This window comes from Phalacrocorax aristotelis, chromosome 2 (assembly GCF_949628215.1).
Source record: "Phalacrocorax aristotelis chromosome 2, bGulAri2.1, whole genome shotgun sequence".
Taxonomy (NCBI): domain Eukaryota; kingdom Metazoa; phylum Chordata; class Aves; order Suliformes; family Phalacrocoracidae; genus Phalacrocorax; species Phalacrocorax aristotelis.
Window position 1 is genome coordinate 26306254 of NC_134277.1, and position 288358 is coordinate 26594611.

General features: G+C 39.7%; 6 protein-coding genes across 14 annotated transcripts; 1 reads left to right on the forward strand and 5 right to left on the reverse strand.

Moving 5' to 3' along the window:
* Positions 1 to 7337: 7337 nt before the first annotated feature.
* On the reverse strand, positions 7338 to 21710 carry LOC142052563 (1-aminocyclopropane-1-carboxylate synthase-like protein 1). Of its 4 annotated transcripts, XM_075082835.1 has the most exons (15): positions 21065 to 21248; positions 20835 to 20894; positions 20316 to 20504; positions 19330 to 19400; positions 18443 to 18512; positions 18050 to 18116; positions 16401 to 16498; positions 15647 to 15724; positions 12892 to 12992; positions 11590 to 11676; positions 10333 to 10378; positions 9609 to 9750; positions 9374 to 9516; positions 9061 to 9214; positions 7338 to 8355 (listed from the first exon to the last, which is right to left on the reverse strand). In XM_075082835.1, the coding sequence occupies exons 4-15, from the start codon at positions 19383 to 19385 to the stop codon at positions 8186 to 8188; spliced, it is 1212 nt and encodes a 403-aa protein (XP_074938936.1). In that variant the 5' UTR covers positions 19386 to 19400; positions 20316 to 20504; positions 20835 to 20894; positions 21065 to 21248; the 3' UTR covers positions 7338 to 8185. The 4 variants fall into 4 exon arrangements, with proteins under 4 accessions (XP_074938936.1, XP_074938935.1, XP_074938933.1 ...); XM_075082834.1 differs by lacking the exons at positions 20316 to 20504; positions 21065 to 21248 and adding an exon at positions 21548 to 21710; XM_075082832.1 differs by lacking the exon at positions 20316 to 20504 and having other exon boundaries at positions 21065 to 21332.
* Positions 21711 to 29043: 7333 nt separating this feature from the next.
* On the reverse strand, positions 29044 to 57270 carry PEX1 (peroxisomal biogenesis factor 1). Its single transcript, XM_075082836.1, has 24 exons — positions 57081 to 57270; positions 54825 to 54968; positions 52871 to 52954; positions 52515 to 52629; positions 51653 to 52425; positions 50082 to 50201; positions 47834 to 47957; positions 47440 to 47549; positions 46078 to 46178; positions 44233 to 44365; positions 43384 to 43480; positions 41733 to 41903; positions 40188 to 40342; positions 38711 to 38900; positions 38343 to 38509; positions 37374 to 37508; positions 36721 to 36785; positions 35769 to 35911; positions 35588 to 35691; positions 34264 to 34440; positions 32456 to 32686; positions 30800 to 31000; positions 30320 to 30450; positions 29044 to 29395 (listed from the first exon to the last, which is right to left on the reverse strand). The coding sequence occupies exons 1-24, from the start codon at positions 57204 to 57206 to the stop codon at positions 29311 to 29313; spliced, it is 3882 nt and encodes a 1293-aa protein (XP_074938937.1). The 5' UTR covers positions 57207 to 57270; the 3' UTR covers positions 29044 to 29310.
* Positions 57271 to 57507: 237 nt separating this feature from the next.
* RBM48 (RNA binding motif protein 48) lies at positions 57508 to 65061 on the forward strand. 2 transcript variants are annotated; one of them, XM_075082837.1, is made up of 5 exons: positions 57508 to 57676; positions 60037 to 60227; positions 60355 to 60500; positions 61557 to 61966; positions 62983 to 63502. In XM_075082837.1, exons 1-5 carry the CDS (start codon positions 57554 to 57556, stop codon positions 63067 to 63069), a joined length of 957 nt encoding a protein of 318 aa, XP_074938938.1. In that variant the 5' UTR covers positions 57508 to 57553; the 3' UTR covers positions 63070 to 63502. The 2 variants fall into 2 exon arrangements, with proteins under 2 accessions (XP_074938938.1, XP_074938939.1); XM_075082838.1 differs by having other exon boundaries at positions 57510 to 57676; positions 61437 to 61966; positions 62983 to 65061.
* CLXN (calaxin) lies at positions 63444 to 72674 on the reverse strand. 2 transcript variants are annotated; one of them, XM_075082839.1, is made up of 6 exons: positions 72048 to 72674; positions 71155 to 71310; positions 69575 to 69679; positions 67877 to 68028; positions 65612 to 65716; positions 63444 to 63823 (listed from the first exon to the last, which is right to left on the reverse strand). In XM_075082839.1, the coding sequence occupies exons 1-6, from the start codon at positions 72265 to 72267 to the stop codon at positions 63818 to 63820; spliced, it is 744 nt and encodes a 247-aa protein (XP_074938940.1). In that variant the 5' UTR covers positions 72268 to 72674; the 3' UTR covers positions 63444 to 63817. The 2 variants fall into 2 exon arrangements, with proteins under 2 accessions (XP_074938940.1, XP_074938941.1); XM_075082840.1 differs by having other exon boundaries at positions 63444 to 63630; positions 72048 to 72123.
* A 121-nt stretch (positions 72675 to 72795) lies between these two features.
* On the reverse strand, positions 72796 to 89769 carry FAM133B (family with sequence similarity 133 member B). 2 transcript variants are annotated; one of them, XM_075082842.1, is made up of 11 exons: positions 89545 to 89769; positions 85538 to 85635; positions 84767 to 84845; positions 82432 to 82506; positions 82220 to 82258; positions 81738 to 81806; positions 81033 to 81128; positions 79750 to 79797; positions 77315 to 77410; positions 76494 to 76538; positions 72796 to 74916 (listed from the first exon to the last, which is right to left on the reverse strand). In XM_075082842.1, the coding sequence occupies exons 1-11, from the start codon at positions 89566 to 89568 to the stop codon at positions 74830 to 74832; spliced, it is 756 nt and encodes a 251-aa protein (XP_074938943.1). In that variant the 5' UTR covers positions 89569 to 89769; the 3' UTR covers positions 72796 to 74829. The 2 variants fall into 2 exon arrangements, with proteins under 2 accessions (XP_074938943.1, XP_074938942.1); XM_075082841.1 differs by having other exon boundaries at positions 74501 to 74916; positions 76490 to 76538; positions 89545 to 89727.
* Positions 89770 to 95943: 6174 nt separating this feature from the next.
* On the reverse strand, positions 95944 to 237294 carry CDK6 (cyclin dependent kinase 6). Of its 3 annotated transcripts, XM_075082829.1 has the most exons (9): positions 237107 to 237294; positions 234539 to 235029; positions 206036 to 206171; positions 177675 to 177842; positions 136488 to 136597; positions 112570 to 112620; positions 108808 to 108943; positions 106827 to 106958; positions 95944 to 96293 (listed from the first exon to the last, which is right to left on the reverse strand). In XM_075082829.1, exons 2-9 carry the CDS (start codon positions 234769 to 234771, stop codon positions 96093 to 96095), a joined length of 1167 nt encoding a protein of 388 aa, XP_074938930.1. In that variant the 5' UTR covers positions 234772 to 235029; positions 237107 to 237294; the 3' UTR covers positions 95944 to 96092. The 3 variants fall into 3 exon arrangements, with proteins under 3 accessions (XP_074938930.1, XP_074938928.1, XP_074938929.1); XM_075082827.1 differs by lacking the exon at positions 95944 to 96293 and having other exon boundaries at positions 105863 to 106958; XM_075082828.1 differs by lacking the exons at positions 95944 to 96293; positions 237107 to 237294 and adding an exon at positions 236989 to 237070 and having other exon boundaries at positions 105863 to 106958.
* Between the last annotated feature and the right edge of the window lie 51064 nt (positions 237295 to 288358).

Below are 288358 nucleotides of genomic sequence, written 5' to 3' on the forward strand. Positions count from 1 at the left end.
AGGCCAATCCCCAGTATCAATACAGACTGGGGGATGAAGGGATTGAGAGCAGCCCTGCGGAGAAGGGCTTGGGGGTACTGGTGAACAAAAAGCTGCCCATGAGCCAACAATGTGCGCTCACAGCCCAGAAGGCCCACCATATCCTGGGCTGCATCAAAAGAAGCATGGCCAGCAGGTTGAGGGAGGTGATTCTGCCCCTCTACTCCGCTCTGGTGAGACCCCACCTGGAGTGCTGCGTCCAGCTCTGGAGCCCTCAGCACAAGAAGGGCACGGAGCTGTTGGAGCGGGTCCAGAGGAAGCCGCAAAAATGATCCAAGGGCTGGAGCACCTCTCCCATGAAAACAGGCTGAGAGAGTTGGGGTTGTTCAGCCTGGAGAAGAGAAGGCTCAGGAGAGACATCATTGTGGCCTTCCAGTACTTAAAGGGAGACTATAGGAAAGATGGGGGCAAACCCTTTAGCTAGGCCTGTTGTGACAGGACAAGGGTTAATGGTTTTAAATTAAAGGAGGGGAGATTGAGAGTGCATGTAAGGAAAAAAATTTTTACTATGAGGGTGGTGAAACCCTGGCACAGGTTGCCCAGAGAGGTGGTAGATGCCCCATCCCTAGAACCATTCAAGGTCAAGTTGGACAGGGCTCTCAGCAACCTGATCTAGTTGAAGATGTCCCTGCTCACTGCAGGGGGGTGGTACTAGATGACCTCTAAAGGCCCCTTCCAACCTAAGCCATTCTATGATTCTATGAATCTGTGAATTTATACCAGATTACAGTGTTATAGCAAATCCCCTGCAAAATATGCTGCGAAGTACAGGAAAGTGGCAGTGGTGGGAGGAGGAAGCCAAAACCTGAAATAAAATTATTGTACCTGTAAGGGAGTCAGAAGAATTAGGAAACACTATTAGTGGAGTCTACATAATATAAGAAATGGTCTTGGAGGATGCAAGTTGCAGCCTTTTCAGTGTATAGCATGGTGGACACGGCCAGAATTATTCACCACAAAGGGAACTAATCACGCTAAAGAGGTTAAATGACAAAATTTTTTGCTCTGTATGGGATGCCAGGAATACAGGTTTTTTGGGGTGTGGAACATGAGAAAAATAGGAGCTGCATCTCCACAGGTGGAGGTGGGGCTGTTAACAAAAGAGGAATTAGCCTCCGAAAAAGTATTGAAATCCACGGACATATTGGTGGCAACTCTGGGAACTGAATCAATTAAAGTCACAAAAGAATTCATGCAGTCTATCTGTATGATTGTAGATAATATAATATTATATGCTCCATGTATACAAGTACAATTAGCCCTTAACGAACAACTTTTGCATATTATAGGAGACATCACTCTATAGCTGTGGCCAAGAGGACTACAAGGTCACAACTTTCCATGTGACATAAAATCGCAACGGACTTTCAGAGAAAGACAGACTGATTTCTGGGAAGGATGTTCAAAGAGGATTTGCTAATTTTAAGTGAAGGGGATGGGAAACAAGCCATGGACCAATGAGAAACTTTAACAAATGGGGTTGGGTAATACACAAAGACATATGGGAAATCTATACATCAAATGGATCACAATTCATAACCCCCCCAGAATCAGGCTCAAGTAAATCTGGGTAGAACAAGTTATGCAGGTTACAAAAATGTTTAAATTTGTAAAAATTGTAGTAATTTTTTTAGTAAAATCAGTATATAATCCTCTAAAGTGACATGACATTTTTTCAGAGTCTTTTAAGAAAACATTATCCTATGACACTCATCTCCCAAGCATGTGCCGAGGCAATCATTCACACACACACAAAAAAAAACCAACCCAGCAAGGATCTGTGGTAAGATATAATGGTCTGGTTCAAACCCAGGACTCCCACTGCAGAGTTAGTGATCACACCCATATTAAAACAAAGGCACAACCACTCTTGTACTTGATGGAGGAGAACTGTTTGCTCAGCTGCGCTTCATTTCAGGCTGGGGAAGGGGGACGTGAACGTGTTAGGGCATGCCTCTCCACAGTGAGGTGCAGCTCAACACAACACACCTCAGTGTACCACTGCAGGTGATGGGGTTTTTTTCTCCTTTGTGTAATCTCGTGTAAGCAGCACCAAGGCTAGAAATTTCCTTCTTCAGCCTAATGGAGCTGGGTCAACTTTCACAATCATGAAAGTACTTTTTCAGGTTTTGTTTATGGTTCATGGTCTTGTGTGGGTGAGGCAACACCCAGTCACTCACTGTTACAATTAATTTAGCCTTAAACGGAATTTCAATTAAAGTTTACAATTTATTGAATAGAGACAAGCAAGCAGCGCTGGATGCACGGGGGATCCTTCCACCTAACGTGCATACCATCATACAATACTACAGGGTTTATATTCAGTTGCTTAATTAATAACAGTTACTAAAAACAAGCCTAAGTTTACACTCATTTGTCAGTGATAAGCATCCCACTTGCCGTTGGTCAGCCGTATTTAAATTAGCCACGCTTGCCATGTACATTAGCACGCATGCTCTTTACAGGTGGGGGGGGCAAGTCTTTTTTTTGTTCTGAATTGGGTCGGTGGTCACAACCTCCCCCTGCCGGAATTACCTTTCCCCCAGTTTTCATGCTTTAGCGCCTTCTGAGCCAAGAAGTTCCCTGCCATCATCACTGGCCGACCTGTGGCCCCCTCCATCTTGGCACTCTCCTTTGTATCAGGATGCTTCCACTGTTAGCAACAAATCGCCAGTCAACATTCCAACCACCAAGACAGTTAACAAGTCAATTGAACAGCCCTCGGTTACACAAGCACAAACAGTTCCATATTGACACGAATCAGATGAACACATTTTACACTCACTGAGCCTGGTTGTACTTGGATGGACTTGGAAATTTCCCATGGGTATGAAATGTATGCAGTTATACAAAGCCAATCACATGCTTTTGGGGAGAGAAGTTTTATTAGTCAGATACCAATAGGTTTAAATAGTCTTGAAATGTTTATTCTTTCCATCATCTGTTAGGAAACTAAGAGCCCAACAGCATACTCGTCAGGAGGGAGACGCATTATAGCAGGTAACTTGCACAACCTTAGGCAACTTCATTACCACTGCAGTGAGAACTTCACTCTCAGGCTGTGTAACTGGAAACACCAAAGAAAAGCAGTGGCAAAATGATTAAGGGCTCTGTCAATTTTTATTGTTATCATGTATCATACACATTAGCTGGAAGCAAAAGATCTGCCATTTAAAGCCGTCTGTGAAGAAGATCTCTCGTATTAACTAGTCTCGTAGTTGCAAAGAGTTGGATATGAGTTAATTCAAACTATACCAGTTACACTAGCTAACCAGAAGTTTGACAAAAATGGTACAGGTTCTACTTAGGATTAAATATCTTCTAATCCCTGCTAAGGAATCCCACTTACCAGTCTAAGCTAAGAACACTGGTGAAGGTGGTATCATCATAAACAGACAGCATGTATATTTCATCCATTATTACATGCAATTCATGTCTACATATAGAAAAATGCAGGCATGTTAACATATTTAAAAGAAATTTCTTTGCATATAGAAACTAACATGAGCCACATAAAAATGAGGGACTGTGGGGAATTCCTATGTGTTATAAAGAATAGTTCTTGGGGAACATCTGCTTGCCGACCGACTCCTTTATTCCTGCATTGGTCTTACAGCTTCAGTGAGTTTATTTTTCTTCGGTAACATCTTTTTGTTAACTTCAGCCTCTTCAGTGATAATAACAACTTCTTCATGGACAACTTCTGCACGTGGTTCATGCAGCTTGATGAAATGCTGAAGTACTTCAATGTCTGTTTAATGAAACAGAAATATAATTGGGATCTACCTGTGGATTGAAAGGTTGTTTTTACCTGAAACCATCAAGATACTGTGCTGGGTATTGCCCGTCAGAACAGTAAACCCAGGCATGAGCTTATATATGGCAATTTGGGCTCCTTCAAAATCTTCTGAACCCTTTCATTTACGGAGAATACAACAGGGGTGTTCCTCTTTTCTCAGGAAGCAGTTTAGATTTTCTTTAGGGGCAAAGCTACTGTCTGAAGCTCCTGCTTCCCTCCCGCACAATCTGTGTTCACGGTCCTTGTCTCCACTTCTTTTCTGAAGAGATCATCACCTCTCTGACTTTGTCAATGTAATGTGCCTTGCTGCAAACTGGCTCTGTTAACTCATCCAAGTTCAAAACACACACACAATTTTTTTCTTAACACCAATCTTTCTCTAGGGGACATCAGTAGGAATGCTTATTTTTGTCTTCAGAAGGTCAGACTCTGATAATCCTTTTGAATATATGTAGTATCCTATAGAGTCAATGATCCCTTTCTGTCTGATAAGATCACATTTGGATAAAATCACACTATAAGGCTGCTTGTGGCAATGAATCCAAAATATGTAAGCAGAATTTGGGAACCTCTTCTCTCCCAAACCTAGATTTCAGTAAGTCATTAAGAATTAAAGATACCCTATCCTGTTAATCAGCAAGCCTTTCTCGAGAGTTTCTACTTCCCAAATTATGGGAATCCGCATATGGAATTTTCCAGTTACCTCTCTTCAAGTAGTCAGGGCATGGCAGAGTGAAAACGTTGTTTTGCTGGTTTACAGAGGAACAGGGGTTTTTTGCATCCTGGATACGGAGGTAGAATGTCAAGAGATCCTCCCTCTTTGGTCTTGTGGTGACGTGCTCCTTCTGCCAGGATCTTGCTGGCACTTGTTCTATCAGTCTGATGTTCCGGGTTGTTTTTTCCATGTATTTCTCACCTTCCAAAATGCCACAAAACAATTAGTGACTATAACTTCAAAACAAGAATCGACTGGAGAGAGCATAATGAATGGCCAAGGGAAAGCTTCACCAATATTTCTCAAGAAGCAAGCCCTTTATCTGTGAGACCATGGTGATCTCTGTGTACCTGTCAGTTCAGTGCTGGATGCATAAGCTAGATGTGAGGTCTGATTGCACAAAGTAGCTGTGCCGTAAGCATTTTAAAATTCAATACACATTCAACGAACACCATCAAAGGTTAAAATCAAATATCAGGCAGTAAAACTTACTGAAAATCTTACCTATGTTCATCTTTTGCATACAATCAGGAGTGGGACGGTCATACAGTGCGGCCGAGAAACCAAGTGTTTTGTGTCAGGAGGATCAATAGGTGCTGATCCTAATAACTTCTGTTTCACTCTCAGATCTTTGTTTCTAAACTGTTTAGTAATAGACTTCTGCTAGGCAAGATAAAATACCTGTCCTGCTTCTTCCTTCGTCCCAAGACGCTGATCACAGACTGTCAAGGGAATGGAAGTAGATGCTGCATTTATTGTTGGCCAAAACAAAACCAAAAGCACCTGCTTCATACCTGCAGAGTTTGCAGAACCTGACTGTGGCTTAATTGCACCCTTGGTGAGATAAGTGGAAATGGTATGTTGAAACAACAACAGCCACATAAGGCTGTAAATAGAAACAAGTACTGTGGGATAATGACAGGAATTTATATTGCAATATACTTTTTCTGTAGGGTTTGTAATGACCTACAGCTCACCCTGAATAAGTTGAGACTATCAGAAAAGAAACTGACAAGTTCACCTCAGCTTTTAGTGACCAACAATATTTTTGACCAACTCATTGCAGGTAGGAACAAATAACAATGGTTCTTGTAGAACAGTGTAACAAAACCCAGTGCAAGATCTGGAGAAAAATCTATTTAACAAATCTCATAACAAATTGGTTTTACGCACTCATATTAATGCCATAAAGGAATGGCATGTGTGATATACTGGCTTGTTGTCATCCTCCTCTTGCAGAGCACAGGACCCTCTGTTGAGGAACCGTTTGTGCTATGGTCTTGGCAGCACACCGGCCATCCAGGCTTGCCCCACTCCTTGGTCTGACTGACTGGGAGCAGCGTCCATCTTTATCAATAGAGACCATGCCTTTCCTTCTTGTTCTGTTGTTTCTGCTGGTGCCTGCACACACACTGCCATCCACAGAAACCCTCACTTTTCTGTTACAAATCTCTACATTTTCTCTTTCCCCAGTGCTCAGAAGCAGGGGGTCAGATTAACATGAGAACAGCTGTATTGAGGCAACCCTAAACTCTGCATAGGATCCTACCTCCAACAATGGCCAAATCCCAGCTTCTAATGCCTCAGAGAAGGGTATTAAGACTTGGGCAGTCACCATATTACTTCCTGAAACACTCTTATGTTTCAGAGGTGCGTGATTAAGGCTCGTCTTAAAAAGTCAGACTGGACTGACTTTCCTACTTCTGCCCTATGCTTTTTGACGCAAGGGGACCTAAACTGCACATAACTTTCAACAGCACACATGCAGAAACATTGTGGATTTTTTTATAATGACAGAATACTTTCTAAAGTCTTGTCTATTTCTTCTCTAATAATTTTAAACATTCAAATTCCTCTTAACAACAAGCTAGTATTTCATGGGGGATCATTACTGAAGAGTAATGGTTGTTAGACCCTAGCATATTGCATTTCCTTTCCTTCTACCTACAGTAAATTTCACCTGCAAAGTGGAGTCAGCAAGTTTTGTGAAAGTCTTCTGTAGTGTTTTATTACTGGCCTTTGTTTTCACAGTCCTGAAAAGCTTAACCATTAGCTCTTTTCCCTGTTGATGCTCTTTCACTCTTCACTCCCTGTCAAGATGAATGTTAAACACCACAGGCTTCTCTACACAGCACTGGTGTGACTATCTGGAGTGCTGCGGCCCAGTATTCTGGGCTCTCCAGTACAAGAAATACATGGACATACTCAAACAAGTCCAGTGAAGAGCCTCAACAATGATTAATGGAATGGAGCATCTGAAATGCAAGGAGAGGGTGAGATCTGGGACTGTTCAGCCTGGAATAAAGAAGACTCAGGGGGGATATTATCAGTGTGTATAAGTAGTGGACAAGAGGGTGTAAGTAAGATGAAGCCAGGCTCTTCTGGGTATACAGTGACAGAACAAGGGGCAATGGGTACAAACTAAGAAAAGGAAATGTTTTACATTTCTATGTTTAAACATAAGAAAAAACTTTTTAGTAAAAAAAGAGTGATTGTACTCTTTTTTACAAGCTGCTGAGAGAGGCTGTGGAGTCTTCATCCTTAGAGATACTCAAAACCCAACTGGACCCAGTCTTGGTCAACCTGCTCTGGCTGACCCTGCACCCTGCAGGGTCGTTGGACTATACAACCTCCAGAGGTGCCTTCCAGTCTCAACTATTCCATGATTCTGTGAGCTTTAAAAATTGCTGTATGGAAGATTATTTACCTTTATGTTATCAGCCTGAACAATGTATGGTTGCCAAGTTTAAATGCCATGAAAAAACAGATCAAAGGCCACATTACTATCAGGAGCACAAAATCCAAGTTTATTAGGGATCCACAGTGAGACAATCCTTCTACTGAGCCTCTATGGCAGCAGTCTGCTAGTTTTTCAAGTCTAGTTTTCTCTCACCAAACCTAAATAAATGGTGAATTAAATCTGCAAATACTTTTAAAAAAACCCAAAACCAACAGATCAAAAACAAAGCAAAAAAGTCCCCACACAACTCTGGCAAATGAGTATACGTTACAGACCTTCAAGGGTGCTTTTTTTTTTAGCTAATGTATGAAAACACTATCCAATTAATACAGGTACACAGAAATAATCTGAAAGAGAGCCTTGAAGCCAAAAATCTAAATGCTTTCCCAGAAAGTACTCACTTAGCGGGCATATACAGAAAGGTGTATAAAATGTTTGAGATGTGTATGTTTAGAGAGATCCCATGAATATACTAAAACATATACATATACATACATATACAAGATACAAAAGGTTAGCAAAACTTGAATATCACCTGATTAAGTACTTTCAGTATTCTGATTGAAATATACAGTCCATAATACATAGTAATATGCCCAACCATTTTACCAGTGTTTTCCAAATCTCATACTAATTTTACTGACACATTGCATTCTTGAAATGGAGTAAACTCAAGTGCTGTGCTTAACAGGGGCTAATTTCACAATAGCCAGGAGGTCCATTTTCCTCCAAATTCAACTTCAGCAAGTCCACTTGCAAGATTATTAATGCCAGGTCACAGTGAAGCGAGAGTGTTATGCAAGGTCACAGACAAAAATAACTGAAGTCAAACACACCTTTAGCAAACACAAGCATGCTGAATTGCATCCAGATGTTAAATGCACATATGATATTAATAAACAAGTAAATTTTTAAGCTGTGAGACACCTTCTCCTGGTGTGTTTGAAGGTTTGCCTGAAGAATCTTTTTCTGGATTGCATGAAGCATCTGCAGTGGAAGATGTGTTGTTTGTGACTGGTTCAGCAGTGTAACTGTGCAACATTTGCTCAAGTCTCTGAATACCTGTAGAAAGGAAATACAGAGGGGAATACTGACAGGACATATGGGGAAAAAAATTCACCACGAGAGTCATTAAGCACTGAAATGGGTTCCTCAGGGAAGCTGTGTAATCTCCATCTTTAGACTGTCTCAAAACTTGACTGAACAAGGCCCAGATCAACCTGCTCTCTGACTTCCGAGACCGCCCTGCTTTGAGCAGGAAGTTGTACTGGATGACCCAAGAATTTCCCTCCAATCTACACTTTTACCTGACTCTACATGCTTGCACTACTTCACAAATGCCCCCTTTGCCAACAATATAAAGCATTCATTCAAGGTTAAGTATTTTACAGCTTAAGAGATGGATACGTTTTTCATATCCAACATGAGCTACATAAAAATGAGGGATGGTGGGCAATTCCAACATGTTATAAAGCATAATTTGAATGAGTAAAAATCATTTCACATAAAATTTTGTTCCTCACTTCTGATAGAGTAAAAATAATTTTTAAAAGTAAGTTCTGAAAGCTTTAGAGGTTTAACGTAATCCAATGTAAGTGCTTTGTAACTGATGCTCTGGGGCAATCCAACATTTCTCGGTACAAACTCTAAAAATACCCCTCATGAGCTGAGAGAGAATAATTAGGTTTTAACTCATTATTTATAATGTTAACATTTCTTAAAACTTGCATGCTACTACATGCCATATTGGAAGTAAAAATCACTTACACAGATAAATCTTATCTAAAGAATCAGAGAAAACCAGTCTAAACCATCCAGGTTCATAACAATAAAAAGCTTTTCCAGGACTGATCAGGAGTTTTTTATCAAGGAGCTTCTGCCATAATTCAAGTTCAGCTTCAAATGTCTGTGATTTTAAGAACTAGAAGAAGAAAATTGTTTTTATTAAAGGTTGAACAAGTGCATAAATTCATTGAAACAGGTTTCCAGGACCTGATAACAAGGTGTGTAACAGCATGCACAAGGGACTTCTACAGTTCCAACTTCCACATTCCTACCCCTTTTCAAACTTCTTACATACTTTTCTGAAGTCTGCCCACACATAGAGTCCTCCCGAACTTTTGAGCACAGGTATTCCAACTTCTGCCAGCCCATCCACAAGAATAGTCTGTGCTTGTTTAAGTCGCTTTTTGTTGGTGGGAAAAAACACATTATCCAACCAATCTATCAAAGCAAGAAAAACATAACTCTGTTTTATTTCCACCTGCCACGGAAAAATAGAACAGTTCAATGGAAACATTTCTAGTGTGGCTAACCTCTGTCCCTAAGAACCTGACTGAGAACATGCTGAACAGGTCCAGGACAGCTATGGAAGACAGCCAGTTGATTCACAGCTTTCTGAATGTCATGATTTCTGGTGTACAATACTGCAACTCTGATACCACTCATACCAAAATCCTTGGAGGACAAAAAGAAGAGAGAGAGATGCAATTTTTACTTTATGTTTGTGCTTTGTCAAGCTAACAAGTGTAGAGTCATTTTGATGCACAGGAAAAAAAATAAAACCTTCTGAAGTAAATTCTCCACATTGCCAAATGGAGTCCCAAGTGTGATAAAAACAAGCCAGCAACTTCTAAACAACTGTGTCGCAGGGAGGTCAGTGGCTTTAACAGGGTTGCTTCACAGGCCGACAATGGAAAACATGCTTGGCTCCAACCCTTGGGCTGTTCCCATTATATCCCACTATTGTTTCCAAGCAGTCATCAATTTACTTTTCCCTCCAAGGGAAGAAAAGGCAAAATGCAACAGATATGAAATGTGCTTATATGTTACAATGCCTTTAACACATATGCGTTAGCTGTTCCTGTAAAGCAGATCCCATATTAAACTCTGAACTTCAACAAATTTTACAGTATTGAAAAAGAAAACAAACTAATAAACAGTTTGGCACCTATAACACAAATTATATCAGAATAGCCCAAGTAATGTTTGTGGAGAAATATCTTAAATAGAAAACGTAAATGTAGTATCTTGGCCTACCTTGCTAAAACCCCACATAAAATGTGTCCGTTCTGGATCTGGTAAACTGAGTGAGAAAAGAGGAAGTCAAGACTGTCGGTATAGAAGAACAAGTTATGCAGGTTACAAAAATGTTTAAATTTGTAAAAATCGTAGTAATTTTTTTAGTAAAATCAGTATATAATCCTCTAAAGTGACATGACATTTTTTCAGAGTCTTTTAAGAAAACATTATCCTATGACACTCATCTCCCAAGCATGTGCCGAGGCAATCATTCACACACACACAAAAAAAAACCAACCCAGCAAGGATCTGTGGTAAGATATAATGGTCTGGTTCAAACCCAGGACTCCCACTGCAGAGTTAGTGATCACACCCATATTAAAACAAAGGCACAACCACTCTTGTACTTGATGGAGGAGAACTGTTTGCTCAGCTGCGCTTCATTTCAGGCTGGGGAAGGGGGACGTGAACGTGTTAGGGCATGCCTCTCCACAGTGAGGTGCAGCTCAACACAACACACCTCAGTGTACCACTGCAGGTGATGGGGTTTTTTTCTCCTTTGTGTAATCTCGTGTAAGCAGCGCCAAGGCTAGAAATTTCCTTCTTCAGCCTAATGAAGCTGGGTCAACTTTCACAATCACGAAAGTACTTTTTCAGGTTTCGTTTATGGTTCACAGTCTTGTGTGGGTGAGGCAACAGCCAGTCACTCTCTGAGCCTGGTTGTACTTGGATGGACTTGGAAATTTCCCATGGGTATGAAATGTATGCAGTTATACAAAGCCAATCATATGCTTTTGGGGAGAGAAGTTTTATTAGTCAGATACCAATAGGTTTAAATAGTCTTGAAATGTTTATTCTTTCCATCATCTGTTAGGAAACTAAGAGCCCAACAGCATACTCGTCAGGAGGGAGACGCATTATAGCAGGTAACTTGCACAACCTTAGGCAACTTCATTACCACTGCAGTGAGAACTTCACTCTCAGGCTGTGTAACTGGAAACACCAAAGAAAAGCAGTGGCAAAATGATTAAGGGCTCTGTCAATTTTTATTGTTATCATGTATCATACACATTAGCTGGAAGCAAGAGATCTGCCATTTAAAGCCGTCTGTGAAGAAGATCTCTCGTATTAACTAGTCTCATAGTTGCAAAGAGTTGGATATGAGTTAATTCAAACTATACCAGTTACACTAGCTAACCAGAAGTTTGACAAAAATGGTACAGGTTCTACTTAGGATTAAATATCTTCTAATGCCTGCTAAGGAATCCCACTTACCAGTCTAAGCTAAGAACACTGGTGAAGGTGGTATCATCATAAACAGACAGCATGTATATTTCATCCATTATTACATGCAATTCATGTCTACAGAAAAATACAGGCATGTTAACATATTTTAAAGAAATTTCTTTGCATAAATATATTTTTAATGTCAACTACTGCCATAGCAAAGTATCCATAAGCACGCCTATTTGCTAATATATTCCCCTGCAAATTTTACACAAAGAGGACACAAGGCATGCTGTGGGCACTTGTGCATCACCAACTTCTATTTATACATATTCTGTATTTCGCAGCAGCAATAACATTCCATGTATCTGAAACAAAATTCCAACTGCATGCTCAATCATATAGTTCTCTGGACTGAGTATGGTCCCACTCAGCTCTTATTTAAAATTGGCCACCTTGAGTACTAGGTGCAGTTTTGGGAGCCTCAGTACAAGAGAGACATTGAGGTGCTGGAGCATGTCCAGAGAAGGGCAACAAAGCTGGTGAAGGGTCTGGAGAGCAAGTCTTACGAGCAGTAGCTGAGGGAACTAGGGTTCTTTAGTCTGGAGAAGAGGAGGCTGAGGGGAGACCTTATCATTCTCTACAGCTACCTGAGAAGAGGTCGTAGTGAGGTGGGTGTTGGTCTCTTCTCCCAAGTAACAAGCGATAGGACAAGAGGAAATGTCTTCAAGTTGCATCAGGGGAGGTTTAGGTTGGATATTAGGAAAATTTTCTTTACTGACAGAGTGGTCAGGCGTTGGAACAGGCTGCCCAGAGAGGTGGTGGAGTCACCATCCCTGGAGGTGTTCAAAAAAACATGTGGATGTGGCACTGGGGACATGGTTTAGGAGGCACGGTGGTGCTGGGTTGACAGTTGGACTTGATGATCTTGGAGGTCTTTTCCAACCTTAATGATTCTATGATGTTTCAAATGAGGATGCTGGCCGTGTTTACTACTACTGCTAAAGACTGATATTCACCTGTTGTCATTTTTCTGAGTCATGCATCAAAGCAGTTTAGTAAAGAAACATTGTTAGGCAAATAAAAAACTTCATAAAGTTTAAACTACACATAAAAAAAAATTCCCAATGGTATTTCATTCAGAAAGACATTTTTGGATCCCAGTTTAAGTAATTTATCCTATTGTTCCCAGAAAGGTCAAGTAAATAGGATAGTTAGACAAGAAACACAATCAGGTCCCTCCTCTGAACATAAACAAGCAAAGAAGAGGTGAACACCAAAGGTGACTTTTCAACACTGCTATACTGCATTGAAAATTAAATACCAAACAAATAGCACTAGGGCTCAAACCTGTGCGCAAACTCTAGACATTCTTTCAGTAGCTGTGCTGGGTAAATGTCCCCTAATGGATTGTGGGGGTTGATCAGGATTAATGCTCTGACTCGGATGCCCTGGAAAAAGAAAAACTGATAGCTGGAGACACAAACAACATCAAACCAATGACTAGCAAGAGATGCAGCGAGGATGTTTGTAAATCCCTCAGTGAAAACCAGCTTTTGAAAATTATTTAATTAGATACTGTAATTACTATACAGACTAACATTCCAGCTACCCCCCTTGTTTCATAATTATCTAATACCACCCAAAAACCCATACTAAATAGATTATTAGCAAATGAAAATCAGGTTAAGACTCATTTGAAACACCTATTGATATCAACAGGCAAGATTATGGTGTTGTAGGGGTTAATACTGGTTCTACACCATGCTTCCAAAATAATTCCCCAGGACTGAGCAAAGTCACTGTTGATAACACGGAAGAGCTAAACAGAAATTGGACTTTGACATCTAATAACCTGCCAAGTATTTATTTTTCAATGTTGCTTGTTTCTTTAAACAAGTAATAGAATCTGCAGAAGACTGAAAATTTAATTACTTGGTGTTCTGAGATGTGCAGAGGTCTTGGGCAAATAATTACTTTTTAAATTATATTTATCAACAGTGCAGAATTTCTGTTATGGAAATTCTCTCTCCACAGAAGCTAGATATTCTACTGTGTAATAAGAAGTGTCCCACATCATCGAAAATTAAATTACAAGTACAAACATAGCAAAGCATTTTTCAGAAATCACCTATTTTCTATTTGATAAGAAATCCTTAATGTACATTAACATAAGCTATATGCATCAAATATATTTTTATTGTACACAATCAAACAGTGTAATGACTACAGCAGGAACTTTCAAGACTTTAAACATATCAACATGAGGAGTTACCTTATTAATTCATGTTTGGGATAAACTTGAAATTATTATTTTTTGTTTCCAGATTTTTAATTTTCAGAAAACCTCACCCACTGCAAATTCTCACTCCACCCAAGCCTCCTCCAAAGCTGATTATTTGCAAAGACCAACTCCCAGGGCACTCCAGGAAATAAAGTTCAATGATGAGGAAGACCTGATACTTGCTTTCCCTGTCATGGGCCATTTGTTTGAACATTTATGGGTATTGTGAGCAAGAACTTCACAAGAAATGAACTTTCAGTGTATTGCCTTTGATTCCAGCTACCTGGAAATTACCTGAAAACGAGGCAAGATGCCAATACTAAGCACAAACAGCTGTTCCACAAGTACCCCATTGCACAACAGCATAGTTAGTGTAGTTGACATTTGACGTATATTCGGCAGAAGATGCTGAGTGAGACATTATTGCTCATAGGATCAGCTGCTGTGGGACAGCAGTTTCGCAACTGCTGGTCTAGCCTAGTTCTTCCAGCTATTTATATTGCATGTATCCAAAGCTGATGTTTATAATATTATTCGTGAGAACAGTTGCAGCTCTAGATGACAAACACAGTCTCTAAAGAGTTTATCTGGTCTGTGATCCAGCACCTTGTTCAGCCAGTTCATGTTCTGACAGCCACAGTAACACAGCAGGGATGCTAGCTGCCTCCCTCTGATAAATGCCTGCATGCTCGGGCTCACGCTGGCTGGCAAAGGCACAGACAGATGACACAGACATACAGATGGTGTCTAAACATAGGCACCATGCTGACCAGGCAATTAGCTAACAAGGACAGCATCGACAGACATATCTATAAAAAAATGTTATGCACACATTTGCCTGTATCCAAAATACCCACTTTTTGCATTCGACCTTACTTATAACTGACCTTTCTAAGTGACCTTCCCTGTAACTATATGCTTTATCAATTGTTAAACCTCATTTTCTACCCTGGAAGAGGACACAAGAATTCTATCTCACTTAATGTTTTGAAACATCACTACTGCCACCACCACCACATCTTTGGTAAAATATTTCACTATTCAGCCTGTGCTTCCTCGGTTCGATCTTCTCAAGGATGAGTGTAAACAGTTTAGATTAAGTGCATGTATAATTTTGCATGAAGTGAGTGGATTATGAATATCAAGACAATAAGAAGAGGAAATATTTTAGCTTTAAATACTGGTGAGCACTATTTTGTGGCCCCTCACAAAACTGCACACTTCCACAGGGAAGACAAACAGTTCCAAAGACAGAGAGGAATGGGAACAAAAAAATTGTATGTGACAAGCAGTAATATCCTTATTTATGCAATCCTGAGCACAATAAGATCACTGAACATGCTAAGTATTTTGAACTAATGAAGTTTGCTAAACTCCAGAGAAAGTACATTTGTAATTTTTTGTTTGCTAGCAATTCCTTCTTAGCTAGAGCTCAGAAGAACCCTCTTCTAAATGAAATTAGAATTGTTTCTTTAATTGAGTGGATTGTTACAGTAGCATATTATCTCTTCTGAGGACAGAACAATAGCTTCTTTACAACACTTCAAATTCCATTCAAATCTACAGAGAAAGAAAACTGGTCTTGAAACACAAGTTAAGATCTGTTCTTCGTAAAATAGAGTCAGGGAGTTTCTCTGCATTTTGTTACAGTTTCCAGATTATAAAATCAGTTTGACTCCTGTTGCTAGAGTTGGACCCACTCAGTCACAAGACTGCAAATCTGCACAGATGAAACTGTGCAAATGCTTCAATGCTGAGAACACACGCTGCTTACAAAATAACTAGGAAAACATGAAAATCAGAAATCAATGTTACTGATACCTGCTTTTTAGCTCTCTGTAACGCGTCTTCTAATTTTTCAACTGTTAACTGGAAAGGGTGACTTTCTTCATCAGTCACCTACAGAACAAAAAAAACCCAACAAGAATTAAAAAATATTAAAACCATAAAAAATAAAAAAGAAGACAGTGAAGAAACACTCCCACCTGGTGAAAATACAATTGCTACCAGCTGTTATAAAACAAAAGAATCTAAAACTGAGATCAGTCTTTTCTATATAACTAATTTATTTTGTTTTTAAATGTTGCCCTTACCTACAACTACACTATCAGCGACTTACAGAAGAATTTGTGTACTTGAAAGATAATTGCCCCCCCCCCGACTGTACCATTTAGTCTTATAAAAGATGCTACCCCTCTTTGACTTGCCTCACAGATTACTGAGCTTTCAAAAGGGGAACCAATGTTATAAAACTTACGCGGTAGGTACATCTTTCAGTGCTTAAGGGGGAAAATCTACAAACCAAATTTACGCGTAGTAGGACTGACAGACTTACATCTGACAAATTATAATCCAGCACATTGGTGCAGAACAGTGTCTGCACAGAATGAATGTAATCCTACACATCTGATGACACCAAGTTCCCATCGTGCTGCAGTCTGAGAAGAAGACAGGCTGTCTCCTAAAGTGCTAGACTGGTCCTGTCTCTTCACTTGAACCCTGTTTGCATTTTCAGGCTTTTTTGGTTGTTCCCTGTGAAATGTCTGTTAATGTATGTGAATAGCTAAAGCTTTACCTCACTGAACAAGGGCACATGAACAGGCTGTATTCCGCCATATAGCCATGTTTTCAAATTTAAACCACCATAGTATGGAGCTGGAATAAGATACCCATCTAGAAAAAGTAAAAAATTAAATCAACATTTCTCATGAGCAATTATTTCATTATACTCTAATCGACTAAACTGACAACCTAAGAACTTGACATCTGATCTCATCTCAAAGCCTTCACTGTGGCCTAAACCAATATTTAAACAAAACTTAAAATATAGCGTATGTCCATCAACTGAATTCTTTCCCAATATTCTTCCTTAGCATTTGCAATAGCAAATTCAGGAGTCACGTATATTTTCAGTAAAAGGGAATGGACCTGATCAACTACTTATTTTATATAGTTAGTTAGTTAGTTAAATCATAATGACAAATAGTGATCATGCTTTCAGTATTTTGCTAATGCTCTGTTACTATCAATTTTTCATCAGGAATTGCTGCACATCTCAACCACTTCTTTCTGGTTGCCAAGGTGCTTTCTTGCAGCCAGGGAGCCTACAGCACTGTGGAACTTGGTTCTTCATTTTTTGGCTGTGAAGAAGCCCCAGGTTGGTGTTCTCCTGGAGATATTGCAAAAGCCTGGCGTGGCAGGGTTTCAGAGGGGGCAGAGTGGGCTTCCCACATTACCAAAGGGGTAAAAAGGAGCGTGTCAGTGTTGAAGTGGAAGAGTTCCTGTTAAAACTGTGCAAATACAATGAAATCTGAGCATATCAAAATAGACATGGATACAAGTAGCCTTCAGTAAACATTATCATTTAAAGCTAAAACAACCTAACTGGTTTCACAGCGCTTTTGCCACCAATATGCTGAAGTCATTGCATCACATTGCTCTGCATCACTCCACGCTCCTCCCAAGGGCTTCTGGTGCCAGTAACAGGGTGCTATGGGGGTGGCACAGCCTCCTGCATGTAAGTAATCCTGCTCACCTTCTTTCCCTGGCAGATCTTCATGGATTTCCCCGTCTCCGCTGTACTGCATGCCTACACCGCTTTCCTCATTCCAAACCAGAAAGGAAACCATTTTCCCTTGCTGAGCTCTCTTTTTTCTTCTACTGTCCACTTCTGCTGTGAGCAGATTGTTTCCTGGGACTCCACTCCTTCTGCTTTGCATTCCCACCTCTGCTTCCTCCTCACCACCACCCTTATTTGACCAGGAATCCCTCTTTTGCTGGAGCTCCTTTCCTGTGTCCCAAATTCCTTCTACGTTTTTTCCTTGCCCAGTTACCCAAATGTTGTCTGGGTCCCAGATTTCAACCCAGTACACCTCCATCCCTGGGTGCCTGCTCCCTCCAGCTTCCACCATGCTTCCCACTGCTTTGTCTCATAGTTTTCAAAATACACTGCATTCTCTTGCTACCCTTCTCCTCTTCCTACAATGCTCTTAAAAAAACCCTATAGATTGCATTCCAGAAAGTGAGTGGGCCTGCTGCTATCTCAAACATTTTCCACCGTTCTAGAAATAAAGGCATTATTTCAAAGATGCTCTGCCAGTGACGAATACCATGCCTTGCTTCACTCAAGGCAGTTAGAGTAACAGAAGGCTGTCAGAAGTCACAATACAATTATATTAACTGCTAATGAATGTTTTTAAGTAAAATAATCAATTTTTTTCTCACCACCAGGGTCACATAACACAGTTGACAGAGTAGCAAAAACAGCACAACAGCCATTCATAACAGTTATCTGAAAGAAGCAGTACAAGCTTTCATTCAGCAATGAAATATTTAGCAGAAATATCAGCACTTGTTTAAATTAATAAATTCATAAATATCAGCACTAGTTTAAATTCCAAAAAAACAGAGTGAAAAAGCCACACTATTACACCTATAACACTAGTCCTTGAGCGTTACACCTTACCCACTTTTTCAAATGGCAAATAAACACTACTAAGACTTCTACAAATCCTGCATGTATCCCTCCTGCAGTATCTTGCAGACATTTGCGTTCAGATTTATTCATCTTTATCAGTTTAATTAAAATAAGATGCAAAGATAAAGCACTTGTCTTACATGTTCCGGATTCAGTGCTTTTGCAGCTCTGGCATAGTCAGTTAGAAATTTGGCAATTTCTTCTCTGAAGCTAAAATACAGAATTAAAGTCAAATATGCAATCACGTATTTCTTTGGGGAAAAAAAGCACAGAAGATGCAAAGAAGAATGAAGCTTACCAGAACCAGAACAAACACACAATTCATTCTGTTACGAAAGCCTTGAAGATTTTGATTAAATAATTTCCTCAGATATCCAGTGTGCTACATTTTGTGAGACAGAAGCACACAGAAGCCATCTGTTACCTTGAATAACAGTGACTGTGACTCAACTATTATTGCTGTACAGTAGAAAATTGAGAAACTAAAGCCTCTTTGAGCCCAAGCAGGATCTGGCTTTGGAGAAATAACAAGAATTTCGGTACCAGAAACAGTGAAACCTGAGACAAAGACAATTCTTTAGAACAAGACAGGCTTTCAGCCCGTGTGAAGGTGACGGTGGAGTTCCTATCGAACTTCAGGGAGCCAATATTTCACCTCTACTCTTCACAGCCCCCAGAGTTTCAGTTTATTCCTCACTGAGACTAGAATTCCAGGAGCAATTCACCACATCACTACGATTCACCACATCCATACACGCTGTCTTGCTTGCCAGCAAGCCCCTGGATCTTTGACCTTTGGCATCCCAGGTCTTTGTGGCACATTGAGGGTGGGGAAAAAAACAGAACGAAAATCCAGAAAAGTTACTCCACTCCTGCACAGGGACCCAAAAGCCTGCCAGCGTGCCGGTAACGGTAACACACCTACCCTTTGGGCTTACCAGAGGAATGAAACCGCACCCAGCTTCACATGAGCCATGACTAGCACTGACAAGAAGCAACGTGATAAACGGGAACACAAAATTCTTACCTTCTAGTACCTTGCGTGTCAGAATACTGGAAGAGGTCAGGTTCCAGATAATTCATGTCGGGTCTTGTGAGCTAGTGACATGAAAGAGAGACACTGCTGAGCACAGGGGAGTTGAACACTTGAACACACAAAACCTTGGGAGTTCTGTTGCAGAACTTGATTATTTTTTACATAAAACATTATTCAGTAACATTAAGGAAATGGAGAACAGAACTCATGAGTTACGATTATGTTTATACTTTGCACTTCTTTTTGGTTTTAAGATATTAGGAAACAACATTAAAACGTAATCAAAATGAAGAAAGAAAATAATGAAAGATTTATTGGATTATTCTGTCGCATATTAAAACAAGTCCTGAGTAACACATTAAGGAAAAGCATCCCAGTTTTAACCAAGAGATTATGCAGCCAGTTCTGAGATATATCAAAGCTCAAACAACACTTGCAATATTTACGATATCAGCTTTTAATTCACATGTTAACTTTGATTAGTTTCTGAACCAAGAGAAGAAAAATGACAGCAACCCTGTCTGTTAGAGAAGAAAAACAGCTGTATTATCAGCAGTGACTTTCTTGCTCTCAAAGCAGGTGTCCCTCCTTAAAATTGGCTCAGTCCTATATTTGTTGTGGCATCAGTTTTGGTTTATTACTAAGAAACAAAATTCTCTCCAACTGCCAGCACTGCCAACTCATTAGCTAACCGATCTGTACGTTGAGTTTATGCCTGACCCTCTGTCACAAGCACTGCAAATGCACCAGCAGTTGCACTAGTGCAAATTCATTACTCGTGGAAGTAGGAAGGAGAAGCGAGAGGTAGTGGCAAGCTGCAGAAGCTAGCCCGGCAACCAGATTTCCGTTTTGCTAACACATAAGGCAGAACACCAAGCTTTCCAGCAGATGAACTAGAATTAGTAACTCTGGGGGAAATCTTGCCTTTAAAGAATGTGCAGTTTCCCCACAGTTGCATTTCAGGGACTGGCTCTTACTGCGGTGCACAGCAGTGTAACCTTTGAGTAGTAGCTTTAATTTTGCTCGAAGTCTGGATTTCACATATGGAGCATTTTCAGGCGAATTGTCTTTGCCATCAGACAAGTGAGCCTCTTATCAGGCCGTTATTTTCCCCTCTGAAAATAAACGTCTTCCTGGAAGCTAGCGATCCAAAGCAGTATTTTCTGCTGAAACAGGAACAGAGCCTTGTATCATTTCTGCTTGGAGTACATGCTCAAGCCAAAATGAATGAAGCTCAAGCAAAACCCAAACTATTCTGGTTTTCAAACAGAGGCAAATTTTCAGTGTAAATATTACTTGGCAAATTATTTCCGAGCATGCAACTGGAGCAGCCCATATAAACACGCAGAGCATGCTTCCTTGGGAAAGCTGCCAGTCACAGCACCGCCGGTATCCCACCCTCCGCGTTACTTCGTCTGTGCTAAATTGTTAACCGGACACTTCAAAATTCTCAAAGACGGACCGATGGTTAAATCCCGATTGCTCGGAGGACTTACTCTCTTCTCTATTAAGTCAAAGCAAAGCTTGTTCTCACTTGTGCCCAAATTGAGGATGCCCTGGAAGAGAAGGCATTAAATGTTAAACGACACGGCTGCACGAGGAGGAAAGCGCCCCCCGCGGTCTCACCCAGCGGGGCTCTGCGAGCCCACCGGAGCCACCCCGCCGCCCGGCGGGCCCGGCAGCTTCCCGGCACGGGGGGAGCCCCGCGCCCGGCCGCTCCCCGCACCTGCGGATTCAGCTCCCGATCGAAAGGGTCGGCCGCGTAGCGGGCAAAGCCCGCATCCAGCAGCCCCGGGGCGCCGCCGGCGATGCGGGCGCCGCGGGCCGAGAGGGCCGAGGCCGGTGGGGCCGGGGGCGCCGGGGCAGCCCCGGCAGGCAGGGAGCCGCCGCCGCCGCCGCCGCTCATCCTCCACCGCAGGCACCGGGAGCTGCTGCGCCCCGCCCGCCCCAGGCCCCGCAGGGGTCGGGCCGAACCCCGCCGCGCCCCGCCCCGCGGCGAGGGAAGGGGTCCCCCCTCTGCCGCGGTCTGCTCGGGGAGGGGCAGCCGCCCGGGCGTTTTTCCGGCGGCTGCCCGCCACCGCTGGCTCGGACAGACGGACTGCCCCCCGGTGCTCCGCTGCTCCCGCGTTGCCCAGGGCGGCGCAGGCGGCGCGGGGCTCCCGCAGCAGCTGCCCGCTCGCCGGCAGCGAGGCTTCCACCTTAGACCTACCGCTGCCTCTCGGGGACGCGGCTCGGCCAGCGGGGTCCGCAGCACCGGGAGAGCCGCTCGGGAGGGACGGCGGGGTCCGCTCGCCCGGGCGCGGGAACGGCAGAGCCGCGGCAGCGGGTGCTGGTGTCTGGGGAGCCCGCGTTATTTTCTCCCCAGGACCCACAGAAAAGCAAGTTTCAATACACTGACCTCAAGTGTTTCTTTCTATGTCATAAACTCTGACTTTTAATTCGGGACATGTAGAAAATTAGCAAGTTTTTAATTCCTGGCAGAATGGGCATTAGCAAATGGGGTAAGGGGTCACTCTCGGCAAACACTAAAACTGTCACGCACCAAAAAGCTCCTGTTGTAGCTTTTTGGTATCTAAACAAGGTAATAATTATGTAATTATTTAAAAAGTGGTTTGGCAATATACATGCATCAAGCAGGAAAAAAAAAAAAAAGGAGAGTTTACCACTTCTGGAAGAAGGGGCAGGCAACTCAAGAAGAGAGCAGGGATCTCATTAGGTCTTCCAGAGAGAAAATTAAAAGGGCGAAAGCCCATCTAGCATGGGTTCATGAAAGGCAGGTCCTGCCTGACCAGCCTGATCTCCTTCTATGACCAGGTGACCCTCCTGGTGGGTGAGGGAAAGGCTGTGGATGTTATCTACCTGGACTTTAGCAAAGCCTTTGACACTGTCTCCCACAGCACCCTCCTAGAGAAGCTGGTGGCTCGTGGCTTGGAATGGTATACTCTTTGCTGGGTAAAATACTGGCTGGATGGCCGAGCCCGGAGAGTTGTGGTGAACGGAGCTAAATCCAGTTGGTGGCCGGTCATGAGTGGGATTCCCCAGGGCTCAGTTTTGGGGTCAGTCTTGTTTAATAACTTTATCAGTTATCTGGACGAGGAGATCGAGTGCACCCTCAGTAAGTTTGAAGATGACACTAAGTTGGGCAGGAGTGTTGATCTGCTTGAGGGTAGGAAGTCTTGAGGTCAGGAAGGCTTGATCTGCTTCAGGTGAGGCCACACCTCAAATACTGGGTGCAGTTTTGGGAGCCTCAGTACAAGAGAGACATTGAGGTGCTGGAGAGTGTCTAGAGAAAGGCAACGAAGCTGGTGAAGGGTCTGGAGAGCAGGTCTTCTGAGGAGCAGTTGAGGGAACTGGGGTTGTATAGTCTGCAGAAGAGGAGGCTGAGGGGAGACCTTATCACTCTCTACCACTACCTGAAAGGAGGTTGTAGTGAGGTGGGTGTTGGTCTCTTCTCCCAAGTAACAAGCAATAGGACGAGAGGAAATGTCTTCAAGTTGCATCAGGGGAGGTTTAGGTTGGATATTAGGAAAACTTTCTTTACTGAAAGAGTGGTCAGGCATTGGAACAGGCTGCCCAGAGAGGTGGTGGAGTCACCGTTCCTGGTGGTGTTCAAAAAAACATGTGGATGTGGCACCTGGGGACATGGTTTAGGAGGCATGGTGGTGTTGGGTTGCTGGTCGGACTTGATGATCTCAGAGGTCTTTTCCAAACTTAATGATTCTATGATTGTATTAAAGTAATATATTTTATTAAGAAATAATTTTATTACTGTTTCCTGAAACTTGGCAATAATTAGAGAAATGGAGATCAGCATTGAATCTGAAGGATCCAAATACCTTCCTAATAGAAAAATGACACAAACCCGACAGGATGGCTTTAATCCTAGCTGTGTTTATGCTGGAATTTCATAATACGTCATTGACAGGATTTTGTGGATGGTTTCAAATATTTCACTTTTTATTCTACAAAGCTGCTGATCCCTGGAGGTAAGGGGAATTACCCAACAGCTGTATGACCTTAGTAGTTTCTGATGTACCAAAATCTAGTGCCAGCGTCCCCTTATCCACTGTGTCATAGCTGTGCCTAAATTGGGTAATGATCATTACTGCAGAATCTTAAGAGCTGTTTTTGTGTAAACAATGAAGAAAGAGGTCATCTGTTTGCACCTAGGAGTCCCTAACTGAATTTTCCTAAGACATCATTCTTCATGAAATCATTTCAACTAATGCAAGCTGTTAAGGACTTTTGGAGACTGGTGTGTGACAGCACTGCTAAGAGATGCAAAATCTGCCCTGGTTATCTAGTAGCAGCTGATATGACACTGCTGCTGTACAACATTACAGTAAGGCCGCATACTTGGGAGTCTTAAAAAAGCCCCAGCAGCTGCTAGAGGATATGGAGGAAGAATTTTCACACTTCGTTTCTATTAGTCTGACTTACACTTGTGACCTGAATACCAGTAAACTGATTTAGCATCTCTTTACCAACCTCTATCTGAGCACTCGAAAGTATTTTATCCTAGATTTGTCTGCTGCGTCACTGGAACGGCACACCAAACCTCAGCCAACAGATCTTCATTCCAGTGTACCTATGACAGATTTTTACCATTTGGCCTATTTTAGTAACGGGAAAAGTAAAGCAATTGAGCCTTAAAGCAAGATTTGTACCATTCCAATCGTATTGTGCCTATGGTAATCAAAGAGAGGAAAAATCTGGTATGACTTGCTAAAAAACTAGATCAGACTGTAGAACTAATGTCTCAAAATTTGTACCTGAGACAAAACTGGGTATTAGTTAATAAATGCTAAACTTTTAGAGTATTACAATGCTTGCACTGAGGTCAAACACATTATCGTTGTGATAGAGTTGCCAGGTCCCTTGTGCTTCTGAAGCAAAATATTTCACTTAACCCACACTTACACCTGGTGCCAAGGTCAGGCTAACAGATGGCCCATTTTTAAGAGAGGGCATATTAAGTGCAAGGGAGGCTCTACAAACCCCTGTAACAAAATGCACTGAAGGCGTGCGATTTGGAAGACCTCTGCCAAACCACCTCAGTTCCCCTGGCTGAGGTTCTCGAGTGGCAGCTGTAAATGGGTTATTCTCAAATGATGCATGTGAGAGAGTGAGGTGAATTCCTACCTGTCAATTGATGTTGACAAATTGTAGTCTGGTCTCCCATCTTCATTCCATAGGGTTAATGCTGCAAATACCAGCCTAACTCATGCAAGAAATTTTGTTCTGCTTCTGGTCTCTTCCAAGTTCCTGCATTGCTTACGATCTTATGATTGCTATCTTAACTCCCTGGAAAGCAGGCTTCACTCCCACCTTACTGTATGAGCTTAGGAGGTATTAAATAATGAACAGTCAGATCCTCATGCAACAATACAGCGTGTATGTGTTTTACTATTTTCATAATAACTAGGAGTTATGAAATAAATTAGGCAAAAAGTAAAATGATAAATTAGGTATATCGTGTGAAAAAATTAAATTCATACAATGCTTTTGCTTTGAAATTATATTTTTAAAGTTTTGTTTGCTTTTGGGCTGAAGAAGTTTACTTTGCTTCTTTAATGCCAGAAGAGGGGAAAGGAGAAACTCCCTGTATGGCATCAAATGTAGATTGGTCCACACAAAATTTAGACTTGTTTGGGTGAACTAAAAGCCAAAGTACTTTTCAAATCTAATGTAAATAATAAAATTTGTGTGTTTTGACCAGGCTTCTAACTGTTGTGCTTAAAATATTGTAAGAGTTCTAGCTGGTGATGTCCATTGTGAAACATAAGGCTAATGTAATCTATGCCTCAGCAGACATTGCTTATCTTTTAATTTAATTTCAAATGAGTTAGGAAATATCTTCTATTTTGTCTCTTTGGTAATGGAACAAAGTCTGATCCCTTAAGAAGTAGAAGTTATACAATAAATACCTTGGGAAATTTTTACTGTACAACAGAAATTCTGTTTCCCAATCACAAATGTGACTTACAGCAGAACAGCATTAACAGTAACGAGACCGAACACACTGGATGGTATTCAATGTCCTCAATTCTTGGAAAAGCAAGTCTGACCGATGTTGATTATTAGGAATTACCAAATTCCCTCACCATTCAGACATACAAGCCTTCCAGTAGAGTTAATTGCACTGATTAAATCAGCATTTAGCAGAATTGATCCACTACCTCATTTTTTTCCAGAAACTTTCCAGTCATCAGCAGGCTTAATCCAGAATTGTGGATCACATGAAAACAGGTACATTTTTTCAAGGCAGTATTTGAAAAATTTGCAGCTACACAGCTGTAAGAAGATAGCTTCAAACATAAATCGCGTTTAGAGTAAAAGCTGCCTAAATATTTTTAAGAAAAATTATAGGATAATTGAATAAATGGGAACTGGGTTCCTGTTAACAATGTGAAATAACCCCTTGCATGTTAGAAACAGGGTAAGTGTTTACATCTATATTTAGCACTGGTTTCTTCAGAAGTCCCTCGTCTACAGGGAAAGACTGGTTGGCAATTGAGAAACGGTCAGTGACAGCTGACAATGTTAGTGACAACAGGATTGAAAGAAAAGCTACTCCAGGTTATCAACCTTTTCTAGGGGCTGTAATATATCCCCAGAAAAACTGTCATCAGTATCACTTAAAGGCGGTAGGAATGACAGATGAGCTAGCAGGGAGGCACCGAATTTGACCGCCCTTAGGCTGCTGGTTCACACGGAGTTTACTTGGTCCTTGGCTTGATGGAGGAGACTGGAAAAAAGAGGACACAAGGCTCAAACATGGCAGCTGCCGTTTGGCTGCCCGTGATATCTTCCGGAGCCACTGCAGCTACATCCCTGCTGCCCCGCAGAACGTGAAACAAACCTTGTCATTGGTCCCTTTTCACTCTTGGCGCACTACTTAATGCTGGGCCTTGTGAAAGAGCCTCCACAGGCCAGCTGCTGTTCCCTGCACAATGCTTGCATAGAAGGGATTGTCCCCCGTTTCGCTATAGGCTTTATGCGGCCTGTACGTTGGACTTCTGTGCCTGTGTAACAGATCTGATCCAGGCTTCATATAGATAGTCTACTATCTTTTAAGATATAATTCAGAATGTAACTGAAGATCATCTAACAGCAGCTAGTTATTAATAGTGACTTACTTTCTTGGATCAAATGATAGGACCGGCAGCAATAGCCAAGGTTATCTATACAGAGGGGTGCGCGTACATGTATATATACACACGCACGCACTGCCCCCCGAGTTAGTTCAGCACACTGGTGAAATTCCTTGCATGTAGACAGGAAGAGCGCAGACTTGGACAGCAGATTTGGAACCTTCCTGTTTTTTAAGAACACTTTCCATCACAGTATAGTATCTAATTCTGGTTGAGGACTGATAGGACCTTGACATACAGCCTAACGCACGCATGCTTTCCTTTTTAACTTTACAGTATAATACTTGGCATTGTAGTATTCTAATTAAATTATTCCATGTGTAAAGATAATTCCACAGGTTATTGTACTGTCTTTGTTTTAATTACGATTGGCCTCTGACTGGTCCTTTCAGATTTAAATATCAGCACATTTTGAGATTATCATTACTAGGAGGGCTAAGTCATCTCCATTTTTAACGAGTCTGGTACATCCATTATCTAGATGTAAGTTAAAGAACAGATGCTACTACTAATTTGGGCTAATCTGGATGCTTTTGTCATAGTTGAAGACTTCTTTACCAAACAGAAAAGCTGTACATTGCGGTTCATTACTTTAAACAATTTTGGCAAGGGAAAAGCTAGACCGCTTTACAGGAGCACTAGTTATAGAGAAGAACCTTTGACTGAAAAATCATCAAGCCAGTAGATGGAAGAATAAGGGAAAAGCTCAGAGAAACTATAGGAACTAATCAGTGAAATTAACTGGTCTGAAGTTTCAAATGTGAGTATTTGAATAGAAGATAATACATTTCCTTAGGTTAAAGATGAAACTATCTGAAGTTCAAGGCAGAGAAAAACATATTTTGAATGAGCTCAAAACGTCACTGGATGAAAAATCACTTGAAAAAAACGTGACAAGAAACTGATAAACAAATTACATCCTGAAGGCCAGAAATGCCCAAAATTAATTACTGGACCTTGAAAAGGAAATAAAAAAGTTTTTGGGTTTTGACACAAAACCAAAGCAGAGTAGCTACTTAAGGCTGGCCAGCTGCTGCACTTTGTTAACAACATCCACGTTTTTTGCCCCTCTTCCATTAAATTTCTTCAGTGTACCTTACATTACACCACATTATAAATGTGGGTTACCATGGAGCACCCGACAGGGAATGACTTGCTCCTTTGCAGCAAATTGCTTATCTGTTCAACCCCTATTCATACTCACCTCCACAGCCATTTAAAACAAGGTCAACAAGGAAAGAAATTACACCATTATGTAAGAAAGATGAACTCAAGGTTAGAGGTAAACTAGGATGTGGCTCTAAGGCTGAACAAACATATATCCACTTCTGAAAAATAAGTATGATGTGAATGGAGTGGTATTGACAATAGTAGAGCTTGGTAGTAATGCAATAAGGATTTTCAGTTTCAAAACCTACTGCAGCAAGAGTTAAGCATGAGTAAAAAGCAATAGCTCAGCATAAATAAGAAAATCAGGGGTATTAACCGCTACGAGCTAAGACTTGCAGCATATACAGGCTTCACCTGTACTGGGCTGCAAGAATAAACATACAAATCATACATTCGTTGGGTTACTTGCTGGCACTGGGAATAGGCACTACAGTACAGGCCAGAAGTAAACAATATAATCATACGGTCAATATGATGTGTTCTTCTAAGTACTGACATAGCGTGATACATTTCATTGAACGAAATATCAAATTGGAATATGTAGTGGGACAATACAATCAAGTGTTTAGGGGTGGCTTGAGGCAGGCTGCTGCTACTGATGCACCCAAGGAGATGATCAGAGGAAGCCGTGACACATTATCTGATCACAGAAAGGGTAATAATGCCCACTGGCCCAAAGCAATACGGATGTGAAAAAGCACATAACAGCTGTGAAAGACCCCCAGAAAATAAAAATTAGTGTTTTCTAATTACCTCAGGAAAGTAAATAGTAGGGAAGGAAGATTAGTGAAAAACCAGTCAAGCAAAACCCCCCCACTATTGGCAAAACGTTGTGAAAAGGTGGCACAGACACATGGGAAACATCTCTAGCTTTCTTCCTTTCCTGCCCCTTCCTTTTCTCCCCTTCTGTTCAAGCCCTGCTTATCTGTGTACCAGCCGAGGAAGGCAACTCTTTACCAATCTTCATGTAAGGCAGCAGTTGTAAATAATTTGAGGATGTAACATTATAAAGCTTCCAGTCAGAGATGTTTTTGAACAGTTTCCAAGAGGAAAAGATGGGGATAAGAAGACACAGTTGTTGTGAAATGCAACTTGATATTCTTCTGAATAATAAACAGTGGCAGAAAACAAGATACAATTATCTTGGTTTGTCTTTTTTTTTTTTTTTCTCTCTAGTTGTTCTGGAAGTATTAGACCAGTTGCCTCCCAATAAACATCTGAAGTACCACCCTTCTCTAACACCTCTCCAAAGCCCATTAGAGAATGGCTTTATAGAATTTTTAAAAAACATTTCCACTATTAGATATTTCAGTTTATTCAAACAGAATCTGTTTGTTGTGAGGAAAGAAACAGGGATAGGAAATCATTATTACGTTCTGGCAACTGTATTGATAAAAAGCAAAATTTAATTTTTTTTTGTGATAAACAACTGGACAGAACGTAACCAATGTTCTCTCAAAAATTTAATATCATTCTGAAGGAAGACAATTTTCTTCAAAATAAAATGTGACAATTTTACAGCATGTAAGTTTAAAAGAAACTTAGCTTCAACTGCTGCATTAATAAATCCATATGAATATAAATATCTGATTTAATCACATTTGTAATTTCCAGTTACAGTTTAGCAATTACAAGCAAATACAAGTTCCTAAGCTAGAGTTATTTTTTGTCCTGGTCTGAACATTGAGCCAACTTGTCCTTTTCTCTTCTTGGGATTCTGAAAATTATCATACCTGGAAACAGAAAAAGATATTAGCAAATTCTTATTAAATGCCTTTGTTTGCGTATGCCTCCTCAGGTACACTTTAATGCAACACAGAACTACAGATGTTTACATGTATTTCTATGGAAATGAAGAGTGCATGTCTCCTCAGACCTGGGGACCTGGAGGAGTTTTCATCCACAAACCTGACTCAGAGCTCTCTGCCCTGCTGCCTTTTTTTTTTTTTTTTTTAATTTTTACTTTCTGGGGCTGGGAGCAGGGAAGGTGGGAGAAGGAACAGAAGTGGGCAGGGCAGTATAGACTCCTGGGATGCATCTCTCATTCTCCTCCTTTCCTGCCCCTTCCTTCTCTCTTTCCCCTGCTGTAAGACCTTCTTATGTATGTATCAGCTGAGGAAGACAACTCCTCTAACAACCTTCGTGTCAGAAGAACCCACTGGTGAGATCACAGAACATTCCAATGCCAGTTTCCAGCTTTTTCACTCCAGTCTTTTCCAAGTCTATGGAGACACATTCTCCTTTTCTGCAGATTACTGCCTTTTCCCAAACACACCAGCTACAAAGACCACTATGGAGAGTCAAAACCCAGCAATCTGAAAATACAAGGGGCTCCAACTCAGTGGGAGCACGAAGGACCTTAGCTCCAAGTCTCAGGGAATTGGTGCCTTTTTATACTGGAATAGCTCTGAACAAAATACAAGGATTTTCTTGTCTGTGATTAGAATTTCTAGGCTGTACGCTAACCAAAACAATAAAAGACAATGCACTGGTAAAATATTCTGTGGGTAATTTAATATTTCTGACAAAAACTGCTGTCAGAAGTTGTTCAGCTCTGCTATTGCCCACATTAAATTGTGTTTCTGATGAATAAGAAATGTGGAAAGACCAAATCTCCACTGAATACACAATTACAAAAAAAAAATATTAATACTTACAGTTCAGTAAAATTCTTCCAATCGTCTTGGCTAATGGATGGTCTTATACCCTCAAGTGCAGTCATCAGATGGGACTGGGTAATAACTGCAGTGCTCTTGGCAAGCACTGACTGATTAAGGGTGCTGTCCTCCTTGAAAACAGCCATGAACAGATGACGAAAAGTTACCACAGAAACAAAGACATAGTGCCATGAACATCAGTAACTCTGGAACTTCCTCATTACATGTACAGACAAATGTATTGTAAATACAATCACAACTCCCCTGCCTCCCTCCAGTATTAATAACGCAGAAATAACTGCTTAGTTATATGCATGTTAAGATCTGGGTTATTTTTCCTCAAAATAGGTATCATTTATCTTTGCTATCTTTCTTACATTATATTTAATATTATTGCAGAAAATATTTACTGAAATACCAAGAAGTGTGGGAAAACAACAGAAAAGTGTTAAGACTAAATAATCGAGAAAGTTGCCATACCCCATTCCTGCTTCTGTAATTGGCTTTGATAGCACTGATTTCTGTCCTCAGGTGCTCTGCGTGCTGCTCCGGGTTATTTTCCAGGGAGTCTTCCTGAGAAGCTGTTCTAAGCATTGAAGGTTGTGATGATGCTGTGTCTCTCTGAGTCACGCTGGTAAAGTCGTGAGTTATGGAGTTTGGTCCAGACAAACACAAAGAGCTCTAAATTGAGCACAAGGAGAAATACATTAACTCATTATGGATCCAAAAGAGCAACTCCACCATTAAGATTTAGCCTACAAATGTAATTCAGTATAAACTTGCCCCCACTGGCAAAAAGAGTTATTTTCTCTTAAAAATATATCACATACATAGCTTTGCGAACAGAAAGCTTAAGTTAATTTGCCACAGTGAAATTTGAAAATGAAGTGTTTCATCTTCAGAAAAGGTCTACATATTTTTGCACTGGCCTATCTCAAAAAGAATAAAGGTCTACTAAGTCCATTGTTTTATTTACATATGAAAATCAGCGGTTTGGAAATCTGCAAGTTTATGTGGCTAGCTTTGGAGTGACTCGTAATCTCAGTATTCATCACCTCCAAATTCTCTGTGCACTTGATGAGTGTAAACCTTCAAGTTCAACAGCTTTAAGAGATCAAAGTCCTTCTAGCCTTGCTGAAAAACTTTCATACTTAGAGGAAAACTGAGGTCTTTGAAGACACGTTAATGGAACACTATCATCTATAATGCAAGACAAAGCGTACAAAAGCACCTCAGCAGTCCATAATTAGTTCTCTCATGTCAAGATAAGTTATTTTTGGCTTTAGGAATCAATGTAAGGCAGTTTTGAAAACAAGAGTCTAACAATATTGATAACTAACCTGTAACAGCAATTCTACAACAGATCTTGAAAATAAATGTCCCATGGATCACATGCAAACTCTAAAGTCACCTGTTCACCGTAAGGAGCTCAGAGGCAGCATATTCTGTTTTGCTTACCTGGCGGCCAAGTGAGACAAGCTGGCCAGCTGGTCGCCATGCAGGTGCAGGGTAGCCGACCAGCACACCCCTATCTGCAAGCCAGCCAGGGAACGTGATGCTCTCTGTGCAATGTGATACTACAACAACAGGAATTTTGCTTCTTAAGAGCAACAATGGGAGTTAAGGTTTACTTCCCTTGTTTACACAATCCCATGGTCAGATTATTCCATTAATGCACACTCTACTGGAAACTGAAAATGCTTGTTGATTCTTAAGAATGACGTAATTCTTGAAAGCTGGATGGTCATTGTTTAGTAATAAAACCAAGTTAAAAAAAAACAACACCAAAAAGTCAAAAACTGTTTTAGTATTAAACTTTGGAAGGCAACAGGCAATTAGACCAGACAGTAAGATCTAGTATGAATGCAGTTTGCTTGATTATAAGGTATTAAGCAGTATTTTGGGATTTTGGTTTTAAACTCCTGCAAAGTTGCAGATAAGTCCATATCATATTTTGTCAGATCACATAATTCCATCTTCTTCCTCACTGTGGACCACATGGTATAGGCTGAAGACAGTTTGAGGACAAAGCAGACATAATTTTATTTATAAAACCACACCATTTGCCTAGTTCAGTTTTTCTGCTTTACAACTGGTAATATTTAGAAAATTCAAAATAGTAAGGCTGTAATTTACCAGTTCTGAAGGAGTTCCATTTCCCAGCTCTGATTCATAAGAGCTTCCAAAATAAAGACGATACATGTTGGACCTTGGATCTTCGGGAAGCAAGTCAGACATATCTAAAGAAATAAGGGATTGCTCTAGTCCTGCTTCTCCATCTATTGCCGAATCATCTGAGCCACTGCTGTGGTTTAGAAAAACCATGGAAGAGAGACTGAAGTCACTATCAGAACTAGAACCAAAATCCTGTAACAAAGAACAGAACATTAGAAATGTTAACTCATAACTACTGTAATCTGAAACAGATTGAAAAAAAAAAAATCACATACAGTGCAAATGAAAGTATCGATTTACATTTGATTCCAGTAACCTGTCTTTCTCTGGGCGTGTATTTCCAAATATTTTGCTAAGAAAAGCCAATGCCTTTAAGAAGAACTTTCTGTCTTTGTGCCAGAAAAATAATTTGAGGAGATAATCTTAAGGTTTTGTTTGCTTTGAACTGTCTCACTCAGTAACAGCAAGTGTTGGGAAACTTCATGTACATTTTCGGTTGTAGAACTGAATCCCTTCTGTCTCAACCACTCCCTCCAGGCAATTCAGTATCTTGTGTGAAATGCTCTAGTAGATAGTGGTAAGCCTACTTTTTCAGCGTCTAATTGCTGTACTCATCTTTAGTCATAGCCAACACGTTTTAAATGCTGATGTGGAAATCACAGCTGTTGCTTTAGACTGGTGTTTGCAAACTTTTTTGATCGTATACCCTAAGAGTAAAAAGTTTCTGAGCACAGTCCACCAAATATATGCTTACTTATTTATTTGTAATTTATATACATGCACTATTGAAGTTCTAGTATTTTCTTCCTGCACCTCAATGGATTGTCTTGTGCACCCCCTGGGGTGGGTGCACATCATTCTGGAGACCACTGCTTTAGACAATGGCCTCCTCTGATGACAGATAATCATCAGGTATCCTTACAACTACTTACTAATGTTACAGGTGAAGGGATTGTTAGGAAAGATATGCCAGAGATCCCTCCCAATACTAAGAGCTGCACCCTCAGAGCCCCATCCCTTGGTAACCGCTGGGACAAAAATAACCCAAGAGGTCTCCTTGCTTTTGCACCCTTGACCCAACCCCTCCCTTTGACGTCCAAGTAGCAGAAGCCATGCCTGCCCCTTCCCAGCTAGAACTGGAAGACAGGCATTAAAAATGTGAGGAGAGGTGGCTGAATAGAGGCTAAAAGAGGAAAGGACCTGTTAGCTGCATAAGGGGTATAAGCTAAGGGTGGTATCCTGTGCCTTGGAAACGCAAGTATTAGCTGGTGCCTGGAAGATGAGCCAGAGAAGGCCACTTCAGATATATCACCATCCTCTCGCCACTTCTCTCCTGACCTCAGATCAAACTCAGTCTGTTGGAACAACTCCACAACACCCACCAATTCCTTGCTTCCTCCATCATCCAAAATGTGCCACCTCAAAATTGAATTTGCTAGCTGCTCCTAAGAACTTGGAGTTCTTAGAACTTGGAGTCATTCCTCATAACAATAGTAAGCAGATCTGGCTTACATAAATCTATTCAACATTAAACACATAATAAAATGAAAAAAACTTGTGTTTAAGAAGTATTTAAACTAATTCGTTACATTATTCTTGCCTTTTACTGCAAACATTAAGATTTTAATCCTCTGCATACAAATACAGGAAAATTAAGTCTTATTAAACATAACTTTGCTAAAAAACAAAACAAAACATGGATAAAATTAACCCTTTCAAACATATTAACAGAAGAGGAGAGACTTCTTTTATATCAGTTTTTTTTTTACCTGTGTTAAACCTGAACCTAAATTAGCATGGATTGCCTCTAATTGGGCATTGTACAATAAAGCTTTTAGGTCAGCCCCTGTCAACCGTTCTGTTTTTGCTGCTAAATCCTGAAAGTCCACATCATTTGCCAAGGACAGAGAATGACTGAGAGCTTTTAAGATTTCATAGCGTGAATTCTGTAAAAAAGGAGGGGAAAAAAGTGTCAGTAAAGCAACCTCTTCTTTTCTTTGTCCTGATTGCTAGACAGTGTGCTGGCCCTGTCACAAGCCACTTCCTATCTGAGGGAGGAAGGATATTTTCTGAAGAAGATACTATCCTAATAACAGTACATATAGGACATACTGTACAGTAATCAATCTTTAAAATATAGGCATACATTTGTTACATTTTCTTGAAGACTCTAAGAGAAACTGTACCAAACACAGTATACAGAGAAATATATTTCTCTAAATATCCAGTTAATATCTGGGATTTTTATATTAGAAATCTATAAAAATATGAAGGTGAACTCTCTACGTCCTTTCGCAAAGAGAAGCATGACAAATTTTAAAAACTTCTGTTTACCTGAATGATCATATTCTAAATCAGAAGTTTATAACAACAAGAACAAAAATGAAAAGAGAGTATATCTGAGTTCTTAAGGCACAGGATCATCTTTTTCATATGTGTTTCTGAATGAAATGATGTGGTATTTGTTAAATGTGCCAACTAATCTGAAAATGAACAGCACTCATTTCTTCCTCATAAAATGGGGGATCAAAGACACACATTGTACAGTCTCAGAGGCCCGATCCAAACCCCACTAAAACCAATCATTCTTTTCCTAGCTAGTGACACATCTGACTGAAAGACAGCTTGAACATTTCAAATTAAATGTGGTAAACAAGAGTGGGACCAACTGGATTCAGAATAAAACTGCTCTGAGAACTTCAGACAATTAAAGAGTTGGGTTGGGAATGACTATAGTTCATGGCTTCAAGCAAACTGCAGATCCACAGGACTCATAATTCAGAGAAAGAGGCAGAGCATGGTGAACACTACTCAGCATCCAATTTTTTTCTGCAGACTAGTTTCCTTTTTTAATTTTTCTTTTTTTTAAATCAGCTATATCCACAGGAACATGATTTGATCCTGAGGACTGTGGTAAACAGCCTTGTACTAAGATCATTGAATTTATACTGTTGTATAACTGGAGCTGGGCAATCAAGTCCACTTTGTCCAGGTTTGAAATGCCACTAAGGCATTTAAAAAGAAAAGGAGAATGAAGCCCATTAGTTTGATATTTTTTCCTTGCCTTTCATATAAAATGTTTGGTTTCCTCACCTGATCAGGAGGTGGACAGTACAGGCACTTATCCAGTCGACCTGGCCTTAACAAAGCAGGGTCAATCAAATCTGGGCGACTAGTAGCAGCTAGTACATAGACCCCTTAGGAAAGTGCAGAAAAATATCATTAACATCTGCTAAACTTTTGCATAAAAAGGAGCACACAGATGAATTATTACCTTGTAAGCCTTCCACACCATCTAACTGAGTCAAGAGTTGGTTAACCACTCGGTCTGTAACTCCTGTGTTGTCATGACCTCGGCGAGGAGCAATAGAATCAAACTCATCAAAAAAAACGATACAAGGCTTAGCTGCCTGAGCCCTAAAAGGAAAAAAAACCAAAGGCAATACTTAAATTCTTTTTAAGTTTGGGTCACTGCTTAGAAATATTAAAGGTAATTGCTTTTTGCTTCAGAGAACAGTTATCTTTAATGAGAGAACAGAAAATCTGTTTTCTCTAGAAATGAAGAGGTTCTGAAGAATTGGATTGCAATGGAATCACTGCTCCGTTTTATGACATACCTTGCACTTTACAATTTCTGAAGTACTCAACTGTCATGTTAATACACATGAAAGCTCTAAAATCCAGTCACTGCAGGTAAGGCCTTGGCTTATGTACATCTAACACAAAGAGTGCCTACACTTTAACTACACGAGAAGCAGAGGCTACGCAGGATATGTTTATATTAGTGAGCACTGAAGGTGAGCAAGGGCTCATTTGTAAAAACATAGCTGGCACCAACGGCCTCAGTACTAAGTCTAGGATGATCCTATGTACTGAACTTTCATTACTAGTAGGAGCACATTCAACTGTCTCCTGGAATTATCTCATAGGAATTCAGCATGTGTTTTCCAAGACAGGTCTGTGATGTGAACCAACACACTGTAAACGGAGAGAACTGGGAGTTCAGCTTCAAAAGTGCACTCCTGATCTGAGCTGAAATGCTCTGTTCTTAAATAATGATACTCAAGTTGAACTTGCCAAGATCTGAACATCTGGTTCGGCACAACTACTTATTTCAAATGCTTTTGTGATCTGATGTCATGTCTCTCCTAGGACAACAGAACTATTTCTTGGAGCTTCAACCAATAAAATTCATCGATAACATCACAAATCTTTACAAAGCCAACCTGTTAAAAATATCACGAACTGCTTGCTCGCTTGCTCCAATGTATTTGCTGAGCAGCTCTGGTCCCTAAAAATAAAATCAGAAAAGAACATTCATTATATGTTTCTTAGTTTTACTGTGTAATTCAACATCATCATAGATTTCATATACTAGAGTGAATTTTCTTGTAACCAAGAGAGTGGCATCTCTGAACAGAAGAGCCAACGGGTCTAGATAAGCCAAAAGAATCCTCTCAGCATTCCAATTAATTTTAAAGTAATAATTTCAATTTTTCTACTAGAACAGAACATGAATTACAGTGTCACAAGGCAATTGCTTACACTGAATTTTGAAAGTATCTTTAAAATGCATTGCTCAACTTAATTGTCGAGTGGAACCAAAATCCAGGAACTTTTAATGAAAAATATGAAACTAAGAACATCTAATTAAATTGTATAATTCTGCCTAATGAATAATTATACAAAAAAAAATCTCGGTAATAAAACTGTCAAGTTCCAGAAGTCAGATGGTGGCATAACCAGATTGATACCAAATTTTAAATGTGAGTTTCTTGCTTTGGTATTTTGCCCTCACAAGCACAAACTCACAAGTATTCTGTTAAGCTATTTCATTCAGTTAATAAAATGAATCAATTAATCTTCAAAATCTTACTACCTTGATGCTGATGAAATTCATTCCACTCTCTCGAGCAACTACTCCCGCTAACAGTGTTTTTCCTGTTCCAGGTGCTCCATACAGCAAGACTCCTGATCTCTGTCGTATGGGCAGGTTTGCAAATAATTCTGGATACTGGAAGAGAGTTTCAACAAGACATATTCTAAAATACATAATTATGCTGCAGTGTAATGTAATATCACTGACTGGTGTTGATTTTTGTCTAAACAGAATGTGTCTAATTTCTTTTATCCACATTATTATCACAAGAGCTCATCTGGACTGTTGTTAGTTTCCCTGGGGCTGAAGTGGGTTCCTAGGCTTCATGGGTACTTAACATACAAAGAAGTAGCATTTTCTACCAAGAGGAAACAGGACAGAATAGGGATGCACTAGAGCTTTATAATGTATATTGGTACTTCTAAATTCCTATTTTAATCACCGTCTGATATCATTAAATTATCTAAGTATACAGTAAAAGATTCTGTCCATTATACTGAAAACTGTTCAGTCATTTCTCTGAAGACTGAAATGGGTGGCTCATCTCAGTGCTGGATGTTTTAAGCAAGGCAGAAAGGCCAAAGAAAAATAAAGGGGAATTGATGGATTGGCATTCATCCAAAAGAGATTACTCCTCTAGCTAAGCACTGCAGAAGACAGTGGGAAATGTCATCTTTACAGAGCATGATCATAAACCCTGCAACAGAGAGTGTAGCAAAGATTATGTTAGCAATATTGCAATATTCTAGAGCAACACTTGATCTGTAGAAAAGCACAAGCCATTGCATTGTGTATTTGGAGGAGGGGAGGGGAAGGAGAAAGAGTTTTCCAGTAGCTGAAGACTAGGAAGCTACAAAAGTAGCTTAAAATCAAGTATCTGTCAAACACCAAGTCACCCCTTAAAAATCATTCTTCCCCTACTAACATTATGTACAAAATTCAGGTAACTAATTCAAAAGAACTGGGTACCTTTGCAGGTAACATGATGGTATCCATGAGTATTTGCTTCACATCTTTTAAGCCACCAACCCTGTCCCAGCCGATGTCCTTAGGTTTATGAAGGTTAACATTTGTCAGAGCTAATGGAGTAAAATCTTTTAGAGCCTTCTGAAAATCCATAGTTGACAGATTCAATTCTGCTTAAAAAAAAAAAAGAAAAAAGAATCCTGAACAAAAAAAAAAAAAGACACAGTCTACCAGTAACAAATTCCTCACAATATGTAACAACTAAACAAATTTTAAACATAAAACAAAAAATAGCTTTTTCTTTCTGTATTACTCCACAGGTTCTGGAAAATAGAAGTAAGACTATGAAATAAGAGATGTTGTCAACATACCGCCATTTTGAAATGCATTCTGGTTGGAAACACAGGCATGAATGGCACGATCAACCAGCATGCTAAAATCTCTAGCAACAAAACCTTCTGTTTCCTTTGCAATACACTGAAGGTCAAGATCAGAGAACTTCTTCATATCAGAATTCAGTTTCTTTTTTATTATGGAATACAGCATTTCACATCTTTGCTTCTGAAAAACAGAATTGTGCAGCAGGTGTATATTAAGTAAGTTTACTATTTATATGGATTTCAAAAATTCAAAACCTAAATACATACAAGCTATAAAATTTCCTTAAATATTTATACGTCACCAAACCTTCAAATAATAAAATATGAGCAGGCATGGATATAAACAAAAGGTAGTTCTTCAGGTGAATTTCAATAAACTAATCAGTTTTACAACTTTAAATGTTGACCTTGCTACAGCTATCTTAAATCCAACAATAATAATGGAACAGCCCTCCACCCCCCGATTCTACTGTTTTACGCATTTTTTTACCCATTTTTCCTGTTTCACAGGAAAAGGAACATATTTCATTTTGCCAATGAGTAGAATATATTTGAGAATAAATATATTGCATTAGATAAAAATACATCAGATAATTTGGTATCTTTTGAGATTCTAACTTTTCCAGTGATGTCTCACCCTTATTCATGTATTAGTATTAAAAATGATGAAGGCAGTATTGCAGGAAGTGGGACAAAGCTACATTGTATCTAACACAGAACGCCCTCCTCAGTGGCCTTTAATTGCAAGCCTGTGCCAGGAGACATGCAGGCAGGAACAACTTGTGTTAAACAGAAACAAGTTGCCACGTCTGTGTTGTGCCATTAGGGCACGCAGAGGTACAAAGTGCTGCTTTCTCCTGCAGTGAAGTTATACTGTTTATTCTTCCCTCTATCCTTATTATTTTTCAAAATGGATTACATTCAAAAGTAGAGGGATATATCAATATAGAAAACCAAACCAAAACCTTCCCATAAAATTAATTTAGTTTTAATAACATTTTAAAAATACACGTTCTAGGGACATACTTATTCCTCTGAGCAGCAAAAAAACACACTTAGATTTAATCTCTTTTATCTAACTGTAGTGACTTATATGTTTTTTCAAAGCTGCTCCTCTAGAATCCCCTTACAGGTAACAAGGAGACATGCATATCTCACCTATGTTAGACAACCTGACTTGTTTTACAGTGAACTAAAATCTCACCTGAATACACCCTTCTCTCGACACTGAAGACAGGGAGAGTGGGGCCAACTGGTAGTTTTCACTGGATTACTTTTGTTTAAAACTTTATAATGACAGATGTAAGTTCTAAGGTATTTAAGTACCATGAAAGAACTTCTAAGATTTCCATATTTTTTCTCATCTTCAGGTGTAACCTACTATTTTTGCAGCCGTTCCAGTGCTGTATTTGAGGCTGCAGGGAAGGCAAACAACATTTTAATCAAATGAATAAATACGTGGATTTACCTGATCTGGAGATTGGATACATTTGAAGCACTGAAATATGTGAGTTCCTTGAGCTGAAACCAGGGAAGGATGTATGGAATGCTCAGACTGACTTGTGGCAATTAATGCAATCAAACTCCCCATGGAAATAGCTTCTTTTATCAGATCTTTCAAAACTAGACACATAAGACATTGCTCCATGAATTGCAAAATAACAAAAGATTCTGTATTTCATAATAGTCATTTCTACTGGAAAGCAGCATTAGGGTACACAAAATGTAACATCTTATTATATATTTATTTGCATGTTTACAGGCTTTTTTTTTAATTAAAAAAAGATGTATTTTTTCTAGGACAGTATATTCCATCAATAAATTGCCATCAGAAGTGCTCTTTAAAAGCTAAGTTTGTAACATAATTGATGATGTCTACCACAGGATATTAAATGTGGAGGGTTTTTTTTGTGTGCTATGATCCCTGTTCTAGAAATATTATTCCCTCCATGCAAACAAGAAGGGGAAAGTTATAAGAATAAAAATAGATGCTAAGCCTAGAAAATAAGCAATCTAGGAAAAAATAATATATGAAAGCCAAAGAAATTATGAATGCAAAGTAGATCTTCAAGGAATAATCTTTAAAACTCTAAACCTCTGCTGTATGCATTACAACTGTAAATAAAGTAATAAGAAACACAAACAATTCTGCAAGTAACTTAAGTGAACATTTTACAAAAAGAAATGATGGCAAGATTTTCTGAACTTCAAATGTAATTTAATAAAAGGTTATGCTAACCCCCTCAAACTGAGCGAAAAATGGAAGTTATTTCTTGCTATGGCTTGAATTTTACACGAACAGAGTTGAATTCAGCTAAAAAAAATTAAAGATATTAATCTTGATAATTTAATTTTATTTTGCAACTTATCATTGCCTAAATTTTAGGGAATAAAAAGGAACCATATACGGGATGTCAATCTACAACCGATGATCTTATTTTTAAAATCTGTGGATTGTTACACTGTAAAATAAAATAGAAGTTCCACAAAGCCTACCAAGTAGGATGATAACTAAGCTAGTATTCAGCTAAAAGAAATTGGTTCTAAACATCCATAAGTATCAAATTTATGTATCTCTGTCATTAAAAATAGTAATTATGGAAAACAGGATCAATTTTAATATGTCAATTATAACATTTATCTTATTAATAATTATCAGTTAGAGATTAATTACTAACTTGGAAGCAATTGCAATGTATTTGAGTGCATGAACAACATAAAAGGAACGGAGAAGCCTCTACCACTGGCAGCGGTACTGACAACAGGCATTGCCATCAGCAGTGGTGGTGTACGTACCATTGGCAGTGACCACTCCAAGCTCCAGAGTGGACCATTCTGATCCAGTTGGTGGTCCACAAATGGTCTACAAATGGTCTATGTACCATAATTCTGCCGTGGAGTACCACACGGTGCAGAGGCAATAATGACACAGACACAATTGTTCAGGTAGGACAGTACAATTTAGGTGCAAGAAATTCTAATTTTTATCCAGACACAGGTAGCACAGTATTACCATAAGCAAGTCTATTGCTCTGAACCATTTCAGGGCTGTTCTCGTGCTCTGGTGTAGAAGGTACTCCGACAATGTGATCAAGATCATCCATCAAAAGAATGGATGGTTGTCTCCATGCTGCCTCTAAAAAAGCTTCTTCCACAGTTTTCTTTATGTTTACTAATCTTTTTCCTAAAACAGAAATTAAATTTTCATGACAAAACATATCAGGAAAAAAAAAAAATCATCAGACTGACTACATCTTGCTAATGTAGTACTAATTGTTTTGATTCGTGTAGCTTAACTTTACTCCTACATATCCAGGTACCAAGATTGAACCAGAGACAACAGTCAGTAAAGAAGAGTCCACATCTTCTCCAAAAAAGTACTTGAAGGATCTACCAGTCCTAAAATGAGATTAATCATCTTTCACTAACCACCAGAGAAGCCTACAGGTCTAATTTCTAGCCGGTTAAGAAGAGAGAAGTATCAGCAGCACTCTAAATTAGCTACAAGGAGTCCCACAATTGGAAGAATTTTTCAGAGTGAAGGACCTAGCTCTTTATCAGTCTTTCCCTTTTTCTCTGGAGCAAGGATCTTAGTAGGGACTTAAGCAAAAAGAGTACAGCCACACAACATACGGGCTCTGTGAGAAAACAGTTGATTATTCTCTGCCTCTGTAACACCAAGACTATTTGGAAAAGCCAGTGAATGAACAAGTAAAAAAAGCCTTTTTTGTCCTCTTCAATCTTTGGTGCAAAGCACTGATTTGGGACTCACAAAACCTAAGGATTCACCTCATCATCATCTATAAACATGAGTGTTAGATGACTATTGCCAACATACACTATGTTAGTAAATATGGCATCATAAATCAGGTTTCAGCTGGTTGTTCGATCCTTCTGGGCTTGCTTAGTCTGGAGGGGAGGCTGAGGGGAGACCTTATCGCTCTCTACAACTACCTGAAGGGAGGTTGTAGTGAGGTGGGTTTTGGTCTCTTCTCCCAAGTCACTAGTGATAGGACAAGAGGAAATGGCCTCAAGCTGCATCAGGGGAGGTTTAGATTGGATATTAGGAAAATTTTCTTTACTGACAGAGTGGTCAGGCATTGGAAGAGGCTGCCCAGAGAGGTGGTGGAGTCACCATCCCTGGTGGTGTTCAAAAAAACATGTGGATGTGGCACTTGGGGACATGGTTTAGGAGGCACGGTGGTGTTGGGTTGCTGGTTGGACTTGATCTCAGGTCTTTTCCAACCTTAGTGATTCTATGATTCTATGATTCTTTGGCGTCTGTCATCCTTTTACTACGTAATACAGGTATCCTTTAACACTTTTGATTTGTTAACTTAACATTTGTTCCAGCTAGCACAGCTGAAAAAACAGTTCAACTTGGAACTTCCTCCTATTTTGCAACAATTAGAAATAAGCATGGAAAGCATGGTTTGAATTTGGTGGTGGTACGCAGGACAGAAACTGATAAAAGTGTGAAATAAGTTTGTGGCAGATTATTTTTAGTATTTTCATCAGACTGTTGAAGATGCTTATTGTGGGGAATCAAATATCCTTGCAAAAGCAGTAATAAAACTAGAAAAATATTCAGACTAAATATAGTAACTTCATAATTGTGCTTCTTCAACATACTGCAAACATTTGAGATAAAAAAATTATCATACCTCTTAAAGCTTTACAATCAATTACTTCTACGTGAGTGTCCAGTCTATCAAATGCTTCTTTGCAGATGGCCTTTGCTAATGTTGACTTTCCACTTCCCTACAAAAATAAATGTGAGCTAATGTAAATTGACAGAACAATTTTCTTCTGTTTCTGTGCAGTTTTTGTCACAGTATACACAAGTTAACAAGCTGGGAAAGCTGTACACGCATTTTTTCCTCACCAAAAGTATATATGTATTCTGTCTTAATATCACTTGGTAGAGACCAAATCCCTAGACTGAAACAAGTATAAACAAATTCAGAGTGGATACATCCACTACAGATAGCGTTCTGATTCCACTGAGTTCAGTGTTATGACATTTTTTAGTTTCAGTGGACTATTAAATGGATATTCAGTGGTATTAAATGGATCACCATAAGAGGCAACAGGAAAATAAGAGTATCAACTCTTATCGCTGCTGTTTTATGTTATAACAGAGGAGAAAATACTATATCCTTATTTTCATTCAAATATTTCAGAGACAAGAAGTGTTTATTATAGTATAAACACAAAGTAGATTAATCCCCATAGGGAACAAATTGAAATTGCATTGGTAGCAATCTTTAAAACTTACTTTATATATATATACACACACATGAAATACGAATATATATTGATGAAGTGTGCCTATAATGTGTATACATATATAGAATATGTTTTACTGAATTAACTGTTAACTGCTCTTTTTTCAGCTTGTTCTTGAATTCTTTGGAGTTAACACGGTATCAAAGAAAACTAATGAAAACAGTTTTCTAACTACATAAAATAATCTGGGAGGGCTTGGAAGTAGAGGGTAGTAAAGTGTGTACCTTTCCTCCTGTGAGAAGCACCCCTCCACTTCGCAGCCCTGCAGCAATAGTAGCCAGCTTTTGAGATAAAGGACGCCCCAGAAGACTGTGGCTTATGTGTTCAAAGGAAGATGCTCCCAATTTGTCCACTCCTCTGCAGAGGAAATAAAACGTTAAATGGCCTAGGGTAACATCAGTACACATGATGTAAATAGTAATAATTTGCAATAGGGTGAAGTTTCAATGCTGACACATTTTGACGTACTGCACCTTTTCAAGAAAAAGCTAAAGACAATTCAATTTGAAGAGACAGCACCTTTATTTTGCAGTGGGGACACAGGGGACACAGACAGACACAGAACAACCCCACAATACAAGGGTGATCTAGTCATTCTACACCACCCTAGCATGAGTTACCTCAGGAGGTGAGAGCTAACCATATTTTGGGGCTTCATCTATTTGAGTTGTCTGAGTAACAGCCTCCTAAGGAATGTAACAAATTGGTAAAACATGGAGCATGCCTGGGTCAGAAAACTTCTCAGCCTTTTCAGAAAAGCAGCACACAGTGCATTTTAAGGCATCCTTATCCTTCACCAGCCCTAAATCTCTATCGCTTTTGACACAACAGTGCTCCTTTCAGGTCCACAAACAGCAAGGCTATCAGTTTTGTATTTCAACTTTAAACAAAAAGTGTTGTTCTAGGAGAAATTGAATGAACAAATAAGTCCCAGTCTCTAATATCCCTACCCTTGGAACAGGCTCCCTAGAGAGGTGGTCAATGCCCCAAGCCTGTCAGTGTTTAAGGGGCATTTGTACAATGCCCTTAATAATATCCTTTAACTTTTCGTCAGCCCTGAAGTTGTCAGGCAGTTGGACTAGGTGATAGTTGTAGGTCCCTTCCAACTGAAATACTCTATTCTACTCCATTCTATTCTACTCTACTGTATTCCTACCACATCCTGTCCCTACCACACTACCTCTAGATCAGTTCCTATTCCCTCTTCTATATAATATCGTCAGTTGCCTTTCACAACGCTGACAGCATACTACCATGATACTTTAACTCTCCCATGTCCCCTCTGCCCCATCCCTACCTCAAGTTCGCTACACAGTACTGCTGTCTTCCCTCATACTAATGACCACAGCATAATGTATCACTTACTTATAGGCTGGGAAAGAGCCAGCATGTCTTATGGCTAGTTCCAGACTATACCACTGCCACTAGCCACCTCGCAGGTTAACCAAGTAGCTGTTGGGCTTACATTGCACTTTTTATCAGTGGAGACACGAGTCTGAATTTCTCTCCTCAGACAACAATTCTGATAAAACTATGAACTAAGTTTCTGAGAGACCCATACTATTAAATTTAGTTAAACAAGTAAACACGTTTAAGTTACTGTGGGAAGACGACTGACAGACAGACTGCAATATATCATAAGTTTTGCTTCATTTGGAAACCCCAGCTAAAAACACCATCCAACAACCCCAGTATCCCTTACTACTACTTAGAGGTCTGTTTCATACCACTTAGAAGTACAGAAAGAGTCACTGAACTATCAGTATTTATTCTGAAATCTAGGCAGTTCTGAGACCTCCCATCCTATTGTCAGACATGGTGAACTTTCCAGGACATGAGTAACTTTAGTCATGTCAAGTTTTCTATTCACCTCAGTAAGGCTATTCAGAGGACAAAATTAACCATCTACATAGACTAGGATAAGGTCTGGTCCTGACACAAGGCAAAAGATGCAGAGTTTTTTTTAAATTTGCCTTGGTTTTCAAAAAATCTGCATTTCCACCAATATTAACTTCTTTTAATTCCCATTGCCATTCCCTCCCAGATTTTCTACTACAAAAATGTCTCACCCTAAATCATTTAGTTTGTGGTAAGGAAGGTTCCTGTCTCTATCACACATAGGTGGCTGGCTGTCACCATCTGCGTTTCTAGTTAGAGGATGTAAAAGAACCTACAACAAAGGAAAGAGTTAGTACTTTACATTAAATATAACTACAGAAGAAGGGTATAGAAGCTACTAGCCGTTTTTTGAATTGTGTAATGAAAATGTCGCATGTATGCTTTGCTGAAGCTTATTGCACTTGAAAGAAAGACGCATTAGTAAAATGGCATTAAAACAACTATTTCCAAAATATAATCCAGTGTTTACAATGATGTAACAACCTGTGATTAGATATTAGGCCAAGTACTGTTTATACCAGACTATACAGCCCATCACCTCTTTCCTTACCTCTAACTGTTTCTTTTCCTGTGCCCTCCCCTGTTGTGCTGGCATGAGTACTTGTAAGCAGGATAGTGAATCAGATGAGGAGTCTGACCTGACAAAACACCTGGCTTATTTTCACCTGCAGGAATTTTTCAGTCTAGTTTACCAGGGAGCTAGTATGGAAAGCTGGGCAGGCAAACAGAGAGGTCCACAGGCTGGTGGGAGATGCTGACACCACTATTAAGATGCATTTTGCCCTTTCATTTTAGTACCAGTCACTAGCACAATTTGTAGAAGTCGTCTTGTACTTCTCTACTACCAATAGAAATAAAGCTCATTTTACTTTTTTTTTTGAACAGTAATCCTAAATTCTACAGAAATAAAAAAAATCTAAACAGCTGAAACAGGACACCTTAATTCTCTGCTAAAATTTAACTCTATCAGTTTAAAAATTAAAAAAAAAAAAAGGTGGTTCAACCCAAATTATTAATGGAAACAGTAATCCTAATGTGAAATAGAAATATTTATTCTCCTGAGAAAGACTGAAGAAACAGAAGCACAGAAACTATATGAACGAGAAGGCAGCATGAGCCTGGTAGGTTTGAATAGGGAATATGTCTCACCTTTGCCAGAACAAGCTACTGTTCCTGCCAGGTACTCTGTGAAGTGATTTTACAGTGGTTTAGGTATGAAGGGGAAGAACATCTATGTATAAGGATAGTATGTTCAAACTTGGACACTACTGGCTTTCCTCTGCTCTCATTCATTTTTCTGAGAATTTAATACAGACCATGAAATTCAGTACCTAGCGTGGCATGCCTGGAATCTCACCAATGCTGAGGCTATAAAATAACATATAAAGAATGCAGATATTTAATTTAATTAACAGACTGACATTATTTTTTTTAAAAGGGAAACCAAAATATGTGATATATAAAATGTAATATATTTTTAACCAAATATAACAATTTAAATTACTTGATACCTGATACTATGTGATATTTACTTGTATATTAGTCTTTTGCAGCAAACTGGGACTCAGTATGAAAATATTCTCAGACTTATTTTCTTCAGTGTGTGTAGGATTTACTACACTAAGGAAAAACTCCTCCATTCCTGTAAAAACCCAAGGAACAATGATTAAAATTCCAAATAAATTCAGTTTTTATTCCTCACAAGATGAAAGAGATTAGTGTATTTTGAATTATTACAATATAATCCAAAATGAAAGAATAAGAAAGGTTAATCATTATTAAAGCATAATTCATGCTTACAGTTTCAGTGTAAAGCAATATCTGTTACGTTAAATGGTGTATACAGAGATTAAACGGCGTAGTGCCTAAGTAAATTCTGTAATGGACAGTTAAGACCGCTACAGTACAGGACAGTATATTCCTTACCTTCTTTAACAGACAGATGTATATAGTCTGGGCTTGTCATTATCCATGGGAGATCATCAGTAGCAGAATCCTGCAGCCAAGAACTGAAAGCTGATTTAACATCATCTTCGTGTATATCTTTGTGCTAATTAGGAAAAAAGAAAGAGGGAAATTAAACAAAACAAGGTGTTAGTAAAACTGTTTTCTTCCTATGCATGAAGCATTTATTTCTCTTATGGTAGCAGAGAGATGGAAGAAGACATAACAGTTTTATCTATAGAGAAAATAATGTTTTCCCAACAAACACCATTTCTATGACCTGCTCTATGGAAAGCACCTGCCTAGCCCTTACTATGGCAACAGCTGAATCTTATACCACCTCTAAAGATTTCATCTTTGGAACACTGATGTGAGGGCAAGGAAAAGCTTTTACTCTTCTTTTACTTATCACTACTGCCAGATCCAAGAGACTGCTCAGCTCCTGGGTTTGAAAGAGCACCCAAGATATGCACCAATATTGACCTATGACTTATTTCGGGTGCTCATTACACCCCTCTCTTCCCTGTATACTCTGCTTCCTATACAAAGAAGCCTGGGCTCATCTAGATCAGGGGCACCAACAAAATTCAACAGGCTGGCAAAGAGATTGAACAACTTATCCCAGATCATCTAGATAGATGGAACAGGAAAAGAAACTGAGTCTAGATCAGATATATCTTGGCTGAGTTCCTAATCGCAGAACCATAATTCCTGTCTACAAAGGGGGAATCATCCGAGATCATAGAAGCAATGTTCAGAAAGGAAAATGAGAGCTACAGTCATATTTCTTTCTTTCGTTCTGTGTTTGTCTGGTTTGTTCCAAGAACCAAAAAAACTTCAACTGAATTAGAAAGAAAGAGAGAAATCTGTATTTAAAACATATAAAAGCACACATAACTACTTTGTATGATTTTAGCAAATTAATGACTCTTTTAACTCCAATATAAAAAACCCAATAATGCAGTTATTACTCTGTAGTTCTTACCTCTGTAGGTAAGAAACCAAAACAGGATATCGGAGATGAAGGACAAACCATGCATAAGCCCTGCTATGATGGGAAGTGCTGTATTTAAAGTTTTGAGGGGCAGCTAATGTGGGAAATAAACAGTCCAGTGTTGCACATAAGCAAGCATACAGTACGTTATGAAGAAACACATCATTCCAGAGCTACACCTGCAGCCTGTGAGAACTGGTACAAAGTATGTTTTCACTGTCACAGACGCTCACGCAGAAGACTGGATATGTCTCACTTACAGGAAAACAGAGGGATACAATGATGTAACTCTAGCAAATTAAATCTTTAGCATGAGGGGGAAAAATATCAGCATTAAGGAAGTAAAAACCGAAACGGCACATAAAAAATTACAATTATTTTTTCTGCAATTGTCTTTCTTAGGAAATCCACTGGGCACTGCAATGTTTGAAGAGTATAAGCATGTCTTCCCCCAGAAGACTTAAAATGGATATTTCTTCTTTAACTCTATGATTCTTTTTCTCTTTTGTTTTTGCTTTTATAGGACTAAATGTATACACTTAAAATTTGCTTGGTTGGAACCGGTATCAGTGTACTGCAGATGAGGGTCTGATGCAAAATTATTATCGATTATTGTTGCTACTTTGACTGCAAGTGTTTACGTTTGAGACCTAGTTAAACAGAAAATGCATCTTTTCCCTACCAGTGCCATTTCTCCTTCCTGATGTCAACATCCTTTTTAGTAAGAAGGACATCAGAAATTTTCACAATTTGAGTGTAACGGAAGACCCTATGATTTAAAAGGTACTATACAGCAGTCCTCTAATAGCTTCAGGAAATTAGGAGTTAAAATTCAAAAGTTCTGTTTCCTCCACCCTCTGTGACCTCTGCCAGCTCTTTTAAATAGGATATTGTTACAGGTAACACGCCAAACTATTTGAAGTATTTACCAAGTGCAAAACAAAACTCAATGGTTTGATGTTTACATATCATTGATCAAAATACAAAACAGTATTACTAGATAAGCCTTGTTTAAATGGATCATAGCATCTTCTTAATTTAAATTATTTAAGTACTAAAAAGAAAAAGCAAGGAATTATTCAAAAAAGAAATTCCTTTGGAATGATGTCATACATGACAGACAACTTCCAAGCTATCATCTAACAAATGAAAACAAATAAACGTTGAAAAAACTCCAACCTAACATTATCAGTTTCCAATATACAAACAAATATGTTACCAAGAATATCAACTCACTAAGTTCAGTTTGGGTTGCAGTCTAAGAGATACAGGAATTTTAGGAATAGATTCAACTGACTTAATTTGGACTGTTGAATGTAGTTCGATATGTAGTTTTTTTCTCATACCATCTGGAATCTGAAATATTTAAAATAAAAGCAAAGAAAATGAAATATCAGAAAGTAAAACAATTATCACATTGCATATATAGTAAAACAGCAGTTTCTTCATCACTAATAGAACCCCTACTTTTGATCATCAATGTGTTTATTGGTTGTAATCTGCAGGAGAATTAAGAAGGAAACTGTAAGATGAATGGTGGTATCCAAATCTTGTTCTCTCACACACACTTCCAATTGCCTTTTATCCTATTCATGAAAGTGTTCACTATAGCAGACCATCTACTAACTTCTTTAAACAAAACCCAAAAGGTTGAAAAAGAAGAATTAGGAGGAATTCTTAGAATGCCGTAAGAATTCTTTTAGTATAGGAGAAAAACAATAACTCTACTTTCATTTGCTGATTAAAATTAATTTCACATGGGCATGTAAACATAAACAGACCATTATAGAGATCAGAACTAAGCACATCTGCAGCACAGAGAGAAAATCCCATTTCCCTAAATTGCACTAGCCAGTTTACCCTTTTAAAAAGGAAACCACTTTTCAAATATTCTATGTTATTTTAAACATATATCCAAATTGAAAACATCTCATAAATGTTTATTAAGTCTGAAAGACTTTATGGTTGCTGGCATTTGGAAAATTGTTGTGTCTCTCAAAAGATTTAGTGGTGAAGACCACTGCAGGCTCTTGCTCTTGTTCTCAACAAAAAATAAGTAAACAGTGAAAAGTATATTATGTCAAAATAGTCAAATGGTGATTTGGAATGCATTTTATCTGTTTTTTGTTGATCCCACATGTGCTTCCAGGAAAGAGAGAACATAAGCAGGCTGTAGTTCTATGAGAACAAGATGAAATGTCAGTGCACACCAGGGCTTGTAGCACCTTGCAAAATAGTACATAAAAACTAAAATATTTTAAATTCTATAAAAGCTAGTTATTTGACATTGTTTTTTTAAGATTTACTTTACAGTGTATTAAAGCACTTGCAAACATTGTGTAGCACTAGGATATGTGACCCCACTACTTTACAGTTTGATGACACTGAGAGTCCAAAGCACATTTTAAAGTGATAACTGATGAAAAGAATCTCATTATGAAGTAATGAAGGTATGCAAGTAGATACTTTCATGTTCTCATGAACACAGTGGCTACCAATACATTTTGAAGAAAGCATGTATCCCTTCCAGCAACATCGAAGAATTTTCCCCGTTTGGTGCAAAAATGCTAAGGGTGCAGAGACCCAGAGTACACCGTACATCTTGGAGGATGACGGTAAGTAACGTAGTCTAGAATGAGACAGCTTAGCAAAGCACGACTCTGACAAACATTTGATTCCTGTATACTCTACTTGGGAGGTTAACACAAAGTCTATATCCCAAAACTGCAGGTTAATTAGCCAGTTCCACAATTATCCAATAGAAAATATCCAATAAAAAGTCCAAAAGGTATCGTGCTCAGACTGACCCAAACTCTTCCAACATGTCGGGCTTCCCCACTGTGGCCATACTCTATGACAGTCTTCAGGTCTTCAAATGCGTTCCAAACAATTTGAACAACAGATCCCTCACTGGACACCTGACTGCTATTAGAATTAGAATTATTTTTGTCTTGCGTACTAGTCAAATGCTTTTGCTTTTCATGTGGCAGATTTTGCTTTGCTTCTTGACGACGCTGTCTTGGGGAAAGCAGCTCATTAATTTTCCCATAAGATACTACAGGATTCGGATCCAAATCAATAAATTCTAAATTCCATGGAAACACATGAATAGCATTGTATTTCAGAAATGCATGAGTGGCAGATGCATTCTGTACACTGGGAGGCTGGTAGTGACATACTCTAAAAATGGAATCCATGTGAATTAAGTTCAGCAGCTTGTCTTTGAAGGTGCACATCTCATCTTTATCACACAAAGTCTTTTGTTCCTGCTCAGATGTATGAGAGAAGATGCTCCCTATGAAATTCCATATATTTGGGAGAACATTTGAGCCAAACGTCGTGTCTGCATCAGCCTTACTCTGTTCGAGAACTCCAGGCTTTAAGTAAGGTTGTTTGGCAAAAGGATCCTTTACTACTTCTTCTTGCTCCATGTTATTTTTCACAAAACTTTTGAGCAAGACGTCACTTTCTGTGGAAGGTGTGCTGGTAATATTGTCCTCAAGTTCGCGTGTTTTGGGAAGTACCAGAAGCTCCGTGCATGGTTCTAATCTCCCATAGGGGGCTGCTGGCATAAGTGTACCTAAGTACGAACAAAGCAGGTCAGTAAATGCATCTGCTTTTGTAAACCACCTTACTCAAGGTGCCTCAAAAGCCTTCACTGTTGCTTACCGATTTTGATGTAAATGTGAGTGTGCTGTTCAACCCATACAGGAAAGATGGCTTTTGGAAACACTATTCGAATCTGGTCAAGAAGATGTTTTTCAAGAGAGGAAGCGTGCAGTTCCTGGGAAAATGTGATATAATTCTACATTAAACACTGCATACACTTTTAACATTTGTTTGAAGATTAAAACTCTACGCCTCTTTCTAATATACCATTTTGACTATAAAATACAATTACACCCCACCACATTTAGTATTTCCTTAGGGGCTGAAAAGAATGGGGCACTGTGCAAAGAACTGCTTGTGTCAAAATCTCTGTCATCTGTAAGAAAAGGACGTGAACAGGGAAAAGGTTTTATTACCAGAATTTCCCAATCATCTGTTGAGAGTGGTTCCACTTCTACTTGCTGACAGGAGGAGACGTGGGAACAGGGCTCAAGAAATACCTGGCAAAAGTAACACCATTTCAAAATATTTAACTTCTTATTTTTAAGCACAGAAAAGCTCCATCTTTAATTCAACTAGAAAACTGATGACTCCTTCATGATACATTTTCACTACTTTGAACATACATCTTTGTAATGACACTAGGTAATTCATAAGGAGAAGATGGATGTTCCACGTACTGGAAAGTGACTGCATTGGGCCTGCCTGGGGACTTCAACGCACTGTGAACGGAAGGGAACATGAAAAGCATCAAAAGCTTTATCAGCTGATAACCAACAATCGATTTTTAATGCATATTGATCACATAACTGTCCTTGCCTTTTTTTTTTTTTTTAATTTTTTAAATGTCCTGGACTCTAGAATGCTGAAAAATTCGTCAAGTTGTGCGCAAATTTAGATAAGGCAGAAACGAGAAAAAAGTACAATACAAAAGCAAAATCAGCTCCTTTATGAATGGTTTCACAGGAAGCAGCCCCAGCTCCACAGAACGGTTTTAAGGTCCTGTGTATCAGGGGGAATGATACAAGCTATTGTGGCTTAGGCTTTTCAGAAAGCATTAAACATATAATTAAAATGTTAATTTTTACCAAAGGTTCTATTTCACAGAAAGTAACAATTTTCAAACAATATAATGTCATAAATTTTTAAATAAAAGTCATTAAATTTCTCTTGAGATAAAACTAGTTACCTGTCCTCTGAGAGAAATTTATTTCAAGGTCAGCTTTTATAAAAGCGACAATTGATTTTAAATTCCTCTAGGTCCTCAGTTTGAAGCAAAAGTTGGGAGTAGTATCTTTTCCCCAACATGATAAATAGAAGAGCGTATTATTATGAAGTGCACCAAACATGCAATTCCTGAATCCAAAACAATGGCAGAACTACGAAATTATTGATTTTTTTATTCGATTGTACAGATGATTATTTCCAGGCAACAGCTGGGTGAAGTTTTCTTAGGTTTCCTTTGTCAACAGCTTTTCTGTCGAAGGCTATTAATTGCTAGAACAAAAAAAGGTAGTTACCTTGCCACTAAACTAGTAAATTGTCAAGTTCTGCAAATAGATCCATCATTTCTTGAGAATATTCTAAAAAAGTAAACGAGGTAAGATAATACACTGCTTTGAGCCACATTCTTTGATGTCTTCTGTTATGCTGAATAAAACTTTCCATATGAGAGAACAGGCATATATGAATATACTACACAATAACATCATGTAGCAGAATACTTTTCTATTCTTATTCATTTAAATCTCTATCTATTAATATTAAACAAAACCCTTGCATGTTGAGACTTTAATAGTGCCATGTCAGAAAGCTCTGCCTGCCTCTTGGGCATCTCTTCAACTTCTATCCAATGAAAGAATAATTTACAAGAGGTTTAACACAGTGTCCAAGAAGAGTAAGAGGCCAAGATAAATACATACGGGGACATATGGTGAAGGGTGGGGGGGGGGAAAGGGACACCCCAAATAACTCAAACAAGAAGAAATAGGCAATAAGTCAATAACTACTTTAAAGTAACAGGAACTCCAGGCAAAATATTCTAATAAGCAAAATCCCAAATTGTTTAATTGCTTAGAAGTGTCTTTTCCTAAAAGTAATGGCACTGCAGATGGTGTCTCCAGCCCTGCAAAGACCTACCCATAGCCTATTCTAACGTTATTTAGGCAATTGTTAATGATTTAATGAGCAAATCTTTTAATGTTTCAGACGTTTTACAATGGCTAACTTTTCTTATGAGCAGATATAAATGAAGTAACTGTCTAAATACACAAAACAAGAAGTTCATAGCTAACTTGTACCTTATTACCTTTTCAGGTATCTTGCAATATACTCTTTATTTAAATAAGAAAAAAATATTGTATTTCAAACCTGTTCTCCATCTGTAATGCCAAGTTTCTCTGCTAACTGTCTGTTCATCTCTGCAATATTTTCAGCTTGGTGACCTCGATGCCTGATTTCCATCCAGCTCAAAAATATAGGCTGATGACCGCAGGATACTTTCACAGCTTGGCCCTATGAGTTTCAAAGAAATAAATTAAATTAACATCAAGTAAGCAAAATAAGGTGACTACTAGTCAACCTAAACTATATTTGACTAGAGAAACCAACAGAATTAAAAATATTTTCTGGATTTTGCATGCACTTTTTAAATTAATATTCCCTAACAATAACTTGCAGGGTTTACAACATGTTAGTAAGGGGTGTTTCTATTAGCAATGACAGATTATTATATTTTTTAATTCTGGCAGACTGCCCAACTTCTTAATAAACAAGACCTTTCTTAGAATTCTTCTCCACATTAGCTATCTGCACAGCTCTCAACACAGAAGTGCATGTTGGCTTCAATTTCTAAACAGCTTTTAATTTTTATGGACTATTCTTAAGTAAGGAAAATAACTCCTCTTCCCTTCTGTATTATAGTCTATCAAACAAATAACTTACAGAAATATGTAACTACGCATCTCTATTTCCCAAACATAAGCATATGCTTAAGGTTCACATGCATTTTAAGGTTCACTTGGACTCCAAGAGTGCTTTTGTTTGCTGGGGAATATGTAAACTAAGTCACAAGTCATACAAACTCAGACCACAATAATTGTATCAATCTGTTTCAGAACCGCTCAGCTCTTCTGACTCCAAACTGAAAAATAAAGAGACTACATCCCACATTGTATCACTCAACTGACATTTTCTGGTTTTGTGGTTTTTTTTTTTCCAAAAACTAACTATTTTTATGAAAATCAAATAACCAAAACAACGTCCACTGTGGGTACACCACAGATTTACTTGTTAACATAGTGATGTCTTCTGTTTTGTTCCCGACTGTATCCCAATAATTTCAGGTATTATTTAACTTTTTGGTAAACTCTGAAAACGTTTTCAGAGAGTATCTACAATGGTTCCAAGATCCTTTCACTAAATGTAATACTTTATCACCTACTTATCTAATACCTTCTGCAATTAGATTTAGCCTTTGAATTTAAATTTTTGTATTATTTACTCAGTGTAATCTATTAACATAATTATTCCCTTTTAAACATTTTATTCAAGACTTTGCATTTAATATGCTATTTCTATGAAGATTTCAGAGATTGTGTATTTTTATTTTGCGGATTACATTAAGTAAAAGCAAGACTATGCCAACTATGTACAGAATGATGCTACAAGACTTCTAAGCAATTACACTCCTTTTTCCTCTCTCTTGCCAGCAAATCTGTAAAACATCCAGAAACTGCAGCAGAAACTAAGCTAACACTTATACCGGATTTCTTGCAACACCACCAACCTCCCTCTACTACACCAAAGAGCAGGTTTTTACAAGCCTAGGTGATTTTTCTTTTGTGAAATGTCCTTTTTGGCCTCGGGAAGTCGTCAGGTTACACGTGCCGGGCGAGGCTGGCCTGGCTGAGCGGGGCTTTGCCAGGGGTGCAGCCACCACCCCGCTCCCGAGCTTCGCTCCAGCCTCCTCTTCACCCGCTCACCCTTGGCGTTTGCCATCCCGACTGTTCTGCCTGCAGATCCTTAATTCTGGTGTTCAGCGCCCAAGGGATGCACGCAGGCTCTGCTCGTTTTCACGTGTGAAATGTTACTTCAACTCTAAGGCATGCTTCCCGCAACTGGTCCATGTACTTAACAGGATTTCGGATAACGGGAGTCCTTTTCTATACAGCAATATATGCTGCAAGGTTTATTTACACCAAGTATTACGATTCTACTTGGGATTTACCATCCTACCTCAAAGGCTAATTTACATATTACTGGGTTAATGCTGGTGAGTTACTGTGAAACCTGGCACGAAACGCGTGCTACCGAAGGCGATGCAGACGCCCCGGAACCGCATTTCACCCTTTCCCGCATTTTAACGAGCAGCGCGGGCGGCAACCGGGCCCGCCCCGCCCTGAGGGGCCGCACGCGCGGGGCCGCACGCGCCCCCCGGCAGGGGCCGGGGGCGGGGCTCCCCGTTGCTACGGCTATAAAGCGGCGCGAGGCGTGGTGGTGGGGAGGAGTGCTCATCGTGTCGCCATAGCAACGGGATGCTGGGGGGGGGCAAGCACACCGACACGGCGCTCTCCCACAACCCTCTCTGTCTCGCCACGCAGGCCGCCAGTGGGGCCGCCCCGGTACCTGCTGCAGGCGGAGGTGGGAGGCCAGCGCGGGATGCACGTGCAGGAAGCAGTCCCGGGTCCCGCTCAGGAGGACCGTCACGGCGGCGGCCCCGGCCCCCCCGCCGGGATCGCCGCTGCCCCACATGCCAGCGGACGGCCCGGCCCCGCAGCACGGCGCCGCCGCGCCACCGTCCCGCCCCGCCGCAGCGGGGAGCCGCCTACCCGGAGGGGGGCGGGTGGGCCAGGCCTTCCCGAAATTCCCCGTCACCCCCGAGACAATGGTATAACCCACCGCCGGCCAATGCGGGCGCGGCATATACCTATTCCCTACCCTGATTGGCTTTTCTATCGAGGGCCTCGGCTCCTTCTGTCTGGCTTATGGCTGCGGTCGATTTCCTCCTCAGTGGGAGCCAATGAGAACTCTGTTTGTTGCCTGATTGGCTGTTCTCTCGGCAAGCAACTAGCGCTGCCTACGCGGCGGGCGGTGGGAAGATGGCGGCCTCCAGCAGTAGCGGCGGCAGCGGACTGGGCGGTGCCTGTAAGCACCACGCGCAGCTGGGCGTCTGCGAGTCGCGCGCAAAGTACCGGGAGGGACGGAGGCCGCGCGCTGTGAAGGTGGGTCTGGCCAGGGCCCGATGGGGGCGGCCGGGTGCCGCGGGTCTGACCCCGCAGGGCCCGGGCGGGGCGGCCCCGCTGCCGGTTCCGGAACGCCGCGTCCGCAGCGCTGCGGCGGGCTGCAGCCGGCCGACCCGCGGCCTTTCGGGGAGCGGGAGCGGGAGCTCAGCGGCTGAGCTCCCTCCCCGCCTTCCTGTGGCAGCAGCCGCGTCGCCGCCTGGGGTTTTTTTTTAGCCCCGGACCCCGCTCTGGGTGTTTCCCGGCTCTGCTCGCTGCTGAGGCGCACCGGGGCCCGGGCTCAGCTGGGCAGTGTATTACTGGAATATCTCATAGAATCATACAGTGTCCTGAGTTGGAAGGGGTCTACAAGGATCACTGAGTCCAACTCCTGTCCCTGCACAGGACAATCCCAAAATTCACACCACATCTCTGAGGGCATTGTCCAAGTGCTTCTTGAATATTGTCGGGCTTGGCACCATGACCGCCTCCCTGGGGAGCCTGTTCCAGTGCTCCACCACCCTCTGGGTGAAGAACCTTTTCCTAATATCCAACCTAAACGTCCCCTGGCACATCTTCCTGCCACTCCCTTGGGTCCTGTCATCAGAGAGAACAGACCAGCGCCTGCCCCACCTCTTCCCCTTGTGAGGAAGCTGCAGACCACAATGACCCTGCTCTTCTCCAGGCTGAAGTGACATTAGTCTGCTCCTCTAAACCCTTCACCAACTTTGTGGCCCTTCTCTGGACACTCTCTAGTAGCTTTATATCCTTAACATACTGAGGTGCCAAAACGGCACACAGCACTTGAGGTGAGGCCCAGAGCGGAGTGGGACAGTCCCCTCCCTCGACCGGCTGCAATACAGTGCTTGATGCACCCCAGGACATGGTCGGCCCTCTTGGCTCCTGTTTAGCTTGCCATTGACCAGAACCCCCAGGTCCCTCGCTGCAGAGCTGCTCTCCAGCCTCTTGTTCCCCAGTCTGTATGAACATCCAGAGTTGCTGTGCTCCAGGTGTAAAATCTGGCACTTGCCCTTGTTAAACTTCATAGGGTTGGTGACTGCCCAAGCTGGAGTTGGCTCTGGTAAATCTAGTAACTCCAACGTTGCACTTTGTAAATTAATTGCTTAGAAACGCATGTAGTGCAAGGAGCTCATTCTGTGCAAGATATAAGCCCAACGATTAAGAGCAGTGCAAGGAAACTTGTAGAGCTGAACGTTACCATCCCTAGCTGCCACACAGTTGGGTACCCAATGCCACCCAGCTCAGCAGGACTCGCCCATACCAGGCTGCTTTCGTGCTTTGCCTCTGGCATCTGGCAGCTCCTGGGGGGATGAGGGGAAGGCCGCATGTGGTGGGCCTGGCCAGCAGCAGAGTGGGAACTTCTCACTGCAGCAGCAAAAAATGCTGGGTTTGCTTTTTGTGCGTGCGTTTCATGTACAGCAAGCTGTAAGGGCACCTTCTAGGGCTGACTTGGGGAAAAGAGCAGGTCAAAGTAAGCTGCTGTCACAACAACGATTTATGTGACCTATTTGCAGTGAGTATCTTTCATGATGGCAGTTTGAGAGCTGGTTTCCCGAGTGGTTCTTTCTTTGCCCTGCATTTGCTGGTTTTTGAGTATGCTGTGTGGCTCATGTAATCTAAATGTTTCTTTAACAAATCAGAAAGAATTCCCTTTGATCTTATGGTTCAGCTACCTATTGTATGCTCTGAGCTGTCACAGAGCTTTCCTCAGAGTCTGTGTTACGTGACAGTCATTAAACAAAGCAGAGAAGACTAGTTTGGTTTTTTTAACCTGCTGGGGGAAGACTTTGCTTCTCTCAGCATTACTTATACCTGTCCATCTTAAAAATGTGTGCTGTTTGATCACTGTAGCGAGGTGGCAGCTTTGCACACACATGATCTACCCCAAGGAATCGTGTTACTTTTGTTTTTTCCTCCCTGCATTTTACACGTGTGGTCTCTCTGCCTGTGAGCAACACAGGTTTTACAGTGGTTTTGTCTTTATTTTGACGGTGCCTCATATTAACTGGTTACTAGTCAGTCTTGGAAGGAAATTGGCCAGAGACTTAGAGATTTTACTCAGCAAATGGCAGTACTCTGACCTGGTGCAGAAGAGGCAACTCTAATTTGTGTTCTACTTTGAGTAAGAAGCTTCAGTTCAGTTCCTGCTGGTGATGAAGAGGTCTTGGGTAACTGTGCACTTACTCCTGCATGAGTTCAAAGTCAAAACAGAGTACAGGGGATTTTTCAGTGTCCTGAGAGGATTTGAGGAATAACAGAAAACACAGAGAAAATTCCTTATTCTGCAGTAAAGCAAGAATGTGAACATTTTAGAATACTCTATTCTTTTTTTTTCTTTTCAGGTTTATACTGTCAACTTGGAATCTCGTTATTTACTAATACAAGGAGTTCCTGCATTAGGTGTTATGAAGGAATTAGTAGAACAATTTGCATTATATGGTGCCATTGAAGAGTATCATGCTCTAGATGAATATCCAGCAGAGCAATTTACTGAAGTTTATCTTATAAAATTCCAAAAACTGCAATGTGCAAGGTATTGGACAAGGCAATATCTGCCTTTTGCTGTCATAATCTTTTACACCTTTATTTACAATCTCTTAAGATTCTAGAGAGTTGAAGTAAAATCCTCAGTTTTGCTAATACAATTTAATTCCCTTCAGGTTGGCCAAGAAAAAAATGGACGAACGAAGTTTCTTCGGTAGTTTGCTGCATGTGTGCTATGCTCCAGAATTTGAAACAGTCCAAGAAACTAGGGAGAAGCTGCAGGATAGAAGAAAGTATATAGCCAAAGCAACAAATCAAAGAGGTTTGTAATTACATTTCCTGTACAATCTTAACATTTCACTTCAGAGGTGGGTGGGGTTTTGGCGAAAGTGCCCATTAAAGAAAATGCTTGGTATCTGGCTGTTTTAAAGATGCATTTTAAGTATGCTTGCAGCAGAGTGGAGACATATTTCAATATTTAGAGGGCTGTATCTTTTTCAAAGCAACTTTTTGCTTTTGGTTAAAGAAATGCAAAAGCTTTAATAATGAAGGATTTAATTCTGTTTTGTTTTCTTTTCAAAATGTTATCAAAAATTTCAAGCACTGGCAGGAAATTTGGGATCATCTTTTAACCCTTGTTCCAGCTTATTCAGGCATGCCCAGAGGGCCAGTTTTTAAGGAAAATGACTCTACCAGAACCTTCAACAAAACATTTCTCCAGCTTACATATCAGCACTGGAGGAACGCTAAGAATGGCCTGGGTTTACAAAGGCACTACAGAGTTCCCAGGCAGCACTGAAGGCTGGGCAAGCTGAGAAATAAGTAAAGGGCCAAACACAGGCTTCTCCTTTCTTGTACTTATATACTTTGATATCATTATTCACTGCATGAGGATATTTAAAGGGAGTAAAATCACTGATTTCCAACATAAAAGCAACTGGTTTGTTTTTTTTTTTTTCAATGTTGCAAGACAGCCTATCCTTCTTGAACTGGAGGTAAAAACCACTGATTTGCAACATTAGAAATATCTTCCTCATGTTCTCAAAACTGCTGAAATACTTCTGCTCAGGCATTCCTCGCAAACTGGCAGAGGGACTAGGCTGAAAAACTTGAGTTTGAAAGGTACCACTTAGGAAAAAAAGAATCACAGAAAGGTGGCTGGGAATTGGATATCCCTGGTGTTGCTTCTGTAATTGTATTAAATGTTTTTTCTTATGTGATATGAAATAGTGAAGCTACCTTTTTTGTTGTTTTAAAGATTGCTTTGTGTTAAAGAAAGTAGAGGGGCCTGAGAAGACCGTCTCAAAGAACTCTGACTGCCCATGGAGGACACCAGGGCCATGTACAACTGGTAACTGGGATCCATCCTGCTTTACAGGTTCTCACAGGGTATCCCAAAACACCAGTTATCCACCTGGGAATCATAACCAGAGCTTGTTGACATTTCCCCAGTATGATGACAAGTGTGCTGAAACTTCTGGGTACCATGGTCAAAGCACATTCCTAACTCCAAATGTACAGCCAGGAGGACGTACTCCCCCAACTCCTCTAATGCAGCAAAGAATGGTTCTGACTGACAATGGAATTGATAGGTTTATGCCTCGTACAACTCACCTGCAAGAACGTAAGAGGAAGAGAGAAGAAGGTAACAAGTTTTCCCTCATTGGAACCAGTGCGGACAATACTGAAGTCATTATTGGTCCACGGCTACCTGAAATACCTAAAGTGGACATGGATGATGATTCACTGAATACTTCAGCTGCATTAATTCGAAATAAACTGAAAGAGGTATGGATTCTGAAAGTTCTGATATTTTCATTTTCAAACATATGTATTATGTGCTTGTTATGCATAAAAATAGAGACTCTAAGATAATTCAACATTTATTCAGTATTATCAGTTTATGTGCCACTTAAAGCTAGTGTTCTTACTACTTAACTCCTCCATAATGCAGAATATTGCAGGCTGTTCTACTCCATATCTCTTACACTGCATGTGAGAAAGTATGAATATCAGCGCATGGTCCTAAATGACTTTTAGTAAACTACACTTTTTTTCCATGTGGGGAGGCATGATAACTTTGGGGTAGTCCTGCTGACTCCAGTGTGGTACTTTTATCTGGTTTCTGATTGAAAGGGAGTGAAAAATAATAAAGTCAGAGTTCAGGGTAGTTTTGCTCCAACCCTTATGGCATTAAAAGATGTACAGAATCATGCTGAGAAGCATACCTTTTATGGAGGGTATTAATCAATTAGCAGGTCAAATGCTCCTGATAAAACTTTCCATTTAAATTAAGATATGAAAAAGCTCCCTTAACTATGAAGAACTAGACTGATTTGAAAGAGCTTCCCTCCAGTCAAATTGATGAATAAATACCCCTTATATTAAATACATTTCTAAAATATGTGTCAAAAGACATGTTTCTCCTTTCCCTTTGCTTTTCCTCCCGGAATACCTGAGTTTAAAAAGTATGCTAAACCTTATTTTGAAAACCCCTCTGGTAGGGATTGGCATGATAAGATATGTAACACTCTACCACTGAGCGTGTAAAATCAATTTGTGTGGTTACAATACAAAAATAGTACTGCTAACACTTCCATTTTCTAAGCTTCACCTCTCACGTGATTAATGCTACCTTTGGTGTTATTTTTTCACTTTTTCTGGATTAAAATTCAGAGCAAGTGTAATATTACTGTAATACATCCCTTCTGATGCTCAGATGTTGGAGATGTGGCCTTAGTCTAAAACTAGTGTAAAAAAGGAGTGGCTACAGTTTACTAAGAATTTTTTTTTCCCCAATTTAGGTTGCAGATTCTGTTTCAACATCATCTGTGGAAAAGCCAGAGAGCAGCTCAGCCAAACCACTTGTAAAGCAGAGAAGAAGAATATAGATACTGCTGGCAGCATCTTCCAACAGTCATTTTTTTAAAGTATATGGTTTAAAATACATTTTTTATGTTAAAAAAACACTATTTTTTACTGTATTTCCAAGCAGTTCCCTGTTAAAAATTGTATCAATTTGTTTCTTGGAATGAACAAACCAGTATATTAAATAATATGTAAATACGTATAAACCTCTGCCGCATTGGATGGTTTTAAGATTCAGCTGGACAGGGTGCTGGGCCATCTTGTCCAGACTGTGCTCTTCCTAGAGAGGTTGGACTAGATGATCCCTGAGCTCCCTTCCAACCTGGGATTCTGTGATTATTGTTGCAATCTTGTCCTGTGTACCTCATAGTATAACATATTTAATAACTCACTGAAGAACTGTGAAGAAAATTCTGTTTATTCAGTAGCTTTTACAGTAAAGGAATACTGAAACTTAGTAATAGTTTCAGGTTGCTCCCATTTTTATTATACCGTGAAGAATGGTGGAGGAAAAAATCTTATTCCACTTGGAGTTACAGTTTATGAGTTTCCTGGAAAGTTTTCTGTTCAAATGCCATACTGCTCTGTTTAACAACAACAACAAAAAAAGTTTATTTTCAGTTAACTAAAGGATTTAAACTTAATCAGGAAAGATGCTAAACTGAAATTTGCAAGCAGTGACAGTCCTTCCACTTGCTTTTTAGCTTAGAAAAGGTGAATTCTGTAGCGTTAATGATGTCATCACTGGGAGACCAGCCAGAACATTTGAAGTTATATCTGAAGGGGAAAGTCAAATTGTAACTGCTCACCATGGTAACATGTGACCAAGGAATGATGTGGCATGGAGGGTGAGAAGGCCTAGCTGCCGAACGAGTTGGATTGGGTGAAAGCAGCAATGCCAGAGACTCTGACAGAGACTGAGATGACTTAATGCAAAGGAGTGAAATGTCCCTTGGTGATGAGGTAAGAAGTACTCGCGGCACTGTGTGGTAACATCCTGGAGTGGGAGCGCTTGGGGGCCCGCTGTGGGCAGCAGAGCTGGTGCTGGGCTAAGGTGCCCCATGCTGGCGCTCACAGGATTGGTGCTGGTGCATATAAGGAACGGGCTCATGGTGCGTCTTTGCAGGCGCCTTGTAGAACCACTTATTGTGGTAGGGCTCTGGTAAGTTGTTCATTACATTTTTTAAAAAATATGTTTAAGCAGAAATTTGTGTCAAGGGGTGCAATTAAAATTCCCCAATATAAGCCCCCTGGGAAATCTGGTAGATTATGAATTTTCTTCACGTAAAGCTCAGCCAAAATTAATTTATTGCTGTTAGGGCTTGAAAGGACGTGGAAATAGTGTTCTCTCTTAACAGTGATATTAGAGACCTAGTAAAATGGCAACAGTTGGGTAGGGTACAGAACAGAGGGCACAAATACTGTAAGCAGGAAACATGCCTGAGTTTTCCACCTCCTGCCATGATTAGCCTGAATTGTGTACCTGCTTTGTCACCAATGCTGACAGAAAGTCATTTTTTTAATGCTCATTAGCGAACATAGTTTTTGTTCAGAAACTTTTTAAAACCTTTTCACTGGTGTAAAAAACAGAGCACTTAACCCTTGAAAGTCTTGTAACAGCCTGCCAGGAGAAGTCTGGCATTTTGGAAACAGATGCTTTGCAGCTGGCGTGATGCAGTACAGCCTGCAGTCATCGCTACAAGACTCTTTCTTCCAGCCTACCGCATAGGTGAGCTGTGGCAGGAAGTGCAGGTTTCCAGCAACTGAAAACTTGCCGTGTTCCCAGCAGTCTTACACAACTTTTCTGTTTCTAGGAATCACTGCATGTATTTCAGAATTTTGTTTTTCCATCTCTGTGAAGGCACAACCTTCAGTGTTTAAAAATGACACACAGGTCAAATAGAATAATGATTATTGGATTAGGAAAAAAATTATTCTCTATTATAGAGCAGAAACACTCTCCACAGTTGAACTTAACACTGAGGAAATGAGCATGTTCTAGATTACCATCTTCCAAAACAAAAAAAATAAATTTCTGAATTGAATTAAATGTATTTCTAATAAATAAAGCCCAGTTAGATGTAATTAAAAACCAGCAGTGCCACACTCTGAGATGAAGAACCATCTCAAGGTATTTTTTCAGAAAGTTACCAGCCTCACCTCCCAAGAGAAGCTCTAAGGGAGGTGAATGCAGTGTTGCCAGTGGCACTGAAGAAAGACAAATGAAAGTTGTATTCCCAGAGAGCTTTTGGATAAGCAATTCAAGAGAACATCTCATTTCGGAGCCTCAGAAAGTGCTCACTGAGGATCATTCATCGTATTGCTGCCCCAGGACAGACAAACATTGAGTAACAGTGTGTTCTTGTGTTCTCTGGTACCAGTGTTTGACTGTCCAAGGAAGCATTGGTGCTGTGAACTCAGCATGTGCATATCTCGCAACAGAAGCATCGACCAGTTGACTTCAGCAGGCCCCACGTAATGACAGTTAATACCATAATGCTACATCTCCTTCACAATAGTACAGAAAGTATTGGGACATTTTTTTTAAACTCAGGGTTGATGTACCTTTATGTCTGGCAAACATGGTCCGAAGGCTTCTAAGAGCAGATTTTCATCTCTGACTGCCTTTTCAAAGTCCATAAAAGAAAGCTTGCCATCGTGATCATAGTCCTACAAAAGGAAGGGAACTCTTCAGCAAAGGATGATCACTTGTAGTAACAGTCTTTTTATTTAACAGACATTTAATTCACATGGAGTCTACTTTTAGTGTGAGTGTATAAAAAAAATAATTTTCTTTGGGCCACTAGTCTCTGCTCAGACAAGATCTGTATCATTTGCCTCTGCCTAAGGCATAAAAGGTGGAGCACGCTCAACTATCTCATAAGGCTTTGTTAACAAAATTCCACAGAAGGCAAAACTTCCCTGGGAAGAGGCTGAGGTGAGGATTGCATGGACAAATCTCAAGCACGGTTGCACTGAGATAAAGTAGGAGAAAACGTTAGGATGTGTTCTGTATAGGTATTTGTATCATGAGCATACCCACACCCTCTTCATGCAGCTGGAACTACCCTGCTGGTTTGTATAGTAGGCATACTTCTGCCCTGTCTTTTTCACGTACAGCACCCAGAAGCATATGGTGGCACATGCTGATGCCAGCCCACTTCTTCTGTACTGCAAAAGCTCAGCATAGCAGAATATTCCTCTGGGGGATGGAAAAAGCATCCTTGCGTTTTTAGTATTTCTGCAATTTGAAACGCCTGTTTCTACTGACATGGTAGCTTTAAACACCAACAAATGCTACAGTGAGCACAAGTACTACTTTAAACCATATAAAATAAAGGCTTTAAGTGAAGATTGATGTGTGGATATAACTAGTGTTCAAGGCACAGGGCCAAATCATCATTTTTGAGGAACAAGCCATGGAACCATCATAGCTGGTGAACACACAGGGAGCATAGGTTCCAATGGCCAGAAAAGCAGAGGCAAGGTGCTGTGTAGAGAAAGAGATTCCTGACAGGAAAATCTGCTGCTGGATGCTTAAGAGGAACAGGAGTAGCCGGGTACCCTCTACCTTTTACACTCCTTGGTACAAACGAGAGCAGGCCATGATCATTATCATTACAAATGCTTTTAAGTGTGGAAACAGTCATCATGGGACTGGACGTAGGCTTAGTCACAATGCAGTTGTACCTATAGGCCATTGCTTAAAGAGTAGTTTTTTTTCTTTGAGTGATGGACTCCACAAATGCATTTTTGGGTATCTAATAATTAGTAGTTTAGTTCTTTGCGATGGGCAGCAAATGTCCTACTTGGACAACTGCCCAGCAGCCAAATCAGATCTGGCCATTCTTCAAACATGTATCAGAGCTTTATTAAGTTCTTGTGGAAAAGCTGAAACAGGATTATGTACATTAGTTTATAATATGTTCTTACACATATGAAGATTGATTATGTCTAGAGCATAGTGCTGGTGCTTGAACTAGCATAGCCCACTTATCAACTGCCCAGAACACAAGGGTGCTCATTTTGGATGCAACCTGTGGGAAAGCTGAGCATGTACGTGCTCCAAAGATGAACAAATTGCTGAGTTGTAGTTTGCTTTCCGTGTGAGAGTGGACTCAGCACTTTCAACAACTAAGGGTAAGATGCACCTTTCAGCTGAGGTTCTGCAAAAGGCGTGGGTTTGAGAAATAGAAAAGACGGGGTTAAATAAAAGGAGTTTGGATTCAAGACCTGGTTTTAAGTAAGATTTTTGAACACCACCATAGGAGGGAATGTTATATTTCTTGATTTGATGAAAATGTTGAAACACAGTCCCTGACTTATTTGGATATCCTAGATTAATAATGGTATTACAAGTTTTACATTAATAACCTTGAGGTTACTCTTCTAATAGAATATATAAATTGGATAAAGACATTTCATGATCAGTTGATAACATACAAACATACTTAATAATAAAGCTACTGCAGATGCCTAACGTTGGAATAAATGCAGCTTACGCTTTTGAATTTTCCACTTTTGGCCAGGCTTTTGTTTTGACCAGGCATGCACACATACACATGCCAGTTTATACATGAAACTTATAACACATTCACATAATAAATGAACAGTTTCATGTGAGGATACTGGACTGGGACTCATTAGATCTGGATTATACTTCTGGCTTTCCTTAGGAGACCTGTTTATCTCAAGCACATAACTAACTCTGTGGCTCAGAATCCCACTGTAAATCAGACACTGTATTTTGTTACCTCATAGGAATGTTCTTGAGGTTCAATTAATAAATATTTGAAAGGCATGCAAGTATCACAGTGAGTAAGTACTTGCCATTTTCTTCAGTGCTATGTCTACCAAGTCCTTAATTCCCTCATCAGGATCTTCTTCTGATGGTTGTTTGAGAAGGCTGTTTTTCAGCATTTGAAACATTTCCTCTCTCGAAATGTATCCATCACCATTCAGGTCGTAAACTTCAAAACAGTCTTTTTGAAAGATAAATCAATTTTAAGTTCATACAAGCTATATCACACACCATTAAAGCTGTCTGTTACCTGTAGACAGATAATCTGAATTCTATGTTGTACAGAGTATCTATTGAGCCACATTCACCATATATAATAGTTGTATATGAAATATTTGTATCACATTTGGTACATATACTAGTCAATTTTTGCCTGTTTACCCTTCATAGTTAAAATCTATTTCTGCTCAAATAAATAATCTTCAGTTCACAGAGACCATAGTAACTTACAGATCTTAACATCTCTAAAATTGTCTATTTAGAATGTAAACAGGGTTCTGCTTTAGAAACCAAATTTCCCATGGTGGGGACCAGCTGTCCATGTCAGAAGGGCTTTGCATCTATTGCACCTACAAAACACAACCTGATATTTTTTAAGCTGATTTAGAAAAGTAGAGGAAAAATAAGAAAGAGCTGTACTAGCACAGAAAAGACAACTGAAGTATCCCTTAATGCAAAAAAAGAACCTCTGTAACCAAGTATTTTAGGTATGAGTATTTGCCTAATTTATCTTCTAATTGTTTCTACCTCCCTGGAAATAAAAATATAGGACCATAACACATTTTACTATCTTCCACAGAACTTACTTAAACAAAAAAAAAAACTCAGTTTTGGAACACAAAAGGTTTTTTTCTGCTGAAGACTAAGCCTACAGTGAAAAATCATACTGGCATACATTTATGGCAGACAACACCATATATAACTACACACTAGTATATTCTGCAGTGCTTCCAGAAGAGCTTTATATTTTACTGCTTGTGGTTGTACTGACATACTGAATTACATCCCAGGCCACCTTCCAGTGCAATGCTTTATGATGAATTTATACAGGGCATTAAGGGTGGCTGATCCCGCAAACTGGGAACTATGGAAACAACATGCTGTCAGTCTCTCTATTATACTTTCTCCCCACCCTACCCCTCCCCCCATTTTTTTTTAATGCTTCTTAAAATTCTGGTGTTCTTCCTATTTTTTCTCTCCTATCTTTCTCCATCATTACTGCAGCGGTTCTCATGACCATCTTAAAAACAGACCATTTTCCCATCTATGCTTCCAGGCCAAAGAACTTCTAGAATTAATGCAACTGTTGCTGTGTCCCCATTATGCCAGTAAATGAATTTTGGCATGGGTCTTGGTTGGTTTGAGACTGTGTTATTCAGCCCAAATCACCCTTGAGCTACATCTGCTTCTTTCTAATTTTGTGTGTTAATACGAAAATGTATATTCTGTCAGAAAAACCTATATACTGTAGAACAAGCTTCAGTTCAAAAGCTAGTTTGTCAGCAATAAAGTGGCAGCTATGATAATGGCAGTTTACACAGAATAATCTCTGTCTCAGAGAAGCCTTTTGGTATTCAGTTTCATTGTATTAAACTACTCAGAAGAAAACTCTTCAATTACCAAATACTTTATAAGAGTAACTACTAAATAAGAAAAAAGCAATGTGACATTTAATAGTCATAAATTCCCTGCTTGCTACTAAATAGTGTAATGCAGATAAACCTTACATTTAATCCTTTCTTCCAATGTCCCCCGAAGAAACACTGATAAGCCTTCCACCCATTCCACCACACTGATGCAGCTATTGTTGTCTCTATCAAAAGTGCGGAACACTGAGAAGTATATTAGATGAATTTTAAATATATATAATAGAGAAACACAAACAAATATTTTCTTAAATTCAATGGAAGTATAAAAACATTTTTTTCTAAAGATGTTTCTCTGCTTTCATCGAGGTGCGATTACCATTCTTGAATCTTTCTAAGCCATGACAATGAAGGGGATTTTGCCCCTCAGTCTGCTGATCTTCCACTCCAGGATCCTGCTGGGATAAGACATTTTGTTTCATCTGTTGCTTTCCTGACTGAAATACAAAAAGTATACTTCCATGCAGACATAGTCCAAATAAGCCAATATCCCTTTCCCTAACGCAATTTGCATATAGAAGAGGATGTTAATTACTAGGTTTTGTCTTAAAAAGAATATTGGAGAAAGTAATCCTAGAATTAGTACCCAAGTGTTTTAAATATACAAAGAAAAACCTTCTCCTGTCTTTTATGTACCAAGATCTTTTTTTTTTTATCCCTTCCCTGAAACAAGAAGCTTTCAGTCTTGCAGCTTCACTATTCATTCAGCCTGTAATATAGTACTTAAAATCCAAGATATAATTCAAGGCATCAACTAACATCTTTTACTAATTCATATTTTAGAACGTTGATCAGTAAGTTGGCTACAGGAACACCTCTACACGCAGAGCCAAGCATTTCGGAATTGGGAAACAATAACTTTGCTTTTGCAACTGAAATCAGCCCCCTTGTATGTAAGCATTAAGATTTCAAAGAATGTGTCCACGTAAGGCATTTTCCAAGACACACTGTTGCATAAAATGGCATTTGAATACCCCCTCTGCTAGAGAGTGGGAGAAAGTTGAACCAAGTGGTGGCTCTTGGTGGCCTGAGACTGAAAAGAAGGGCAGGGTCATGCCTCCTCCACATCCTCCTCTAGACACCTGTACACCAGAGATCATTCATGCAGCTTTCACGGTAACTGCAGATGTGGCTTTCATGTTAATCTGTGAAATCACTGCATTTTCAAGGGGTTATTTGGCTCATTACTTCCATATCCCTGTACAGTCTGCCTAGTCCCTTCAGTGCTGTTCACAGCACCTCTATTCCAGAAGTCATCCACTCTAGCAGAATGCCTTTCTTGGACCTCCAAGACCGAGACAGACCTGTCCACCAGCGGCCGTGACTGCAGCTCATGGTGGAACCACCGGAGAAGAGAGGAAAGTGACACCATGCTGCCCCCTTCTGTCACGACACTGCAGTGACTGGGAAAGAAACAGGATAGCCCTACAACTGCCTCTGGCTGGTCTCCCTCGTACAAGAGCGTGAGCTATCCTGAACTAGAGGAAAACTATTCTGCATAAAGAAAAAAAGGATACCTTATATGCAGCAGCTCCTGAGCATAACTCCTCCTTTTCTGTCCTTACAGGGATGAGGAGGTGGCACTACTTTGCCTAGGCATGCTCAACGGGTCAACAATGTAAAACTAAAATCTTACGTCTTTTTAGACTGATGAGTCTCACCTCTGTCCATGATCATGTCATCTGTCATGCCGAACGCGCTGTGCAGAGTGTCTCTGAACATGTTACGGTCAAAGCCGACCGCAGCAAAGCGGTTGCTGGACTCGGCCACCAGTGTGTCAAAGAGCTTGACGAGACATTCCACTTCGCTTTTATTAACTGCCCAGTTGAAACACAAGCGACCACATTTTAGAACTTGGTAAAACACATGCCAGGCACAGGGAAGCTACAGGGCCTGGACACCTCAGGTGTCAACCGTTAAAAAGACTGCCCCACACACCCCCGTACCCCCTGTTCTAAGCAGTGGCGGGAGGTGACCCCCTTTTGGGGGTGGGGTGGGTTGCGAATAGGGCCATGGAAAGAGCACAGGGGACAAGGGGAGGCAGCTGGGAGCAGTGGATGCCCCTCATGCAGCGGTGGAGGCATAGCAAGCACGGGGGCCACACGCCGTGCCGGGATGGGGGAGCCTGCTGCCCGCAGACTCACTCAGCGCTTGGCGGATCGCCCCCAGACTCACTCACTCACAGCATTTGGCGGATCGCCCCCAGACTCACCCACTCACAGCGCTCGGCGGATCGCCCCCAGACTCACCCACTCACAGCGCTCGGCGGATCTCCCCCAGACTCACTCACTCACAGCGCTCGGCGGATCGCCCCCAGACTCACCCACTCACAGCGCTCGGCGGATCTCCCCCAGACTCACTCACTCACAGCGCTCGGCGGATCGCCCCCAGACTCACCCACTCACAGCGCTCGGCGGATCTCCCCCCGGACTCACTCACTCACAGCGCTCGGCGGATCCCCCCCAGACTCACTCACTCACAGCATTTGGCGGATCCCCCCCAGACTCACTCACTCACAGCATTTGGCGGATCCCCCCCAGACTCACTCACTCACAGTGCTTGGCGGATCGGGCCAGCAAGTCCACCAGCTGCTGCTGCTGCCTCTTCCTGCTCATGGCGGCGGCCCTGCTGTCCCCTGACACCGCTGCCCTGGCAACGTGGGCGGGCGGGCCTGGTGGTGCGGCCAGACTGTGCCGCTTGGTCACACTGGCAGGCCATACATACATATATATATGTATATATAGGCACAATGAAGAGACATTTTTATCATACATTAAAAATGAGCAGTCGTATCAAAGAAAATAACTGGATGTCAAACTTCTAAAAATGTTTCTGGAAAGAAGACGTAAAAATTAAGTGCTACATACAATACTGTTTGTTCATCTGCTGTTGGAAGACAGAAGTCTATTAAAACAGACTTTTATTCCCGCATTGCTCACTTTCTGCTTTGTCCCACTGATCAGACGTGGAAGACGCCTATAGGTTGCCTGGTGGCACCTGAAACCCACCTCATGTACTCAGCCTGTCCAGCTCGGGAAAGCTGAAGGGCTGTGACCAGGCTTTTTCTTCAGGAAAAAAACAGATGCAAGACGAGTCACAGCACATTTGTTAACGTATTGGAAACAGAAACATTTCACTGTCAGTGTTAAAGCAGCTTTGTTGTGAACTGGCAAAGCCCCGTGAGCAGCTACACACCTTCCGAGGCATGACAGCAGCATTTGAAGCACACAGGTGACCAGAACAATAGTTATATTCAGACAATTAAAATGACATATTGGCTTATGTATTTGGAAGACTGGGGCTCTCATTTCCATTTTTATTTCTTTTTGTTGCAGGTAGTTGTTGAAAAGTCAAATAAGCACAGAGCATTTATGCTATGATTCATTACAAGTTCTTTTACCAAAACTGCAATACCACAACTTAAAAAGAAAACAACCCCAGCAAAACCAAACACAAACCCCAAAACAAACCCCTGCTGTACACTGTATCTTGCTTTTATTTTAACCTCACTGACAAAACAGCATCTAGAATTGGTAACATCAAGCCCAATAGATTAAAGTTTTGATCAAAATATTGTTACTATGGGCTAGAGGGACATTGCTGCAACTCAATGGTTCTATTTTCCCAAGAACTGAACTTGAAGTCAATTCCTCTGGAGAATGGCAATACAAAATAATCTTTCTCCCCCAGTTTTTAGTTATTGTTTGCAGACTAATAATCAAGGTCTTAAATGTCTTGAAATTCTTGGTAATACAATATTTGAAACTTCAATATTTTGAAGTGTTTTTTTTGAAAATTTGAAACTGCAATAGAGGTAAGTTCTAAGTTAGCACCTGTGAAATGAAAAAAGGGGTGGATCAAGAGTACAATCAGTAGCTGACCCTCAAGATGGACGGGCAGTTTCTAAAGGCTAACAGGAGGCCCAGCAATGGGTACTTCAGTGGAAAAGATAATGAGAATTTCATGTAAAAACTAAAATCGAATGGTTGCTTGTGTTTTCTTGTGTGCACATTTAATTTACAAAAGCTTTTTTTTCAATTTCTAAAGCAACTAATGTAAAGTAAAACAGCTTCATGATTTAGGTCAACATTCCGTAGCCCTCAAGTACAAAAATATAAATACAAACTGTTTAAACAGTATTTTTAATGAGATTCCGGCAGTAGTTTTTTTTTTTTTTAAATCTAACAAGACACATCACGTAACAGGTCTGCCACTGAACTTGCTTAAGAGCAAAATCAGCTTCAATATGAAGCTGTTAAGGTATCAAAACCCTGCTTTTTACATGCTAAATATCTTCAGCAAGTGTGCACTTAAACACAGCAATGAACTTAACTATAAGAATAACTAAATACATACATGAAACTCTGCGTGTGGAATAAAATTCATAGAACTGGTTACAACAAACGATTACCTGTATTTCATTAATTTAAAAATGGTACAAATCATGCAAAACAATTCTAAAGATAATGCAAAGAAAGCTACCAGTGTTTGCAAGAAGTGTTCAACTAAACCAAAATTACATTAAATGAAATACGCATATTTACTAGCAAAGATCTATCGCCATTTCAAAGAAGCAGAGGTAAAATCTTCAGGTTTTTAATGTCAGTTATACTGCAAAATGTCATTGCTTTTGCTTAATGCAGAAGCACATGCTTAGAAGCCCAAAACTGCTTATTCAGGAAAAGCCTGCTGACAATAGTTCTGACTTCCCTAGAATCAGAGATGCTGCACGGATTAAAAACAGCAGAGATTTGCAAGAATCAAAGGCCAAGGCACCCTATTCAGTTAGCCAAAATGGTAGCATTCCCTTTCTCATAAGCATGTAGATGGTAATGGGGCAGATGAAAAACATTTCTACAAAGGCAGCATTTTATATGTATCATTAATTTCCCACTTCATAAACGCCATTAGCAGACACCAGCTTGTAATAGTTTACGTATAATATTAACCTGCAGGATGAACTTAGGATTTTATTCGTCCTGATTTACAAATAAAGACTATTACTAATGCTTTAAAAGACTACTTTTACTACCTAAAAAATTTAACTCTTATTTTCCAATATTTTACACCTCAGCTGGACTACCGTCTCATATTGTTTCAAACATCTAACACTGCTTACTGGAATTTTATAAAAGTTGTACCTCATGTATTAAGCAGCAGGCAATAACAATGGTCTTTACCAGCACACTGCATCTGGCTGGCTACTGAAAGATAAGGAAAATTTCTAAAACACAGGAAAACTCATGCAGTTTGGTAAAGGTTGCTGTTATTTCACAGTTTAAGTTTCCTTTAGTCATTGCACTTCTGTTGATAGTCTTGGGTTTTTTTTTTAAATATTACTCCGAATCCGAATTTGAACCAGCAATCTTCTTTTTCTTCTTTTTACCATGTTTCTTGTGCTTCTTTCTCTTTTTTGTTTTATCCTAAAAAAAAAAATTGAACGGAAGCTATTGTATAATAAAATTGCCATCTATTAAATTCTGCTAACAGAAAATGATAGCACGGAAAGGACAGCTTTACAAAAGACATTTCAAAAGAGATTTCTATAAAAGCCTATTGAAGAATCACAGAAAGAAAATTCATATTTTACTCAGTAATTGGCACTATTATGAGCAGCCTTCGATTTATGTCCATCATGGTCTGGCTACTTCACATCTCTCATCACTGTCACTATTAAATTTCCTAATCTTTTAAATGATTTTCAGTGGTTTATAGGTTTCTGAGAAAGCAGTAAGGATGTGCTTTAGCAAGCAGTGACATCTTATATATGTGGGAATAATGAAGATGTTTACATATTTTAAAGTAAGTGCTTATACTTACTGTGCAAAATTAAATAGTTCAACTACATTTGGCTTGAATCTCCAGCACTTGCACCTTGTTTAAAATAAATTGATTATGATCACAATTGTAAATATGACTACACTCAATTAACCCTACTGGATTCAGTCCTGAAGTTATTATCCTGATCACTGTAATACAGAAACTGGGAGATACAATCTTGCCTTTTTGCAAGCAGAATTTCAACCGGAGTTCCTGTGTGTGGCACTATGTAAACAAGCCCATCTTGGTACAAAAACTGTTTAATACATATTATTTACACACACAATTCTTCCAATAAAAAACCCACAATCAGTCACTAGAAATGTTAGGGCAAACAGCTTATATGGTTATGAAAAAACAAACAAGTTCCATGGAAAAAGTGTATTGAGTATCGCTGATACTCCTATGTTTGCATTTTTGGGTGACTCATGTAAGCCTTCCCTACTAGATGAGTACCCTGAGGTAGCTCATCTAGACGACTGAGATGTCTAATTAGGAACATTGTTGCTGATAGAAGAGACAGAAAGATACACAGACATCTCAAGTGGCCATTTCGGATCTCAAGATCACTACACCCCTAATGGAGGAGCCTCAGGTACATGGGATGAATTTGAGTTCTATGAAAATCACTGCTGAACTTTCCTCTCACTTTTACCAAGAGAAACAAAGCAACAAAATTGAGAAAAGCAACAGGTTGCTGACAGTTTCTTATGTAGTTGGGGGGAGAATTATATTAGTATAGATGTTGCAGGGATTACGTCCTAAGGCGCTTTTCATGGTCTGGTTAGAGGGGGCTTACCAAGGAAGAATTATACAGAACACCAACAAGGGAACAGCACTGATCTCTGTGTGGCAAACTCCTACCCTACCCAATACTATATAGATCTTAGTAGTTCTAGTAGGTTGATACAATGTAAAAGATATGCTACAGTGTTACTTATATAAATCTCAAGTCATATGTATCTATATAGTGACAAATATCTATAGTGACAGATTCTTCCTTTAATCCAACAATTGAAAAACTGACTTCAGCAGGTAAATAGAGAAATTCTTAATTAAGAAGTGACAGTAGGGGTTTGCTATAAAACATTTGTATTACTGAAAAATGTGAAATTGGAAATTAAGCAAGTATAAAGTATTTATATCCTAAAACTACAATATGAGTAAGAAGGATACTTGCTGTTTTCTCTTTTTCCTCATTGTTTTTCTTCTTTTTTGCTTGCACCTGAAAAAAAAATTTAAATCAAATGTAATGGGAGAGCAGCTTTAGAAATGTGGTTTTAAATAAAACTTTGAACTTTTGTTGCACGTAAATGAATGATGACACAAAGCTGTAGAACATACTGAACAATAACCCATGAAGAAACACTGATTACCTGCGTTGTATTCTAGAATATGCATTATCCTATAAACACCTGATTTGGGAACACACTCTGCTTTTAATAGACAGCAGAACATGAAACAGCAGAAATATAAAGGTAAAATTACTAAGCTAATAATGTGGCAAAAATTCTTAATGAAAAAACACAACACATTGCAACCTTCCCAAATTTTGAATCCTACGAGAATACAAATCCTCGAAGTAGATATACACAAGGGTGAGAGTAGAATTATTAAGTCCAAAATTTTTTAGTTCACTGGAAAAGGGAGAAAAAAAAACTTTAGCCATCTTGAAATCTGCCAATCACAAACATCAGAGAGAAATCTTGTGAAGGACACCACACCACTTAGCTTCATTTCACTGAGCTCTAAAATATCCACAAGAAGTTGCAAATTTTCAAGAAAATTCATTAAAAAAGACTTGTAGGTGATAGGAGCTTACTAGAAGTTTTTATTAAAGAGAAAATTACAAATAACTATGAATGTGCTGTGCTTAAATTCAACTGTACAGAGCAGAGCACTTTCAATAATATACTAAATCTAAGCTAGTTTGTTCATTCACTTGTGCAAAGAAGTAAGATAAAAGCATTGTAACATCTGAAATTGAGGTTTCACACTGACCTCCTCTGTCTGATCCGATTCTGATAAGGATTCTGATGATAAAGGTCCATCACCACGATCAGCTTTCTTCCTTTTCCTGTGGTGATTTTTGCCTTCCTACACAAAGTAATGGATTTGTGAGTAAAGTCAGGTCTTTCAAATTTTATAAAACTTTTGCTTAAAACATTGTTTCTAAGTTGTGAAATATTTTTAAATATTGTTGACATTAAACCAATTACTCATCATTAACAAATTACCCTACCAACTGTTAAAATGCTGTTAGAGGAAATACTTTCTTGTATATTCCTTTCTCTTGTTACCAAGATACAGCTGCCTTCTAAAAGTGAGAGGAATAATATTACAGTATATAGTCTCTTATTTTAAATAATAACACATGAAGGAGAAAGCATTTGAAAATAAAATGTTTCTCCACTTTTAAATACTACTGATTAAATGAAGATGTCTGAATATGCGCATACAAACATTGCAGCTTCAGACTCTTGCTTTGTTGATGAAATTAAAAGAAAAAGCTCCTCTATACTTGTGTCCAACCACGACAAGCTGTCCCTGTGAACTGCATTTCAACACTCCATATATAATCTCAGTATGTTCAAAAGTATATTTAAAGGACAGTCTGCCTTCTTTTTTTTTATTTTTAAAATTTTTATCTACTTCTATGACCAGATCCCTGTGCTCTGGACCAGGCAAGGTGTTCCTAAGACTGCAGCTACCTTCTTCCGTTCAATTTCTAAGGCCAGAAGCTGAAAAAAATCCTTGCTGATCATTTCTTGGCAAGGTGGGACCACACATCCCAGCTGCGCTATTTAGTCTATTATAGGTACCTCAATCCTTTACCAAAAGTAGTCATGAAAAGTACACATGATGCAGCCCATTTGAGAGACACGTTATCTTCAGATAGAGGAAGATCTCTAGTCCCTAAATGCCCTTTGCTTTCAGAAGATGTGTGAAAGCAGCATTACAGTTTAACCAAGAATAAGGGGTGTGCTGGTTTTGGCTGGGATAGTGTTATTTGTCTCCATAGTGGCTAGTATGGGGCTATGTTTTAGATTCGTGCTGACAACAGTGTTGATAACACAGGGATGTTTTAGTTACTGCTGAGCAGTGCTGACACAGAGTCAAGGCCTTTCCTGCCTCTCACCCCACCCCACCACTGAGTAGGCTGGGGGGGGCACAAGAAGCTGGGAGGGGACATGGATGGGACAGCTGACCCCAACTGACCAATGGGATATTCCACACCATATGGCGTCATGGTCAGCGTATAAAGCTGGGGGAAGAAGGAAGGGGGACATTCAGAATGATGGCATTTGTCTTCCCAAGTCACTGTTACTTGTGATGGAGCCCTGCTTTCCTGGAGATGGCTGAACACCTGCGTGCCCATGGGAAGTAGTGAATGAATTCCTTGTTTTGCTTTGCCTGTGATTGCAGCTTTTGCTTTACCTGATAAACTGTCTTTATCTCAACCCATGAGTTTTCTCACTTTTCAATTCTCTCCCCCATCCCACCAGAGGGGAGTGAGTGAGTGACTTTGTGGGGCTTAGTTGCCGGCTGGGGTTAAACCACAACAGGGGCTATGGAACATACTTGGCCTTTGATGAGAAGTTACTCAGAGCTGAAGGGAGTTGGTGGGAAGTGGAAACTCTGAGAAATGGAAGCAGGAGCAAGGAAAAAAAAACCAACACATTTGCCTGATGTACAAATTCTCCATTGCATAAAAGTCAATACCATTGACTTTAGTAGTAGAGGTTGATGTGATGAGAAAGGTAGCTGGAGAGAAAGACTAGGGTGGACTTGGAAAGCATAGAAATAACTAAAATTTAAGTCAACAAGGTTATTTGCATTAATCATAGCAAGGAAGAAAGTCCTCAGACGTGTACAAAATGGTGGTGGGAAGGAGAAAGGGTTTTCATGCTCAAAGACAGAATAAGGCAATTTTTCTTAAGCTAATACATTTTTCTCTGGAATTTTTCAAAGCCGTCATAAGTACAATATCTATAATTAAGACTACATTTAGATAAATATATCCTCTGCTTGATGTTCCCTAATTTACAGCAACAAGCCAGTATCCTACCAGGCATGCCACTGAAATATCACACATATTTTTAGCTCAATGTGACTGCTCAAGATAAAACCCAAAACACTAGAATGCAGCTGATCTACTACAGCAGATTACTTTTTTCATTTACCTTCATAGCAAAAACAGATCCAGCAGTTTCCACTAAAACAACTATTAAAACAGGAGCTGAACCCAACTAAAAGACTACCTCAAATTAGGGTTTCTGAATACCTTCTGACAGAAAATTTCCATAGGTGTAAATTGAGGCATTCAATCTTTGAATTAAAAAAAAAGGGGTGGGGGGTGGGGGAGAAAAAGAGAGACAGCACTCCATTATGTATGTAAAATGCAGTTCTGATGTGAGTGTTAAGAGTAAAAATACCTTCTCTTTTTCATAATCTTCCTTTGACCTTTTCTTTTTTGTGCTGTCCTAGATAGAAAGAAAAACATAAATAATGACAAAAATATTTCAGCGAAAAGGTAGAAATCCCAAAAGTAATCTGACCCATTGTCATTTTCTGTCTACTGAAGGTCATTCTTCAAAGTTGTTCTTTCAACCATGCAGTTAACAGGAAAAATATGAAACAGCCGTAATTTTTATGCAGCTGTTAATCTGAACCAGCAGGGTGCAAATGTCTGTATGGAATCAGATAAGACAGTACTTGCAGTACATGCAGAGAGCCTCTGGGAAGGATACCAGCTATCACTACTGTAACCACATATAACATATGTCTAACATATAACAGCCTGGAGTCTTTATTCTCTATCCATGCCCATCTCTGCTGATCAGGCAGGGGTTAAGCAGATATTTCCACGGAGTCTTCTGTCTTCCAATTTCAGCAGTAAGGGTAACTCTGTGTCCCTTTATGTAGCAAAAGTTTTCAAACTCCCATTAGCGCAAATTCATAGGTGTATGCAAAGGGTGATTCATCACAATTTATACCAAGCTGAGTTAGGTATTCCGGAGAAAGCTTGTGATTAAGTCTACACACAGACTCTTAACAACTCGCTGTATTATTTTTAGGCAAGAAGTACAGTTAACATCCATTGTAACACAGAAAAACGCTAACAAAACAGAACAAATTGCCCCATCTATCTTCTCCACTTTTTTGTTCATCCAGTAAGCCTGTGTATGTACATTGCTCTACTTTCAGAAAAGGAAAACACCCTCGATTTATTATGCATTTAGGAAAGGCTCAGCTCTCCAACAGGAAACTACTCAGTCCAGAGATATTTAGAAAGGCAGTATTCTGGCCACTGATATCCCGCAATATCTGCATTTTCACAGGTGGTGTTCAATTAAAGAGCACATTCACAAGAACTTCATAGAACATTTTACTTTTTAAAGTGCTAATGTATTACTAAAACTAAACATTTGAGCAGCACAAAAGCTGCATGTGTCTGGATTCAGAAAAACTACCTAAGTAGTGCTGGAATAAAGCATGTTCGTATTCTAAAGATCAAATTATTTCTGCCAGTCATTGTGGCCAGTGCAGGTAGATTCCTGATTGCATCTGGAAGATACAAGTGCAGCTCAGCTACAACAAGAATGCATGGCTTTAAATTTGCAAGAAAAAAATACTGATATGTGAAAGTCAGAAATGTTTATGTCTTTAGAGCACAGATCAGGAAAACTTGCCAAGGTTAACACATCTGCATATTTACCTTGCTGTCTGACTCAGATTCAGAAGTTGAACTTGATGAAGATTTCCGTGAGGAGCGGTATTTCTTTTTCCTTCTTTTCTTCCCTTGCTTTTTATCCTATCCACAAATATTGTAGGAAAAAAGAAAAACAAAACCCTGAATTTATTCTCACTAGAATTAAAGACCTACATTAAAAGTAAAGAATAGGGAACACCAAATTCCTACATGTTATCATGTTCTCTTGAGGAATAAAGTACACTACAATTGATTCTATTAGCGGAGGACCTTCATAACTCTTCTGCATTCAAAAAATGTAAACTGGTGGAAAATCCAGGTTCTCTAGATTCTGTTTATTATCTAGACGTGTGCTGTAGAATCTGATTATCTGTAACAAAGATTTTTGCTAAAGAGTAAAAATCGTATGTTGGCATTTTTATGATTAGATGGGGGATTCTATTGAAAAAGCATACAGTTCAATGCTGAAACAGAAATGAATCCAGTTTACAAGCCAGCCACCCAAAATGTGTAGCGTTAATTTAATCAAGAAATTCTTGAGCACATATATATGTAAAATTCACAACTTTATTGTATGTACCAAATGCATAAAAATTAAATCACTTTATGCAAACTAAGCCGTCAAACAATATTGTAAAATATATTACCAAAATCTGTGTTAAATAAGTCTAATGAACAAAAAATGTTAGATTCTAATAAGCTAGTTCTTACCTCATCTTCTGAATCAGATGAACTGCTGGAAGAATCAGAGCTTGATGAAGAAGAGGAAGATGAAGACAACTTGACCAAACACAACAAGAAGTGAAGCTTGTGAGATGCAGCATTTTGTCTGGCAAATAGTCAAAACTCCATCCAAACACTCTCTTTAATAATTTCTTCATTTGCAAAGTATTACCAATGGAATTTTACTTTCAAGAAGCTGGTCTTACATAGATTTTTCTTAAATAAAACTGTAAAAAGTAACTTCTAACATTTTTCATTTCATATCTATTTAATGCTCTTTTCCTCCTTTTAAAGCAGAAGTAAAATTCTCCTTGTACAGAATGTACTCCAACCCTCTCAAATAAAAATCAGTTAATTTAACAGATAAATTCAAAATTACAGCTATACTCTCTCTTTCCAAGAGAATTTAAATGACAAATAGGAACAACCCCAAAGCAAAAAGAGCTCAGAAAACTGAAAATTTTGCTCACCCTATTAGATTTCTTCTTTTCCTTTTCCTTTTTCTTTTTCTTAAAAATAGAATACAACAAACGTTACTTTGGCATCATGTTCTTTTGTCGTGCATTTAGGTTTATGTACATTGATGCTGGCTTTTAAAATATATTTATGACATTCTGTATCGGCAGCATTGATGACAAATCCAGTTCCAAACACAGACTGTATGAAACTGAAAATAACTTACCTCTTTCTTTTTGGAGGAACTCTCATTTCCACCCAGTAATTTCTCCCTGTGTTTTTCCAGTTCTTTCCTCCAATTCTGAAAACAAAACCAAACAGAAACAATGACATAAGGGTCATTTTCAAACAGCTATTTTTAGGAGAATCAAAATCCTGTTCTCTATCTGATATTATAGTTTTCACAAAACCCACAGAAAATAAACAACATATAAAGTTAATCAAGGCTATAATGCATTTGATTTTACAGAGGATTAATAATCATCACAATACCATGTTAGTTCACACCTTAATGTCCAAGTTATCTGGATTTAAGAGATTGTCGTTTATCCTGAAGGTCATAAATTATGGTATTTTTGCTTTTGTATCACAGTGTCCTTACTAGAGCACTTTAGAAAGCCAGGGCACCCTATCAGAAAAATTGCTATTTTGTCTTAGTTTTAGAACACCTGAAGCAAAATTTCAAGACAAATTCTCCTGGCCCTTCTTCAATGTATGGGTGTCTCCAGTGTCTCTTCTGGGCCTTGTCAGTGTCAATAATGATTAGAATACTAAATTATTATACACATCTTCATAGAAACACTCTTATTTTTGTTAGGCCAAACACATTGCACAGATAAAAGTGTCCTCTCCTTCCTCCTTTTCAATCCCTCACAAGGTCTCTAGCTCTACCTAAAATCCCCCCTTCAAGAGCTCTGAAACATCCAACCTGCTCCCATCAGACTGAAAGGCTGCTAGCTTCAATCTGAGCTATTCCTGCTTCCTGTGTCAGACACATCACATGCTCCCTTCTTTATTATTATTATTATTCTGACCACCCCTTTCCTTGCAGTGAAGCTGTACTGGTATTGTATTGGCAAAGCAACGATAATCCACATATTGTGCTGAAGGGACAGAAATATCAGGAATTAAGTAAGATTATACCTGTGCAATGCAATACGATACACGGATCCCCAAGTCAGCATACTGTGAGTTAGCTGAAAAATGCTGCTGAGAGACATGGCGGATTACCCAGGCCACAGTGTTGTGTGTAATGTGTTTCCATAGTCCAAGGTAGCATCTCTGCAGTACTGCAGCAGGTTGTGCGCTTTGATACACCAGATACACAGAGCTACCTGAGGGGTCTCTGACAACAGCCTGTGCTTTATTTGGCAGGCATTATCTTTAAATTATTTTAAGACTGTGCTAGTGTTATGTCTTAAACAAAAAAGCACAACATCTGTCAGTAATATAGGAGAGAGAGCACCTTATTCAGAGACTTATCTTTTCAACCATTCACAGTTTGTTCTCAGAAGCTTCAGGAAGAACTCGTGGCCATCTCATGATTCCCTGCATCCCTTCCTACCCTTCTGCCATACTGAAAGGCTATTATCTTCTATCCATGCCAGTTTCAAGTATTTCACAATAAAGCAAAGATAAAAGCAGGAAAGGAATATGAAACTCACCAAGCTAAAACTGACAGAGCACAGAACAAATGATCCTCTCAGAATAGAACCCCATGACCCTCCAAATACTGGTATAACTTCTTAGGCAAAAAGGTATAGCAACGGCAGAGGTACTACGCCCTTCCAGTAACAGAGGAGGAGCACAATCTACTTCAACCAGAAACTCGCACACAGTGATGAAGACTACTGCTTGAAGCTTATGCCAAGATACCAGAACCCAAGAAGGAACAGTTAAATTCATTGTATACTGATTTCTTCCTATGTATACAACAGGAGTTATACATGACATTTTCTTACATCGTGCTGATCTCCAGCAGGTACTGAACACAAGCATCAGAACAGCTGCATTTATAGCAGGGAACCAGCATAGAATATAATCAGCTTAGGAGGAGAGAGAAAGAAGTGCTTTTTAGTCCTATCTGTATATTGAAGGCCATTCCTTGTGCCTTCTCCCATATCAGTATTACTTGCACATTCCTTGCAAAGACGTCTGTTCCCAGCAATACACCTCTTTCCAATATATTTGGATTGTGTGACATTAAACAAGTGAAGATTAGCACAACAAATGTTAGTTTATCATACTGGAAAAAGCAGAAGTTTCTTTTATGAATATAAACACATGCATTTGTATAACTATATTTACATTCATGAAAAGTTTTATTCAGTGGCAATTTTCAAAACTTTTAATACAGTGTTTCTCTGAATTGAGAGTAAGTAGCTCTTCATGGGTTAAGGAGCAACCTTAACATCAGATACAAATGAAGCAAGATATTTACTCATTCAAAGCTTGAGTGAAGTGAAATCCTATGGGTACTTGGTGCTGCTAACAGTAATGGAGGAAAAGCAGCACATAAGGCAAGAAGAATTGAGTATTAATATACTAGTAACATTACCAACCTCATTCATCTTTTCTTCAAACTCAGCCAAGGCCCTGGATCCTTTCTTTTTCTTTTCTAGTTGCTCTTTCACTTCTTCCCTACATAAAAAGGATAATAGATCACAATTGCTTTATTTTCAAAATTAAAAATACCTTCTTCAGTAACTAACTTTTTGTAGGTTTTTTGAAGTTCAGCTTTGGCTGAACTTCCAACAGAAAGAAGAATGAAAGCGTCTTAGATGTTATGCACATGGTAACCTAACCTGAATAACTTAAGCACAGTACCTAAATCCCTCTGAAAGATCTAAAGCTACCTTTGCAATTAGGTAAATTGTTCTCTAATGTCTTTTGAGCGGAGGCAAAATGGACTGAACATAAAGTAAGTTGTTGATAATATCTCAAAGTGATGATTTTGTTGCGTAGGTTAAACCGTGTCCTAAGAATATACCAGCAAAATGTTTTTCTAGGGATTACTTTGTTTAAAAATTAAATGTATCTGCAGGCTTTAGGTATTAGGATTTGTGAAAGAGGTAAAATGACCATTCTCCTCTTCTGAGAAACTGTTGCCAAAATATTTAAAGACAAATGAGAAATATGCATTTTAAAATGAAATACTATTGTTTATATAAGAGGAGATTGAATACATATTTAGAAAAGAATACCTTGGCCAGAGACAAGGAATCTTTCAAATGTATTAATGTGTATTCTGGTGGGGGAGGTAGGTAACTGTGGATCTTAGTAAGAGAGAAAAAGTCTTTCACTCAGAAGGGCTGACACGTATTGCCACTTACCATGTTGGTCTTGGCCTGTTCAAGTAGTCTTGTATTGTTGGTCCTGAATTCTGGGCAGGACCTCGTGCTCTGGCCATAGCTATGGGATTCATATAAGCCTTGAACATGGAATAACAAAAAGAAATGCAAAATTCATCAACTGTGCTATGATACCAAAATCTATCCTTTTTGTTATTCACAGAAACTTTTTCTCACTCACTGAAAAATAAGTCTGACTTGTTTCTAAAAATACAAAATATTTAACTAAACCAAGCTGATTTGCTCTGGCAGAAGGACTCAGGTAAGTGCTTTCAGTTTGAGTTATACTATGGCAGAAAGAACTCACCCACTGAGAGACCACGTTCCTTACAATAATCCCCTTCCCTGAGCAATGATTTTTCAAACTGAGTACAGTATCACAATTGCTGAAATATTCTTCCTTGGGATACGGAGAATGTAATTAAATTTTAGCTCTTACTCTCTGGGACAACTGATCTTGTGCCTTTGAAGTTCTCCTCAGAATTGGTGACAGCAGATGCAACAAATTCTGCATAAAGTTTCTTGCTTAGCACCAAAACAAGCAAGTGGTGGTGCTCTGCTACAATTATGCATGTATGAAAATTCTGTGACTTAGGGCTATTTTCAGGAGGAAAAAAATACAAAACACCCAAACTCCCAATGTTATGAGATATTCCATCTTTCAAACCAATGCATCTTCTTCATATTCACTCTAAAAATGTAATAGGCTATAAAAGATGAATTTAAAACTTAGAATCCATAATCCACCTCAGCAATTAATGGAAAAACTCTAATCTAGCAAACACTTCTTCGATTTTTTTTTTATACTAGTAATATTTTGGTCATGCGAAAGGGAGGTAGGTACACGTACCCCCTTACCTCGTGGGCTTTTATCACTATGTCATCCAAGCACGTCACAATTTACTTTTGCAAAACATGACACACACTGTTCTTACTGTCCACAGTTTGTAGATAAGGAAAAAATCAAAACAATTACTAGCCCTGGTTGCTCAATCTGAGATAATGTTTTTTTTAAGAGTACAACATTTTGTAGATTCATAGTAAAGATTTGATGATATGTGTAGCTCTTCCATGTCTGACACTGCTTTTTGCCAGGCTATAAAGTAAGCATTCAGAAACCACCATGCAGAGTAAGCGACTATTTGTGAAAGCTGTTAAAAGCAGCAGCTGCTGCCTCCCCTCCTGTTCCCCCCACTGCAGAAGCAGCGGCCACAGCAATGCTGGGTTTCTGGATTGGACTGCAGGCAGACTGGTGGCCTTCAGCTCTTGGGGCTGCGTTTAGTCCTGGAAGAGGGACTCCGGGCTCTGCCTGGGAAGGGGTAGCGGACAGGAGGGAAGCACTCCCCACACTGAATTTGGCTCATGGTCCATCAGGTGGACCACACTGAAGCAATCAGAGGACTCTTTTCAGGGGATCATTTTTTGACTCAAGTTGACTTTGCAATGCTAAGGGTGATATTTGCTGCCATTTCTTGGGGATTTGATTTGTTGCTTTAAATCACGCAAAAAGGCTAACTAACATGGGCAAGCAAATGCTGAGGTATACCAATTTAAATTAGTTTAATCTCAGTTTGTCACCTTCCTTTGTAGCCAGGTGGATGTGTGTGCTCAAGTAGCTATAGCACTTCGAGATACGTATTCACATTATTAACTCTAGTATTTTATTATATTACAAAACTACAAATGAGTAAAAATTTTGCATTTGAATTCAGCTTCGAGTGGAAAAGGAGCTCCTTTAGCAATGCAGGAAAGCAGCATTTGAACACTATTTTCATTAAACAAAGGTAATTTCAATGTACTAGATCCACTAGAGAAGACAACAGAGATGTAGTTCATGACTTGGCTTACTCCAGTGAGCAAAGTGAGTCAACTCTTTCTAGTTACCATTCAAGAATTTATATCTGAAAGCTCTACCTTCTTACATAATTATTATTCCTAAAACCAAGGTTTCTTGCCGCTCTTAAATAACAATTAGCTACTTTCTTACCTGAGCTAACCTGAAATGAACACCCCATCGCCCCTGAAAAAACTCTATAGCTGCAGAAGAGGCTACAACCATCAGATATTGGTTTTCTACTTCCTCAAACTTATCGCGGGTAACTAGCTAGGAAGCTCCCTCCATTCAGTGGCTGTCTTTAACATTCTGGCAGCAAGCACACGATGACTGAATACTGCTCTATATTCCACAATTAGGAAATTTATGTCTTAAAACATGTTCTTATAATTTCAAACAGGTTTATTTATGAAGAATTACTTTGCCAATAAACATTTCTTAGAAGTATTTACACTACTTTGCCAAACTGCATGTCACTAGCCAGAGAGAGCATAGAAATGCACTCTCAATAAAGGAAGTGCTTGTCTGCACATTAATCATCTTCTTTTGGCAGTTTGCTCAAGCAGTTATTAAAAGGTATTTGTTGTATAGCTGTCATGCTCATGAAAAGCATAAGGCACCTTCAGCCAGCTAAGGTTCCCTGGGCAAGCAATACAAACTGTTTCTGCCTCGCAAGTATCCTGCTGGTGTGAAACAAACAAATTTACTTTCCATCTCCAAATAGTCAAAATGATGGTGTATTTAAGAAAGGACACAGGAAAGAAGTAACAGGTAGAAAGCTCTATGATCACAGAAGAGAAGCAAAAGGTCCTACATTATAATTTGTCTGTACTAGCAGCCATCACAACATGGTGAACCTTATATAGGAATATAAAGATTTGCTGGCATTGGTAGGTGCATCCCAACTGCCCTATTAAAAGAAAATTAAGAATAAATAAATAAACAGCCAAATACACCCCAAAGCATTACAAGAAGCAATATATTTCAAGCACAGGCTGGGTCTTGCAGTCTACCATTGTCAAATCTTTCTCAGTAGACTCCATTATTCTGATGCCTCTGTGAAGTAATCAGAGGCACTTAGCTGTCCATTTGTATAATGTATACGTCCATCATGTCTATGACACATTATTCCACCAAGGTAAGCAAAGACATTTCCCTGAATGGATCTGAGTATGAACTCATAGCCCATACTAGAAAGAGACAAAGAAAGGTGGAAAAAGTAAAAATATTACTTGATTTTAATGATAAATCTCATTAATTGTAAATTCACAATGCCTAAATGAAACATGAGCATAAAGTGAATGCCTAACTGGTACAAAAAAGTTTAAAGAAAAATACCAGGAGGGATGACAGTGGTAACAGTGTAAAATTAGGCTCTGCAATCAGGTGTGTAGGAGTGCATTTTCGGCCTTCTGAGCGCTGGCTCCCGAGGTTAGCAGAGCGCTGCATAAAGCTAAGTTGCAAATCGCTCAGGTACAGCTGAACGCCAAGTTGAAGGAAATACGGCTTAGTGACGGCCAGAGCTTCTTCAGCAAACGCTGCAAGCCCCACTGGACACACTGCAGCTTTGTAAGGACCAGGCCAGCATCCCAATCACCTCCACCCGGCAGGTCACAAAGCAGGCGCCAGTCCCGGCTGCGGCCGGATTTGACAAGGCAGCCGAGGTCCTGCCGGGGGCCGCGGGCCCTGCCTACCCCGAGAGACACCCCACCCGGGCCGGCCGGCAGCCCCGGCCCCGCTCCCCAGGGCGCCTCGCCTACAACACCCGGCCGGGCGGGCCCGCCGGCCACGGCCCGCCTTTGTTGTCTGGCGGCCCGGGGCCCCGCCGCCCGCGTCCCGGAACCGGCCAGACCTCGAGTGCCCCCGCCTGCCGCGGCGCAGGCCCGGCGGACCTCCGCGCCCTCGCTGCGGGGCGGCGGCCCCCTTCCTTCCACCCCTGGTTCCGGCGGCCGGAGTACGGCCGCGGCCCGGAGAGGCGCCCCTAGGCCGCCGCAGCGCTACGGCTGTCCGGGCTGAGGCAGCGCCCGGCTCCCCGCAGCTTCGCCGCCGCGGCCCGCCCGCCCGCCGCGGCTACGGAGGATCCCGGCGAGGTCCGATGCGCCGGCCTGGCCCCCGCCGCCCGCCGCCTCCCCACCATGCTGCCCGCCTTACTCACCACCCGGTTGTCCCGCTTCCCCATGGTGCCGCCGACACCCTGCGCCGCCGCCCGCCCACCGCCGCCTCGGCCCAACGCAGGGCCCCTTCCCCGCGCCGGGGAAGCCGCGCCACAAGCGCCCCGGCCCTGCTCGGCCCCGAGCGGCCGCCGAGCTGCGGGGAGCGGCGATGGCGGCGGCCGCGCAGCGCCGCCTGCCGGGGCCGCGGCACCACCACGGCCAGAGCGGCCCCTCGGCGCCGGCGGGTGGCGGCCGTCAGCGCCCCGCCTCGGTCCCGCTCGGCTCCGCTCCGCTGCGCGGAGGCGGTGGACGGGGCGGTCGGGAGAGGAAGGGCGGGAGGGGGAGCGCTAGTGCGGGGCGTCGGTTGGGGCGGTAGCGATGGCGGGGGGCCGTCGGCGGCCGCGGGGCGGAGGGCGGCGGTGAGGGGCCGGCGGGCGCCCGTCAGGGGCAGCGCCCCGGCCTGCCGGCGGGGAGATAACGTGGCCGGCCTTCGTGGGGGCAGCGGAGGGTAGCGGGGGGGACATCACAGGGAAAGGTGCGCTGGTGTGCTCGGGCAAGGGGCCCCGGGGGGGCTCGGCAACAGACATCCCAGGAGGGGACAGAATTTCTTTATGAGGCTTTTTTCTCCTCTTGATCTGCCGAGTGGTCGGTTACAGGTGGAGCTGCGGTGTTTCCTTTTCCCTTTTCCTTCAGCAGGTGCATAGCCTAAGGTATTATGAAATAGCAGCCTGTCCTGGCATAGAATTCAGTGAAATGGGGCTCTATTTGGAAAAAAAAAAAAAAAAAAAAGAAAAAAGTGCATATTCAACACTCGTTAGCTATCTGCCCTGCAAAATAAAGAACACTGTAATATTGACCAGGCTAACATTGCATTAATTTGATGCAAATGCTAAAAGAAGCCTGGGATCTACTAATTTGGAATTTCAGTCATCCTTTTCTTAAAGTGCTGCGACTAAAAATGACTCCACGTTTTTTAGCTTTGTAAAAATGAAGAGAAGTAATTACATATTAATACTTTAATCATAGAAAGCACAAATGAGTTTTGTTTCTGAAATGCTATGTATATCATATTTAGCAACAGCTGGAAAAATGGATGAGTCCACAGGAATTTGTGATACCAAGATATTTAGTAAAACCAAGAGCAGGCTGTGTGGAACTAGAAGAAAACTAACATGGTAACAACTCCAGAATTGCAAGTAAAATGTGCACAATCGCAATAAAATTTACTGCTGAAAATGGTAAGATAGCGCGTAAGCGGAGGGATAACTAATTCCTTGGAAAATAGTTGTTATGTTCTAAAAGGAGGATGGCTGCTTTGGAAACGCATCAGGCTGAAGTTCTCACTGAGCTGCCTGTGATGCTGGAGAAGTACGTTGAAGACATAAGAAACAAACTGCATTAAAATATATACAAAATAAGATTAGGAGTGTTACTAAATACATTGTGATACCCCTTTTGTGATGCATGGTGATGTCCTCACCCTGAACACGTTTCAGATTTGGGCTGTTTTGGAGTACTCCCACGCAGTCCAGTTTCCAGTGACTAATGCCACCGCACTGCACCCGTGCAGGATGTCCCTAGCGCCGCTGCAGCCCTTGGCAGTCCGTCCCTGCACTGACATGGTGGTAGGACGGCAGGTCTCCATGGACTTCGGCTCAGCTGCAGCAGCGAAGGCAGTATCTAAGTTGCGGCAAGTCTGCCAGGACAGAATTGCTTTTCAGAAACAATCTGACCAAATTTGAATGGGGAGAGTTTATTCATCCAGTGCTTTGCCTGTGAGGCTCTGGTGGCTTTGAGCTGGTGTCTGGTGCCTGGAAATACAAAGACTTGGCATCGCAGGAGGCTGGGAGCTAGGAGTCCCTCCCACCCTGTGCAGGCAGTGGGGAGGAGGGACTCCTCCGCTGGGCATGCTGAAGTGTTTTAATTAGACTCCCATTAGCTTTTCTTCCTTGGCTGCAAAGGAGGTTTGGGAGTCAGGCCAGACAATTCAGCCAGCTAAATCAGATGTCTAAAAATGGATGAAAATACTTAGAGAAAGGACCTCTTTGTGACAGGAGACTGAAAGATGACCTTGTTTATCGAAGGGAGAAAAAAAAAAAAAGGCAACAACTGATGGGTGTAAAATGGGGAAAGTTACAGACAAAATCTTGCTTCCCATGCATCAGTAAATGGCAGGCAAATGATAGGAAAGACAACGCATTTACATATTTTAAAACGAACATTTGTTTCTATGGTGCTAATAAGCATGTGACATCTAGTGTCATTAGATAATTTTGAGGTGAAGAGGATGAGAACATTTATGTGAATAATGAGAAGAGTAACATTTGTGCTTATTTCTACAAGGTCCTTAGTATTTTTGCTTAATGGATTTTGGTTTTAATTTTCTCTTCCATAATTGGGTTTTATGAAGTTCATGCAGGGGGTAAGTCACCTTCTCAGAGATGAGGGCTAGGAAGAAAATTCCCATGTGAAGAATTCGTTCCATAATTGTCCACAGTTAGATTTTTCTTCTGTGGTACCTTGCCCTGGGCACTGTCAGAGATGAACCACTGGGTAGTATTCAGATCCGTATGGTAGCTCTTACATAATCTGTTAAAGACTGTAATGATTTTTTCCCCTTTTCACAATGCATTAGCTATGGCTAATATGGGTATTTATGACACTGATTTCTGCTCGGCCACAGGCCTCACTGCAGTTGATTTTGTGTCTGATACTGGCTGGACTGCTGCTTGTAATCCTATAATGTGCTTAAGGACTAATTTGGAATGCCACATAATGTAAAGGTAGATGCTGATTTTATTTAATGCTGCATCATATCTGCAGTGTATATAACTATGTTTTGTAAAGGACTTTCATGGGCCCTTACATTTTCTAGGGGCAGTACAATGTTTTGGGTGTAAGTTATACAAAGTGTATAGCCTTTGTGGCTTTGGGGTCTGGCTAGCTTTGCAGTCATTTCTGTCTAGAGCTTCCATTAAGAAACTGAAATCTGTTTGGATGCTTGAGCTAATAGTTTTTAGATTCCTTCGTCTGGTGGCTCATTGGGGGCCTTGTTAGTAGAAACTACTTGTATCCTGCTCTAAAGAGCACTTAATGATCTTTACAATAAGCTGAAGCTTTGAGTTGTTTTGATGAGGACCTTTTGGTTGGTTAAGAGCGAAGACAGAAAATATGTATCTGGTTTTAGAGTTTGACGATGTGTCATTTTGTGTTTGACTCCAAGCATGCACTTTTACCATTTCTGCATACCCAGAAATGTTACTAGTCATGTTTAGAGCCAATCAAGAAAAAACAGTCAATAGATAAAAGTGTGCTCAGATTCTTAAAAGATGGAAGGTGAAAGCAGCAGAATTTTTTAGGAATACATAAATACTGTACATGTTAGTGCAACATTTGGATGAAGTAACATTTGGGGAAAATACTGTGTTTCATGAGTGACCAAGAGCCATTATAGTGGAATTAAAGTGCAATTTGCCTAAACCATACCAAGAGTTCAGTAAAGACAATCTAGAGCTGAACCATGTAGTGCTCATAGCTACTGCAACAATTTTATACCTTTGAAAGAAAAAGCAATGACTCAAATTTTAGGTTTTTTTAAATAGAATTCATCCTAGGTAAGCAATAAAATAGATCAGAAATGAGACACCAGGACAAATTAGGTTAGATTTTTATAAAACTAAAGGTGTGTGGTAAGGTGCTTGAAGGGGTGTGCATATGCTTATGTTTCTGGTTGTGTGTATATTTGTTGATATTCTAGAATACGCAGGATGTTGAGGGAAACACTTGCAAACATAAAAACTACAAAGCAATGTTGGTAATTTTCCGTATTTAATATACAATACTTACTGCATTTGTATTCATTTTACATTTTTAGATGAAAGAAAAATATAGCTAGAAAGGTAAAGTAAACCTCAGGAAAGCAGTTTTAAATACAAAACTAATTTTTTGCCTTTTTACTTTCCAATAATTTGGGAACAACTAAAAAGAACTTGATACCATGAAAATTTTTATTATATTGATTTTCATACTGAACCCTCAGCACCCAACAATAAATACACAACTTTGCTTTTCTTGCACTGCCAGCAGCAAAACGTTCAGTTCCAAAGGACTGTAATTCTGATATAATACAATAATGATTACCTTCTGTGTGCCTTAATTTAATTTTGCTGTATTGACACATGATTATTTTTGCAGTCAACCATCTTTACAAACTTGTAAAAGCTAAAGAGTATGTTATATGGTAAGGTGCATGCTTCAAAGAGTACGCTCCCATGAACTTCAATGCAGTCAACGTAAAGTAGCCGCAGCTGAGGGGGTTCTTAAAGCAGAAAGCCCCGTAGGGTGACGTTTGGGACAGAGAGCAGGCATGCAGTTAGATCAAAGGGCTTGGTTTTCCCAGCCATTCTGTACAGCAGAAACCTACTTTTCCCCGATGCGTATATGGAAATGAGCAGCTGTGCAAGAAGAGGAGAGAGGCTGCAAGATTTCATGTACAGCAATGGTGCAATACTTTTATATACCACAGTTTGCATGTTGTAGCCCCTTGGTGTCATATTGCTGACTAAAAGGTAAACCAGTACATTTGAGTAACAATTCAAGAAATCACTGTTACATTTTTCTGTACCTCTGTAGGTGACACTGTTTCACACGTAGGTGATTTTAATGCTGAATGCAAAGAATGTAAAGAACACTGAATAGTAATCATTAAGCACACAGAATAAAAAAATGATGCACCTTTAAAAGAAACAGTAACACACGCACCTTTTCATGTTTGTACCCTGATTAAAAGAACATCGTGAATTTCAAGTATGAAGTGATACAGTGAAATCATGTCCTGTGAGTAGGTATCAATGGTAGTCTAGGTAGTACAGTTTGCACCATAGGTAACTTTCCACCTTGCAAAATAAAATCCTACTGCATATGTAGGTAAAGTGACTTGAAATGCTAAAACTTGACGTGTCAGCTGTTTCACTGATATAAGCTGATAAAATGCTGCAAAGTCAACAGGACTATGCTGATTTGCACCAGCTGAGTATATGCCGTAAGGTGAATGAAAAAAAAAAGTATTCGAAACTGCTTTGCATGTTTTCCTTGAATTACCAAATCCTAGATACCTCCAGAGCAAATTATATTTTATTACAAAGAAGGGGGGAAAAGGAGAAAAAATAAGTCAAAAAGCTTCAGAAGCTGTTTTAACTTTCTGAATGTTTTTCATGTTCTTTTTGTAAAATCATGTGAGAAGTAAAGGTACCGAGACTGACTTTGATTTGCTAATGGCTGTTGGTCTGATGCAATACCAGTTAATAATGTTACTCTGGAAGCTGTCTTCACTGTTCATAGTATTCTGTAAACCTGAAAACATAAGTTTTAATAATGCCTTTTGAGACCATAACTTATCTTGCAGATTCTGAAACCAGTATCCCGTGAGGGTTACAAACAGGCTTTAGTTTACACATCTCTTCTGTTAACTTCAGTGGGATTTGTAACACGTACGATAGGCACACATGGAGCATCTGGAGCAGTAAGAACTGAATCTTATTTCTGATACTTTTCTGTACCAGCATCATGCTTTTCTCCACGTATCCCAACGCCACTAAGAAGTGCACTTCTGAACTTTTGTATAAAAAAGTAACGAATAGAAATTTTCAGAGAAATAATGTTACTAGAGTTAAGATTTTTATCACACATTACCACTTATATAATATTCTTGCTGATTTACTAAGCTTAAGTATCTTTATATAGACCTGAGCTGCCCGACACTGAAATTTGTAGACTTACGAGGTCAAATTCTTGGTTTAATTTAACTGTAGTCAGTGGAGTTACAACAAGAGTAAATGATGCTAAATGATTTAAAATACTTTGAAACCCCAATCCTATTTCATGCAATTGTCCATGCACAAAAAGTACCTACATTTGCCACCTTTATGCTTTTGTTTAGCCAACAATCTCACTTAAAGCCCAGATGGGCAACTTTATCACTGCAAAAAGCTTTCTTCAGTTACAAGATGCCACGCAAACTTGGCCCCTGGCTTAAGCATCTGGAATCAACAGATACCTGCTGGACCTGCTACAAACAAAACAAAGCCAAAGGCAGCCTATGTAATGTCTTCTAATTTTAATTTTTCAGACAACATTCCCCCCAGCCACTATGTGTAAAATTAGCTCTACAATAGCATTTCAAAGTAATCTCCTTATTCTTTTACATATTAAAACAAGGATACCCTAAAGCATAAAAAATACATCTGAACATACATACTACTCTAGTTGCAAAACTCAATGTACAGTATGAAGCTTATTTGTATTTTTTTTTGACTGATGTAGCTTTCTGCCTCTCTATGAAACTAGCTTCACTTCAACAACTGAAATGTATACTAAATGCAAATAAACAATAAAGCAGCAAGACTCGACACAAATTTCGCAACTACCCTTTCACAGGACTAGTGTGTTTTCATAAGAAATACTATACTGAATTATAATAGCAATAATTTAGGTTAATGTCAAATGACTTGCAGATAAATGTGCCCACATCTTCAATAAACACTGACCCCATTTACCGGTGTCTTGGTGCTGTTATTAACCATGTGTCCTCACAACTACAGTCAATTACCAAAGGAAAGCCTTTTTCTGCAAGTACTTTTTGTGAGCAACTGTACTCACAGGAGTAACCCCTCTCAGCTCTGTGGGACTGCTCAGGTGAGGTGCAGTACTCATGTGGTTGCATACTTGGGCCTTCAGACTGAAGCGTATCAAGCTAGTGAGGAAATACAAATACACACTGTTACACAGAAAGTAGAAGACAGACGTACAGATGAAAGCACGCTGTGATGCTTTCGGGAGTTATAACCATCATTTCCAAAGTATATAGTTCAACTTCTAAGACACCATTCTGAGGGTATAATTTTTCTTTAACTAGAGCATTCAAAGACATTATACATTTAAAGCTGTTCAAAGTAATGCAGCTAAATGTTACATTAAAAATAAAACCCCTATGAGATTCAGTGGCAGATATAGACCACTTAAATGAATGGGAATGAAAGGGACCATAAATACATTAATCTGAATGCATGAAAAGAATTTACAAAGAAATTAAAGACTGAAAGGAGAGGATAAACAGGTGCCTGTGGGCTTGGTTTCAGTGCCAAAATCATGCAGCTTTGTGTAGAAAACAGATTCTATCAGAAATGTAAATGGCATCTTTATATTTTAAATTATGTTTCTCGCTTTAACCGAAGTGACTGCCTTGCCTGTGAAAGCTGCCTAGCTAGCAGCCCTCCAGACTCTTTCAGGCCCTGTTTCAATTGGAACCAGCTCCCATTCCCTACCGAAAAGCACCGCCATAAAGTAAACTTCTTTTGCCCAGACTGCCATGACTCTAAGTGGGTTGTAGGGGGGGAGCTCAGTCTCCAGGCAAAGCTAGATTTTGAACACTGCAGAGAATGACAGGAGGTTATTTAACAGTGCTGAATGCAAGGAAGGTGTCACGGATATTGAATGCTCTTTGTTGGAATCTAAACAGAGACAAATGATTCACTTAATACTGACCACCAGAGAGTGATCAAAATTATTAGATGGTGCTGGCCTGCTCTGGTTTTAAGCTGGTAATCTAGAGTAATGCTTTTCTGTTTGACTTATTATGCACAATAGGAAGGAGAACGGTGGCGGTGTGGGTGAAATAAAACAAATCAAACCAAAAGAAAGCTGAAAAACCGCTGGGTTGCTACACATCTAGGGAGAAAAAGGAATGGATGAGTCAGTCTTTGCAGTCCCTTCAGCCTCTAATCTCATGACACTGCTGTCCTTCTATCATGTCATAATAGGTAACTTCAGTTCAAAATGTGCATGGCGTTCAACACTTTCAGACAAGCACATCCCCACTGAGCTTATATAAGCCATCTGGTGCAGCCTCACATTCACAAACTTCTTGCCAGCATCCAATTTCCAATGTATTTTTTGTTGTAGTTGCAACCCATGGTTACAGCTACCTTTGTTACAAGGGACTCCAAGAGAAAGTCAGGCAAGAAATTGTGATAGATTTTGGATCTTGCCGGAAAAAGACTGAGAAGCACTTCTTATTCAGCCAGCACTCTGCAGACCCAGGCTATATTTTGAATCCAGTTTGTTGTTGGTTTTTGTTTTTTTTTTCTATCACTGATGAAGGATAATTTTTTGAGATACATCATCATCCACCTGGAATAAAACACTTGGTCATTTCCCACAGCATGCCCAGAATTAAGTCATCTTTTTTGTGCATAAGGGAGGTTTCTTAGGGGAGTTCTTACAATGCTGCTGTTTAAAATGCAAAAAAGTCAACTGTCATAGAAACAGTAAGCATACTGTCCCCACTAGATCCTGGGAAGACTCAGGAGAATATATTGGGGGTTAAGGTCCATCTGTCCCTAGTACTCGTGGAGGGCTCTCTACTCAAAACTGCCATAGCAAAAAGCAAAGGAATGAGCTTGACTGCCTACATGCACCCAAGTCATCTTGAGAGTTGGGGACCTTCATATAAGGAAGAACTGTTTCATAGTTGCTCTCCTCACGCTGGAAAGAAACCTCTCCCTGGGAATAGTGATCTTGGGGAAGGGGAAGGGAAGCAGGCTAAGCAACAGGAGGCTGGCACTGCTGGTCTTGTTTGTGTCTGTTAAAAACTTCTGTAAAACAGAAGCATCATTGGCTGCTCTTGTAAACACGTACATCACAGACAGTTGTCCAGGGATCTTCTATACTTAGCTAATAATCTTCTGAATCAAAAATTCTTTTGGCTGATCAAACACATTATGTTCAATCTATTCTAGCTCATCTCTTTTCTTGAACCAAAGAGTGTAAAAGTAGCACACACTTTGCCATATTCCACTGTAGTATTTCCCAGTTCCTAATGAGAAGCAAGAAAAAACTATAATACAAATCATTGGCTGCCTGCAGACTGGGGGACTGCAGGATCACAAGGTAGTAATTTAGCTCGAAGCTTCTTAAGTGGCTGTGGAAGTATCAGCAGGGTTGGATACAAGTGATAGGTAATTAAGTGTCACTGCAGTGAGAGGAAGGAGGGTGTTGAAAGACTGTTGAGGAGTAGACTCCCCAGGGCTTCTTTCACAATGTCACAGTAGGATGATCTGGGATAAGGAAAGGATGGTGTGAGTGGCCGGGTGATCTATCACTGTATGTATTTAACAAATGCCAGAGAACTACTGTGTAGAATTAGAGGTTTCCCATCCCTGGAACTGTGAAATTGTCTTTGTGCCAAGCCTAGTTGCTCATGCTTAATGGAAGTACCAAAATTAGCCGCTCTGTGCCAACACTTACCCAGCCACCCACGCACATGGACAAAACACAACAAAATGCTACACAGGCCTTGTAGTCTCTATTTTTGGAGGTGGCATAATGATAATTAATGGTAGCTCTCAGGTTGGCACAGCAGCTCAGAAAGCTCCATTTCTGCCATACAACTATGGAAAGCCTTTTCCATGGCAAATGGTTCTGCAGTATTACACTGGGTGTCAGACAGACTTGCCAGGCCCTCAGACTTGCTCCTGTAAGACGGTGAACCACCTGGACTAATCCAGCAAAACCACATGCAGATAATCTTATCAAAGTCCAAGTGCTCAAAAGCATGCCATTTTGGATTGTCAAAGGATTTTCAATTTGTGGCAGGAGTCATCTTGCAATGCACAACTATATGGCACACTAATGGACACTGTTAGTGACCCTCCTGCATTACGGTTGTACATTCTCCATGTCTGCAGCTGAACTACAGGCAGTGTCTTGTGCAGCTTAACCCGCTCTCAAGCTGTTTCATAAGACTTTTTTTTAATATATCTATTTACACAGAAAACCCTCTGATTCTGCAAAATCTGATTTAAAAAGTAGAGCTGTTGCTATGCTGAAAAACTGCACTGGAACTCATGACTCGCGTTGGCATAATAAGTATCTGGAACTAAAATCCCATGCAAGAGTCTTGCTTTATCATCTTATGCTTATGAAAGTGAATGACAGGAGAAAAAACACGTGGAAAAAAATCTTCCCCCTACACTTACACATAACATTTCCACATATTCATATTCACTTGCCAGAATTGTCCAGAACTCTCCTATTCTCTGCCCATTTTCCTATCTTTGCAGCACTTCACAACTTTCCCCTCTCATCTAGCTACTCAAAATTGATCCTAACAGTCAAGAACTGTTCTTTTTTTTAAAGGCTGAGGATTTGCATAACATGACATACATATGAAACATGGAATAAGAGGAAAGGCTGTATATTGTTGAACATAAATTACAAACTCTTTAGGAGTAATTGCACGAAGGAAGCTGGCCGTCTGTGAAAATTTATTTCCCATTCAGTGGCAGAGACAGCACTCTTTGGCTGAGTTTAACATAAGCGTGTCAATGGGAGCACATATCCATGTAAACACTAGAAAGTAAGTTTTTTTTCTGGCATGTGGATTGGTTTAAGGTGCAGAAAACTAAATAGTGTGGATGTAAATTTAGCTCACTCAAAAATGGATGGCGAGCTTGAGAGATTTACAGCATAGCCATGTAGACGTCACCAAAGTAAATCACATTTTAAATGTTACTTGTTTTCCCTTCTCCTTTCAGTCAAATAGTATAGGTTGCTTTAGGGCAAGTGAATATTAAAGTGGTAGTTAGGATAAGGTCATAGTTGGATTCTTTTCTTCCATAAAACCCTATCAACTTCGCAAGGTCAGTGAAAAATTATCAGTTTCAATGCATATTTAATACACATTGTTTATATTTACATTTTCACATTATAAATATGCTCCTTTTCCCTTATCCCAGCAATATTTTCCCAATAGTTCCTTAAAAATCTCCTTTTTAATCTTTACTAAGTGTCAGTTTGGTTTTTTTTCAAAAAGAAGGCAATATCTTTTGTCTGATCTTTTTTGAAAACAAAAAGATCTACTCTACCACAATCATTCAGTATCAAAATATCCATAGCAGAATCTCTTCTTACTTTCTCTAGCCATGCAAAACTCTCACTGACATTGGGCTGGATGAAGCCCCCCAATATATTCTAACAGAGATAAAACATTTAATCTGAAGGAAATAATGCCATATTGTTAGGGAGTTTTGGGTTATCTTAGGTGTTTTGCACAGTCTTTCAAGGAAAGCTGGAAATTTGAATATTGCAGAAGCTCTCAAAGGGCTTTATTTAAGTCAAAGCAAGTTTTCCAGTAACTTCACTCACAGCAACCTTGGGCTTTTCTTCCCAGAAACAAAAGGCTCATCTAAGCATGGTGCTGGCTAATTGCAGCTTCTGCCGAATACATAAGGAACTGATGGTATCTACTTCGCCTTACAGAATCCTTTTTGAGAACAAGTTCCTATTTGATTCAGTTCTGTTTGGGTGCCTATCATTGTCTGAATTAAAAACATGCACATAATTTTCCAGAATATTTTTAATGGAAAAATATATCAGTTTCAAAATATTGAGTATTTCAGCTAAAAGAATGACTTTTAGCTGGTTTCTGCAAGAACCTGATGAGACATTTTTTATATTACCTGTTCACACTACTCCTAAGTGTTTTTTATGGTTATTATAGTGTGTATATATTGCATATCAGTATGTAATACTTGCTAAGCTTCAAACTAAAGGGATGAAATAACATTTGGCAAAAGTATATTTGTCAGTTCATATGTCCACATCTTTCTTCTTTTAATGGCCTAGTTCATTTAAATCAATGAGAAAGCTTCTTATTGTTTTACATAAATTACCGGGATTTGATGGTTACAGAGTCTGGTCCAGAAACTAGAATTATATTACAGCCATTATCTAACAATTTGCAAAACAGAGAGATATAATAAAATAAATAGCTCACAAATAGAACTCATATTTGAGTTGTCCAGCCTGTGAGACTGTTAAAAATGTTGTTGTGTTTTTGCACACCTGAACTGTACTTGCACAAAAAAATGGATATGAAAATGGAGATTGGAAGGTTAAACATATAAAGTCCCATTTACTTTTCTAGAGATTGTTTCTGAATTTTTCCTTAATGGAAAGTAATCTGTATACTCCAATACTTAGTAATCAAAAAGAAGTAAAAGTGATAGCTTATTAACAGTCAGTTGCTGAAGATTTCAGTATATAACATGTTATTATTCTCTGTGAAAGTAAAAATATCTTTCTTAAATTTTCCCACACAACTGCAGTTTGGAAAATATTTTTCTAATATACTAATTTCAGAAAATCATTTACACATTAAGAGAAGTGTGAAATCCTGTTAACAACAAAAAAGATCTTGATATTTAGAAGCAGTTTTGTAGCAATAAAATAAATATGTTAGGTTCCTAAGCTTGTGATCAGTTCAAGCTTCAAGCATAACAAAACAAAATCACTCTAATAGCCTAGTATCTTCTAATTCACATTGAATATAAAAATCAATCTATTCCTGAAACTACTGTATACAAAAAATACTAGCAAAGTGGTTCTATAAAACAGAGTTCTTAGAATAAACTTCCTCATTATTCAGCTGTGTCTTATACATGGAACATAATTAATTTACATGGCCTTTTAAACCAAACTGTGTGGTTTATGATTCATATACATATTTGACAACTGATGTGTTTTCAGTTGTGAGTCAGATAAGTGCTCCAAGTTTGTTGGCTGAAAGGCCAAAACAGCATGATTTCTCTTTATTTTCCATGTTAAACTTGACCTAATACCTAACAGTAGAGAGAATTATATATATAATAAAACATGCTTCCCAAAGACAGTGAGTGAGCGAACCTGTGAAAAGTAGCATGGCACAGTATTTTCTTCTTCTTCAACAAACAACCATCGAGTGTAAAAACCACATGAGAGTTATGATGCTGGACACCATTCCTCATGCCCAAGATACTCAAATGCTACAACTTACTGATTCCTTTCATGTGAAAGGGTCTGTACACATAGCACCATATTTCAGTATTTTGCAAACATGACGTCCTTGGGTTTTGGTGTCTTTTAGGACAGAAACAACATAGAAAGGTACTCTAACATTCACCATTGTGGACTAATAGGCTGAAAAAGAGCTGAAGTGTGTGCACAGCCTACAGAGAAATATGCACAAACCCTATTTCTAGAATTTTACTTGGCACACCGAAGGCAACACAGGTGTATGCAAAACTAAGGGTAAGCAAGGAGGTGCACAAAGGGATTCTTTCTTAGTCATCGGTTCTGGGCTACGGGACTAAAAGAAGCAACACTTGGTAATAAGGACGTAAGGGACATTGACACTGTGTACTTATTGAAAATTTGAAGAATCTTGTTGGAAATAGCACCTGTGAGCATCACTGAAGCCTGTTTCCTTAAGGAAGCTGAAGGAGAAGAATTGGAGGGCTAGAGTGAGTGTGGAGGCAGGGTGAAGAGAGAAAAGGGCTGTTCCAGAGGTCTTGCTACAGTTCATCAATTAGCACTTCACTAGCTGGCTTTGGTGATGTTTTCCTCCTTGGCTATCGGGTATGTTTTTCCTGCAGAATTATGTAGTAGTGATAAAAAAAAGGTTGGTGGGAGACAGAAATTGCTCCTTCCATTATTTAGAACACCCTGTTCTCTGCTGAGAAGAGCACAGTGCCTGGTTGTGGGTGCTCTATGAGCTAAATACCTATATTTATTTTTAATATATTTTTTCTTATTCAGTGGTTTTTAGCTGCTGTTGAACTGCTCCTGTAGAAATGCACAGGCATGGTTATTGCTAAGAAGAACTGCACACTGAAGTCTTCTTTAAAGGGTGTATGATGAGTTTTCATCAGTCTAGAACATGCGTGTCAAGGAGCACTTTCTTTTTCATGTACACAATTCCTACATCCTACATGTATGCCAGTAATGAGTAAAGGTACTTAAATACTAGAGCTATACCAGTAAAATCAAAAGAGCAAGGGCATGGGCTCAAGCACAGTCCCACAGTTGTCTGTACTGTCAAATTATAAGCATGATTCCTGGCATGATTTTAGCCAGTGCCAGCACTTTGCCCAGCCAGAGAATGGGCTTTCTCAGTTTACTCATGTAAGTGAAGCCCCGTGGTTTGGCAGAGAAGACTGGGATAAGACTAAGCCTGTGGTGTGTCAAATGGAATTTCTTCCTAGAGATTTTGAAAAGGAGGTAATTTGAAAAGTTTTTGGTCCTTTGAATCTAGGCCCTTACTACCATTAGCAGGTAGTACTAATCGGTAGTAGTAAGGACCCCATTAGATAAATCTTTTCTCTAACCCTGCCAAGACAGAACTTAGATTTCTTTCCTCGTTCCTGCCATTCCCATGGAAGGATGTTCCAGAACATGAGCACTAATGCAGCCCTTCTCAAGCAGTTCTCCTGAATACCCTTATTTATAACCTGATCCTGTATTAGACAACATAGAGCACCATGTTGCAGAAGCTCTGCTTTTGAGTCCGTAAGCCAGCCCCTGCTTTTCTCCACTGCTCTCTGAGCTCTTTTTCTGATACTACTGATAGGGAAATACTGCTTCAGTAATTAACTTCCTTGTGATTTCCATATTCTCATTAGTTTTTGGGCCAACACTAACCTTTGGCTTAAAGTGTTCTCTTCCCTCCTTAATGTTTTACCCTAATAACGCACCTACATTCAGCAATCATATTCTCTTCTAGCCTTTGCTTCACTAAGCTTAATACAACAAGCTCTTCTAACACAGAACAGATGCACATCCCTATCTGAGAGTTTTGAACCTAATTTGAAAACAACCTCTCCTCCCCTACATTTTCACTCTGTATTAGTTGTCGGTGAGCTCTGGGAGAGTTCCCTGACAGCTGCTGGAAAGCCACACCAGCAGAATGCCTGATAACGTATGTATGATAACTTGGCGCCAGGTAAAATACGGAATGTTTGTAAAAGTGCTAAACTGTGTACAAAACTTTTCTATTTTTCACTGTCACAAGATTCTCTTGAATTATGCCTCCTGTTTGTTCTGATTAGTGTTTAAAAATGGTTAGCAAAAATGTCATTCTGGCGCATCCTTTTCTATGAATGTTAAAACCTATTCACACTCAGGTCCATTGATCGTGGAGGAATAGGGCTGAGATAACACCAGTGCAGTGGGTTCGCAGTTCCCCTTGGATGTAGGAACAGAGAGAATGACAGAGGCAAGGCCAAGATTAGAGGGTTAGCTGCTGTGACCGCTCCTTGGTCTTCAGCTTGCTGCTCATAGAGCTTCCAAAATCCTTGTGTTATGCATTGGTAGTATCTCTGTGTGCAGATGCCTCGTGCATGCTCTTGCCAGGCCTAATTTGCAACTTGCCTGTTCATGCTGGTAGGTTTTGCACAGGCATCATTCTGGGCATGAAGAAAAGCACAGGCCACTGCATGCATGCATGCAAGTGGTCCTTTTAAAAATTGTGTTATTTAAAACAGACCATACACCGCATACTTATGTGTCCAACAGTAACAAAAAGCTTTATCCAAGAGACAGATAAGATCCACTCGCTACCTTAGCAATGGGCCGTGTCCCAGACAGTGCAGATACCTGAAAGGGAGTTAACAGTGAAGTTTGCCACAACAGCCAGTCGGTCACAGGCCTGAGAAACCTGCCAGGGAGACGGCTACAAGTTCCCATGCCAGAGCTGGAAAAATTATGTTGCTCAACTCACTGCTAAGGACCTGCTTCTGCCAAGCATGCTGTGAATGAGGATATAATGCTGGCTCACTAGCTAGACAAGACGAAATAGAGATGAGGAAGAGAGAAGCCTAAGGGACTATCACAGGAGTAAGCAAAGCTAGCTGCCTCACTTATCATCAGTTATACTGCAATAGTGTATATTTATGGTTTTATGATACGGGCTAACTCGTTGGATCAATATTTTCCCCCAAGTCATATCCATGAAATGCACTAAAGTCGTGCTAGGGAACAGCTCTTATGGATTTAAAATATTTCTTTTTTCCCAGTACAGTATTAAAAAAATAAAAGTTTCTTTTTAAAATACTGAAAATATATTTTAGTTAAGGTAAAAATACTAAATATAAAAATTTAATGTAATATTTAAAATAACTGTGCTGTAAAGGCATGTGAATTGCTTAGTTATTTTGACATTCAATAATGGCACATTAACCCTACTGGAAAAGCATGTGCCAGTATACCCACATGGTGGTTTAGGAGAGAAGCTCATGCATTTCTGCATAGAAAACAAGTCTGCTTAATAAATGACATCTGAGGGACTCTGAGACAGTAATGTTCATGCACTTGTGATGCATGGGGGTGTGTTGCAGGTAAGGCAGCGCGGTATACAGCATACAATTCAGCACAAATACATATCTGTGCTTATTACAGGTATAGGATTCTCTGCTTCTGAACTGGAAATATTTCTTCTAGTTTCCTTTTGGATGATATTCATAACAGGTTGAAGGTGAAAATCTGTATTGTTTTTCATTGGCTCTGCTCATGTCTTTGAGCTGCATATCAGAAAATTTGGAATGAGAGAAAGAAAATGTGCTTGCAGCTGTTTTCAGGGGGGAATGATGGGTTAGATGATGGGCTAGAACATGCCTGGATTTCAACACAAACTAACCATTTGGAAAAAAGAGTCTTTAACAGCAGGACTCTAGAAGATTTTTAAAACACTTGTTTTTTGCAACATGCACACAAACGTAGCTAGATAATAACTTGTTTGTGTATGAAAAAAACTAAAAGTTGAGGCATTTATTCTGATGACCATCATCACAGTTATTTCGATAGAGCAATTAAATGATAAAGTAATCCATCCAAGTTTTCAGGTGGGGAAGCACCTGCATATATGCTATGAATTAACAGCAGCTGGATGTATTAATGCGTGTATCAGTTAACTGCAGGTTGCAGAGAGCTGATGTTTCAATGCCATTCTTTAAATATCACTGTAAGAGATCACATAATAATAATAAAAAAGTACCAAATCATGCTTCAGCAGCTAGAGAGAGAGATTGCATCATGTTTTGGCAATGACTTGATCATCCTACTTCACACTGGCAGCATTCAATATTAAAAGGATAAAATGGCAGCAAAACCAGTCAGCAGCTTCTCTTCCTCTGGAATTTTCCCAGGTAGATAAACAAAACAAAAACAAAACAAACATAAAGCTGCAATGGGAGCAGGTCAAAGCCCTGGCCTTTTTGTTGCTCTTATGAAAGTAAACTAGATTGATTTCCTGGATAAGCACATCACAATCCCAAAAGAAAAGATAAGTGCATAGAACCTCCAAATAATGCTCTTTGCTAGAACAGCTATGTGGTTGGTATGGGACAGTGGCCTTGTCAGCTACATGTCTTGTTCATTTGTGGTTCATCTTCAGTCAGCATTATGATGCATTCACCTCACTGGAGTTTTGGCTGGATGACATGTGAGAGTCCAGATTCTCCTTGCATTTCTCCAGATCATGGAAATACGGGTGAGAGAGGGCAACATAGGCAGATATTCTCTTGGCTGGATTGAAGGCTAGGCATTTCTGTAAATATGAAAAGAAGTTGGTTTTAACCAAATTGTACAGTTAACAGTGCTAACATTGCATATATACATTAATGCATGACACCTTCAGTTTATGGTCGGTATGAGACACAACAGAATCTTAGTAGGTGCTGCATGATAAGATGGCCATCCATATTAAAATAAGCAGTGGGGTCATAGTGTATGAATATGGCCTCCCCAAAGCTAATAGAAAATAACAAGTTGGAAAATTCAAGTATTCATAGTTTAGGAAATCCCAGAATGCAGGTTTTCTTGAATTCACATGCTCAGGACATCTGTCTCACAGACTGCAGGGAGCAACCATTCATGAACAACCTTTGAATCCCCTCGGTGTTCAATGCGCTGTTCTTTTGTGGTAATACGAACATGGACGGCATCATAAGATTCATTCCTAGGCTCAGCATTTCTATAGGTGTTTGGTCTTTGACTTCATAGCCTTTGTAAGCTAATGTTTTGTGTTCAGTTTCTCCCTCTTCTTCCTAGTTGTACTTTGCTTGCTTTCTTTCCAGATCTTTATCCCAGCCTTTGTCCAGCCAGCACTGAAAACTCTCCCATAGCCCTGTGTTTTATACCTTGTTCTTCTCTTCCTTCATTCATCTCCAAATAGTATTCTTCCTACTACCCTTATCTAACGACTTCCTACTCCTACTTTCTTTTCTTGTGTCAAAATGTCTATCACTTAACTTCTGAAATTTAATTCAGTTACTTCCAGTCCTACTCTCCCCTTTCACCTATGGCTCCCAGTTCTCATCTCTTTGCCTCACAGGAACAGCTTCCCTTCCCACCTCACCTTCTAGGCATACATATTTGTCTTCTTCCTCCCCCCATCATGCCTCACACTCACTGAGATCTCTGCCATATTTTATTCCTTGTTGTTCCAGGAATCTAATTCTTGTCCCATGTCTAGCTTCCATTTCTAGGCTGCCTGCAAGCACAACAGATGCTTTTCTCCCCTGTCATTTCAAGAGTCCAGATGTAGTCCAGCTTATCGCAGCTGGGAGCTGCAGTCATAAGGACAATGGAGGACATTCTGCTGTTCTGTACAGATAATGTTGGCCAGATATAGCAGTTCAGGGAGTCCCTGAAGGGATACAGCAAGTCTTTCAAGAGTTGCACTGAGCCCACTCTACTGAGCCCATGTCAACCAAGGTCTTTTAAAGGCTTCCAGAGGAAAAATTTCGCTAGATTTCAACAAGCACAGCATAAGGCAAACCAAGGCAAGGCCATTCCCTATATTCCATTCCAAGACTGAACTTCAGGGCTGGGGTTTATAACATAACCACAAAAATGATGGAAATAATTTAATTGAATTCAGTGTTACCAGTTGTACCAGCACAATTTGTTTCCATTTAATCCTGCCACTTGTAAGAGGCAACAATTGGTGAATTCCAGATCTCAATTTTTCAGCATTCAGTAGAAGGCATGCAGATGTAATCTGCCCCTACGGCCAATTTTCTGCTTTGTACTGGGTCCACTATACCATGAAAAATGGTAGATCAATTTTTGTTCTCACATCAGGCTTATACTGTAAGAATGGCTGAATCAGGGGCACAACAGTGGTCAGTAATGATCTAAGCACAAGGTCTAAAGACAGATCGAACAGGTACTTGCCTGACCAGTTTCCTATTCTCTAACTCTTCTTAGCTCTGACACCTCTTGAGCCAAAGTGGTATCTTTGTGCTGGTTTCACAGATTCACATGACTTTACCTACTTTTGATCTTTTCTTTAATAACCCCATTAAATGGAAACATAAATGTTTCTTTGCGTGTTGCATGCACACTGGGAACTATCAGTCACATGGCTTGGAGAACAACAAATAGAAACTCACAAGAAGCAAGTCTTTGCCCAGTTCATCAATATCTGGTACAAATTTTTCAATAGGTTGTGCGGGTCTGGAAGCGAAAGCATTTCTTGGAAGGGCAACGTCATTAGGCCAGTCCTCTTCTTCTGGGAGCCCAATTACACTGTGAAATTAAAAACATAACATTATGTCTGAACATTTATGTAGTCTCCCCTTTATATTGATTATACTGAGTGGCAGTTTACTTTGTAAGTCTTTCTGTTTAAATGAGATTAATCGTAGAGTAGTGCATTGATCTCTGTGAATAGAGGCTGATGAGTGTAGGTCCTCAGTGTGCTTGGTAGAAATCATTCTGTGGCCGGTGCAATCTTCTGGCCTAGGTCTCAGTTTTCTTAGCCTTTTTGTTGAAAAAGGGCTGAGTGCTTTGAAGAAAGTTGCTCAGCTCTTGACTGGATGGTGCAAGATATGTCACTCCAGAATGATTAAAAGCAGTAAGTTTCAAAGGGGAATTGCATGCAAGGATCTTTATTCACAAGAATAGGGACTAAGAGAAAAGTGTGGGTCAAGATGAGGGTAAGGCAATAAAAGGGATGTTTCATAATGCTTCAAAGCTATGTGCAGTAATTGTTGCCCAAATTTAAACAATTAATTTGCTTTACAATACAGGTTTTAAAGTCTCAGTTCAGAAGTGGCATAGGCCTTGAGTGTCTTTATGGTTTTACTTTCAACTGTATTTTAGTTTTTCTTTACCCTTTAATAGAATATTTTAATTTATTTCTTTAATTTATTTTTTTATTCTTTAAATCCTAGAAGATATTTATACGTATTAAATAATCATGCTAAGGTTTAAAACCCAAATAAATGGTAGGTAAACCTGCAACGATGGATCATATCTCATACATTTTTAGTCTGATGCTAATATTTGTGGGGTTGAAATGCCAGTTTCTGATGGAAATTCTGGAAAAGACCATACATTACTTGTCAGGATTAAGGGAAAATAATTTTTTACAGCTTGTAAAATCGAGATTTTTAATGGAAATGCTGACAGGGTAAGGCAAGAAGGAACATGAAAAAGCGTCACTAGGGAGCAGCATTGACCTTCCTTCTTACTGAGGTTGGTAATAAGACCGGGTGAGGCCATGGGCCAAACACTTTGATGTAAATCATACGTTACCTCGTGAATTTAGTGGAATTACTCCACATCTACCTACATGGATTTTAGATTGTAATTTTTCTTACCTAAAATACTTCTGAAAATTAATGTGTCCTCAAAGCAACAGCATGGCAGAAGGGCAAAGCGATTAAAATCTCAGGACAATTTAATTTTACTATGTCTGGAGATATCACAGCTCTTGGGAAATGATAAGTTAAATTTGCACGAAAAATTGAATTTTACTTTTATCGTCACTAGTACAGTGGGGGTATGGGGTGGTTAAAGCCATGCGATTAGCTGTTAGAGGATCTGAACCCGTATTAGCTATAATACAAATAGCACCGTAGGAAGATGGGGGAGTTAAATATTTTAAATAACAATGGAGTTTAACCTGCCATTCAAATGTGTTTGGCTAGTCCCAGGTTTTTTTAACGTTTGCATGAGAGAGCATGAACAGGGCAGAATAAGCACAAGCACAGGCAAAGCTAACAAAAAGAAAAAAGGAGACGGCCTGTCAGACAGGTAGGGTGGACAAGACTGAGAGTGGAAAGGAGAGACATTTTTAGTTACACACTTATGAAGGACTCAACTCTTGATAATGAGCGCCTCAGTAGATGCCCTCTCTCTGGTCTGGTAGCACTACCATTTCAGTGACTAAGTTTGGGAGTATCTTGGATGAGTTTCACCTCCTGCCAAAGGTTCAGACCTGGTCTTGAGAAATGCTGAGTACTTTCCACTCCCATTGATCACAATGGGAGACAAGTCTGCTCAAACCATTGCAGCATTGAGCCTGAAATCTATGAGGATATCCCACACGCTGATGGTGTCCTGGGAAAGTTGGAAATTGTTTTGGGCCACCTCCGAGGCATTTACCCTCAAACACGGTGGAATTTTGCATGAAGCAAATCAGAATGCACAGGTAACGCAAAGGAAGACCACAGCCCAATTATCTGAAGGAATGCATCAGTCCAGATTGCACAAAAATCCTGAAACTACTTTCTGTCCAAATTAGTCTGCAGAATGAGTCACTAATGTAGAAAGAAACAATCCTCCTACAAGAAGAGCTATGCCTAACTGTAGGGGGTTCTCCAGCTGTGAAAACACAAAATAAACACTAGTTAGCATAACAACCCCCCCCCCCCCCCCAAGAAAAAATTTTGCACTATTTAAGGAGAACTGCACTAAAGAGGCAAAAACAAACTTTCTCTTTAAGTAGATGTGCAATAAGGAATTTCTTCTAATATTAGCATGGCATTTTCTCTTCTTGATGAATTCTTTTCTGCACAGGTAATCTCGGCCCCTAGGGATGGAAAGATCCCCATTGGAGGCTGCGGTTAGCAGCTATGGGATTAATCCTAGGCCAGTTAATCAAAATAATTTACAAAGTCACAGCTATGTCTTTTTAAATTATAAAATATGTTGCATGTATCAAAACTGTCTTCATTTAATAAGCAGAATATTGTAGGACTAAAGGAGTAGCTTTGGCAGAAGAATTAAAAGTAAACTTTCAGGACTGATTTTTCTGGATTGGGCAGGAAGAGCTATTCAGCGCATGACAAATTAACCACGCAAGTGAGTCACATACACTGGTATGGTATGCAGGAAGGGGAAGTCAACTGTGTGAAATCAAGACCTGCAATTTAGGAACTTCATATTAAATAATGAAAATGCTTAGAAACAGATCTGTTATGATTTGAGAACTGGAAAAACAGAGAACTTCATTATTAGTTCTTTTTAAGCTCTTCTCCTTAGAAATTTTACTATCTCTTAGGAATATCTTCAAAAGCATAATATTTCAGCCCCCCCCTCCCCCCCCCCGCTACCTATCTCTTATTTCATCGAGATCCCTGGATCCCTGCAGCCCCTCCAAACAAAAAGGGAAGCCAGAGGTGCATAGGCAAATGGGCATTCATTCTCTCCAGCTGGGACTGGCCCTATGTGGCTTTGATTTCCTATGATACCTACATCAGATCTTAAATTTCCATGATTCTTATACATTTTGTAAAATGGTTTTAAAATAAAGCCAATTAGTTCATCTCTCACAAAGCACATGTTAAAATGCTGATATTCCTTCTGTTCTCACAGTTACCTTCCTGACCAAAATATGGACTGTTAATCATTTTAACAGGCTACACATATATTTTAAAAACTAAAATATTCTCTTAGGTACAGAAGCCTTTTCTGCAAAGAAGCTATTGGTAATCATCTTAGGGATTTCAGTTGCATAACAATTTTAAAGTATTCTAACGTTTTCTGAAATACACAAAGAAATTACTGAAAAATAAAACCCCTGTGTCTGTTTATGTGAAAAGAAACTCTTGGATCTAACTGTTCAGGAATATGCATGAGTAGTACATGCACAATATGTTTAAGAGATTTAAGAAGCCTGAAACAGAAGTCTCTCATAACTTCCTGGTGATGGCTGTTAGTTCTGCAGAACTATGTTCCATGTTGCTTCCTCCTCCCACTCTGACACAGAATACACGGAAATATTATGTTGCATACGGTAGCAATAGGAAATATGTTCTAGGAATACTTTGTTCTAGTCACATTATTGCATAAAAACATGGCAAAGAAACCTCACAGTGTTTCAATATTAAACAGATATTGACATAATGCAACTAGTTATTACTTACTCAAAGATTTTTCCTAGCTGATCAACATCTGAATTTCCACGGAAGAGTGGTCTGAAAGAATAAAGAAATATTTTTAGGATGTGACTTGCTTTAATTAATGTGAATTTACATTTGTCATTGACAGCTGCCAACGTAAGGTGAAAATGTTATTTTTTTTGAGACCTCACTTCTTCTGCCTCCATGTTTTATCCAGTCTGTGAGTGTACCTTTCAAGTTTCTGCTAGAACTGATAGAAAGGGGGACAGATGACACATATTTTTGAATATGCTACTTTTGAAAATTTAATTGCATCCTTTAACATGAAATAACTTCCTCTCTCTCAGCTGATACTATCCTATGAATTATATCATTAACAAAATAGTTTTCATTATAAAGAACATACTTAAATAGCTGTTTAGAGAGACAATAACAGAGTGAATGTCATGAAATCAATTAAAACATAATAAAACTAGAGATTAATTATTATGGATATAAATTCAAAATTAAATTTCTTGTATATTATATATTGGAAATGTGTTCCTAGGTTTAAGGGGTCAAATAAATGACAATGGATTTATGAAGGTCTGTAAAGAATGGGTTGTGAAACAGTACAGAATTTACCTTGAAGGAGAGGAATACTTCTGCTGCGTAAATAAATAAATGTTCAGGAAAGAAACAAATTAATAGGCTGAATGTCCAAAAGGCTTTCAGAAAAAAAACGACAACTAAAAATACTTTCAGAGAGTGGTACACACTTTTTCTTTCCAAAGTGCAATTTCAAATATTTTCACTCATCATTTATAAAATACTAGTGCCTATGAAATTCAGATTTGTAAGACTGTGTGGCTATATTGCCATCTTTGTGTTGAATTCAGTCAGGTGTGATAAACAGTGTGATTTTATGTTCAAACTCCCAAGACATTTCAACAGATTACTGATGGATGATTAAGGATCCAGCCAAGAATGAGGGCATCTGTGAAGATCAGGCCCCAGATGTTGTGTACCATTTTGGTTCAACAAATGGTAGATTACTCCAAGAAACACAATTCCGACACACTGCAAACTGAGATATTATCTTGACTGATAGCTGGGCCACACCTCTTCTGGAGCACAGCTCTCGGAGTACAGTGCATGCTTTAAACTTACGGTTAGTTCTCAAAACTGATCAACTGAGACCTGTGACTTGACAAACAATGCATATTCCCATGTTTTCATTGGCAGCCTTTGGAGAAACGTCAGTTCTCCTGTCTCTCTCTGCATACTCCTTTTCTTCTGTCTGATACAGGTCCTTAACAGCAGTGATAGCCAAAGACATAATTTCACCGTTGCTCTTCATAGGCAAAGACCTCTCCCATCTACACTGGGAGAACAAGGAGTACTCAGCTATGGCCCTTCCCCTCTCATTGCCCATACGCAGGAGGAGGTGTAGGATCTGGATCTCCTTTTGCTAACCATGAGTTAATTCTGAAAAATGGCCCTTCACATCCTGAAGCATTCACATTCACATTCACATTCACATTCACATTCACATTCACATTCACATTCACACTCTCACATAGACAATAGCTCCATGTCACTGCCTACCTTGTGGGTCCACACCAAATACAGTAAGTAGATGCAGAGCACTGTGACATTTCTCAGTTAGACTTAATAATCTCTGCAGAAATCTGTGCTACTGAGAAAAAGAGCAGAGCAATAACTGGAAGACATGCTGACCATCTTTGATGAACTAAACATGCATTTTGTCTCTTTCATGTTCGCTGCCATTCAAGTCATGTCGTATCCACTTACATTGCAAACTGCTTTGCACAGGGAAATTGAGAGAACAATTTCGTCAAGTCTGATTTGAAACCCTACAACATCAGATTGAAACTGATGGGGTAAATGCAGTAGCCTGTTACTTGTCCATAGAGGGCTTTATTTATTTTGATTCCAAATAAATCATAAATAACGGGATGCACTGCTTCCTAGATATCCATGATATTTACTAACTGCATCCTCTTTGGCAAGACCGTTTCAACTCATACTTAGAGGTTTCTGTATTTTTTTAGGCTTTAAGGCATCCAGCAATACTGGCTTCTACAAACAAATAAATCTTAACTTCACTCAGACAGGTGCAACTACTTCTGCTGTAAGTTTTGAGCCTGATTTTCAAAATGGTCAGTAGCTACAATCCTAGTATTGTTTGTGGCAGCAGACACAGTCCATATCTTCCAAAGTGAGACAATATGACAATCTTAGACATGTTTTTTGAATGACTACTTAAAATTATTAACATAAGGCTACTTTGAGTATTTAGTTTTGGCTCCAGCATTAGAATATTGGGGCCTTTTAAACTAACAAAATCTACACAATCAAATGATGCTATCCATGCAAATGGAAAGCTGATTTAATGTTTTAAAATGTATGCTGAACCTTGTGTTAATGTGAAAGCTTGGCAAAGTGAGCCTTGTCTGCAAATCACCTTAGGCAGTGTCATGCCAAAACAAGTATGATTCTTGGGATTTTTGAGGCAGGTTTTTCCCATCGTTGCTGCTGCCTCAGATTCACTAAGGGCTGAAGCAAGAATTTAAATTCTTTTGAATATATAATTATACAACACAAGGTGACCTTCCAACATACTTTGATATTTCATCATAATGAAGTGTTATTAATTAATCTTTCAGCCTCCTATCCATCCCACCATCATGACTACAACAGAATGCCAACTCCAGGTTAGGCACCACTAACGTAATGAAATTTGCCTCATGAATTTTGGCTGGAGGTTCAATTGGAATATTGGACGGATGATTGGGGAAGTAGATCCACTTAATCAGCAGCCGTATGAAGATCACACATTTTGGCACTAGTTAATCTTTGGTAAATACTTGCCAGCACTGCAAGTCCAGTACAAGAAAACCTTCACTTCAAGCCATTTAAAAAAAAATTCTATTCTTAAAGGTGGACATCAGCTTCCCCAGTACGACTGAACTGAGAGCATACTCAGCAGCCACAGAAATGCAAAATTTCACCTTTGTTCTTGGTATCTTTCGCTTGACTCACTCACCCACTCACTCCCTGAGGTTTATTTATGCAAGCTCAATCCAGAAGTGCTTAACTGGGGATGTGTTCTCTTTGTGATGATAATCTGTGTAAGACTGGTTAAACTCTGAGAGTCTGATTTTGTAGAATTCCTTTTTTTCCTTGAGAAAGGCATGGAACTGGATTAATCTCCTGTGGTAGAAGATGTGAGTCTGTCCTCTGACTTCAACTCCTAAAATCTGTGCGTACATGTGTCTCAGGAAAGATGGATAGTCCAATGATGGAAAGGGCTCTCCATGCAGACCCACTTGCCTTTTGTGTAGTTCCTTGATCCTCTCAACATTCCCTGACTTTGCTTCCTACAAAAATCCATGCTCTGAGGGCTCCAACACCATTGCTGTTACAAAACACGTACTTGAGTAGGGAAGAAGGTGGGACCTGAGATTTACTCAAGAAATCTCAGATGTTGCTGTGTCCCCATAATTTCCTATTTTTGTTGGTTGCCGCTTCTTTGATTTTTTAGGGAAACGGGAGGAGGAAAATGTTGCAGGGAATCTGCAAGTGTCCATCGTGTTTGACCACTCCTTCTCCAGGCCTTGGAGCTTGACCATTATCTACCGCCTCTGGAATGGTGTCCACTGAATGGAAGAAAACCCCTTTCATGTCTAATGTAGGACCAGAATGCCCTTAGCCTACAGATACGAAGATGAGTTGGAGGCACCATGTTACTACCCTGTGCTGCTAAAATAAACTCCTGCTGAGTCAATAAGCATGTACCTTAGTTCCTGAGGTACAAAATGTGCAGCTGCACAGTTAAATGAATATTAGCTATGAGTCTGCATTGTGACTATTTTTCCAGGATAAATCTATCTACCTTTTTATATGGCAGTCCAACACAAACATGCATATAACTTCTGGGCTGCATGCGGAACAGCATTACCAGCAGGTTGAGGGAGGCGATCCTTCCCTCTTCTTAGCACTGATGAGGCCACACCTGGAGCGCTGGGTCCAATTCTGAGTTCCCCAGTACAAAAGTGACATGGACATACTGGAGAGACACCAGGAAAGGGCCACAGAGGTGATTAAGGGACTGGAGCATCTGACATATGAGGAAAGGCTGGGAGAGCTGGGACTGTTTAGCCTAGAGAAGAGAAGGCTCAGGGGGGATCTTTTTAATACATATAAACACATGAACGGAGGGTGCAAAGAAGATGGTGCCAGGCTCTTTTCAGTGGTGCCCAGTGACAGGACAAGAGGCAACGGGCACAAACAGAAGCACAGGAAGTTCCCTTTGAATGTAAGGAAACATTTTTTACTGTGAGGGTGACCGAGCACAAGCACAGGTCGCCCAAAGAGGTTGTGGAGCCTCCCGCTTTGGAGATATTCAAAAGCCATCTGCACATGGTCTTGGGCAACCAGTTCTAGGTGGTCCTGCTTGAGGCGGGGTGGGGTTGGACCAGACGATCTCCAGAGGTCCCTTCCAACCTCACCTGTTCTAAGGTTCTGTGATAATACAGAAATAAAAATACAGATCACAATATAATGTTGCAACATAAAACCTCACAAATCCTGAAAAAGTTTCCATCTGCTTATAGTTTAAAAGGACTTTCACCACTAATCTTCTGGCTGAAAGGCTCTCATGCTTATATGTAGCTGAACAAATTAGATTTCACCATTCAGCAACTTTAGGCTCTCTTCTCTTGTCCAAAGGAATATACTCAGCTCATGATGTTGTTTCACGCTGAGTTTCACCTTCACTGAATATTCCATCTATCTGAACTGGATATTGGTGTCTGAAAGGTTGAGTACTTTATTTTATAGATGCTGTGTTTCATGTCTGTGCTACTCAGTAAAAATTGAGATATATACCTTTCCCAAGCAAGTCTCCATGAAAAAAATTTCCCTGGTGCAACTCCTTGGATATGCCAAAGCAATTCTAAAAATATTGTGTACATCGACAATGCAATGACACCCAAGAGATAAATGAGGTTTAACTGTAAACCAACCACATTACTTCTAGACTTCACTTTCAGCCTTTGGTCTACAAAGGAAAGAGGGTCTGCAACTTTTCATAAGAAAAGTTAGGTTTTTCAGAAAGAATGGAATTAAAGGTATTGATAAGCACTCCTCTAGTCTATACTGCAGTGCAGACACAAGGAAGAAAATAGTCTCATAAAACCACATGCATTGAGGAAACGATTTCTGCAGGTCTGATAGTGGCTGACAGTTTGAACCAATTAGTGACACTCTGATTAGAAACTATCTTTCAATTTCTGTCACTGAGTTATTAAACTACAGGTAAAATGGATACGTGGAAGAAAGGTCATGTGAAGAAAAACAATACTGAAAAAAAAGTCAAGAAATTATCTTTATAACCAAAATATATTACAGATCTATCATGACAATTCTGGACTTTCCAATACAAGCATCTCCAAGACTAGACAAGCCTTGTATCTTTCCAGATATGTGAGAAACAACTTCCAAAATAACTATCTGGATTCTTTCTGCGAGGCCATTTGCTCAGCATGGTGACAACAGCAGATGGGAATCCCATTCCCTTCGTTGTTATCACATAAAAACAATAAGGATAATCTCTTGATTACTGCCTTGAATATATGTCCAATATTCTCAGTGAACAGTCTGTATATTGGCAATCCACATGTACTCAGTGAAGTCATACAAGAACTCCCTAAAATAAAAAGAGCATCATGGGTGGGAAAGGTACAACTTGTTTTTTGGGCAAGTAGGGCTTAGGCAGTCTGGTTGAAGAGATGGCAAGGAGAAGTGCTGGGAAGAAAAGCAGTGGTTTCAGAACAGGTAACTGCTGCTTTGAAGGCATTAGACATCATGGGGTCGGTGTTGAAAGATGAAGTCCATGATAATTTGACATAGTGGAGAGAAAAATGTAAAGGGAAAGAATATAGCAGCAGTCTACAGAAGTGGTACAAGGAATCTGAGGATTTGGTAAGGTTGTAGTAGTTACATCTAGGACATTGTATGTCTGTGTGTATATGAGCAACGAGGTGATGGTGAAGAAACTAAAAAAAGCTAAAGCCAAGAAACATTTGCCAAGGAATCCTGCATCGTGCCACGGGAAACCTGCCAAGCTACATAGTCTGTGACTCAGAGATATATTTAAATGATGTTTTTTTTTCTTTTCATATTAGAAAATGTGAATAGCTGGCAAATAATTTTGTCAGATTCTTAGTTACTTGTTATGAATAAAATATTTTCATTTTCAGAATTAAAAACAAACAAGACCTAAAACTAGAATTATGAGATGACTAGAAATAACATGATCTGGACTGTCCTGTGGAAACCTTTATTCAGAGGGATTATTTCTGAGCTGATTCCTCACCCTCGTTCCCACCACTGCTTCTCTTTGACAGATCCCTGGGACAATTCTGTACTGCAGGCATGAAAAGAGAAACTAAGGCAAGATAAAAGGAAAAAACATGTATCACTGCTTAAGGATGAAGACCATTGGCCATTCTGATAGGTAAAATGGATATGGTACAGTATAAAACCTTAATCTGAAAACAGGCCACAGCTGACAACATTGCACGCTTTGGACAGTTACCCACTTCCAGTCACAAGTGACTTGCCTCAGCTGTTGTGCAATTCAGAGTTCTCATTTTAAACGTAACATTCTTTGTACTTCTCCCTCTCCTTTCCCTTTAATAATATCTTTGTGTGGGTGGGTGCCAGACACAGCATAGGAAGAAGTTACTTCATGTAGAGCTTATTATACTTGATCGCAAATTGCTCAAAACTTTAAAGAAACTTATCTTCTCTTCTACATATAAGAAGAAAGATGACATAGATAAACATTATGACTGAGGAAATACTCTTCAGCTCAAATCTGACAGAAAACAGATCAGCCATCTTGAGTTTCTCATTTTAGTCTTTAACAGCCCAACTGTTTTACTCAAAATCTGTGATTCTTCAAGTAGGATAGTACCACAATAACTAATACTATCTCTAAGATCACTGTGGCTGTGTCAGCATTAATCTATTATTAGAATCAGATCTAATGCATCAAAGGGATTCCAATAATTATTATTTTCTCTGGAGTTTCTTATGTTACCCAGTAGACAGAAGCAGATAAAGAAAAACAGGTAGTTTATAAAAACCTACCGCAAACTTCCAGTGCTGTAGTGTGTTGAATTTGCTCCCCATTACTACTTAAAATGAAGTAAATTAATTCTAAAACTAAAGATAATATTCTGACCCCCAAATGCACATACAGTCTATTTCCTAAGAAACATACGGGATTTCTGCCTGAACTGAGAAAGCAAGGTGCTTTCTGAGCTGTGTGTAGATACAAGCCAACAAGGGAAAGACCCAGCTGGTACAGCAAGCTTCCAGGACACTGTTCATATAGGGGTCTGAAGCTGCTAGAAATGTGGCTGGAAGCTGCAAGCCACTGGTGTGCAAGAGGAGTTAAAAGGTAAAATAGAAAAGACTATGAATAATGAGAGATAAAACACTAAAAAAGATTAGGCATCATTTTGGCAATCCACTTTGGGGTTAAGATCGCTCATCAGATGAATGTTTCGTGGTGTGGGTTTTCATCATGAAAAGTTTGCACTGCTTTGCTGCAAATTATTGTATTACATGGAGATGCTGGACATTCTGTGGGTTTTTAACATATACGCTGGCAGCCTGGGAAGAGGCAGACTTGTAAAATGGACCAATCACAAGGAATTTGCAGATGGATATGCATGTTCCCTTTGCATGCATAAGTGAAAGGGAAACATTAGTAAAAGGGAAACCAAACAGAGGCACTGTGTACAGCTTTACGACCAAAGACGGGCCAGCCTCCTGTGTAGATTCAGTTGTTGATCAAAAATACAGCAAAAAGCAAGAGAAAGAGCATAAATGAGAGAAAATATAAGCACCTTCAAAGCTCCCTTAGGAACTGGGCAAAGGAGGATCTTTTTCTGGGTGCTTAACATTTGCTTTACACCTTTCATGCAAGCATCATGTTTCAAGGTCCCAGGTGGCCTTGGAGGGGAATGAAGGGCCTCACCCCCCCGTCCCTGATATAAAAGGGAACTTTATCACAGACATCAATGATCCCAGGATCAAGCCAAGTGAGATCTGTTTTCACAACCTCTTCTAAGAAAAAAAAGTGCTTCAACAGAAGGATACACACATATATAAAACCCCAAAATTAAGGTGAGTTCAGATATTATCTTCAACCAGAATATGCTCTAACGTGGGCAGATCTCACCTGTTCCTGGGCAGAACTGCTTCAGCATTCATTATCATTTAATGCTACTTTTTGAAATGGAAGAGCCTTGATAGGTTGAATGTCCTTCACTTATTCCCTCAGCATGCACGTCACAGTTCTCTTATCTGTGGACATTGGCTTCTCTAGAAGATTTGTAGGTTTATTTCACCAGGGCTTTAAGGGTCATTATCTCAGCCTAGGGAGCATGATGTAACAGTGGCATTTTTAAAACTGTCCAACATTTGAAATAAGTTCTGGAAATACATACACAACTGACCTTGGAAAAAGGGAAAGGAAAAAAAAAATGTATGGTCTCTGCTTGGAGTGGAAAAAGAAGCATTCCTCTTGTTTGTACTGACAGTTCTACCAGCAATATGATTTAACCATTTGTGTATTAAACACCCACCCGTCACTACACACAGTTAAATTACATCTATCTTGTCAGTCAGCAGTTTGAAGTTTAATTATATAACTAAACTGCAGGCTTCTGCATTTTTATATCATCCTGATGATACATGATCGTGTAGTTAGTCTTCTGTATTCTGTTCTCTCTCATGAATCTATTTCATGTCCCCGTCCTAAATTTGCACTCTCTAAAACTGCCATGCTTCTTTGCTCTACTTGTGCAACTCAGTTTTAGGGTTTGAAGGCACTAACTGGACTATGGATTAGATAAATGCTGTCCTATGTGGATGGAGAGGAGTCAAGAGGGCTCCTTTCTCTGCAGTTCACTTACATAAGCAATGGTGCAAATCAGTGCGCAGGATGCTGTGCGCAGGCAGCATGTGTGTGTCTACACAGAGCTCAGGAAGATGCCCACCTCCAGGTATTTGTGCCTGTGAAATATGTTTGCCCATATTTTCCTTGAAAAGATCTAAATCCTCCTTCCCGAGCACGCCAGAGCTGTTTTTCAGCACTTCTTTCAATTAACTAATAATTTTCTCCTCACTTAAAAATCTAGCAGACAGCACTCCAAAATGCCACATTTTAGACAGAGTATGAAGGTGTTCTATAATGCTGTATTTTAAAGAAGTGGTTTTAAAACATTTTTATCACAGCAAAAGACCTACCTTCAAGGTAAGCAACAGGAGTTTCAGTCTGTTTCTAGTTTTTATCAATTACGCAAATGAAATGAAAGCAATCTTCTCATGAAGTATCTACTTTTTTATCCTGTATGAAATTTCATTTGGAAATCTATTCAGATCACAATTTTCAGAGATACAGAATTAATTTTTTAATAGTTTCACAACTTTTCTTGCAATGCCAAGATGATGCTGAGAAAGCTCATCAGTTGACATTTACCATGTTTACCGGTCTAAAAATCCCTTTTAAAATGGGCTTTGCTCTGAGAGTGCCTCTAATGCTGGAACTAGTTTTAATCAAGGGGATATATAATAGGTTTTCAAGTCTGAGGCCCTCTAATTAAAATCCAATTCATGTACCACAAATTGAATATATTTTCAATCAGACTGCTTTCCCAGTAAAGCTTTAAACTAAAAAAAATCTGGGCCATTAGGTTGCTTGCTCTTGGAATAAACTCTTTTTAACCAAATGTTTAACGGTGTTGTCATTCTTATACCAGCTGAAAGTCTATGCACACATAATTATTGCCTGAAGGAAACTAACTCTTACCTACCCCTGATTCTTCTATATCAAAGGAGAAGCAAGTTAATGTAAAAGGAACACATATACTACCCATACTGATTCATTAAATCTGCCCAAAGGTACTTAGCAAATTAACATCCAAGTATGTGTTCCCAGGTTTTCTTTCTTTCTCAATAACGCTAAGCAAGGAGCATCACAGATTAAAGTATACCCTATAGATAGAAGAGCTTATACTCTACATACATAACATAAAATAATGAGAAAGGACACTGTTATAAATGATGTTTTAATTCCATCATTATAAGTTCCACATAAAATGGTACATCCTTTTGACTAAATTACTAGTCTAACTTTTTTATTTTTAAATTCTAGATCTGGGGAGAATAAGGCAGAAAAGCAAATATCCAAACATAAAAACATCGGAAAAAATCTGAAAGACAGAATCTTTCCTGTCATCTGCAGTAGTACAGTGACAGAGTGATAGTGAGGTAACAGAGGCTGCACATGGGCACTCTCTGAGACTTCAGACAAGAGAGCTCCAATAGATGTAAAATTTCCATATTTGAAGGGAAACATAGAATTCAAAATGTTCTACACAATCTAGAACATAATATTCTCAGCCCAGAATAAAATACAAGAAAAAGGGATTATTTTTCCCCCTGTGGAAACATTACAAGCTACGAGACGGAATCCTTGGGTTTTCCCTGCAGCTGGGCTTGTGCTGCTGCTGTGTGGTATTGACTACGTGTTTTGATCTGTGATCACTTCTTTTGCCCCCATATTAGGTGTTAATAGCACCTGTTGTGCTAAGCCTCTCTAAATTTTCAGATAAACATGAAACATCAGAAGAACTTCTCCCCCCCCCCCTCCCCCCCCGTGGCTAATATGTCTCATCACATTCAGCTGTAATAAAACACTCTTGGTCAGGAAAAAATCTCTGAAAGGGGATTACAACACTTCAGACAAGAAAGCAGGGAAAACATTTCCGTACTAAACAGTAAACTGTTATGTGAGCAGAGGTGAAATTTCAACTTCAAACTTTTTCTCCAGCTGCTGAGCCTGAGTGTCAAAAGACATGAAAGTGGATTAGAAGGATGGTGTGAAGAAAATACTTTAATTTTTAGCAGCTGTGCTGGCTTAAAGTGAATTAATAGACACCTGCAGAAAAACTTGCGATAAGCATTTAAGGTAGAAAGTATGTATAGCAACCATGCAAGGAAAACTGATACAGTTTTCAAGACCAATTAAACTAAGATATAACTTTGCCCTAAGCGATACTTTGTCCCATACAATACACTCTGGTACTCAGGCTGGAGAAGCTGCAAGATTTACATTCACTGGCTCATGACAGTGGGTAGTAAGCTGAGTTCACTTATTCAGAGCTCTCCGGTTACTTATCCTGTTCAAGCTATTAGTGATTTCACATGACATCTTCTTTTTTTCCCACTTGAATCCTGACCAAAAGAAAGAGTAAGTTAATTTCTTATATTAAAGAGAAAAAACAAAAAAGAACTTCCAGGTGATGATACTGCTCAGATGCCATCCTCCCCTATGCAACTGCAGCGTTAACACACTTTATGCTGTCCACTTGTGTGTTTCAAAGCTTCCCAAATTAATTTTGGGACAACTTTTATGCTGTTATCTCTGCTTTGCCATTACTGAGCCATAGCCCTGCTTCTGTGTTGTCCGTCGCACAACGCTATTGGCTTTTGACATTATTTTAATGGGAATAGCATACAACTCTGTCTTTACAGAATCAATGTTTCCTCAGTCTCTGAAGTACAGAGCACCTGTAGGTCCTTGAGCCACCCCACATCTTGAACTTTTCAGTCCCCACATCACCAGGTTGTTCACTACCTTCATGTCCACCACAAGGAGTTCCCCAAGATCCAGGCTGTCATTTCTGAAAAAATATCTGATTTGCTCAGAATTAAAAGACAAGAATCCTCTTCTGGATTAAGTGAATAACTGGTTGAAAACTTCCTTCCACGGTAAGCCATTTTATGCCTTGCTTTTCATACAGTTGTGGCTGGAGTGTTTGCCAAAAATGGAAAGTTTACCAAAAAGTCTGGGCCCTCTTCAAACTCTGCTCTCACTTTCCGGCAAAGTGCCCTCACCATCAAATTCTTAAAAGATCTAAGAGATGACCAACATCCTACCTCTCCTTTTGCAGTTACTTTTCAGAAAAGGAAAACTGATTCCAAGGCAAGAGAGAAGCAAGCCAGCCTGCTTCTGTGCCTCAGTGGGTAGGACACCCAGCTAGGATACAGTTCTGACTTTGTACATATACTTTCATTGCCAATGGTCTGATGAGATCTAGGCACAACTGAGTATCTTCATTCTTACAGCGGCAGAGTATGATTCATCACTGCCAAATAGGCTTAATTTAACAGCTACAGATAGGAACATTACTGAAAATCCTCTTGCTACATATACTTCTTTAGATGCTGAAAGCTTGCACTCCAATTATTTGGATACGAACAGCACTTAAAAAATTATTCAATTGTATAGAACAGTGTGTATGCTGTACTGACATAAAAATAAAACCTGTTTCATGGATATAATCTAATAATAAATGCTCTGATAATTCACTATACTTGGTCAAATTCTAGATGATATAGCTGATTGAGTCATTTATCTTTAAGTAACTGATTCAGACTCAGTCAAAATCAATAGTAACTGAATCTTCATGCCAATTTACTCCAGCTCAGTAGAATAAATGAGTGGAAATGAAGTAAGCCCTTGGATGAAATTCTTATTTGACAAATGTCTATATTCCAAAAGCAGTTATTACTGAAAAACCTGATATGTTAGGGTCGAAGCTATGAATATGGAGAATATTTAAGTAAAAGAAGAAACACTGCATCAGACATTGTCGTGTTGACAGAGTTGCTTCCGGACGGTATGCATTCAGTGCATCTATAAAAGGAAAGCAGAGCACATTATGCATGAGTTTCTGGAAGAAGTCATATGGTTTGACCATGCATAGCCAGCCTGCCATTTCCTCAAAGACTGCAAAATGAAGCATGCTGCTGGCATAAGAGGGCAGCCAGGCATGTCACTTGCTGACATCAAGAGCCCTCGACTTGTCAAATCCTGGCTCTGTCTCTAGCAGAGTCAGCGTACCATAGTGGCTGTGTCTCACACAGACTCATTTGTACATGGCCAGCATGTCAGCAGGTCAGGCAGAGCATGCAAGCGAATGTGATGGAAGTGCCACAGGCATTGCGCAAACAAAAATCAGAAGCAAGGCAACAACACATGTATTCATATCACAAGGCGAACCGTGGCTTCAAAGGAAGAAGGGACAGGAACTAGTGCGAGCGGTATCCTGCCCTGCCTCTTCTCTATTTTTCAGAACACAGCCAAAACCAGGACCCTGAGGACTGGTGGCAAAGGCAGCTCCAGCTACCTGTGGGCACCATGTGTGCTGCTCTGTGGCAGTCAGCACGCACATGCAGGAGAGGCTGTGGCCACCTCCCTTCTTCCCCAGATTAGGACTCTGTCTTAGCCTTTGACATCTGCAACTACAGCCAAAGCATAGACTCCCAGACCAGCTGGCAAGTTCTCTGCAGTGGTCTGAACCCTGCAGTGTAGGTAAGCTTTTCCACAAAGGCAGTGGGGAGCTGCCTCTGAGCACTGTGGTTCCCTTGGAGAAATGGTTTTCCAGAAATCTAAGTATCAAACTTCCTCTCGTTTTCTCTTTGACATTTTGAGCTCTCCTCTCACAGCCAATTATTTACTTGGTACAAAGTAGTACAATGTTTCAGAAAGCGGTCATGCTTTGCACTGCTGTCCGCTGTTTTTAAACTCCTGCAGTTGTCTGTTCCTTTAAGTGCACTTTCCACTTTTCTCATGCATATTTATTAATTTTTTTAGAAGTAAAGAACATCTAACAGCTTTGGTGAGCACCTACATATGAAGAAGTGCTAGTGCAAAGCTATTGAAAACACACAAATGCAAGGCAGATTTGTCCTATATACTTCTGAACTATTACATACCGTTTTTACGACTGACCAATGGTAGCTTATTATTAGATTTCTCTTCTGGACAATCACATACAGAAAACTCAGCAAAGCTTCCCAGATCAAAATTTCTGACTAGACACTCAATTTGGAAAAACCCCATACTTGGGAGCTCAGCAACATGAGCCACAGTTAAAATCTAGTCTTTCTTCCCTCTCACCGGAGTGCACCAGTGTCCAGGAATGGATCCCGTACACCCACTTGGAGTTTAAATACCTTTTTGTAGCCATTTTCTTATGAAAGAGAAAAGTAAATAAAAACAATGTTTAGTTCTATTACGAGTCAAATAAAAGTACACAGAGCTTCCCCTGGCCAAACTCTAGGCAAAAAGCAAAGCCTCTCTCAGCCAAGTTCCTGAAGAGGGAAGCTGTGTGAAAGAGCCAGGAGACCCTTTCAAAAGGAGAGTCTTTGGGCAGCGTACAGCTGGCTATCCCTCTCCGGGCTGGAGAGGCAGGGGCATGGGTAACACTACTCTGCTTCTCTCCCGTTCGCTGGCTGGTGGAGGGACTGCTGAAAGCCGTCTGCAGCTGGGGATACCATCAAAGCAGCCCTCAGTCTGCTCTGGCTTATCCCAGGAATGAACTTGTCTTCGAGATGCCCCAGAAGACACAAAGGTGTTGCACCTTCACATTGACTGACAGGCAGCTGCGCTGAGCACTGCTCAGCATGAGGGGCCCAGGCACTTCTGCTGCCAGCTGCATTTCCAAACATCCATTACAAACACTACGATGTTAATAACAAGGAATTAAAAATGTCCACACCATGACTGACATGTTGTGGTCTTTCTCCTAGCCACAAGGTCTTTTCCTCTGACCTCTGGCAAGGCTCACTCAGATTGTCACAGGCTGGAATATCGCCCCTCTAAGAAATGTGTATTTTTTAAGGATGACACGTTCAGGGGGATTTCAGACTAGTGCCATGCCACCAGCACATGAAGAAGCTACGGGAAGCTTCCCAGGAGGGGAGCTCTCTCTTGTGAACTCCAGCTGCATTTGAGCTGCATGCGGCACCGGCTGCCAGCCCAGAGCTACCTGGCCCTGGTCCTTTGGCTGGCCTGACATGACCCCACACCTGAACTTAACAGTCAAATTAAACTTGGTCAGCTAACACCGTTTCTGCGGGTCTTCTTACCCCTGCCTCAAGGTTCCCTTCTGTTTTTTTGTCATGGGTAGTGACAGTTTTTGGTTTCTATGGTTTATCAACGGTTTCCCTTACCAACAGATCTATTCCTCTGACTGAAAGTCTGGCACAGCTGGAAACTAGAAGGAAAACCACAAGTGAATGGCCTGGCACTCACTTACCACTCATCTCCAACCACAGACCGATACAGTTACTGGATTTGACTAACGGCTATCAATCAGCCCAACTGCAGACACTTACAAAGATATCAGCTAGAAAAGGCTTGAGGGAAAATGTGAGCTAGAAACCAACAAGGTATTTTACTTTTAATGGGGTGATGCTGCCTTGGAAACTCACATCTGTTTTGTTCTTGATAATTAGTGGTACTATTCCGACTGTTTGCCCTTCTCTCCATTAATGGGCGCTTGTCCTCTGCCCAAAGCCAACGGGAGTTCTGCCTCAGAGGTCAGATTAAACAGAAAACAGTCCTGCTTATCTGAAAACTGGAATAACATGAACAAGTGCAGTCTTCTGCCTTCCTTTGTTAGTTAAGTTTGAAGCAAAATGTCATTGTTGTTCCATCAAATCACTAAGGTCACTAAGCTAAATTGTGGCTTGGGTCCTTTCAACTTAAAAAATGCTTGAAAAAAATTTTTGTAATAGGCTGGCCACTTATCTGGGGAGTAGAAAAAATCCTATTTTATTAGGTCTGGTTTGGAAAAACCATCAGCCTCCCACACACCCATACGCACATGAATGGCAGAAGAATAAAGGAGGAAAAGTGCAAAGCACAGAATTTTGAACACTGACAAGATCTTTCCAAGGAACGAACCTTCTCCCAGTACAGTTGGTCTGGACTGTGGTGAACTTTTATGGCATTTGCAACTTAAATCATTCTTGTAACAAAACAAGATAATTTCCAAAAATGGCAAAAACAAATTCAGGCCAGAACTGTACAGTACCTGTGTTCAAAGGTTGCAAATCAAGCTGTGTAGCTTTTACAGTTCTAAGCCACAACATCCACCTTTGCTTGTTAAAGACAAAACAGAAAAGCAAAAAAAAAAATTGTTGTTTTAATTTTCCTGCTATCAACATCTAACTGCGAGCAAGCAGACAAGTGAATGATTACACTTTCGAGCTCTTGGTCCACTAGATACGTTGGTTTAAGGTTCACTGGAAAACACCAGATAATATGATTGCAAAGTCTGTGTTTAAAATTGCTGCATGATAAAGGGAACAGTTCCCTCTTAAACTACATTTAAGATGCTTGACAGTTTATTTGGAAAACCCAAGTTATAAGCAGCACTTGTGACTGTATTTACTCAGTTGCTTTGTACTTACGTGACTTTACTGTCTTGGGTTTATTATACCTTCCCTCCCAATATCCAGTTATGCATATTTTTTTTTTCCCTTTCATGGATTTATCTTCTACTCTTTCTATTTCTCTCTTCTTTCCAACATAAAGAAGATCTGAAAATATATTACAGTTCTCTTCTCTCTGCTTTTGAAAGGCATTGCAGAGATGTGTCGAAAATAAGACAACAGAGCACAAAAAAAGAAGGTTAAGCTAAGAGCTGAAAAAAAGGTAGAAACTTTACCATATGGAGAAATACAGGATCTAGTAGGCAAAGCAAAATATTCCTACTGCTGCATAGCTATGGTGCCCGCTTAAAACAGTGAGGACTAAATGATCAGATACGCTGAAACACAGGAAAATAACTGACAAAGAATTAAAATGCATCTAAAATGAAACAAAGCCCTGTCACAGAGGTATTCCTTGCATGGCAGTAGTCATATGTTAGAGTCCCTTTATTAATCTTTAGAGTCTCTTTTCAGACTCTGTTCATGGTACTATTGTATGTGCAGAAAGGTAAAACAAAAGTGAAGTTTTCACTGCTATCAGTCAGGGTTGCCCTTCTTTCTCTTGTGTTCAGTATGACCAGGATTTCATCTGCAATAGCCATACATATAGCAAGAAGTTAAAAACCCAAATTGGTGACAATTCACAATAGCGTGCAAAACAACTCTTAATAAATATAATTTTAAAAAGACAAGGTATATAATCCTTCCCTACAGAAATCCTGGTGATTTTTCCATTATTTCTTACCCTACATAAATCATGTTAAGTTTATCCACTGACTTCAGTTTAAGACAGAGTTTCATTTATGGCATGCGATATGAATATGTGGTCTCTTTCTTCTGGTCCTGTCCAAACCGAACTATCTTCAGTCACATCTTTGCCTGCGCTGATGCACGTGGGCTATGGCAAGAATATGTACTATACTTAGAAAAACAAGCTCCATATTAAGGTGCATAGTATTTTTCTGCGAATATTCCAGTATATGACACTTTACTGTTGATTACAGGCTTTAAACAAATGTTTCTGCTCCCCCAGTGCTTTGGATAATTGAACAATATTAATGGAAAACATTTTTAAGTGATGACATACTGTTACTTAATTTGAAGTGAGGGTCGCTTAGTATATATAAATCATTCTGTCAAGTATGCATTTGCAAAGTTACGGATATACTGTCTATTCCCCAAGGCCATTCAACAGCAAAGCAACTCATCACAAGGGATGACTAACCCAGGAAATGGCTGGAGTAGAGGACACAGTACTTCAAATTTCCAAGCAATTCTTTGCAATAGCACAATTTCTGTGAATCACTTTCCCCAAAGCCTACTGTCCATTCCACTTCATTCTCCAGATGAAGAACATGCTTAGGCAGTTGAGAACGTGTGGTTCTGCTGTTGAACATACGTTGCCAGATGTATACCTAATTTTTTCAAAGTGCAACCTTAAAAGACTACATCTGTGAGAGATTAGCACCTATAGGAACTGCTAATTCAGACCAAACGAGCGCATGATGAAACTGATGCTAGTCAGAAGAACAGACTCAAGGATGAACTGGACTGCAGACCTCTTCCGAGATAAAAGCTGCCTCTCCCATTCAAAGCACCAGAGAACCTGCAGGCTCTGTTATGAGTTATCACTTTGTTGCCTACTGGTAACAAATGGGAGTAGGCACCTCCTTCTCTGGATAAGGACATGCATACAGTAGCTCACATACTCATGTCCTGATTTCGTTTGCAGCTACCTTTTTTACCTGTGTGTCTGTAATATTTTAGCAGACAGACAACAACAATCACACTACCAGAGTGGCTTAAACTCTTGCAACTTTAGCTTGAATGAGCTTTCTTGCTTGTGCTACAGTGTCTCATGAAGACCAGAAGAGAGAGACTGCAAATTCCAGTCTCAGCTCTTCAACTGACAGTTCTTCATATTTCCTACATACATTGCAACCCTTATTTTGAATGAAAGTCTCACAGCCCAGGGGAGTTACCTGTTGAGGTTTATTTCACAGATAAGACAACTGAAATCTTGTACAGGGTCACTGAAAGAAGTGCAAGGAATGGAAGCTGGGGCGACACTGCAATACCTTCTACTTCTTGACAGTTTGCAACGCTGTCTTATACAGAGATCACTCCAACTAAGCGGTGTGCTATGCACATTAACAGAGATTAGCTCTGCTACTCTTCATGCCACCCTGTCACACTGAATTGTTTCTAGAGAGGTTACAATCCCCTTTGAAGTCAGGGTTAATTTCAACAATGATTTCAGTGAAGCCAAGATTTTACCACATGATCCAGCTAAAAAGAGTTATTCTTTCACTCAGTGATAGAAGTTCAAACTTTCCTATCCAGCTTCAGGTTTCGGAGGCAGCTTAAAAACAGGTGTTCCTGTTACACTTGGCTATTTTCTACTGCAACCACTTGATCATATTTATCCCACAAAGCATTAACTGAAACTTAAGCTGCAAAGCCAACTGCTTTTCCCTTGCTCACGAGTAGAGGTGGAATCCAGGGGCAGGTGGGTACCCCGTCTCCTTCCACAGACCTATCCTACCACCTGGCTCTGGAAAAGGTACATGCCAGGAGTCTGACGGCTACATTTCAAAATCAAGCCATAGTAATGGCTTGTTTGGAAAGGGGAATAAAGATTTACTATATTTTAGGATTAAAGATTCTTTACAATTACTCTATACTGCAAGACATAGTATCTAAGAATGAATATGTGTGTATTGCTAGTTTTTTTAAACCTGTTAAATGTTTTATGATTAAAGGCAGCCTGTAGGTCCCAAATCCAGTGCTTGCATCACAGCCTTATCACCTGACGAGGCTCTAAGCTTTGATTTTGTCACATCTGTATACATTAACTAGAGGAATGAAGTCCCGGGCTCATGGCTTTTCTACACACAGTGATGTAATTCCTCTAATTGGACAAATGTATACCATTGAAAGAAGACTTACATGCCTATATCTTGTTCCCCTATGTCCATTGTTTGTGCCCACCAGGGAACTTGTGCATAGTTATTTTAGTAGTCACACATCTCTTATCTGTTGCTACGATTTTCAAGCATGGTTGGTAATGCAATAACTGTCTCACATATATTAGGAGCTGGCAGAGTGAGCTGAAAAATGACACAACTGCTAAAAACATGATTTAATATTTAAAAGTGAATAAATAATAACCTCATGCTATTTGTGCCAATCTTGTGGCTTATGAAATTCTGGGACTGATGTTCTTACCAACAGCAGGCTGATTAAAACACCATGGACCTGGTGCATGAACAGCCTCAGTAAGAAGCCCATGTGCATGGAATTAATTTCCCTTGGCTGGATGAAGCTCGGGACACTGAGATAATACTGTTTTACTTTTTGTTTGGGGCGGTGGAAAGGTTTTTGGGAGAGGACTGTCTTTCAAGTTTTGCGTTTGAATTGGTACCTTTAATGTTTGTGAAGATTGCAAATGCAGTCACAACACTGGCCACTCTTGAATGTATGACTTCTTCAGTTTGACTGGGCTGTGAATATACCATAGGCTACAAAAATCGATGGTCTCTTCTGACGATTTTTAGCTCTATATTTACTACAAAGGAAGACAAACTCAGTTGCTTGTGAAATATTAGTTAAACTTGCCTATCTGCAATTATTGTATAGGTATCTGACTCATCAGTCCCACATACACACACCTATGAACACCCTAGTCTGTGCAGGACTGAAATTGTATAGGATTGTGGTTTTGACAACTGGGCATGTATAGATACACTAAGAACTAAGCATTGAAATGTTTCAACATTTTTTTCTCAACACTGCCTACTCAGAAGAGAGTCCAAGACTGGTGATCCCTGCTTTCTTTTATAGATCATTTCACCCAGCTTCAGATTCCAGCTGGTTTCCCCTCTTATACTCATTCACTTTGATTAAGTATTACCTAATCCAAGCAAGAAGAGAGACAGTCCCTTCTTCTCTAAAACACTGGTCATGGCTTCCTGCTTTGGAGCTGCCCACAGTCCTTGAGCCAGCTGGAAGTGTTTCATGTATCCAGACAGAAGTGGATGCTACTCCCATGTTTGCCTTCTCTTTAATGAGTTGTTCACTGAGTAGGAGGTACAAGGCCCTTTCCTACCGGCCAGGAAAATACTCAGCCTCAGAGTGAAACATTTTTATAAGTAATGCTTATTTTTACCTAAACATTAAAAAAAAAAAGCTAATCTTCTTGCTGTGCCAAAGGATGCCCCCATGCCATCGGGCCCCCGTCAGTCCTGCCAGCCATATCTCTGAAGGATTCTGAAACACGGTAGCAAGCCATAGCATACCTTACAATTTTCCTTACTGGTTATTACTATCAACGTACCACAGCTTTTAAATCACAAAGAAAACAGTCACTGTAACAAATATGTTTACATTTTTGTTAGATAAGGACAGTCATCCAAATGTGTCTAGAATTCACTGCAACCTACTTAACTAGACAGGAAATTTAAAAACTGAAACTACCATATAAGGAGTTTTTCAAGCAATGCTTTATTTGGGGATGCTCTCATCAGCAGTGCACATGGACAGAAAAAGATGCACAGAGCAGAATAGGTTCTGCATACATAACAAACACCTGACTACTGAGCAATTAATTGTTGATCTGTAAGTAGAGTAGGATCCTTGGGAATCTGTGCAAGGGCTTTCAGGATACAACCCTTGTGCATTCATGTATGCAGAAGCCTACAAATCTGCACCATAATTAAAATGTGCATATTTTAAATATAGCTATGACTTTGCACAAACCTCAGATTGCAGGAGGACCAGAGTCCTCAGCTGAGAAGTGTAATTTGTTTAGCTGAATCATCCAAGACATAGAAATGTTCACATTTACTCTAGGTGTATCTAGGCAGAGATTTATTTTTTGTGTCTATGAATTCCTTTATACACTTCTGTGCATTTCTGATCAATTTCTTAAACAAATCATTTGTCTTAAACTGTTTTGGATTAAGGGTGATTTAAATTAAAAGAGGTGTCTTCCACTTAGAGACATAGCAACCTGTAACATAGGGACCGGACCATTCATACAGAGCTCACCTCTCTCCTACGCTTGTCCAAACCTACAGCACCTTGGCTGTTTGTAACAGCCTACAAAACTACATTCTAGCAAACTCAAACTGTCAAATGTCTTCTTGGCATAAACAGGATTCTGATATATTTTGTGATGTTGTCTAGTGTTTTATTTTGAAACCTGTTCCAGTCTTCATGATATGAAAAACCCCAGAGGAGTCTCGGTACATTTCTTTAAAATGACAGAGCTTTAAAACCTTTCAAAGAGAAAGCAAAAGACAGTAGGGAAAAAAGGCAACAAGTAACCAGTAAGACAGTAAAAAGAAAAGGTTGTCTTAATGTCAAACCAACACCTACTTCTAAGCTTTAGCTGCATTCTTGTACTCTTATCCTACCAACACCAGTGGAAATGCAGATCAGGTATTAGCCACGGGCACTACCATATTCCAGCAGAAATAGCTGTTGCATGTATTCAATCTTTTGGAAATAATCCACGGAGTTTGCAAAATTTTACAGTTTATTGCTATCAAGGTCATAGTAACATGGGTTTTCTTTTGCAATCCGTTAGGAGAATCAGAAAGAGAACATATATCATACAGAGAGTATTGCAACATTAACCCAATACAACAGTCCACGGAGAGAGCATTCAGTGCTGTTCATTGTAGCTTTATGGCAATGAGCCTTGAGATTAGTCTTCCAAATCATGCTTGTATACGGCAGTATGTGAAAGTCATATTGTTTCCAATGAAACAACATAGTACATACAGACTTGGCAGATTCCTGACCTCTACAGTTTTTGACATTCTCCCAAATTTAGGACTGAGAATGTCAGACTGACCCTGCATTTGGCAAGAATAATAGAAGTCCTGTTTTTGTCAAACTCTGCTTCAAGTCAGATCTCATTTCCGTTAAAAAAAAAAAAACCACTCTGATTTTGTAATCTTGATGTAATATTTGCATTTGTAAACAAGTAGAAAAATTAACTGTCTCTAATTTAATTTACTGTATTGGATTTGGAGACTCAGTGAGGCTCATACATCAAAAAAGGAAAAATTAAATTAAATTTGTGGTGCTTCTATATGGCAATATTTCTTATCTGTCAGAATACTGAAAACTAAATGAGAAAAGAAAGAGTTCTGAGCATGTAATAAAGTTCTGTGTTCAGTTGTTTGTCCTGTATCTGTCTTATTGCAAATGCTAAAATGAAGTTGTTCACTCTGCTATTTAAATCAGAAAAAATATCAGTGGCTTCATGCTATTGTGAACCTGGCAGCATGTGGAATAAGACCAAATCTTTACGAGTTCGCAACGGAGGGTTTAACTGATACTCCTAAAATCCACATTCTTTTTTTTCTCTCATTTTCTGACCTCATTTCTGAGTCAGAGACAGAGAGGGTGGAGTATAATAATTCTACCCAGGCCATTTGACCAGGCAAGAAGCCCAAGAAAAATGACTTTTCCATATACTAACATTAATGAGTAGTAGAATCCCAAAGTTATTTTGCAAGACTTCAATTAGTATTTTGATCTTCACATTGTATAAATGGAACAGTTGTTTCTCAAGACCCTTGCAGTATGGCTTCTCCTTGTACATTATACTGATTTTGGTTTCTAGGCCACCCAGTGTATCACTTCCTTTCACATTTTCTTTATGTATATTCTTCGATTTCACAGTGGGTGTTGCCAACATGCTATACAGTTTCTACATGGAGATCACCCAGGTGATGACAACATGCATGTATTGCAGTAAGCTCAACCAAAATGTGTGTGATTGGGTTAATATCAAGACATATTTACCTTGTTAAGGTTCTTGGGGGTTTGTTCCTCTCAATACCCTCCACGGTACAATGTCCATATTTGTGTCCTTCCATGACGAAAGACCAGTACACAAGTGTTCCACTCACATTCACAACTTATCTGCATTGAACTCTAATATTTTGTAGCAAGACAGTTCTGACAGCCAATTTAATCGAATCAGCCAAAAAAAAGGTCTTTTATCTGGGGTTTTTTTGGACTACATTTAACATCTCTGCTACCTTACACTCAGGATAAATAGCTTATTCTTAAGAAAATTCCTACCCCTAGAAATCAACTTTACAGGGACTTCTGAGATCTGAAATAAGCCAGGAAGGGACTACGAGCAAACACCTGATGTTCCAATGCACAAAATCCAGAGCGAGAAGACTCTGTTGACCACCGTGCCATGCCTTCCTCAGGGTAAATCCTTTCCAGAATCCAGGTTTACTCAAATTGACCAACAGCTTCTCTAGCCCACTTTTATCTGCATTTGGATTCAGGTATAACAGGAATACAACAATGCTTGTACAGGCTTTACCAAGAGCTGAGACAGACTCCCATCAAAAAAGAAAGAACCCAAGATGTCAACAAGTATGAATTCGCAGTGGATATTTACATTTTACACTACAAATAAAACAACCTATCAGGCCTTTCTAATGTAGATGTGATCCAGCGTATTGTACCAGACATTACTGCACATTTTTTCAAATTTCAAACGAAAAACATGAAGAAAATAAAACCGTATTTCTTACTTTCGACGGAACATTTCTGCAAATATGCAGCCAACACTCCAAAGATCAACTGGTGTTGCATAGCTGGACTGAAGCAAAACTTCAGGAGCTCTATACCACAAAGTAACAACCTGTAAAACAAAAACGAACATAAAAGAGAGGATGTTTAGCTACAGAATTACAACCTCGTAAGTGTTGCATATCCTGCTCCCATTTAGTTTAATCCAAATTGTAAAAACTCACAGATTAAGGCAAACTGTTTTGGCCAGTGCATAGAAAAGGGTCCTGAGGGAAAATCTCAGTATGGACAGCTTCAGCAATGATGAGTCGGCAAGTACGGAAGACCATCTCTTGTCAAGAACAGTGCAAATCAGTGTATGATAAAAATAAAATATCAGAAAACAGCATTGGTAGTGATATCACAATATCACAGCACGCTGCCAGAACAACTCTTTGCACCTTTTGCAACTCACAGATCCCAGACAATTTCTAGTGGAGATTTGGAGTCTCCATACAGCAAATGTTAGTCTATTCAACAAGGCCTTCTTTTCTGAAGAAAAGAAGTTCTGAAAGAACTTTTGTGGACGCCTTAGATGTAATCAACAGAGACAAACTGGACAAAAATAAGCTAGGGAATACCATGGGTTTACACATAGGACAAATCAGGACCTGTAGCTTATGTCTATCCTAAGCCCTCCATAGTTTATGAATTATTTTTTGTAAAAGAAATGGGGTTAGTTCTAGTGTACAGGCCAGCCTCGGTAAACATGTCTCACTTGTCTCAAAAGTTCTCTCTGAAGAAACTGAAGAAACTATGACATTTTTTTATCAGTTGGATACAGATTAAGTCAAACCCTTACCAAAGGCATTCAGGGCTGTCTACTGTGGTTTCCTTGCACACAGAGGTACCCTAAACTGTCAGTTTTCAACTAAACAACACAGCACAGGGATCCTTGGCAGATTCCTGACCTTTATAGTTGTGACTGTCTCTGCCACATAGTGCTGATTAGACCAGCACTAACTTCTCTCACGGTTTATTTCCAAATGATATGCTCCTTCCCAGGGACATATGCCACGTAAAGCATCTGCTTTTAGGCTGTTCTTGTCCTGGTGGTCGTGTCACAACATGTTGTAGAGACCCAGTGGGAATTTCACTGGCACTGCTCCATCGATGTACTTTGATGAGTCCTGCACATTGGAGCCACAACAGAGATGGGGTAGTTTATATTTATCCTTTTGCTTCCCGCAAGTAGACCAAATACAGATGAGGCTGACTGTATTTTCAGTATATTTATGAAAGAACACAAGGAGCTTCTTCAGAGACCTGTGTGAGCTATTATGTTGCTAGAATATAATGTCAGAGTCATGGGAGTATCCTGCTCCTGAATGCAGTTATAATCTAGCCATAACAACACATCATGATCAGCTAAATACCAATCTTTACTTAGTGTGTGCTATAATTTAAACCTCTGACTATTATTCTGGGGGCAGGGAGGGTCTCAACAATTATTGGTTTGTTTCTCCAACAGACACAAAGGTGGGAGATGCAGCATTCAGGAGGAGAATGAAACAAAGCAAAAGCACTGAAAAGAAAAAACTGCAAAGATAAGAATGAAAATAACTTCTAAAATTATGTTAACTAGGGTAGTGAGTTCCGAATTTCAAGACCAATCCAAAGAAGTGTGTAAGAAGAGAGGGGTTTTTTAATGATAACAATATAATTGTCTTCTAAGCAAAAATAACAATGGAAGTAATCAGCCGAATTTGCTGGTCAAAGCCAGCTGAAACAAAAGCAAATACAACATTTATTACAATCATTACATGCCCTGACAGCCTTTGGAACTACTGAATAGCTATTGAAGGGAGGTTCACGGATATTTGCACAAGTGGTCATATTTGCTAACAGTCCTCTTAAACACTTTGATCTCTATTCATAAAATTTGTCTTTGGAACAGTTCAATAACACAGTACAAAGTACTGCACTGGCAAGCTAGACTTCCAGATACCTGTCCACAGAAACAGACACCTGTGTGGAAGTTGGGCATTATTTAACTCAGTTTGTCTTGTTCCTGATTTGGTACCAGTGATGCTTTTCCAAAATATTTCTCTCTATAAAAACCAAAAAAGTTTCTTCAGAGATTCACTCCACGGAAAGAAGACAAATGCAACTGGAGGTCAGGGATTTTTTCTGGAGCTGCCCTGAGTCAGACAGAATTCCTCCTAAAACGTGTATTTTTCCTGATGCAGATATACCTTTCAAACTGAACTGCACTTTTATACTCTCAGTACATTTGCAGAAAAGCCTATTGAAGAAATGTTGCTCTGAGAAATTAGGTATAACATTTTCAACCCATTATTGTTTATCAGTGGCTGGACGGAGCATCAGGAGCAAGAGCTGTGTGATCTCTGATCTCTGGGAATACCACCAAACCTCATGATTCCTGGTTTGAGATCTGCACAGCTCTTCTCACACAAAGTGAAAGGGTGCTTTATTTTCCCCAGTCCCACCAGCCCTGCCACATTAAGGCTCTGCACTGCCATAGGCAAAGGACTGGGGGAAGCACAGTTGTGAGACAGTTTGAATATTTCTGACAATGTGCACCCCAAACTGAAGTACCTTTTCCAAGGAAATGTGGCAAAGGACAGCTGCTCCTTTCCTGAGAGAAGCATTGCAGCTCATGGCTGGTCCCTGGGTGCTTGCTCAGGGGTAACAGTGCTGTTTTCAGAAGGCTGCGGAAGCGTGCGGCACATTAGCTGCTTCTCCCACGTGACCACTTACTGGCACAGTTCCTCAAGCATTGCACCCTGCTACGCTCCATGCATGCGTACACAGGGGAGTGGGAGATTTTACTTCTGAGTAATTTGGAAACTTAAACCTTTAAAAAAAATTATTTCCAAAGTCTTACAGTTAAATTCCAGCAAATGCCTGATTGTTTTATAGTCAGAGGAAGTAATCTGCATTGAGCTGTTTTGATATACCCTGTCATTACAGTGTAATTATAAAAGTGACCAAGTAACCTTTATGCTTTGTAATATGCAAGTCTGTGTTTCAAAATGTGAATCTAAGAGGGATCAAAATGTACCAAATGTCAATTTGCACACAAGTAATACCACAGATGACTCCTCTAGTGGTCAGGGTCTTCTGAAAAGCACAGGGTGATGCAGATGATGCAGTGGTTTTGACACAGTGTATGAACACTCTCTCTTACCATAGAAACACAGAAAATATTTGTGGACATTCCATTAACATTTGCAGATAAGTAGAAATGAAAATTATTCTGAACACAGGATATGGTGAGGCTGAACAACTAGATCATCGCTTCCTCTTTAGCACAGTTCTGACTTAGAATGAAAAAATGCTTTGCTTAGGTAAGCCACACCACCAGTGAGACAGGCTCTCCCGGAGAGACAGAGCACTTGATAAAGGGCTGCTTGATAAAGTCCCATTTTTAGGATGAAAAAAGCAAGCACCTGCATAGGTATATTTCACTTAAATTCTGCCTCTCCTGAAAATCTGAGACACACGTAATGTGGCACATGGTGATTGCTCTGCAAGGGGTTCATGCCCGCATGCTGATGGAGATCCTAAATTCAGTGCAAGACTCCTAAGTATTTTGGAGGTTGTAGGCTTTAGTGACCATGTCGCATTTTAGTCCTCTCATCTAAAAAACTTTCTTCCTTTGCCTCCTTCTCGCTTCTCCTCACCCTACTTGGCCTCTTTAGCTTCTCTCTTACAACAGCCAGGTTCCCCCCCCGCTGTCCCCCAACCTCCTGGCTCCTCTCCCCTGCCCCTGCCTTTCTGCCACATGCCAGTGGCCCCCCTGACAAGTGTCACTGAACAGGCCTAACCCGCTGCTGCTCACGTGCAAATGCCCGGGTGGACACGGCCTGCTGCCCCGCTGCATCCCATGTGCTCTGCCTTTCCTCACGTTCCCCATCTGCTCCCTTGCACGCTCAAACTCCCTCAAATTTCACATCTTGTCCCTTCTTCTTCCAATTGCCTCCAAATGCTCCTGGGCCAAATTAGCTCCTTTTCCCCCTTTAGTTTCTCAGTCCACTCTGCCTGTCTGAGGACAGCCTATGACATTTGTTTTTCATAGATTAAGCTACAGACAAAAAGATTGAGAATAATTCATACACTAGAGAAGTATGTACCTAAAGGAGTAACTGTGCTCCTTTTCTAGTGCACATTTTATGTTTCCACTATCCAGATAAGATGGGATGATATCAGATATGACCAACATCAGTAGCTGCAGATCACTGCTTCTAACAATTCAAATGTCAATAGATTTAGGCAGCACTGCAGGATGAAAATAAATGAAATGCGTAACTGAGAGGCAGTAGAAAGGAAAAGAACATCTGCAAAAGGCCTCCAAGGCTGTGTCTGACCCACTAAAGAAGGAAATATGCTCAGTGAGAAGCAAGGGGAGAACTGCATTTAGGGTCAAAAGAAGAAAGAGAACTTTATTTTGAAATAAAGCTTTCTGCCTTATTACACCTGACAGATGTTGCTATCTGGGGCCATCTAGCCCCCAGGAGTTTCAGTCCTGCTCTTGGAATGGTACCTGTTTCTGATGAAAAATCAAATTAGTGGTAAGTATCTGCTCACTAGCAATGCGAACAGAAGACCTAGGCATTGTGTCAGTCTCATTTAATTTCCATTTACTTTACAGAGCAGATTTTAACTTTTGGATAACTACTTAATTTAAATGGACCTGCACAATACACAGCCCTTTCTAAATATAGTTGCTGTCTGAATAGCATATAGTTCAAAAAAGACAAAGACAAACAGAGGTTTAGGGATGGGGCTGAGTAACATAGACACAAAAGACTACATTTTGGTTTGCCACAGACTTTAAGTACAGACCAATGCTCAGTTGCACAGCTACAGGAACAAAGCAGGGATCAGACTGTAACACAGCGGCTATGTCTGTGCTAGGAAATTAAATGGGACAGGAAATGTTCCTTTGGCACCGAGACCAACAGGCACAGAGTGTCCTATGTCCATATTATTAAATTCTCAGCCTCCCAAAAAAGGTGACCGCATGCAAACTGCTTATTGGGAATGGTCTTTGGTCCATGCTTAACTGTGCCTAGGAACTGTCTGGGGAAAGGCTGCTTGGCATAACTCAAAACCATGCCAGGAACCATTCTAATAATTTAACAGTATAGACAATTGAGCTCCAGTACCCACGAATGTTTCCTGGCACTCTCTAATCTACTAGCCAGTGAGTCACGCTGTGGCCCCGGGTCTTCCTTTCACTCCAGAAAGAAGGCATTTTGCTATGCTTCCCTCATCTCCGCTGATTCAGAGGGGGCTCCAGGAGGGCGAAGGCGTGGGGGAGGCACGTCCCACTCCTCATCTCACCCAGCAACTGATCTTATTTTGCTCTGTGTTGTACACGTTGGATGAAGACAAGTTGCAACTGCTAACCACCTAGGAGAACCTAGCTGACTGGCCTACATGTAGACATCTTCCTTTTAGACATCTAAAGCTGGATGGGACTATTTCTACTCTGATTAGTTCTGAGGGAACTTTGAAGAGGCCTATAAAACCTTTTAAAATATTAGCTTTCATAGAAATCATGCCACAAAGCAATTAGCAGGATGCTTAAATTAACACAAAGTATCCTTGAATCCAAATAAAAATCTTCTTCCAAACCTTTTGCTTTTGTGATTGTAGTTTCTACTGTGCTCTTTTTGGTGCTGATTTTGTTAGTTATATTTGCCATTAGACACTGGCTCATTTCATCACTTAAAGCATTTCAGCCTCATGAAAGAGTATTTGTAAAATTTTTTAAGTTCCCTAACATGGTTTTAAACTTATTTATTTTGTTCAGTTCTCACTAACTTTCACATTATTTTTGGAGCATCTTTGTGACTCTTTTTCATTTAGTTTTGTCCTTTTTTTGATTAAAAGTGAGGGAATATAGCTATAGAATATATGGTGCAGTATGTAGAATATAGCTCTTTAGTGTTGCTTTGTGGTCTCCCAACTTCACAAAAAAACTATCACCTCAAACTGTTCAGGAAGATTTAAAGAGGAATCCTTCCAAATTCACTATGGAGATGCTACTGCATGGCTTCTTCTTGAGGTCTAGGACTCAGAAATGATTTGCGCAATTTTCTTCAAACTTTGTAGTAATTTCTCCTCAACTGTATGACTAAGCCTGACACCTTCACCACAGACTAGTTGGAGAAGACAGAATTACCGGCAGCTAAGAATCAGGCTTTCATACTGATTGAAGCCTGGCTTCAATCTCCACTGCAGAGAGACTCTCTCTCCCTAAAACACCTCTCACTTGCTAGAAACACTGCACTGAATCTCCACAGAGTCAGAAATGAAGAAATGTAATTGCCTAAATGAATATGCTTAAAAATGGCTCACTGGTCTTACAGTGTAACAACACTTTAAATTAAGTCAATGTAATATTAAAAATTGCTTAGGGAAAGAAAGAATTTGTCTAATTGTGTTTCATTACCTGCAGTTTGGAAGAATGACTAACAACCAGGATTGAGCAGGGCAGAAGTGGCAATTCAGAGGGTAGGTGACATTAAGTTACAAGGTGATGGCATTTCTGCAGGATCACAGGCACTGACGCTTGCCCTGCATGCTGCTCTGTGCGTCTCTGGGCAGCCCAAGGTGGCCCTGCTGTGTGCTGTGCGGGCAGACCTCTGGCCGCCTCCAGCCCTCTTGCACGCAGAATCGCCCCTAGCTGCTCCGCTCCAGCAGTGGGGACATTCCCCACCTCCCCTTCTGCTCCCATGCCCCCCAGGGACACCCCAAAGGCCTGCAGGAGCAGAGCACACCTATGCCATATAGGCAAACTTTCTGTGTGTGTGTTTGAGACCAGGAGATATGGGAAGGGGTAGTCTGGGGTGTGCTGGAAGGGGGGAGCAAGGAGAGAGGAGATGAGGAAAGGAGAGAGGGATAATGCCTCACTGCACCCTGCAGCACCTTGCACAGCAACCTCCAGCATGGGGAAACAGCCCTTCCAAAACCTGCCTGTCCAAAAGGTGTAATAAGGCCAAGACAGGTGATGGTAGTGTAGGCTTTTTAATCTTTGTACAATGACTTTTGGTATGTATTTTTCATATGTACATATGAAAACATATTTTGTATAAAAACTTTTTTCATATGAAAACATGTTTTTTCATAAGTACATATGAAATATATTTCAACGTATTTTTCATCCCCTGCTTGGAAGAGGAGTGTGTCTGCTTCACTTGCTGAGGACTGTCTTACTGTGTTTTCCCATGACTACCCTTAAATTATTTGCTGAGCATTCTGCATTTATAAAGCAAGCCTACGACTCTAATTTATCTCTGAAGACCTATTATTATTTCTAACTATGATGGAATAATCACTACATTATACAATGTTCTTTGGTTTCCAGGGATAATATCAGACTGAAAAATTATATTTGTTTAATCTCTTTTTTGAGCAGTGGTTCTTCTACTATTATGAAACTGGTTTCAGGTCGATCGCGGAGATAGGTATGGCTGGAGAGAACATTTCTTTCTTAGAGAAAGATGATTGAATTTTTCTGTTTATAGAAACATTGAAATAGTTTCCCTTTTAAAGTAAAAGTGAGCTAAACTACCATGGTGACTTTTAGAAAGTGCTTTATTTCTTGACAAAAGGTTTAATATATATATAAATGACATTCTTTCAAGGATCTCATGAAGTGCACATGGTAATAGCAATTTTATCTCTTTATTCACATTTGTCTTCATTTTAGGCACAAGTTTAATTAACTGCCTTCTGAGAAGTGGAAGGACTGTTGTTATTACTTCATTAGTGAAATCATCAAGCAAAAGATTACCTGTTTAGAGAAGACACAAATTCTGATCACATGTACCACCCACTATCAAGTTGTTATTTTAGAATGTGACCTCCTCTTTTTGATGCTAAAACATCTGTGCTTTGAAGAAATCAAGTTTTAGCATCTACTGTAAGATAACTTGACAAATAAAGAAGCCATTCATTTCTTTGATGGCTTATACACACAAAACTAATCAGAATTTTACTTTTTTTGTTTCTAGGAAGAACCACATAACACAGTGTGATGGTGCTGCTGAAGAATATTTCTAGGTACATCCGTTGTCAGCAGGAGTGCGTGTGTGTGTGTGTTTGCACGTCATTAATGTGTATATAAACACTAGGGGAAGATACTTTACCTACATTCAGTGGTTTTTACCTCAAAAGTCTCTGCGCACTAAGTAGCTGTATGCAACAGCTGCTAGAAAGAGAAACTGGCTCTCAGATGAGGTAATATTTTCAACTATTACTGATAATTCAGAACTTACCTCAAAACTAATACAAGGAAACATATTTCCCTTAAGCAGAATATTTCATAGAATTCTCTACTGACATCATACAGAGAACATTTCTGAGAGACTACCTGAAACTTCACTTGAAAAGTGTTTTATCTTTATATGAAAAGAAAGAAGCAAAAATAATATCAGCAATGCTGCCGTACCTGACCCGGAGCCTGTGAAAGTCAAAGAAAGACCTGCCAGGGTTTGTTGCGTATTAAAATCAAAACCATGATGCCCTAATCTCTGAGCTGCAGAGCGGCCTTCTATGGGGTATGGGACAGCTCAGTTATTTACAGAAGTGGTCAGCTTTGCATGCAGTGAGGCTTGTGCTGATATTGAAACGTATTTACCTATAGAGATACTTGACAACATTGAGAGTGACAGGCTTTAAAAAAAATTAGCCATCTTTCAGTCATGATCAAGACTCAATAATCAAACAAAATCTGTAGACTGAAACAGCAAATTCTTATAATCTATCCCAGAGCTGAAAAAACCACAAAGGCAGAAAAAAAATAAACACCATTGGCTTCTTATGCTGATCAAGTCAAACATCTACTATACGAAAGAAGATGACTCCTTCCACATACCAAAAGAAACAAAACATTAAAAAGGTGGCAGCCTGCAACTGTGCCTTGGAATACAGGTCTTGTTCTGGATCTGGCTGCAGCAATTTGGCATGTTTCCACTCACGTCAGGCACCTGTTGGCATTAGCTAGCTGAGGGAACAGTCGTAATCCCTACTACAAGATCCTGGGCCTTGTTCCAGTTGCTTCACTCTACTCTATGTCCTTAGCCACAAAACCAACTCATCTAGCACCCTACATATTCCCACTGGGTGGAATCCAGCCTTTCTAGTCTCTCACATCACTAACACCCAGTCCCTGGGAGAAGGAGAACACGTAGCTCTAACTTGTGCCAAAGACCAAACCATGGTCGGCTCCATGCTGAGATCCCCAGAAGTTGCCTGGTCTCTTCCCAAGTTCATCATAGCTGGACTAGAGAATCTGAGCCTTACCACTTATGGTTTGGCTTTATAATGAAGACCAGCTTTCCATTGCTACTAGAAAACCAGAGTCTGGTTAATAGAAAAAAGTTCCCCACTTCCTGGGGTGCTGTGTTAGACTTCACTTCTGAACAGAAAAAACCTAAATAAAGCAAAACCATGAAGGCCACCACAGGCCTCTCTCTCATGGAACTTAGGCCCACTTCTGTTTCAAACCATCTTTAACAAAAGGAGACAATGCACAAAGAAAATACTACTTCAAAGAATGGATGAAATACTGCCAGTTCTCTAGGTGAGAGGCTTTACCGTGGACTCTACAGCTGTTTCTAGATGAGAGAGAAGGTGGAATTAAAAAGTTTTTAATGAAACACAACCATCAAAACTGACCTGAACAAATGAGTCACTCTCAAAAAGAAATACTGAGTGTACCATTTTGAGGCAAATGTAACCACCGGGTCAGTGTTTAACACAGAATTTTGTTAGGATTCTGAATTGTTACAGACTACTATGAATAAAATTATTTTTTCAGCTTGGGACTCCTTAAAAGGGAAGCTTGGTGCAAACAACTTCTACAAGATACTGTTTTCATTCAGTTGAGAATGAAACTTATGAACTGTTGCTGTGCTTTGAGTTAATGGCCAGAGCTGAACAGGAAATTAAGGATACAAAGAGCAATCACGGTGTATAAGCAAGAGAGGTATACATCGTTTGCCTATGGTAGGATGAGCAGAGAACATGGGTGCATGAGCGGGTCAGCTACTGAGTAAGGGCTTACCTGATCTTTGCCCAGAATGTGTATTGAAGGTAAAAAATCCCAGCTCAGTCCCAATTAAAATGAAAATATTTCTCCAAGTGCTTTTATACTGAAAGTCTGATTTGGCCAAGAGTAGTCTCTGGCACATCTAAAATTAAGATATTTGGATAACTTATAAATCTGATACGTAGGAGAAAGTTCATATCTCTACTATGTACAGTCGTTAAAAATTCTTGTTGTGACTTTGGGCTCTCTTCACTTTTATGTCCCATCAGCTCCTAGGAGAAGCAGTCATCTACCAGCAGCACTAAGAGCTGTAACCTTTCCCCAGCAGCATGGCATGGTACGGTGGGAGCTCCCACAGCACCTGATACAGTGTTATGCAGCCACACAGCTCTCCTTCCCCAAAGTAGACTGGGGCTGTGATGCCCCTGTTGGGAGTGGAAACATGTACTCCTAGTGATATAGACTCTACCAAGTCTTGAACAGGGGCCTGGAGGCAAAGTACCAATTTCATTCATATCCTGGTATAGTATAGAAAAGGGATGGTGGAGCAACATCTGTCAGTAATGCTCATGTGAAGTGATAGCTTACAGTTAAACCTCCTGTATTACAGCAAAACCCAAAGGGAACCCAGGGTTGCAAAGAAGGCAGCTTCTCTGCAGTAGAAGCTCCTCTTGGGATGCACCTGCCCTCTCTACTTCACAAGGTGCAGACTTCAATCCTATTACCACCATGATGGCTGACATGAAGCTGGAACTTCTTACACCTATGGCATAAAGAATTTGGGCAACTCTAAACACTGCAAATCTGTTCTACATTTGAAATCAAATGCAGTAGATTTTACTATGGCTTTAAATAAATGTATGGCCTTAAATTGAAGTAAAAATGTAAATGATACCATAGACATGAAACTCCTATGAAATGCCTTTCAAGGGCTCCTTGAAATTACATTTGGGAAACAAAACCCTCATGAAACATCTTTCTTTCTCAAAATAAATAGAAAAGAAGTCTGGAAATATACAGGTTTCCAGAAAAAAAGAAAAATTGAACCTTCTATATACAGATGCAATATATGGGTAGGTGAATGTGTTTATACATACTTAAGCATACCACAGACCATCAGAAATGAAGTGAGTTTTGAAGTAAATATCAGCAGGACAAGGACCTGCTGTAGACACGTAATTTCATGACAAAACCAAGGACTGGATAGAAAGGAAAAAAGACTAAGGGGAGTCTTCAGGCTGTCTTAATCTCATGTTTAAGTAGCTTAACACCAATAAAACACTAGACACAATCTGATGACTTTCCAAGGCTATGAGCTTTGTAGGCATCTTTACTCATCAAATTCCTCTTCTTAGTTTGAAAGTGTCTGTGTGTCTTAAGTGTAGATGGTCACACACACTAGAAAGGCCTGTGCTGGAGAAAGAAGCATCTGCATTTCAGCTGAAGCTGTACTCTGTGTGATGCATTGTTTAGGCAGAGAGATAGCCTAGATACCTGGGTGTTCTCAACAGTCCATATGGAGTCCTAACTGGTGAAGCCTGTAACTAAGAGTGGTGGTGGAAGCAATATGTGTTTGCATCCACATTAACATCTTGTACAGATGTTATTATGTTAATCTCAAAGTGGAAATAGCCTGAAGGGGACTTAACTGGCACCTCCTACATCCAGGCAAATACTTTGACCACTAGGTTAAGGGTTTTTTGGTGGCAGCTCTTTCCTTGCCTTTGCTGAAGCCAAGTCACTATTTTGCCAGGAGTATATGAGTCATGGGGCAAGACTGTGTCTGAAAGTAGCTGAGTGCTTAAGAACAATCAGCTGGAAGGGGCAAGGAGTTTCTGGATACTGCTCTCTGGAATGTGTATGCATTTTACATTAGACCATCATTGGATAAAAATAAAAGCAGGCATTAATTACATTAACCAGGCTGGATTCTACTTTGGATCTAGGGCAGATTGTATTCCATCTCTCTGACTCTACTGGATATCACTCATAAAAACTCTAGAAGATGGCCGTCTGTTTTATGCTGTGGAGAAAGAAGCAGCAAAAATGCCACTTCATATACCACTCACTAGCCAAAACTTAGGATTCACAGTACAAAGCAAAGCTCAAGATTTTTAAAGAATCCAAAAGAAAATTTCCTCCACTTATAAACACTAGAGGATTTTCTAAAGTGATATTAAGATTCTGAAGATTTAGCAGAAAACCAGAATGTTACAGTTGGTTCAATATTAGACCTTACTGGGCTTTATTTCCCGATTTTAACTTTAAAGCTTGTATGATTAATTTGTTATTTTCAAGAAGCCAGATTCCAAGGGGAATTAATTACAGATAACATATTGTATTAGTTGGATGAAAAATATCTGAATTAGTCTAGATCACTGAAGACTACTCCAGAGTGGTTATAGACTTAAAAAAATATAAAATGTTCTATTTGTGGAAATGATGCTGTAGAACAGACTTCTACAGATGACTCAACTCTCTCAAAACTGATACAAAGCATCTTATTTAAGCTAAAGAGGTAATAGCTTAAGACAATACAAACAGGAATGTTCAAGGTAATGAGTGCTTTCATGTTACAAGTTCTCATGTCTGAGGGCACTGCATGAGGCTAAAGGACAATGAGATAAGAACAATATTGCTAGTTACTAACAAATGGCAGATAAAAGAGCTCTTCTGGATTCTGATTAAGTGACAGCATTCTACACATTCCTGTGAGTTGAGAAAGTTTGCCTGAGAACAGCAGCTATGTTACATGTGAAGTACCACTAAACAAGCATATCTCTATGTTTTCAAATTCCAGCATGAGTAATGGCTCTTTCCTTCATCTCTTTAACTCGAACAGAAGCTCCCTCTCTCCTTCTGGACATGCAGGAATAACTTGCTGTGCTTAAGTTTCCATTAAGACGTACAAATATATTCTGAAAGTAAAGAGAAGTTCTGTAGGACTCCATGGCTGTAAGCCAATGTTTACAATCCCCTGGGTGGGAAATGCCGGGTGAAAGGCTCTCCATAGCAGGCTGTAGGAGTCTTTGCTGTTGCCGACAATGACCTTCTGCCTCTGTTTTCAAAGTAGTTCCCTTGTTAACCCCTTGCACACTGTGTGCATAGAGGCCTTGGAGAGGAAACTCTTTCTCTGAGAGTCCAAATCTGCTTCCAGGCATCTGTTTGACAGACTCTGATTTCAGCAGTGGTTAAGAGAGTGTGGACTAATGTAGGTACTCTGCATCTGCTGTTGGAGCTGTGGCATTGAGATGTATCTTTAACAGTCCAAAACTGGGTTTAGCTGTGTTCTGCATGTTACAAAGTCAATGTTCTCAGCTTTAGGCAATGGACATCAGTTTACAGGCACAGGGGTTGTGAAACTCTGAGCGTACTGAGTGTGCAGGAGAGGAGGAGACATCCAATTTACAGAGATATGTTTTAGTTCTCTCTGGCCAATCAGTAACAATGTTGTTTGCTGGTAGTGGCAATACCTTCTCCTGGGGTCACCATCAGAGCAATGGAGATACACAGGGGAGCCCCTGGTGTGGAATTGAGATCTACTGCTTTAAATGGTCTGCTCCTCTCCTGCCTGAGAATGAAAAATACAATATTCAGGAGACCTCCTCCTGTGTCACATCCCTTTTGCTTCTCTGAATCACTCATGGCTCCTAACTGTTCAGGAAGAGTCCTCATAAAAATGGACATACAAAAAAGGCCTTCTAAAATGTGTATCACAAACGTAATCTATCTTTGAAAGGGGAGAATAAATCAAATGGTAACTAATATTCAAGAACTAGTGTAAATGTGCTAATGGTCTCAGAGAGGGAGCCAAGAGCTCTTGTGATAATGTCAACCTTACCACCAGATGACCTTGGAATAATCAGTTTCATAGTCTGCATGTGTTTTCCCATCATCACCATGATGCCTGTCCATGCCTTTTCCCCACAAAGATTTGTCCTCAGAAGAAATAATGCAAAAATCCCCCTACATATTCCCTGCAAGGGAATAAGAGTGCCTGACACCTCCAGAAAACTTTCACGGCATTTACAGACACATAGGAACAGCAACATCCCCTCCACGAACTTTCAGAGGAAGTCCTGTAAATAACATCCTCATGTGGTCAGGAAATCCTTCAATGCATGGCTCCATGGATGCTGAGGAGGACAGAAGAGAGAAGCAGTGCTAGAAGCTAGAGCTTCTGCAGAAAAACCAAGACCGAGTACCAACAGCTCTGGGATTGTCACAGATCGGGAGTCCCTAAAGTTGTTGCATGGTCTAAGGGTCTAAACTGAAAGGTAGAGAAGGTACAGAACAAGCTGCTAGGACCTCATCTATTCTTTTGAGACAAAAAATGTCATGCATGAAAAGGCTAATGTTATTAAGCTATGTTAAAAAAGTCAGCTGGACAGCTCATAAAAAACACCAACCTAACTCCAAATACGCATGTAATTCCTACTGATTTCAGTGGAAGCTCAGGGTGGTTAGAGGAAGACATCTTCAGAGAGTGGAATAATTTATATTTAGAGCTATCCTTGGTTTTATTTGCTAGTATTTTAAAAAGTAGTTTAGAAACAAGAAATTAGAAATAACCAATGTTTTCTACAGAATATACAATGCCATGTGATAAATACTCTTGATTTTTTCTAGGAAAGTGCCAGTCTGCAAGGAAAAATAATGTTTTATGACGGCAAACAAAGAACGTATTTAGTTTAGAATATTTTTCTTTTTTTGTTAATATAATGAGGTTATGTTACCACTGTTTAAAATCATTAGTGATTGTGGGATAAGAAACTAAGTGTTTTCAAGAGCTAACAGTATGATTGTTTTTAGAAGGATATTCTCAGGCTGATTTTAGACCAAGTTAGTTTTTGTAATATGAAGCTTTTACAAAACATGGATCTAAAGGACCCCTTCTTAAGCTTTTTTAATTTAGAAATCATCTTTAAACACCAGATAAACTTTGTTTTGTTTTGGGCTACTGCAAGAAAATCTGAAAATGAAACTTATTTGAAACGAAGTAGGAACAAGACCCATTAGCATAATCCAGCAGAAGGAAAACAGAAGCACAACTAATTAAAAAAGCCAGAATGGATTTTAAATCTTTTCAGCTACAGTAAAGGTATTATCAGCAACAATAAGAGAGGCCTCTAGCGCTTCTTCTGAATGATTGAAGTGTTAGGCTGGCAACATGCCTTGAAATCAATTATGTGGAGACTCACAGTATTTCTTCCATTCTGGGGTGTAATCTTCATGCTGAAAAATAATGTAGAGTACTGCAGATGACCTCTCTTAATTATCCTACTGTTCCTGTCTCTAGAACCTGGGACGAACAACAGTTGACCGGGAAATGCTGTACACAAGAATGCCATGTGTTGTAGCTCACATGTGAGGCACAAATGTAATTTTAATCAATTACATCTCAGGCAAGTACAAAGTAGATTACTTACTGCTCCCATAATAAGTGATCTATAAATCAGCTTCTTTTCCAAAGTTTAAAAAACTTGCTGAGTCCTTCACTGGAGAAGGAACCAGTGTACTTAGGGGAAATGAAGCCTATTCAAATTAATCTGACTTCCAGTGAAGTTTTACATATTTTATGATGAATAGTAGCTCACAAGGTTGCAAATATGTGATTTTTCATTTTCATGAGAGAAAAAAGACAAATATGCAATTTGGAAAAGAATTTTGGTATCAGTATGTTTATGTTGCTAAGCATAGACCTGTGCTTGAACTTCACTGACTTCAGTGGGACTTAATGAGTCTCATGCCTGTCAGTGATCAGTAGCTAGTCATACTCATGTCTACCATAGATCTGACCCTTTTCTTCATCTAGTGTTTTTACACCACTTTGACAGCTTGTACCCAGCTGACGTCTCTAATCATGGATAAATTACATTTATAGATGCCATTAGGGACTGGAAATGTGTAGAGGGTCTTTCAAGTGAATAAGAATCAGTTTCCACATGTGGCAGGATACACAATGCTTGGTTATAAGGGTATGAAGAAGGGATCCATGCATAAGAAACAGCACATATATTAGTAAAAACTGAGTGATTTTGCACCTTGGCTTTTACTGAGGGAAACAGAGTCCTCTGAGACTTTCTCATAACTCAGTAGATTGCTTCTGGTAGGGGACAGACATCAGAAGAAACATATATATGATACATTCAAGATTCTAGCATGGCCTGTTACTGAAGTTATCTGTGGAAGACTCTCTTTTCAGCAGCCTTTAACTTCACCAAAATTTCACTGATTACAATAACATTTTCCTTGCTGTATCTCTCTGGAATTTACTCAGCTTTATTGGAATATTTCAGTTGAAGCCACTCAGGGGTTTCCATGACTGAGGCTAGGGAAAAATATATGGTTTGCCCATCTTAAATTCTAGTGACCTTCTTTTTGAGAAGCTCTGGTGCCCTTATTGCCCTTGTATTTTGGAACAAGGGCTATGGAACTTGGCCTCTATGTCAAGGAGGTGCCTCTTGCTGTCCTTGTAGAACTTGACTCCAAATTTGGCCATGTCATAAATCTGAAAAACAGCACATGCTCAGTAAGGATTTATACTAGTGTATAATTATTGCACTTTAGGAAGGTTTTATTTTCAACAAGCATGCTTCAGGCCAGCTCCAGTGGGCTCCGCAGGACATCATGGCATCTCAAGCTTTTGACTGAGTGCAAAAAACCTGTTACTCTATAAATGGTCTATACCATGTCTAAAGAGGAACCTATCAGGCTCGCCCACAGAGATGAAAATAGCTGGACACACTGGGGGAAGAGAGTGTGAAAGCCAGCTTAAGAGAAGAGATTAAGACATCTCCTTGTTGTATTGAAGAACAATGGGGAGTGTGTTTGGAGAGTAGGGGTAACTGACACAGCCTGGGAAAGAAGAATAGGAGATATGGAGGGAAGACGGAAAAATGACCAGTAAGGCATGTGAGACTGGGATCAGACAAAAACTTTTTAAAAAGATGGGGACTGCTGAGGAAGGCCTGAAGCTGAAAGCGGTGGAGATCGTGAAGTTGGTGAGGGCATGTCTGGAGTCCAGTGGGAGGGCAGGCTTCACAGTGGATTTGGGCTGGGAGCTAGACTTAGTAGAAAGAGGAGACTGGGCTGGAGGAGAGGTAGGAATACAGGATTGAGAGGAAGGAATAGCAGTAGTTGTGTGTTGGAAGATGAATGGGAATCTGGGAAATCTATTGGCAACGCATCCTCCCTTCTTCTAGTTTAATCAGCTACTTATGACAGCCATCCACTACGGCCAGATACTCTGCTAGCTCAGATTGAAGAAATCTATGTGATTGATCCATAGGTTCAGCCCTGCTGATAACCACTGTGCATATGAATATAGTGCCAAGTGAATAAATTCCATTCTTTTTATATACTTTTCTTTTCTTACAGAAGAAAACTGCACATGTACAAAGAAATAACGGAATAGATGACTTCCATATTTTGCAGCTAAAACCAATCGCAAAAATATCTGCCCTAAAACCAAAAACACAAACAAAGGAAAAAACAAAGTCCTTAACGCCAGAAAGAGCATGTGAGTTGGGAAGTGAAAACAAGCCTGTGGCAATAAGGGCCACTGGTCACTGGAAGATGGTCCAAGTACATCCAAAAATGCCACAGAAATATATGAAAATTTAAGCTCATAACAATAATTTCTTCTCCATCAATTGAACTACAGACCTGCTGTAGATGCAAACCCTGTCACTGCCTAGTGCAATTGATTCTCTTCTCTATACGTATCGATAGTCTTCACATCAACTTCCTCCTTCTTTGGAGAGGCTGCCTAATATTTGCAAGGCTATTTTAACTGTAGAAGAAAATAACAGCAACCTGTTTGTGTTTTTTATCTTCTTTGTTATGTAGTAATAGTAGCAAAATCACTTACTACATTGCGTATAGTAAATCAGGAGTATAAAAATTCCTTAAGAAGACGCCAACACCTTAACTGTTTCTAAAGACAAAGAAAATAGAAAAACAGTATCAAACGAGCATGTTTATGCAGTCTCCTGGTTTTTTCCAAGTGTTAATGCTATATTGTGGGCTTTTCCCTAAACCAGATAACTGTAAGGACTGATTTAATTGATGAGTTTAAAAAGGCAGCATTCACTGCTACTGAGGGTCTCCTCCTTGCAGCTGTTGCTGTGATGGGTTGTACTTAATGAAAATTTCTCCCTCTTCCCTCTGAAAACGTAACACCTGTAATTTAACATTTAAAACACAGCCTCTGTTTAAACATCTCACAACAAAAATGCATATGCATTGACATGATTTTATTTCTTGTAACAAAATCATTAGATTCATGCAGCAACAACTGAACTGCTCCATACACAGTATATAGTTAAAACTGCACAACTGAAGCCAAAATATGCACAGCTAAAAGGAATGTTACAGGGGGCCTCTCTTAGTGAACAAAGCAGGCTCAGTTTGGCTCTTTTTCCCTAGCGCTACCACATCCGCACATCGTTAGTTGGAAAATTCCAGATATATGCTGTAATTTTTTGTGCTTTTTTTTCCCAGTACACTTGAGGCTTTAGTGTCCAGATGCCATTTTCCCCCCCTTATCTGTCCCTGCTAGTTTGGGTCTTTGCCAGTTGTGGTCAACAATTAATACAGCAAAAGAAAAATACAGTACACTCCCTGGCAACTGGCAGAGGCTCACAGGAAATACCAAATAAAAACTTTATTATGTATTGTTTAACTATTTTGTTTGCCTGTGGGCCACCCTGTTGTTGGTGTAATTTAGAAAAGCATGCTCCATCTGGATGATCTGTGCGCAGGCTCATTGTTCCCAGAATCTGTCACGCACAATCACTGCTTCAGCCTGTGGCCCTCTGCAGAAAGAAGCAAAGGCATGGCAGCCCTCCAGCCTGCATTCCTTTTCATTAGACAACTTGTGACCAAATGTTAGAATAGAAGAGTAACCTTTTAATATTCATGTAATTAATTTACTTTCCCCTTTAATTATAAACCTTCACGTGAAAAGAAGAAAATAAAAAGACTTCCCTTCATGATTCTCCTCCCTCCCCCATCCTTTCTATTTGCTTTTTGGGACACGGAAGGTGCTTGGAGTTTCATTATCCATAGGTACCGGTACCTCTGTCTATTGGGAAATTCTCATGGTCCTAACATGTTTGTGGGCTTTTACTCTGTATTAATTGCTCTGCTACATGGAATAGATTCTGAATTATAATAAAATGGGAGAAACTAAATTCTTTCCTTCTATACGCCCTTGCAGCATCTGCTTCCTTGTCTCAATCAGTGGGGTAATCCATTGAACACAAAGCCATTCTTCCGTATTTGAAAACACAATAGACATCGAATTGAAGTTCCCTTTCATATTAAGGTCAGCATACTGTGTCAGCTGGAATTTTGGCTGTGCAGGCTTAGGTGCATAGGCAGCGCTTTGTCAGTTCTGCTTTCCTGGAAAACAGTGCCATTTTTTTAAGCTGAGGTTAGACCAATGCCAAACTGGATAACGTGATGCAAAAGTTTGCTCCCCACAACTCAAAAAGTGCATTTGTTTGCCAGGGAAAGCATCTGATGCTGTAAGATTCCACCATATGAGTTAATTTCAGCACACTGAACTGGGGCCCTGACTTCCGTGTGGGTAGTTTACCTCTTCATTGCTGCAGACCGTTCAAAGAAATCCAATTGTAGTAGGTTGTAATTCGAGTAGATGAAGGTAAGATAGAAATTGCCTGTCTTCAAGTCACAGCATTTAAGTTCTTGTTGCTTGATTTTGATTGCAGTTTCAATAGGCGATGAGGACATTAAGGGCTCACAGAAAGCCACTTGGCATATCAAAGGATGGGGGCCCAAAAGCAGTCAAGTATCCTATATAAGATGTAGTGGTTTCTATGGCAACTGAGGAAATGTTACTTAACTTCACTCATTTTTCTTTTATGAAATAGGTATACTGCCATGTTAAGTCTGCAAGTGATCAACATAGACGTTAGTGGTTTTGATTAGTTCATGCACCAACCCATCATAGGAATGGAAAGTAGCACAAGAGAGTTTGTGTTGTGGCCACATGGGCACAAAGATAATGTAATAATTCAGGATGTTTTAAATGAGGGCAAGACTTAAAATGTTTCTGGAATGTCTTTTACTTAGTTTTAAAATAGCACTTAATTGAGTTGGAATGATTCTGTCTGTGAAGCACCTTTAGCAGGGAATAGAACAAAACCGATGTCATTTGTCATATTAATTGCAAATTCAGGGTATAATATTTCACATATTCACTAGGAAAGAATTTCAGCTATGTGGCAAATTAAACTGCCTGCATATAAAAAAGTAGCATCTTCTATCCAGAAGGCGAAGCAGCAACTGGAAATAAAAGTGAATTCAAACACTCCTTGGCCTAAAGCAACAAGAAATTAGCAAAATCCAACCAAACAAAACCCAACAAAAAAATGCTTGTCATTGTATTTAGTATGGCCTTATTTTCCCTGTCAATGCAATGACTGTCCCAGTCTTTTTATGCCTCTTCACTTTCTTTTTGCTCTCTCTTCTCCTAGCTCCCTCTGTGTTCTCTATATTGACTGCTAGGGATGTGCCATCAAATATACAATATTTGCAGAAAACATAGATGCTAGGAACTGCACTAAGCAGAATTCAAGAGGTAGGATGGGCTGTATTCTAGCCAGAACGCTACAGTTTTAAAAAATATTACAGTATACTTATAATAAGTCATTAAAGGTGTAACAGAGCTCAAGCTCCTCCCACAATTCCCAAGTTCTTCCCCATTTTTACTTCCTGACCAAATAAGCTTGAATACTAATGTAAAAACTCAGTAATTTAATTTACATGAATTTAAATTACATTCGCAACAGGATAAACCCTGAGAATGAAGGGCAATATGCGTATCTGCACACAGATGCTTATAAATATGAAAGGAAAGTAATACACTCACATAAAGAAATCTTCTTTCCTCTGAAGAACAGGATATATTCTTAAAATCCTTGATTAAAATAGTTATGTTGACTAATAGGAAGAATTACTATATTAACTAGGAATTTATCATAGTGGAAAAAATTAATGCTTGGCCATAAATATATAATATCATAAAATGTCTTCAAAAAAGGCTATGAAAGATAACTAGATCTTGATTCAAATTTGTACAGCTCTTAACACAATGATGTTCTGTTCCATGATGAGAGAGTCTCAAAAGGAATAGTTTCTGCTAAGGGGATTGTGACAGCAAAGGCTTAGCTGTGGACAAGTTCTTTCATGATGTCAGAAGATAAATCCATAGTTTCTCTGAATAAGCTTAGCCTGATAGAATGGTCGTATAATTTCCTGCATTTTACAGCCCATCACCCTCAATACCACTGACCAAATCTGGAATCCTTTGCAGTGTAAACACTGTCCCAATGCCATATGTATACATACACAAGCCATGCAATGGACATTTCCTGAAGACTGTGATGGAAGCATGCAGGAAGAGCTCTGTTGAGCTTGTCACTTGGACAGCGTGCTTATACAGACATAATAATTCTTGGAAATACCCAAAGCAGTGTTCAGAGCAGGATATTTCAGTCCTGAAAAGAATGTTCAATCAGGATTAAAGGATTTTTCTTTTTCGTTTTAGCATGTGCCCCACCAGGAATTATTGAGAGGTTTGTGCTTACACCTCTGAATGGGTTCCAGAGCCTAAAGGACTTGTAGGGAATCCTCAGAAGAAAATGTTAGATCCAACAGATATGATTGTCTGTTCAATACTCACGCTGTCTTTTCAGACTTCTGAGCTTAATTGCAGCTACTGCTTCTTGAGTTATTCATATTATTAACCTGATGTAAATCTTGTGAACATTTCAAGGTACAAGGTGAAAGCATCTCCACCATGATGATTTGACTAGCAACACTGACAAAGAAAAAGAAGACCAGGATATCAACTGTATTAAAATCTGAACTCACTACAATTTCACAGAAAGCAGCAAGTGGACAGAGAGCCTACTTCAATGCATATTAAATACAAAATACATGGTTGTCTTCACCTTCAGCTGTTCTTCAGGATAAAGTATAAAATGCCTTCCATTTTTTCATACTAGTTATCTGTGTACTGTAGCCTACTATGACTGCTTGTGATGGTACTGAAGTTATAGAGGAAAAAAATCTATTTGATTTTTAAAATTACTTAAAAAGCTTCTGGTATTTTGCATATTTTTGATTGTACATGCCTATGATATGGGAAGATGTTCATAGTTCTTTTATTTAAAAAAATTTTTTTTTCATCCCTTGGTGGGAAAAATAATAAGAAAAACTTAATAGTGGAGTACCCAGGAGGAAAACTGCCACAATACACACAGTGATATTGAATACTCAATATAAATATGAATTAGTACCCACTTATGATGAACATTTTTATTTATAGTCAATCTAATAGCTTCCTCAGTTCTGTATGAATCTGAGAGTTTTTGAAAGATTTATGCATTTTACTTTCTAATAGTGTGAAGGGTCAGGTTACACTTGCGGTGTATCAACTGCAGGAAAAGCAAGGGCTGCATAACCATAGCAGTTCCCCTCTCAGACAACCTGGTGTTTGCACACCATCCTGCACACTAATGATGCAGAAAAGGGCAAATAATAGCTCCTTAATCCCTTCCTGGTGAATCCATTCTATAAAAAGGTGAAGGCTGGAGCTATCAGGCAGATCTGGATGACAAACAACACTCAGAATAGAAGGGAAATGAGAACAGCTACACATAAAGTTAAAAAAAAAAAAATCAAAGTTTGGGGAAAAACTACCATCGCTTGTAAATTCTACGAACAGCTGTAGGTTTTGTCCCTGCTTTTCTGTGAGTTAGTGGTAATGTCCAACACTAGAGAAGGGGGTAAATCTGTGCATAAATTCAGACTTAGCAGCGTACGACTCCCATTTTCAGAACCTGATGGTTTGATGCTAGAGCACTGCAGAAGTCAATCTGTCAAATGTGACTATACATAGAATATGCACAGAGCCTTCTCACAGCAGGGTGGGAACTCCACCCCCTTCAGGGCCTCATGAAATCTCTGCAGGGTAAATATATAGCTGATGTTGTAAACACAAAGTAGAGCGAGACAGAATTCAGGAAACTCAGGCTAAGTTCAGAAGATGTTTACATTGACTATAAAAATCTGAAAACAGTGTTTACATTGAGAGAGGCTTTATTCTTTCCTGGCTTTATAGAGATTCTTTACCCAAACTTGTCAAAACTTAATGTACAGATTTTCTAATTTTTAATCTGAACTTATCTGATGCAAACATATTTTTTTTCTTTTACTTCTTTTCTATTACTGCCTACCTTGAATTTAATTTTATAACATGGAAATATTACTATTTCAGCAGTTTTCCTCACAACTGCAGTTACAGATACGTTTTCATTTTTATGCAGCAATGATTGTTGTGTTAGTGGATTTCAACTGGCTATGGAATTTTTAAAATTATGTACTCAAAGTATTATTCAACAATGTCTTTCAACGTTACTTCATATTCTTGAACTGTTGCAAGATTTTTCATTCACTCTTGCATTAAAAAATAGATGGTCTGCAAGGCCTTGAGAATTTCAGTATGTTATTTTGACACTGTTGTATTAACAGTAGGGGAAAAAAAAGAAGAGGTTGTATTCTACAAAGTATCTGTGAGAGTTCTGTGGCCAAAACCACAGGACTGGATAGGTGTATATATCAATACCATTTCCGAAGGTACTCCACTCCTCCAAAGCAGCTTTAATATTTGTTCAGAGAAAGTGTCTGTATTTTTCCAATAGAATATGAAAACCGGGAATGAGATCCTGGCCACAGTGAAGTTAAGGGATGTCTTCCATTGACTGCATTGAAGCTAGGATTTCATACCATGGAGATTCAGTAATAGTGTGCCGGTTCACAGTCAGCAAAATTTGAAGCTAAAAGCAAAATGGAGTAATTTTCTTGCTCCACATTTTAACTTGTTTGTTTGTATCAAAGGATCCTTGTGAGTCAAATGGCTAAGACTGGAGATACCAAGCTTTGTGTTTAAAACTTAGCTCATACTCTAAATTCAGTTTTACTACAAACTCATGGTTTTTACATTTTTAGATGTTGATGGTAATACAAATAGCCTTGATTTCTGTTGAAAATTATTCACTTATCCCATATATGACTTGAATTTATCTGGCTACAGGGCACAATGCTGCTTTTGATGTCCTCTGAAATTACAGTTCAAACCATTTTTAAAGCTCATAGCTAACCTCCCACAACCCAGATAAGTCCATAGTTGAATAAAAATTTTTTTCACTCAGTTCCATCTCCATATTTTTCTCTAGAAAATCTAGTTGCATTTTTTATAAACTAATTATTTTTTTTTTTCACAGACTGGTGAAAACTAGTTTTCTGGAACTAGGTTATGTACAGACCTTGGTCCATTTAACAAGGTCAGACTGTTTATTCTTGACCAAATTCTTTCCCACTGTAAAAAGGTACTTTTAAATGCCACATTCCAAAACCAGTGCCAGTAAGTCACTGAAGCATATTTTCCCACAAGAACTGATACTGTGCACAGGCCCCTCCTTATTTAATTCTTCTGGTGTTTAAATTACATAAGGTGCAGGATGTCTTTAGTGTCACAAATCACTTAAGTCTATCCATAGCTTAGTAGCACTGAATCTACACAGTGCCAGCTGTGTCTTTATTAACTTAAATAGTTCCATTCATTTCAAAGCAATAGTATCAGAGCAGTACCAGACAGTAAAAGGGAAACAAAAAGACAATTAAGTACAAAATTTAAATATAAAATAAAAATAAGCCAAATGCAAAAAATTCACTGTTAATGTAAAGACAGGTCCCCTTATTCGCCTTATAAATTGGCTTAGTTTGAGGAAGGCATGCTGATTTGTACCAGCTGAAGTATGTGGCTATTACGACCTACTGCAATGGCCATAAGAAAATGTAAACCAGTAAAGCGCTTCCAATTTTTAAGCTATGTTTCCAAGATGGTTTTCATTTTATGGAGCCAGAATATAAAGATGTAAACAAAATTAAGGAAAATGCCATTACATTTAGAAGATACGTATCTACCTCTGATCCTCTGTTTAGATGTTATACTGAGCATGTTTTCATATATGCTTTTTCTTAATGTAACATGGCACCCAGATCAACCCAGCATACTAAACTGCACACCAAGATTTTCAAATTTTCCAGCAATCATCATCTGCATTTTAAGAATGACTTGATTAGTTCTGTCCTGACAAATGCAATACGAAGCAGAACATGTAAGAAGCACATGAAAAATGGATATCCAAACAAAGCAAGGTTAAAAAGCATCAGGTAAATCTTCTGATATGTACTGTCATTGAAATTACAGTACGAGTGATGGAAGCATATTCTTTGAAGTGATCAGTAATATAAGTTGCTGGAGCGTGTCCAGAGAAGGGCAATGAAGCTGGTGAAGGGTCTGGAGAGCACAAGTCTTACAAGGAGAGGTTGAGGGAACTGGGGTTCTTTAGTCTGCAGAAGAGGAAGCTGAGGAGAGACCTTACTGCTCTCTACAACTACCTGAAAGGAGGCGGTAGTGAGGTGGGTGTTGGTCTCTTCTCCCAGGTCACTAGTGATAGAACGAGAGGAAACGGCTTCAAGTTGCATCAGGGGAGGTTTAGGTTGGATATTAGGAAAAATGTCTTTACTGAAAGAGTGGTCAGACATTGGAACAGGCTGCCCAGAGAGGTGGTGGAGTCACCATCCCTGGAGGTATTTCAAAGACGTGTGGATGTGGCACTTCAGGGCATGGTTTAGGAGGCATGGTAGTGTTGGGTTGCTGGTTGGACTTGATGATCCTAGAGGTCTTTTCCAACCTTAACGATTCTATGATTCTATATTTGCAAGGTAGCCAAAACTGCACTGCCTCAAATGGACATAAGAAATATATGTTACTCTTAGTGAATATATATATAATATTTACTCAAGTACTCACATTGAAGCTGTTTAAAAATATGGAATAGTCAAGAAAAGTGTGTTTGATTATACTTCTATTCCAATAGAACACCTGAAAAAGTTCCCCCCAAAATTAAAAAAAAATATTCAGAGGTTCTCCTATCTGTTTTTCCACTGGAATTTCTAAACCTTCAGCATGACTCTGTGCACTCTAACATGAAATCCATGCCATGCTCCTTTCTTGCACTTGAAGAACTCAGTCATACTGTTCAATAGAAGCACTTAAAAAAAAAAAAAAAAAAGAGATGAATGGTCTTAACATTTTGTGAAAAAACTACTTGTTTTCCATACTTTGTAGTGAACCCTGTAAAGGAGCTGAAATTTTTGTTCACCATAACCTAAGAATTGCCAGGCTTTGTACCAGAATGAACTAAATAGGCAGCTTGCCTGTTCCATGGAGGCAGTCAGTAGAAGTGGTGCTAGTACAAACTAGCACTTAGTTTGCATCTATCTCAATGTTACTGATATTCCAAGTGGATTAAAAATATTACTAAATTATTTTCTGAAAACTATTGCCATACGTAGTTTATGAGATATTCATACCGCTCTAGAAAGACTCAGCTGATTTACAGTACTCCCAAAGATATTATACATTGGCAGCTCTGGATAGCTTTCATTTTCAAACTCACACCTTACCTTTAGGGGTAGAAGATTCTCACAGAATCTTGCATTTTTTTTACACCCAAAGGCCTTGCATTTTCTTACAACCCAAAATCTTTCTCTATGTATATAACAATGCATACACAGAAGAAAAACATTCCATGTGTTTCAAAAACACAACATTCTCAGGCTGTATTAGTTTATAGCATCTTCTGCCTGAAAATTTAGTTAAAATAGAGGACTCGTTAATTTTTTATAGACTAGGTGAGGAGAGGCAAGAAGGCATGAAGTGAGTGTGTGTGTGTATTTGTGCACTGCTTCCCATTGCTTCTCTCACTCTCACAGATATCTTCTCAAACGCCACTGGCTCTTCTGCACTTCCATTCAGATTTCAGTCAAACCTGCTCACCCACATGGCTTAGATTCCTAACTGGCCTTGCATATATCATGTATTTTGGGTGGTGGTTATTATTAATTCAGCCATATATTCCAGAAAGTGCTTAATTGCTTTTACAGATTTATCAAAAATGTACCACTGCTTTTATGCTTCAATTAGACTTCATTTCACCAGGAGCTGTCTCAGCTCTGCCCATATCTTGATGGAATCCTTGATAGTGATGCTCTTTATGGCTCACCAAGAGCCCAAATGGCAATGGTATCAATGTTGACTTGGGCTGGATTCATCTGACTTAAAATCTGAATATCGTGTAGACATTCACATCTGAACTTGTCACCCTTGACAGTCAGTGGAAAGAAGTAGGTACTTTTAGAGTCTGATTCATCTGACCTATGTTAACTGTTGCCTTTAAGCTGAGATAACTCACTCTTCACTTTACTGATTACATTGATTAGGAGATCTCCTTTGATTACTACTAGGCTACTTAGTGTACTAGCTTAGAGTTAGATGTCTACACTTGGCCAGATAAATCCCACTTACAGTATTTCTATGTCAGGAGATATTCATACAGCCTTCCAAGTCTCCTTACAGTTTTTCCTCCTTTTTCCAATTTCCTTTCAGCTGTTTCTCAGATATCCCCAAGAAATGGTTTTTGCTTTTAACAATAATAGGGTGTCGGGAACACATGGACACACCTTGATTGTTTTATCTTAATTGGGAATATATCACTGCTACAGTTTTTTCAACTTTCTTTAGGTAATATGTACATATATTTGATAGGTGCTCAGTGGGGATTGGCTAGACAATTCTGAGTTTACTACGGGGTTTATCTATTGGCTTCCTATTCACCATGATGTGAGGTCTTCCAAATTAGGTCAGTTGATGCATCAACCAAGTGGTCCAAATCTCTCTGGTTCCTGTCAGGAGAATCATGGTCCCTGCAGACTGATGCAGTGTGCATGATGTAAATGTAGATCATTAGCTCATACCTAGATATAATGAATGTTGAGGCACACTATAGCTTTAATGACTTCTGTATGCTACTGGAATGAATATGATATGCTGATTCCAGTCCCTTTTATGCTGTTCTACAAAGGTACACAGCTAAACCCCAGCTTTGACCGAAAAGTTTCAAAATTGCAGATTCCTGACAGAATTTTTCCTTTATGTTTGTGTGCAGTTTGCCTGGGATCCTGCACCTAGTGAAGAATTAATTCATTACAATGTCTGCTACTGTCAAGCTTCTTGATTCATTGCTTTATGTATCCTCAGCCATCTCAAAAAATGGCCTACTGCTAACAGCTAATATTGACTGATGGGCTTCTCCTCCATGCTGAGGTACAAACACATCAGTAGCCACTGCTTCAGTGCTACCCTCAGTGATCCTGTAGCTGGATCTATTTTTCTCTTAGGAAGAAACTTCTTTGCCATACAACTGTGGCATACCCTGTGCTTGTTTTCCATTTTCTCCATGCCTTCCACAGAGTAAAATTCTTCCTTTAGTTTGAGCGGGGGTTTCCCAATCCCAAAATGGGCAACAGTTTAACAAGCACAGCTGAATCTTTCTTTCACAGATACCTGTAATTATCACCTGCTCTTTCTCTCCACTCCTGTTGGTCCTGTGACTCATCTTTAACTTCCAGACTACTACCATCTGCTACCATCATTGAGTTATCCAAAGATGATACTAAATTCCACCTGCCAAACAATTTTTCAATTCACATATCATGATAATCTTGCCTGGGTAGCTTTTAACTGAACGGGGGATCATTCCAGCTGTCCCAGTGGATAAGCCATAAACATTTGTCCTTATGTACTACATGAAAGAAGAATATAAAAATCTTTTGAGGATGCATGTTTCTTTGCCAACATATTCATCATGGTTCTACTTAGGACCACCCTTGCAATCAGAACTTCACCAAGGCACTCAATCTACCCTATCCTCAAACTTTCTCTCATGCAAATGACAGTGAAGATACTGTAGAGATTTAAGCACCTCTATATGTCTGGTTTGTTTGTTGAGTGGCGTAAGTTCTTTCCTTACTACTGAGATCATCACCTAGGTCTGTGGTGTTTCTGTGTCAGTATTGGCATAGAACTGTAAGCTCTGGAATGTGTGCCCAGTATGAGCCGAAAAGGGTTTTGAAAGGGTTTTGAAAAGGGATAGGCAAAGGGAGAAGAACTGGCAACAACTGCTTCCAACACTGAAAATGAAAAAGTCTTACTCTTTTGTTTGCTTATACAGCTTTTAATCTAAAATAATTTTGCAATTTTGGTCAATGAATAAATAAACTTTCTGTAATAGGAACACAATGCTCCATGCAGGTGGGTGACTGTGGAGTTGACAGTTCTGTACAGCTGCAAGTTTCTTGTCTTTAGTGGAAACTCCCCCATTTATAGGTAAAAGACCTCTTTTGGAAGCAACTCACCATCTACTAGGCATTCTTCCCCTGTTCTGCTGAACAGAATATATGTATTTTCAGATCATTTGTGCTAGGAATAAGGCAGTTAAAAATGTTTCTTCCAAAACCAGGTCATTTACCTGAAGTACAGGAGATGAATCTGTTCAGAATAGGAGAAAGAAATAACATGGACTGCATTTTCCACCAGCTACGCAACTTGTCCCAGCCAAAGACCTCTTGCTGTGAATTGCCCTCAAAGTTTTTTGGATAGTTTGGATAGTGTACTTTCCCCCATCCTTTGCACCAGTTTGACATTATTGCCAACAGTCAAGGCAAAAAACAAGTACTACAGCATTAAAGGTACTATTTATTCATTGTAATAATTCTTTTAAGTTAAAGGGATTAACTTTGGATGTTAATAGCCATACAAAATACAGTGCTGTCCATTTTCTTCTGAATCACAGGTAAGGGTAAATCCCAGGAAACGGCTGAAGGCACATCTCTGTTTTTACATATTGCTTCAAAACTTCTTTCCGGCTGGTCAACAATGAACTAGCTGTTTACACAACAGGTTTCCATGGTTACAATCTTGCACGGGGCCCACATGGTACAACTTATATCTTTGTCAAATCAAAAAAATATCTCCTGCTTCCTAAGCAGAAAGTCCCTACCCTTGTTATTCCTCTTTCAAACCTACAGTATGACCTCAGAACACAATCAGTATGAACTTGCAGGTGGTTTCTTTCCCTCCTTCTTTGCATCAGTTTTCTCCTGTATCTGTGCTTACTAGATTCATTGCTCATGTTCTGTAATGTTAGTTGGTTTCAATTTTTCTTTTTATCATTTGCTCTTTGTCACTCAGGATCAGCAAGTATTCGAAACTCATCCTGTTTCAAATCAATCTGAACTTTAAATGCAAAAATGTAGTGAGTCTTCAAATAGTATGCAGTCTTTTTTTTTTTTTTTTCTTCTTTACTGGAAAGCTACTATAAGATTCCTATGTCATTACGATAGTTGCCCTGGAGAGCAGAATAACTTGCTGACTGGAAACCAATTGCCCACAAATCAGTTCTCCCATGTTGATCACAATTTTAAAGGGTATTTTCATAGACTGTATCTGTAGAACAACTTTGTCTTGCATTCATTACAGAGATAGCAAAATCCAAAGCAATCATTATTTTATGTGCTAGTTTAGCTGTTCCGATTTGCACCTGAATTCCACAGACTCCATTTTCAAATTCTGTTTTCCCAGGTTTGCAATGGACAACTTCTGTGTGCTTTTCAGAACAATTACAAATTTTCTTTTCAAATCTCCTTCTTGAGTTTTTTAGTGTGTCTTATTGAGTACCTAATTTATGACCTTTCTGCACATTTCATAGAGCCAGTTATACATTTTAACAGGCCAATTTCAACCACTGCTACTCATCTGTCTGACCTAAACAAAAACTGAAGCCACTGCTTATACCTCCAAGGTCTGACTTTCAGTCTGGAGGGATTTCCTGAATTATACTGGGAGTTTTTGGTATATACTAATACGTCCTGGCTGGTTTTGCATTTTTGAAAAGCATACTGCAGTCATCTTTCATGACACTTACATTTAACGGAATTATTTCTTAATCTTGGCACTGATGTCAACTTTTCTTGTTTTAGAAAGCAAATAGAGTATTTTTTCTACTTACCTACAAATGTAATTTATCAGATCAGATTCTCATTTCCCATTGTCTTTTAAACGTAGAACTGTTCTCCTTGAGTTTCAGACAAGCAGATTCTGTGGTAGCTGTATCACCTTCTGACTCCTTTCAATAAGAAAATATTAAATTTCCATGGTAAATCTTACAGATCCCCAGAATGCCTTTGGCTGCTTTGCTTTACCTTGATTGCAAAACCCAATCACTGCTAATGTGTCTTGTCAGGCTCTGTGGTATCTACATGTTGTAAGAATGCAAGTGTCCTCCGGCGTCCCTGTCTTCTTCCTCTCTCTAGCTCTTGGTAGTATCCAAGCCCACTCAGATTGATGGCTGTCCTGAATATATATATCACAGCCTTATGGCAGATCTGAACAGCTGAGGCCGAATATAAATTCTGAAGCACCAACAGAGCTGGGCTACCTAGAAAGGCTACCAGAAGTGCTCATTTATGCTCCTTTTCCTCACCATTTATATAGAGTACAATGCTGAAGTCAGCTTCCCCAGGATTTTCAGTAGGCATTTCTGTTACTTGAACTGCGAAAATATAAGTCTGCTGGATGCACATGATAAACAGACAGTCTCTTGACAGGTTCATTTTTAGGTCCAGGTGTTCACTTTACTTCCACAGTAGCCTAAGTTTCTGCTTACTTTCATGTGCTGAATTTTCAGCTCAAGTCCTTGTTGCAGGTTATTTCTGTCAGCCAGTTCCAAGTTTATCCAAGCTTCTCTGGCATCCCGTTTCATGGAAAGCCTTCTGACCAGGTTTTCAGCAGTCAGGTCGGTTGTTGTTTGTTCACTGATGTGACTTGCCAGGTTCATCCCATTTCCAGACGGGGAACATTACAACCAGACTTCCCACTCCATCTGGACTTTTTCAGCTTGCTGATCCAACGAAGATTCCATTTTTCCCTTCAGATCATCTTTCATCCCTATTTGGGAAACTTCCAGGTTATCTTTTTGCTTCTTTAGTGGAGTGTCTCTCTGTTTTATATCTCATTTTAATTCTTTGTGCTTTCATGACAGCCTTTATATTAACTGTAGCCTCCTTCGGTTTATGAGACCATCTCCACTATTGGCTCCATCTCTTCTTAATAAAGCTAAGTAGCTCACCATTTCTTTCTTTGGAAAATGATTTTGCTCTGACATTTATGCCAATCCATCTGACCTGCTGAAAGCTGTTTCCATTCAGGGTGGAGCTCATGAAGTGCATCTCTTTGATAAAGTTGACTACATAATGAAATCTTGAAGGGGCAAATACAGAGATATGGAACTGGAATGGACTGCCTCAGTCATCAAGATTTGCCAACTGCATCACAGACACTCATCAAGCTCACTCTCAGAATCAGTTATCTTTCTTGCCTGCACTGGTCCGACTGTAGGCTGCTTCAGAATCTCACTACTTGTTTTCTAACTTCCTGTCTAAAGTTACTTAAGCCCAGTTTAAACTAACTAGTTCTTATGCCACCATTGTTTTTTTAACTTACGTTGTCCCCCTCTGGCTCCTTCCTGATGGTTTTAGACATCAATTGTATCTACTCTCATGATTAATTTTGTTAAATTAATTCAGGTTAATAAGCAGAAAATAGCGTCCCTGATCGTTAGACAGAAAACTGTCCTTCCCCATACCTATTCCTGTCCAAAATCATCTCTCAACCACAGAGCAACTGAACAGCTCACAGTATTCTAGATGAGGTCCAATCAACTAATTTATGTTGTAGCATCAGTATTTTCTTATTTCTAATAAAGAATCCTACTTGTAACAGTTCTACATTTCCATTTGCTGTTTTCATGTATCTAAACGGTGACTCATAGCCTGCCTTGGTACCAAGCTATTTGTAAGATCCTCAAAACTGAGGAATTCGCCTTGTAGCTCAATAATTCTTTTATCATAACAAATTTTCCTCTGGATTTATCCATGTAATTCTAGAAGATGGGAAGTCTAGAGAAATCTCATTTAATTAATTGGTGCCCTATAATTACTGAAATCTGGATAATCTTGGACTATTATACTTCTACTGTTTATCAACTGAATTATCTTTTCACATTTTGCAGGGACAAATGTATACAGCAATATGTAACTAATTTCTCTAATGCACAGAGCCAACTGCAAGGCCTTGGCCATCTGCTACCATTCAGCATATAATAACAAAGAATATAATGGAGTTAAATTAAGAATAGGAAATTGAAGGCTGGACATCAAGGAAACTTTCTGAGAGTGATTATATAGAGGTTTTGGAACAGGCTCCCATGGGAAGCGATGGAATCCCTATTTCTTGGCACATTTAAAATTAACATGGGCAAAACATTAGAAATGACATAACAGAGAACAATCCTGCCTGATTCACAAAAGGACTGGATGATTTCATGTTTCTTCTGCTTTTGAGCTCTAGAATTCCATGCCACCAACACTGAACAAATACTAAATATTGTTACGCTAAGAGAAATTTCCTCGGGTGTACCTGTACAGGGGAATTTTCAAACAGAAATACCTTCTACAGCAGGACTTTGGCCAGTGCACAGAGAAAATTTACGGATACTTCCCTGCCACTGCAAAAACGTGTCAGCAAGTCATTTTTATTATATATTAAGCCCTAAGAGCATTTCTGTCAGCAGTGTACAGACACCTGCCTTCACTCAGGAATAGCATGAGCTCCATGGAGAGTATGCTATTTTCTCTGCTCCTCTTCCTCTGGCTGTCTCACATTCAAGTACCAAACAGGCCCATGCCTGCTTACCCTGTGTGCTCTGATAAGAGATTAACCTGAGGCTGTATTTTAGTGTTTCAGGATGGTTTGAAATTATGTGGGAACAGTTTTGTAAATACACAGGGAGAGCTCTTGTCAAACAATCAAATTGTTTTTACAATCCAACCCACTCAATTATCTCTGGGAGTAGATGTAAAAACAGACCCGCTTAAATCAACAGAAAAATAGTACAAAGAAGATGTAAATCACTGGGCAGGGGAAATGCACCACATATTTTTATATCTGAAAACAGAAGATAGAAGTATGGTCACACAATAGCAGGAAGCTTTTTTGTAGTATAGAGAAAATATACAGTAGTAATTTTCTGCCTTTCTTTCCTCCTTTTACACCCCCCCCCTTTTTTTTAGCAGATTAAGCACAGCCTGTTCCTTACAAATTCAATTCTTCTACATCCTAAAGTCTGTTCACCAGATATTTACATGAAAACTGTAAGTCAGTACCATACCATTACTAGTAGTATCTACTGGATCTTCTTAAGTGAAAGAGAAGGAAAATAAAGGGAAGAGAAAAGACAAAAGAGCATTTCACTTTATCTTCACATCAACATGTGAAGGCCTATTTGTACTGAGTACATTTTTCTTGCACCAATGGAACTGTACTGCTGCAAAATAATACCAAACTTCTCCCAGAGGTGAAAAGGGAATGCCTCACAAAAGCAAAATTAAGACAAACCTAAGTAAAATCATCAGGTGTCAGTTTTAAAACAAAAGAGCTTTTCTTACAGTGCAGAAATTAACTGCCACCCAAAGTATAAATGGTTGAAAAAGTAAGTAGATTAATTTATGGAGAATGAGTTCTTCAGTAATTATTATAGACAATGATCCAGACACAATCTCCAGCACTGGAAATTGCTAAATTTCTGATTGCTGAAAGCTCGTTCTTACTCTCCTTCCTAAGCATCCTCTGTTGGACATTATCCTTTGATAGTGCACAGAGTCAGCCTTTGGCTCAGCCCAGCACAAAACTCCTTTGTTCTGATACGAACTGTGCTCAAAGTTGTACCTTTTTTCCCTTTTCCACCAGCACAAGGAAAATGTATTCTGCAATGTTGCACTGGTGCAGCTGCAGGGCTGCAAACCATGCTCAGCTCCGTGTGGACAAACTCTGTCATCACATGATATATACTCTAATATTTGCAGCTCTGAAAGGAGTTTTCTGGAACAGAAAATATACTCATGTGGAGCCAATTTGCTTGTTTACTGTGAAATAATTTACTTTCTTTGAAAGATTAAAAGATAGGCTTTTAATGGTTTGTGATAAACCTGGGCCTGAATCAGATCAGAGGGTTGCATTCCCTGCATTCCTGACAGGTCTCGAGGGTGAGTTGTGGCATCAGCTGCGGAGGAACAGCACAGAGCCTTGAACCTAGGCCTTGGCACCGAGGGGCTAAAAAAACACTTCAAACATTGATACACATACCCTTAGAAGTATTGTTAGAATCAGATACAGTAAGATCCTTAAATGAACCAGTAACTGGTTCATCTAACATCTTCAAAACAGAGTAAGTCAGCATGAGCTGCGAGGTTTTGAAAAACATTTCCGCCTTTGAGTTAGTTTAGTTATCTGAGTCCTCAGCTGAAGACTTCAGATGTGGTTTCATAACTGACTCCAACAAATCTAAGACTGTAGTGTCTACAGAGTGGATGACCCCATCTTTCTACTCACCCTCCCCTGCGTGTCAGTGCTTTCACTCATGTGGCCATGCAGTGATTTGCATCTGCTAATCCACCTGAAAATGAATAACTACTTTTTATGGGGCTTATTTTCAGTCAGACTGCAAGGACATGACTACAGCTGCTGATGCAAGGGAAGCGATGGGAGCATGCAGTCAAAAGCAGGACCATCCTTTCAGCAGCAGTAGAAATGTTACATCTACTTATGCTGACTGTGAGACAGCACCCTTAGAATATTATCTCTAGAATGTGTTTCTGAAAATAACAATCTTGCCATAAATCCTCTGTCTCTCTATGAGAGCAGCTGGTACTGCTCTTCCAAACAAGTCTTAAAAACTTTCAAGTTTCTTACGATGGGCAACAAAAATTAATAGTCAGTTTTGAAAATGATCTTATATGATCATAATGCAGATGAATAAAAGAAACTTCTAATTTCCTAACTTTGTCCACGTGTATTTCTGCATTGCCCTTTGATAATACTGTGACATTGAGCAATCTGTTTTTTCATTGTTATTTTTGTATAAATCTGAGCTTTCTTAGTGAACATCTGATTTGAGTGAAGTCAAAGCAAATATATATTGAAATGTTTTTAGTCAGCTGTAGACTTCACTGTCAACGTGCTGATAGTGATTTTTGTTCCTAAGATGGCTCCAGAGATAAATGACTCATTTTATGCGATGGTGACAACTTTCCTATAGGGTGTTTGGGAGGATGTAATAAAGATTCCTTCAGCTATCCAGATGTTAAAATATCAGAGAAATGCACTCATTTCTTCACAAAGCCAGATACATGGACTTTTTATGCAGAACTCTGCTAGTATGGAAGATAGATTTTCCTTAAATAAGCCAACCAATTTAATCATACCGCATTCCTAAATAGCCACAACCTTGCAGCAGCAGCACTGACAAGCTCAACAACATATTTTGATCCTCTGGGTGTCTGTCTGTGACTCATTTTCCTTTTCAGGGACATTTTGGTGGACTGGAGAAATGCACCATGAAAGAACTGGAGATCAGGGCTCAGACCTAAGGTGATGTGCTTCCTCACAACAGTGAAGGCTCAGTGCATATCAAAAAAATGTCACTTCTACCTGTCAGAGGAAGGAAGATTCATGCTCTTATCAAATTATGTATGAGATAAAAACTAGTGAAACTGTACTGATTCCATTAGGTCACTCTTTAACACAGCCCAGATTTTGACTTTGATTCACTAGAGGCAAGTGCTTGATTAATTTTCACAGGTCTATTCCTATGTTTGATATTAACTGTGAACTTTAGACAGATTGCTGAATCAGGTCCATTTAGGGACACCCAGTGCATCTCAGGTTAAAGCTGTACTGCAACAGTCTCTGGGTCTGCTGGAACATACTCAACATAGGAATGGACATACAAATAAATATGTGGATTTTGGGAAGAATAGTATCATGAACAGGTGGCCATAAAAAAGAGCGAAAGAAATCCCCAAAACAAGGCAAAGCAAACAAAAGTTCTTTGACTGTGCTCTCAACTATCATATTAGCTCAGATCAGTGTTTACATTCACATTATTTACTAACAAGTGGCATTTATTAGAAAATTACAATGCAACAGTGGGCAGAAAACAGGAAAACAGTAATTCCTCTTCGGAAGAGGGTTTTTTAATCTTTTTTTTATTGTTGTTTTTGTTGCTGTAACTAATTTATATATTTATTTTTACAAAGTAAGCCCAGTTAGTGAAAATTATTTTATGCTCCCTTGCTACTATACCAACAAAACGAAATCCAAGTTCCTGCATGATGTGACATGTAAACCATTTGTGCTGAAGTGACTGCCAGAAATGGATGGAAAGTTTTTATCCTGAAGAAACACTAAAATAAAATGCTAGTGTAATCTAAAATTATTCACTGACAGTAACTCCAGGATTTTTTGTGCCTTCCCTTTTTAACCATCAATTTAGTCGAGTCTGGTATACAACAACTTAAGGGCATCAGCAGAGAAAGTGATGTGTTTTCCCTTCTGATGATCAGTAAATCTGAAAACCACTGGGTTTTTCTTTAAAGACATCATAAAACAATTTTGTTTGCATTTCATGGGAAAAAAAAACCATCAGTGGTGCTGCCATCTAAGGTAAAGCACACATGTTTTCAAAGAAAGTATTATGAGTGTGTTACAAACACTAACATTTTGCCAGTTTCACTCAGATCCTGGTGCAGGTCAGGTTTTAAGAGCTGGGCAGCCTCAGTTCCACCTAGATGCTGGGATCACAACTGTGTGCACTTATCTCCCTTAGCATTCTTGTGTGCCATGATTCAGCTTCATTTCCTTTCTTTAAGACAGTTAGAAGTCAACAAATAGATAAATGGTTTATTTCTCTTTCATAATGTAACTTCAGATTTTCCAGAGAGCCACTTGCTCCTTTGCTCAGAGAAAGTGAGAACTGAGTACCCATTCTTCTGCACCAGGAAAAAAAGTGACAGCTTTTGCTATCAAGCTCTAAAATTACACAGTCACATCAATCCACTCCCTCTGTCCTATGGAGCTTCTCTGTTGTCACAAAACCTATTCAGAATTTCCCCAAGGGCTGAGACCAACACTTGAGAAAGAGTCTAACTTTGTACGAAACCAAAAGCATGCCCTACTACCTACCATCTGAGACACCCCCGCCTGACCTCGTTCTTTCTAGTGCTGTTATTTCAGACCTGTATCAGTTCCCAGTCTGACCACAGTTGGGAGTAGTGCTCTTCTCCCTGCCCCCCCAAGCCTGTGTAACATTAGTTTGAATCTTTTATTTATTCACTGACAGAAATATCAAGAGGTTTCTTTAAACGACAGCAATATGCCCGGATGACTGATCTGCCAGAAGGATTCTTTAGCACTGTGGAAATAACTGGCTATCAGAGGGAGACTGCTTTCAAGTTACCATTTGCAGCACCCAGAGTACTTGGGCTGGATCAGTTTTTACTGGATTACTTTCATGGCAAGCTCTTTTTGTCCCATCTGAAGAGTTTCTTTGTGAGCAATGAATGTGGATGCATCTTGGGAATGATCTGATACTTCAAAAGATGATTCTTGTAGTTTATCTTGCAGTAAGCTTCTCTTCTGAAGGAAATGCTGCAGAGCCCTTGTATTGATCACAATGATAGCGCATGCAATGTGCCTTTTATCACTGGGCTGTCTGCACTATCACTTTTCAATATAACTCTGAAGCAAATCCTTGCAAGCTAGGACTTCTATTAATTGAGGTATGTGTAGATATATGCTGTCTTTCATAATGCAACATCTTTTTCTGCAAACACTTCAAAACAAAGCTGGTCCTGCTGAAGTCAATGAAAGTTTAGTCACTGTCTGGCAAAGAACTGCAATTTAGACTATTTTGGGAGTGGTAAAGTCAAGAATATATTAATGTTTAAAAAACAGAAGAGTTTTTTTACAGTTTTGTTTCTGGTACTGAGTTTTAATGGAGAAAAAAAAGAGAAGAATTTGCACACCAAAGCAGCTAGCCAAAGGTAAAAGTTACATTTAGAAAAGCAATACTGATGGCCTGTGTCAGCTAATACACATTCAGTAAAAGTTTCTAACCAGCACTCTGTCTGTAGGAGCAATGAAGACTGACATTTAAAACCATACCACATTATCACATTGTAAGGAACACTCCCCTATAGGTTTCTACATACCCAGGCAAAAGTTGATTTTGGAGGTGTTAAACACTAAGTGTTTTAAAACCAATAAATTTTTAACTTGAAAAAGCCATGGTCATAGCTGGTTTTTTAATAAGAAAATAATGATACACTAAGTACTAGGTGTGAAAGCCATTATTCATGCCTATGCCCATATACTTTATTTGTCATTGGTCACTGAATAATTCAATTATTTTAATACTCTTTAACATAGCTGCAATGACAATTGAATGCTTGTGCAAACACAGTACAAACTTGCATGTGGACAATCCCTTAGTCTGAATAACTCTTGTTCACAGCAGCTCTAAGGCTACTAGCTAATGGGTTTTGCAACACGATTTCTAGCATGCAAGTGTTAGATACTAGAGCATATGTACATGCTTCGCATAGCAATTCTGGCAATGTTCTGTTACAAGCAGGTCTTGGTATGTTTTTGCCTCAGTAGATGCACTCTATTTCTGGGTCTTCTGAACTTCCTTCCTATGCAGGAAGAACTCCTGCTCAGTTCTGTAGATATTTTTTCCTAATTTTATGCAGAACTTTTAAAAAATGCCCTGCCAGAAGCCTTACAAAACTCTGCAATGTTAGTTTAAAGAGTTTTATGGATCAATAGAAATACTCATTGAATCTGTCACTGACTGATAACTGGGAAATAAAAAATTACAGCAATTCAGCAAAACCTTTCTCTCCTTTTCTTCAATGCTGTGTTACACCATGATCAATTCTCACTGACCTCAGCAGAGAGATTCCTCCAGCTCTGGTTAGACTACATTCTACAGGCAACAAAAAAACCCAGCCCCAAAACACAAGTTTACATATGCTTTATGCAATGAGAATCTTTCCTATGTTTAGCAAGGTGATGATATAATTTTCTGTTGCTTCCTGCCTTCACTCACGCTGAATCCGGAACAGAGGATGTCATAGTTACATCACATAATGATAGGAAGACTCTTACAGTAACTAATAATAACAACAGATTGCTTTTTATCAATGTGAGCCAGTCTAATTTCTACAATATGATGGAAAATGCAAAGTGGACTCCTTTCAGTTTCTTTTCTCAGCAGATGTCCCTTTCCTGTCTCTAGCATAAGTGATGCTGTCATGGCAGTTGTGATACTCAGAATAGAAAATGGAAACAAAAAAAATTCATGAGCAGGCTACAAAACCAAATGACACCCAACACGCATGCAGCACGGTTACTCTACAATACACTTCAGAGATGCTGTGCCAAGGTAACAGCAGCTGATTCTGGGGGCAGGGCCAGCAAGCGTGGAAACAGGGTCAAAAAGCAAGGAACTGGCAGGGCTCCTCTACCAGCATTAACACAGGAGAGGGCCAGACCTTCAGCGATTGGGCTTATGTCTGAGCCAAGGACAACCAGGAGAGCTGCTGGGAGAGGGGCAACAGTGGCAGGGGGTGTAGGGATACTGGACATGCTCTTCAACAGCTGGCTTGAGAAACTGCTGTGATTTTGTCTGCCAGGTCCACTTGAGCTGCCTCCAGCCCAGCTCTATTTGGAATCATTCAGTAACATATGGGATCAAGCACTGAACCCATATTCATGGAGATGGAAAATCAGAGGCATGACAGTGTGGCATTTTCACAAGTATCTGTATTTTTTCAGGCAAGATACCTGGGGATCAGCAGGAGTTTTATCTTAAAATAGGTACTTCAGAAACTTTCACCCTACCTGTCTGGCTTAATATGCAAAAGAATTCAGTATCACAACAGAAGCGAGACCGACGGAGTTTCAGAAAACCAGCACATACCTATCCTTAAGTAATCAGTCATGATTTAATTTAGAACCAGTAATCAGTAATTGATTACTTGTACAAAGTAACCACAACAACTTCAATCCTGGCTGAAAGGCAATTGTTTTGGAGACACAAGTAACTTCAATTGCAGAGATGGTTTTAGAAGCAGCATTATAATATTGGATAAAAAGCCAGGAACATAGAGAGTAAAGCACACTGCTGCATTAAAAGAAAAACAAAAGCCTCCAGAAACTTACCACTGAGGTAAGAGCCATCTGAAAACTGTAGATTCTTGCAAGGCCAAAGTCAGCTAACTTTATCTGCCCGCTGCTGGTTACAAGGATATTTTGGGGTTTCAGGTCCCGATGTACCACACGATGTGAATGCAGAAAATCCAGTCCCCGAAACAGCTGAAGCATCATATCCTAGATATAAAGAAGAAATCAATATGCAGTTATCAAGATAAGGTGACAAACAAGTGAACTCCCTGTCATAATCTGCAAAATTGATTTAATAAAAATTGACTTAAATATGTGTACAGGAGACAAAACTAACTAGTAATATAAAATGGACAGGATGTTGCTACAACCAGCTGACTTCAACAGGTGTCCTTATCAAGTTAATGTATTGTTTCTAGTTGAATTATTGGAGGTTGATTGATAGAAGTATAAAGACTGGTCAACATAGTTAAAAGAAATAGCAAAATCATGTCTGTAAATCCCAGGACAACTTCAGAAGAATGCTGTCCAAGTAAGAAAAATACACAGCAGCTTTTCACTCTTAACTTTATACCACACACCACTTTGCATCTCACAAGTTTCTGCTTTGTCCTGCCCCAGTGAAGTGGAATTTTATCATCACTTCAACAGGCACAAGGATTTGTTTCCATCAGAACTGCTTAAATTACAAATTTGCCAGAATTTAATGTTATAGAGGGAAAAAGTATACTTGGCAAAGCCTGTTGTATAGAATTTATAGAATAGGACACAAACTACATTTAGATCAAAGTTTCTCATTAAACCAGTGTAATAATCGTAAGTAACAGTTCTAATTTACCTTCTATTTTGTTATAGTGATGCAAACTTCTATGACATTTCCACAGCTGAAGAACTATTTAATCTGTACTGTTTTCACATTAATCTTAGTAACGTGAAAGGAATGAACCAACAGACTCAAAACCAAATACTAGAAATCCCCTGAATTCCAAATTAGAAGGATACTGTCAACTTGAAAATTATATTTGCAAAACAGGCATTTACAAGAAGATGCTGCTACAAGTAAGAAACAAAAAGGATAAAGAAGTTGTTCATCTTTTGTACGCACTTGACTTGAGTTCATGAAACTCCAGCTCTGTGTTTGTCATTTCATTTTCTTCAGCTCTTTTGAGCCTGAAAAGAATGGAACATTCAGTGCAGGGAAGGGAATTATTTTCCAAAATTGAAATCATGCAACTTAGAGTGGTCTTGTCTCTGGAACATGACATTATTATGCATATTTTTTAATTTTTTCTGAGACCACATCTGGAGTACTGTGTCCAGTTTTGGGCCCCCCAGTTTAAGAAGGATGTGGAACTGCTTGAGCAAGTCCAGTGGAGAGCTATGAAGATGATCAGGGGACTGGAGCATCTCCCTTATGAGGAAAAGCTGAGAGACCTGGGTTTCTTCAGCTTGGACAAGAGAAGACTGAGGGGGGATCTCATAAATACCTATAAATATCTAAAGGGTGGGTGTCAGGATGATGGGACTAGGCTCTTTTTGGTGGTGCCCAATGACAGGACAAGGGACGATGGGCACAAGTTGGAAAACAGGAAGTTCCACTTAAATATGAGAAAAAACTTCTTTCCTGTGAGGGTACCAGAGCAGTGGAACAGGCTGCCCAGGGAGGTTGTGGAGTCTCCTTCCCTGGAGACATTCAAAACCTGCGTGGATGCGTTCCTGTGCCCCCTGCTCTGGGTGTGCCTGCTCAAGCAGGGGGGTTGGACGGGATGATCTCTAGAGGCCCCTTCCAACCCCTGCCATTCTGTGATTCTGTGATATACCCTTTGCATAAGCCATGCAGCAGAGTGTCTGCCAATCCTGTTATTAGCAACCAAAATGATCTTGGAGAGGTGGATAGCATGAAACAGGAGAAAAGGAAAGACAGGTAAATGGAATTTGATGGTCTTTGTTCTCCTCTATGGAGAAGAAGGCATGTTTCAAGTAAATATTCAAGGCACATTATTAAAAAGAATTATATCTGCAAATGGGTTTAAAAATAGTTCAAAACATTCAACTTGATAATATTGCTTTGGCTGAATGCACTTTTAAGATACACTTTATAGACATTGCTATATAATTTAATACAAAATTATTATTTTCAGGTAATGTTCGATGACCATCTTTACAGCAAGTATTATAAAATGTATTGATATTAAGGCTGGAAGCTCTAATCTGACCTCTGATAAAACATGGCCATGTCTATATATAGCCTATAACTCTGTCTGCCAAACAGTAGTAACAGTGGGCCACTCAGAAAGTAATCAGTTTTTGTTTGAAGACTCTGATGATGGAGATACTACCATGGAATATGGATGCAGTGATAGCATTTAATTATTATCATGTCTGAAGGATGGTGGCAGACTGAGAACCCCATTCCCTGTTAGCTGGTGCCTTTTATTCCCTTTACTTCTCCAAGAAAAATTGAGATTTGATAATTTTGATAACTAGTATAATAGGGCTTGCACCTTTAAAACAAAGTGTATTGAATCCTCTTGCATTTATACAATTTTCCTTTGCAGTTCATAAATATGTAGAAGAGCTAGAACTACAGCTCTGCAGGTTTCAGTCATCAGTAGAATTCATACATGTCATATCTGCTCCCTCTGTGCTTTTATAATTTAAATAAAATCCCAACAGTCTTTGGATCAGTCTTGCAGATGCAAAGAACACACCAAGAACATTAAAGTGCATGATTATCTTAAGTATGTACTTAATGCTTTCACTGAATTTGGGGCTTATTTTTTTTATTCCAGGTAGACGTAATACCAGATAAAATAAGAAAATAATTTAGAGAACTTAATATTAGTCAGTAGACTCCGGCACGTCCCTTTCTGGTGACATTTCTGTATCCTACTCATTTGTCAAGTATGTAAACTCATTCCTGCAGTTACCAAACTTACCAAGAATATTTTTTTCCTACAACTGATGATGGTTTTGTTTCGACTTTTTTTCCTCAAGCTCAGCAAATGCAATTCTGCTCTGCTAGTTGCAAGCTGCAAGCAATGTATTCAGTTTCTAAATTCAGACTCTTCTTCCAGGCACAGATAAGAAAAAAAAATATATTTGAAAATGGAAACTGGTATATCTTTCCCTCCCCCCCCAGGACTCAAAAGAATAATATAATTTACTGGAGTTCTCTTCACACACAAAAAATCACGTGCCACAGAAAAGTGTACCAGGAAAGTGTAAATTTAAAAGGTATTAGAAAGCAGAAGGAAATCTGGGGGGAAAAGTGCTATATTTCCTCTTCCAGGAAATTCAGAGTTAGTTCATACAGTCTATTCTCTAGTATTCATTTTGGACTGTTGATTAGGCTCTTTTGCCATCCCTTATTACTTACTATTACATGTATGAACAGATTTCAGTTAAAAATTATCTTGGAAAAACTGCGCAAAGGTTCATGTATGTAAAGAAGGGCACTTTGATGTAAAAACACCATTTGCTATTTGTGATTCATTATTGCCCTGTTTTTAAATTCTCAGCCAGTTAGAAAAAGAGCAGAAACCAAAATCACATGACATAGGCTTATTATTATGCCCTTTAAATACAGAATACCAAATTGTGCAGTTCAGAATTTGGCATTTGTTTGCACAAATAGAGTTAAATAGATTTTCAATATCAAAGTAAACAAAGAGAGTTTTTAAATTACTTTTTTATCAGTAATGAATGATTAATTTTGTGCTGTACATAAGCATGGTCAAAAACCATTAGGCCTCACGTTTGGAAAATTACTCCATACTCTTAGTCTGCCCCTTGCAATAAACATCAGACTCAGTCTGGGCTCTGCGTTTTCTTTGACACAGTAACTAATATCAGAAGATACTAACCTTTGCTAGCAAATTAGATAAAGGCTGCAAACATGTACAAGCCAGATCACTAGCTAATTAAATCAGGATAATTCACTCATCTGTCGGAAATGCATCCATTTTTATTAGTGATGATTACCCAGCATTATCTCAATTACCAAGACCTAGAAATAACTGCAAGACAGTCTTCATGTGCCTCAAGGATTAATTTGTTCCATGTCTGCTTTTCCCTGAGAAATTTTCTGTGGTAGTTATTCAAAAGTTAATAGAAAAATCATCAATTCTATTCGGCAAACAAGAAGATTCTCGCCTCAGCAGATTTGAGAAACTCGAGCTCTAATGAGTCATGATCAAACCTCTGCTGATGTCTCTCAGATATTCTTTGGATATTGTATGTTTTCAAACATAGACATGGAATAGCTCCTGTTTCAGATCAGAGATTTCTGCCATGCTTCATAAAACCTACAACGGTTGTTGCCTAAGTTGAAGATATATACATTATTCCACTGTGATTACTTTCAGATATTCATGGGTTTAGAATGTTTTCCCTTTTCAGGCTACATTTTCAATGTGGTCTATGCACAAATCTAAAATATTTATCTGTAATTCAGTTGAAAACTGAGCTATTTTGGGATGCAATGAACAAATACACTTTCTTTAGAGGCAAATACGTAGCTTTAATTTTGTAGAAGCCTCCTAATGGAAACAGGAGTAAAATTTGTTATGGAAATGCTGCATCTTTTGCATGTCCCACCATATATGGTATCAATGACGGCATTGCTTAGTCTGATATTTACTGAATTTATCAGCACTGAATGTCAGGACCAAGTTATGATAAACTTTTCAAGCAATACCTTATTATGTCTTGGTCCTCAACAATACAGAGAAGTATGTTCCTGCATATTCTGCCTTTGGCGTCAGTGAGGATGGGGATAGGCTTGGGTTAGGCTGAGCAGCTGCTGTTGCTGCCTCTGCCAAAGGCCGGCTTCTCAGCTCACATTTCCCAACTCAGGGGGAGCAGGAGCAGAAAGCCTTGATTTCCTACAGACTTTTGTCTCCTCCTTGTCCTATCCCCTCTTGACCCTATGCTTCACTGACCCCTCTTAACCCTCCTCCAGCTTCTGATCCATAAATCCCTTCCAAGTCATTGGTTTTCAAAACACCACTTTGATCCTTTACGAGTCACCCACCATCTTGACTTCCAGCTAAAATATCTGTCAATTACCTGCAGTAACTTACTTGTTAAGACCAGCCAGATTCTCTGTAGTGCTCTGCCTGCCTAATCCAAAAGAAGGTGGCATGGCTGTTGACCAAACAATTCAAGTATCTACTCAAAGAAAACACAAAGTACAGAGTTGTTTTGGGTGTTGGCGCCCAGGTGCTGGCAGACGGGACTTCAGGGGCCTCTGTCAGGGAAGACCAGGGGCTGCCCCGTGCCAGACAGATGGTTCCAGCCATCTCCAAGGGACCCACCACAGGGCACAGCTGGGCCCATCAGCCAAGGTGCTAGTGCCTCCGTGAAAACATATTTCAGAAAGGGCAGAAAAGGCTGGAGGGAAAAAGGAGGAGGGAACAAAAGGAGTGAGAAACAGCGCAGGGAACACCAAGGTAAGAGAAGGAGGAAGAGAAAAAAGAGGAGGTACTGCATGGTGGAGAAGATATCCACACTGCAGCCCACAGATGATCCACATTGGAGCAGGTTGATATTCCTGAGGGAACTGCAGCCTGTGGAGAGGACCTGTGCTGGGGCTGGCAGAAAGTGTGGGGAAGATGGAGCAGCAGAGAAGAGCTGCTCTGGACTGAACACAACCCCTCACAATGTGCGTCCCTGTGCTGCTCAGGGTGGGGAGAGTCAGGAGTGATGTGGAGCCTGGAAAAAGGCAGGGGAAGGTATTCTTTGAGTGTTTGCCTTTTTTTTTTTCCCCCACTACCTGAATTAGCAATTAAATATCTATCTTAATTGGCATTAAACTAAGTTAATTTTCCCCAAGGTGAGTGCATTTTGCCCACGATGGTAACTGGTAAGCAGTCTCCCTGTCTTTTCTCAGCCCATGAGCTTTCTTGTTCCTTGTTCTTCTCTATTTTCTGTAGCCATCCTGGGTGGGAGTCTGGCTGTTGAGGTAGGCTAACCTGCCACCATGGTAAAGGTATAGATGCTAGATTTTGACTTTGTAACAGAGGACATAGTGTGATGCAACCTGAAGGAAAACACCAAGAGTAATATTCCTTCAGAGAACACATGCACCCAGCAGTAATATGAATGGCTGCTCATTATGTGAAGCTCACATTTTCCCTTGGTTGACTAGTATGTGAAGAAAGAAAAACCTTTAACCAGCTTGCCCTTGGTCATGGTGATAGGAGTTCCTAATACCAGAGAAAGTAAGCCTGTGGAAGCCCACAAATATACTCAGTCGTATCACCAAATAAAAGCAACACAGTACAGATCCTTGTCAACTACAACAGTCCCTAAATTTGTACTAACATACAGGCTTTTTATGCCTTTTTTTTTAATTTATTTTAACCTGCCTACTTTCCTCTTCCCACTCAATTTCTGTGCTAACATTTTGTAAAACACAACAATCCTTTGGAATCTCCTAACTCTTCTCCTGCTCCTCTATGGAGTATCTCATGCACCTGCACAATGACCTGCATCTTTTGCCTAGAGTTTCCATCTATCTGTAAGTCATTCGTCTCTTTTTGCTGAGCTGAATGGAATGTCCCTAGTTTGGATGGCAGGTGTTGGTTGGGATACTCGTCCTGAACATTTCCTGTAGGAGTATTTGCGTAAGAGAGAACCTCAAGTGTAAACAAAGGGGACGAGTTTTAGACAGCAATGTATAATGAATCAGTCAAGCTAGTTTGATGAAAAGGCTCACTGCCTCTCACTGAACAGCAGGACCTTCTCTGAGCAGAAGAGGAGCAGGACGAGGCTTCCTTCTTATCCTACAGGTTTATACAGAACCCCCAACCATCAGATAGCTTTCATTTTAAAGGGTGTTTTTCAAACATGCTGGAATGAAAGTTTAAAGAGTTTTCAGATTCTCTGGGCCTATTTTTGAAGCAGAATAATTAGAGCACTTCTATGGTTATACTTTGTAACAAACAGTCAACGTTAATTAATGCCAAAAAAACAATGGCATTCCTGAGGAATTACACAGTACAGATACATGAATAGCAAAAGACATGATTAATGTTGTTACACTGAATCCCAAAGGCATTAGTAGTGACTCCCTGTTAAATGCAGTGATTTTTAAACCTTGTCCTCGTGCTGGGTTGGGAACCCATCACACCAGCCTACCTAGAATGCCATGACTGTGATGGTGGGAGCACAGAAGCGATTTGCCACAGCCTCTGGAGCTGCAGGTTTCCCTTCTCCATGCAGCTGGCTGGGCGCAGTGGCTGGGACACAGTAAGAGGCAGATAGTTCCCTGCCCTTGTGCCCTTTCCCTTCTCTCAGGGGAAAGCTATTCTGATCGGTCTCCCTGCAGGGCATTCAGATCAGGGAGGAGGAGGAGGCTGTGCTCTTTGCCTTTACCTAGCCACACTACAGCCTCTCAGGATTCACCCATGACTCAATCCAATACACACCCAGAATATAGAACTCTTACTTTCCCTTATATTGGATACCAGTTTATCTCGGAGTAGTCCTATTGCTTTCCATTAAAGTTTTCACAGGGTAAGGGTCGGCCCTCAGAAAAGAAGACTGCTGTGATACTCCTGTCAATTAACTAGAGAGTGCCAAGAGAATGTGAATTTCACAGCATGTTCAATTTAAATATATTCACTGTTTTGATAAGAGAACAATAAATCCAAACGACCCATTCACTTAGTTTGCATTAATCAACCTTACTGTACAAGATAAAATGTTAATTTTCTGTTCATAGAATAAAATGCTGTGCGGAGACAAAAATACAGCAGATTCACTTAGTGTATTATTAGCAGAAGGGAACCAATATCTGCCAAGCTTATGCAAGGAATTGGTCTAAAAATTGTTGGTGTTTTGTATGCTGCTAACCTAAAGGTAAACAATTTATTGAAAATTAATTAACCATTATATATATTTTAAAATATGAAATAAAATACTCACGTAATTATTTTTAATAGTAAAATTATTTTATTCCTATCAAAGATACTTTAGTACACTCACAGTAGATTAACAGATTTTAAAAAATATATTCTGATAAACAGTTTCTAATCTATTTTAAACTACTTTTGTAAGAAAGAAAGCACAGCTCAGACAAGTGATTCTGGATTGTCCAGTTGTTAGGATGAAGAGCCCTACAGACATGCACACTCACAAAAGTATGCATATATGTATTAATGCATTTTAGTGTTTTGAATAATCCCATTGAAGGCAATGTTATCCATGCTAGTCCACTGCAAAAAAATATAAACACTGACATTAGTATAGTTGGGTTGTTTTGGGTGGGTTTTTTGTTTGTTTGTTTGTTTTTTTAATGGCTAGAACTGTTGTATATTAATTTAAGAGTTATAATACCTGGAAGACGGGAGACTTTAAAACGTTGTTTTGAAGACTATTTTGGTTGCTATTAGAAGTAGTAAGGTAACCAAGATTAGAAAGTCCTAAATAAATTACTGAGGTATACAATACTCAGTCAGTCAGTTAATAGTCAATCTAGAAAAACTTGCAGATGTTACTATTATGCACAGACCTGACTGTATATCATCATAGAGTCATGAAATCATTACAGTTGGAAAAGACCTCTAAGATCATCAAGTCCAACCGTCAACCCAACACCACCATGCCTCCTAAACCATGTCCCCAAGTGCCACGTCTACACGTTTTTTGACCACCTCCAGGGATGGTGACTCCACCACCTCTCTGGGCAGCCTGTTCCAATGCCTGACCACTCTTCCGTAAAAAAATTTTTATATGTCAGTCTCAAGCAAAAACACTGCAACTGTGCACAGATTCAGGAAAAATGCAAAATTTTAACTGAATTATAAAGGTCCATGGTAGTCTTTGAAAAAGTTTGAGGCTTAACAATGCTATTGCATTGCCATAAGCTTATGACTGATCTTTATGTATGTATGTAATAGCTTTCAATATACCAAGGCACCATTTTCCTTTTATTGTCTTGCTCCTGTTCATAGACTGAATTCAATTCATGGCCACCACAGCAGGTTTAACATGTTCTAGTCCTTTTGCTTAAAATCAAACACTGCTCCTTCTGAGTTAGAAGGGAACCACTGAATTTGTACCCCCCAAACACCAGTGCTCACCAGCAGCAAAGGCGACGTAGCTAAGACTAGATTAACTGATGCACCTGATTGTATTCAAGGAGCTGTTCTGAGTAAACTTCTGTCTGTCCTCCTTAAAATAGAGACCTGGATTAATATTTCAGAGGTCTTTAAAAGTTTCAATCTTAGTACATGTCTGTTTTACTGGTATGTTAATACTCCCAGATTTTCATACTGATCTCAGTAGTTGTGAACTGAAGACCAAATTCAGTATATAAAATGTGTATTTAACATCTGCGGGATACATACGTACATACACGTGTATAGCCACACATGTTGATGCATTTCATTTTGGGCAGATCAATATTCATTTAAGTGTCTATAAGTCCTTTCACATCAATTTCTCATTTTATAGCTCAACACCTGTAAAGTCAGTTTGCAGTACAGATCTCTCAGGTTTTACTTTATAAGCTGTTATTTTTCATATTTTATAAGAATTTTCATGACTGAAAAGAAACCTATGTAATTATTGTCCTACTTACTTATTTTCAGTGATTTAGCGTACCAAAAATTCCTATCAAAGTGGAATTACCAGACATGCAAATGAAACACATAACATTTTCTATCATCTGGCTACTGGTATTTTTAAGAGAAAATACATGCAAATTAAATGAGAACAGGGGAATTTTCTTTTAACAATTTGACAGAAATTGGCAAATTTGGCACTGTTACCAAGACCTGTCCTGGCTGTGAAATTTTTACAGCAGGTAAATGCAATTTTGTGATTAACAATCTATTTCACTGACCAAACCTTTCCACTCTTTGTGGAAAAAAACAATACAAGGCAGAGCTCTTAACAGAATTTATAGATCTGAGCCCAGAGAAGCAAACAAACAGATTTTTTCCCTGTATCTCTGGATGATATCATAACAGTTTTGTACATCCCCTAATACTTTCTGGGAAACTTCCTTTCTTTTATTACAAGCTTTTCATAAAACTGTAGTGGAGACAGTAGTCTCTCACAGCACATCCTGGTTTGACAGTTGTTACCCACTCTGTTCTTTTATTCCTCATACCATCTGAAGAAGACATGGGGACAAAAATGAACGCAGAAATCCCCCAAACTCTTTACTGGCTCACCCAATTGGTAAGCCCCATACAAATGACTTGAAATAGCATATGTAATTGGTATGCAGGGCTCTGAAGCCCCTTCTGGCACATGTCTGGGGACTGACACCAGTCAAAATTTGGTATCTAAGCATCACATCAGGTCAAGCTGGATAGCTGGGGCAAAGCTGCAGTTTGAATTCTGGAGTTTTCATATAATTCCAGCTTCTTTAATGGTTATGTTTCTCAAGAAGGCACGTCATCCTTCCTTTGACTGATGCCATGAGCCTCTTCCTTCTGGGGTAAAACGCAGGCTTTCACTTGACTAAGTCAATCTGTTCTGGAGCACCGTGTATACTCCCCTATCTCTATCATCTCTTAGTAAAGCTTAGTGCTTTCAGTTTTTAAAAAAAGATTTTTGATTGCTTCTAGTAGTATGTATTTCCTTCTCTCATCGTGGGACATCATTGCCATTTCCCCTTCATAGACTTTGCTTCTGCATTCCCAAGCTGTATTTTGGGACATCCTAAGCATATGATCACTTGTTGCAATCCTTGTGGAAGCTCTCCTGATGTAATCAGAGAAATTAGTCCACCCAGAAAATCCACAAAGCTGGATGTGATTCCCTTTAACTGCTTCAGTATGCTTCTGCGAGGAGTTCACAGAAATCACTGTCTCACTCCCTGCCAGAATCTACAAACTACAGTAAGTTATCAACCACCGACGAGTCGGTTCTCCTCCAGCGCTGCTCACACTGGTCCTTACGAGGAATGGTACCAACAAACAAAACCCCTTCCATAGAAGAGAACACTGTTAATCAGCACTACAGCTATTTACCAGCAATTTTGTGATGCTGTTGGTCATAATAGCTCTTTTTAATTTACTCAAACTCCATGAAGGGTTAAAAATATGGCATATGTTGACAGCCGACACTCCTCACTAACAGGAAAGACACGTTGCTGTGGGGCCCAGATCTCGGCTTCTCCTTCCCTGCAGCTGTCTGTGGATAGCAGCTAATTGTATCCACTTGTTTAACCTCGGGGATAACGTCTGCAAGGGACCAAGTGCCACAAGCATACTTTTTTTTTTTAACGGTCATTTCCTCTCTGGTGTAACTTGCATGACAGCATGTGACAAGCAGAAATTAATGGGGACACTGCTGTGCCAATACCTCTTGAATTGCTTTGACACTGGCTGCAGGCTGCCTGCTTGGCCACCCAGCCAAGACCTCACATGAAACGTGGCAAGGGGCCCACAGCTCTATTCACTAACAAGCCAGCTGGTCAGTGATTAGAAAGCTGAAACAATGCTGTGCACATACATCAAGAAAAATACTTTACAAAGAGCTTTGGACTTAGGAGGTAAAGTCTCCTAGAAGAGTAAATCTGGAGATTTATCTTCTGGGGACTGCTAACTTAAGCTAACATGAGGGATAATGTGGAAGGCCCTGGAAGATGACTGACTTACATTGCCACCTGAGCACAAGAAGGACTAACCTCAGAATTAAGACTAACATCTTAACATGCTCAAAACCATGTGCAAACAGCTTAGACCACATGGATTCTGGTCCAGAGGAGCATTCAAATTATGTAAATACATAGAGATTTATGACAGACTACTCTTCCTAATGGTCTATCAACACCTTGGCAACATTACTGACATTTCTGCAGAAATTCTCATTGGATTTGTCTGCAGTGTGCCATCAAGAAGGCTGAGATTTGTTTATACACTGATACATAACAACAAAGGATGAGACTTTGTAAGTATCCCAGGGGATATGGATGACCAGATCTCCTACACCCAAGGCAGCTTTGAACATTTCAGCCAAGACTTTTTTGAATACTGTCAAATCCTTGCCTAGACACAAAAGGCTCAAGAAGACTGTTCCGTTGATTTCTCTCTCAGTTGTTTTTTTAAACAGTATCTACCAAAAATGCACAGGTTCTTTATGAAACACCTGTGTGGCAACAAGAAATTAAGTTATGCTTTTTTGAAACTGAGAAAAAAGCAGTAAATAGGATCCTATAGCTTAGAAACCCAAACATCATTTAACATCAGTAGGACTTGGGCACCTAATTCCTATGGCTCCTTCATAGCTATAAACTCAGCCCCACAATTTTTTTTAAATATAAAATTCATTTAAACTTATTATAACACAAGCCTGCTCCACTTCCTGATATATATAGAAATCTATTTTGTGACATATACAGATAGATAAGAGCTCAAGGCACTGCAAAAGAGGCTGGCAGGATAGCAGAGTGACTTTTGTGAATTAGAAATTGAGGTTACTGTAGAGTTTGGACTTTGGGCCTAATTAATTTTGATTGCTTCCATCATAAAAACCTCTAGGAATTCAGCATAGTCATGAACAGCACTTGCATGCTGAGGAAGAAGATGGCCTTATATTAGGCACAACCAAAGCCCAAATGAAGTCACTGGGACTCTATCCACCAATTTTCAAAGACCTGAGATGGTCCCACTGCTTCTTAACATTTCCATCCTCCCGCCACACTCATCGGAACCAGCAGGACCTTCAGAGAGATGTAGCCAACTTCTCTGAGACAAAAGTGTCAGCATGACACCAGACATCAAAATACAGCTATTCTCTAGAGAGTTACACACTGTTTTCATAAATAGTTAACAGTTTTTATTAAAGATGTGAACACAGAGGAAAGTAAGAAGACAATCCCTTCCTAACCTCTCCAGGGAATACAGAATAAATAGAGCTCAGCTGTGCACTTCTTAAAAGCCATTTTTCGATAATTTTTTTTGCTTGTAATGTACTTGCATGGCAGAAGTATAGTAATGCTTGTCAGCGCTGTACCCTGCCTCAACATTGGGATCAATTACTAGCTGAGCTCTAGTCACAAGAGTTCATTTAACCTTGCTGCCTCTCTTGCTCCATATTATAAATTCAGGGATAATGGTTAACTGCTTCACGAGCGTTGCAAAGATTAACTGGTTAATGTTTGTTAAGTACTCCAAAGATCTAGAATTTGCTTTTGGTTATAAAGGCATAACAACCTTCAAGAAAACTAGGGATATACACAAGAGGAAAGATTTGTTGGATATAAGTTATGGGCAGAAATGGGCTTCAACGAGGAGCCAAGAGGGGACAGTGTCTTACTGGAACCAGCTTGGCCAGGAGCCCCAATCCAAGAATTGTACATACAGCTTTGCAATGCTGTTATAGCATTGTATGAACTGTCAAAATAGTCTTCAGGATGAGAATCTTACTGATGCCTTAGTACACCTAAATAAAAAACAGGGAAAAAGAGAATTGTTTCTTGGAAGAACTGAGCAGACTAAGTTGTTCTCCATATCCCAGTAGCAATTCATTTGCAATTCTATTATGTTGAATCAAAAAATCAGTAGCTTTACAAGGGGAACAGGCAAGCACTTTATCCTACAGACAAGACATAGAGATTTTGCAAGACAAGTCAAGCAAGTACACAAAGTCTTTTCACTGAAAGCATAAGAAGTTTGCCAGTTGCACCAGACTGGGGAAACGGCTGCCCATTCCCTTTCACCTACGCGGTCTATCATTTTCTCCTTTACTGATCTCCTCCTACCTTTTCCTTTCTTTCATCCCTTCATGCACCCTGTTGCCCTTTTCTGCCCCACCCCCAGTTCTGACCCTGATCTTCAGGCTTTCACTGCACCCCATCCCACTCAGCCATCTCCTCTCTCATCACACTCACCCTCAGGCCCTGTGGTCCTACTCCATCTCTTTGGGTTGCTGCCTCCCACAGGCCAGGTGATTACCAAGCAAGGTACTTCAGCAGAAGACGACAGTTATTAGCATGGCTCAGCAGCTCATCTCTGGATTTCAGGTATAACAATCTGTAACAGGTGGTGATGGGCCTGAGATGTTTGCTGTGGCTGCAGTGGCGGAATATGGTCCTACAGATCTGCCAAGTCTCGAGTGAAGTGCCATGGGCCATAGCTCCTCCAGTTCTGAGCAAAATGACACTGATTTACATGAGTGTAAATTAGTGTAAACCTTGTCTTGTTTTCTTTTGAACACTTGACTAGTTCTTGAAAAAGGAGGCATCTTCAACTTGTAGTGACACAATGAGCTATGAGCCTACTTATTTCTTAATGTTAGCACAATAGACAAGAATCAGTTCTGCTTTGGGGGTGAGGGTGAGGCTTGGGGATGGGGGAAAGGTGCAACATGAGAGTCAGTTGTCTTGGGAGGGGAGAAGATTGCCTCCAGTGTTTCACAGGCACAATATTCTCCCCCTTCCCCCACCTCCCTGAATGCTAAACAAAACAAACTCTCAGAGATTTTTAATAAAAAGCCAAAGATACGTTAGAAGTTAACTTGTAAAAAGAGCCAATCAATGGAACAAAATGCTTCCATGAAGAAGTAACTTTTGAAAGTGAGTGTCACAAATAATGCACATGACAAATGTAGCTTGTGACAAATGCATCATCATTTCTCAACAGGGTAACTTGTGACAAGCAAAAAAGTGTGCTATTGATCATGTAAGCCAATCCAGAAAAGAAAACTACATGTCTTCTTGTGTATCTTCACTGTAACCATTCATGGAAAAGCTATGAGAATGAAAGTAGCTACGATCCAGACAACCTGGAGTACATACATGTGTGCTTTGCTGAATCAGTCCCTAGAAAGAGAAGTCTTTTGGTTTTCCTGTCAACAAAAAATAATTACAAATACAATACCAGATCAAATTCTATGTTATTCCAAAATGACAGTCAGTTAAGTAGAAACAAACGGTATCTTCAGAAGGGCAAATGAGAGAGGCTAGGGATCACTATCAAAGGACTTCTGTTTTCTTTTGTTTATTAAATAGCAACTGTATTATTTATTGCGGCTTTGCAAGCTAGTGAGCAGCTGGGTGTAACACATTTCCATGCTGCGTAACCTCTCCTTATGCTTCGTTAGATTCCTTATCACGACCAGAAGAAAAGAAATCTCTGTTATGCTTTTCCTGTGGCAAAGGAAAAGACAAGATGATGACTTTCCAGCTCATTTCACTTGTACAACATTCTCATCAATCACCATGGGGTAGGTCTTTGTTATTTTCACTGAAGGACTGTTCTTAGTTTTCTGTCACAATAAAGTGTGACTCCACTAACTAGCAAATCAAGGTTACCTCCACTACATTTGCAAAAGAACAAAATGTAAACGTATGGCTAAAGCAACTTCTGAAATATTTTCCAAAGCCCTCATTTCACAGACGTAAACCTAAGTCAAATTAGGTCTAAATCCTTTTCATTGAAATGAAGGTTAAAGTCTGAAGCGCTCAGAGTAGTTGAGGTAAGGAAGCTAAACTAACCATTTCACCAAGAACCAAAAGTTTTCTGCTTGTTTTGCGACTTTCTGCTCCAGAAACCAAGCAAAGAAACTGTGGTTTATTTTTATTTTAAACTCTCCGTCAAGTATGCATCTCTTTGCAGTTTTGGTTCACTATAGCCCACGCAGCTTGGCCTCTATTCTCCTTTTCCTATGTCTTCAATAAGCCCTATAGACATCAGCAGGAATTATGTGAGCAAACAAAAAGCAAGAAAGGGATATATTCTAATCAAGGCAAAAAATTAATTAAAAATGCTTTGTAAGATGGTCTCTCCTCCTTTAACTTCATGTTTTTATGTGTCTTTTCCTTTTTGGTCTGTGTTGTTTCTCGCTGAATGACAGTTATACACAACATACTATTGTAATAACAAGCATATGGCTCAGAGATCACTGTTGACTTTCTCAAGTCTCAAATTAGACATTTTTATTTAAAATACATGAAAGACATCTGTATACTCTTTCATTAAATGCATTTTACATTTGTAACATCCTACGTATTCTTTTGGAACCATTTCCATTAAAATGCCGACTCTGGGTTTGGATAGCAAGTATTTCCTTTGTAACAGTAAGGGAGGAGTATGTTACTGTCAAAATTTCTCTCTACAAAGTCCTTGCTAAAATATTTACTCTGCTTGTCAGAACAGGAATATCTGAAGTTAATTCCAAATGAAAGAATATTTTAGAATGAATCATAAACTAGATGTTAAAAAAAAGCAACACGCTGCCATTCCATTGCCCCTTCCCTGTTGTAAAACTAAACGAAAAATGACTCTGCATTTGCATCCACAGAATATTGTAACATTTCAGAGCCTTCTGAGATTCCTCAATTGTAGTTATGCAACAGAACTGTCACATCCTAAAACAAAGGACAAAAATTCAGCAGCTGAATTTATTGGCTTGGAAATTAAATGCTCTTAAGAGATGGCTAACATGTCTTCTTGATTACTTCTGGCATTTTAAAGTTACAGTGCAATGCTTCCTAGTGCATAGACCAAAGAAGTGGGACATTTTAGAAATACTTAGAATTTTTATGGTGCTGTTTGTAAAGTCGCATATTTAGCAACAGTGAAAACTGCTGAGCAGTAACCTTCTTTGCAATTAAGCCACTAATTTCAATGGCTCCTTTATGGTAAAACACACTGGTCAACATTAATAAAGATATAATGCACTGGCTTCTAATGAGTTGGTCATGATGGTAAAAAACAGCTGTTTCTTTTAAATGCATATTCTCAGGGGTCATGATTTTCAAAGGCAAATGGGATAAATTCTATGGCCAGAACAGTTATGATCTGGAGAAAGGAAGACTTCCCCTTGGTTGAGGAGGATTGGGTTAGAGATCATTTAGGCAAACTGGATCCTCACAGATCCATGGGCCCTGATGGGATTTACCCATGAGTGCTGAGGAAGCTGGCAGATTCTACCACTAAGCCACTGTCCATCATCTTTGAAAGGTCATGGAGGACAGGTGAGGTGCCTGAGGACTGGAGGAAAGCAAATGCCACTCTAGTCATCAAAAAGGGCAAGAAGGAGGACCTGGGAAACTACAGGCCAGTCAGCCTCACCTCCACCCCCAGAAAGGTGATGGAGCAGTTCATTCTGGAGGTCACGTCCAGGCATATAGTGGAAAAGAAGGTCACCAGAAGTAGTCAACATGGATCCACCAAGGGGAGATCATGCTTGACCAACCTGATAGCCTTCTTTGATAGTGTGACTGGGTGGGTAGATGAGAGGAGAGTGGTAGATGTTTATCTTGACTTCAGCAAGGCTTTTGACACTGTCTCCCATAACGTCCTCATAGGTAAGCTTAGGAGGTGTGGGTTAGGTGAGAGGACAGTGAGGTGGATCGAGAACTGGCTGAATGGCAGAAGCCAGAGGGTCGTGATCAACAGGGCAGAGTCTGGTTGGAGGCCTGTCACTAGTGGTGTTCCCCAGGGATCTGTGCTGGGTCCAGTCCTGTTCAACATATTCATCAATGACCTGGACATAGGGACAGAGTGTTCCCTCTGCATGTTTGCTGATGATACAAAACTGGGAGGAGAGGCTGATACACCAGAAGGCTGTGCTGCCATTCGGCGAGACCTGGACAGGCTGGAGAGCTGGGCTGAGGGGAACCTCAAGAAATTCAAGAAAAGCAAGTGTAAGGTCCTGCAACTGGGGAGGAACAACCCCATGCACCAGTACAGGCTGGGGGCTGACCTCCTGGAAAGTGGCTCCACTGAGAAGGACCTGGGAGTGCTGGTGCACAGCAAGTTGACCATGAGCCAGCAATGTGCCCTTGCGGCCGAGAAGGCCAGCGGTATCCTGGGCTGCATTAAAAGGCATGTGGCCAGGAGGTCGAGGCAGGTTATCCTCCCCCTCTACTCTGCCCTAGTGAGGCCACATCTGGGGTACTGTGTCCAGTTCAGGAAAGACAGGGAACTACTGGAGAGAGTCCAGCAGAGAGCTACCAAAACGATCAAGGGACTGCAGCATCTTTCTTATGAGGAAAGGCTGAGAGACCTGGGTTTGTTCAGCCTGGAAAAGAGAAGACTGAGGAGGGATCTTATCAATGCTTATAAAGAGTGGGTATTGAGAGGATGGGTCGGGACTATTTTCAGTGGTGCCCAATGACAGGACAAGGGACGATGGGCACAAGTTGGAAAACAGGAAGTTTCACCTGAATATGAGAAAAAACTTCTTTACTTTGCAGGTTACAGGGCACTGGAACAGGCTGCCCAGGGAGGTTGTGGAGTCTCCTTCCCTGGAAATATTAAAAACCTGTGTGGATGCGTTCCTGTGCCCCCTGCTCTGGGTGTCTCTGCTCAAGCAGGGGGTTTGGATGAGATGATCTCCAGAGGTCCCTTCCAACCCCTGCCATTCTGTGATTCTATGATATTAATGAAAAGAGAAATAAACAAACTAGTCTATCAAACCTGTGATCCTCTGGAGCCCTTTTTGGTTATTGAGTCAGTTTACTGTATGACCAACTATGACACACTTTTGTGAATAGTCAGGGGTCTGGTTGCAAAGGCGCAGACATTGCTTACACATAAGTTTTGAGGGAAGACAACTTCCTTGCCCTGGCAAAGCATTTGAACACAAGCAAAATGCATGTTTATGACTAATCAGAGACTAGGGAAACAACGGTTTCAATTCTTCTTTGCTCTAACCTTGGAATTCATCAGGTCAGTAGTACAGATTAACAACTGATTCTCCTCTGTTAGCTCCTCTAATTTCAACCCCACTTCTAAAGCTGGAGCAATCTGTTTACATGAAATTAAGCAGATGCTTAAGTGCTTTGCTGGAGCAGAGCCTCTGCTCCCTTCGGGGTCTCTCCTTTAAGGTCTGAAGTTGAACCAGAAGGTTCAGGTATATATTCCAGCATGAGTTTGAATGTTCTATGTATATTGACATATGTGGTAGTACTGTACAGCTGTAAGGATAACAGAGAGGTAAGATAAACCTAAAATACTGATGCTTATGAGTCTTTAGATAAGGCTTCCAACCAAAAAATTATGGACAGATTTGATCTAGGAGCTTGAGCCTTTGTAATCTGCTCTTTTTTAATTGCAAACTGTTCAGGCTTTGCATGAAAACAAATTAAAGGCTGCTTGCTAACTGATGCTAATAGCATTGCACCACACTCACCCCTGGAGGAACCCTAAAAAGCCAACAGTTACACCACAGAAGGATTTGACCCATAGTTGTGCTCTGGAGTACTGACATTGGCAAATATTACAAAACTATGCCTACTTTACTAAAACTACAAGTAAATGAATCATTTTAATTTCTAAATATTTTCCCTTGCTATCGCACCAAGAGCAAACAACAAACAGTATTTCTGTTACTTCACTTGTGTTTCCATTACAAATTTTCTGTCTTCTGGCAGCTACTTGCTAACTTCCTAACAATGTGTGTCTTTGGACTTCTTAAAAAGAAGATATTCTCCAAATGGAAGAAAGCTCATTTTATTTAACCTTGAAACCTGAGAAACCTGTAACATGAACCATAAGCTGATTACAGAGCACTGATATATAAAGGAAGCAGTTGTGTAAATGTGTGTGAAGTTGCTGTGGTGGGGAAACAGCAGAGCAGAGGAGAAGCACTATTTTAGACAAACAATGGCGCTGTAGGATCTGATTATCACGACTCATGTTTAACAAGGTATTGTGTAAAGGCCAGCCAAAAAGGAGGAGCTATTATGGTGGGTACTTACAGTCAAGGGTTTTCACACAGTCTCTTCCATTAAAAGCTCACAAATAAAATGGACAAGACAGACCCCAGGTGGAGAAACAGTGTGACAGTTCCATGATATTACATTTTTAGGGGAGTAGAGTCAGTTAGGAGGGGGTAAGCAAAATGGAAAGAAAAGTGATGAAAAGTTCCGGAGGGAGGGAAACAACAGAAAAGTGCTATACAGTGTATAGCAAGGTGAAAAAATGAAGGTGGAAGGTAAGGATGGAAGGAAGAAAGGGCTGGAAAAAATGGGGTTAGCACAGGCAGAGAACATTGAGTTGAAATCACTGGAAGCTCTTGGTGTCAGAGGTTTTGGCTTTGGTTGCTTCTGCAGCTGAGTGTAGCTGGCTGATGCCACTGGCTGGTGCTTCTCTGCAGTTTTGTCCCTGATGGCCAGAGGATGGGACGCAGGGAGAAACCGTGTCTGTTCTGATACCTGCAGGGGTCGGTGGGACAGGCGGTCTCCATGTGTCTGATCCAACAAGCTGATTAGGAGGGAGAAGTGCTGCCTTGGCTGGGCCCCATTTTATTCCTTCCCTATGACTATAAGAGCCCTCAGTCCAGCTCAGCTGTACCTGATAATGAGCTGAAACATAAGTCTATGGGATGGACTCTGGGAATCAGCAGATATACGTGTGCATATACGTACATGTACATGTACGTATAGTATGCCTTCACATGTATACATGTAACAACAATATACACCAAACCACTCCCTAGGCACAGGAGGAGATCTGGTGCTGCCCCTTCTGTATTATTCTACTTTTGACTCTTCTCTAAGCATCTGAGTTGCCAGGTCTGGTCTCTTCTGGCCCACAACTATTTTGAGATCATGAACTTCATAGTCAGTAGAGTGACGACCACCGAGTTTCCCGTTCCCTTTCTCTCACTTGCTCAAATACCTACATTTTTTTTGCAAATATGTTAGAGGACTTTCACAATAATGATACTTATATATGTACGTATGTTTATGTGCCTATATATATAAATAACTTTTAAAGTCTTAAAGCTAATTTTAAGTTCTGCATATGAAAACATGGAATACGAAAAATTCCGTCCCTATTCATTTGTGTGGGACTTTGTTCTCTGGCATTAGCTAAATACCTCTGTTACAGAGGAAAAGAAACAAACACAACATATCTTGACTAAATCAGTGTGCCACTGAAGTAACGTGCTTCAAATTGATTTTTACTGTGGGTTATAATAACCTGCCTATTCACTTGCATAAAAGCAGTGCATACAGCTAGTGCAAGACTATTAAATTTCCCTTGGGGTGGAATAGAGAAAAGTTTTATTTAAAAAAATAGCTTATTTGATTACTATATTATCTTCTATTAGCTATGAGTTGTCTGTGGCCAACTTTTGAATTATTGTACGCTATAGCTGTATATTTGCTGTGAATGAATATGGACACTTTGTGAATATTCTAGTATAGAGAATCTGAGCTGCAGTAACTTGTGTTGGCTGAGATGGGAAAGGTATCCTGCCGCAATGCTGCTTCTCCCAGATCAGCTGAGTTCACCCCTTAGAATCTGGAGTTCAACAAGAAAAAATATGTTGGCTGGGTTTCCCAAATATCTCCCTTGTCACAGTATGTGTCATTCTGTCTCCTCTTCCCCATCTCAGCGTGCTTGTTTTGGGGTGAAGTATAGCTTTGTGGGCATGCAGAGGCTTAGGGGCCTGATTTCCTTCCAGTGCTGAACTACTGTTAAGAAAGTGATTCCTATCTGCCCCCATAAAAATCAAGAACGGCTCTTTGAATGTCTCCTCTTTATCTCACATCTGCTGCAGTCTGACCTCCAAATTACTTGTCAAAAGTAACATATGGCTTGTAAGCAAGATTCAGAACATGGGTAAATCCAAACATTTCAGTCTATTGTTCTGCCACTGCTTTATGTGCACCATGAGCTGCAACAGCTTTATCTTAATTGCTTTAACTGTAGCATCTCATCTTTGATGAAGAGACAGACTTTGAAAACCTGAGTGATGCTTCTGCTGATCACTGAGGCAGGACTTACAAGAAAGTTGCAACTATACACCACCACCACCATGAGACAAAGGAAAGCATCTTAGAAATACTCTCCACTCCAAGTAACTGCCACTGGCTCGCTATGGAAGGGCATGGCCCTGTCTCTGACGTGCTGCCTGGCAGACTAGCCCCACTTTTACACCTCCTTGAGCATTATTCCTACCACATGCTCCCTTTCTTTCTTTCAGTATCATCAAAGCATTTCACCTAGCAATTGCTACCACATTGATGTTCCAATAGCAAAAACCCAGTGTCACTAAAAATCCAAGAGCGTCTCAAGGGAATCCAGAGCAGTAGGATCTGTAAACTTTTTTTTGCATCACATCAATGTCCAGCTCTGCAGAATTAACAGAAATGAAATGAGCTGATAACAACATTTCACTTCCAGTGTTTTTAATACTGCAATTTTGCAATGACTTGATCATAAATTCTGTTTTACCAAAGGCTCAATCTCCATCCCTTCCCACAATTCAGAATCTCTTCAGTTTCTTAATTCCCTTCGACTTTCTGAATAAAGATGATTTCTTGCCCTCCATCTATTGAAAACAATAGCTTCCTTTTGCCTTCAGAAAGGATTTGAGTCCCTCAAGGCCCTACTGGACTCTACTGCTGCCTTGAGAGTTTGGGCCATAAAAGAAAAGTAGGTTGAGATGTCTATTTAAGGAGTCCTTGATAGACATCTTTTCACAGTGACATTTCTAATTCAGTGTCATTGTTTTGAAAGACTGAAATTATTATTTCAGGCAGGTTGCTTTCATGCATTATGCTACAATGTTGCTTGACTGCTTTCCAGACTGGAACAACTCTAAAAATGTGAAGCGTGCCAATGATTTTAAATCACTCTAGTCAGGACAGAGTGATTTAAAATTATTGGAGTGCCTCACATTTTTATGAGCTCTCAGTTTGCAAGCAATGGAGGTCTGGGCAGTCCTGGGCTACAGCACTGCAAAACACCAACTATACGTTATAATCAGTTTCAAAATGTTTGCATTTGAGTTTGGAGATCATAGACGATGATGACAGTAGGGATTTGGAGATATTTAACACCACCATAATTAAAATCAGTGGCTGCACACTGACAGTAAAAAGGTCCAAGCTAAGAAGTAACTGTACAGATACGACATTATATTTTGTAACATCCTGTGCTCAGCAGTCCCTTCATTTGAATGATGACTCCTGCTAGCCCCTCGGTCAGACTGTACATGACTACCTGCACAACTGCACCAAATGAGATGTGGCTGTGTCTCTACATGCAGCACAGTACAGGAAAGAAAGTACAACATCTGCAACTGAGGGAACCACCACCCTTTGGAGAATATCCTCTTTTTAAGGTTTAGTTCCTTCAGAACTGCCACTTGCGCAGGGCACCTGCTCTCTCATGCTACCTTTCCATGCAGCAGTCCAACCCCCGGTAGCAGGATAACAGACGAAAAAATAAAAGATTTATCCCACAATAATGTATCTGGTTCAGTCCCTTTGTTTTTAATTTATTCACAGGGGCAACTCTTCTTTAGTTCATAATATGGATTCAAAACAAAACTTACTGCAAAATACTCCACAAAGAATGAGATCCTTAGCAGCTGTAAATAGGCATAATTTAACTGAAGCTAATGGATTTACACCTCTTAGAATCAGCTGGGCCTCTGATCCATTATTTGTGGGCTCTAAATTCCTCACTAAGTTTTGCTTCTTTCTTTACCACAAAAGTACTGATAGGAAAATGTTAGTAACAGCTCTTCTCTTAGTATCTTTCTTATTAATTTGAGTAGGCTCTTTTTTTAGTGGCTTTTAACTTTGATGTTGTTACATACAGCCATACTCTGAAGACTCTCAGTACTGGCGAATCTGTTTTCCTGGAATATCTTGTGTTGTTTTCAGAACTGCATGATTGTGTGACATCTGCTCCACATCTCATACGTGACCGACTGAGTAGGTACAACTGTGGCAGATGGCTGATGACTCACCTCACAACACTGAACGCTGGTTTGCTTTCTGAGAAGCAACTTCTTCATATTAATTTTCTAAGAGTTTTGCAAAGATGTGACCAGTCTGCCTGGTTTGACAGCAGGTAATGTAAGTTACAGGAAATGCACAGAGATGCAACAGCAACATTTATGCTAGGACTGGGGGTAATATTTTAAAATTCAGGTTTTGGGCTCCTATCAGATAAATCCACAAAAGGAAATCAGGTTCACCGCTGTACGTTCTAAATTTTAGGCATCTAAATAGCAAACTCTGGATCCCTGAATCAGATCAGGAGATGTAGGCTTCCTATGCAAAGGAGATACAGAATAATATCCCCAGAAGCCATTTACTTGAGTGAGGAATCAGGAGACCAGAGAAAAGGATATACCTTAAACCCTGTTCTCTCTGTGATTTGGCTGCCCTGTTCCAGGCCGGGGGGAATACCATGAAGATTCACAGATCACAGACCTGGGTAAAAGGACATTCCCAGCTCTTCTAACATCCCATGGTAGATAACGTATACACCTGCTATACCATAGACCTTTGTTCTGTTCCCTCCTCTGTTGACTGTCAGATTGAAACAGGCATAACCCAGTTAGCACATGTAGCTTGGATAGGCAAAGTTCTGATCAGCTGTAAGAAAACTATTGCAAGAAGAACACAAATTCACTTATAATGGCATTACTTTGCAAAGTTAACTTTGTTCATTACTAAAATTAAAGAGCCTCAGCAACAGTTTGTGATCACCTCTCATTCTTACAGACTGCTTGGCCCAGCAGAACAAGATGACTGGAGGGAATTCCAAAGAGCCATTCCTAAACTACTTAATTTACAGCTCTATATACCAAGCCATCACGTGCATATAATAATTTAAAGCTAAATGTTGTTATATACATGGCAATAGCTTAAATCAGTAAACATCAACTTGTTTGCACGCACATGATTTCCATACTAAAAATGTAATTAGTGTTATAACAACCATAACCATATCCAAATTGTTTAGGATCAAAAAAACCATGCCAGCCTCAAAAGCATCACATCAAAATGTGACCACCCAGCTTAAACATGCTTCGGTCCCAAAGACTAACACATCAAAATACTTTAGTGGCTTGTTAACTATTTTTTTAAAAAAAAAATCTTTCTGTGGCAGAGACGTGTCATTCCCATTTCCACTATCCTTAAGACAACTAACAGAAGTTCCTAATGATTCCAGTCTCTCAGAGACTCGGCTGCTGACACCATTAACATAACCAAAGACCTGTGCATGACTAACAGCTGGGTCCCAAGGAAACTTAACTCATACCTTCCATTTCCACATAAACTGCCCTAAAGTTAAAGAGTATCCCAGGAAGAAAAGAAGGGAGGAGATGATGGGTAGAGAGGAAAGAAGAAAGATGTTGTCATTGCTGATTCTGATTCATCCTGTATGGAACACATATTAATCAGGTCTGACAGAGGAACCCAGCAAGGGTGAGGACTATAATCCAGTAGTTACAAAGACAAATTAATTAGATAAAGGGCTTGAATGTAGTTCTTTTGCAAAGGTGAATGCCATGTCCACAAGTATTTGGAGTCATGTTCTCCATCCCTCTAGCCCATGGAGGTATTTCCATGGAGTATACTCCATTAAAAAATAATGGAAGTGCTTCAGCAGAAAAGGTTCAAAATACCTCTTTCCAGAATAACCTAGAGCTCAGAAGCCAGAGCTTATAGGCACAGCATTCTTGCTCCTGGTGACAGGGAGTGTAAGTGAGCACGTCTGCCCTACATCCTGGGTAAGTATTCCCACTACCTGGCAATGCCTCAAAGGGAAACTGCCTCTCTTCTGTCATTTTATGGGCACCTGGGGATATGTTCCTAAAATACCCTCTGGGGTAACCCCTACTGCCGGGCTTTAGACATTAGAAAGGCGTTGCTGAGCTGCATTAAGACAAAAGCTTTAGTTGTGTTTAAATGATCCATATGGTTAGTTTCTCTGAACTGCTACAGTCTGACTACTATCTGCTAAACATAAAGGAAATTCTTAAAATGGTACCACTGTAACTTATATTCCTTGACAGTTGGTAACTAAAACCTCCAGCGTGCTCCAAACCAGCAAAAACTGAGTCTCCCTCCCACAAATGATACGTAATGATAGTAGTTAATTCACACAGAAAAGATCTTTTGGGGCTGATACTTCTCTCATAGTAATTTTATGTCATTCAAGTTGCACTAACAACTGTTGAGTTTACACCATGGTGCCAAAGAGGTATATTAGATCCTTCAACTTCAAGCTATCCAGAGCTTACTTGGCTCATTTGGCACCTCTGTGTTGCTGACACATGCAGAACTTTAACAGATGGTCTCACAATACTGGCAGTTGTTTTGTACTGTTCTAGTGGTGAGGGGAAATACTCTATACAAATTGTCTGCAATTCTGGAAAATAAATGAAGTACAAATCCATATTAACCTCAAAAGCCAAACTATAAAAAGTCAGATTAGTCATTTAACGATGTATGTGCTCTGGGTTAAATGCTCAGTTACTGCAAAATGGCCATATTTCCCTGAGCCAGGAGAACTATGCTTTGCTTCAGTTTCTACCAGGAATATCCATAAACACTGGATTATTAGAAAGGTATCAAAATGAATTAGGAATAAGCCTTGAGACCCTTCCTCATGTGATCAGCCCTGCCTATCAGAAAAAGTACCTCCATAAACTGGGTTTTTTCACATAAATAGTGAAGCAACAGGGTGCAACTTAGTTAACTGAATCTCTCTTTTTTCCCATGCCAAAGAGAATTCAAGAAATAACACATCAGCTACTGTGCAAATGTTGAAATCAACAGCGATGACCAAGTAAACAGCAATTTTACATCTTCCTCACCCATTTAGAAAGAGCTGTAAGTACCACAAGCTGAATATTACACTCACTAATTTCCCTGGCTGCAGTGGAATTTGCACTGTACATAAAAGACCAGAATTGCTCCTCCTTGTTTCTGTGTGGCTAAATTTTTCTCTTTTATTGTGCCAGATTATCAGATATATCAACTGGGCTGAACTAGTAAACCACATATACAGAACAGTGCTTTTCAAAAGTAAACCCAACAGTTTCCTTCACCAGTATATAAACTTCATGAAATATATGTTCACACATACGTATTACAGTCTACTAGTGCAAATTTAGAACAGGCTTTTAGAAAATCACAAACTTTCTAGTCCAATGCTCACCTCGTCTATTTGCTTTAAATGAAATATAGCTCGAAAGATATTTCAAACTGAGATTTCAGAGGCTTGGTCATTCAGTTCCCATCCATTTCAATATATTTAGTTAGATAATACGTCAGTCACCTTGTATGTTATTTTCACAGCGCTAGTTACATTGAAATACTGTTCCCTTAGGCAGCTTCAAAGTGCTAGAAGGAAGTAGAACCCTAAAAGCATTATCATGAGAGAGTCCTTCAAATGCAAGAGGTACATTGCAGTCTTCTGCTGGGACTGAATCAAAGCTGTATCCTTTTTTTTTTGTATTTTACTTTATCCACTAAGATTGCGTAGAAAACATGGTTGTTGGAACTGACTGATGTTACACATTTGTGACTTTGATACAAGTTAAAAGATCTTTATCAGTTTTATGTCTAATTTTATAATGAAAGATCAAACAACTCCTAAGTTAGAAGCTGTTAACAAAAAAAATATTAAAAGAACTAAATTTCAGATAAGTTTCATGTTTTCTTTTCCTCCCTCAGGACTTTTGCCAGACTCAGATGACACAACATACTTCCAGAAAGTACTTATAGAAACGCAAGATAATCCGTCTCTGAAAGCATAAATTATTTCTCCTCGTGAAAAAAGAGAAAATCAAAAAAATGTTAAACAGACACAGTCAAAATGTAGGAACACCAATTCCTCTGCTTCCCTTCCCAGGCGTAAGCATTTTGTCAAACATTTCAAGCTATGATCCTCAATGTAGCACTTCACTGTGAGATTCCCAGGAGAGAAGAGGAATTGGTATGCATATTTATATACCAACAATGCAAAAACGCCCTATTCTGGGAAGAGGTCCTCCCTTACACATGCAGAATATGAGATAACATGATGGGAAAACTTCATAATTATCCTTCCAGTTACTGAGAGCCTTCCCAACTTCTACAACAACTGGTCATGGCTACCCGCTTCCTGGAGCACATCCTCTGCAGAGCTCACCACAGGTCCATGGTGAACATTTCCTGCTCTTCGAGCATATAGAAACATTTCTGGCAAGAGGGACATGAAACAGAAGGAGTCTCTTGGGGAAAGAAAAGGCAAAGGGAAGGGGATGGGAGCACAGGATTTATTTTATCCATTCTAACAATATCCAGCACTCTACCAGACACCTTCTACGGAAGGTTCAAGTAGTCTTGGACTGAACAATAATAGAATCGCCTGCCTACGGCTGCAGGCAAAGGTCATTGTCAATGATTTAGAATGCTACATTTGGTAAAAAAGTAGAGATTATGTGGATTTATAAATCTAAAAGAGAAAAAAAAACAAGTGCAACATTTCCAAAAAGAGATTGCATCCATTAGTGAATACAGATCTTTGTGCTGCAATTCATGTCCCAAGCTGGGCATTACTCAATTTTGATATAACATAATCCTATGGAATCAAAATGCAGTTTGTCTTTGTGATTTATCTCTTCGCCCTTCCTATCAAATATTTTCTGAAATAATATCCAAAGTCTTTCTTCTTAAATACCTTTATAGTTTCAGTAGGCACCCCAGGCTCTGGAACTTTATCCAAGTAAGTAGTCAAGTCTTGATCCACATGTTCAAACACTAATGTTAACTTGGTCTCTCTGTCTGTTCGTGACACAGTGCATACATCAAACAATCTGAAAGGAGGAAAAGAAAAGAGGAGGTAAGTATACAAAAACCAGTATAGACGTACACACCTTGCAGTTCATACATGTCTATTTAAGTTTCTTACAGTATATAGAATGGAAAAAAGAGTTTTCCAAAGGTAGAGCAATCTTTGAGCTCTTGACTCATCAGATAACTACTGATACATCAATAATATCATATCTCTCTTTCATGTGTGGATTCTGAAATAGGATTAAGAATTCATCGGCTGTTCAAAGTAAAATAATTACATGAAAAGAAAATATTATTTGGACAGAGCAACTAGATTTAACACAGAAAGTTACTTGATATTTATTGACATTCTATGCTGCAGCACTTACAGTCTTTTAAAGAAAAAATTGCAAGAAACATTTTTGATAAAAAATATACAGGGTGTTTGCATGTACCTTCAGTTTCTTCCCACATAACCCCCATGTTCAGCATTACTCAGCTTTATAATTAAATCTGCTTTGGCAGAAACAGAATTGTTTTGCTGGTTACTCTTGTAACTTCCTGGACGCAAGGAATACCTTCAGAGTCAGGATACAGTCTGGAAAAAAGCTTTGTGCACGAGACGCCACTACTGAGAACACTTTCTTGTCTTGTTGCTTTCTGTCATTCTTTTACTGAAATTTCTTTATCATTTCACCTTGTTGCACAACATCAAATTCAAACTAATTTGCGAAGCTCTTCATAATGTCACATTCCTATCTGATTACTCTATTTTCTATTGTTTTCTCTTTTTAATTAGCATTTCTCTCATCTTCTTCACTTCATGTACTGTACCAGCTTTAATCACTGTTTTATCTTTTTCACAAAGTACCTTCTGTACTTCACACCTATACTCATACCAGTGACTTCTGCCCCACTTCTACAAAATCACAATAGGAAACCATCTTACAGATGGAAGGATGCTTGTTCCCTGCTCACATACATTACTAATGTGTTTATTAATTTAGTTTTAAATTGTACAGATCAGATTGCCTTTCCCTCTGAAGCGAGGCAGAAAATCAATCACTACTTTTATTAGATGACAGTAGGTTTTAAAAGTATATGAATACAGTTATTGAGAAGAAAGTCTATACAGTTAAACTGAAGAACCTATCATTAATAACAAACCAAAGTAGTGTTGATACTACTGCTTATTTTGGTCAACACCACAGCAGTTACATTGTTTTATTACATGTATCTTTCCCTCTTGCTTCTTTACTTTGTGCAAAGTGCAGGATTTCTCATAACATTATCAAGTAATACTTTTGTTCTCTGTCCTAGGACTAAAGGCTTAGTAGCCTGTAGACAACAGATCACAGGTCATTGTTTTTCAAAGAGGACATCTGACAAACAGACAAGAAAAACAGTTTGCACTGCATTTTTACTTCTTACCTTTAATTTCAAATTATTTCACAAGAGAAGGGAAGATAAGAATTGGCACCACTATCTGTGAAGACCGTAATCCAGGTGTAAGAGAGCAGTATGTTTCACTTGAGATGACACAGACCTAACATGTTACGGCCATGGTCCCACTTTAACAGCATTTCCTAAATAATCTTTGGTCAGACACTTTAAAATTGTTTACTTGCCACCATGTTTTGAAAACGGATGCATGCACATTCCTTTTAACTTAAAGAAGCTTTTCAGTGAGTAATAATTTGGAAACCTGAGTTACAGAATATGAAGAGACTGTCACCCTCTCTCTACTGGAAGACTAATCTGTACTTAATCTGTAATCATCATATGAACAAATATTAATTAAATTATTATGGTAACATAGTGACTGTAACAGCAAATGTCTCGGCACATTTCTCATAAAGACAAATACTATTCTCTTTATGGTTCCCTTAATGGGGCGTACACGGAAGATAGATGTCTTGTACACAGTAAACCAGTTTTGTGAAAAGTCACAAACCTTCCTGAAAAGTGAAATATCCTGGTATTTGGCTGGAGGTTAATAATCTGCAATATATTTATATAAATCAATGTGGAATGTAGCCGGACTGCCTATAACCCCAACACATGCAAATAGAGAGGAGCCAGACAGGTCTGAACATCTGAACATAAACACTGGAAAATATTTCCAACTGTATGATTCCTTTGTGTTGACCTACATTTACCTAAAAATGTTCTAAAACACCTTTTTTGCCAGGTATTTAATACACTGGCAAAATTATCTTCTCAACTATAGCAGAATTATAATTCAAGACAAAAAAAAAGGGAAAAAAAGATTTCACTGAATAGAATATAGAAGCAACATGTAATTTCCAGGTCACTGTGGAGGGAAATGCTGATTCTCTGTTTAATTCTTCTGTATGTGGCCTATTTTGATTCTGGCATTTTCTGGCACAGTAAAATAAGGAACTCAGAGGAGTGCAAATCTAGTCACCTATTACTGTGTAATAATATTATCTTTCCTTTTTATACACCTTTTATGTGAAACTCTAAATGCTTTACTGTTAATAATAAAAACTCCAGATCCTGCGCCAGGCTGGATGGAAGCACATTATGTTTACTCACAGAAAATACAGCTGCTGCCTTAGAAAGATAATAATTTCAAGCGCAGCTTATATGAATCCACGACATTACAGAAAGACAACATCTGGCATTGCCTGTGCTAATTATTCTGGAAATAGATCGAGAAAGATACAGCCTCTTTATTTAGTGGTTTCCATAGGGACAAAACTACTTTCTATACGTTACATTCTTTCACATCCACTGTGAGAAAATCATCCGTAAAGTTGTCTTCTTTGCTAGGAACATCTTTGCTGTCAACAGTGCACATCTCTCGAGCCATTTCCTCATGATTTTCTGTACGTGATGGGTTAGTTTTGCATGTGATTGCCTCTCTGGAAGAGGCAACAGCAAAAGGCCTTTTATTTGAAGAGTTACCATGTGGACACTGTCCCAAGTGAAGTAAATGTACCTCAATTAATACAGGATTTCCATGCTGAATACTTTGTAAACACAAGCCCTGCCCGTCTATTGTACTTACAAAAGAAACGTTTGAATTATTTGATTAAAGTAAGATCCGCTATGGGAAATCCTGCAAGTATTTAACAAGATGTTTGGCTGGGAGTCATACATCGCCTGATGTGTCGATCAGAACTGGAACATTGTTGAACTGACACTTACAGACTACCTGTGTTTTAATGCAGACATTTTTTCAAGTTAATTGTACTAAAGTAAAAAAAGCTTATCAGCTACAAATCTATGACTCTGTTTCATTTTAGGTGTCTGGTGCCTGGCAGATCTTACTATAACCTAGTATACTTGCTTTCCTAAAAAAATACTTTGGGTTTTCTGAATGCAGAAAACAAGATGATGCATCTTGAACTCTCCATAGCTTCTTACAGCATGTAATCTGATAAATGCAATCTCAGTTCATCTTCATTTTACAATACACAGCCTGAATGCTTAATGTTTTTATAAGAAAAGACACAGTTATGCCAATTCCTTTCAAAACTATTGCATCTACTGACTGCTACTAATTTGGGAACTGCTTCTATAAAGTCCTTAAACGTTACTGAACTTGCTTTTGAGATGCTCTGAGAACTGCTACAAAGTTACCCACTTGGAAGTGGAATAAACATTTTTTTCCTGAGCAAACTGAGATAACAGCGATGGAGATCAAACCCATCAGCCCAAGCCACGTGCAACAAATACCAAAAAACAGCTCTGACTGTAAGACCTGAAAACTGTTTGGGCATCAGTTCTCTTGGCTATTGTCAAAAAGATGAGTGAGTAAATACATCTGGAAAATTAGCCAGATCATAGTCAAAGGGAAGACCAAAGAATTGGATACTTGCTGCCAATGCATCCAAAGGCTTATTGTTATTTTTATTGCAGTAGGATTAATCCAACATGAACACATATCCCTTTACTTTGCTGGTCACTCACAGCACTAAACAAAAACACAGTCCTTGCCCTCTGAAGTTTTTCAGTAGCATGGATTTACTTTAATTTTCTTGGGAACAGTGTCTTCCTAGGAAGAGTTACTTCCTAGCTTGTGCATGACAGAGGAAGACAACTGGAGCCATTGATTTATGAGTAGCAGAAATGTTTAAGACTGTGGTGTGGTAAGTAGTGGCATAGTAATATGCTACAGTTTTAAGGTTTCGTAAGTCTGGACAAAGATTCAGATGGAAAGAGTCTGGTGGTCTCAACCTAACTCTGGAAGGTATTTATCCACATGACAGAAAACCAGCAGAGAATTTATGTATGATTGACAGTGTTTATGCAAATGCCACAAGATTGGGATACCAAGACTATTACAGGTCATGACTGAGGTTTACTGACGAATGGGGGGTGGGGGACAATAGCCTGAATAGCTTCTGCTTTCACTGCCTTTGGCTCAGGTTATTCCTTTGAGTCTGTAATTTTCAAGGGCACAGAAAATTTCAGTCCCTCATATCTAAAAGCACTGAAGAATGACAGTCAGGCACCCTTTGAGTCTAAATTTCCAGCAGCCTTAGACTCTTTGGTACTCTGGAAGCCACTCAGCAGCAGGTCCTTTGTTCACCCCGACTTCTTAAACTACGTACTTCTTTTAAAAAAACAGTTTCCCCCATACTTTTAATATTAGCTACCTTCTCCTTTCTTGCTTTTGAAGAGGAAAAAGACTCTGCTAACAGCAACCAGTCTCTACTTGGAATCACATATACCCAATGTATTGTAACAAAGGGGTCGTATTTCAGCTGAAGAAGACAATAGCTGGGCAAGTGGAGTGGAACATGTGCGTTAAGAGAACCATGTCCCATGTAGCAAAACAGGAAATAGAGCTTCACACTCTGAAACGTATGACAGAGCTCTTTCCCTTTGTTCAGGACATGCTGCTTTGTCTCATCTTAATCAGCAATCACCTACTCCTCCATGCCTCTGAAAGCTGGTATTTCAGAGGTAGATTTTTCCTCCTCGAGGGAGCTTTAGTGAAGGACTTTTAGACAGAAAAAAACAGCACATGCAGATGAAAAGACTACTAAATTCAAAGTAGCTCATATTCTAAGTGCATTTTTTTTCTGGGATAACATTTGTAAAACCACATAATAATGCAAAACCTAAGTTCCATTTTCAAAACTGTATGGGGTCTTCAGGAGCTTCCCAATGTGCTTGTCATGCCAGCTGCAGCTGCAGCAATGCGCATCAATACTTAGGATACGCCTCCATGGCACACTGCAACATAATGCAGAGACACTTAGACCATGCTCAGCTGACCCACCCTGGTACTGAAAACGTACAGTGTGGTTGTAAGCTAGCCCACCATGAGCTCCATCCAGCAGCCGTCAGACACCTAGAGTCAAACTCAATTAATTAAAATTAGCTTGGGTATCTCAACACAGCACGTGGCAACTTTACATTTCAAATCCTTAATCTCTACATTTCTGCTGGGTTCTTGGAGTTTGTGAACATTTTTCCTGCTCCGCTACCCTTCCGGGAAAGAGTAGCACGATCTCTTCTTGCCTTCAGAAGAAACCTCTTTTAGGCAAATAGCAGAAAAGGGCAGAACATAACATCAGATAAAATAAATGAATTTATCTAGGACAAGCAGATGTTATGCAGATAGATGTTTTCAACTCTGCAGTCACTCATTCATTATCTGCTGTGCCCAGACCAGAAAGAGCTACCGCGAAGAAGCAATTGCATGACGAAAGCAAGGCAGCAGAAAGTCCGGTCCTGGAGACCTACTCCCGCAGAGCCCAGCCCATATTCTTGCTTATAGCCCACTCACCAGTGAGATTTAAGGGAAGGAAGGGGGATATTAGGATGACAAGGCAATCGTTCATCTGCAAGCTGAGCTTTGTGCTGTAATTTTTTCCAGTCTCTCTCTCTTTCTGACTTGGAAAAATTATTTAAAATGCTTAGCTGTATAAAGATGGTTTTGTTCTTTAAGTGTGTGTGAGGAGGAGAGACAGAGAAAGTGACAGAGAGAAATAGATGCTCTTGAAAGCGAAGTAAATAGCACTGGCTAAAGTCCGATAGTGTGGGCTGAATGGGCAAGCTTTCAACGCTCAGTACCGACTGTAGCCCTGACCTGCAACACCCCTGCTCTCCTGCGCTGGGCCCCACTCAAGCAATGACGAGCCCTGGTGCCAGACTGAACGGTTTTGTGATGCAGACAAATGTCTGCTCTGACGAAACCACCAAAACTAATTTTCATTTTTGACAGAAGCCAAGATTTATGCCCAAAAGATGAAAAGGCCAAGTACATTTACTCACTGTGCCACCCAAGTCACTAAAAGATTCAGTTGTTAAGGGTTTTACTTCAGGGAAAAATACGCCTGACAAGATGTTCTCTACACCTCTCTTTGTTTATAGCAGCATGCTGTCTTTTTTAGCCCTCACACTGCCATTTCTTGTCCACCTTCTTTGCAAAGGGAGATTACCTTTAATAGGCAGGGACCAGAAACTGATCTGGTAATTCGAACAATATCCTGCCTTGCAGAACTTCGCTTTCAGGACTCGTCCTACAGTTCACCAGTTTCTGAAGTACTTAACTCCTCACCAGTCCAGCTTCATCTCATTGCAACTGATTTTAAATCCAAACCGGCCACACAGTGAGCAATTGCCATTACCAAGGGAAAATACCAGCCAGCTGGTGCCTACACAAACTCCTGTGCGCTGCCTTACCAAACAGACTGTCAGATTCTCTCTGCGAGGGACAGGCCAAGTCACCCCCAAATCAGAAAAATAACATGGCCTGTTATGAAGACAGTTGCTGACAGATTGTTTAGGATCAGCAATAGCTGTCTGACCTATTCATAGTGCTCTCATGTGATCCTTGAGCAAGCGAACATACACTGCCTTTCAGAGTCATGTACACTGCCATCATACAGTACTCGGAGCTTCCAGTAAGCTTCCATACGCTTCCAGTTCCAAGTACAAAATAAGATGCTCTGATTCACTAGCAGTGCATGTGCATCTTTTATTAAGTGCTTTAGATTTTCTGTAGAATATCTTCCTCAGGAAAAGTTGCATTCCTTTTTACATTCCTTAAATTGCTCAACATGTAAATAAAACCTATGCCTGAATATTGATTTTGTTTAATTCATATGAAAGGAGCACAGAAGTTACTCTGGACTCCCAGCTGTACCTGGTGCAAGATGGTATACAACAAAATCCAGTCTTTATTCATGTGTAGCTCACAGTCAAACTGATTGTTACAGACTCCACATTTCAGTTTATCTTTTTAATTCCTGCCTGAGCCAAACTTACCTGATCTAAATCTAAGCTGTCATCTCTTTCCTAGATTTAAGTAAAACCAACAACTTATCTTTGGAAGATTTTGCAAGAGTATAAATTATCATTCATTCCTTAGAAGCTTAATAATCTAATTTATCTACACTTGAGACTTAATGGTGATGCCAACCTATCAAAAATAACAAAGGAAATAATAACCCTCTAACTCCATATAAAAAGGATCCACAGCAAAAAATCAAACGTCCTGTTTGATACTCTGTACCATCTCATACAGTTTTTTAAATCCTTGCAATATCACAGCAGTTCCTGAGGTGTTTAATTCAGCATTTTTTAAGTGGTAAGTAATTCCAGTGCAAATTTGGTTCCAACTGTTGCATTTCAGATGTGCATGGGGAAACTTAAAAACCAAGAAGGTACCATAGAAGATGGCAGGTATACTCTTTTGGTGCTTACCATCAATGCAGGGACTGCTGTTCCTGAATGACTTCCAGGTTACTCTACAGCCACAATTCTACTGAGGGATGGCAGCTATACATAAAACTCAAGTTCTGTTTGAATTCAAATTAACCTTCCAGCATATGCTAAGCCCTCAGGAATACAAGCAACCACAGCCTGACTGATAGTACTCCTGAAGGGCAAATCTAGCCATCAGAGCCACTGAACAAGTAAAGTAAGGGGGCTTGCCAAATGGTGCAAATACACCTGAGCCCTGATGATGTTGCTACCACTTCCTAGGAAGAGGGGCCACTACTGACTGGCAGCAGCTGAAAGGAGCCCAAAGCTGCTATGGCGAGGGTGATGAGGAGGGGAGAGAGAGCACTAGGTGCAAAATGTCTTGCTGTTGTTCTTTTACTGGCATTAACAACAGTTTTGATTAAGTTCCTCAGAAGAAGTATTGTTGTAATGATTTGTGAGACACAGACACCCTAAAGCCTTGTAAGAAAATAGAGTTCTACAACTTCTCATAGGTAGAGATAGGACCAGACGGTCTGTGTTTCTCAAAGAAGGATCAAGAGCTGACTTCTAGAAAGGGAAAACTTCCACAGTTCAACAATACTGTGAACTCCACTGCAAAAGCAAAAGAGCAGGAAAACAGAAGGAAAAAAAGCCTAAAGAAAAATAAAAGGCTAAATTGGCTAAAATTGACAATACTGATATGCACAAAGTCAATACTAAAGACAGCTGTTAATTTGAAAACCAAATTAATTCTTTTTAGTCCTTTGAATTGTGTTGTTATAATGTGTTCAAGGAATTATTAAGGAAATCTGTAGGCTTTCTAATGTAACATGCTGTATATCCATGTATTAAACAGAAAGCAATTAGTATACATGGGAGTAAAACAGGGTAAAACATTGCATGGCTCAGTCATGCCCATTTGTTTATATTTGGGTTTATTATTACGTATTATTTCTTAAATACAACATTCTTGGCTCTCTAGATGACATTATAGCAAAGAAAATACTTGGTAAGAGAATGAAACAAGCACCACTCTGGGAAATCAGGTGCAAACTTCTTACAGTGTCTGTTTGTTTATTGCTATGACAGCAGAGTCAGTTGACATAACACAAGCTTTGAGCAGTATTTTATGAAAAAATTCTAGATCTGTCAGTAAAAAAATGCAATTTTGGAGTTAGGGAAGCAGAAAAAACCTGTCATAGGTCTTGATCTTGCACAATCCACTAGCCCTTAACTACCGAAGAAAATTACGCTGTGCTTAACTTCCAGCATGCAAATAACCTAAGTGACTTCTAAGGAAGTATACATCATCTAAAGCTTCGTCTCCCTTATATGCCTGGTATGTTTCAGAAATGAAAGCAGAGAAGAAAAAAAAAAAAAAGGTAATTCATTGTGCACATAGAATGAAAGACAAAAGGCCAAAAAAGGTAATTTTTCTCTTCCTTATGCTCAGCCAGTCATTACCTGGACAGAGCCGTGTAAATCCCTGTATGCCATTTAAATCAGCATCTACTATGATAGCTGGTGTTCGTCGTTCCTGGTCTGCTTCTCTCACCCATGAAGTGAGAACTGTACAAATTGGGGCCCTGCATGTGAGCTCCCCTTTTGCACCGCAGTGTCCTTATCTGTACCACAGTCTCTCCTTCCTAACTTTTTAATTACTTTTAAGACTCAAGTTCATTCTTGAATATGGCCATACATCTCTGCAAACGATGTTCGTAATTTATTCCAAAGAGTTTATCACAATATTTGTTTTTCCCTAAATTCTGAAACGACCAAAACTGTGAACTGTTGCTTTCCCAGTCTTTACCCAGGGGACTAGAAAACAGCAACATATATGAACAGTTCTTGTTATCTTACAAATGGAAACAGCAATTTAACACCAGATATTTAAACCGCATGAAAACAACTTCTAAAAAATGTCTAAATCTGTTCAAAGAACCTGTTTATGGATTCACTAGAACTGCTCAAAATTTCCTGAAAACGGACCAGACATATCCACCCACTTCCAACGCAAGCACGGTGGTTAGGCAGCAAACGCAGTTGCCACATTCAGCAATAGACCAAGTGAAAATCCACAAGGTGTCTTACATTTTGTGTGGTGATTTCCACACATGCTTGTCCTGCATGAGGTTAAAAGACATAAAATAGAGACACAGTTCACAGTGCTTGTTGAAGCACAACACATTCATTGGGGAATGACTTTGACCAGGCTTTGATGCCAGATGTATTCCCAAGAAGCCTGTGTGCTGTGATGTCAGGGGCACTGTTAACTTCAGACAAAGGGAATTCCTCCATTCACTTCAGTAAAACCTGGAAGGGAGCACAGTGAACTCAACTGACCTGCCAGCGGCACTGTACCGTGTCCTGCCACCACCACTCGGTGTGCTACGAATCACATCCCATCTGCCCAAAAGTAAATAGCGCTCGGATGATTTCCAAAAATCAAAAGACAAAGGCAACTGCTCACATGGGTAACACAAACAAACAGATTTGGTCTGGTTTTGGGAGACAGCCAGATTTATGCACCTAAACATTGCACTCCTCTATAAGTTGCATTCTAAAAGAAAAACTAAGTTTATAAGAGAAAGCAAACAGTGAGGGGATATTTATTCTAAAACCAAAGCATCAGAACTAATGGAAAACAAAGTTAAGGTAACAAATTCAGCACATACAGAAGGCGGATTTAAGGCTTGCAAGAAAACTAACTACTCCGTTGAAGGCTGTCTTTGGCTACCCATCATCGGACAGATCAAATGCCATCCTTCTACACAAGAGCCTAGCAGAGCTCATGGACCTCTTAGTTCTCCTCTCAGCTGCCGTGGAGGAGATACAACTCATATAATGGAGCTGCTTAGGGGTTTGGTGGTTAGTCTGAATGGGCCGTGTAGGCCTCCATATATTCAAGGGAAAGAAGTAGGTTGGCTGAATCACTCAGCAGGGCGGGGAGAAGTACTGTCTCTCCCTGCTTGCTGTGGAAGACGCCTAGATGACTAATTTAGACAAGGTGCTTGAATTTAACTGAATTTAGGAGAGATGACTCTTTCCCAGGAAGACTATAACTGAGCAATTTTACTCGGTAGAATTCCAGAGTACGTTTGATTGTTTTTTGAAGATATTTAAAAATATTTCTTCTCATGATGAACTTAAAACAAAATGCGAGGAAAGTCGAAAAAAAAAACCAAAAGACACTGAAAATGCCTCTGCCCTACTCACTCAACCCCCACAGACCAGGATCAATCCTAGAACACTCTGCACACAAGAGCCTTTACCTAAGCCTCATGAAGTTAGTACATGTATTTAACTGGCTTTGGCTCAGGTCCAGAATTTCCTTTAATTTGAAAGGGAGTTTCACCTGTGACAAACTTGCAGGATTGAGTTTAATATTCATGTTGTACAGAACAGAAACAAATGGGACTAATAAATCTTCAATAGAAATTTACAAGATTTTTCTGGCTTAATAAATTTAGCCAGGGGCCAATTGCCCTTAAACACTCGATACATAAAAAGGGATCCTCATTTCCATTAGCATGCAAATTCCTTACACGTTTCATCAGAATTTAAGACATTAAATCTCACAAGGTTTTAAAAATGTGGACTTCATGGCTGCTTTTTTTCCCATTCACAGTCATCCACACGTGGCCATACAAGCTCCTTGGCTGTCATGTCATTTCTTCTACTAAGCTGCATTTTTTTAAACTTTAAATTAATTCATAGCACATGCAAAGAAAATGAAAAATTCTATTTCTATAGGATTCTCAGGTGCTTTCGTCCTCCAGTTCTTCAGGTAGATGATGATTACACATTTCCTCCTTTTCCAGCCAGTTTAGATGGCACTGTGAGCCAGCCATTTAAAGATTAATGCACACGGAGTGAAGTATTCTATAGGCTGTACAGCTCTTTAAGTATTTCCTTTAAGCTCTTGCACACATATGTAAAAGAAAACAAATTAAAGATTATTTGCAGAGTTTGGCAATGAAAATGAGGTGTTAGTAGCATTTTGAGCTGGCAATAAATTTTATTCGACTGTTTTACTACTTCGGGGCAAAGGCAACTATTTCTTTTGGGGCGTCTTTCAGCAGCATGAGATGAGGGTTTACATTGTAATGCATGGGTAGTTTTGAAATAAATTCAGCATTTTGTAAATGGTAGTGTATGTCAGATATTAATACATGATAAAACTGTATTTTGGTTGTTTTGCAACAATGTCTTCCACATTTCTGAAAGAAATGAGCAAACTATAATAAATCTTGCAAAAACAAGGTCTGGTTCCTGGAACTCTAAAACATTTTTATGTCTAGGCAAATGAAAACAAAGTACATCTACCCAAGCTTTGCAAGCAAAGGAGAGCGTGCTCTGCGATGTCCAGGCAGGCAGTGTCAGCTCAAGCCGAGCTGGGAAGATCGGAGGACAGCAGAGCGTAATGGCTGAGGCTCCGCAGCGCTAACATGGCTACGCAGCTTCCAGCTGGCTCAAAGCACCGGCAGAGCGAGTAGGCATCTGCCTGGGAATGAGGCAGGGCTGGCTCACATCTGCTTGCAAATTCTGCATGGACTTACAAAGCAGTGGACACAGATTACTTAAGATCATAGAGCAAGTCGGTGTCAAAACTGTCGAGCCTTCATTTGCCAGGAACTATCACTTCAGGTCTGTCCTGTGCTTACACGATTCCCTAAGCTATCTGCTCTTTCTCACTTCAGAAAAGTACTGGGTCAGATGGAAATTGTTCTAACCCTTTCTAAGCCCTATATGAATTGTTTTATTGATCTGATTATTTTTATTTCAAGAATAAGCCAAGAGACATCAAGGGCTGAAGGAGTTGCTCCTCATTATTTTCTCTAATCCAGCCCAAATCCTACAATCATCCTATTTATCTCTGTTCGGAGAAACAGCACAGAAACTTAAACCACAGCTGATGGTCTTGAGCCCTTGTACAGTTGTCTAAACAGGGAACAGTACACACCATACAGGGTCCATAGAATCAGCACAGGCTACCAAAGCCTTTTCTGGCAGTGATCAGCTTGCCTATTCCAGTGACACACTACCATTTTTTTTTCCAGAAACAATTACCCCTCTTAGTTCTTCTTTAGAGCTTCCATTTATCTTCTATTTAAATATGTAGTCAAGGAAAAGCCAAATTTTCACACTGTGAAATGTAGGTAATCATACTGGACATCATATTTATGTACAAGTTTTATATGAATTTTCATGCTTATTGCCCTACAGGCTTTTAATTAGAGTGTCACTGGACTATCAGTGATATCAATTGCTATATTGTGTAACTTCTCTGTGTGTAGTGAACACTTACCAGTGGCACTGGCCTACAAATAGATCTTTTTTCACCCACAACTCAAGGAATCAAGACTAATTAAATTGAATAGATACAGGGAACACATTAAGGAAATATATGATCTTAGATAGTAAAGATATGGCTGCATTAATTGCAAGGGGGAAAAAAGACATCATAAAACTGTCAAGATAAATTATTTAGGAACCAAGGTCCGAAATAACCGAGGTATTTAGGGTTGTCAGTACATTTGAGAACCACTTGTTGTCCAAAGTGTAACTTCTTGATGATTTTCAATTAGTATTCTAATGCCGAAATCTTAAGAATATAATAGGATTGGAACAAAAAAATGAGACTAGTTGCCTGCATTAATAAGCACCCACGCAACAGACATCTATGAGGATGCACAGATACCGCAGGCCACAAGACGCTTCCTATCATCCCACACCTCATGCAGAGCTAGAACAAGAGCTACGGCCCTGGAGCTTTTCCTTACAGTACATTTTAGTTTGAGAGCCTCACCATCACCCCAGGTCCCTGCAGCAGTAGGAGATTCGTGAAATAAAACTCCTAAGTTATGCCAGGAAGCTGACCTCTACCATTTTACACAGGATATTAAATAGACCCCAGCTGTCTCCACTTAGAAATGACTTAGTTCATATGTTTTATAAAGGTCCATTCAGCCACTTTCTGAGTTATCACAGAATTGAAGTGACTCTGTGAAGAAAAAAGTGAAAATTTCTGGTGATTTCCCTTACCTACTTTTCATGCAGGCATGTCTTGGTTTTCAGACATCACAACTAGCATCTATATGTCCTGAAATAAGAACCTGTGTCTGGATTAGGAAAATATTTGACCGAGAAATAACTGCCTCAAGTCCATCTGGAAGAAACATACACAGTAGAGCATTTTTTTCTTCTAAATCCAGGAAGACACAGTAGCCTTCATTTCCATGAATGCCTCTGTACGCACACCCCTACTGTATATGACTATTCACCTAAGCACAGTACATTCCATGTGATTTTACTCCAGAAGGCACAGAAGTGACATGGATTTAGATTTTCCAAAGCACAAGAACACTTTTTCAAGCTTGTGAAAACAATGGTGATCAATATATTAGAAATGCCATGATAATCATGTCCATTCAGAAAATTTTAGGTCCATTATTTCAAGAACTCAACAGTCTTTTTAAGAAAAGCCTCCATTTAAAAGCTGACAAGATGATACTGCAATATTTTTTGTATAAAGGATGTGCTCTGGGATGAATGGGTTCCCTAACTGAGTGAATAATGCAATTTAAAGATGGCAATTTCATGCCTGAAAGAAGAGAGATCAAAGTGACCTTAGATTTCACAAGATTTGAAAAATTAAAAAAGGGTCAATATCAAAAGAAGACACATAATCTTATAATCTAAATATTCCTTAAAGCCTTTAAAAATACGTATTTGTACTGCATGCAGGAAGAAGAAAAACCATCTGTTTCAAAAATCAGTTCTGCTGCTTTTAAATATTGACATCCCCTGTTCAATTGCCTGCTGCAGCACTGTGCCCCAGTTAAGTTAAGCCATTCGATGTTTACACTTTTGGATATTGCCTGGGCTCTTTGCCACTCACATCAGGCTTTATAATTTTAATGTACTCTTTCCAGAATACATTTAATAAAATCTACTATTTTATTATACTTAGGAGTGAGATGACATTTCGGTTCCAAGTTCCAATTTCAATGTCATGTAACTTCTTTTAAAAGCAATTAGCTTTCAGGATGGTTTTTTTCCTGCCTTGCCCTCATTCCCTTTCAATTTTGTCTTTTAACTTTAAAGAATAAAATTGTTCAGACATTTTTAAGGCACAGACTTTGAACTAATTGAAGTCCTACACGTCTAACAATCCTCATCCATGCTACAAAATAATAATTCTGAACCTCCTAGTATAAATGCAGTCAAATCTTGAAATTTTCATGGTTTTTCTTTTACACACACACACACACACGTAATATGAATATCCGAACAGCTTAATAGAGCAGCTTATTTGCTTTAGTACAATCATATTGTCTCAGTAGTTCCATAATAAAAAAGCTGTTTTCAAGACTTGTAAATCAAGCTATAAAAGAACTAGCTCCAAAAGACATTCAACATAAAAAATGATGGACCAGAATCTGTTAGCATTATTGATTGATTTTAATTTTGCAGCCTATTACCGTGCAACGTGGGCTGACATGTTTTGAGATTATGGAAAAATGAAACTTTAAATTCAAAAAAATTATTCCAAAAGACAAAGGTATAGTACCACTGCTTTCCAAGCACTCTAATCTTGGATAATTCAGAGTGGAATATAAGTTAGAAACCAGAATTTTCCAACTACTTGCAATTGTACAATAAAGTAATTTGCTTGAAAGGCATTTGAGGCAATGAAACCACGTGTAGCACCAGAATTTTACCAGCAATGAGATGCTTAGCCCACTTAGTGGCAAATCCTGTGTGAGACCAGTATGGCAGAGTGGAGGGAAATAGAAAAATACGCAAGAGAAACTACTTCTGACAAAACTTTGAAAGGTGCCTTAAACCACTCGTAGGCCGCATGGCTGGCCATAGCTAACACATCCAACACACATCTTCAGCTACTCCTCCCCTTGTAAAAGATTAACAAGTTCTGACCAAAATGGCTTCTGCTGGAGGTTAACGTTGGGTACAGGGTAATTGCGTACAGGCCATGCCCACCCATTCCAGCTACATCCTGTGCCTCTTAGTACTTTAATGCCAAGCGCAAACTAGAAGCAGATTGTCTGAAGCCAGCCCATTTCACAGAAACCCACACTCTGCTATTAGGAAAAGCACATAATTCTTACCAACTGATAAAGTGTCTTGCACAAACTCTTACCAACAATCCGTATACTATAGATTTTGGTAAAAAAAAGAAGTTTCCCTATAATACTAATTTCTTATTCAATTACCTTCTCCAATTTCTCATAGTTCAAGTGCCCTCTGATTTCAATAGTAGCTTTTTGTCCCGCGTCCCGTCCCCCAGTAATCTCCTATTTCCTTTTGTAACTTCTCTTATTTGCTGTACAAAATCCCTAGTAGTGTTTCCACCTTCAAACTTGGACCATACTGACTGGCATTAATCTCATCTAGCTGCAGCAGGCTAGAGCTGGGCGTCTACTCTGCATTAGCCACGCGGGCTCTCTCCACAGCCAACAAGAGAGAGGCAGGCATTTCCAGAGGGCAATTAATTCTGCTCTGGGGCGGTACCGAGGGTGAGCGGGATGAATTATTCTCCAAAAGCAGATCCTGCACTCACTATGGGAAGACTCTAAATGACTAGGATGGAGCACGCTTTTAATACTCAGATGGTTAAAGTTAAACATCTGCTCACAGTTATCTTACATTCCTGTTCTACCTTTTTATGCATGGGTATGAGCATCTTCTGTGCATCCATCATGATATACTGAGCAGAGTCATAAAAAGGAGTAGACAAAGTTTGGTGTCTCCCTTTGACATTCCCCATTCCTCCAGAGAGTTTGAAGAACCCATATGTTTAAATTGTCCTGCTATATCTAGTAGCCAGGAAGAAACTATAGATCCAAGGCAGCAGCCAGGATTTCCAGGGGCTGGACAAGAGCATCACACCAGGGAAAGGTGTATGTCCCAAGTAACAAAATGTGTTGCTACAAACCTCTATTTAAGTACCTACCATGTTAAATCTAAGCAGTTTCATATCCTTCCTCTTGACTGTTGAATTTTTTATTACCCCCTGTTCCTTACTCTTTCTTTTCTAAAGCCTATTGTTACTACATCGAGTTTGGGAACCATCCCTTTCCCAAATATATCAGATTAATTATTGTGGTTGCTATGACTGTATATCTTGACTATAAGAATTTCTTAAACGAGCTACTGCAAGTTACTTCAGGCTATGCAGAGAGAGAGCTCTTTTCCTTGCACTCCAGGAAAAGCTCCTTCACTGACGGCATCTGTAAGTTTTGTCTTTAAACCTTGTCTCATTTTTCCATTTTATTATGAACAGTGGTTGAAATTGTCCTTTATTACTGTTTTAGTAAACTTAGTTAACTTTCCAGCTTCTTCCAGAATTATAAGCTCAATATCCTTTCACTGATCTAGAGGATGGCAGAAGATTTAAATTTCTTTTTATAACTTAAGTTTTGTTTCTGCAAAATGGTCTTGTCCACTTTCAGCTTTGGGTTACTGGAAACCAAGCAGTCCTTGAAATTTATTTTATTAGGGACATCACAATATCCTATTGATTTGGGCCATTCCAATATACTTAAAGTGTCTACTAATGAGACTCCTTCATCAGTGTTATCCACCTACCTGGGTTTTATCTATAGCCACAAATATCTTTCATTTTTAGTCAAATGGGTTACCTGACTCTTCGGTGCAACTCCTAACTATTCTTGCTGTTGTACTGCCGTAGTCTTTAGTTCTAGCCTCATTCTGTTTGGGTTTTTTTTTCACTGCTGCATAAAGATATGCTTTTGAAATAACTGACATCTCTAAAAGATGTTTTATTTTGACCAAATAAATGTAAAAGTAATAAAACCTTCTTGATTTCTTGAGAAGAGACACAGCAGGAATAATAAGCAGCAGAAAATTCAGCAATGCCAGGTAGCTCTTTCTTCTTTTTTAATGATGTTACAAACGTAAAGGCAATGTGATGAACAGGATTCCACCCCATGAAAAGATATAGGTGCTCAGTTCTGCAGAAGTACTAACTTATCTGGGCCCTTCCAAGAATGCCAAATCTTTTAAGTTTAATGAGACATTTAATTCTGATTTCAGACTATAGTCATTGATTCAAACCTGTCTAGTTATGGGTATTATTGCTTTGATCAAGACTTGTTGCTCAGCGTTTTAAAGCAGAGATAAACATTAAGGCAACAAATTGATTTGAGATGTCTGTGAGGAAACCACAGAGATAAGTGGGTAGTCCTATCTCTATTAATAATCTAGAAGGTTATCTAAGGATAAACAACACAATTAAAAGTGCAGATGCTGCTCAGACTCTATGTTGTAAAGATCACAAATACAAAGTATGCTGTTAGATAAAATTAGCAAAATGAGATTCACCTTATAACCTACTTCCTACCAGAGAAAAATAATACAGGTCGTTAACTTTCACCGTCCCGAAGAAACCTGGAAATCAATAATAAAGGCTCTAGCACTGTGCTAGTGAATAACAAGTTAGACATAAACTTTCAATGCTGTACAGAAATCAGAATGTCTCTAATTGTAGCTATAGAAGCATTTTCTCTTGTAGAAAGGAGATGTACATAGCACTGAAAAGACCATGTATGTGATGTAACCTGGAGTCTGGGGGCAAGCACAGCATTGTACAAATTGCTTAGGTGACAACATAGACATCAAACATTTCAGAGACTACATACTAAGGTAGAGAGGAATTATTTGTAGTGCTAAAAGGGAATCTAATTAGGAGTGATGTTTCAGAGAGATGTTTCAGCAGAACCTCTGAGTCCATCTTGATGAAAAAACTCCCAATGAAAGAACTATTTTTATTCCCCAGTTTGGTAAACTCTGTAGTTGCAGCACCTAAAATCTGAATGGTAAAGTCACAAATGTGCGTGCCTGATGGGACACCTCTGCACAGTCCGCCTGTCCTAATGCATTTTTGTTCATCTTAACATTAGGAATTGATTTGAACATAATTCAGTTCGACATGAGCTGTTTGAATCAGTGTAGGTCTATGAACTTTAACTCCAACAGTGGAAACTCAAGCCTTAAATTTACAACTGCATTCTTGGATTAGCTGGAAGATGTGGGCGCAATTTCCCCATTAATAGCAAGTGTCAGGCTGCTCACACAGATGAACAGTTAACTGTGTATATTGGTTTTCAGAACATAATACAAGAATAACCAGAAGATCTTCCTTCAACTGTAAACTTCTGGTTAAAATATTGTCTATATGATGATCCACTACTGCAAAGTCAGAGCACTTAAAGATAAAAACCATCTTTTCTGGAGAATGCCATTCAACTGTAATTCACTGAAGGGCTGTCATTTGTTATGAGACACACTGATATTCTAGAGAGCCACAAGAGTTGTCTAGGAAAATTATTTGATCACCAGTGAGCGCAACTGAAAATTAAAAAACATACTACTGTAAATCTGAAGAATCTAATTTCATCTTTAATATGCAACGTAAAACCCCATCACAATATATTTACATGATGAGGAAAGGGGTAGAAAGTCAAAGGTAGGAGAATGACAGAATGTGGGAATAGTACAAAGACCTACTAAAAAAGTATACAATTTTAACATTGATACAATATATCTATGAGAAACCCACCATACTTCTATTTATATGCTGGATTTTATTAAAAATGCTGTTGCTAGGGATGTAGTTTTTTGTAAATAAAAGACTTTCATATCCCATATCTGTTTTTAATATCATGGAGGTTTTTTTAAATGTATGATTATGTATTTCTATGCGTTAAAAGTTTCAAATTTTTTGTAGAAACACTCGCAAGCAATACAATTCTGTATCATAATGAGTGAAAGTTAAATGTGACATTCAATGGCTTCACAGCCCTCCCTTGTTATGGGGAAGGAGCAGAGTGGGCAAAGTCCTCTAAGGTTGTTTCCCTTCGGTCGTAGCTGTGTATCCAAACCAGAACTCCCCCAAACATCTAAGCACAGTCAGTACATTCCCAACTCCTACTGCCAAGTTAAAATGAAAACGGTCTTAGTTCAGAAATGATTGAGGTGGTTTGCTCTAATCAAATTAAACCAGCCAAATGTTCTTTTCAAAGGTAACTGTCTACTCTGCAGCTGTATGCAAAATACCACATCAAACGTGAAAAAAAAAAAAAAAATAGTGATAGAATTCTATCCTTACAGTAGAACCCTGGCTCCACTGATGAAGAGAAACAAAAGCACCAGTGCAGCTAGGAATTACATTCACAGAAAGCTCCTAGAAATATGCTAACTTAAGAAACGGTGAACAAAATACTGAAATTTCCAGTTTATAATTAATTGATTTCAGAGAGAAGGGAATTATCTGACATTGTTAAACAGCAACAGACACCTTCAGATATTTATCGTAGTGACCACACTTCAAATAGATATTAAAAGACTAGCCAAAACTTCACATAAAATAGAGAAAAAAATCACATAGGCTTTTCCATTCTATTTCTCACTTCCTTTCTCTGTTTCTATAAAAACATGTAACATTCTGCACTGACTAATGTTGGAAAAGTCCAAACTCAATAGGTTTCATTTAAACCCAGTGTGATTCATCTGCACTATAATTGAATTTTCAGTCATTATATATGGGAAATTCCTGCAAAGATGAATTCATATGCAAGTTATTTATTTTTTTTTTTACTAAGAAAAGATCAGTCACTTGTTAATGATAATCCAGAGTGATAAGCAGTCAGTGTTTGTATGAACGCCTTTAAAACAGTACTGAACTTTTTGGCAAGTTTGTAAATTGTTTGCTAGGTATGTCATGGGAAATCTACCCCAGGGCAACTCCACCAATATCAGCAAATTGGCACGTTCCAGTACAACCTGTATTTAGGTATCTGAAATCATCATCTGGTCCTAAAATTATCTGGGATGCTTCTTAGGCTAGAGACTCATCTTTTTCTAAAACCCTAAAATGACATCTAAAGCATCATATGGAAGAGGTTTTATTACTCATATAAAATGTTCTTTTTCCACCTAAAGAAAATACAACCGTGGTGTTAGAATTTTAAGGCCTGATTTTAAAAGGATTATTTAGTGGAATATTTTCTTGTGAACATTTTCTAAGAATGGGACAAATTTTCAAAGGCTAAGAGTAAATAAATAAATAGGAACATCAATACAATAATTTGGATGCAATGAGGTATTTCGAAACAGTTCAGAAATCAACAGTCACGTTTCCGCTCTTTGATGATCATCTCATCAAAAGCTTCCCAAATGGAAAATGTCAAGGTACAAGATGGAAAAAACCACTCCTTGGAAAACTCTAAAGTGGTTTGTTTATTAAGGACAAATGTTTTATAGTTTAAAGGTATAGCTCTTAAATAATCATGTATGCATAATTTAAAATATTTTTTCAGATTATAAGAGAAATATATGAAGAACTGATATAAGAGGAGAAATTTTATCTCGAATGAAAAAGCACAGCTTCATTATATATGTATATGGGCAGAGTTATCTTTTGATAATGTTAGATCATTAAGAATCACCTTGTTCAGCAAAACTGGAAACCAACTAGATGTCAGATAATGAGTAAAAACCAAACGTTTTATATACAGCTACCAAGTTATGGAATGAACAGCAGCTTCTATTTTATTTAGGGTTATGAAACTTTATAAATTAATTTTAAAACTTTGGTACTAAATTAAACCAACTAAGAATTACTACAAATACCACCCTTGATGCCAAATTCATGTTACTGCTATATCAGGACAGCGATATTATTTATTCTGCATGATCTATTTTACCTTTTAATAGAAAAATTCTTGGGAAATAAGGCTTCAGTTAATAAATGAATAAGAATCAATATCTGTGATTCATATTCTTATGTACATTGTCCCTGAAATCTATTCAGAAAAAGATTTTAAAATTCAGTGCATACTTAATACCATAGCTAATTCTGTTCAATAATGCACTTAACATCTGTGCTAAACTTCAAACAGTGACTTAAATCCCACCAAGTGTACCTGAATGACTCTCTTAGTGCTTTGCTAAGTCACAGCCTCCATCCTACTCTCTTTCAAACACCTGGAAAGTGAGCACTTTCCTTCTCCCTGCTCTGTTCCACACTTCAGCCGGCGGTAGGTACCATGAAGCAACCTGTTAAGTCCCAAGTAAACGACTCTGGCCCTTTTGGTGGATGGGCCATCCACTCTCCTATCTTTCTCAAGGCTCAGTTTTGAATCCTGGACCCCAATTCATAAACCCGGGGGATGCTGATGTTTTGCCTGGCAGACACAGGCTGCCACCAGCAATGGTTTGGTTTCCTATTCTGGGCAGGACCCAGCAAGACCAGATCTCTCCAAGAACAGCATGGATACAACCATCCACAGATTTAAAGAAGGAAGGGAGCACTGGACATAATCTAAAATGACTAATATTTACTCACACAAAGACTAAAAACATGTTTTTTGTAAAAAGCTTAGATTGAGAATAAGATAAAATACTTTTTGAAGAAAGCTTGTACTCACTCCAGAAACTGAATTTCCTAAGGCTCAGAAGGCTATTCATATTCAGCCCTTCCTTCCTGACAAGCTCATATCTTGTCCTGTTTCTGGCAGACCATGTATTCAAACTAAATCATCACATCCATTACTAATAAACAATTAATATGGACAGGAAGAATATCACTTATTTTCCTTGTACGTGCTTATTCTGTGTATGCTAGGGTTGCAAGCAGACGATGACAGACCAGCATTCATGTGCAGTCACTTCTCAATGTCCTCTGCCAACTAAACAAACTTCTCCAAATCCTACCTACTGCCAAACCCTGTTCAGTGTCAGCCACATCATTCCCCTTTGCCCTCTTGCCATGAGAGAAGTTGTATTTCCAGGTAGGCAGTTCCCCTGCTCCCCAGGACCTTTGCAGTGTTCCTCCTTGCAGTGGCCGGTCAGTGCAGGGACCATCTCCCCCTCCAGCCACCACCACTCTCCAGCCTGGAAATGCCTCTCTCCCGCCAAGGCACTTCCCGTCTTCACATCTGCCTCGAAGACCATCCTGTTTGTGTTAGACTAAAACTGACTCTGAGGCTCATTCAGTTTTTCCTTCCCATTACTCATCCACCTCTTCTACCTCAGCTGAGAGTCATCTGCCACATTAATCCCTTCAACCTTGGCAAGTATCAAGTTCAGTTTCTTCTGCTTCGTTCCATCCCTGCATCTTATTTTACTCGTTCTGCGTGCAAGAAAATCCCTGTACCTAGCAATGCAGAGGTAACCATTTCTTTCTCTCCAGGGGCTTGCCAGATGCCATACGAGTGGTGCGACAGAAACATAAATTGTATCGCACAATACAGCGCACAGCTGATCCGTAAGAATGATGTCATACACTAGATTAACATTAGCTTGGCAGAAAAAGGAAGTGAGGAAGGAAGCAGAATTCACTGGAGGCAAACACCCCCTAAAATAGAAATGTTTCACTTGACGGGATGGAACATCTCAATGATTTTGAGAAGATCATCCTTTAAACTTAATAACAGTACAGTAATAAAGCCAGCAGCCAATATCACCGTCACCACAAACGGGAAAGCTACTGCATTTTGAAATTCTTTTCCCTCTGTATGTTCCCAAATCATTTCAGTTTAACAAACAGAACAAAGCAAAACAACTACAAGTTCAAACTGCCTTGCAAAAGGTTAGCTAGGTATTGATGAGCTGCTACAGATGTGTTCTGAATGCTCCATCAGGTTGGACAGGGTATTTTATGACGCTTATAAAGACACCTTCTAGGTATAACAATTTTAAGCACTAAGCCATTATACACTTCTGGGACCTTTGAGGAGGGGCAAGTGCTGGTCTTTACGTCAGGGCACATGAGAATGGGGGAGGCAAGTGTGCCCCAGCCTCTTCCCCCCCCCACTCAGGTTGCCAGGGGTCCATCAAGCTGATGAGGTCCATCAAGCACTCAAGTGCAAACCAAGAGGTAATGGCATGGACCACTGGCCTGCAAAAGCAGGGAAAAAGCAACATGACTGTATTGCTGTACCACAGAGGGCAGTTTACAGTGTCATTTATATTTCAGTGGATACAAAATAACATGAAACCTTGAACATGGCATAATTGTGAAAATACTCATAATTACTGGGTGTCCCTCGCACAGATCGCTATACCAAAAAGACTGAGGAATAGAGCTACACTTCCAGCTAGGCAGATCTTTCTCTTGAACCTAAGTCAATTAGCTGGCACACCTATTCTGCAAGCTAACAGGAAGGAAAGAACTAAGATTTTTTAATTCCATTTTGGTATATATGGCAATGATGACCTCGAATGGCAGGATTTCTGACACTTGTCTTTGAAATAATAATCCAGATTAGATTATATTCTAATACATTATACTCAGTATAATTTTGGTTATTTTAAAATTCAAGACTTACTAACCCATGAAAATACTAAAAAAGCTGTACATATCAAAAAAATATGAGTCAGGGAGCAAAAATATACAGCTTTCCAGGTTTGCTCTATTTGCTTAATTTTTAACACTATTAAAACTGTTAAATATATATATGTTAGAAAACAAGGATGGCAAAAATTATTCTGTCTTGTGTATCACCTTCCCAGAGTGCAAATTCACAGTCTGATGGATGATTAACATTAGGGGAAAATTATTCATCTGATTACCAGCAGGAGAGAGATAAAATGAACACAATATATTGCGGAATTTAGCATTATAATCACAAGAAGAATTTTTACAGATATATTGCAGCAGGGAATACTCCTAGTTTTACACACAGGAATTTCCTGAAACTAATATGTCATTTATTCCTGGCAAAGTCTGTCCTTTGTCTACATATATTTCATTTTTCCTAAACAGAACAGCACTAAGCTACGTAAGTGCTGGACCAACTTTTGCCAGATGTAACTACTGTATATAGTAAAGCTTTAGTAAAGCATTACACCTTGTTATCTGAAAGGTGAGCTGGAAAAGCACCTTAATCATCCTACCAGTCACAAAGGACGTTTCAATACCTACAACATACCTAATTTTAGAGCAATTCACAGTAAGATTTACTCTTGAAGATTCTATTTTTTACTTTGTTTTGTGAAGATGAATAGAACAGAGTAAGGTGTCCTGATGAAAGGGAACTCTATACAAGGGCAAAGGTGTACAGGAGAGGATTTTAAGCACGTACCAATCATCGTTTTAACTGTATTTTCCCCATGCCTTTCTGTATACTATTTTTGACAGTCTTACAAAATGTTAGATCAGTCCTCCAGGCCTTATTTACATTATAGTCAATAGTCCAGAGTCTTCCACTACCATCACTTTTCCGATGAAGATAAGACTTCCTTTCACTTCTTATCTTGCACCTTGTTCTGTTTCATTCTGCAGTGAAGTCTTATCTGACTTCATTATCTATTGTTATAAAAGCAACTGTGCTGCAAAAAAATGCATCTCTTTATTGTACAAATACAGAAATGACACACTTGGAGAGACGGAATGTGAAACAAAGCTCTCATAATTAGCATGGAAAAATATGATAAATATTTTGTTTTAAATTATTCTACGCTATTTAGACTTTTCTACTTTCTGGAGAAAATTCTCTTCCATCCCCACGGCCAAGCACAGCAAACCAGTTTTGGCTCCAAGCATTTATCAGGATTTTAGAGGAAGGGAATCTACAACCACTACGACAAACCTGGGCTGCAGTAGTAATGCTGGTCCTGCATCATGGTTCTGTGACCAACAAAGACATGGAGCTCCACCTCTGCCTAGCAAGTACTGGACCTTTTCCTTACCAAACTGTTCTTCAGGTTCAGCACCACTTCATGGAGACAGAGAAGCCCTGGACTGCTGAGCTCCTTGCTGTACTCTCTGGAGGTGCGTAGACCTACCATTTGAGTTCAGTGTGATGAGATGCGGCCTGTGATTTCTGCCACTGCTGTCAGCTGATGCCAGAGTAACACAGCAGAGCACAGGGCATTTGTGGATCATCTGGTTTGAAGTCTAAATCTTGACTCACAGAATGACTGTCGGTTTGCATTGAGCAACTCATGGATCACACATGCCATTACTCAGAGGTAACAGATTCGACATTATAGCTGCAGTTGTCACTTATTTCCCTCAGGCTAGTTGCCTGTAATATTCAAAAAAAAGTTAGATGTCCCCTCAACATTAAAAAAAAAAAGAACTGACTTCAAATATTTGTCCTGTTATCTCAGTGCTCTGAAAATGATGTATGCTTTAATCCAGTACGTAGACAATGCATTTGCCATTATTTTTATTTACTAGGCTGGCCACGATACCAGTTTCCAGAATGCCTGCCCAAACAATGAACATTTTTGTGAGCAAAATTTGTTCAATAATTAAGTACAGCTAGGTCAGCTGCTTAAAATTGCAGATCTTCTTTTACAGTATTTCCTTTTCTGAGCATATTTACATACTACAAAAACAGACCTTTAATTTCAATAAATTACAAACTCTTCTACTGTATTTTGTAATGGAACTGGGGCATTTAAATATTTTCAAATAATCTTTCATTGTAAGGATACGATTTCAGCCACTCCAAAGTGCTACTTACAGCTTAATCTACTCTACAGATTAAAAACATGCACAACAGAGATGAGTTTTTAAATAGCATTCCTCCCATTTTAGAAGAGATGACGTTTGAAACTGCTTCTTATATTCCCCTGCCTGTTTGTGGAAAAAGGTGTGCAGCCAAGGTCCCAATCATCCTGATACATCACAGCCCAACCCCTTGCATCTGAAATGCTGCTTATGGCAAAAGGTCAAGGCTTCACAACACCACTGTGAGGACCTGGAACGCACTTTCAGAGATTTTTATATTGAAACTACATTCTCATGTTGCTGGCTGAAATACTTACTGCTTGCAGATAATGAATTTTCATTCAAACTTGTAAAAATATTTTAAGCTTCAGTATGTTTATGCAACGCTATGTTGAGATTGCACTGCACTTAACCCAAGTAAAACAAGCTGCATAGTCAGTTCATGAAATAGCTCTTTGGAAAACAAGAATTTTATTTTTCATGATTTTGCTGAATTCAGGATTAGAAAGCTCTTAAAAACATTTTTTACTTCATATGGAAAGATCCCAATGCCAGAAAAACTCATAAGGATTGTTATGTTGAATTATTCCCAAACAAGGTTTACAATTTTCAAATATGTGAATGTCTAAACCTGGACAACTAAATCCTCGTTTACTCTCATAAATGATTGGGCTGGATTTCAGAGATTTTGAGAACTCTCAGTTATCTCTACTGCCAAGGAAGAACGTTGCGTGCGCTCCTCTGCAAACTAAGCCACTTGATTCGGTGACCAAATACTCCACGTTGTCCACATGAAGAAGCCCCCATTTTTGAAATTTCTTGACTAAGCCTTTGGCATTACAGGTGCCAGTCAAAATAATGGTTATTAGCCAAATTGTGGATTTGCTTGATTAGCAATGGAAAAGTGTGAGCTGCAGCCTCCATCCCATTGCTCACTGCAGTGAGCCTGATGAACCACCGCACTCCATTACCAGTATTTCAGAATGCACATGCTTTGCCCCTTCAGTTTAGACAAAAATGAGACTGTGGTATTACGCTGCCTTGAGATGGACAAAAATGAATTTATTTCTAGCTATTCGCTTTTGTATTTTAAATATTATTCTCTGTCTCACCTTTCCTCTTGCACCTACTAAAACCCCCCCATCTCAGACCCTGAAAGAGGAGGATCACAGCTACAAGTCATTTTGAAGGTCACCTCTAACTTCAGAGTATCTATTTCTCTAGGACTGAAAGAGGCTTGATGTTAATGAAGTATAAAATATTTTCTCTTTGCTATGCAATATGTGCATAAAACAATGCAAATAAGGAAATATTGTTAATACAGCACCATCAGCAAGATGCTGATTGGCTTCAGATCATTACGTGCCTGGGTATCTGCAAAGTGAAGCTTACTTCTTAAAGTTCATAATATTAACAAAAGATGCTTACAGGCTGCTGGAGGTTTCCAGCTATCGAAAAAGGTTATGGTAGGGCCAGCCTTACCATTGAGAGAATCTGTTCAAGAACACAGGTCATTCATCCGGGGTTTATGCTACCAACATGACAGAAAGGACATCCTGGGGCCATTGCCACCATTTTGCAAGCAAGGCCTGATGTCTGTACTGTTGCACTCTTCGTAGCATAATCATCAGCACATGGTGAAATTAGTACCAGTCAAACAGTATGCAACCGTACGGCCACCTGCAAAGCTTGAAGTCTTAAGGAATTACTTCTCTTTAACATGATAATCTGCAACTCCATACAAAAGCATCTAAAAAGGTAAAACGTACATTGCACTGCCACTCTCATATTCTTTGCGATTTCATTAACAAATAGAGCTGTTAAAAATCAGCTGCAGCTGGCAGAACTAATACCTGAGACAAAACCAGGGAGACGTTGGGGTTTTTTCATTCTCTCTGATGCCTGAGGAAATAGTGTATATATGGCTCCTTGCCCATCCACTCAAACACTTAAGTCACACACCTATGCCTCTGGAGATGGGTGTTTGTGTGTGTGGGAGGCAATGCACAGGGATGAGGTGAGGTCTGGCAGGCAGCGCCACGGCCTGCTGAAACCTCAAACCACACTTCATTTATACAGTTCAGTGCTCACTTCATCCACAATCCCAAACTAGTGTCCAGTCCATTTATGTACCCAAACTCTTGCTTGCCCAATTAATGTACTAAAAACAGGACCCCACTGATCGGGACACCTGCCCCGCTTCCTCACCTGACCACGTTGGGGTGCTCGAATGTCTCCAGGTGCCTCAAAACCGCCACCTCTCGGATGGTGGACAGCGGCATCCCCTCCTCGCTGGTCTGCACCCGTACCCGCTTCAGTGCAACAAAGCGACCTCCGTTCTTCAAGTCTCGGGCTTTGAACACCTTCCCGTAGGCTCCTTCCCCAATCTCAGCCACGCACTCATACTGCTGGTCAGCCAGGTTTGTGCTGTCCTTATCCATGCTGGCGCTGCTCCTCTTCCTCCCGTGCTGCAAGTGCCTCGGGGTGTCTCTCAGTCTCGCTTGCTTTCTGAAAACTAGTGCTTTGCTCGCGTTGCAGATATGCCACACACTTGGTACCTCTGCCAGAGGGGCAGTAGGAAGCTCTTGCCCTCCTGTTCTTGTTCCTCTTCTGTACAGGCCCCAATGTGCCTCCTCTTTCGGCCACCGGGAATTATCATACAGTCTTTGGGACCATTGTCTGCGTAAAGCCAATTAGATCTGGAAGACAAAGCAAGGAAGAAAAGTGAGTTTAGTTTATTTCATTACTTTGCATCATTCAATAAGTGAGAAAATTATGCTAATATAGTAGATAGCTACAGGCACAGCAAAAACATGGTGCAAAGGAAGAGGTGAACCACCAGGGTAACACATGTATCAATGTTCCTGCGTGGCTGATACAACCCTACACAGTTATCATACTCTGCACAGAAGGCTACAACACGCAGCTACAGAGCAACCCCATGCCGTGGGATTTTACTGAGCAATGGGCTGAATACGATGAGCCTGTGAGACGGAGATGGTGGGGATGGCAGAGCTAACTGCATGTCTGAGAGGAAGTCATGTCCAGGAACTTATGTCAGGGTTGCAGGACTCAACGGTTTCTTCAGCACAAGTGGTGGTGTCTTGGAAATATATCCCATGCTATAGTACTGTTACTTATTTATAAATGATAGCACTTGGAGGTTTCAGCCTCGATCTGCTCTCCCCTGTGATAAGCCCTGCACAAACACATTGCAAGAGACAAGTTCCTGCGTCAAAGCGCCTGTAGGGAGTAGAAATATGTAGAAGACGATAACAGTATGTTACCGAGCATTCTGTGCTAAAGGTAGATTCAGAAATGTACGCTTTAGCAAACTTATGAACATGCAAGTGTTTTGGCTGTGGAAACTGCTACTGCTGGATGTGTGACTGGCAGTTCCTTGCAGAACAGTGTGGTGAAAGATGGTCTTCAGGAACAGCACACTCTGCTCTGTAGTGCATGAGGCTGGAGAGCAGAAGCATTTCCTTCTGCGTCCAGTTTCATCCACACTTTCTGCAGGACTTGGGGCAAATCCTCTCCCCTCACAAAGCTCCACATGAATCCTCTCCTCTCCCCCTACCCCTTTTTAATATAATAATATCATGACCTCTGGGGCTGTAACCCTCTCCTACACTGCATTTTTACCGTGCTAGGATTAAAGCGCCCCAGATAGCCCGGTCGGGGATCCCCTAACTTGAATCCACACATAAAGCCGGAGGTATTTTCTACCTTTACGCTCATCTTACACCTTAGCTGCAGATGAAAAGCGCAATCTGAACGAAGCCTGTGCCCGCCGCTCATCGCTTTTCCCCGGCTGCAGCCAGAAGCATCAACCCTGCCCCGCCGACTTCGGCTGCCACCGCCAGCCGCCACCGCACCGCGGCCCCGCGCCCTCCGCACCTCCGCTCCCTCCGCACCCCCGCGCCCGCAGCACCCCCGCGCCCGCCGCACCTCCGCGACCGCGGCATCACGGCCCGCCGCGCCCCGTCCCCGTCCCCGCCGCCGCCGGGGGACACCTGCCCCGGAGCCCCCCGCCCGCGCCCCGCATCCCGCACCGCCCCACGCCGCGCCGCGCCGCTGCGGGAGGGCTCCCCCCGGCGGCGGGCAGCGGCGACGCGCGTGTGCGTGGCCGCGGGGGCGGCGGGCCTTCCTCGGCGCGGCCGCTGCGCCGGGTGGAAAGTTACCGCTCGTTCTCGCGGGGCACGGCAGGGTACCCGGGGGCGCCCCCCGGTCCCCATCCACCCTTCCCGCCTCGGCACCGAGCTCCCCTCTGCAGGCGCCCCACACGCGGCGGGGGACATTCGGGGAACCGCGTCCCCTCGCTTCCTCTCGGGCGACGGAGGGGGGGGGCCCGGCTCTGCTACTGGGCAGGACGCTGAGGGGTCCCCCGGGTGGCTCCCCGGGAGGGTAGCCGGGTAGCCCCCTCCCCAGCGGCCCTCTCCGCGGCCACCGACACGGGGGGCGCCCCCACGCCGACCCCGCGGGGACTGCGGCGGCACCGCGGGAGAGCTGCCGCCGGCCCCCGCCGCCGAAGGGGCGCGTCCGCGGTACCGTCCGCGGCGGGGTGCGCGGCGTGGGCTCCCCGGGCAGGGCGGGGGGCGGCGTGTGGGCCACGCCGCTTGGCCGGGTGCGCGGAGCACATGGGCGCCCCGCATTACCTGGTGTGCGCCACGGCCGCCTCCACAGCCACCAGATCCCCAAATAATCCTCAGCCCCGGGCGGGGGGGGGAGGGGGGGGGTTGGGGAGGGAGGGGGTGAGTCCTCCCTAAAACAAACCTCCCATTGAGCGAGGCGGGGTGGAGAGCCGGCCCGGGGTCTGCCCCTTCACATGGCGATGTCTCCGGCAGGTCCCGGCAGCGGCCGCCCGGGCCACACAGGTAGCTGCTCCGCGGCTCGGCCGCCCTCGGCTCGCATCCTCCTGCCGCCGCCGGACCGCACCTTGGCGCAGAAGGCAGCTCGCACTCGTCCCCCAAGCCCGCTTCTCCCGCCCCCACCCTGCCCGGGGAAAACGAAAACGCGAAATAAAAATCGCGGCCGGCGGTCCCCGGGGAGCTGCAGCGCCGCGACCGCAGCCCCGCCGGCCGCAGCCTGCCGGTGCGGGGCTGCCCGGGGCTCCGCGGGGCTGCCCGGGGCTGCTCGGGGCTCGGGCACCGGCCCTCGGCGCGGCCGCTGCCCCGCTGCGCTGCGCTGCCTCCCCTCGCTGGCTCCCTCGGCCTCTGCTCAGCCTGGGAGCAGCAGCAGCTTGCTTTTTTTTTTTTCCCCTCTCCTCAACTTTTTTTTTTCCCCTTGCTTTCCCACGCTGGCTGAATGTGACTTGACCCCGTTTCAAAAAAGTTTGACATAGTGCTTCAACATTTCCGCATTCCTCCCCGACTACAAAGGCTGCAGCCGCCTCCTTCTGCTTTCTGTCTCTGCTCTCTGTCTTCACACTCAATGAAATCCTTCATGTGCCTCTGCCAAAGGCAGCCGCATACCGCAAGGGTCGCCGCGAGCGCCGCGGCCAGGCACGGCCCCGGGCGAGGCGCCCCGGGGGGTCCCGGCAGGGCCCGGCCCCGGCCCCGGCCCCGGCCCCGCCGTGCTCGGCGCTGCACGGCCGCGGGCTCAGCCGGCTGCGGCAGCACTGAGGAGCCTGACTCATTCCTAGCGCTGGGAAATAACCCTTTGAGGGTTTGGGGTTTTTCCGCCCCCCCTTCCTGGGAAATAACCATAATTTTTTTTTTTTTTTCTCCAGAAAAACGCGGATTCTTCTGTGCTTTTTTGCAACTTTCTATTCACAGAGAGTGCAGAGCTCCGGCAGGAAGTAAGCGCTCATGAATGCTTTCGGGAAGCATCAAGAAACTTCGTTGCTGAAGAATCCCCCCCCAGCGAAGTCTTTGCCCCGACAGGCTTGCAGCTGGAGACGCAGGGGGCAGGGGGGCGAGGAGGGCAGGGTGTGCAGAGGAGCTGGGCATGTAGTCAGCCTGTTCTCTGATGTGGAGAACGTTTTGTAGGGAGCCGATTCCTACAAATAGTGAAATTCACCACCGGAAAAAAAAAGATATCACAAAACAGATGCCGATCTGCTCCATCTCTGTGGGGGAAAACACACATCTGGAGTGCCTAATTCCCCATTCTCCCAGCTGGTACCCACCAGCACATGCTTTTCTGGACCTCAAGGATGATTATGGACCAGCTCCAGAACCAGCTTTTATGGTAGTTTAACTGGGAGGGAGTGGACTCAGATCCCCTCTGAGAACGGGAAGCATAATTTAACTGACTGGGTTTATAACTCAAAAAGTGTAGGTTGAGGACTTGGCATCATACACCGATTAAGAAGAAGTAAAACAATAGATATAATCCTGTAGAAGCTAAAAGAATTCATATCAGAAAGCAGCATATAACATAACGACTCTATCTGGACTCACAGTGCTACCAAGCATACGTGAAATCCTATAGCTTAAATAAAATTTGTTTTCCTGGCTCCAAAAGTGACCCCAGCAATTCCACATGCCCTTCCTATTTCTGAGCAGTTTAGAAACAGCATCTGGGGGGCTGAGAGCAGAAGGGAGACCTCTGATTTCCCCTGGAGAAAAGAGGGACCTGGTACCACTCACCCCTTCAAAGAAAAGGCCAGTGGCATGTGAGTGTTTGCAGGAGACCGCACATACTTTGCAAGAACTTAATTTATGCTCATAATATATTTTAGTTTAAATCACAGAAATTCCTCAACAACTTCTGAAGTACAGGATTTATCAGAAAAAGACAGCAAAGTTAACAGCAAATCCCATAATGTGAAAGTGTCAAAGATCCAAATGCACAGAACAAATATTTTCTTTTTAAAGATGTAGAAAATCACATCACATTGGCAAGATACATATGTACACACACTACCTCCCTCTGTTTCTGTTTTGTAACATTTATAGTTTTCTTAAATGTATCTTCCTCCTTTCCTTTCCTTTCCTTTCCTTTCCTTTCCTTTCCTTTCCTTTCCTTTCCTTTCCTTTCCTTTCCTTTCCTTTCCTTTCCTTTCCTTTCCTTTCCTTTCCTTTCCTTTCCTTTCCTTTCCTTTCCTTTCCTTCATAATATTTAAGCAGCTGTAACAAGCTTAGTACAGAAAACCCTCCTCAGGTTGCAGGGGCATTACCTGTTCCACTTTACATGCAAAAGGCTTCGCTTCTGGGGAAGGAGAAGTGACGTCTTGTTGCCATCTCCCCCTGAAGATTTGTGGAACTTTAAACTGCAGTCGGGCTCTGTTCCCGAGAGGGGACTGAGGGGCACCGGATCCTTTGGCCAGGTAAACCTGCAGCTTCCCATTCAGGATGGACGTGGAAAGGAGATTTCTGCAGCCCCCTGACATTTACCTCTGTGCTCAGATGTGCTGATTTATCGTTCTCCTAACAAACAGTGTTCCACACAAACTCCCCCTTTCATCCCACATTCTCCCAGTGTTTTGGGGGAGTATATGCAATGGTTCTGTCCTTTAGAAGTGTTTTTCCTGCCTTTCTGTGTGGCGATGTCAGTAGAGATTGCCATGGGAGATTATAATGCTCCTGCTATCAAACAATGAATTTAAAACATAGAAGTGCCACATAGTTAAAGTGGCTTTATATGGCCCTCAGGTTTTTTTCAGGGACTTCTAAAAAAAATGATGGGACTATTTTTTTTTCTTTCTCTCCACCTGAAGATCAGGTAACCAAACTGCTCTGTCCCCCAAAGCACAGAGTTCAGAGAAGCTATACAAACCTCTAAAACGACCTAAACCAATTTTCTCTGTTTTCTTTTATATAAAAGTTAAGTGATTTCAGGAAGAAATTTCCAAACATGATTAAATATAAACATCAGCTAAAATGGATGATATTACAAATTATTTGTTGTAAAGGCTGAAATTACTTACCCAAATTGTTGGAATTCTTTGAAAATATAAAGTGTACTTAATTTGTTTTTAAAGTTCAAAGTCAAGAAGGTGTTTCAAATAATATACATTTTAGAATAGTTATAATTAAAAAATACACTTTAAATAAAGGGTTTTTTTCCTTTTCATAACAACCTTTAAAAACATTTAATCTTTTGTTTTCATGAAAGCAACATTCTACTTTTAACATTTCTGATTTAGAATAGATAATATATGTTTATTTTTTATCAGCAACGGAGGTTCCCTCATAGAATAATTAATAAATCCCTTATTTCTTTTATAACTGAAAACATCTTAAGTTTTAGAAATTTACAGCTATTTTTAGAAATTAATGTCTTAAGAAGCTTATTAAATATTGTTATGAAATTAATTCCAAATACCATTTGTTGCTAATTCTAAAGTTACTGAATTCTAAAGTATTTTATTGTTCTGGAAAAACAAAAATTTGGGAATGTATATTGAAAGAGGAAGAAAAGAAATTTCTGATTTTCCATCAACTTTTTCTTTCCAAAAATATGTTTTTCAATATTTTTTAATTCCACTATTTTTAATTCTTTTTTTTTTTAATCACAGTGAGAAAGAGAAGCAACTTACGCTGAAATTCATTTTAAAAGGAAAATTCTAATATATTTTTTGAACTGGAATTAAATTGCAATCAAACTCCATTAAAACCAAAAAGAAATTATGTTACATGCTGTGTAGAAATCATTTTCATAAAATGAGGTCTGTAATGATTTGCTGGAAATAATGAATAAGGCAGTGGTGTGGAAGTGGATAACAAGCAATTACCAGAATGAGTATAAAGCAGTTGATTAAAATAAGCTGGTAGTGGTGGGCAATACCAAGAAGTGTGATGAATAGACTAAGACTTTCAGAAAAGATGAGGCACAGTGTATTGTTTTGCTTTGTGTATTTTATCTGTGTTTCAGGAACAGCTGAGGTTCTGCCGGGGATTCACAGTTTGATCTTACAAGAAGTGTTATATGAAACAGTGTGAAACATCCTTTTCAAAGTACAGATTTTCAGAAAGCTTTTGGAAAATAGTTTACTTTGATTACGGTGTTATTGCTGGGTTTTGTTTGTCAGCTTGCATCTTCAGTCTCAGTTAATATGATTTTTAACCATTTTTTCTGGGCATTTATCCTCAAGAAAACACCTGAGCTGATGAGAGACCAACTATTGTTGTAGCAGAGAGACATCAGTCAACTCTTGTGAATATGAATGTTTAGAACCTGCAGTAGCCGGAATTTGTTTTAAAATGGTAGCATAAATTGTGGCTTTTTAGAAGTTCCTTTTAGCAAGCCGAAAGAGGTTTTATAGACAAAACAGTATTTATACTGCGCAGAAAATTATTCCTGAAAACATATTTCAGATATCACATCTCATACTGAACTTGGGAAAGAATTCTTTTCACCTATCATTAGCTGTGTTATGTGGGTGAAAATGGACTATAAATATAGACTAAATATTTTAAAGCTACTTTTAATGAAGCACAGGCATAATGAGAAATGTGATATAACTGAACACTGAGAATTAATTCCAACGTGAAATATTTTAATATTCTCCATATGTACCTTCTTAGGTATTTGAGCACGAACACAAAAAACCCCTAAATCATATTTACAGAAAAAGAATTCATTAACATTCACATGGTATTTTAACTAATGGAAGTGAGAGAAAACAATGTCTAATCCATGTAAAAGTATGCAGTCACTGCATAATTGGCAGTGACTAAGGTATCTAAGCCAATTACAGTATGATTATTTAGTATATTTTTCTTTCAATCAGAACCTTTGTTTAGAGCAGATAATTTTATGTTTTACAAATTGTATCTTTCTATTATTACAGTAATAAACTATACTGTGGGGCTATTGTTTCTTAGTACAAAGAACCATAACATAATTTTAGGCATTTAAGCATACACATATTTCCCCATATTTGTTTGTGTATGCTTTAGTAATTACCAGTCGCAGGGGTGGCCAAGAAACGTGCCATGTGAAAAGCATGCCTACAACTAACACGAACCTGTTTGCTCCAATAGTGTCTGAATACTCCAAGGAATGCACCTCAGTGAATCCACCAGCCGTATTTTCTTACCCAGCTCTTAAGGCAAGAGCCAGTGAACTTCGCTGGCTTTCTTCAGAAAGCTGACTCTGGGGATTATTACACAATGGAAGATCAAGGGCAAAATGTATACCTACTGTCAGGAAAACAGCCCGCTATTTGTATCCTCAAAGCTTTAGCTAGGAACTGGGTCCCTTCTTGCACTCCATGCTATGCAGCTTCATACTGAAAGGCAGCCTTTGCACCAAATTCCTTGCAGTCAGAGCCAGGGAAATGGAAGGACACAGAAGGGGAAAGGTTTGCTGAAAATCACACTGCAGATTGGCAGGGGAGAACTAAAGCAAGATGATGGAGATTTATGGAGTCCTGATCCTATCATCTAGCAGAGGGGCAGAAAAACCGTGGCAAGCAGGCTGCAGAAGGTGCCCAAGGCAGTGGGATCCTGGTGGCACATTTTACACCACGGGACTAGCAGCTGGGCTGTGCCGCTGTGGAAGCTGCTAGGTAATCCAAATCCCTAACAGGAGTGACAGTGGGAAGCAAGCCAGCAGGTCTGCTGAGATGGACGCTGCCAGCTCATCCCGGGACCCCATGGCATGCAGCACGAGGTGGGACTCCCGAGGAGCCGGTGCCATCTCCCATCTGTGGTCTCTTGCTGGCACTCTTCCTTTCAGCTCAGTGCTGAGCCAAGGGGTATCTGTCTTGGCCTGAAGATTAAGACTCTTTTTGGAATGGGGCTCATAGGGACGGAAGTATCGGCCACCCTGAAGTTGGCAGTAGCCAACAACTGAGGGACACAGTAGAGAAGGCACCTGTGGTTTTTTTTCTTCCAAGTGTTTTCCCTAATTTGCAGTCATTGCTCATTGGCATTATATTCTACACTATTTGGCATGGGTAAGATTCTTCCCCCTTGCTTTTTCTGCTGTCTTTATTTGTTTTAGTGGCTTTTACATCTCGTTCAGATAGGTGTATTTACATCTGTGCATATATATTCAGTGCATTGCCATCTATTTTTTTCTTCATGCCTTTTGTAGAATGCTTCCTCTTAATCTCTTTTTTTCCATTCAGTGTAGGAGAGAAGCAGAGACAGATCTTTAGCTGTGAAAACGGATGTTGTCTGGGGAAGCTTTAAAGAAAACCCTGTTTGGTTTGTATACCATAATCCTAAATGTTTTGTGTTACTCGGGTCTCAAAAAATGACTCACAATATGACTTATTTTAGAGTGTAGCTGTGATCAGGAAAGTTGGCCACAAAAAACAGGACTTTCCTCAGCTGATCTGACCCCAAGTAAACATAGTCTTATCTGTTGGTAACAGTGACTAATACAAGATTTTATAAATTTTTCTTCTGTTAGTGTTTCAGAGAAAGGGAGCAGACTTTGAATGTAGATAAAGCATGGACCAAGATCTTAAACATGTTCCTGTTTTGGGTCTCCTTCTGTCATGCAGAAAGAACCTACCTTATCCCAGAGGCCACACAGCATTTATCCAGTGGGTGGCCAGTAAGCCTTTTTTGTGCTACACTTGGGAATTAAGTAAATTGCCAGTTCACCCAGAACCCCAGCATGCCATCTGTACAGTCACATTTTGGAGAGAAATTGCATATTTGTTCCTGCTTGATGAAAAATGCAGTAACATTTGTCATAGGGTGCTAGAAAACTGGTGTACAAGATAGGAACACACCCAAAGTATGATATCACTGTAAGTTAATGAACATTTAGACAATAAATCAAATAGAAATAGGACCACATACAATCTCTGGTGTCAGTAAAAATAAATATATCAAAAATTAAGCTGAAATTCTGTAGCATTTGACTGCAGAAAAAATGAATAGTGTAAAATTGCTGAGAGCTGGTAGGCAACTGCTGCCCTAAAGCACCAAAGAAGCATCATGTCTTATCAGTCAAGTAATGGAGGGGATAAGGAGTGGCTGCCATTCAGCATCTGCAACACGGAGCTGTGTTTTATTATGTAGAAATAACTGAGAGTTATGTTGTATCACCGATTGATTTATACAGGTCTATAAGATCTGTACTTTTTCTTGATCTATATCAACAAAAAATGGGCTTAATTTACAGCACAGATCTATGTTAGGCATTAAAAAACACTTTCTAAAGACCAAGCATATAGTTAAGTACAAATATTCTAGCACAGGGTCAGGCAAACACAAGAGGCAAACATCTTTTGGGAATGATCTAATCCTGCTCCAGAGAACTGAGATGGACTAGGTCATTCTGAGATCATCTCCCATCTAGCTGTATGCGTTCCTGATTACGTACCATTCCTCAGTACAAAGACAGTAACAGTATATAAGCACCAACAACAGCTGCATGGAATGCATAACATTTTGGATAAGTAATTTTATATATTCTGGAAAAGCACTGGGAACATGGAAACCCTGTAGCTAACTACTCTCTGACATTTAGTAGCACGTGTTTAACACTCAGCATGCTGCCTACAGTGTCACATCAGTGGAACCACCTCTGTTTCTTCCCCATTAACTGGTAAATACAATAGCAACAATTTGGAAAGGGGAAAGCTTGGTCTGCCTTACACAATTCCATGGGTAAGAAAGCTGGGATAAGAAGGAAGGCAAAACTTTAAGAGCAACCAAAATTAGTAGGAATGACAACAAATTATACCAGCCAGTATAATTTCCCTGTATTTGACATGCAGTGATGCCACTTACGTGTAAACTGTCATAAATGACAAGCACAATGCTGCGAATGTTGGTAAGTGATGTCAATATACTTACCTATCACATCATCTAAAAACCCCACGCACTTCATATTAGAAACTTTATTAAAAATATATATTTATACCCCACATATATTACCCTGCCTACAAAATTGACTATATTATTCTTATCTCTATGAAGTTATACCCATGTAAAGTTGAAGGAGTAGTTCCCTTTTCGAGAGCTATGGAGGCTGTTGTGGATTATATGTTTCACCCTAGTGCCATAGGGTAGAGACTGATGGCTCCTGGTAAACAATTCTTTAATGTTGCCCATGACATAAACTTAGAAATACAGCGCTATTGAATCCAAATTGCCACTGTTGTTGGTTTGATTATACGCACATTTGTGTAGACCTCAATATCTCGATAGCAGGCACAAAATACAACGTATGCTGAAGTCACGTAGAAAACAGTGGCTAAAAGTATTGCTGTCTACTGTTTTAAAGGAAAATCAGACTTTGCAAATAGTGGGCAGGTTTGTTTTCAGGATAAAAGCACTTCTGCCGGTATTCTGTAGAGTATAATGTGATCTCATTGCACATGGATTTACATGCATAACTTCTATTAAAATTAATCAATGTTACTTGCATAAATGCCCTTGCTTGTCCACAGGAATAATGTATCCCTTAAGGCTGCAATACAGTTTAATCTGTTTAGTATATGTAATGTAATACTACAGTATGAAAAAGACTTGGGAAACTAATGTTGAGCATGCACTAACTCATTTTAGGAACATTCCAGATTCATAAATACATGAGCTGTTCATTATCCACACATACCAGAAAGCTTCTATCAAATATAATTATGCAGTAGATTATGTACGATGGATGCCTGCCAATATTCCCTACTTGTACGACCGCTATTATAGGATGGTCAGTTCTGAGTATGCAGTCTGGCCTTCATCAAGAGATACTCTCCTTAAGCTGCTTTAGAAAATTAATTTTTTGTTTTCATGCCTGGTGCAAGCAACGTGCAGTAGTTATTAAAAGCCAACATTGATGTCAGGTTGTCACATTTCTAATTTCTATACCAAGCAGAGGGGGTAAACGTGGGATTTCAGGTACCAGATAATGTCAACAGCCAATTTAAAAAAAAAAAAAAAAGTACAGCTACACTGGGTCTGAACAAAGCTCTCTTTAGCGCTGTCTCTGACAGTGGTTAATAATGTATGCCTAGGAGAGGAGTTCAAGCGTAGCACTGTCGGTTCCTTGCTCTCTTATTACTTTTTCAAGGTAAAGCAAATTGTCTGACGCCTAGAACTAGGGATTAAAATCCCAAAGTTCAGGTTCCTAGCCTTGCCTCTGCTATTAGTACATAAAGCTGAGGAACTAAGAAACAGTGTGTGCACCAGCCCAGCCATTGTTAATGAGATTCCTTTATCCCTGTTTCACAGGGTGAAGATTGTGAAGGGTCTTACTCAAGGGACCACTGTCATTATTTATGACAGTGAAGTAAAATCTTTATTTTTCTCTTCCTATTTAAGAATACCCCAAACTTAATGGGAAATTGCATCACCTTTCAAGCGTGGGTGTACATAGGCGCACATGCGTGTACGCACACAGCTCAAATATTTTGCTCTGAACAAGATCTAACATCACTGACAAAACCTCACCAGGTATTAAAAAAAGATGACATTAAAAGGCAAAATAATTACCTGAGGGTTAAACTGTATAATTCTGTATTTTGTGATAATGTAAATACATTGAAATCAGGTTCAATAAATTACAAAGTTATGAACAAAATTGTACCAAATACTTGGGCTCCTTCTAAGCTAAGAGACCTGGGAGTGCTGCAGTACTCCATGTCAGGGCAAGACCAGGGTGTGTACAACTCCCTCTTCCTCCTCCTTTCCCTATTTTCTATGCTCCACTCTCCGCAGAAAGTAAACCCAGATTTCTGGGCTGGACAGGACCTGCAGCACCTTCCCACCAGGACAGACAGACAGAACCCAGTGACTTACTGGGGCTCCTCACTGCAGACCGGTTTAGACCTACTCGTGAGATTTCTAACACCCGACTAACATAGCTATGTTATTGGTTTTTTTATTTCCTAAAAGCCTTGCCATGTCTAAATTTACTGCACATATTTTCTAAGTACTTAACGGAAAAAAACAAACCAGAAGCAAGAACAGAATCCGATAAAGAAGATAGGTATATACAGCCTGCTTCATCCAGCCTGTCCACTACTGGTATAAAAGCAGCTCTTACTGAAATCTTTCTAAGTCTCTCTGCTTCACTGATAAATTTCCCTGATCTATTTTTATGCCACAACTGAAAACATCGACCAGATCTACCCTTTGGCACAGTTGAGAAGCGAACATCTTTATACTAATTCTGTGACTGGATGTTTCAGTTTATTCTTATATATGTCTCGATTCCAGGAAAGACTAATGCATCAAAATGTAACTTGCAAGGAATTTGGATGTCCAGATTTATAATCACAGTCCCAAAAACTCCCACTCTCCTGCTGCCTAAACTGAAGTACACTGAATTCAGTAATCCAGGTTTCTGCATTTGGGGATACAGCTGTTTCCAGAAATGTCCAATAGTAATGTAATACAAAAGTCATTAAGAGAGTAATTTTAAAAATTTATGAAGAACAACAGGCTTCTCATAAGTCTACCTGAAGGCAGAAGTTAGACTGGTTTCTTTCCAAGCATACGTTTATATATTGTTTCCACAGTTCTTGAAAGCTCTTAACAGTTATGAGTAACAGCTTTGCCATAACACCTGTCATTCAGAGAAAACCAGATTGTTGCAGTTAAAAACTAAAGGTGTTCTTACATTTATTATGTAGTTAGAGTACTTTTCCGTACTTAAACCACTGTTTATCAGAGACTAATTATCCAAAGGATTTTATTGCAAGATAAGAATCTTATTGCAGTTTTCACTTTTTTATTACATGAGCATGCGGTGGCTAAAATACAAACACGCTGCATAGGACTGCCTTTTCTCTTGAAACCATGCCTAAAGGCAAAAAAAGAAAAAAAAAAAGTCATGTGGCACCACAGAAAATATTGCTTCTGTCCAGGTTCTTTCTATCAGCTTCAGTCTCCTTAGGAAAATGGGAATCCTTTTCTTTGCTGTTCTAAAAACAGTGTAAAATGCTGGGATCACATGACAGCTGTTTTTCTTACTATGCCTTGCATGACCAAAGAATGCATCCCCTGACTTCTTCTTTTGGCCGTGCTTCAGTTGAGAAAACTGATCAATGTTCCCCTCCAGTGTTGTTAATATAAAAAAAAAAAAAAGAGAGACAAACCCCTGAATTAGGTAAAACTGGGAAAAACCTGAAAACTATTAGATTTGGGGGTTTAGGTAGAGACGCAGTGAGTTTTGAGGTCCAGGCAATGATCATTCATACCTAAACTTGATGTACTCTATATAAAGACACTGTGAAGCCCTGCAAAACTGCTAAACTCAGTAAAGACATTGCACAAAATCTAGGCATAGGAAAAGAGAGACAAAAAGAACGGTGCCAGGCAGACACAATGGAGGAAAAACTGAATTTTGCCACCTTGATCCATAAGAAGGCTGTTCCTGCCACAGGAAAGGGAGCGGCAGGGCTAAGGGACGAGCTAGGACAGGACTCTGCAGAGCTGAGCTGGATCTTGCTGCCACTGCAGGAGGGAAAAGGAGGGAGAGACAGAAGCACCGGAGACCTCTGGTGCTTCAGGTCCAGCTTGCCCAGCATGGCTATCAGCAGTGCCATCGCACCCCCTTCCTGCCAGTGGTTGTCCCCATCTTCTGGTGCAGGCAGAGCAGGCAGCAAGGCCACAGACATTCTGCTGTACCCCTCCTCCCCTCGTCTCCCCCATTTTGCCATTTTGATCTGTACTAGGCTTATGGAATAAAAGTACTTATTGATATAGCCATGCCCTCCTTCCTTATTGTCTTAGTGATCTCTTGCTACTGTTTTAGCATTTATCTAGCATATATACATACTTTCCAGGGCATGGAGCATACTCTTATCCCCCAAACACAGATTATCCTTAAGTGTCAGAAACTACAGTATAATGACAAGTAAAGCCACTTTCTGAGTGATGGAGAGAAAGGGAAAGGGTACTTGTTTATGTCAAAGACTCTTCCACTTCATACAGGAACCAGCATTGATGCATTAGAGTAAAAGGAATCATTCTTGAAGAGTTTGGGTTCTGCCTGCCACAAAATTGTGCTTAGGGGAGTCTCAGACTGCAAGGAGGAGCTGAATTCCCATTCACTGAAGGCAAAGAAAATTCAAGGCTCCTGCACCTCCAAAAGAGGCTCAGCACCTTTTAGGACTGAACCAACAGTTAATTAATAGGGTGATTTGCATTTATAGTTATGATGTTTAAAATGTTTCTTTTTTTACATAGGAACCACCACAATAAGGGAAGAAGGCACAGAGCTAGCTGGAAATCCTAGACACTGGGATGCATCAAAAGCGACAGCTTTTTGTATCAGATGTGACAGCTCCTCTAAAAAAACTACTTAAAGTTCAAGGGAGAAAAGCATGCAAATGGGATGCCTGGCTTTCAAAAGTCCACCCAGCAGCTTGCATGAGCTTCCAGGGGAGCTGTTGGGAACTCAGAGGCTTTCAAGGACTCAAAAGATTTTAAAAAACAGGTCTATTATTTAGATGTCTAACTTGAGGCTCCTGCTTCCAAAGTCATGTTTTATATCTCCATAATGGGTTGGGGACTTATTCATGCACCATAAGAAAGAGATCTGAGGGTAAAGATTATGGACTAATTTCACTTATTATCCACCAATGAAATTTCTAGTGCCCATCATCCAAAAGAACAAATTTAAGAGTGCTGCAACAGACTAATTTTTCAGTAATGTTATATCAACTCTGATTCAACATAGAAAAAGCATAGGAATGAAACCAGTAACAGTGGTTATCACTTATCAGCTACCCAAGAAGAAATTTGACTCAGCAAAGTAAGCTGTCAGTGCCACACACATCAGACTAAGCACACAACTGCCTTTTGCTGCAGGGTAATAACCAATGTACAAACTTAAAATGAAACTACAAAGTGGTTATTCTGAATAACCATCATGGTGCCTTTGTCTTCCCATGCACTGGACATTGGATATTTGGAAACTGATTTTTATTTAGTTGTTCAACTCTTTAGCAGAAAGGAAAACATACATTGTTCTTGAAAAATTTGAGTTTATGTGAATTGTTGCTAAGTTCACCCATGACAATGAATCTGTAAAATCATAATTTTAAGTGAACAAGGTTACTGTGAATTCAGCACAGTACTTCACAGCAAAAAAAAAAGCCTAAAAGAGACTCTTGCAGTATATCCATACCAGCTCAGCCATTTGGAATATAGAAGTTGAGCAAATTGCTATCTGTCTTCCAATTGCAAAAACCAATTTCACTGGAGATCTGTATCTGCCTGTGTACAGGCAGTTAAAAGCCTGTAACTGCCAAAGCTGAATCTATGGGTAAACATAAGAAAAAAATGGATCTGGATAACCACATCCCCATGAGGTAAACAGGGTTGTTGAAGTCCACTGAAGTCAAAGGCTAGACCTTTCTTGATGCCTCAGAAATATACAGCAGTCCTAATTAAATGAAATAGACTTTGGAAGTGCATAGAAGTAACTAAAATGGAGGAAAAGTATGAACTTATCTTCCTTAAACCTGTTTCCCCATTTGTGTTTTAAGGTCCCTGGATTGAAAATGCAATATAAATAAAAATTCTAATGAAATAAGTATTTTGATATGTAAAGGAGTAAGAATAGATCTCTAAGATGCATTCTAGCACAGCAGATATACAATTGAACAGGGAATTCACCATTCAAGCAAACATGCCAGCTCAACATGCAGGAGCTGGTCATTCCCTGCCATGCTAGCAAAGACCACTTTCAACAGGCAGAGGCACCTTCAGAATGTTATTCCTATAGCTGCAGATTATTGTCTGATAGGAGTTGTCTGCTTACGTAGCTATTCTGAAAGATATGCAATAGTCAGAAACTATGGAGAAGTCCATCTTCCTGAATTCTAGCTATCTAAAATTTAGGCAGCTGCTGTAAACAAACTGGCTAGTTTCTCTCCATAGTTACTAGAGGCTAGGCGCTTCCAGAGAATTATTCATACCAATGCTCTTAACTATCTATTTTAAGGCAAGATGATTCATGCTATGAGTATCTATCTGTTTCTAAACAGAACACCTAGCTTTTAGATCACCAAATGTAGGTGAAATGAATGCCCTCTGGTGTAGGAGAACGTGCCTTTCTCTAGGGGAACTGCACCTACCCAAAAGCACGACGAATGCTCTGTGCCCTCCAAGTCAGAGGGATGAAAATCAACCAATATATTTTTTTGGAGTGCGCAAACTGTAGGATTTAAACCATTAAACTAACCTGAGCGGTTCAGCTTTGGAACCTTATCATCAGATGCTGGTCTAAACCCCTAATACCTGAGGTATCACTAATAAGGCTGTGCTTAGGAGCTTTAGGGGAAAATTGGACCATTGGGTATTTTTAGAGATCAAAAAATTAAAGAGACTTATCATTATTCCAATGCAAACAAAACGTTACTAAAGGCTTCAGTCTGAAAAATCTTTCAGAGATGACAATACACATCTTGAAAAAATGGTGCATGATCATAACTGTAAAAACCAAACAGATCTTCTCAAATGCCTAAAATTAGGTTATTCAGAGTAGCCTTTGGGATCCTGTCCCCAAAGGCTTCCATAAAGTTCTCTTCCCTTGCTCTTTCAGGCAACTCTCAATCCTGGGCTGTCTCTGATTTTAATTAAAGGGAAATAATGATACACGGTATCTTCTTTCATGAACCCCAGAAGGGAGAATGAGAATTATAAAAGGTAAAGGAATACTTCAGACTCAAGGAAGTAAGGATTATGAATTACAGGAAAAATACTATTATATTAAACATTCTTTTAAATCAGCATGGTTTGTTTCCTATCAAAGGCTTGCTTTTAGCTTCTAAGTTCCACTAACTACCTTTTGAAATGGATGCGACGACTCTCCATTCTTTTTGAGTTTGTTCATTTTATCCAGGGGTGGGAGATTAATGTTAGAAAACAGGAAAAAATACTTTGCTTCAAAGCATGCCAAAAACCGTAGCTGAATACTAAGACTCTATGGGCAAAAATCTGTACTGACAACATTTTAGGCAGACCCACTGACTGTAATAGGAGTTGGAATGAGTGCAACTCAAAAGCTGGCTCCACTTTATATAAGAAGGGAACCTCTTCTGATTTGTACCTGTTTCCATAAAAAGTGTGAGTTACAATAACCTATGTCAATTAGGTTCAGCATAATTTGCTTTTTTGTTGGTATTTTTGATGGGAACAGGCTTTATCTAAGTAGACCCTTTAAACAACAGGACCCCACAGTTCAAGCCTATTGTCAGTGGTGTAGAAACCAGACTCAAAAGTGATTCCTTCCACCAGTTTCGGTTTTTTGTTTTTGTTTTTTTTTTCAGAAACTTAGAGGGTAACGGTTGGTAATGAGAGAGTCTTGCAAAATTTGATGATATTGCAAAGTATTTTAGCAATTTAAAACACACAGCTTAGGAAATCCAAAAATTTGGTACTAAACCATGAGGTCAGTTTCTTTGAGCATCTGAATTACTCTTGATGTTGGTATCAAATTCTGTGATCAGTTTGGGAAAGAAGCTACTTTTCAGCTTAGTCTTGCTATATAGTTGGTCCAGACTCCTTCTCAGCCCCTTTGAAGTAGAAATCCCCTTGCAGTGCAGAAAAGAATGAGATTTCTAGATGTTCAGCATTTTCTGTTGGGTCACAAATACCTTCAAAGAATTGTACTTGTGGCATTTTGAGATCTGGTATCTAAGGAAACTAAGCAGAGAAGCTAAAACTAAACAAAGCAAGAGAAGGCTGAACATATTTTTCAAGATAGTAAAAACCATAAACCAATGTAAGCTGAGAAGAGCAATAGTTACCTTTCAGTTTCAATCATATTTAAATTATGCCTACAAACTGAAGTTGGTTCTTATTGTATCCACAGAATCACAGAATGGTTGAGGTTGAAGGTACCTTTGGAGAACATCTGTTAACCCCCATGCTCAAGCAGGGTCACCTAAAGCTAGTTGCCCAGGACCATGTCCTGATGTCTTCTGAATATCTCCAAGGATGGAAAATCCACATCATCTCTGGGCAACCTGTAGCATTTGTTCAGGAAAATAAATGAATGAAAAGACTTTGTTCTTGGGTGCTGCCAGGACTTGCAAAAGTACATCTCACTCCTGTGAATCAAGGATTCAGGATGGATTTCATCAATTGCTTCTTTCCCTCTACTTTTTCTTCATGCTTGGTTGATATTGATGACCTAATGGTCCCGAGGCACAGGGAAACTGATTTTAGTGAACTTCACATCTAGTCTAAAGATACTTGTTTCTCAAGAGGGAACACTGGCTTCCACCATGCAAAATAATACTGAGCCTGTGGCTCTGGAGCCATAAAATACAGCTTCAGGGCATCATGTGTGGCTCTGATGGAATCAAGAGGAGCCAAGGGAATTCCTCTCTGTGGTTGGGGACCACAGAGAACGGTGCTTTTTACAAGAGCGATCCCTTTGACCCATATAAAACAGGACAGGGGATAGCTGACATGACAGCTAACAGCAAACATGGCACCAGGGATGACCCTTCCCCATTTCTTTAAGTGGCCAAAATAAGGAGAAGGACAATGAAGGAGTGAAAAAAACCCACACTGTAATAAAGGTTTGGAGGTGAGACTGGGGAAAAAGAAGATTAGGAGTAGAAATGCTTTTTATTCCCTGCCAACATCTACAAAAGGTGGGAGTGGAATGGTTGAGATCCACAATAAAGGCTGAGTTTTGCACTATGGCATCTGTGTGTCTTCTCCAAATCTGATGATCAAAGGTCAATGCATTCTACTCTTTGATGATATTTTGTATAACAGTGAAGCTTGAGGAGGAAAATTCTTATTATCCCCATTTCTATGCCCCTCTGCAGATCTATTTAGGAACAATTATTAAAAAACCCAAATCAACACAACATAAAAACCAACTCAGCCTTGAAGTTGGTGGCAAACAAATAACAATATTTTGTTCTCTAGGCTCCCTCTTCTGGCTCTGGACTAGTAGTTTTCTAATAAGCACTGTTCCTGGAATCATATTCATTTCTGTTAACTGAATGATGACTTCAGTGCACAAGGAAATAAAGAGGAAATATTGGGGAAATAGGAGAAACTCCATTCTTGTCCAAGGAAAGAACTGAATTGGTATCCCAAAAAAGGTCTAGTGTTTTTAAGGTGTGGTGGCAAAAGCAATTTAAAATGCACAAAATTACTTTGCTAGTTATTAGCAAATGTACAATATGCTGTATGTTAAATATGATGAATGTTTTAGTTGTAATGCATTAGATCCAGTAAATTAATAAACGAATATGCCTCTACAACTTCTGTGACTCATTTGTCAATAACAGCTGTACTGGGACTGAAATATTTCTGTAGCTTAAACATGGCTTTTTCCACAGTGGCTTTGACACACTGCCACAAACTATCCTGAAGCCTAGAAGATGCAAATTTGGTCTTTGAATTCAGAAATAAATGTATTTTCACTGACAAACAACCACAACTAAAGACCTAGCCATATCAATGAGGGAATGACACAGAGCCACAGCAAAGCACAGGAGCATATTTGGATCAGGGCATGTCAATACATTTTTTTTTTTTCTCTGGCCATAAAAAAAAGAAAACAGGCAGTTGCTTGAGGAAAAATGAAGTTTTGGGTGTGGTACCTTCCCAGCCCCAAGTACTTGATATGTGTACAGAAAGAGAGCTAGACACTTCAGTATTAATATACCTTTTTGGTTTTCTGTTCAGTTTTTCCACTTATCACAGCAGCTAAATGATAAATGATCAAGCTTCCAGTGTTTTCCCCTCATAAGTTCTTTCCAGATTTGATAAATCTTCAAGAATTCAACAAAGTGCCTTAGAAAGCATTCTAAAAAGCATCTTATACTGTGGGGAAATTTACAGTTAATCACTGGCCAGATTTTTGGGCGTGCTGGGTGGTGACCTGTCCCAAAGGAGTCAGCAGGAACTGTGGGTACCTCAGAAAGTCAGGTCAGAATTATTTCGAGACAGAACTGGCAGACATCAGGTGCCAGATTCATTCTTGGTTTTATCATACTAAAGCACAATTAATAGCTTACACTGAGGGATTAATCTGGCCAATGTTTGTTGGTTTGTTTTGGCCCCATAGTCATTGAATCCATCTTTCTAACCTGCTGGAGAACTTTTGTCTTGATCGGAATTGCCAAGCAGTTACAAAGATATCCAACCACTTGGCTTCCAGGCTGCTGGGCTCCCACTGGGATAAACTGAAACCCATCCTGTCATTTCAGAGGGAGGGACAGGGAGCACAATGACTGCTATAAAAGACACTGATCTAAAAATAAAATAAAAGAGGGGACCCTTCCTTAAAGAGAACCATGAAATATAGACTGAAAGGGATCCTTTCACCGCAAATTCCCTCTGTATTGCCTGATTTGCTTGCTATTAACTATCCGAGCGCAAAGTGTTCTTGACTTAAATGAGTTTCACCCTGGAGCTTTAACAAGTACAAGTATCTATCCTTTTACCCACCCCTTCAACCTGCATTTTCCTCTGCTGCATACAGCTATTCTTGAATATGTCTATCATAACATATAACAGGGCTGTAATAATAGTTTATTTCTGGATTACAGCAGCTCTGAAAAAAAGATATACATTGCCTGTGAAGAGGAAGTCTACCTTTACTCTCTAAGGATCTCTGCTATGTTGTTTTATAGGCAGCTGAACTACAAAACAGGCAGTATGTGTTCCCCTTATCTCTAGGATGCCTTATGCTTTCAACCACATTAAAATTTTGTTTGAAAAGTTTCCATATCTCCATGGTTTTCAAATAGGCTTTGAAATTTGGCAGCGGCATAATCTTGGAGTCAAGAAAATGCTTTTTGTGGGAACTATGTAGATCTGTTCAAAACTAGCCAAATTATAAGATGTCAAAATCCTGACCTTTTCTGTCTTTCAGATGGCACAGCTTGGTTTTGGCTCTGTAACAGAGTTCCCTGAGATCTGCTAATGCTGAATGTGCACTTGGCCAACCTCTTAGCCTTGCTGTCAGTACCCGGAACAAACACTTGAGACAGGACACGCTAACCAGATCCTTCTCCTTATCCTTCTGCTATCATTTTCATGGGGATCCAAGAGACCATTCATTCTGGATCTTTTCTCACTGTGGTGAATGAATTCTCACTGTACTTTTATGCCAATGGGTTGTTAACCTAGGACCGCAGAACCTGCAAAAGAATTCTCATTCCTTTGGATGGCCAATACCATCTTGAGGTTTTGCTGCTGACTTTCAACAAATCTGAGAAACATGTACTGGCATACCTAGTGACAGGGGCTGCCTCCTACAGATAAAGCCTGCTGTGGTTTGTGTCAGGGACAGAGCTCCCATCAGCTAACAATCACCTTGCTAAAACATGTCAGCGCTATGTTGTACTGCACTGTGTTGTTCAAACTGAGAATATCGAGATTACTTTCTTCTTTCTTTTAAAGTTGTGTTGCAGCCCACAGCACACTTCTGTTGCTGGAGACACCTGCAGGGTGATCCAGTACAACTGTGTTCAACAGTGGGGTCTATTCTGTAAGGTTGTATCTGAGCTACTCATCCAAATTTCACAACGCATCCCAAAGCAATGCATATAAATTTCTGTGAATATAGCATTATAGTAGATTCATTCAAAAAATAAAGGATATCCACTAAGCAGGAGTAAGAAAAGGTTTTTTTGGCTTGGTTCTGCTATTATTTGTTATATCTTCACTTAGATATAGGCAGAATGTGCACGCAATGTGGTATTTTCACTTTTTTTGGTGCAACTGTGATATTACAGACTTGCAGACTTGTGGAATCACACGGAACATGAACCATTACCAGTACTGTCTTTGTTTACATCCAACTCTACCACAAAATCTCTTCCTCAAACTTGTAGTTTCATGTGAGCTCTAAGGCATTTAAAGAATACAGTCCCTGGAGACAACGTTTATCTGGGTATGAGTTATCCTGCTCTGCCAGCTTGGTCCCTAGTAGATCTCTTTTCATTTATACCTCTGGATGTTATTGGGGACTTCATCATTTACGGAGTGCTGGAAGTTAACATGGATCCTTCTATGAAGAGCTTAAAATGTACAAGGCACAAATTAGTAAGTTAATGTGCAGAACAATTACAAAGTGGTTTGGTTGTTACAGAAGGCGGCTCTTAAAGGGATACCAATACTTTGTGACTCACCTAGGCTCAAACCCCTCAGAGATTTGGAAGTGGCTGGGGCAGCCCAGTGTGATGCACTTTCACTTGGTGGTTCTCAGTTGCTTTTCTGAGCCACAGACTGTTTTCACTGCATGGCGCTGTCGGCTTTCTTAGTATGGGCATCTCTAAAGTGACAGGTTATCAGATGGACACTTTGCCCTGAGCTCAACACTCAGTATTGTTTACATGAAAAAAAAATCCAAAATAATTTTTTTCTTTCCTGTCTTTTAACATGATTTAAAGGCTGGAAATGAGGAAGAGCTAGAAGAATATAACAGGTGAATACTGATCTTGAGCAACACTCCTTGAATTACCCCCAACAGGCCAGTATCAAAACAAGTCCAATGAAGTTCATGGTAGGAAGTACAAGCCTATAGATGCAGAACTGTTGAAAAGGTAAAAAGATACCTGGACATCTTCCTATTCAGGCAATAAAGTAAGTGGCATGTCTTTTTCTGAGTTATTACAAGATGATGGAATGCAAGAAGTGCTCTAGATAACTAGGGCTTAGATGTAATTTCCTACACTAGGTATAGACTTTTTTCATGCCCAGGGATAAGGCATGCTGAACAGAGAAAGTAGGAAAAGTCCTTTGATGGTGATGTTTAAGACTATGAAGAAAATAGCCTGAAGAGAGCTGCACAGGGAATGAAGAGGATGTGAACAAAAAACAAAGCACAGAAAACAGGGAGATTATAATTGATCAAAAAGGGTACTTGATTTGTGCATCACAGGCACAGGTGGAAGGTTTAGAAGTTAGAACGAGGGGATATGTTTTGTCATGGGAATGAGGACAACAGTTGCACCTGGAAGAACAGCTCAGACTGGACAACTGAAAGAAAAGGAGAAAAACATATTCTGATGATTTTAGGAGCCTTTGAAAATTTACTATCAGCAGCTTTAATAAAGCAGACATTGCACTGTTTGATGATTATTAGTCGTCTTCTCCCACCTCCATACTCTGTCATATCTATTCACAGAGACATTTCCTTCTCTTTGGTGTTGCTCTGAGAACTGAGCTTTAAGCTGACTGTGTCCATGGCTCAGGTCAGGTTCACAGTGAGTCCAGCTTGGGGAACCCTGAGAACTGCTGCTGCAACAATTCACACAGGCAGCCTGGCCTCAAGAGCAGGTTTAAAGGCAGGAAAGTGTCAGATTTGCAAGCTATCACTAAATGCAGTAGTTTAAGAATCTTCCCAACCAGTCATTGCTTGTCATTGTCAAACACTATGTGTGCAAGGTTTAGTCTTGATTTCCTATGCCCTGAGGTAGGAAGTTTGCACACTCTTACCACAGGGTTGGCTTGTACAGCTACAAACGTTAATGAATAAACAACTAATGAACATTCCTTTCTTAAAATCCAACTGCAGCAGTTTTGCAACTACCTTCTGCAGTTTGAATTCCAGTCTGACTACACACTGCTGAAGGAGATATTTCCTTTTCTTTGTTGGAAATGCCTTTGCATTTTCTGGTCTATCATTGCACAGCTGGGGACAGCAGATGGGCTGTGAGTTTCTGTGGAATCCCTGAGAATTCTCAATATTTCAGTCAAGGTGCCTTTCAAGTTTTGTTTTCTTTAGGATTAACATCACATTCGTCTTTATAAGCCTGCATGTACCTGAGACCATTTAACCTCTATGTTATCCATCTTTTCACTCTGTACTAGAGGACTGTAAAGGTAAGTTGATACACAAAGGAGACCTTACCAGAACTGAATGTATCTTTGCTAGTTTTTTTGCTCTGTCTTGGACAATGAACAAGTTTTGTTACAACTTCTAACAACAAGGTAAGACAGTATTTCATTTAATACCCCTATACACCCAAATGACCATTGCTAACATTAGTTGTTGACAAGAAATAAACACATTTTATTGTAATTCTATTTCATTCTTAAGCAAAGAATCAGAGTTTATCAGCAGACACAAGATGTTTTGCAAGTATGACTTCTCATATGTTGATTCAAAAATAGTTTTCATCTCTGGTATTCAATCACCTTCAACCAAGGTACAAGAATTGAATGAGCAATTGCAGCTGAATTTCCATTCCCTATAATACTTACCCATTTTTATCTTGTTCCAATGAAAAAAATGGCTTGGAAAACCAAGATTATTTTATTTCCATTTTCAGGTCTTATCAAATCCTTCTGAAAGGCAGCAGGCTTTCAAAATAGCCAATTACATCTCCTATTCCTCCAGTTGGTGTTTAACTTTGAATATAACACCTTTTCAAAATGAAAATTTACTTCCTCTTTCATGGCACGTGTTCTAATATCAAATTACACCATTACCCACAGCAGCAACTGGCATGTCTTACTATTATTTTTTATCACTCTGAAGAGCACCTGTTCATTGCTGCTTTGATTTTATCATTTAACAAATTTTTAATCCAGACAAGCCGTTTGCCCAATGATCCATGATTATTTGACTTCCTTATTAATGTCTTATCAAAGCTTTTTGAAATCCATGTAAATTACATCTCTCAGGTTGTTTTTATCTACAGATTTATAACCTACCCAAATCCTGTCAGGTTATATTATGTTTACTTGTACTTTGCGGTTTCCGTAAGACTGTGAGGAGGCTGAGTAGTCATGTTTTCCCAAAAACCTTCTTAGATAATTTTTTTAACATACATACTAATACAATAACAGTAATGCAGCAGTTTTTAAGATTCCAGATATGACTTCTATCCTGAAGGGTATACTGTTTATACTGTTAAAATCTCATCTTTTTCACAACTTAAGAAATTAAGATTTCCCATTCTTACCCACCCCAGTGAGCAATATCACCTAAATTGTTTAGGTTGCTCCAGAATATCTTCCAGGATGAAATGGACTCAGATTATTAGTCCATGTGCTTTTGCAATAGTACTATTCTAGAATTTTCTCCACTGACATTCATATAAAGTATTTTACCTGACTTCTTAATTTGATTATTTTATACCCAATGACATGTTCTTGGTCTGTAATTAAGCTAGGATAACACTAGAATGTAAGAATGTAAGCTATGGTGCTGGAGGACAAACAGATATTTCAGTGGGAGCTTCTCTACTTTCTTGGTTAATACTGGGACAATACTAAGGGAGATATGCTGTATCTTTTGAATAAGAGGTAAGTGGATATCTTGACCATTAATCCTATGATATCTTGTAAAAACAGGGTTACAGTATTCTGATTTTTCAGACAAGCTCTGATGGGGACCGCTGTCCTATACTCTGGTTGTTCTCTGTTTCCATTAGTGCAAAACTGGCCTTTAACACCTTTTAATTATAGATTTTAAGGACTGAAGGGGGCACAGGGATTTCTTTTAATCTCTGATATATCACAAGACATAGCTTTTTACTCTCATTATCTACATCACTGTATTAAATGTCACTCAGTCTGTGCTGAACGTTATACTTTGTGTTTGACTATAGTGAATGTTCACTAAAGCTTCTACTGTTTACTTAGATACATCAAGAGATGAAGAATGAATTATTTCTTTTGCCTGTCTTCTAGTGGTTAACTATTCCAACGTAAAAAATGTATGCCTTATTTTAAAAATACCTTTTGTCATGGGAAGAAACTATTTTCTCCTTTTAAATTATCAGAATGCCATGAAATAACTGAAAAAAGTGCATTTCTTTACAAGAAAGTAAAAAAAGAAGTGCATTTACTTACAAGAATTACAAAAGCCCATTACTAGGTTTTGCATTTGAACTGCATGTAGTATTTCATTCTTGAGGACTCCTGAATGCTTTGCAAACCTGCTGCAAACAGGTATTGCTACACCCACCAGGGAAAGCCAGCCACCTGTAGGCAACAATTACACTACATTAAAGTTTCAGCATGGGAAGTAGAGAAGAATGAAATACTTAATTGATGTGATGGGGAGATCTAGACAGGCAGAATACAACAATATGAGGCTACAAGTCATGGAGTCTTTAAGCAAACAGGCTGTCCTAAAGCTTTCTACCTGCATTCATGAAGTGAAGATTTTGCTCATCTATGCTACCCAACACTTCCCAGCTTTCTTTTTTTTGCTCCATTTCCTTTCAAGACTGTCTGACCAAGATCAACCAGCTAGATAAATCCCAACACTGCACAGCAGATGATCTATTTTCAAAAAAATCAGTAAAATGTCACTTACAGGAAAAACAGCACATGACAATTCTGAAATTTTCAGTTATGATTCAGTTTGTTCACCAGCAGGCTACTGAGTACACTGTACAAATCTGCAATAAGTTAGGGTAGGAAAAACTATGATGAACCTATTTTTAAATTTTCTACAAATTAACTGATTCATAAAAAATTTAAAATATTTGTCAATGTTTTCTGAATTTTGCTGGTTTTGGACGAGGGTCAAAATGAAAGGGAAAAAGAAAAGAAAGAAAGAAATAACTATAACTTCTAGATTGAGGCATCTACCATTGACTCAGATAAATACCCAGATGCCATCAGGTGCATCTGTAATTTATTGCAGATAAATTCGCTAACAAACAAGAAGCTATCTGCCTTCTTCCAAGAACCGTGACATAAAGATAATATTCTGTTTGCTGCATAAACAGCAATGAAATATTATTAAACCGGACTGTCAAAGAACTTTTGCAAGGTTGCTTTATGGCACTCAACAGTAACTTAATCCTTTGTGAATTTCCTAGCTAATGTCAATTGAACTAGATACAGGATGAATTGGACTCATTCAATAAAATGGTTGAAAAAGTGGGACTCACCTTATCAGATACCTTTACAATTGCATGCCACAGTATTTTTCTTTCCTTTCTTTCCTTCATTTTTCTCTTTCTTTCCTCCCTTCCCTGATTTTTTATTAAAATAGAGGCCTGAAAACTGTAAAAACTCATCTCTAAGAAACAACAACACAAAACACCTCCCCCCCCCCCCCCAAAACAGACACACAAAAAGAATACAGGACCTAGAAAAAAAGACAGGATCTACAGAAGATTTTGAATAATCTAGGGAAATTAATTGTAATTTTTAATAGATTAAAAATTTACTTGGAAATTCTTCAATGAATGAATTAGCTAAGTGCATGAGTCTTAAAATTTGGCTTCTAAATTTGTCTGGAAAAGCTGATGCAATGTGTGGTATGGTTACAGTAATGCAGAGCTAACATCTGAATTCCACAGTTACTCTCTCAGCTTTCTGGTGGGGAAGTTAATTAACAAATATCCTGGCCTATTTGATTTACTTTCAAGCATCTGAACATTTGAAGAACTTCCTGCTATTCACCCAAAGCTCCTTCTAATAAGAGACCTTTAAAAAAAATCCAAACCATGATATACTCAGAAAAATCAACATATGTTTCTAAAAGCAATCTTACTCATATATTTTATAGATTCATATCAAAGTGTGCATTGTGACCTGGAGCATGAGAAATGTCAGGCTTCATAGCCTTAAAGCAAACTTAATGGAAAACTGCCCCTAAGAGGTACCTATGTTCCAAAATGTAGGTTTAAATATGGATATAATTATTTGTGACCAATCACAGAAACTTTGTGAAAGTGAATGGAATTGTTAAAATATTTTTTTTAGGTTATTAAACAAGTACATGGGTATAGATTTCAAACACAGTATATTATATTCCAGTTTACCTTTGAGGGGGATGCCACACACTAATTCGAAATAATACAGGAGCTTGGTAAAGATATAAGTGACCTGATTTAACAATTGCAATCCAGATGTCCACAGAGCATTGCTCCTACCAAGCTCTCAGAAGAAAGAGAACTTTCATAGGATTTCCCTGCTGAAAAATTTGGCTGAAGTCAAAAGAATACTGCCTGTCATGCCAACAGCTTGGGAAATTAACTCAGTTATAAGCAATCAACAATCCCATTTTTTGGCTTTCTTCAAATGAGTGTCTGAATGCTATAATCCAAATGATGAGTCTCTTCTTTAATCATGATGCTCTTGTAAAAAATAAATAATAATAAATGACCTAACTGGGGATTAAATGAAGGTCTTTTGGCTACTATTCTTTTGGTATTCTGTCAACTAAACTATTAAAGCGTCTGTCTGACCTAATGTTTGTTTTGTTGATATCATTCTCCAAGCCTATAACTTCAGATGCATTCTGCAAGAGACAGCATGATGCCTCAGCATAGCCTGCTTGGGTAAATAAAAAAACCCAAACAACAACATACACCATTTTAAGAGAGTTTAGGCCTCCCCTCCTACCTCATTTATCAAGTGCAATTATTCTGTAATACAGGAATGCTAGGTAGAGTTTCTCAACAGTGTCCACAGTTGAAAGTTAATTTGGATGGAAGTAGGATGTGAATGAAGGGCAAAATAATTTTTCCTCATATTCTTGCCATTTGGACAGGAGTAAGTTTAAGTAGAACAATTCGTTGTATGCCCAGAATTAAACTAATGATTGAACACAATGAAATTAAGAAAATATTTTACTTTATGTACGGGGTAGATAAAGAGTATTCATGTGGGATGTGTAGCAGTTTCACTGATTAGCAATGTCTTCCTATCCATGACATCTTAGTTACAGGCCATCACGAAGGTCGTCACAGAATCATTGAGGCATAGCAGAGCTTTATGTAGACAAACCCTGAGCAAACAAACAGTGAAGCCTTCTTCAAAAACCTCTTTTGAATGGGCCCCATGTGAAGACCTGGGCTAGAAGGAAGGAACCAAAACTATCAGTCAGCTGCTGATTTCCATCCCCTTAAATAATGGCCACCATGCCACATGCAATTCATGGTGCCTGTAAAATTGGGACTTGCCCTGCACACCATAAGTTAGGAGTTGAGTTTACCATTATACTGCACCTTGGTGCAAGCAAGTTCAGCCATGGCCTTTTCATGGGACATTAGAGGTGCAACGACCTACTGTGGCAGAAAAGAAAGGAGCTCAGGCTTCTTTAGCTGTGCCTGGCACGACCACTTACAATGCAAGCAATCTGAGAGGCAAACATCAGCATCTCATATGTGCTGAACTCCATTATACTGTCATCTACTGGTATCAGAGGATCTCAAATACAAATTGGAATCAGACTCACTATTTCTTTTGCACCCTGCAGCAGAACTGGTCCTAGCTCCTATTTAGATCTTATTTGTCCTACTCCTTTTCTGCTACTTTTTGCCTTCTGTCTCAGAGAAGTCTGGATTACTCAGCCAGGACAAATCTAATCTTGTGACACTTTGCTGTGATTAGTTTGGCAAGCTACGAACCATTCCCGAGCAGTGCAATTTTGGTTAATAAAACCCTCTCTGTTTTCCACAGACTAGCCAAAGGAAAGTAAGAGCCAGCCAGCCTGTAGAGCCAGCAGAGGAAAGCTGGTGTCCAAGAATGGCTAAGGGCTTTGTGTGCCATGTGCTATACCTGCAGTCTTCCAGCAACTGAACTGTAGCATCATGGTAACAAGTTATTTTTATTTACCTACAGCTGTTTTCTTTGCTTGACCTGCATATATGCCTTCACTTGAAAAACAGAGATGGAAGACTCTCACCTATAGTTTCTGATAAAATGCTAATATATTTTATTGAGGTAAAAAAAAAAATCTATTTGTACTACTAGGACACATTCATCTGGGGTTATCCCTCACAGAGGAATTTATAAAAATGCTGGTAGGAGGAAGAGGACAGCAATATGTGGAATAAATCAATGTCAAGTCAAAAACCTGCTTTTTAAACATGTCCCTATGCATAGGGCTATATAAAGCAGCCCTTTTCCTCTGGTCTCTTCCCCTTAAGGTTTAAGTCATTTCCTCAAGGATTGTTAGGAAGATGCTTCCTTCCCTTTACAGCCTAACCATCTATTAAGAGTAGCCTTGTTCTGGGAGAGTGTTGCTACCAATTTACACAGTCAGCATCTTACACCCCTTCCTGACCTACCTAGACCTAGTTCTCTTCCACAGACCTAAGAGCAGTCCCACAAGAAAACAATCTCCCCCTGTAGAAGGGTCAGCACTAGGCTTCTGCAGAGCAGTAGACAGAAAAATCAATACAAGATAACAGTGTTATCTTTCACAGTATTCAACAATTTCCTGCTAAACAGGAACATAGAGCCTTAGAGAAACAGCTTTCTGAACAAAGTATAAGACACATATTTGCTAGACAACTTCAAGAGCGAGAGCCATTAACCAGGGTCAAATTCACACTACCCACCAAATAGTTGTAAGATCTTCCAAATTTCAGAGACCCCTAGGCCCAACCATCAGGAACCCACTTCCATCCCTTCAAAACTGAATTAAGCTCACCAAAAAAATATCCTTCCCTTCTAGTGTGACTCCCTACCCTCTAAGGCAAAGCCTTTTTATAGCAGCAGCTGCAATTGCATACAGCTGGTCAGCTTCCTGCCCCTCCTAGGGGCTGCTGTTAACTCCTTCTCTGTCTCTCAGTGTGTGTGGACTGTATGCAGCTCTTCAGCACTACTTGCTCTTGATGGTTATCTGAGCCTTCACAAACTCTCATTGCATGACCACTTCATTACCTCCTAGTTAAAGACTACAACTGTATCCCCTCTTAATGTAACTTGCTTGATTAAACAAGCAAATTTCCTCATTGAATTCACCCGTTGCTTTTTAAAGACCGAACTGAGGGAAAAAAGGCATTAATGATGGAGGTTTGGACTATGTAATGGTGCTTTCCAGAAAGGCACTGGCACCTGGTTGCAATGTGTGGATACCTCCCAGGGTGCTTCTGTGAGGCTGGGACTCCAGAGGCACCCGGCAGGGTCAGCTCAGTTCAGTCAAATCACTGACATGCATATGCACGCTTATGTATACATCTGGAACATTATTCTTCAATATATCATTCAAGGAACAGAATATCTTCAAATGTGTTATTAGGGGTCATTAAAACCCAAGCTGTGGAAAGACTGACAATTTCAAAAGAAGCTGTTTATACACTGGTTAAAATACATATCTGAAAAATGTCTTAACTCGTAAAAAAAAAATGTACCCCCCTATTTTTTCATGCTCTGATTCTGCTTAAATTTCCAAAACTACCAGTTCACTTTTGGACAAAAATTACTGGGCATTTCCATTTGTTTTCAGAGGCATAACTAACTGAAAAAAAGGGGAGGAGGTAAGGAAGTTGTTTTTAAACTATAAAGCTATCAGTAAGAAAACAGCCAACAACTGTCGTATCCTCACTCTTGTACCTCTGATCCCGATACTGCAAACAGTCGCACATCTGATAACTCCTATGAATGTGAATAGTGCGAACTCTCCCACACAGTGCCCTTTGTGCATGTGCAATTCCAGGAAGCCTGACCTAATTTGTCACACTAATATCTCCAGAAATCTGGCCCTGAGTGTCTGCAAAATGGGTGACTATGTTAAAATATATAACTTATATTTATAAAAAGGTGTTGTTTGAAGACACAAGTTCTTAAAAGGATCTATTAAATTTTCACAATTACAGAATAAAGCTAAATTTGAATTTGTTATTAGGCACTGAAATCTCTATTTTATTGCACCTAAAAGGAAAAAAAAGGGCTAAAAATAACACTTAATTATCTGCTGGTTATTTCCAAACATACAAAGTGCTGAGGTTTTGTCCTTGTTAAGAAGATTATCTTCGCTTTTTCCTCTGGAATGCATGTAAAACAGCTCTTGCCTTGCTGCAAGCTTTAGGAAAAAAGTTCACTGGTAAATTACCTGTTGTCTGGGGACTTACATTTTGCAGTAAGCTGCTGAAATTGCATTTTAATAAGGAGCCTTGACCTGTGCTGTGTATTTCCCTTCAAGGCTCTACAAGCCATTTTTCTTACGGAGGTCCTGACCTGAGAAGCTCAACCTGGATAACCACAGCCAGAGGGGGATAAAATGCAACACCTAGGAGACTTCAGTAAACAGTAAAACCATTCCAACTTAATCTGTGCTAAAATGCTTGGAATGTGAGAGCCACCGATGATGCCCCTTGTCTGTGTGTCTCACTGAATCCTTTCTTTTCTCAGAGGAAAGCAGAGCCTGGGAACTAGGCCAAATGCCTGCCACTTACCTTAAATTGATTAGCCACTTTAAGATTAAAAACAGTGAAAACTGCAACACCACGAAAACAAGGCTTCCTTCACATTAAATGCAAAATGCAACATTGGGCTTGCTGTGATCTTTTTTCCATTTTACTCAGTGTATACTTTTTTCCATTTCTGCTTAAAGGTAGAAGCCAATAGTTACAGCGTCTTGGCCAAGTATTCATTAAGGTTTATAAAAAAGAAATTTATGGTTATTTAGGAGTTGGCACAAAAGCACGTTGTTGCTGGAGAAGAAATATAGTTTTGAAACAGTCTGAAACATTGGACGTCTTATTTCAAGTAAAAGCTATAGTCTATCTCTGCCTGTTGTATTTAGAGAAGTATTGAAGTATATGCTTGGGATAATCAGTAGGTAAATGTCTCAGTGGTTTTATGTACTGTAAATACATAGACAATTCAAGAATGTGCTTTGCAAGAATTATTTCATTGTTGCAATAAAGATAAGTGTAGATATAAAATAATGGAACAAAGTAATCATTCATTGAAGCAGGTGCCTCTACATGAAATGAGGAGGTTTTGTGTGTCTGTCTTTTCTGGAAGAACTGATTAACAGTACAGTACCATAGGCCTATTTTACAGGAAAAATATCAGGCTGGATCCACATTCAAATATGGATGTACCCAGACCACAGTGTTGGCAAAATCTTCCAGTACTTTGGCTTTAGATACAGTATCACTTCCTCAACTTAAACACATCAATCAAAGATGACAATTTAAGTTGAAATTTCTCTATCTATATTTGGACTTTTCTTCATATGGAGGTAGTAAGAAATACTTTCTCTCTAACACATGTTGGCAGAAGTGCCAATATGAAACCTGGTGTCCTGTAATTTCAGCTGTTCTCAGTGCTGCGTGGCTTAATTAAATTATTTGAACTGTTTCTCTCCGGTATTTCTTGACACAGTCATAAAAATCACCATCAGGTGACATAATGGTTATTCATGTAACATCACAACACTGTTGCTGTGCTTCTGCAGTCAGTCCTGTGGGAGCGACAGCGAGCTCGTGCTGGGTGGACTGTGGTGTCCATGCAAGCTCCCTGGGGACCACCCTGAGCGTTCACTCGGGGGCCCAGGATGAAGGCGAGGGGGAATGTGCTCCTGCTCTGCTGCTGCTGTGTGCCTGCCAGCAGCTGGATTTTCTCCCTTCTCTCTTAGGAGAGTCATTTGCTTGTTTTTAATCCTTTTCTTCTAATTTTAAGGTCAGATCAAGCAGAAAAGACACATGACTTTCTGGGCGTGCATGTCTTAGAAGCTGTAAGATGCTGGCCCTCCAATGGGTTGGCTTAATTAGGGGGAGGTCAGCCAGTGAAAGAAGGCCAAAAGTAAAACAGAATAATATACTCCCCTGGAGGCAGATTAGATTGGTTAAAAGAAGAAAAGCTCATGTTAGATTTACAAAACCTAATGCTCAACAGTGTCTGATTTTAGATTTGTCTCTATTATTTCAGCATCTGCAGCAACATCCGGAGTCACTGAGCAGTATGGCCACAACGCAGGAAGACAGGCAGTTCTGATCTATGGCCTGGAGATCTGTACTGATAACTGCACAGCTATTTAGGAGCAGGAAGAGCAGAGACATCTCTCCTCTGAACCGTGAGGAATTATGTTGGTGCCTTCTTGTTTCTCAGAATTAGCCCTGCTACATGAAAGAAGCAGAAAGCAATAGAAAGCAACCATTGCTCCAAAGAATTTATAAGACAAAATTATAATGGAAGCATCAATTTCCTTTTTGAAAATGCAGCCATTAACTTTGGAGACCTTTTTTTGTCTTCCACCAAGATAATATATAAGCCCAGTTGTGGATTTATTAGCTGCATAGAATGTGACTTGTGAGAGAGTGTCACCTAAAAGACATAAGGCAACAAAGAATATATACCTCAGCTCTGGTGTGTGGAGAACCCTCAGAAAAAGCATAAGGGCATTGGGTTAATCAATGGTCTCACTAAGCCAATGGCCAAAGGTAAATGACTGTAGAAAATGATAAAACAATGGGTGAATATGGGGAGATAGTGTTCATAGGAGTATTGTTTTTCGAAATCTGTGCTTTGGGGAATTCCTGAGCCACATGATGTCTTTTTATCACAATCTTTCTGTAAATGCTTTTAGAAGCCATTTAGATTTGGTACTTATGGCATCTTGGACAACGAGCTGTATGATGAAATTGCATGCTTTATATTCCTCTTGTTTGCTTAAAATCTGCCATCTGAGAATTTTATCTGGTGATTCCTTATTCTGAGATAGGTGTAAATGAGTAAGTTACTGTTTCCAGTTTTCCTCTCCTTTCACCGCTCTCAACTCCATCCTCTGTAAATTATTATTTTCTAGGTCTAAAAGTCCTAATCTGTGCAATCTCTGCATATATAGAAGTCTTTCTCTAGCTCTGATTATCAATATTGTATCCTTGCGCCTCTTCTAGTTCTTTCATAAATTTTTAGAAAAGGCTTTGCAGAAAGGTAAACAATACTGATTTTTTTTCTGCACAAAATGATAATATAGGAGCATAATGTTGTTTTCCCACTTTATTCTTTCCCAACATGTATTTGCTTTTTTTGAACAGTCTTAGGCATGGAACCGATGCCTTCAGGGAACTAAGCAAAATGGACCCAATATTTCTCTTCTCAGGGCCATTTTTAGTGCAGTTACTTTATCAAGTGGCATCATGACAGCCTTCTTTTTTCCTCGTTATAGTACAACTCCCTTGAAACTCTGCAGGTAGTGAAGATCATCTACTTACTCATAATTTTGTCCCCTGATTGCCAACTACTTTTTTATTCATAGAATGACCTTCCCCCAATGGCACTTATAATAATTTCTGTTGAGGAGCTTTGTCAAAGATTTTTTGGAATTCCATAGAAAGTGTATAAACTATCAGTGCTTTTCTAAGATGAGGTCCTGCAAAAATCTTCAATGGCCTGGAGAGGCACAATTTTTCTGCAGAAGGTGTGTTAAAGCCACTTCTAATAACTTCTAATATATTTTAATTGAATATTTTTGTATTTCTATACAATTTTTTTCTACAGAGGAACAGTTGTTCAAATCTTTACTAAAACCCCTTTAAAAGTTGAAGTATATTGGCCAGCTTTAGTTCCTTTAATTTAGTTTGGTATTGGTTGAACTTAACAGATGACATAGCTAAATAGCACACCTCCGTAGTTTAGCAACTTCAAATCTGAGTTCCTTTAGAACATCTGGTTCTGGTGATTTGTTCCTGTTTATTGGATAGATTTGTTTGAAACCTCTTCTGCTGACACGTCAATTTGATACAGTGCCTCAAACTCTTAACTTCTGAAGAAAGGCAGTGTGGATTCTCCCTAAGGCTCTTTGTGATGAATGTCAATACAATAACTCATTTAGCAACTTTGCCATGACTGTATCATTCTCAAGTGCTTCCTTTAAATTGTGATCACCTATTTGGTGGAGTCTGACAGGCTTCCTGCTTCTGATATGTTTGAAAAGTTTTTATTAGTAGTTATTATCTGCTCAGCTAGTTATTCCTCAGAATGTAACCTGGCCTGTTTTATTATGGCTTTACGGTTAACTTGCTTAACTTGAATCTTATATACTTCTAAGATTTTCCTTACCTGAACACAACTTCAACTTTCTCAAGGAGCAACCACTGTATTTACATTTTTAATATTCTCCTCTACTGTTTAGTATTGATGATTTTTGGAGGCTTTTATGTGTGACTGTTTAAAAGCCTCTTTGGTTTGATATTACTCATTCACTTTGCCAGTAAACAAGCTCCATGCCACATGCAAACATTTTACCCTCTTAGATTACAGTTTTAATTTTATATTTAAAAGTGCTGTCAATTTAATGAAATGAAATGCTACTGAAGACAGTAGCATGCTTTGACTCCTGCTGTTATAAGCACCCTGAAATAAAAAATGTTGTTATCCCTCCTACCCTGCAGGTTCTTCATCAGTCCCCCTTGCACTGCTTAGGACTATATCAAGAGTTGCCTTTTCCCTTTGCTAACTAGTTGGTCTAGGAGGGTGAGAAAAAATTTCAGTCTCTGCACTGTAACCTTTCAAGATATTTACTCAGTCTGCATGGGCATAAACAAACTTTTCAGTTATTACTGTGCTTTTTGCCCAGTTGGCGCCCTGGCCTCCCTTGGCATGTCATAGTCATTGTCACTCTGAGCTGGGTGACTGCTGGGATAGCCCTGATGTTACACCCTCAATATTTCACTGTCTCATTGCTTTCACCAATTTCTGTCTACTACCTGCTATTTTAATATCTTCATTTATCAACTAGTATTCCAGTTCATCCAGCTGTTTTTAGACTCGTAGCATATATGTCGAAATTCATATAAGCTTCTTGTCAGCCTGCTTGTCTGTTTTTATATTCTCTGCTTAAACAAGGTTTTACTTGAGCCTGTTGTTCACTGTTTTCTTCTTTAGTTGTATCAACTTCTGTTCTATCTTTTACCAAGGCTACAGGGTTTTATAACTTCATATCTAGAGGATGCAGCATTCCAAAATCTTCCTCACCTGCCAGCTTTCCTTCAAACTTAAAAAATTTCCATGTGACCTTTTCTATTTTTAGTGTCAGCAGCCTGATTCCATTTTGGTTTACATGAAGTTCATCCTTCCTGCTCTATTTATTAAAAAATTTTCCTTCATAAATCAAACCCTTTTTTCCTTTTTTACATTCACTGACACACACTGAAACTTAGTTTTCTGTTTTTTTCTGTTTGCACTGCTGGTGAGATGGATCTACTGCCACAATGCCCAGCACCTCAGCAGGAAGCACAAGAGTTGCTTACCAGATATGGTAAGGTTTGAAATTAGTTAGGAAGACCTGTATTTGAAATCTGTGGATTTCTTTCCACCTATGATGTTCAGCTGCTAGGCTTTAAAATCTAACAGACTAGGTATTAAACCCTGTAATTTTTTCTTTCACAAAGCTAAACTGTACAGTCTTAAATTTTGTCAAAATCTGACCAAACTTGAAGCCTACAAGCTCCCCCTGAAATTAAATGTTAAAAAAGAAATGCTTCTGAAGACCGGCTAAAGTGTAGAATTAAAATGTATTTTTGTTTTAAAATTTGTTAGACTCCAAAGTTTAATTTAGTCTAAGTAATTTCCTAAAGAGAGATTAAAATTTTGAAAGCAGAGGTCACTGAGAGGTTTAGTTGGAAACTTCTAGATTCTGAGTAGCTAATCTACAAGTTCACCTAGAGTCCCTTAGGAGGTTTACGCTGAAAATACTTGCATCCATGAAGGGGGAACGCTGCGTAGGTAAAAATGCAAACATAAAGTTCCGGTGGATTTTTGCTTTGCCCCTTACACTATTAAAAATGGGACTAATGCAACATTTCTGAACGTACAAATGTTATTTAGGTACCTGTCAGCCACTGGAAGTTAATGGGAATTGTCTCTCATCTGTATCCTGAGCCTTTGACATCCTTTCTTTTAGGCTCCAAAGGGACTGACGTGTTACCCAGAGGTCTTTTTTTGCTTACATAAGATAATCTTTGAAAAAACTAACAATTTGATCTCAGAATTATAACACTGAGATGTAAGCAGGAATACAAGGATCCAGGGGCTCAGGAAAAGCAAAGGCCCTGGAGATCCCAGAAAAATGAAGAAATAGCTCTTTCATCTTCTGACCACATCAGTTTTCCATCACTAACTTCAATTTTTAGTGATTGACAAGGACCCGGTGAAACATTCTTTGCAATTGGCTCTATCTCCAGGAAGTTACCTTCAAAGAAGCAAAAATAAAAATGATTGGAAAAATGTTCTTTGCTCAAATAAGGAACGTACACCTGCTAAAACAAAATTCTGAAAGAAGTAAAGCATGCCTTTAGCTTACATAGCAGAAAGGTAAGCAGGAATTGTTCAGGATTCATTGCAGTGTTTCGTACCCTAAGTGCCCTGAATATATTAACTGCTGCAAAGCACAGCTTGTCTACTCTTTGTGGTATACACAGGACAAATGACTGTCAAACGTTTTAAAGTTCTTATTGAACAAAGCAAGCACTATGAATAAGGTCTTTTTTTTTTTTTAAAAAAAAAGAGAAATAAAAGGAGAGGAAAAGGAGAACAAACATTTTTTCTATAGCTCTTAATATAGAGTAAAACAGCAACTTCTGGATCATTTTCCCTGGGCAAAAGTGAATGTCTGTGGGTTCTGGACTGGACTTTTTGGACCTAACCGCAGACTTAAGCTAAGAAATCAGAATAAAATCCCTATCCCAGAAAGACCTAGAAATCTCTAGATGGCAATTTAGACCTTAGATGAACGGAATGCCTCCAGAGGTAAGAACCAAGCTTAAACAAGAGTAATTAAGCTTGTAGTTCAGTTGTTTCAGTTATGTGTCAAAAGTTGGGCAGTTTGAATATGGGCCCAATATCTTACATAAATGTCCATCCACCTGGCTTGTGTTAAGAAGAGAGAGCTCTTTATCAGTGTCCTTGTCCCTCACTGTGCACAGCCCTTCCCCAGTCAGCTGAACGCCCTTTGGAAGTGATACAGCCCAGCCCTGTATATCCTAACCTGCAAATGCCATTGCATTTCTTGTGTAGGAATTGACGGGCCTGGACCGAAGTCTTTTCTGTTCATCTCATGACTGGAAGCTACTGAAGTTCTTGATGCCTCTAGAAGTCAGAGAACTTTTCTTTCAGGCTTGTTCAAGCATCCTGTGCAGGCTGAATGCACTACATTTTTAGACCAAGGGTTTCTTTTACCTTGAAAGATTTGTTTGATAGTCTAGTCTGAAGTCAACAAGTATTTTTCTTGGGTCCTTTATGATAGGATTTCCCTTTTCCATTTTCTCTCCCTTTCCTCTGTTCCACTGCATACATTACTGTGCACATTTTATAAGAGGCAATGGCAAGATGTGATAGATACATATTTTTCAGCCTTGGCCAAATGAGAGGCCAAGTGGTCAAAAGAAGTACTGAAAGACTTTTGTTGCTATAATACTGAATAGGTATTTTAGTCTTCAAGCAGAATGCACGGGTAATGACTTCCCAGCTCTGAGGTTCATGCCTTTCAAAATATCACAGCCAGAAGCTTTAGCGGAGATTTTGAAAGGAATCAATACTCTAAATTCTCATTCTAATTTTATAGCCAATGGATACTTTTAACATTTATAATGAAATTTTTTCAGTGCAGATATGGAACAAAAAATTCTACCTACTTTTCTCATTTGTTCTGTTGAAGGTAAGAAATTTATGAGGCTTCATGGTGTTATTTGACTAAGACCTAGTTTAGTACTCTGCTCCTTATGTTACTTCAGATACCGTCACATGCCTTTTTTTCTCATATAGTCATAGGTTTCTCCCTTGTCTCTCTTTTTCTGAGTGTTCACCATTAGTATTAACATACCAACCTTTTCCTCTTTTAAAAGTCAAAGAATACATCTAAGGGGGGTAGAAGAAAGATTCAGAATAACTCCTGATGACTTGATATTTTTCCTATCAATAAAGTCTACACTTTACTCATCTTTTCTCTTAAGAAACAAATGATCAACGCTTGGTTTAGTTGTGATGGATGTCCACCACAGACAGAGGCCAACAGGACACAGCTCATAATAAAACATATGCGTTAAAAAAATAAAATTTCCCTTGCACCATAAAAAAACATTAGGCAGCAATATTCTTCTCCTACATAATTGCCTTTTGAATCCTGAAATTTGGAACAAAATGGTCATTTTCTGCCTTGGGAATGAAAGACATGGTCCTATGTTACAAACATTTAATTGCAAAATTCCAGTAGCTGTCACCTTTGACATCTTCCTTGTGTGAGCTGTGGACAGGAAGGAAAGATGAATGTTGAAAAAGAGTCTAGCAGGCTGCTGAGGCCTCTTTGCTTTTATCCTTATTTAAAGTTAGCTTTAAGAAATGGAGTGTGCTGTACCTGCCTCGAGAAGAAGGTAAAGATAGATAAAAGCAAATTTGCTATATGTAAGAAACATAATTTTTCATTAAACTCATCACTCTGGAGAGAGTGATTAATTTTCTTCCTATTTTGGGGAAAGAGGTCCAAGAAATGAACGAAGGTAGGAAACCTCCCTCAGCCCCCTTCAAAACACCCCCACCCCCCCCAAATAGGGTAAAGCTGGGACTGTCCTGTGTTTTTCACAAATATAATTTTGCTGACATATGTCTAGCCTAGTGTGATTATGCCATGTTTCACTGAATTAATCAGTTAGAATGACATGAATCATAATAAGAATTGACAGTCTACTCTGTTGCCTTTGTACAGGCTTCGAAATTCAGCAGTGAGCACCACTCAGAAGCAGTGGGTTGAAATCACACGCAGATTTTGGACAGTCATGAACAAGTGCACATGTGAACATATGGAATGAACTTTCAGAATGAGTCTGAACAGTGAACCAATTCTTCCTATTTTCCCAACTCTGAAAAGAGTTCTAGACACTCATGATGTGAATGTCATTCTCTAGGTAGGGCAAAAAGAAAGTAATACCAGAGAGAAGTCAGAAAAATATTCTGTCTACTTTCTAACTCAGACCTCTTCCAAAGTAATATGAAGGTAGGTCATAACAGATTCAAAAGTGGATAGAAGCAAATGTTTGGACACAGTACAAATTTTTGCGTAAGAGTGGGCAGCCTCTTGGATTGTGTGCATCTGTCAATCTCCAAAATAATCTTATTTATTTATATATAAGCTCCTAAAATCAAACCTTGACAGCTCTAGAATAAGAAATATTTTTACATTAAATACAAAAAAAAGTTTCACTGACTTCTTCCATTACAAAGACAGGACTGAAACAGATCCAGACTAAAAACAGTCCCACATTCAAGCCCCTTCATCATTGTGAAGGTATTTATTAAAGAATCACAAAAAGAATCATTCCTCGAAGCAGTATCAGATAGACTTGTCTCATCACTACCAGATGCTGTCTAACCTAGTATTTCCTTCAACAACAGGGATTCCACACTTCCCAGGACAATCTCCACTAGTGCTTCTGTAAATTCAGAATTTTTTACCTTCCCTTAAGTTAGTCTTTTTTTCACTTCCCGTAAGTCAGAATTTTTTTTCCAGATCTCTGTCTGAAAACTATTCTTTAATCCCTCTTTGTATTTTTTGTCTTTAGACATCCTTCTATAAAGTCATGAGGTACCAGTAATTCTCCACACTTAAACCTTCCTCAAAACTTAGCCCTAGCAGAGGTCTTCCCCCCATCGGCCTGCATGTTCTCAAGACAGACTTGTTAACAACCAATGAGACAAAACTAACAGTTAACTGTAAAAAAGTAAAGCTAAAGACTGCAGACATAATGATCTATGCTATTTAATTCTCTCTCTTTTGGTGATTAAATGTTTGCTTACGTGATTCAATGTTCACTTACCTTGTTTGTCTGTAATTTCCAGCACATACAAACACCTACTCCAGGCTGCTGGCTGTTCTGGACAAGGACCTGATTTTCTTCTTTGTAAATCCATCGGTTATTGTTGGCACTTTCCAGTGACAGGAGTAATGAAAAATATATGTTTCATTTATATTGTGATGGGCTCCTTCTCCCTTCTCTGAAGTGCAGGGGAGTGTGACTTGAAGATGCAGAGAAGAAGCCTAGACAGCTGTGCTGGAGGTGAAGCTGCCCAAACTGTGCTTTGGGGGTTTCTGACTGCACTCGGGGTGGCTGGATTTTTCTTTCAAATATCCAAATAGTTCCAAATTTTAGAGAAAAAAATGCACTTTTACCCTTGTCGTGTTTACAATAGAAACCCTGCAGTATGACAGTCAAATCACAGGGGGAAGTGAAAACACAATATCCATTGCTGCCTGGAACCCTTTGCAAAAGCCCATGACGACCTACCTGCAATATAATACCATGACACTGAGAGACTCTGGAAAAGGCTGTCAACAAGAAATGCATAAAAGTAAGGAAGATGTCTCTGTTGAGTAGATTTACCGTGTTTAATAAAGCAAATAGGCAACTTATGTTTTTAAATTTTTTGATCCATGCAAGTAAGATTTGCTTGTATGGCTTACTGCTAATCTGAGATAGAAAAGAACCATCAATAAAGCAGGAAGAACGGCATAGCAACAAAACGTTTTGTTAATAATATATCAATGGCAATACAAGTACATGCATTTTTTTAGTACTTGATTAAATAAGTCAACAATTATAACCATTTTGATCTGGCTAATTTTCTTGGTCACCAGCATCCCTTCAAAGGAACTCTAACTGATAAAGTGGCAATAAAGTGCTGCTGTTCAGGCATATCAGATTGCACTTGATTATTTAAAAAAAAAATATTTGCAGTTGAGGTTTGACTTACAGTAAAATGAAGTTATAAAGGAGACTGGTTTTCTGTTTGTTAGCAGCAGCTGCAGATATTAAATCAGCTGCTCCAAGAGCATAGCTCACAGAGCACTTTAGAACGGCTCATTTTTCTTGACCTGTTTGAATACAGAGTATTTGAAACAACTCATTTAAAACCTTTGATAGTAATGCAATTATATTAAAATTTACACTTTTGCAAATAAACACAAGCAGTTTTTCCATTTCTTTTTCTTAAGATCCATTCTGTGCCTAGATCAAGTTTTTTCTATGATGAGTGACCACGCACTGGAAGACAGCATCGCTCCAGGGATCAGTGAAGGACTGTGAAGGCTTCCTGGTCCAGGTCACAGATTTGTGTGTAGAAGAGTGCAACACTGATAGAAAGTTATTGCTATCTAATGAGCATACAGTAGCAAAATTAAATATGTCTGTCAGTCCAAGTATCCGCATCACAAAAACCGCAACTACCACACATTTGCTGGCAACCCTCTCTGTGTCAAAACCCGAAAACCAAGCATGGAAATTTAGCTGTTTTTACTCCCCAGAGACAGCCCAACCTTTTAGGCTTGAGGGATGTTAACAACATAATACAGAAAAGTTTACTGACTCATGTAGTCCGTTTACGTATACGTAGACATCAGAAGAGCCGAGTGAATACTGCAAGGAGTATTTGTGCAAAGCCTTATGCATTCTGAATACCTCTTTATTCATACTGCTACACAGGCACTTTTGAGGGTTTTGTCTGTTTGTTTCTCTTACGAGTAAGAGGGGAGGGGTCAAAATGGCTAACTGTCTTAAGGTAAAACTGCAAAACATGAGGTGAGCGTCCTCTCACTGTGCAGCAGTAAAGAATTTGAACTCTCACGCAGAGATTGATGAAATTTATCCTGCCTAACTTTAGCCATTTAAGAGCTGTGCCTAGCATAGCCAGGCATCTACAGTCCTTCCACACTCAATGCAAAACCACAGGTAACTCCAGAAGGTGGTTCAGCCAACCTACCGTACACAACTACCTTAGGGGGCTTCTTTCCCTCCGCTCACAGTAGAGAAAGTGTTGAGGATGAGCTTCAACTAGACATTTAACTTTCAGGTGGCTAAATGCAGATGTGATGAATCCTATCCACCTAGACAAATATACTTGATGCAAGTACATTTGAGACAAGTACACAAGATACAAATGACTGATGCAACCCAAACCTGAATCAGTCATCTGGGGTCAAGGTGACCAGTTTGGTAGTTTAACAAACAGTGCAATTCATAAATAGGGTTATTAATATCCCCTGTTCTGTGGGGAGTGACAGCAAGTTTGTAATTTGGTAATTCGTGACTGCATGCACACACAAAACGATGCCTTCTTTATCTAAATCAATAATTATGCCAGACAATCCCATCCTCTGAGAGGTTTAATACATAGGATTGTCAGGATATGATCCATTGCCTTCTTCAAAAAAATGTTCTTTTTTAGAGCTGAGATTTTTCTTGTCTTTATCATTTTCTGAAACATTATAATCCTCAGATCTTGTAAGAGGGGAAGATACTGGGAGGATAAAGGTGTGTACTCCAAGAACTGAAAGGTCCTGCTACAGCTGTGCCATCACCCATACAAAGTGGTTTTACCAACCTTTTCTTCTCTGTTTTGCACCAGTATCAGGGACAGGTTTTGTAGCTTCATCATGAAACAACGAAATTGTTATTCATAGTGTCCCTCCTACATGAGGCTAAAAGATTTTCAATCCACAGTGACTTTTCAGTGTCTAGCTCTAAAAAGTTTCTTTTTAACATATCAGTGGGGTAAATGTAGAAGTCACTTAGGACAAGCATGTCCACCTCCCTGTTCAAAATGCTGAAGAGGAGCTCCAAGTAAAGAATGAAATAATATCTTCTTTCCTATTTCTCTCCCTAGAATAAATGAGTAGAAGGACAGGAACCTTTTCAATTGTACACAACATAAACTTGTATCCCATATCTCCTAAGGGGGACTGTAGAGCTGTACACTTCCAAGAGTGAATGAAGCCTACATAAACTTCTAACAGAATTCTTTTTCAGCATACTGCCACACTTTAAAGCTCTGACCTGTACTTCCTCCAGCTTTTTATTCTAAACAAAATACTTTACCATTCTGGTTTTCATTTGGCTTCTTATGCTTCACTGCTAGATGCTCTTTAACCAGGAACTAGATACTATTTAACATTCTGAGATTTTTCTTCGTTTTTTTCCTTATTTCTCAGTTCTTGGGGTTCTCAGCATCTCTTTTAGAAGTGTTGAAGTGTCTTTTAGAAGTGTTAGGGGGGGGTTAATGAGAAGGAGGAGTCCAAGCTGAAGATATTCCTTGAAGAAGACAGAATAATGTTTGTAGCCATTTCATGCATGGGCTAAATGGAAGTCATTAAAAAAAGAGGGTTGAAGCTAATGAAGAGTGTGGATCTAGATCAGAGGAAAGGATGTTTTTTATATTTCTTGGAAGGTGCAACGAATCCAAATGGCAGGCACAGAACTAGGATTGCTCAGCATGAATCCAATACAAATCTTAGGAAACAGAGTTTATTTCAGTTTCTTTTAAAGAGCCAGGAGATGTTGGACAAGCCAGCAGAAGTCTTACAGGAGACCTGAAACTGAGTCCTGAGCTCACTTCCTTACTTCTGGGCAAGAGAATGAGAAAACATGGTAGATGCTGCAAGCTCAGCTCTTTTCTGTGGCCCTGGCAGCCGTATTAATGATATACTGGAGAGACATGCATCCTACTCTGACTGAGCAAGGTGGAGATTACCAGGTAGAGAAGAAAAAGCCTCTGGAAGGCCCTGACTCCAACCCGGGTATGTTTTAAGTAACAACAAATCAGCATATGATGGATTTTATTTGATTACTTTCCATGCTTTCCCTTCATACTAATCATATAAGGCATAACCCTCTGTCACCACTGGAATGGTATATATTACATTAAGTACTAACAACTGTACACATCCTAGATCACCTTTATGTTGCATTAATTTAGTACCTTCACACTTCTGCCTAAGTGAATCTGAGAACCCATAAAGCAATAGTAAAATGTAACAAAACCCTAGAGAACTGCTTAAAATCTGATATTCAGTATACTGACAATTGCTTTCATAGCAGTTTTTTTGTAAGCAGATTGCAAGTTCAATTTGGTCCGTGAAAGTGTCACCATACCAACAAACAATGTCCTGGCATCTTCAAAAGATTCTTCTTTCCTCAGAATAAACACAGATTCTCCATTTGTATGACGTCAGTGTAATCATCCCAAATAACAAAAAAAGCAAAACTAATCAAGGTACATAGAGTTACATGAGAATGGGAAAGGGGGAGAAAGAGGAAGCAGAGGAAAGATCATATTTTTCAGGAGAAAACCTGAATTCTTTGAAGTCTGCATGCGGGACGAGGGGGCCATTGTCAGACGTGTAATTACAGACAGAAATCTGATAGATGTGTGATTACAGACAGATGGTTAGCTCGGCAGGAGTTTCTGACAGCTGGGCTCCAGCACATCTTCTCCTAAGTCTTTATGACCTGATCTTTCTTCAGCACATAAATATGCATGTACTTATATTTTATGTATGATTTAGGTGTAAAACAAGTAATGGTTCTGCAAGGTGCTGAACAGCCTTGTCTTCAAAATTAACCATGAAAACTTATGCCAGATGGTTAAATTTAAGCAGTCCTGCTGACTTTATTTGTTTTCATTAATCTTTCTATTGGATTCACTGGTCTGTGTCTAAACTGTCATGGGTAGGTTTTATTTTGGCTATCTAAAGTGAGGTGTCTATTTTAAGAGAGCCTTCAAAGCACCCTTCGAGATCATGGAAAGGAGTGACAACCTTCAGAAGGAAATTCCTTCTACGTAAGTAGGATGTCCCAAGCATGTGGGAACAATCATGCCTGATAACTAGTTTGGATGAATTTTTAGTTTGTTTAATATTAACTAAAATGAAATTAACTTTTGCCTAAATTGCATACTCTGGGATATTAACAAAAAAATTAAATAAAAGGAAGCTTTTCTTGCTTCCAATGAACTCAATGCCTATGTCCAGCAGAGGCTTTTAGAGCACTTCTGTGTTCTTCAGTTGGGTGCATGATGCAATTGTACAGAAAAATCTGTATTCAGAAAAGGCGCAGACAGGCACCCGCCTTTCCTTTCTAGGCAAAGGAAACCAACATGTGGGTAGGAGGCAAGTGACAGTTTGGTCTGATCGGGTTCCTAAACCACATAATCTGTGGTGACAGATTCAGGGGCAAGATAAAAAAATCCCATGAGACTGAAGTCAGCTTTTCCTTTTCCCTCACACTATTTCTTTTAACCTCCCTTTTCATTCTTCCAGTCTTCATAACAATTTCCTCAGCAAGGCAGAGAGATAGAATTCTTTTATTCATTCTACAAGAATTACAGAAGCTGTGGTATCCTAGACAGAGATATACCAGAGGGAGACTTCTCTCATCATTATTTCAGCTTTTTGCAAGTAGAGCAAACACTGTCACATTTTTCATCTCAGTAGCCTGAGTGCCTTGACAGCTGTAGACGGGTTAGTTTGTAGGCGTGGCAATGAGGTCTTTGGGTCTTGTTTCTATGTCAGCTGTCCGATGTTTTAGCTTAAAAAAAATGCTTCTGAATTTCCCTTCTGTCTTACCAGTTCTAGGTTATTCTTCCTGAAAATATTTTGTCCTAAGGCAACTTCATACTTGTTAAAGAAATGTAAAGAAAAAGCATTAAACAGTTCAAGTCAAATGTCTGTAGCTGGTCTCCTAGTTTTGGAGCTCTTCTCACATGCTTTTAGCAATTAGTCCATTGTGTTCAGCCCCCAGTCAAGTCATGCAGTGTTACATCATGCTGTGGTTTCTACATAGAGCTCAATAGCAAATTTACCAGTGTGAATTTTGAAGCAGTAGCCACATTTGCAGAGCTGTCAAAACCACCCATAGCCAACAAATAGTTCCATACCTTCAATTAAAATACGTTTAATTCTTCTCTGCACTCATTAAATGCTAGATCTTCTTCAGCACTTGTCTTGCAAGCTCTGCTGAATATAGTTATGTTTTTAGGACACGTTTTCCACACAGAACTAAACCAGAGATATCTTACACCATTTTGCAAGTAGTGTGAACATGGTCTTACTTTTGAAATGAAGAGGTGGCTAGCCAGATATGACTGGTGTTATTTGCTCTCTTTTAATTATGACAAGCTATCTTTGTTGCAATTGGTTTTGAAGATCTGACATTAAACTAAATGTATCATATGATAAGGCCCAGAAAGAGTAATACAACTTCAATCTTCCTAACTGCTAGTTGTATACAAATGTTTTTAGTTCTAGAGCAAAATCCACGTAATAAGACAAAAGCGCTGGCGTTATTTCAATTTTCCTGAGCAACTCAGCAATTGTTCCAACTCCTAAGATAACAAACTCACACACTGATATTTTAGACCTGGAAAACTGTTACTTTAATGGAGACAGTGAAGTTCTCTCTTGCAAAAACCTGTAGTTATAATTCACACTGTCTCCTGTAAGCATCCAAAAAAACTCTTCGACTGTTGTATACTACCTTCTCCATCTAGGCTCACTCGTGATGACCCTCTGAAACTGTACCGTAAGTTACCTGCCACAGAGCAGGCTCCAAACACAGTCCATGGAAATCTTTACTCACCACCAGGTAAATGTGTGTCTCTTGGATTAAAGCAGGGGTGAGGAATCCATGGTCTGGTCTCCAGTGTTGTTTTATGAGTCCCAGTCATGAGATCTTTTTATTCCTTATTCCTGGGTAACATTACACCGTGTAGTACAGGTATGCAATTTGCCAAGTGTGTCTAAAAGGCCTCAGAAAAGACAGAGTTCCTCATCCATGCATTAACCAAAAGCAGCTATCATCTATCATGCCAGATGTGTTTCAGCACAGATGAAGCTAAAACATTGCAAAAGAACAGTGGCATTTTAAACGAGCAAAGACTGCGATTAAAACAAAAGTTCATAATTGTATGTAAAGAGCTTATGTGAGAAGGCCAGTTGGAAAAAGAAGGTTCCTTGTTTCAACTCCTGTCTTTACATATGGAACTGTTTTTGTTGATTCTGTTTCACTGCACTCATTGTGGCATTCTAGCAAAGCATGTTATGACTGAGCCTGGCTGGTAGTTTGACTGATGCAATGTAGTTCCAGATTTCAGGAGTGCTTCTTTCTCAGCAGAATGTAATGATATTAGACCTTATATCGATTGCATTTGCTGAAAAAAGCCTACTTTTGTCAGTTATTTAATAGGTATTTCTTTTGAAATCACAACAAAGGGCTACCAGAAAATAACTGCGCAAAGTTCATAAACCTCTCTGAAGAGTCAACTTTTTTTTGAAAAACAAGTGGGTTTTGAATTTTCTCTCCAGTGGCAGTTTCAGGCTTCTTGTCTGGTGTATTAAATCAAAGTTGCAAATACGAGTGCTATGTCCATTTGCAGCTGCTTAATTCTGCTCTGGACCTAGTGTTCCTCACAGCAGAGTCCTCCCTGAGCCTGACTGCCGATTCAGCAATGGCTGGGAATTGGTACTGCAGGAGATCCAAATGACATCTGGCTCATTTTTTCCAAATCATTAAAAATATTAGTAGAAAAAAAAATCTGTTCATCCAAGGATAATTTAAGGACTCCTGAGTTGCCAGAAGACTTTCTGAAGGTATTGCTAACTTCTGCGAAGTTGTTTCCTAGGAACCCTTCAAATAAATGTAAAGGAACACATACGAAAAGCAGTGATTGTCCACTTTCATTTCCTAACTATCTGCAAACACAAAACTACTGTAAAATTAGCATGGGATCATCTTATAATCACTGTTCATACAGTGGGCCTGCCATATCCAATGCTCCTCGTCAGTTTTTCTCCAGTGTAACCTCCCCCATGTAATCGCCCAGAACTTGTAAAAAGGTACGAAAGGAGATCTGATTTCAGCTTACACAGGATAATATAAATTAGCCAGTTGTAGATCTAGTGCAAAATGGAATCAGTCCCATAAAATGGAAAGAGGGGCTTCACCTCTGTAAGAAGTATTTACCTCATGATACCTTTTGCCTTAACAGTTCCTGTTATTTTTATTGCAATCAACTGAAAACAGCTTAGTTTAGTAAATACTTACCACTTTTGATGCTTCAAACTAAGCCGAAATCCATACCTTTAAGTGCTGGAGACTGCTAAAATGTCTAAATCAGCCCAATTAATTTGTAACCAGCCAGTGTGGTGGGAAACATTTGTTCTACTTTCTTATTAGCCTAATCTTACCCTTTAAAATAACATTCACTTTTTTCTATCAAAGCTATAAGTGTATTGCTAATTTCCTGTAGTCAATAATTTTATGCATGTGTAAAAAATGGCTATACAAAATAAGATAATGAGGAAGTGATATTTTTGGCATTCTCCTCTATAGGGACTAAAGGGTTCAGTGTTATCCCCTTTGCAGATACAAATGAATATGCTTGTTATATAGAAGTCCAATCCTATGAAAGAAGCTCTTGTGAGAAACTAGTCACCATAAGATGTTGTTTCCAGTGTAAAATGTAGAAGACAAACTTTAAGCTGACTCATTCAAATGCCTCTTCAGGTATTTTATGTACAGGTTATGGGTTATGTACCCATATATTATGGGTTACAAACCATAATATGGTTATATAAATGGTTATGGGTTATGCCATGGTTGTTTTACATGTTTCACAGTATTACAGAACAATCTACCATCAGTTAATTCTGCTTGGTTGAGATGAATTAAGCTCCTGGGGACCATTTCAAAACTGTGAGATTAACTGCCAATAGGTTGGAGTCTGCAGTTACTAATGACACTGGGTAATTGCTTAAGCAAATACCTCTCATGTATCTCCAGTATTTAGAATTATTTTAAGATGATTTTTCTTATTTTAGCTTGTAAAGATGCATCACTCAACACTGATTTGCTTATTTGCCGAAGAGCAGCCATTAGCACTAATTTGTAAACTTAATAAAAAACTTTCTGGAATCCCATATAGTCTGAAGTTTTTCAGGTTTTCTTGGATTTAATTCCATCCCTTATTTTTTCTGCTTTGTTCTCATTCCAAATGTATTTTTTATCTCTTTTCAGACATGGACATTCTACTAAATTAAAATAAATAAACTGTAATCTTCTGTACTTTAGCAATGTTCTTCTGTAGGCTCCACAGATAATGGTATAATATTAATTTGTTTTCTCATCTGTGAGCAACTCAGTCTCATTAAGGGTGCATGTATATTGCAGTAACTCACAGATTTTCTTTTTTACAAAATCTGAAAAGAGTCAATTCTGGTAACACAAATTCAATATTTAATAGAATCATAGAAGCATAGAATCGTTAAGATTGGAAAAGACCCTTAAGATCATCGAGTCCAACCACTAACCTATCACTGCCGAGCCCACCACTAAACCATATCCTCAAGCACCACGTCTACCCTTCTTTTAAATACCTCCAGGGATGAAGACACCACCGCCTCCCTGGGCAGCCTGTTCCAATGCCTGACAACCCTTTTGGTGAAGAAGTTTTTCCTAATGTCCAACCTAAACTTCCCCTGGTGCAGCTTGAGGCCATTTCCTCTTGTCCTATCGCTTGTTACTTGGGAGAAGAGACCGACCCCCGCCTCGCTACAACCTCCTTTCAGTAGTTGTAGAAAGCGATAAGGTCCCCACTCAGCCTCCTCTTCTTCAGGCTAAACAACCCCAGCTCCCTCAGCTGCTCCTCATAACACTTGCTCTCCAGACCCTTCACCAACTTTGTTGCCCTTCTCTGGACACGCTCCAGCACCTCAATGTCCCTCTTGTAGTGAGGGGCCCAAAACTGCACACAGTACTCAAGGTGCGGCCTCACCGGTGCCAAATACAGGGGCACGATCACCTCCCTGCTCCTGCTGGCCACGCTATTCCTGATACAAGCCAGGATGCCATTGGCCTTCTTGGCCGCCTGAGCACACTGCTGGCTCATGTTCAGCCGGCTGTCAGCCAGCACCCCCAGGTCCTTTTCCTCCAGGCAGATCTCCAGCCACTCCTCCCCAAGCCTGTAGCGTTGCATGGGGTTGTTGTGACCCAAGTGCAGGACCCAGCACTTGGCCTTGTTGAATCTCATACCATTGGCTCTGGCCCAACGATCCAGCCTGTCCAGGTCCCTCTGTGGGGCCTTCCTGCCCTCCAGCAGATTGACACTTCCACCCAGCTTGGTGTCACCTGCAAACTTACTGAGGGTGCACTCAATCCCCTCATCATCCAGATCATCAATGAAGATATTGAACAGGACCGGCCCCAACACTGAGCCCTGGGGAACACCACTCGTGACTGGCCACCAACTGCATTTGACTCCATTCACCACCACTCTCTGGGCTCAGCCGTCCAGCCAGGTTTTAACCCAGCACAGAGTGCCCTTGTCCAAGCCGTGAGCAGCCAGCTTCTCCAGGAGAATGCTATGGGAGACAGTGTCAAAGGCCTTACTAAAGTCCAAGTAGACAACGTCCACAGCCTTCCCCTCATCCACTAAGCGGGTCACCTTATCATAGAAGGAGACCAGGTTAGTGAGGCAGGTCCTCCCTTTCATAAACCCATGCTGGCTGAGCCCGAGCCCCTGGTTGTCCTGCATGTGCTGCATAATGGTATTCAAGATGATCTGCTCCATGGGCTTTGATTGTAGGGTTTGTACAGACATATATTTATTTTATTGAAAGATTTACATTTTCAGGGTTGTTTTTCCTACTAATTTACACTGTTTGTAGAAAAAAAAATTACTCTGAGTTTAGATCAGATTTTTGGATTATTTGAATCAATACCCTGATGGCTTTCTCTTATCCTACGTGAACCGTATAAATAATGTATTAGAATGCCCCCTTGAGGAACATTGTCAATGACTATCTATTTCAGCCATCATCTTTTGAGGGAGGGATCTGAAAAATCTCCAGTTTTAGTTCACTCCACAACTGACTGCAGTATTAATTGGTTAGAACAAGACACAGCCTGTTCAGAACAGGGAAAATACAAGGAGGTAAGATTCAGATACCTAGGTCCCTATCTTAAAAGCAGAGGATGTTGTTTTCCTGTTTGGAGTAGGTAAGAAAAAATATCATGTATGTATCTACAAGCTGAGATCAAATGTGTTCATTGCTTGTACAGATCCCCAGCTTTACACCCCAGACTTCAGGCTCTCACCTCTCACAGCTGTTATTAAGGTCTGTATTCCAGCGTTAGTGTGCAGTTTAGATAAGAAGCTCCCTCCTTGCCACACTTATTTTTTGTTGGCTACATGGCTGGTGCTGGACTCAAAATGTTTCTCACAGTAATGGAATGGGGAAGAGCTGGGGCAAGTATGATGGAGGTTGCCACTTACACAGAGTAAAATGGGAGTCAGGAAGGTTTGGGCAGATGAAGAAGGCATGACCAGAAGTTTTACATGTTACTTCTATTAATGGCACAGTTCTAGGCAAGTATACACCCCACTTGGGAGTCACTGGAAGACGAAAAATAAAATTAAAACAAGGGTAAAAACTAACCAGACAATTCACTATTTTTTTAAAGCAAGGCTGCAGAAGACAACAACCAAAACCAGCCTTACCTCAGTCCAGTATCTCTCAATTGACTAGGGCACTGTCTCCTCCCCAGGTGCAGTGGAATTTAATCCTATGCATTATTCAGCAAGAAGGACAAGATTTTCTTTGGAGGAACACTTATGGGTCATAGGACTTCTTTCTGAGAGACCTTCACGTGTCATAAATAGAGAATAAAGAAAGGGCAGAAGAGTGCTGAAACTGGAGGTTTTGTCTTTC

What these genes read in the sequence shown, in the direction of transcription:
- FAM133B (XM_075082842.1), bottom strand. Translation starts at nt 89,568, where the DNA reads ATGGGGAAGCGGGACAACCGGGTG. An exon ending in AACAGGCCAAGACCAACATG is followed by an intron (nt 84,846 to 85,537) that starts GTAAGTGGCAAT and finishes CTTTTTATGTAG; the next exon opens with GGAAGAAGTGAAAGAGCAAC. An exon ending in GTTCCTCCAAAAAGAAAGAG is followed by an intron (nt 82,259 to 82,431) that starts GTAAGTTATTTT and finishes TCTATTTTTAAG; the next exon opens with AAAAAGAAAAAGGAAAAGGA.
- CLXN (XM_075082839.1), bottom strand. Translation starts at nt 72,267, where the DNA reads ATGTATGATAAAAATGTCTCTTCATTGTGCCTATATATACATATATAT. An exon ending in GGCCCGATCCGCCAAGCACT is followed by an intron (nt 71,311 to 72,047) that starts GTGAGTGAGTGA and finishes TCAACTGGGCAG; the next exon opens with TTAATAAAAGCGAAGTGGAA. An exon ending in TGACATGATCATGGACAGAG is followed by an intron (nt 69,680 to 71,154) that starts GTGAGACTCATC and finishes TATACTTCTCAG; the next exon opens with TGTTCCGCACTTTTGATAGA.
- LOC142052563 (XM_075082832.1), bottom strand. Translation starts at nt 21,244, where the DNA reads ATGAGCGGCGGCGGCGGCGGCGGCTCCCTGCCTGCCGGGGCTGCCCCG. An exon ending in AAGCACTGAATCCGGAACAT is followed by an intron (nt 18,117 to 18,442) that starts GTAAGACAAGTG and finishes TGCTTCTTTCAG; the next exon opens with ATAACTGTTATGAATGGCTG. An exon ending in TTTAGATAAGATTTATCTGT is followed by an intron (nt 8,356 to 9,060) that starts GTAAGTGATTTT and finishes TCCTTTCTACAG; the next exon opens with GTATTCAGAGACTTGAGCAA.
- PEX1 (XM_075082836.1), bottom strand. Translation starts at nt 57,206, where the DNA reads ATGTGGGGCAGCGGCGATCCCGGCGGGGGGGCCGGGGCCGCCGCCGTG. An exon ending in CACAAACTAAATGATTTAGG is followed by an intron (nt 44,366 to 46,077) that starts GTGAGACATTTT and finishes TTTCCTCTGCAG; the next exon opens with AGGAGTGGACAAATTGGGAG. An exon ending in ACTGTCCACCTCCTGATCAG is followed by an intron (nt 34,441 to 35,587) that starts GTGAGGAAACCA and finishes CCTTTTTTACAG; the next exon opens with AATTCACGCTATGAAATCTT.
- RBM48 (XM_075082838.1), top strand. Translation starts at nt 57,554, where the DNA reads ATGGCGGCCTCCAGCAGTAGCGGCGGCAGCGGACTGGGCGGTGCCTGT. An exon ending in CAAAAACTGCAATGTGCAAG is followed by an intron (nt 60,228 to 60,354) that starts GTATTGGACAAG and finishes AATTCCCTTCAG; the next exon opens with GTTGGCCAAGAAAAAAATGG. An exon ending in CAAAGCAACAAATCAAAGAG is followed by an intron (nt 60,501 to 61,436) that starts GTTTGTAATTAC and finishes GTTGTTTTAAAG; the next exon opens with ATTGCTTTGTGTTAAAGAAA.
- CDK6 (XM_075082829.1), bottom strand. Translation starts at nt 234,771, where the DNA reads ATGGATAAGGACAGCACAAACCTGGCTGACCAGCAGTATGAGTGCGTG. An exon ending in AGATGGCTCTTACCTCAGTG is followed by an intron (nt 136,598 to 177,674) that starts GTAAGTTTCTGG and finishes TTTGTTTTACAG; the next exon opens with GTTGTTACTTTGTGGTATAG. An exon ending in CCAGCCAAAACTCCAGTGAG is followed by an intron (nt 96,294 to 106,826) that starts GTGAATGCATCA and finishes TTTCCTCACTAG; the next exon opens with CTTGATACGCTTCAGTCTGA.